The 218,267-nt window shown below is 40.3% G+C and overlaps 61 protein-coding genes across 61 annotated transcripts; 31 read left to right on the forward strand and 30 right to left on the reverse strand.

Moving 5' to 3' along the window:
- Positions 1-18,793: 18,793 nt before the first annotated feature.
- Positions 18,794-20,001, reverse strand: EAF01_004568 (uncharacterized protein; the record flags this gene model as incomplete). The annotated part of the gene is made up of 2 exons (XM_038912822.1): positions 18,794-19,469; positions 19,523-20,001. 2 exons carry the CDS (start codon positions 19,999-20,001, stop codon positions 18,794-18,796), a joined length of 1,155 nt encoding a protein of 384 aa, XP_038770908.1.
- A 4,461-nt stretch (positions 20,002-24,462) lies between these two features.
- EAF01_004569 (uncharacterized protein) lies at positions 24,463-26,641 on the reverse strand (the record flags this gene model as incomplete). The annotated part of the gene is made up of 3 exons (XM_038912823.1): positions 24,463-25,568; positions 25,617-25,720; positions 25,773-26,641. The coding sequence occupies 3 exons, from the start codon at positions 26,639-26,641 to the stop codon at positions 24,463-24,465; spliced, it is 2,079 nt and encodes a 692-aa protein (XP_038770909.1).
- Positions 26,642-27,464: 823 nt separating this feature from the next.
- Positions 27,465-29,918, reverse strand: EAF01_004570 (uncharacterized protein; the record flags this gene model as incomplete). The annotated part of the gene is made up of 1 exon (XM_038912824.1): positions 27,465-29,918. One exon carries the CDS (start codon positions 29,916-29,918, stop codon positions 27,465-27,467), a length of 2,454 nt encoding a protein of 817 aa, XP_038770910.1.
- A 347-nt stretch (positions 29,919-30,265) lies between these two features.
- EAF01_004571 (uncharacterized protein) lies at positions 30,266-31,791 on the forward strand (the record flags this gene model as incomplete). The annotated part of the gene is made up of 2 exons (XM_038912825.1): positions 30,266-30,738; positions 30,792-31,791. 2 exons carry the CDS (start codon positions 30,266-30,268, stop codon positions 31,789-31,791), a joined length of 1,473 nt encoding a protein of 490 aa, XP_038770911.1.
- Positions 31,792-33,667: 1,876 nt separating this feature from the next.
- On the forward strand, positions 33,668-33,971 carry EAF01_004572 (uncharacterized protein; the record flags this gene model as incomplete). Its single annotated transcript, XM_038912826.1, has 2 exons — positions 33,668-33,787; positions 33,828-33,971. 2 exons carry the CDS (start codon positions 33,668-33,670, stop codon positions 33,969-33,971), a joined length of 264 nt encoding a protein of 87 aa, XP_038770912.1.
- Positions 33,972-34,400: 429 nt separating this feature from the next.
- Positions 34,401-35,964, forward strand: EAF01_004573 (uncharacterized protein; the record flags this gene model as incomplete). Its single annotated transcript, XM_038912827.1, has 4 exons — positions 34,401-34,671; positions 34,839-34,922; positions 34,976-35,183; positions 35,238-35,964. 4 exons carry the CDS (start codon positions 34,401-34,403, stop codon positions 35,962-35,964), a joined length of 1,290 nt encoding a protein of 429 aa, XP_038770913.1.
- A 2,907-nt stretch (positions 35,965-38,871) lies between these two features.
- On the forward strand, positions 38,872-39,246 carry EAF01_004574 (uncharacterized protein; the record flags this gene model as incomplete). The annotated part of the gene is made up of 1 exon (XM_038912828.1): positions 38,872-39,246. One exon carries the CDS (start codon positions 38,872-38,874, stop codon positions 39,244-39,246), a length of 375 nt encoding a protein of 124 aa, XP_038770914.1.
- A 995-nt stretch (positions 39,247-40,241) lies between these two features.
- EAF01_004575 (uncharacterized protein) lies at positions 40,242-41,081 on the reverse strand (the record flags this gene model as incomplete). The annotated part of the gene is made up of 1 exon (XM_038912829.1): positions 40,242-41,081. One exon carries the CDS (start codon positions 41,079-41,081, stop codon positions 40,242-40,244), a length of 840 nt encoding a protein of 279 aa, XP_038770915.1.
- A 2,024-nt stretch (positions 41,082-43,105) lies between these two features.
- EAF01_004576 (uncharacterized protein) lies at positions 43,106-44,008 on the forward strand (the record flags this gene model as incomplete). The annotated part of the gene is made up of 1 exon (XM_038912830.1): positions 43,106-44,008. The coding sequence occupies one exon, from the start codon at positions 43,106-43,108 to the stop codon at positions 44,006-44,008; it is 903 nt and encodes a 300-aa protein (XP_038770916.1).
- A 555-nt stretch (positions 44,009-44,563) lies between these two features.
- Positions 44,564-46,049, reverse strand: EAF01_004577 (uncharacterized protein; the record flags this gene model as incomplete). The annotated part of the gene is made up of 7 exons (XM_038912831.1): positions 44,564-44,949; positions 45,006-45,073; positions 45,127-45,506; positions 45,567-45,637; positions 45,685-45,721; positions 45,781-45,800; positions 45,860-46,049. The coding sequence occupies 7 exons, from the start codon at positions 46,047-46,049 to the stop codon at positions 44,564-44,566; spliced, it is 1,152 nt and encodes a 383-aa protein (XP_038770917.1).
- A 3,389-nt stretch (positions 46,050-49,438) lies between these two features.
- Positions 49,439-51,011, forward strand: EAF01_004578 (uncharacterized protein; the record flags this gene model as incomplete). Its single annotated transcript, XM_038912832.1, has 2 exons — positions 49,439-50,209; positions 50,259-51,011. The coding sequence occupies 2 exons, from the start codon at positions 49,439-49,441 to the stop codon at positions 51,009-51,011; spliced, it is 1,524 nt and encodes a 507-aa protein (XP_038770918.1).
- A 1,254-nt stretch (positions 51,012-52,265) lies between these two features.
- Positions 52,266-53,342, forward strand: EAF01_004579 (uncharacterized protein; the record flags this gene model as incomplete). Its single annotated transcript, XM_038912833.1, has 3 exons — positions 52,266-52,581; positions 52,652-52,934; positions 53,081-53,342. The coding sequence occupies 3 exons, from the start codon at positions 52,266-52,268 to the stop codon at positions 53,340-53,342; spliced, it is 861 nt and encodes a 286-aa protein (XP_038770919.1).
- Positions 53,343-53,784: 442 nt separating this feature from the next.
- Positions 53,785-54,288, forward strand: EAF01_004580 (uncharacterized protein; the record flags this gene model as incomplete). The annotated part of the gene is made up of 1 exon (XM_038912834.1): positions 53,785-54,288. One exon carries the CDS (start codon positions 53,785-53,787, stop codon positions 54,286-54,288), a length of 504 nt encoding a protein of 167 aa, XP_038770920.1.
- A 253-nt stretch (positions 54,289-54,541) lies between these two features.
- Positions 54,542-55,291, reverse strand: EAF01_004581 (uncharacterized protein; the record flags this gene model as incomplete). Its single annotated transcript, XM_038912835.1, has 1 exon — positions 54,542-55,291. The coding sequence occupies one exon, from the start codon at positions 55,289-55,291 to the stop codon at positions 54,542-54,544; it is 750 nt and encodes a 249-aa protein (XP_038770921.1).
- A 1,956-nt stretch (positions 55,292-57,247) lies between these two features.
- EAF01_004582 (uncharacterized protein) lies at positions 57,248-59,360 on the reverse strand (the record flags this gene model as incomplete). The annotated part of the gene is made up of 3 exons (XM_038912836.1): positions 57,248-58,193; positions 58,289-59,086; positions 59,284-59,360. The coding sequence occupies 3 exons, from the start codon at positions 59,358-59,360 to the stop codon at positions 57,248-57,250; spliced, it is 1,821 nt and encodes a 606-aa protein (XP_038770922.1).
- Positions 59,361-60,872: 1,512 nt separating this feature from the next.
- Positions 60,873-61,679, reverse strand: EAF01_004583 (uncharacterized protein; the record flags this gene model as incomplete). Its single annotated transcript, XM_038912837.1, has 1 exon — positions 60,873-61,679. The coding sequence occupies one exon, from the start codon at positions 61,677-61,679 to the stop codon at positions 60,873-60,875; it is 807 nt and encodes a 268-aa protein (XP_038770923.1).
- A 1,088-nt stretch (positions 61,680-62,767) lies between these two features.
- EAF01_004584 (uncharacterized protein) lies at positions 62,768-65,875 on the forward strand (the record flags this gene model as incomplete). The annotated part of the gene is made up of 1 exon (XM_038912838.1): positions 62,768-65,875. One exon carries the CDS (start codon positions 62,768-62,770, stop codon positions 65,873-65,875), a length of 3,108 nt encoding a protein of 1,035 aa, XP_038770924.1.
- A 1,696-nt stretch (positions 65,876-67,571) lies between these two features.
- On the reverse strand, positions 67,572-70,689 carry EAF01_004585 (uncharacterized protein; the record flags this gene model as incomplete). The annotated part of the gene is made up of 8 exons (XM_038912839.1): positions 69,973-70,689; positions 69,729-69,802; positions 69,125-69,465; positions 68,817-69,014; positions 68,515-68,718; positions 68,241-68,392; positions 68,070-68,154; positions 67,572-67,931 (listed from the first exon to the last, which is right to left on the reverse strand). Exons 1-8 carry the CDS (start codon positions 70,332-70,334, stop codon positions 67,572-67,574), a joined length of 1,776 nt encoding a protein of 591 aa, XP_038770925.1. The 5' UTR covers positions 70,335-70,689.
- A 3,210-nt stretch (positions 70,690-73,899) lies between these two features.
- Positions 73,900-77,980, reverse strand: EAF01_004586 (uncharacterized protein). Its single transcript, XM_038912840.1, has 2 exons — positions 76,553-77,980; positions 73,900-76,494 (listed from the first exon to the last, which is right to left on the reverse strand). Exons 1-2 carry the CDS (start codon positions 76,793-76,795, stop codon positions 74,350-74,352), a joined length of 2,388 nt encoding a protein of 795 aa, XP_038770926.1. The 5' UTR covers positions 76,796-77,980; the 3' UTR covers positions 73,900-74,349.
- A 2,856-nt stretch (positions 77,981-80,836) lies between these two features.
- On the forward strand, positions 80,837-85,489 carry EAF01_004587 (uncharacterized protein; the record flags this gene model as incomplete). The annotated part of the gene is made up of 7 exons (XM_038912841.1): positions 80,837-80,916; positions 81,128-81,322; positions 81,381-81,521; positions 81,585-83,062; positions 83,121-83,251; positions 83,348-84,062; positions 84,132-85,489. 7 exons carry the CDS (start codon positions 80,837-80,839, stop codon positions 85,487-85,489), a joined length of 4,098 nt encoding a protein of 1,365 aa, XP_038770927.1.
- Positions 85,490-86,605: 1,116 nt separating this feature from the next.
- EAF01_004588 (uncharacterized protein) lies at positions 86,606-88,204 on the forward strand (the record flags this gene model as incomplete). The annotated part of the gene is made up of 1 exon (XM_038912842.1): positions 86,606-88,204. The coding sequence occupies one exon, from the start codon at positions 86,606-86,608 to the stop codon at positions 88,202-88,204; it is 1,599 nt and encodes a 532-aa protein (XP_038770928.1).
- A 4,578-nt stretch (positions 88,205-92,782) lies between these two features.
- Positions 92,783-93,530, forward strand: EAF01_004589 (uncharacterized protein; the record flags this gene model as incomplete). Its single annotated transcript, XM_038912843.1, has 2 exons — positions 92,783-93,063; positions 93,128-93,530. The coding sequence occupies 2 exons, from the start codon at positions 92,783-92,785 to the stop codon at positions 93,528-93,530; spliced, it is 684 nt and encodes a 227-aa protein (XP_038770929.1).
- A 799-nt stretch (positions 93,531-94,329) lies between these two features.
- On the reverse strand, positions 94,330-97,429 carry EAF01_004590 (uncharacterized protein; the record flags this gene model as incomplete). The annotated part of the gene is made up of 2 exons (XM_038912844.1): positions 94,330-95,327; positions 95,380-97,429. 2 exons carry the CDS (start codon positions 97,427-97,429, stop codon positions 94,330-94,332), a joined length of 3,048 nt encoding a protein of 1,015 aa, XP_038770930.1.
- A 2,661-nt stretch (positions 97,430-100,090) lies between these two features.
- Positions 100,091-100,400, forward strand: EAF01_004591 (uncharacterized protein; the record flags this gene model as incomplete). The annotated part of the gene is made up of 2 exons (XM_038912845.1): positions 100,091-100,214; positions 100,255-100,400. The coding sequence occupies 2 exons, from the start codon at positions 100,091-100,093 to the stop codon at positions 100,398-100,400; spliced, it is 270 nt and encodes an 89-aa protein (XP_038770931.1).
- A 467-nt stretch (positions 100,401-100,867) lies between these two features.
- EAF01_004592 (uncharacterized protein) lies at positions 100,868-101,439 on the forward strand (the record flags this gene model as incomplete). The annotated part of the gene is made up of 3 exons (XM_038912846.1): positions 100,868-100,923; positions 100,979-101,009; positions 101,074-101,439. The coding sequence occupies exon 3, from the start codon at positions 101,122-101,124 to the stop codon at positions 101,437-101,439; it is 318 nt and encodes a 105-aa protein (XP_038770932.1). The 5' UTR covers positions 100,868-100,923; positions 100,979-101,009; positions 101,074-101,121.
- A 1,634-nt stretch (positions 101,440-103,073) lies between these two features.
- Positions 103,074-103,530, forward strand: EAF01_004593 (uncharacterized protein; the record flags this gene model as incomplete). The annotated part of the gene is made up of 3 exons (XM_038912847.1): positions 103,074-103,124; positions 103,280-103,384; positions 103,423-103,530. The coding sequence occupies 3 exons, from the start codon at positions 103,074-103,076 to the stop codon at positions 103,528-103,530; spliced, it is 264 nt and encodes an 87-aa protein (XP_038770933.1).
- Positions 103,531-104,631: 1,101 nt separating this feature from the next.
- EAF01_004594 (uncharacterized protein) lies at positions 104,632-104,953 on the forward strand (the record flags this gene model as incomplete). Its single annotated transcript, XM_038912848.1, has 2 exons — positions 104,632-104,737; positions 104,793-104,953. 2 exons carry the CDS (start codon positions 104,632-104,634, stop codon positions 104,951-104,953), a joined length of 267 nt encoding a protein of 88 aa, XP_038770934.1.
- Positions 104,954-105,029: 76 nt separating this feature from the next.
- EAF01_004595 (uncharacterized protein) lies at positions 105,030-105,935 on the reverse strand (the record flags this gene model as incomplete). Its single annotated transcript, XM_038912849.1, has 2 exons — positions 105,030-105,763; positions 105,854-105,935. The coding sequence occupies 2 exons, from the start codon at positions 105,933-105,935 to the stop codon at positions 105,030-105,032; spliced, it is 816 nt and encodes a 271-aa protein (XP_038770935.1).
- A 1,381-nt stretch (positions 105,936-107,316) lies between these two features.
- On the reverse strand, positions 107,317-108,918 carry EAF01_004596 (uncharacterized protein; the record flags this gene model as incomplete). Its single annotated transcript, XM_038912850.1, has 1 exon — positions 107,317-108,918. One exon carries the CDS (start codon positions 108,916-108,918, stop codon positions 107,317-107,319), a length of 1,602 nt encoding a protein of 533 aa, XP_038770936.1.
- A 12,046-nt stretch (positions 108,919-120,964) lies between these two features.
- Positions 120,965-121,297, reverse strand: EAF01_004597 (uncharacterized protein; the record flags this gene model as incomplete). The annotated part of the gene is made up of 1 exon (XM_038912851.1): positions 120,965-121,297. The coding sequence occupies one exon, from the start codon at positions 121,295-121,297 to the stop codon at positions 120,965-120,967; it is 333 nt and encodes a 110-aa protein (XP_038770937.1).
- Positions 121,298-122,857: 1,560 nt separating this feature from the next.
- EAF01_004598 (uncharacterized protein) lies at positions 122,858-123,271 on the forward strand (the record flags this gene model as incomplete). The annotated part of the gene is made up of 1 exon (XM_038912852.1): positions 122,858-123,271. One exon carries the CDS (start codon positions 122,858-122,860, stop codon positions 123,269-123,271), a length of 414 nt encoding a protein of 137 aa, XP_038770938.1.
- A 598-nt stretch (positions 123,272-123,869) lies between these two features.
- Positions 123,870-124,667, reverse strand: EAF01_004599 (uncharacterized protein; the record flags this gene model as incomplete). Its single annotated transcript, XM_038912853.1, has 1 exon — positions 123,870-124,667. One exon carries the CDS (start codon positions 124,665-124,667, stop codon positions 123,870-123,872), a length of 798 nt encoding a protein of 265 aa, XP_038770939.1.
- A 2,636-nt stretch (positions 124,668-127,303) lies between these two features.
- On the forward strand, positions 127,304-128,999 carry EAF01_004600 (uncharacterized protein; the record flags this gene model as incomplete). The annotated part of the gene is made up of 5 exons (XM_038912854.1): positions 127,304-127,447; positions 127,504-127,730; positions 127,784-127,926; positions 127,981-128,075; positions 128,136-128,999. 5 exons carry the CDS (start codon positions 127,304-127,306, stop codon positions 128,997-128,999), a joined length of 1,473 nt encoding a protein of 490 aa, XP_038770940.1.
- A 1,407-nt stretch (positions 129,000-130,406) lies between these two features.
- EAF01_004601 (uncharacterized protein) lies at positions 130,407-130,928 on the forward strand (the record flags this gene model as incomplete). Its single annotated transcript, XM_038912855.1, has 1 exon — positions 130,407-130,928. The coding sequence occupies one exon, from the start codon at positions 130,407-130,409 to the stop codon at positions 130,926-130,928; it is 522 nt and encodes a 173-aa protein (XP_038770941.1).
- A 1,061-nt stretch (positions 130,929-131,989) lies between these two features.
- Positions 131,990-133,858, forward strand: EAF01_004602 (uncharacterized protein; the record flags this gene model as incomplete). Its single annotated transcript, XM_038912856.1, has 1 exon — positions 131,990-133,858. The coding sequence occupies one exon, from the start codon at positions 131,990-131,992 to the stop codon at positions 133,856-133,858; it is 1,869 nt and encodes a 622-aa protein (XP_038770942.1).
- A 1,174-nt stretch (positions 133,859-135,032) lies between these two features.
- On the reverse strand, positions 135,033-136,798 carry EAF01_004603 (uncharacterized protein; the record flags this gene model as incomplete). The annotated part of the gene is made up of 4 exons (XM_038912857.1): positions 135,033-135,569; positions 135,660-136,330; positions 136,395-136,706; positions 136,777-136,798. 4 exons carry the CDS (start codon positions 136,796-136,798, stop codon positions 135,033-135,035), a joined length of 1,542 nt encoding a protein of 513 aa, XP_038770943.1.
- Positions 136,799-138,438: 1,640 nt separating this feature from the next.
- EAF01_004604 (uncharacterized protein) lies at positions 138,439-141,723 on the forward strand (the record flags this gene model as incomplete). The annotated part of the gene is made up of 1 exon (XM_038912858.1): positions 138,439-141,723. The coding sequence occupies one exon, from the start codon at positions 138,439-138,441 to the stop codon at positions 141,721-141,723; it is 3,285 nt and encodes a 1,094-aa protein (XP_038770944.1).
- Positions 141,724-147,612: 5,889 nt separating this feature from the next.
- On the reverse strand, positions 147,613-148,688 carry EAF01_004605 (uncharacterized protein; the record flags this gene model as incomplete). The annotated part of the gene is made up of 5 exons (XM_038912859.1): positions 147,613-147,736; positions 147,796-147,932; positions 147,989-148,255; positions 148,339-148,499; positions 148,544-148,688. 5 exons carry the CDS (start codon positions 148,686-148,688, stop codon positions 147,613-147,615), a joined length of 834 nt encoding a protein of 277 aa, XP_038770945.1.
- Positions 148,689-148,774: 86 nt separating this feature from the next.
- On the reverse strand, positions 148,775-149,650 carry EAF01_004606 (uncharacterized protein; the record flags this gene model as incomplete). The annotated part of the gene is given in 5 exon segments (XM_038912860.1): positions 148,775-148,865; positions 148,908-149,026; positions 149,109-149,286; positions 149,305-149,423; positions 149,474-149,650. 5 exon segments carry the CDS (start codon positions 149,648-149,650, stop codon positions 148,775-148,777), a joined length of 684 nt encoding a protein of 227 aa, XP_038770946.1.
- Positions 149,651-150,016: 366 nt separating this feature from the next.
- Positions 150,017-150,401, reverse strand: EAF01_004607 (uncharacterized protein; the record flags this gene model as incomplete). Its single annotated transcript, XM_038912861.1, has 2 exons — positions 150,017-150,171; positions 150,233-150,401. 2 exons carry the CDS (start codon positions 150,399-150,401, stop codon positions 150,017-150,019), a joined length of 324 nt encoding a protein of 107 aa, XP_038770947.1.
- Positions 150,402-150,761: 360 nt separating this feature from the next.
- On the reverse strand, positions 150,762-151,981 carry EAF01_004608 (uncharacterized protein). Its single transcript, XM_038912862.1, has 4 exons — positions 151,639-151,981; positions 151,416-151,585; positions 151,251-151,357; positions 150,762-151,178 (listed from the first exon to the last, which is right to left on the reverse strand). The coding sequence occupies exons 1-4, from the start codon at positions 151,928-151,930 to the stop codon at positions 151,001-151,003; spliced, it is 747 nt and encodes a 248-aa protein (XP_038770948.1). The 5' UTR covers positions 151,931-151,981; the 3' UTR covers positions 150,762-151,000.
- A 2,262-nt stretch (positions 151,982-154,243) lies between these two features.
- Positions 154,244-154,925, forward strand: EAF01_004609 (uncharacterized protein; the record flags this gene model as incomplete). Its single annotated transcript, XM_038912863.1, has 3 exons — positions 154,244-154,369; positions 154,468-154,790; positions 154,862-154,925. The coding sequence occupies 3 exons, from the start codon at positions 154,244-154,246 to the stop codon at positions 154,923-154,925; spliced, it is 513 nt and encodes a 170-aa protein (XP_038770949.1).
- A 585-nt stretch (positions 154,926-155,510) lies between these two features.
- On the reverse strand, positions 155,511-156,613 carry EAF01_004610 (uncharacterized protein; the record flags this gene model as incomplete). Its single annotated transcript, XM_038912864.1, has 2 exons — positions 155,511-156,337; positions 156,397-156,613. The coding sequence occupies 2 exons, from the start codon at positions 156,611-156,613 to the stop codon at positions 155,511-155,513; spliced, it is 1,044 nt and encodes a 347-aa protein (XP_038770950.1).
- A 3,705-nt stretch (positions 156,614-160,318) lies between these two features.
- Positions 160,319-160,545, forward strand: EAF01_004611 (uncharacterized protein; the record flags this gene model as incomplete). The annotated part of the gene is made up of 2 exons (XM_038912865.1): positions 160,319-160,374; positions 160,422-160,545. 2 exons carry the CDS (start codon positions 160,319-160,321, stop codon positions 160,543-160,545), a joined length of 180 nt encoding a protein of 59 aa, XP_038770951.1.
- Positions 160,546-161,620: 1,075 nt separating this feature from the next.
- EAF01_004612 (uncharacterized protein) lies at positions 161,621-162,500 on the forward strand (the record flags this gene model as incomplete). The annotated part of the gene is made up of 4 exons (XM_038912866.1): positions 161,621-161,707; positions 161,765-161,817; positions 161,944-162,127; positions 162,183-162,500. 4 exons carry the CDS (start codon positions 161,621-161,623, stop codon positions 162,498-162,500), a joined length of 642 nt encoding a protein of 213 aa, XP_038770952.1.
- Positions 162,501-165,672: 3,172 nt separating this feature from the next.
- Positions 165,673-166,395, reverse strand: EAF01_004613 (uncharacterized protein; the record flags this gene model as incomplete). The annotated part of the gene is made up of 2 exons (XM_038912867.1): positions 165,673-166,035; positions 166,204-166,395. 2 exons carry the CDS (start codon positions 166,393-166,395, stop codon positions 165,673-165,675), a joined length of 555 nt encoding a protein of 184 aa, XP_038770953.1.
- Positions 166,396-166,878: 483 nt separating this feature from the next.
- On the reverse strand, positions 166,879-169,258 carry EAF01_004614 (uncharacterized protein; the record flags this gene model as incomplete). The annotated part of the gene is made up of 3 exons (XM_038912868.1): positions 166,879-169,069; positions 169,127-169,162; positions 169,212-169,258. The coding sequence occupies 3 exons, from the start codon at positions 169,256-169,258 to the stop codon at positions 166,879-166,881; spliced, it is 2,274 nt and encodes a 757-aa protein (XP_038770954.1).
- Positions 169,259-170,078: 820 nt separating this feature from the next.
- EAF01_004615 (uncharacterized protein) lies at positions 170,079-173,136 on the forward strand (the record flags this gene model as incomplete). Its single annotated transcript, XM_038912869.1, has 2 exons — positions 170,079-170,446; positions 170,496-173,136. 2 exons carry the CDS (start codon positions 170,079-170,081, stop codon positions 173,134-173,136), a joined length of 3,009 nt encoding a protein of 1,002 aa, XP_038770955.1.
- A 741-nt stretch (positions 173,137-173,877) lies between these two features.
- Positions 173,878-174,510, forward strand: EAF01_004616 (uncharacterized protein; the record flags this gene model as incomplete). The annotated part of the gene is made up of 1 exon (XM_038912870.1): positions 173,878-174,510. The coding sequence occupies one exon, from the start codon at positions 173,878-173,880 to the stop codon at positions 174,508-174,510; it is 633 nt and encodes a 210-aa protein (XP_038770956.1).
- Positions 174,511-176,838: 2,328 nt separating this feature from the next.
- EAF01_004617 (uncharacterized protein) lies at positions 176,839-180,190 on the forward strand. The gene is made up of 13 exons (XM_038912871.1): positions 176,839-177,428; positions 177,488-177,579; positions 177,629-177,881; positions 177,928-178,065; positions 178,114-178,150; positions 178,201-178,362; positions 178,416-178,602; positions 178,658-178,949; positions 178,999-179,165; positions 179,230-179,390; positions 179,455-179,613; positions 179,667-179,805; positions 179,857-180,190. The coding sequence occupies exons 1-13, from the start codon at positions 177,358-177,360 to the stop codon at positions 179,997-179,999; spliced, it is 2,001 nt and encodes a 666-aa protein (XP_038770957.1). The 5' UTR covers positions 176,839-177,357; the 3' UTR covers positions 180,000-180,190.
- A 104-nt stretch (positions 180,191-180,294) lies between these two features.
- On the reverse strand, positions 180,295-181,940 carry EAF01_004618 (uncharacterized protein; the record flags this gene model as incomplete). Its single annotated transcript, XM_038912872.1, has 5 exons — positions 180,295-180,499; positions 180,582-180,844; positions 180,890-181,034; positions 181,089-181,344; positions 181,393-181,940. The coding sequence occupies 5 exons, from the start codon at positions 181,938-181,940 to the stop codon at positions 180,416-180,418; spliced, it is 1,296 nt and encodes a 431-aa protein (XP_038770958.1). The 3' UTR covers positions 180,295-180,415.
- Positions 181,941-184,446: 2,506 nt separating this feature from the next.
- On the reverse strand, positions 184,447-185,545 carry EAF01_004619 (uncharacterized protein; the record flags this gene model as incomplete). Its single annotated transcript, XM_038912873.1, has 4 exons — positions 184,447-185,170; positions 185,237-185,260; positions 185,303-185,416; positions 185,469-185,545. 4 exons carry the CDS (start codon positions 185,543-185,545, stop codon positions 184,447-184,449), a joined length of 939 nt encoding a protein of 312 aa, XP_038770959.1.
- Positions 185,546-185,953: 408 nt separating this feature from the next.
- On the forward strand, positions 185,954-188,155 carry EAF01_004620 (uncharacterized protein). Its single transcript, XM_038912874.1, has 4 exons — positions 185,954-186,568; positions 186,644-186,962; positions 187,013-187,153; positions 187,210-188,155. Exons 1-4 carry the CDS (start codon positions 186,205-186,207, stop codon positions 187,988-187,990), a joined length of 1,605 nt encoding a protein of 534 aa, XP_038770960.1. The 5' UTR covers positions 185,954-186,204; the 3' UTR covers positions 187,991-188,155.
- A 397-nt stretch (positions 188,156-188,552) lies between these two features.
- Positions 188,553-189,186, reverse strand: EAF01_004621 (uncharacterized protein; the record flags this gene model as incomplete). Its single annotated transcript, XM_038912875.1, has 4 exons — positions 188,553-188,662; positions 188,722-188,920; positions 189,028-189,125; positions 189,180-189,186. The coding sequence occupies 4 exons, from the start codon at positions 189,184-189,186 to the stop codon at positions 188,553-188,555; spliced, it is 414 nt and encodes a 137-aa protein (XP_038770961.1).
- Positions 189,187-189,839: 653 nt separating this feature from the next.
- On the reverse strand, positions 189,840-190,792 carry EAF01_004622 (uncharacterized protein; the record flags this gene model as incomplete). The annotated part of the gene is made up of 2 exons (XM_038912876.1): positions 189,840-190,709; positions 190,760-190,792. 2 exons carry the CDS (start codon positions 190,790-190,792, stop codon positions 189,840-189,842), a joined length of 903 nt encoding a protein of 300 aa, XP_038770962.1.
- An 894-nt stretch (positions 190,793-191,686) lies between these two features.
- On the forward strand, positions 191,687-194,596 carry EAF01_004623 (uncharacterized protein; the record flags this gene model as incomplete). The annotated part of the gene is made up of 5 exons (XM_038912877.1): positions 191,687-191,901; positions 191,962-192,787; positions 192,842-192,937; positions 193,002-193,153; positions 193,214-194,596. The coding sequence occupies 5 exons, from the start codon at positions 191,687-191,689 to the stop codon at positions 194,253-194,255; spliced, it is 2,331 nt and encodes a 776-aa protein (XP_038770963.1). The 3' UTR covers positions 194,256-194,596.
- Positions 194,597-194,650: 54 nt separating this feature from the next.
- Positions 194,651-194,928, reverse strand: EAF01_004624 (uncharacterized protein; the record flags this gene model as incomplete). The annotated part of the gene is made up of 2 exons (XM_038912878.1): positions 194,651-194,730; positions 194,796-194,928. 2 exons carry the CDS (start codon positions 194,926-194,928, stop codon positions 194,651-194,653), a joined length of 213 nt encoding a protein of 70 aa, XP_038770964.1.
- A 1,594-nt stretch (positions 194,929-196,522) lies between these two features.
- On the forward strand, positions 196,523-197,085 carry EAF01_004625 (uncharacterized protein; the record flags this gene model as incomplete). Its single annotated transcript, XM_038912879.1, is given in 2 exon segments — positions 196,523-197,026; positions 197,038-197,085. 2 exon segments carry the CDS (start codon positions 196,523-196,525, stop codon positions 197,083-197,085), a joined length of 552 nt encoding a protein of 183 aa, XP_038770965.1.
- A 556-nt stretch (positions 197,086-197,641) lies between these two features.
- Positions 197,642-197,995, forward strand: EAF01_004626 (uncharacterized protein; the record flags this gene model as incomplete). Its single annotated transcript, XM_038912880.1, has 1 exon — positions 197,642-197,995. One exon carries the CDS (start codon positions 197,642-197,644, stop codon positions 197,993-197,995), a length of 354 nt encoding a protein of 117 aa, XP_038770966.1.
- Positions 197,996-198,970: 975 nt separating this feature from the next.
- Positions 198,971-199,720, reverse strand: EAF01_004627 (uncharacterized protein; the record flags this gene model as incomplete). Its single annotated transcript, XM_038912881.1, has 1 exon — positions 198,971-199,720. One exon carries the CDS (start codon positions 199,718-199,720, stop codon positions 198,971-198,973), a length of 750 nt encoding a protein of 249 aa, XP_038770967.1.
- Positions 199,721-202,344: 2,624 nt separating this feature from the next.
- EAF01_004628 (uncharacterized protein) lies at positions 202,345-203,940 on the reverse strand (the record flags this gene model as incomplete). The annotated part of the gene is made up of 1 exon (XM_038912882.1): positions 202,345-203,940. The coding sequence occupies one exon, from the start codon at positions 203,938-203,940 to the stop codon at positions 202,345-202,347; it is 1,596 nt and encodes a 531-aa protein (XP_038770968.1).
- Positions 203,941-218,267: the final 14,327 nt, after the last annotated feature.

The following is a 218,267-nucleotide window of genomic DNA, read 5'->3' on the forward strand; positions in this document are numbered from 1 at the left end:
TACTTATTCAGATCGATATCGATATTCATATTGGTATGCTGTGATAATATGACATTGAAGAGCGTTTTTTTATTTAGGCTGCTCTTATTTGAACACTTCCTTTTAAAATAATAGAAATTCTTGAATAAGTTGTTAATTGAAAAGATATTCTAAAGAGTATATTAGAAATTGTTTAGGTTTTCATATATAATAATATATTCCTTATAAATAAAAAAAGATATTTCTATTATTATATTTTAAGGAATCATTATAATCAGAATAGCTATTTTATTAGCTAATTATCACGGGGCCGGCAGGCAAGAATAAGGCTCCAGTAACTTTGCCCTAATATAATAAAGTTATAGTGATTCAGATAATAGATTCAGATTTTAGAATTAAGATATAGCTTGAAGAACTATAATATAGAATCTTCCAAATTGAAGATATACAGAATTTTCTTAAACGAACTAGTCCGATCAGGTTCTAGCTTACTTGCGCTCTAGTATAAGTACCTATTCCGGACCTTTTCGAAAGATCTAATATGTTATATAATCTTATATTATAATATTACCCCTATTTCAAGAGTCAAGCTTTATTAAGGTAAGGGTATTATAATTCGATAGTCTATAAGTAGATAGTATTTAATTAAGTAAGTCCTGATTTATTAGAATATCTTTAATAAAAATTACAAATTAGTTTTTATATATTCTTTAGGTAACTTACAGATTTTTCAATTAATATTTTATAATTGATTTAATGGATAATATATTTCAGATAAGGTTCTTTATAATCTCTTTTCTTTTAATAAAAGTTCAAAATCTTGGCAGCTTTGAATTGCTCTAAACCATTGACTTCAATAGGTGGTGGTGATGGGTTATACTGCTTAGGAATAGAATTATCATATATAGGGTATAGTAAATTAATATGAAAAACAGGATGAATTCTTATTAAGGTGGGAAGTTCCAGTTTATAGATATAAAGATTTATCGGGTATAGGATTTTGAAGGGTTTAAGGTTTTTTCAATCAAACTTCTTTATAAATATAGAGTCTTGATATTTCTAGTGTTTAATTAGATTAGATTACTAAGCAGGTATTTATAGATAAAGGAACAATAGGCATTAGTATTTTTCGAATATTAGGTTTAATTAATAATCAATTTGATCTATAAGTGTAAGGAAATGGCTTTCATTTTAGCAACAAATTCTTCAATATTTTGTATAATAGAATAATTATTTTGAAATAATGTAAGCTTAAAGTCTAAACAAGAATGAAATCTGTAATTAAATAAGAATAAAATTATTTAAATGCTTTTGAATTAAACATTATTAATGAAGAACTTAGTAAATAGGAATCATTTTGTTTAATTATCTTATAAATAGATTATATATAATTGGAAATATTATTTTAGTATTATATTAATTCTTTCAATTTATTTATTAGTTTTAGAATAATAAGTAATTAATAGTTTGGCGGTAATAATATAATTGTTAAAAATAGATTGTAAAACTTTTAAATATCCTTTTAGAATAAATGAATAATCTTTTCAAAATTGTAAATATTATAATAAAACAAGAAATATTTCATTTAAGTTAGTCAATCGATTATCATCATAATTATATTGAAATTAATACTTTTGAACAGATATATAATGAAATTTATTAAGATATTTTATTAGATTCTCTACAAGATTAAAAATAGGCGAAGAACTTCTTCCTAATCTTTACAGTTTGGGATTGCGTGGTGGCAATTATAATAATTGCAAATCCATTATATAATATAATTATAATATTCAGGCTAATAATAATCTCAGAATAATAATTTAAAGGTTTAAATATAATATAAGTAACCAATAGCAAAAGATTTATAATATAAATAAAGTAAATAGGTTTTCAAAGGGTTATAATCAGAGATATATAATTTCCTTTAATAGTACAATAGATTGTTATTTTTAATACATTTAATGAGAGTGATTTTCAAATGTTTTAAAGATCCCTTTTGTAAGGATTTCAGAATAGATTTAAATACAGGATTGGCTTGGTAGCCTTTACAGAATAAAGTAAGCAAATTGTTAAAAAGATTTAAAGAAGTTTTTAAATCTTTTATTAATATTATAAGGTTAAATATAAATATAACGAATAGAATAATAGATTCTATAATATTACCATTTTCTAATAAAGTTATTCTAATATTGAAATATAAATGATTAATAGTATTAATAAAATTAAGGTTTCTTTGATTATAAATAATTATAGTAAATTGTACTTTCTTGATAATCTTGATTTTAATCGAGATAATAGTAATAGGAAATAAATTAGAATCCAGGTTTTTTTATTTCAAAATAATATAATTTTAATATAAAAGATATTCATCCCCCTTTTTAAAGAAATCTTTTAACCTTTTAATTAATATATCAGGTTTGGTATCTAACTTTTCAAAGTAATAAATAATTCGAAAATTAAATTGAAATTGAAATAGAAATTTAAATTAATAAACTTGATGATAATTTAGTAGCTTTATTATAATAAAATACTCTAAATTTCTATAATTAATAATTATCTAAATTAATAATATAATACCCTTTAATTCGAGATGTTATTTTTTAAAATAATAAATAATAATTAGCAATTCTTTATTATAAATCTTATAATTATATTCAATTATCAAATATTTTTTAGAAAAAAATGTAATAAGTTTTAGTATTCTTTTATTATTATATTGAAAAAGAACTTTAGTAAATATATAATCGAAGGTATTGATTTTCAAGATTATCTCTTTTTTTCAATCAAAAGAAGTTAGGATAGGAGCTTTAATAAATACTCTTTTTAATCAATCAAATATATTTTAATAGGTAAGGTTTTATAAGAACGAAATGTTCTTTCTAATTAGATTTACTATTAGATTGATTATCTTTGAAAAGTCTTTAATAAATTATTAATAAAAATTCGTAAATTTAATAAAAATTCGTAAATTTAATAAATATTTGAATATTAATTATTGTTCACAATAAAGGAGCAGGCCAGTGGAATGCATGTATTATTGACTATGTAGATTAATTGTACTAAGGTAAAATCTAACTACGAAGTGGAAGTGATATATGCACAGTAGCTTAGAGCACGTGCCACAACTTCCAACAATTATAATAATAAACAATCTCTAATTTATAATTATTTAAATTTTCTTTAGATTTATTTAAATACTATCTTTTTTTATAATAAGGTTTAAGAATTTGATTTTAAATTTTAGGAATTTATATTTCTCAAATTTGACAAACAGGCTGGCTTTTTTTAATACCTATAAAATCTTTTGGATATAATAAATATATTCTTTTTAGGTTCGATTGTATATCAGGATATTGTTTAAATAGATAGTATAAAATATATTCAAATATTTTTGTAAAGAATTATTAATATATTTTTAAAAGGTTATAAATGCTTTTGTTAATTCGAATAATATAATTAAGAATTTGAATAAATTAAATTAGATATAGAATATAATTAGATATTCTTATTCTTCTTTTATTCTTATATTATTGAAGATAGAAATGATATTAATTTTATTGAAATATTTTATTCTTTTTAAATTATTTAAAGATTCTTTTATTAATAATAGGGGATATTAATTTTTAATAGATAAAATTTTTAGAGTATAATAGTCTATATAAAATTAAAGGTTTTTATTAACTTTCTTAATAAATAGAATAAATGATATAGTAGGAGAAGAATTTAGTTGAATAAACCCTTTTTTAAGATTTTTCTTTAATTATTATTTTAAAGCTTTTAGTTTGGTATGGGATATAGAATATAGGGTACTAAATAATAAAACAGTTCCTTTTTAAAGTTGAATCTTGTAATTATAGGGCTGATAGAGGAGTAGCTTTTTTATATTTTTCTAGTTTTGAAATTCAAATGATAGATTTTATATATTAAACTTTTTTTATTTATTTAAAATATTATTGATTTGTTTTATTAATATTTAGAATATTTTATATTTTCGATGAATATAAGCTAAATAAGTTTTTAAAGAAATTATAGTTATATTTCGATTTTCTAATTCTTTAAGATAAGCTAATAAATATATAGATTAAGTTTTTGAAGGGATGTTAGGTAGGGTTTTAATATGAAATAAATGGGATGAAGTATTATAGAACTTGTAATAGAATAAACTATTGAATTGGAATAAATTAATTATAAAGTTAATATATAGATTGTATTTTTTAAATTAAATTATTTTTAATATAATAGAGTAACAAATTAATTCGGTTATATATAAAATAATTTTCTTTTTGGTATAATTATTGATTCTAAGTTTTATATAAATATAGAATATAATTCAATTTTTTAATAAATTTTTTTTATTAAATCCTATAATTTCGAAAGTAGTAGATAATTGTTATATAGATATTTTTAGGATAATATCTAATTTTAATTAATAAAAGTAATTCCTTTATATTTATTATCAATTATAGTATAAATTAGAAGGTCTTTCTTTCTTATAAATAATTTGATAGGTAGGATTATAAGATTCGTATGGTTATTTAGTTTATTTTTTAATGGAAGGTTATAGATAGTAGTAGTAGATAGATGGAGAGTATATAGAGGATTGTCCTAATTATAGTTTAAATTAGATATATTCTGTTTCTCAAATTAATTAAATTGATTAATGAGTGGAAAGGAGAGTAAGATAAGGAGCATATAGAGCCCCAACCTTTTAAAAGATTATTCGATATAGAATTGTTTTTGATAAAATTAATTATAATAATAGTGATTTGGAGCTGAATAGAATAAATATTAGGATATAGATAGTTACGAACTAAGTAATTAGTAGAACTATAATGATAATATTTGCTATATTCTTTTTATAATAAACTATTGCTAGCGATTTATTATTGAGAATTGAAATCTATTGAATCTTTAATGGAGATAGGTGGGGGAATTACTTTTCGATTATAGATTAAAATGGAAATAGAAATGTAAACAGGTTGAAACAGAGTAATAATCAGATGGTTATACTTTAGATACCTATAGTAATTCTTTAACTTCTAATAGAATGTAATATAAGCGTTAGTATTATATATTAATGATTTAATAGTAATAATTTAGTTTACTAACTTATTAGATAGACCCTATTCTAGTAAAATAATTAGAATTACATTATCATTAGCTATTCCTATTTCTAATATTAATTATTGAAATTTGTTATAGAATATATAAAATAATTAGTTCTTTTACTATAAGAATATTAATTGTTTTTAAACTTTTGTAATCTTATTTACATTTTTATAAGGTTATTTTAGAATATCTAATAAATCGGTATAATCCTTTAAACAAATAAATTCTTCTTTTATATTATATAAGTGAATCTATAAGGCAATGGCTCCAGTAAGTCTCCTGGTAATGTAGAATAGGTGGGTATAAATAGTATTAAAATGATTAGAATTAATATATATTTTATTTTAAATCTAATTTATAAAGTAATTGAGATTGGATTTGGTATTATTGAATGGAACAAGATTGAGAAGCTTTTTGCTCAATTAAGTTTTAATAGGAAATAGAATCAATATAATTGTAGATTTGGTGGGGGTTTTAGGGGATATAGTTTTAATATAGGTAAAGGTGATAGGTATAGATTTAATAAGGTGGTCGAGTAGATAGGCATTTTGTATAACGATTTATTTCTGTAATATAATTTGAATATATTTTTTAATTAATATTTTGAAAAGTTTTTATTTAAGTAATTAATTAGTTCTCTTCAGTTTGATATAATATATAGATATCGATTGAAAATATTAGTATTAGGTTTAGGGATCTTTAGATATAAAGATGCTAAAAGTTAAGGCATTTTTGAATTGGTTGGGCGAATGTGGAGTGGGTATTATAGAAATAATATTTATAGGGTAAAAGCTATATAATATTATAAAGCCGATAGATAAGAATAAAGTTTTAGTAACTTTGCTCTAATATAGTAAAGTTATAATAATTCAAATAATAAATTCAAATTTTAGGATTAAAATATAACTTGAAAAGTTATAATATAGAATCTTTCAAGTTGAAGATATACAGAATTTTCTTAAGCGAGCTAGCTCGATCGGGCCCTAGCTCACTTACGCTCCGGTGCAAGCGCCTATTCCGGACCCCTTCGAGAGGTGCAATATATTATGTGATCTCACACCGTGACACTAATACTTTAACAATTAGATAAGTTTTTTAGTTATATTTTTTAATCTTGTAGACTTCGGATTTCATAAGGCGTACAACTTTCTTATTGACTTGGTGCGATATCGCAGAATAGTTGTTGTACTTGACTGGGAATAGTTCTATGTAATTTGTATATTCAGTCTTAGCCTTATACTTAGACCTAAACAGATTATTATAATTCGTTTATAGGATACCATAATTATTATATCTTAAAATGCTTTTATATATCATTAGATTATAAAAACTCTAATATTTTGAATTATAATAAATGATATATTACTTTGACTTAATATATTAAGCTTATTTAAAGCTATCAAAAAGTTTAAAGAAGAAGATTTTTCTTAATAAACTAATAATCTAAATCTATTTATAAGAATTAATCGTTTGAATAATAATTTAACAATTGATTAAAAAAGTATTTATTTATATTAACACTTTCTTAATTATTATCTTCTTAATAATTAATATTCTATTTCTATTTAGATTATAAAGAGAGATTAGGATTCCCTTTAATATATAGTAATACTAGATTATAGATTATTTCAGATTATTATAATTTAGAATCTTCTTGATTTTTTTTGTATTTTTGATTTTAAAAAATTTATTATATATAATACTACTAGTAGTATATACTACTCATTCAATAGCTATAAGGATAATAGCTATAATATCAATGTCTTTTAAATTAAGAATAACTTTATTAATTATCTTTCTTAATATATAAATATTTGGGCAGCTTATTATTAATATAGTAATTCCTATTACTAATAAACAAATATTCATTCTGATTTTCTAGAGTTTAATCAATCTTTATTTATTAACCTGCTCTTATATATATATGATTATGTTGTTACGGGAGCTGCCTCTAGGGTCACGTGGAAGTGTCTAGAGATCTCTCGAGGTGGTTTAGACTAGACTTCAAGTAGGAATTCAATAAGGTTGTAACTGGTTGCAATTCTCGTAACTATAGTAATGAAACTAATGATTGTTCTTGAGCACGAAGCTCTACATGTAAGGAAACCCTTTCCCTTATATAGACCTTTGCACTCTGCGATCCCATCGATCCCACTCACTGAGAGTAGTGGGCGTAGTGGGATCCCACTGATCGCATTGATAATAATCGGTGGGACTGATGGGATGGTCCATCACGTGATACTAGTCCCGTGAGTCTTGTCGTCCTGTCTTATTTCCTGTCCTAGGGCTAATCCCTTGGGAGCTTACTAATCCTAGCAAGACCTCTCTTGCTTACTGTGTCCTGTATTGCTTATTCTTCTTAGGACCCTACTGTCCTAGAAACCATGTCCTATGATTCAGTGTATTCTATAACTAATACTATATACATGCCTGAGGCTTTCCTTGGGTGCCTAGTGTCCCCCGGTATACTGCAGCTGAATCACTGAGGCCTATAATACCATTATAGCCTATAAGTCAGTGATTCTACAGCCTGTTACCAATCCGTTGTAACATATGTTTATAAATACATTCAAGTTTTTCAGGATCTTTATAATATTCATATAAATATAATTTAAATTATTATTATTTTTATCTCTAATTAAAGATTGTATTATATTTTATAATAATTTAATTTTGATATTGTTTATTATTATATTATATACTTCTTTATTAAAGGTTGCTTTCTTTAGTATACTATTAGCTTCAAATTAATAAAGTATTGCTTCGAACATTTTATAAATCTTACATTTGAATTACATTTACTCATTAAAAGCATTAAGTTAAATTATAATAAAGAATCCTTTTATTACCAATAGACTTAATATAACAGCTCTCGTAGTTTTTGTATTATAAATGTTTGTACTGTTGTAGTTAAATAATAAGGATAAGAGTAATGATTGATTGTAAGTGAATTGGGAATTGATTGTGATTAGTACTTTTGTAGGGGTAGTTGTTATAGTATTCATATTATTAACAACAATTATAGTTATATTTGATATTAAAGCTTACATAATCGGAAGGTGTGGCTTAGTACAATCTAAGCTTGCAGATGTGTATGGAATAAATTGATTACACTCTTATATATATTATATAAAACATATTCAATATAATATAATATTGAATGTTATTATTTAATATAGTTTTTTCAATCCCTAAAATACTTTTATATAAAGTAAATCCTATATTTTAAAAAAAAACAATTGAATCTGAGTAATCTTGATCTTACAAAATCCTAAATAAATATTAATATTATTATATAAATTATCAATTTATAATTTAAATAATATAAAGATTAAACTAAAGCTATTCTTAAAATGATATATTGTAAAATACTTAAACTTTTACAAATTCAATTTTTTATTTATAATTTTCAAATTTGATAATTAAAGAATAATTTAAATTATATTAAAGTTCTTGTTAAACTTATTTTAAAAAAAGTATTAAATGAATATATAAAAAAGATTAAAAAAAGAAATAAAGGATTTAAGATTGAGCTATTTAAATGTATACAAAATAATTAAATTGAAAAGATTAATATATATATTAATACCTATTTCAAATTTATTTAATCAAATATTTATAAGTTAATTATAAAAAATATAAGGAAAATATATGTTCAAATAATTATTTATATAAATAAGCTAGAATTTATTTTAAAGTTCAAAAGTATAATTAATTCTTTTTATAAAAACTTAATTAATATATTGCCTATTAAATTGCCTAATTTATTAATAATTGTTAAAAGATTTTCTACTTCTTAAAAAGTCTTTATCCTCTAAATTCGAGATGATAATTGGGACCTTTTTCAGAACAATAATAATTCTACTTCTACTAGTTTATTCTTTTAATCTATTCCTTTTTTCTAGAAAATATATCTTTTTGTTTTTATTCAAATAAATATTATTTTTAAATTCTTTTCAATTTTGTTCAAATTATTTTAATTTTAAATCAAAAATATTCCCTTTTAAATATTTTTTAATATACTTTTTTTTTACATTCTTTTTATTTAAATAATTTATTCCATATTTATTCATTTTATTATTATTATTAATTTTTGTAATACTTCTCTTATTTATTCTTTATTTGTTATATATCTTTATACTATTAATCCTTAAATAATATTGATATATAATTCTATAATAATAAATGATTTCGATAATAAACTTAATAAGTTTTGAATGAATATTTCTAGATTCAATTAGTATTTCTTAAATTTATATTTTTAAATAAATGAAATATTAATTTATTTATAATAAAGAATTATACTTATAAATAAAGGAAAATATAAGTATAATTAAAAGAAGATATAATATTACTAATATTAATAAATCTACTCAATATTTATAACTTTATTAATTTTTTATGAAATTATATTAATCAAATTTAATATATATTAATTAATCTTTTCAATATATTTGTAAAGATTTTAATAATTTAATAATAACTGAAAACATTTGAACTTCTATTAGATTAATATTTTTATTAAATTATTAGCTAGTATCTTATTTACTGATATATAAATAATAATAAAGCTTTTTTTCCTATATTTTTGTTGTAGTTATATATTTTGAATATTAATATGATATAGTTTTGTTTGGATTCTATAATTCTTTTTTACTATTAAGTGAATAATTTGTTAATTGTTATAAAAGATCTAAATGAATATTACCTTAAGCTATATTTCTTTAAAATACCTTTTAAACATTATAATCTTTTTTATAATCCTTTCGATATTGAAAAATTCCGTTTTTATTATTAATATAATTATAATATCTTAGGAAGAAGTTTTTCATATTATTAAACTTTTATACATTGAGATTATATACCCTTAAAATAACCATTTTGTTTCTAAATTATTAGTAAATAAAGAATCGAATATTATAATACATTGTATTATATTATTATCATTTCTGGTATATGTCACGGTGTGAGATCACGTGACATATTGGACCTCTCGGAGGGGTCCGGAATGGGCGCTTGCGCCGGAGCGCAAGTGAGCTAGGGCCCGATCGGGCTAGCTCGCTTGGGAAAATTCTATATATCTTCAACTTGAAAGATCCTGTATTGTAGCTCTTCAAACTACATCTTAATCCTAAAATCTAAACCTATTATCTGAATCGCTATAATGTTACGACTGAGGTCGTCACATGACTAGATTAACTAAATATCATCTGACCAAGGTGTTCCACTGAGTCTCATTGAGTAAGGCCCAGTGGGACACAGTGGGAAGTAGTAGGACAACAGAGAACGAAGGTCTATATAAGGGAATGGGTTTCATTACAATGTAGAGCTTCGTGCTCAAGAACAATCATTAGTTTCATTATTATAGTTACGAGAATTACAACCAGTTACCAACCTTACTAAATTCCTACTTGAAGTCTAGTCTAAACCACCTCGAGAGATCTCTAGCCACTTCCACGTGACCCTAGAGGCAGCTCCCTAACATATAACTTTACTATATTAGGGCAAAGTTACTAGAGCCTTATTCTTGCCTGCCGGCCCCGTGATAGTATACTCGATTAACAAAAATCTAATATTTTAAAAATAAAATATCATTTTCATTAACGTGATTTATCAGTGTGCGGGTCATATCAGTGTGCGGGTCATTTTCACCTCAATTCACTCTTTCAAACTCATATTATTCAACAACCATTGAATCAATTGATTAAAACTATGAAAATTATAATAATCTAGGATCTATTATATTATCTTGACAAGTTCTTGCATTATGTCCGGTCTTTCCGCATTTACTACAGCATCGACTAGAAGATGCTTCTTCATTAGAATTCCTCCCTTTTTGACGCTCGTCGCGTTGAATCTGAATATCAACCTCTTGTTGAGATAATATATCAAGAGCTTCTTGCCCAGTAAGTACTCCTCCTTGACGTAATTGGGGTTTTTTCGCGCGTCGACGCTTGCTTAATGCCTCATTTGCCTTTCGAAGTGTACGAATCTCTGCATTCAAAAGTGTATTCTCATGAGCTAATCTCTCTGTACCTTTAGCTAGAGCTAGTACAGTCTCAAATATAGGTGTAGGGGAGCTTGATTGATGTCGGGTTATTCGAGATTTCACTAAAATTGATTGAGAAAGAGCTTCAGTTGGGTTGTGAGGGGTTTGAGAGATCCATTGATCTAGATCGAAAGAGGGAGGGATAGGTGTACGAATTCGAATATCTAACTTCGAAAGTACGGCTTCAGGGTTAAATGGTATTAAACCTGTTCCTCGAAACCCTGATTTCATATTCTGAGAGATGATTGATTCTTTATATGCAGCTTTAAAAGCTATAAAGAATTCAACCTTCGAAATATGATTGATATATGCCTTGATAAATCCATCAATTTGACCACCATATAAACGTTTCAGATTGCTAAAACAGTCCACATCAAGTGGTTGAGTTAAATAACTTGAATGCAATGGTAGACTTAAGCATATAATATTGTTCTCTTTGCAATATGCTTGAAAAGCTCTTGATTCATAGCTTTCATGCCTGTCTAGTACCAACATTCGATACCTGCCCTTTCTTCGATTCTTAGTGTGCTTGTCGAAGTGTTTCAACCATTCTAAACCTGTCTCATTGTTTGTCCATCTATTAGATGTAGGTTTAATAGCCCAATCCGCAGGAAAATCGGTTTCGGTATACCAATTGGAAAGATGAACCTGTCCTTGAACCACTAGAAATGGGGGTATAGTTTCACCCTCCCCATTGCCACATATGATTGCTGTAGCCCATTCTCTATTGCCTGGTTGTATTGCCTTGCTTCTGCCATTCCGTTCAGCACTAGTTACTACCATTCCGAGGCATATTATACCCATCATAAAGCCCGTCTCATCGAAATTGTAGAAATCGCCATCCAAAATACTGTATTTCGCTCGCATATTCGCAACCAATCGAAACCACTCTTCAATAAGCTTAGGATCTTCGCAAAGAGCTCTTTGAAAGTCATAAACACAACTAAAACACGTCTTTAATTCGATTCGACGCTTTACAAATCGATACGCCCAGAGCTTCCCAACGCGCTTTGCACCCCTCGATTCAAGAATATGATTCGCCATATCTTCTACATTTCTTAATTTAGATGGAAATCCTCTCAAATCCATATCAATTATATATTCAGAAATGATATTCTCTTCTAGTTCTGAAAGATTATAAGATTTAGGTCGATATTCGGAACGGGAAGTAATACCATTAATTCTACGCTGTAGTGTTGTATTCGAGATATTATATATCTTTGCAACCTTTCGAATACTTGTTTTTTTGTCTTTTTGAATAGCTTCGATAGCGAGGAGTATACGGGCTTCTTGATTATTCGAATCCATTGTGGATTGTTGATAAAAACGCGTATTGAAAGAGAATAGAGTGAATTGAGGTGAAAATGACCCGCACACTGATATGACCCGCACACTGATAAATCACGTTATAATTATTAAATAAATAGAATTCAAATTCCTTAGAAACTATAACAATTTACTTACAATAAATATTATATTCGCTTGAATTATAATAATAGAATAAAAAATAAATCCAATTAGTTTTTGAAACTTCTTAATATCCTTTCCAAATAATTATCCTTTATATTAAAACAAATCATAATAGAATAAAAATGTTGATAAACACTTTTCTTTTATAAGATTAAATTTCTTTATAATCTTTTTAATATAAATATTATAAATAAACTATAACTTTTTCAGTTTTCTATCCTTTATTACTCGAATCCTTAAAAACCATTTAATGTTATTTAATTCCTTTAGTACATAATGATATTCAAGTCCGGTTATTATTTGATAGGCTTCTTTTTCATTTTTCTTTGTATATACTATAAGGTAGTTATTTATAAAGAATAATAATTTTATTATTCTAAACATATGGATTTTCTTTACTACCCTTTAAATCTAAGTGTTTCAACTTTAATATGAATTCCTTATATTAAAGTGCTATAGAGTCTTTAAGATTATAAAGAGCTTGATTTACTTCTATAATTATATCCAGCTGTCTGAAACCATTTGGTAAAAAGTAAACAATGAATTTGGAGGTATTTAGTCTAAATATGTTTATATATATATTTATTATATCAAATTGCTTTACTTTTAAATCTTTTTACATTATAAATATTATTATTATTCGAAATAATACTATTATTAAGGTGGTAGTAAAGGTAGTTTTAACAATTGAAGTATTTTATAAATTCTTATATACTATTAATCTAGTCTTATATTTTTTTAAATAATCATTTAAATTTGATTTATAATTGTATACTCATTTTAGGAATAATAAGTATATTCAAGCTTTAAATCTTTTAATAACTCTTTAGTAATTTATACTTTTAAGCTTTCAAATCTCTAATTCTATTATATACTTGAAATATAATCCAAAATTATATTTCTTTAGGTTTATATATCTTATTAACTTTTTCAATAATAATATTATATATATATACAAAATTGATAGGGTTTTATTTGAATCCAAAAAGTCCCTTTTCAATATCAAAGTAAAAGTACTAGTAATTTAGAATTAGATATTCTAAGTATAATATCTAATCTCCTTTTTTTAAATTATCATATATATATAATTATTAATACTTTGTCTTTCAAGTTAATATCATTTTTAAGCATTTGTCCAAATTAATCAAATATAATAATACTATTAAAAAATATTAAAAAGAATAATACTTTATCCTTACTCAATTATTACAAAAGCAATCCTATATAGGAATTTCCTTCTCTAATTATATCAAATTAATTAATAAACTTATTCTTTTTTATTCTAATACTTAAGGATTTTAAATTTAAAATAATTCTAATTTTTTCATTAAAAATTATATTAAAGATGAAATTGATTAATAAATTAATTCTTTTTTTTTATAATTTTTTATATAGCTTTAACTTTTAATCTTTCTTCAATAATAATTTAGATTTTAATTCAAGTTTTCTCAACTAATTGTATTGATTATAATACTATAATTCTAGATTTTCTTATATAAATAATTAATTTATAATATTTATTTTCTAGCTTTAAATTCTCATTACAAAATAAAAATATAATTAAATTATAAATTATTAATAGTAACTTTATAACTAAATATATAGAAATGTTTATATAATTAAAGATTTATGTTTTAATAATTATGAAATTATTTTCCTTATTATAGACTTATTTTAACCAATATTAATCAGATCTAGAATATATTTGAATATTATTAATCTTATCAAAAATATTTATATTTTATTTATCCTTAAATTTAGATTCTTATTAAAAACAAACTTTTTAATAAGTAAAGTATTCCTTGTTTTTGAATTTATTAATTCTTTATTTAAATTATTAAAGATTAATTCATTTTTATATTCTATTATAAAAAATTACTTTTTGATTTTGTTACTCTTTAATAATTCAATAATATGTTTTATAATATCAATATCTATTTTACTATTAAAATCTTTAATTAATAAAAAAAAGATATTTTTATTAAATATTATATCTTTTATTATAATAACTTATTTAAATTGTAATATTTAAATATAGTTATATTTTTATTTATATATTTAATAAGATATTTAATAAGATATTTAATAAATTTGTACAAACGAATTTTAAAATCTTTTATATATCTCCCAGTTTCTTTATTCTTAAAGAGTAGATATACTCTATATCTATATATATAAATTCTATTCTAATTTAATTATAGATTAGAAGTGATTTTCTAAATAATTATTAAATCATAATGCCTAAAGTATTCGTGGAATTATAAATTCAATTTCTTATTCGAAGACTTTCAATCTAATGCTTTTGAGGAACTGATATTATATAAATAAGTTGCTGCTAATATACTCTCTAACTAAAGATTTGAAAGAAGACCAGTTCCCTTTTACATTATAATTACCTTAACATATACTTTTTATCCTACCTTCTCGATATTACTATTTGATTTATAAGTATAAATAGAAATAAGTTCAAAATCTATATTTTATTCCCACACTTATTTCTGGTATTCTATTTCCTCATTAATACCTATGACTGAAATATTATTATTATAATATAAGATATAAATTAATAATCTATATTATCTTTTTATAAAAGCATTAAAGTTTTAAATAGTTCTGTAAATATATACAAAAATCTTTTATAATAAAAAAAAGAAGATCTTCTTGTTAAATTTATCCTTAATTAATAATAACTAAAACAACCTATTATAGTTAACTTCGAAATCAAAAAGATTTCAAAACATTTTTCAAAAAGGTTTAACTAATAATTATGAATTTGATTAATAAAATATCATTTATTTTATATAAGCTATCAAACAATATGTACATTTAATATAAGATATTCCTATAATTTTAATATTTCTTATCAAATAAATTAAATATTCTAATACTTCTTAATCTAAATAATCTGTATATTTATATCAAAAATTATTTGAATTACTTTTTAGCCTTAAATACTCTTTTCTTTATTATCTAAATTATTTCAATACTTTTCTTATAATTGTTAGATATATTAGAGTATTGGTTAAATTATTTAGAATATATAGAAAAGATGAATAAGAATGTAAAGATTTATATTTAAAGAAAATAACTATAAATTTATGTTTCAATTTTCTAATAATTTTATTCTTCTTAAGTATTTTATTTTCTTTTAATGTGTAATTCAAATTATAATATCAGATTCTTATTTTATTAAAAACTATCTTAAAAATAATATTAATATTAAAATTATAAATATAAATAATATTCTTAAGAATCAAGTTTCTTATATTTAGCCCTATATTGCCTTCAAAATAGTTTTTAATTATTCTTGTATTATAGTTTTTAATTAAAAAGAATGAGAATTTGATATAGACTTTCCTCTTATCCTTAATTTTTTAATATAATCCTTTTACAAATAAATCCTTATCATTTATAATATATATTATATTATAATTATTTATTAAAATGAATACTGATAATAAATAACCAATCAATTTGAAAATGAAATAAACATTAATAAATAGTTCGATTTTTTTAAAGTTATTTAAATTTAGAATAATCATAATGATATTCATTTGTTTCATAAAGAAAGAATAAAGTTTTTGTTCCTTTTCTCTTCAAATAGTTTAATCATTTTTAAATTTATTTAATTAAATTTTATCAAATATTTCTTTTATATTTTGATTAATAAATATACTCAAGATTAACTCCAAATTGGATTTAATGAATATATACTTTAGTTGATGGTATTTAATACTAGGCTATTTATAGGATCTTTTATTAGATTTAATATATAAGTATAATTCAAATATATTTATATTGAATAATTTATTTTGAAATATTAAATATTAATTTATATTACTTTCATTTCTTCTTTTAATTAATATTATATAAAGAAAAGTAGTTATAAGTATACCGAAAATATTCTTATATTAAAGTTTTCGAGTTATATTATAACTACATTTCAAAACTTTAAATTTGTTTATTCTAATATAAATCTAATTACAATTACAATCAAGAAAGATTTGACATTCAACATTTCAATAATTTCCGAAATTTTATATTTCATTACCTTAAAATAAACTTCAATTCATTTCTAATATTACTTAATTGTTAATATATAATATATTTAACATTATTAATAATCTTAATATACCTAAGTGTTCACAATAAAGGAGCAGGCCAGTGGAATGCATGTATTATTGACTATGTAGATTAATTGTACTAAGGTAAAATCTAACTACGAAGTGGAAGTGATATATGCACAGTAGCTTAGAGCACGTGCCACAACTTCCAACACTAAGATATATTAATTCTTATATTTTATTACCAAGTAATTACAACTCTTTTTAAAATATTATAATAAATACTTTTATGGAATATAATTCATTATTAGTAATAAATATATTCTATACTTTTATTAAAATGATAATTAATATTAATTTAATAATTCATATTTTAATTATATTATACTCTTTCTTATTTCAAACCTACTTTTCAAACCTAATCTTGTATATTTGAAAATTGTTATTTCATAAAAATTAAAATTATTTTTATTCCATTAAATATTTTTGAAATGAAATAGTATTTATATCATCTATAATCTTTTTAATAATAATATTATTTTACTTAATAAATTTGATAATAAATAATTTTAGTTGAAATATAGCTATAAATAATTCTAATTGAATAAATTTCAGGGAAAGATTAGTCTTATTATTACCCTTATTAAGCTTAATATATTTCCAAATTCTAAAAGTTTTACTCTTTCTTTTTAATTCTTTATATTATTTAATTTATTTAATTTATTTAATATAATTATCTAAAAAGATATTTTTATAATTCTTTTTATTGTTAAAAAAAGCAACTAACTTAATTTTTATTATAAAGATTCAGATTTAAAAAGAACTTTACAAGAAATTAGCAAAGTTATATTGTAAAAAGAAAGTAAATGATAAAAGATAATTATAAAAAAATAGAAATATAATATATATATTCCAATTTTGTAAATTTATACAAACTATTTAAAAGTTTTTTGAAAGAATATCCTATAGTTCAAATGCTTATCGAGCTTATAATTAAGGTAACTCATATAATATTATAAAAAAAATTGAATTGTATTCATTATTCTTATTACCTACTACCCAAAAAATAATATATATAGAGATTTTGGGTATCTATAAGATTCTTAATAGGCCTGAAAAGATTCGGTTTCTTGTTATATTATATGATATATTATATAAGCATGACCTTCAGCCCCGGCCAGGATTCCCCCGGAACCCCACATTCTTCACATTTAGAATAATACAAATAATCCCTATAATTTTAAGAGTATTCTTCTAAATATTTATTTATAAAAAGGTTTCTATTTTTTTTCAATCTTTCAAAGTAAATATACTATAAACTTATAATAAAACTTTTTAATTTATTTTTAATAATTTTTATTAAAAAATTATTAAAGATTTTATAAAAGTTTTAAATTTATATATAATTCCTATACAAATTTAAAAATCGATATTTTGAAGCTTTAAATCTCAATATAAAAAAATCCTAAAAATCTAAAAATTTCAAATTAGATTTAAAACAATTTGAATTATATATATATATATATATATTTTCAATCATTTCTATTTATAAATAAAAAAGTTAAAAATTCCATTTTTGATATAAAAAGTAGTCTAAAAGGGGGATGGATTGAAAATAGGGTACCCAATTTATTAAATAATAATAATATACGCCAGCGATTTAAAACTTTCAATCTCTAACTGTGATTGGAACACTTGAACAATTTCATAGACTGAATACTTTACACAAAGATTGAATAGTTTTCAATCATATGGATAATTCCAAAGATTGAGTGATGCTGAATCACTTGGATCATCTCAAAGATAAACGATTGGGTGGTCTTGAGGTATTGAATCCTCTTGATTGACATACTGCAGCCCAGACTATAGGCACATAGATCTAAGAAAAGCCACCAAAGAGAAGTATGAGAATGATAACACCAAATGTCACGAATCAACTATTATAGTCACAGAAGAGAAATGATTATGCGCAGCAATCTTGAATTGAATATTTACAAGTAGTCAAAATTATATACATCTCGAAGAACTCAACCCCAAGACATCACCCATCAAAAGTCGACGAATCAAACTCCCCCAAATTTCCTTCCATTGCAAACTGGCAACAGATCCCCTACTGAATAATTTAGTAGGTAACTTTTCCGAAACCAGCGTTGGCAGTGACACTAGCGACGACACCGCTGTATGCGGAGGCGGAAGCGACGTTCTTTCCGGAGAAATCGGAGAAGAAGCTAGTGGCGGAGGAGCTGAAAGTACCAGAAGAACCGAATCCGTTTGCTTGGCAAGTGTGTCCTAGATGGGCGGAACAGGCTGCGTTGGCGGTGGTAGATGGAGCAGTGAAGAGCTCACCATCGATTGGAGATTCGGCGACGACTGGGATGTTCTGGAAAACGTTGCCCTCAGCGACGACATAGGCACCGGAACCGATCTCGAACGCGTGCCCAGAGTTGTCGTACCAGTAGTTGTTAACAGCGTGGAGGACAGTGTTTCCTTGAACCTTGGGGGAACGTCCAGATGTGTGGTAAATGTAATTACCCTTCATGGTGACCAAATCGTTGGAACCATCAAGGTAGATACCCCAGTAGTGGTATCCGTCACAAGTGGCAGAATAATCAGAGACACCGTTGATGTAGTTGTTGGAGAGAGTAACACGGTTGGAAGCGAGCGTACCCAGAACGATGTGTTGACGAGCGATGTGGTAAGTGGTGACGTGATCAATCCATATCATATCAGCGTCGTTGATAGTGATAGCGTCGCCTCCCCAGACGTATTTAGGGTTGATCTCTTCGATCTTGATGTTTCTGGATTTAGGGTTAGTTTAAATTTAGCTAGAATGACTTCGTAAACTACTTACTGGATGATGATGTTGCTAGCACCGGAAACCATGCGGAGACCCTTTCCTTGGATGATACCAGTGGAACCCTCACCGATCAAAGTCTTGTCGGAAGCAACCGAGATACCGAGAACACCAGCGTTGTCGTAGCTGACGCTGGCAGATGGAGCGTTTGGCTCATATTTCTCACACCATCCATTGGCGCCATCGATAGCAAGTTGGCAGTTGGATGCAGTACCCCATGGTGCACATCCAGTGGCAGTGGTGGTACCCTCGGTTCCTCTGAAATCAAAGGTCTTGGTGAGGACAATGACACGAGGAGAGGAGTCTCCCAAGTAGGAAACGAGTTCGTCGGTTGTGGTTGGGTAGACAGCGGATGCGGAACCACCACCAGTAACACCCTTGGCGAAACCTTCTGCGGCTCCGTTGACTGCGACAGCAGCAGAAACAGTTTGTGCGACTGCGGCAAGCGCAGCGCTGAAAAGAGTGAACGACTTCATAGCGAAGTCAAAGAGTGTGTAATATGTAGCGAGAAATGAAGAGAGATCGCTGGGATGAAGAGAAAAGAAACTTGATATAGGACTTACATTCTCTTTATATGACTTCTTGACAACTTGCCATTTACTGTACTAACAATGACTGTTGCCCCCTTCAATTAGAGAATATAGTAAGCCAAGAAGCTAGGGTAGGAATTTGATGGGACATCAGAGGATGCTGGGTCGAGATTCATCACAGAAGACCCCTGTCACTGATTGAACACGGATGGCGGATTGAGCTCGGAGTGGCATGCCCACTTTGAAGAAGGAAGTTCTTTTCGTCCAAAATCTCCAGGAGATAGGTGGATACTTCTCAGAATCATCCAACGTGGTATGCGACAGCAGAAGAACTTGTTGTCGAGTGCAGTACACGCGTAAGGTGGTTAGGTTTCGTTTGAACCCATGATATATCAAACAGGCTTAATGTCCTGAACATTTTTAGTCTACAGAGTATAGACAGCTTCATGGTTGAAATTCACATGAGCTAGGGGTTTGTTGCCGCCTGTCGCATTTGAAGCTCAAGTCAGCTTACTCCGTACACTCGCATTGTAGAGCTGTTTTGAAAAGGAACAAAGGCTGTGTATCAAACCATGTTCGTCAGCCTTGATCATCTAGTTGACAACAAGAAAGACCGTTTTCGGTGTCAATTTGCTACATACCTTGTATGTTAGCAAAAACCTGAATAAGGAATAAGAAATTTCTAGACTCTTCCAGGCACCCTGCTTCCACCGATGATTCTAAGAATGCCAAATAGTCCACTACCGTATTTGAAGGGAAATTATATCTACTGTTGAATTTACATTGGTCATGGCGACACGAAATTCCTGCAATTGCAAAGACGTTTTCGAGCATTGTGCATCCCATTCTCCGAAGAGTTCCAAAGAGTATTCTTCCAATTTGGGAAACATATTGCAACTGATTGTAACCATGCATCAAGGAGGCTCGTGTGCCAATTGTGGGGGTTTCATCGCGGTGAATAGGATGATTTGGGATGCAATCTCCATTTTCTATCCCTGAATCCACCTGAGACCAGGTATCTTGATTGGGGCGGTGGGTCGATCAGTTATTGACGACACACCCGGGACATCGTTGATGGCATGATAGTATGATGGTACCAAATGTTGAATCCTCGCAAATTTCATTTGAAGAATTTTTCGTGTTCAATGCCGAGGTGGAATATAGTATCTTTAATATTCCGCCAAACACCGTTCATACAATTGCTGGCAGCAATAGATGCAGCCCCAGATAGAATTCTGATCAGCCAAGGTCACAAGAACTTAGGCAACGCGTAAACCCGCTGCCGCTGTAAATTATTGTTGCAGCTCTAGGTGATGGAAAGAGCAGCAGCAGCATTCGAAATCTGACAAATTTATTCTTTTTTTATTTTCGTCGTTGTTTATGGAGTTTGTGGTAAATTTAGGGGACGAGCTTAGACGCTTGGCCTTGTTTCATGATTTTTATCACAATAAAGTTGGCGGATCCCTTGATTAGGTTAACCGCTTTCCGCTTATATAGGGGCCTCGGAGGCAAGATACTGAGGCACGTGTGAGGTCGAGACGGTATCACAGAGAAGAGAGTAGCCTCTACGTGGGAGGAAAAACAGGCCGGAATTGATCACTAGTAAAGCCCTTCAATAATCCAAATGTTTCATTCCAATTGAAAGAATTAAACGTTTAAATAGTTTTTACAGTTGAAATTATTCAAGGATTTATTAAATTTTATTAGTTTTTTTAAAAAATTATTAATTGATTTATTAATTGATTTATTAGAATGATTAATTTTAGTCAAGAAGCCGAACCATATCAATGAGCTGATTTTCTTTGAGACTTGAACTCAGTTTAGAAAAACTCTAATAACTAAGAAAAACAACAACAACAACCTATTCTCATGTTAACCTATCAATCTCCTACTCAAATAATTACTCTGTACTCTACATGATTGAAGGGTTATCGTTGAGATTTACATAGTCTCTTTGAAATTAGTCGGAGTAACGCCCTAAGCCAAGCAAGTTGAGGCGATACGAAGAGTGAGTATGCCAACGCCAAGGCAACGTGATTGTTGTTTGTTAAGTGGCTGAGTGGCTCATGGAATATTTTGCCCGCAAAACAATAGCTAACATACAGGCTCACCTCTATCTCGGTAATAGAATGGGCTGTTCGTGAATAATGCTCACCCCCTTTCACTTCCTCTGGTACGTAAACCGAACAAAATGACACTAGGTAATCAACGAACTCCTTCTAGAAGGTCTTTGTGAAGAACGTCGTCTGGTGACTGACATTTCGGGGATTTCGGACATATTTTCTGGAGCAATTAACAAGTGCAGATAATCCTGTGTAGCTCAAATTCCCAAAAGCACCAGAAAGAAAAATGTGCTGCAATTACTCTTCCTCGAATCAGATACATTGAGAGGCTTCTAATCCCCCCATGACTTGATTCTACTCCATATGAAGATCCGTCACTCCCGTCACTAACATCGGAAGGATAGTACCTACTGCCCAGAGCCAGACCCGATAACCTCTGGTCTCGCCGGAAATCAATCAGATCTTGTATAGCCACTAAAATGCGTCAGAGATGCCCCCAGACCCAAACAAAGTCTCAATTGGTGGCTTCATTTCAGCCCTGATTTCTATCCACACCTTGATGCTGTGGATTTTTTTGAATGGGGCATCAGAAATTGATTATGGGCCATAGACCGACGCATGGGCCAAGATAAGAGGAACGACTGAATGGCATTCATGCAAAATCTGAGGCATGTATGTCTGTCTGGAAAGGAGTCAGCATGATGAAGGTGGCTCAAAGCCTGGGCATGCAGGCAGATGAGAATGCGCACAATGCTTCCACGCCAATTATCAAATGTGATCAAGTTTCCACTCTCCGAATGATCAAATCCTTATGCGAGTACGAAAGTATACATCAAGTGATACAAATTACCATGTAGCTAGCAATTTGCTACATGAGATAGTTCAGCAAGGATGCTCACAAGTAAGCTCGCTCTTGATGTGCTTACAGAAGCACGCTTCTTGTCGTTATTGGAGTTTCTTCGAGGGAAATTGACACTCTCCACGTCCACCGGAAAATTTGAATTCATCGTCTAAATAACGTAAGTCAGCCTGCCGATGATATCAGACGCGCGAATACGATCACCCGTATCCGAGCCGTCAAGGTTGGGCTTGGCAACCCCGGGATCATCCTCAAATTGCCATTTTGCTCGTTAGGGACTCAGGGTAGCACTTATTGCTGCGTATGACCCGAAGTCTGTAGCTCAGGAAGTTTAACAGAATGTCGGAATTCTGTAGCTCTTGGCGTTGCCCGCCGCGGACCGAGATCTGAGATCTCAAATTCTATGACAGGTGTAAGCTTTATGATAATGGCTTATATGTAGTGTCTCGTATATCGAAAAAAATCTCTATTTTGGCAGGTTTTACCTATCAGGGGCAGAAGTACGCAAGCTTCGAGTAAATAAGCCTTCGGAAGGTTTGCGAATTTATCGGTCCAAGCTATAATCTAGACTGAAATACATTGAACCTCGAAAGACTTTTCAAACTCAGTTAAGATTGGATGCAGCTCAGAGATTTTGGATTGCCGTTGAATCTCAGATACACATTTGTAAGAGATTCATCTTGTGATATGCGTTCAGGTGATGATAACCCCAGGCGAGTTAATCCAATAGAAGGCAGCAGCAGGCCTTTTAGTGTGCCAGCAATGGACATGTAAGCAGTTTAGAACGCAACGACGAGCTTGTTCGGATCTTACGTCGAATGAAATTGAACGTAGGCAACCTTACGTTGAGGTAACAGTGTAATGTTCTCAACTCATATGATAGTCTTGACAAACTACGAGGATTTCTCCAGACAGGATGCAGTAGTCCGGGACTGAATTCCATAATCGAAAGTCATCGTTGATTGATTTGCATCAGAACGTCCAAGTTATCCAAAGACCAAACCTGTCTAGAAAGTTCATTTGTAATCGTTTGAATGATTAGAAACCCGAAGTGACTTGGCTGTGTTACGTCATTTGAAGTCTGGGATGAGGCGAGACTATTGATTCCTCTTGATTCTCTGAATAAGCGATCAGCAGGCCTTATGTCAGTGCGATTCACGAGATTGGTCCTCGAGGTTTCATTCATCATGAGCGAACCCTATGATTGAGATCTCCACACGATGCGTCAAAGTCATACACACTATTGTTTTGAAACCTCTGAATTCCAGTTAAATTTGAATGGCGGAAAGGCACACAAGTGAACTATGGTAGTCGTTCTTCAGTTCCCTCTTTCCTCTCGCAATTGAAGAGACAAACAGAGAATTTCAATGTTGAGCTACGAAGTAGACCTTCACGATACAAATCAAGGATGAGATAAGATTATAAGCTGAATGTTTTCTATAATTATCTCCAGCTTTTACATTTCCCATCATCTCCCCCTTTCCCTCAAAAGTTCTTCCCAAGATAAGGACTCTGCACGCTCGCAAATCCCTGCGGACAAGCCCTGCCGATTGGCGCACTTCCGCTCCTCATATAACACACCTTTGCCTGCGCACAAGCATCACTTGTACAATTCGGGCTCTTGACCGAACTCTTTCCTTGAAACGTATTGAACACCTCTACTAACGTTCTATTTTTCTCCATCGCTTCCGTAACACCATGCCAAAAGGTTGCATTGAGCGGCGCATCTTCTGGCCAAGAAATCGAAGGTCCATATGTAGCTCTTGTGGAATATTCGAATTGGTAGGTAGGGCCGGTACCGCCAAGGGAAGAATAGGTGTTTACGTCGGAGTAGAATGTATATGCGTCCATTATTTCAAATGATCCGGTGTCGATTTCATACATGCGGTAGCCGGAATTCATGTTGGTTAGTGGAGTTACGCTGGGTCCGATCCATCCGGTTGTTAAAGCGGTTGAGGAATTTTGCACGGTTCCGTTATTGGAGTAGTATATAAGCACTTGATCTTCATGCGTATGGCCCCAGAAGACGTTCGCAATGACGTGGGGTGAATAGCGGTCGACGATTTGATAGAAAAGATTTGTTGGGTTCGGTAGTGGATTGGTTCCATCCCACCCTGACAATACGTGGCCAACAATCCAGACCCTCTCGCCAGCATCTTCCGCCATCTGAAGCTCGTTTATCATGAATTGAAGTGAGCCGGAAACATCAGGGTCTGTCGTGTTGATGAAGTTAAGATAATTAGACCTGTACCAAAAATCGGTATTCAATGTAACAATTCGAAGTCCGAGATGTGTTTTCACAGAATAAGCAGCGTAGTGAATAGCAGCTTCCTCGGCGTCTGCTTTACTCAACCACCCTTCGTGCTGCCACAAGGACGATACATGATCGTAGTTCCAGCTAAACTGCTTACCTAGAGGACCAGGTAAGCTGTGGGGACTATCAATATTCTCCGGGGTTGAATCATGGTTTCCTAGTACGGGGAAGATAGGGTTCTTGATGTATGATTTCAGCATTGAGTAGATACTAGTCTCCGTATACTCAACGTATTCTCGTGACATTTGGTTTTGAGGATCATGGGAAACGAGATCACCTAGTCGGATGTTAGTGAGATTGTATAGAAGAAGTTTTGGTTAATCACCTGTATAGATCGTGAAAGCGGGTTCCGATCCATAGCCGTTAGTACCGGTCATAGCCCCAACGGATTGAAGAGCTGCTAGCGCAAGGAAATATGGGGTATCGCATCTAGAAAATCCATTATTTGATTATTCAAATTGAATAAGAACATGAAACATACTTGTAAGACCCATACAATGGTGCTGGAAATATTGCTTGAGAAGTGGGTGCATCCGTATATCTACAACACATACCGGAAGAGCAATTTGCCTCAGAAGCAACTTGATATCTAGGGTCAAGGTGAAAATCCGAAAGATGGAGGACTTTCTTTCGTTGTCCGCTCGGTTTTGGAGCCTTTACGTTAGCTGGCTTTGGCTTCCACAATCCGGTAATATTTAATGGCGCTGCGCTGGGGAGCGGACAATAAGTAGTGCTCAGAGAACTACATATATATTGACCGTCCGATCCAGTAACATCGGCCAATGCTAACACTTGTGCCCATATTGCACCCCAACTTCCTGGTGAATAGTTATTTTTGCACGTAGTGTTTGTTGCAAAGCCTGTGGCTTGACATAACGAAATTAAAGCATCAGGTACATATTCTGGAGCTTGCTGGGCGAGAGTTTTCCCGACGCTCAATGCAGCGATGCATTTTGAACAATTGCTTGAAAGCCCAGTTTCATTGTAAATGATATCCTTAACCTCGTTTAATGCATTCTGGAGCAATGTTTCAGGAGGTATATTGCTCGGATTGCCGACAGCCTCTGGATAGTATACTGGATCATCGGTAGCAGTTGGTATGGTTTTAGGGTCAGTAAGATTAAGAGGAAAGGTGACGTTTAGTATCGGATCGTACAAAGCTGGTTGGGGCTCGGTAGTTGTAGCAGGTTTGAGATAATAACTCGAAAACACTGAGGTTGGGAATGCCGACGGGACAACGAAGGATGGTACCCCTGGCAAATGAGATTCCTTTCCTAGTTCGGCTCCAGCTTGGGTTAAAGAAACGTAGTATCCCGCCGATATTAAGGTGACGAGAAAATGTTTGGCCATGTCTTCCTAATGCCACAGACGATAAAATGTGAAAATCCCGTAAATGACACCTGTACTTGACAAGAAACGAGTGGTTGAGCAAGGAATCCCACAAATTGAGAGAATTAGACCTTGGCCGAAGTTCCAGCTTTCTCACTTGGAGATTGAATGTGGGCGAGGACCTTTTATACAGATAGACAGCCAACTGCCTTCGGTGCCAGCCACACAATGTAGTTTTTTTTTTATAGAAAAGGAAGAGAGACAGCGATTAGGAAAAAATTGAAGGCACTAGGTGGGATCTACTACCTGAAAGCTAAAATGTACCGGTACCGGTAACTACCTAGGAACGATTCGGAGTTACACTTCCAAGGTGCTCGTGGGCTAACGATTGGCAATTGGCAATTGATGAAGTTGCCTGCATAATCCAAGGTAGGTAATCCCCCCTCCTTATCAGAAAGAGATAAAATGGGGGTGTAGCTCGCCGTCATCCCATGAATTGATGTAGAGAAGCTTCCAAAGAATCCGCATTCCTTTTGCTACTCGAGTAGAAGGTTGTATCTTATATAATGTCAATCAATTTGATATAAAAATAAAAGTGTTGCTGGAATAAAAATAGGCGTAAAAAATTATTTCGGTATCACTAGCTAGCGTTCGGGTCAGCTAACCTCACCGCTCGCCTGAGTCTACGACTCGAGCTTCCTTGAACACTTCGAACGCCTTTTCAAGTGAGAAGTGCTTCTGGGCAACTTTCATCTACAACTCCTTCTTCACATAAGATATTACACAACATCATGTCATTAAATTTTAATATTTGCGTAGCACTTCATATACTCTAGTTGACCCTCTATCCGGACTTCTTTTTCCTGATAGCCATAGCTTCTTGACCCAGCTCCTCCAAAGCCTCCTCATAAGTTTCCTTCTTGTACTCGCCAAATTTCCTTGCATCAACAACTACCCTCTTGACTTTCTCTCCGTCCCTCCTCCTGATTTCTTCACTCTTTGCAACCTCATTGAAGAACCATCTCGCCTCAGTGTTCCCAACCAATGTCCATGCAGACCCTTGTCTCCCTGCTCTCGCCGTTCTACCTACTCTATGTACATAATTTGTAATGCTTGTAGGGACGTCATAGTTTATGACATGTGCTAGATCAGGAAGATCGAGACCACGAGAGACGAGATCGGAAGCGACGAGAATTTGGAGTTTACCTCGAGAGAATGAGGCGATAGAGGCCCTACGCTCGGAGGAACGGGTGGTGGAGGTGAGAGTCCCAATGATATTGGTGTAGGAGTCGTTGATCAAGGATAGTAAACGACCGAGACGGACGGCGGATTCGTTAGATTTGGTGAATATGAGTACACCGTGAGGTTCGTGATTGATCGGCAGTGGATTCGTTTTGGTTTTTGATTTCGACTTGGGTGATGGTCTCGGATCCGGCTTTGAATCTGAATCGGTGTCTGATTCTGAGCTGTCATCCGAAGACGAACTGTCTTCGGAGCTGTCTTCATCTGAACTGGAATCAGAAGATGAATCCGAATCCGAATCCGAATCCGAGTCTGTGTCAGATTTAATCTCGCTCTCATCTATCATGTTATTCCCCTTCAAAATTTCAATCAAATACAATGGCTTCAGATTCTCGTCATCGACCTTGACAGCAAATTCAGCGAGTCCAGATGGTAGAACATGGGCCTGTGAGCCTTTTCCACCATCACCCGCTGATGAACCTTCTAGGACCACCAATTTTGGTCGATAGAGCTTCAAACTAGTCAACTGGCCAATATCTCTAGTCATCGTAGCACTAAGAACAATTTTCCTCACTCGATCCTTAATACTTGGAAGTGATTTCTGCCCTGCCACCAAGGAATTCATAACAATGTCCAACCATTGTTGAAAACTCTGATCCAGAAGCTTATCTGCTTCGTCTATGACAAGCCATTTGACATACTGTAGAGTAAAGCCTGCGGTAGACTTTAGATGCTCCACCAATCTTCCAGGTGTGCAGATTAGAATATCAACTTTTGATACCGGCTCAATGACATGATCAGGCAAAGGAGGAACGGTTTCATCATCGAAGAACGGTTCACCTTCATCATCTGTCCCAGCATCAGAACTTTCCCATCGAGAATTTTTTCGCGCTTCTTGCTCGTGGTATAGAATTGGATCATATCGATATGTATTTTCCATAAGGTTTGCTTGCTCTACTTTGAAAGCTTCATTTCCTACTGCTGTGCCTATCTTTACCCGTTTCCTACTGCCAGCAGAAAATGCACTCGAACATACCTCACACACTTCACGCGCTTGAGATACAAGTTCTCGAGTTGGCATAACGATCAATCCACATAGACGAGTGACTGTATTATGACTGATATCTTGGGTCATGGGCAAAACGTATGATAGAGTCTTTCCAGATCCGGTGGCCGCTGACACCAATACATCTCCAGGCTTTTGCTGAGAGCCGGGAAGTAGGAGAGGAAGTACTGCGGCTTGAACTGCGAATGCTTCATTAAAGCTTTTGGACCGAAGAACATTGGCAGCTTCAACCTCGACGCCTAAATCGGAAAATTGGGCAGTAGTCGTAGGTGAGACCAGAATTGGTGACGCAAGCCATGAAGGGAGAGTAGACTCGAGTGATGGAGGCGGAGGTTCGGGAATTGGCTCTGGTTGCGGCAATGGGACTAAATCGTGGATCTCCGTAGGTTCCTCTGGCTGTTGGGCGTTCTCGACAGCTAGACCCTCCTCAGCAGCTTTGCGCGCACGTCTCTCAGCCTTCTTGATAGACTTCTCACGCTTCTCTAATACTCTTTTATGCCTTGTATCATCTATATCCTCGTTACTTTGTGCAGTATCCTGAGACGGAATGGTCTCGACCTTCGACTTCGACTTCTTTGATTTCTTGTCCTTTCTTGTCACTTCTTGTGGTTCTTCTGGCGAAACTGTACCATTGTGCGACTCCTCAGAAACTGATGACATGAGTGCCGTTACAGACTTCTCCTTCTTCTCTTTTCTTGCCTTCTTGGAAATGGGCTCTGGCGTCGGCTGAACGACATCTTCGTGCTTTCGTTTGGAGGCTGGAGATGGTGATTCGGGTGCCGCTATGGGGGCATCTAGTTGCGCATTTGGTTTTGATTTTGATTTAGAAGGTGGTATATAACGCGCATACGTTGAGGAGGCATCTGGTCGTATAGCAGGTGGAGCGAGAGGGGGACGAGAGGATGATTTGGGGGGAGATGGAGGGGCCTCGATAGAATTCTCTTGCGTTATTACCTTCTTTTTAGAAGGAGGCACATATCTTGAATACATCTGCAAGTTTCTTAATTGATGATTCAACGATTGTCAATGTCAATTGTCGATTTTCCAAACTTTCTTCAATCGATTGAGAGGGAATTGAGAAATGGAAAATAAAAATTTACGGAGACCTTAGCGACAAAAGTGGCAGTTAGTTGGGCGCGACAAACTTCCCGAAAGTCTAGGCCTCAAAGCTGCCAAAGCTCCTGAAGCTTCCTATCTCAACTTTCTTTGATGATGATAATTGTTATCATCAAAATGATCTTGCACCAAAAACTACAAGTGATTCCTCCCTGAACTGAAGTTAAGTTTCTCCCCTTGATCGATTTATCCTAGCAGCAGTTGTTGTATTTGTTGTCAAGATGCCGTACAATATAGCGATGGTCAGCGACTTCTTCTTTCCACAACCAGGAGGTGTCGAAAGTCACATCTACCAACTCTCTACGAAGCTCATCGACCGAGGACACAAAGTCATAATTATTACACATGCATATGAGGATAGAACCGGTGTCAGATACCTTACAAACGGTCTCAAAGTCTACCATGTTCCATTCCTCGTTATGTTTCGTTCTTGTACCTTTCCTACGGTCTTCTCGTTCTTCCCAATATTCCGCAATATCGTCCTACGAGAGCAGATTGAAATCGTTCATGGTCATGCAAGCATGAGTAGCATGTGTCATGAAGCCATATTACATGCAAGGACGATGGGGCTGCGGACTGTATTCACAGATCACTCATTATTTGGGTTCGCAGATGCCGGCAATATATTGATCAACAAGCTCCTCAAATTTACATTGAGTGATGTTGATCATGTAGTGTGTGTCAGTCATACATGGTAGGATTGATCAATTGGTATTCAGGAAAAATGTATTCCCTAACACATTGTAGTAAAGAAAACACGGTTTTACGCGCTTCTCTCGATCCTCTTATGGTCTCTGTCATTCCAAATGCAGTCGTGGCAGAGAACTTTCGACCTCTATCGCACCCTTCATATCCCTCCGACCCCCCAGGAAAGCATCCTCCACCAGCTCCATATCCACTTGGTCCGCACGATGTGATCACAATCGTCGTGGTTTCTAGACTTTTTTACAACAAAGGGACCGACCTATTGATTGCAGCAATTCCCCGAATTCTCGCCCACCATCCCAATGTACATTTCATAATTGCAGGATCTGGCCCGAAGGCCATTGATCTTGAACAGATGTTGGAGAAGAATGTGTTACAAGATAAAGTTGAGATGCTAGGGCCTGTCAGGCATGAAGAGGTCCGAGATGTCATGGTTAGGGGGCACATATATCTACACCCGAGTTTGACCGAAGCTTTTGGAACTGTGATAGTTGAAGCTGCTAGTTGTGGGTTGTATGTTGTATGCACGCAGGTTGGAGGGATTCCAGAAGTGCTTCCATCACATATGACAGTTTTTGCCAAGCCAGACGAAGATGATCTAGTTGCTGCTACTGGCCGAGCAATTGCGTCTTTGAGAGCTAACAAAGTTCGTACCGAAAAGTTTCATGATCAAGTGAAGCTGATGTATTCATGGACAGATGTGGCAGAGAGAACAGAAAGAATTTATGATGGAATCTTCGGCGTTCTGAGCGAAGCAGAATTCTATGGATATGACGCAGCTGATGCAGCTAGCTGGAGCGCGGCAAGAGGGAGAGCTGGTGTACAAAGCTTTGCTTTGATCGATCGTCTTAAGAGATACTATGGTTGCGGAATATGGGCAGGTAAACTCTTTTGCCTCTGTGTGATCATCGATTATCTGTTATTTTTGCTGCTCGAGGTTGTGGCCCCCAGAGATAGAATTGACATTTCGAGGAGTTGGCCGAAGAAGGTACCACAAGATTCTTCTAGGAGAGATCGCGAAAGTAGGAGAGAATTCGGATAGTATCGTGTGATTTATACGAACACGCGAGGTACACTTTACACGGATGGCGAAAAAGCTATCGCCTTCGATGATTCCTAGTCAAAGCCGATTGGGTGAGTAAAAAGAGTAGAATATTGACGCTGCCATCCATGCGTAATGGAAGCTTTATTTAGAAAAGCTAGGAATCTGCTATTCTACCGTATCCTACAATGAGCCAAGGTTTTGGGTAGCTCTTGTTACCTTGCCCATGAAATCCGGATCATGTCGACATTGGCAACTTCCACTCCCGCCTTGGGATATTCTTGTTAGCCAGAAATTTCGTCCAGTGGGTATCGGCAGTAGGGGACATTGGAATCTTGAGAGTCCAATGATTAACATGCACCTAGACACTAGCTCTATGTTATCCAAGCTCAATCTACGAGACCTTGAGGTTTTACGATGCCATTCAAGCGCAGCGAAGATACCGTCTTTCCTACAGTGCTTACCATGACCTTGTTTAACAATTTAAACGAAGTTTGGATGAATGATGAGCTCCGGTGGTTGATAATGCTTTGACGTTAGCAGGTCACGTCTGAATGTGCGCAAATGGAAATGAAGTAAGGGTGCACGTCTCCAAAGACGAAATTTCGTTGGATCTATCAACTCTCCGAGCTTTATTTACCTTGCGTGCGCAGTGATAGCTGGTATCGGCTCTATGTAACGAGCCACGTCAGTTGCCCAGAGGCCAGCCGCTATGACCCTTGATAGATTCGCCCTTGAAGGGCAAGAGTGAGTCGTCAATAGGTGATAGACCGTTGGCAGTCGTTGTGCAGAATATTCCAGCATGAAAGAAGTTCAGATCAACATATCGAACTCCCACTATTGAGTCCGTTTAGATGCATTCGAAATGTTAAATGCTGGGTTGTCGGTTCTTGGATGTTCAGATACTGGCTTTTTCGTAGGAGTGAGAAATAACGCGGGGTGTATGGATTGAGTGCATAGAGGTATTAGGGCCTGCTCAGGCAAAGATTTTGATATTTCTAAGTAATATACACGTAGTATGCAATGAGCCAACACTCTACGCACATGTATAATAATGCGCAGCTTCAAGGGCACTTGAACACCGTTTGATTGGTTTGCGTCCCCAGCCGTGGAACCACACTCTGCATCTGTTGGTTTACTCCAGCTACGAGTGAATTTCTTCCACCAAACAACATGGGATGCAGGTGTAGACCCAATGACAACCCAGCCACCCCGACTCAAGCTTTAAATAAGGTTGGATCTCTTTCGGAAAGAACCTAGTCCAGGGCAGTGTAATTATGTGCACTTGTCACCTGGGCCCTGGGGTGGTTGGCCACATTGTGAATAGCCAATAAGTACCTACTCAGTGATCATCTCACCTCAGAGTTTCAGAACATCCATATCTCAGAAGTGCCGAGGTGCAGATCCAAAAAAAGACAAATCTTAAGTCTCTTTGCCCCGCGAATTAGTAACCTGGTTATGGGACTTGGTAACCTGGTTATGGGACGTGCTCTGCTCTAATCAACCACAAATAAAACAAATCAATCTGGAAATACTGAATTAGTTTTTACCTGTTTTTTATATCATGACCTATCAAAGGATAGACATGCAAATACTTTACTTCATATGTAAAGGGAAAGGAATTGGGTTATTGCAAGACGAAAATGTGACCAAACCCTGCCGCTTTTTTATTCTACAAAGTACCTACATACGGACAGAGTCGAGACTCGAGAGTGCCCAGGTGTACCTTGAAGAGGACGTGCCCAAGATCTACCCGACATCCACAATATTAGCAGCCCTTTTCTCTCCTGAATGGTCAAAACGCCATCTCGTGCCTTGATAAACCGTGTTGCGACCACCTGGGCATGCCTAGAAGAGTGGCTGTTATACCAGTACAATGCCATTCAGGGTTGCCATCCCATCTCCAGGATCTGTTGATCGAGTTCAACCTTCAATATCGCCCGAGATTCCTCCTATTGCGTCAACTACCGGTCCTGCGCGCATTCCAACGACGCCAGTGGCATCCTAGTTTTACGCCACATAATATCCCATCTCAGCTTGCTATGACCCGTTGTGCCACTAAGGTTATGGGCTGCGTTGATGCTAAGCTGAGTATTCTATTATCAACAATTCTGACACTTTACAATGGCCCGGATGTCATAACGCCGTTCTTTTGCAGTGATTTCAGCTCGAAAAGTTAAGGCCGCTAGTATCTTCAAGACTTGCTTTTGAAATGACGGTCTGATGATTGGGTAGGAAAAATGCCTCCTTCTTAGTATGGGTAGCCTTGACCCTCGAAAGTTGGGATCACTGAGATAGAATTCCGAAGATTACCATCTGCATTGCCCGAGTCCTAGGTTAAGAGATGAGGAAGGCGATAAGCATGGACAAAAGGAACCAAATCACGCGCGGTAGGCAATGATTGGTAGCGAAGTTGCGGCGAACCTGCCAAGAAGTAGAATAAATCTCCCGAGATCACCCCAGAAAAGCTGACTCCAGATCTCATTACTCTGGGCGATATAAGTGTGGACCATAACCATGAGTGATCTCGCCAGAATTTTCTACCATTCGCAGCTCTCATCCATTACAACTCTCTCCTCTTCCCTCCATTTTTCAGAAGTTTTTCCAAGATGAAGTACAGTCTTGCAATAACAGGCCTGGCCCTCTGCTTCACAGAGACCCTCGCCTTCCCTTCCCGCATGTTTGACAATGCTCAGTCCTTGAGCCTAGAAGAGAAGCGTTCTCTTAAAAAGATCACTGCCCAGATCGAAGCTGAAATTGAAAAACGTGCATCAAGTCCTCGCTCTGTTGCATTCTCTGCATCCGACCAATATGTATCCAACACAGGCGATCATGCATTTGTTGCTCCAGGGCCCAATGATTTACGTGGTCCCTGTCCTGGTAAGGAACCCCTCGAATCGGTCTCTTGGTCTGAAATAAAGAGACTTGCTTCTTTGGCCTCTTGATATAGTTTTCCGCCAGAAGCTAAGAGAACAGAACGGCGGCCCACAATGAAATGGTTTTAAAAAAAATACTTCATAGGTCAACGCTAATGCTCGTCTATATAGGGCTAAATGCTATGGCCAATCACAACTATATTCCTCGCAATGGAGTAGCGACAATTTCACAACTCGTTCAAGGAACCTATGATGGTGAGTCATATATTGCCGTGATTCTGAATGCCTCGCCCTGACGTAAGAAATAGTATTTGGCATGGGTGCTGATCTTGGAGCATTCCTCTCTATATATGGGGCTATCTTCGACGGGGATTTGACAAGTTGGTCTATTGGAGGACCTCCATCTTCAGGCCTACTGAGCTCAATTGGACTTCTCGGTAAACCTCAAGGATTAATTGGATCACATAATAAATATGAGGCTGATGGATCACCTGCACGTCCGGATCTTTATGAATAGTACGTTATACAATAACTTAGGGTGAAAGGGATAAACATATTAACGGTGACTAGTAGTAATAATTACAAGGTGATCTTGCCTCAATTTGAAGAGATGTACGCTTTGCCGCTAGGTCCGAACGGTTACGATTTATCAGTTTTGACTCCCTTCCGAGCAACTCGTTTCCAACAATCCATTGACAATAATCCATATTTCTTCAATGGGCCGTTTTCAGGAATTGCTGTACAACCTGCAGGATACACTTTCATTTATCGATACATGGCCAACAAATCCTCTGAATTTCCTGAGGGCTACTTGAATGGCGATGTCTTGAAGTCATTTTATGCTATTACTGGAGAACCAGGTAGCTTTGCGTGGACAGAAGGACATGAGAAAATCCTAGACAACTGGTATAAACGCGCTCTTGGCGACGAATACGGTCTTGTACCTTTCGCATTCGATCTCAAAATCGCGGCTCTTGAACACCCCGAGTTCCTTTCCGTTGGAGGAAATACCGGCACGGTGAACTCATTCACAGGCGTCGACCTTAAGAATTTGACGGGCGGCGTATTCGATGTTACCACGTTGGCCGAGGGAAATAACGCTATTTGTTTTGCATTCCAAGTTGCTCAGCAGGCTGCTCCTGATATCCTTAAGGGCCTATTATCTAACACTGCCTCTGCTTTGAGTCAGCTGAATTCGGCGGTTTCTGCAGCTTTGAGTGGGTTGAGTTGTCCTCAGTTGGAGAGTATTGATACTTCGCAATTTTACCAGTATCCTGGTGCAAAGGGGGCTTATTAGTTATGATCGATGATTGATACGGCCATATGATGATAGATTTACGTGGATTTTACATTCGAGTAGGAATGGTTCAGCCTTTAGCTTTCTTTGTATATAGTTTTCATATTGTCTATGAGCTAATCAAGAATAATATTCAACCTTGTGACAACGTTTGATTTGCAAATGATATGTGAATTTGACAAACCATTGGTCTGAGATGGGCATCAATGTGAATAAGGATGCTGACAGTGCAAGGCAGCTTAACGGTACCCTTCTTCAGAAACTCGTCCAAAGTCTTTGTAATTTCTCTCCTCGACCGCTGCTCTCGTCGAAATGACATATTATTCTCTAGCAAAGAATTCCGTAGGTAAAACTTTGAAGTTTCCGATATGTGCCGATTGTGAGGATGTCATCAATGTGGCAATACCAAAGTCAAAGGATTTTCCCGGGTTTCGACGATTCGCTTCTCCCGAGTCGTATCGCGCCATCAAGTACTCTGCTAGGCAAAGTTGCGCAGTGTGTAGACTCGTACTTGCAACATTTCAAAGTCCCTGTTATCAGCAATGAGGAGCAACAACTCAGGAGGCGCAGTGTTGTCAAATGTACAGAATTCCCAGTGATCAGGAAATAAATATGCAGATATCACCATTCTTCGGCCCGAACTAGGTAGGTGCAAAACATCCTTTTGTCATTTTTGGCGAGCTTTTGAATATGGAGCAGGTGCACACGATAAAGAGAAAAGTAGCATGTAATAAGGTTGTTCAGGACTGCAGACCTTTTTGTTCGGGAAGAATTTCAAGTTATCATTGTCTTAACTTCGACTAATATTAAGATGTAAGCCTCCAACAGAATTAGCTTCGAGATTGCCGTCGCGATTGCTCGAAATTAATTTCTCGTAAACAAATCATCGTTACTACGTTCGTCTTTATGATGCAAAAATACCGCTAAAGTCTAAATATGCAACACTAAGTCACGTATGGGGAAATGCCGATTTTATTAAACTGCTCAAAAGCAACCTCGCGTCTTTCCAGAAAGATATACCAATCTCTAGCCTAACCAAAACCTTCAGGATGCAATCAAATTGGCTTGGAGATTCGGATTCCATTACTTATGGATCAATTCCCTTTGTATTATTCAAGATGATGGAGATGATTGCTTGAAAGAATCTGCTCTTATGGCCAATGTATATGGAAGTTCTAGTCTTAAAATAGCTGCGACTGGAGCACAAAATGGCAATGACGGGTTGCTCCTCGAGAGGGATCTGAATCTAGTCCGGACTGTGGATTTGATGACGCAAGTGGAAGACCAGGAGAACTGCCCTACAGTCAATGACTCTAAGAGAGACAATCTAAGGCTTGCATGGGTCTGTGTAGACGGATCAATGTATAGGCGAGCATGCAGTGGGTCGCCATTGTATCAACGAGCGTGGACCTTTCAATATCGTGCGTATCGGAGAGGAATCGTTCAGCATCATATACTGTTTTGATGACCGGAGAGAACACCGTAAAATATATCTACTGAAGATATTCTCAAGGAAAAGTTGGGAAATCCTAAACCCTTTCGTGAAAGCAGCCCAAACGTTCAATGTGGACCTCCACCTCTTTTCCCTCCGATTGCTGGAGCCCACAACTGTGAAGAGGGGCTTATAATAAATAACACCTGTCGCTAGCAAGAGGGGGGTCTTCACACGCGTGGGGATATATTCAGCTCCAGCCTATGGTGGAACTTTGCAAGACTTCAAGAACGTGAGGAACAAGGGTAAGCTTTCACTTGAGAATTAGCTTTCATTATACCAAGAAGTATCAGGGGTCAATAAAGCAGGAAGTCAAATGTGTATAATCACTGTTGTCAAAAAAGTGCGAATTGACTTCACCGCACATCACAAAATACTTTTGCCAGATGCGTCTCAAAGTTCTCGACTTTATGAGAAAAAGGCGGCAAAGTCTATCTTGAGGTAGAAAGCCATTGGTCCGACAACCAAGTATCCAGCTGGAAGCCAAGAGCCAATGCCTTGTAATCCCATGAATAAGAGACGAGAACGCTCTCTCAGTTCTAGATCATATTGTACTGGAAACATCGGCGCCAGGTGCGATCCAGCTTTGCAAGTTCAAGATCGGATAAATCATCCCAACCCAAGATATTATTCTCGAGAAATTTTTTGTCATTCCGATCCAAGTCCTAAGCACTCGCTCAAAACTCCAGGATATACGAAAACAATAAGGAACATGATATTATAAACTCAACACGAATGCCGACATCAAACACCCTTCTCCTCACCCACGACGCGAAAAAGTACATAAGCGCCAAGTTCCAAGAACTCACTCGAAACACCACGACCAGACGACCCTTCAAAGCAGAAAAAGTAAAAGTTATTATCACAATTCATCTCATCAACGCAAATACCATCTTGGCAACCCCTAACACCAAACATCCGTGCATACCCCTTCATTTCCCATCTCAACCGAATTTGGAAATTTTGTACTTTGTGATCCAATTGTGTGCTCTTTATGCTTGAACAATTTGAAGAACCGATTTTTTTGGAGCCCTTTGATTAGATCAGCAGGAGATGTGTTCTTATTATGGAAATAGGTGCCAGGAAGGGAGAGGGAAAGAATTGGGTTTGGCGATTTGCCATGCTTTTGCGGGGCGGACGTTTGCCGGGTTTGGGAGATTGTTTTTCTTGGTGTTGATTTTTTTGGGTCCAGGTTCATAATGGAATGGAGTATGTAGAATCGATGATGAGATATATATCTTGTGATCCCGCCCGCTACTAAAGTTTGCACTGCCGGCACTATTTGTCCCCTGATACCCCGACTTCATTGCTCATTGTTAGACTTTCTCCTGGTTATTTGTCTCCATTTCCACGATATCAATGATCACTCCGTCGTCTTTACCAAAATAAAGCAAAAAGGAACACCATCACTCAAAATGCAACTCACAATCTCTCTCACGCTTTTATCTCTCCTCAGTCCAATCCTCGCCCTCGACTACATATCAACATATAACCGCGGCGCTGCCCGTTGGGACGCAACCCTGACCGATACGCCCAACAACATCACTTGCACCGTCACTTACAACGGTATTTCTTCCCTCCTCATCGCAGATTCAGATGGCTATCTCAGTAGCGCGGTTGCGATTGTGATGCCATGTAGTGATTTGCATGCAGTTGCTACAACTGTTGTTGGGAAAGAGAGTTCGAGTGTTAGCTATACGGTGCCCGGGGGAGAGAAAAAAGAATTTGTGGTGGGAAGTAGGACTGTGTTGGAAGATGGAGAGGTGATTATGATGTCTTATGGAGTATGAGGAGGGAGTGAGTGCTGAGAGTCCGGTGGAAGTGAAAAAGGTTCAGGAGATGAGGAAAGGAGGAGGTAAAAGGGAGAAAGGGGATAATGGAGTTGCGAAAGAATAAATGAAGGACAATAGAGTCAGGTCAGGGAATTGTAGAGGAAGTCTTAATGGCAGGCATAGAAAAAAGGACATGTACGAAATCACGATGGAGAAGTACTTAATATGGCTCTGTAAAACAGCTGCGAGAGACAGTAGACGGCGAATGAGCAAATAGCCAGATACCCAGATTTGATAGGCTTTGGAAATTCGACTTTTGTACGAAGAACCTCACACAACCTTACATACATCTTTTGTGCATTCCCGTGCCGGTAGTAGGTACTCAGAGCTCATTTTTGATTCACAATATTCATCCAATATGTCCAATACCCCTGTTCCATTCAATAACCACATGATAATCACAAGGATATATCGTCCATTCCCTCCCTGCCTCTTTTCCAACATTTTTCAAGATGATTTTTGCCGAATACATCTTTTGCCAATAAAGAATCTTATGCGATATGAAATTGTTTCAAGTTTCAAGAGTCTGGCGCATATGGTGAACTGTGCGATCCTCGCCGTACCATACAGGCGGTTAGCTTAGCCAGCGGGATCCACCTGTATGGGAGTCCTATTCTGGAAAAGATATTCATTTCCGCTGGGAAGACTTGGCGTTGTGAAGCTTACGAGTTCGGTGAGATAGCTGTGATTGGTTGTTTTCACATTTGGTAGAATTTTGAATGTTTGTTGTTTGTTTAGTTTGAAGTGAAGTATATAATCGTCTCAATCATGTGATAGTAATCCAAGCAGAGTATTCTTTAGTGTTATCTAATCAATTAAGGAATAATTGTTAAGCTCGATACCAGACATTCATATCCCAATTTCATGTTTTCCATCTAGATCTTGAAAATCTCGCACCAGCCCAAATATCCAGCCCTATATATTACCCGCACCACCTCAAACCAGTCAACACTTCACTGACACGCTCTTACATACTTCAGTGCCGGCAACTCTCTACTTTGCCATCCCTCTCCTCTCCTAATCCCTCCATCACTCCTTCCTGACCCATCACCACATATCCACGCACCACTTATTCCACCCTCTTGCCATCCAAAACAACTTAACAGCTGATGTTTACGCAGATTCCCCTTGTCCGCCGATAATAACGTGTATCCCGGTACAATATCTCGACGCCCAGAAGCTTCTTCGAGTTTTTCGCGTGTATATGAAGCTATCAGGTGATGAGGTAGTGATGGCGGCGCATCTTTGTGACCTGGGGTAAGTCGCATGAGTTCAGTGTACCAACGTGTACTACGCTCTTCTAGCTCTGCATGACTTGGCAATCCTATATATATTGTCTCTAGATTCCCGAAATATCGCAGCTCGAAGATTGGGCAGCTGAAGGAATCACTTGCTCTAAGCGTCAAATATGTTTGTGTGATCATTATATGTCGTATGAGATGAGTTGGAAGACCTGGGTCCAATGCAGTTGTACCAAGTGAGTAATTGTCATAGTCGTGTTCGCAGTGAGGATGGTAGTGCAAGATGTCGACGGCGTGATGGAAATACATGGCGCCCCGTTTGTCGAGCATGGAGGGGTTGAGGACCGAGTAACTCTTCAGAGCAACTTCACGAGAAGCTCGACATGTTTGAATAAGTGGTGGTGGTTGAGATTGATATCTGTATGTATTACATTCTGGAGCGAAGTCGACTTTGATGATCCGGGGTACAATGCTGTCTGGTTGGAGAGAAAAGTAGAAGATTTTGAGTTGAAGTTCGACTGGAAGTTGTCTAAATTGTGGGAATGATGACATTTTAGCGTGTTTCACGCGAGTCAGATCAAGAGTGTGGTACAAAATTGGAGGTTTTTCTGAGTATATATGTTTGTCCGAAAGGGTCGAAAATTGGCGGTCCACTGGGATTGTTCTCGAGTTTGTAAACCGTTTGAAGAGTATCACGTTGAATGGTAGCAACGAATTCACGCCAAAAATATGTAGTTCTTTGCTGTACAAAGATTTTAAGCCACGGGAAAATGTATCGAGCTTCCAAAGAAAGGATTTCCTTTGGTCGGAACAGCGGTGAAATTGAGGAAATAGTCCGGCCTATTGCTAGTTTGCGCGCTGGCAAAAATGAGACAGGAACTGATTGACAGCAATGTGTTTGAGTGAGGTCTAAAAAATCGCAGTTTAGTAAAAGCTTTCTATCGTCAACGAATACGAACAACTGCTTGCGCGTATCAAGCGAGAGAGTGAATGGTCATGATCAAATTATACGGTCAAAAGCTCGTCCCAAGATTGAACAGAACATACTGCAATGAGGAACAAAAACTTCATTGTCCAAACAATTCCTAGATCTTCAGGCTTCGGGATCAGTCGGGAGACATGATGAATATTGATGATATCGAACACCGAAGGATTTGAATTTGGGGTTCTCGAGGAGAGATGAGATGATGTGAATGGTTTGTTATTTTCCTCAAAGTTACTGACACAATGAAATGTGAGTGAAGATGGAAAAACCATGCAAAAACGACTACACGATAACGCGCTGGCTGATGATCCCTCCTGACGATCCCTCTAGCTTCACTCGGTCTTTCAACAGACACGTAACTTTAAATGACCGTGATTTTGTTTTATTGATGGTGTACGACCTCACATACGGGCTCAGAGTGAGTATGTCACCGCGAGGTATCAGCCCCAGGTAGTGTAGCACAGAGGCTACGTGTATGTACCCAAAAACCAAAGAGCGGGGCAAGATAGGATTTTAACCTTAAGCATGCATTCAGAGGCTCTCAGCAAGGTAGTATTGTTGCAAAGAAAGAAATGGCAACTCACCATAAAGCTGATATTGTCGTGAGAATTGATGAATGTTGTTATTATTGTTGTTGTTCTTGTTGGAACAAAGAAGATGGAAAAGCCAGAAGATTTGAGGTCAAATAGCTAAAACCTAAAAGGAGACCAACTTAAAGCCTCCTGCGGTACAGCATAGACCAACAATAATGGCTTTAAGACAGACGTTAGTGGAGTAACAGGGGGAATCACTAGAATAATCACTAGATCATCAACCATTGACGCCAGTAACCAGAGATAGCATAGCGATGTCAATGTTATTGAATAGCTCCTGCCACGGCTGTGCAGTACAAAAATAAGGTTCAATAGCCATGGCTCGCGCAAATGGCCATAACATATCATCTGATTGTCGTTATCGAATCCTAATCATCCGTAATCCTTTACGTGAAGAACACATGGTCTCAATGCAGATGTCATCGTGTGTTTGATAGTGTTTGACTGCAGCAGTAATACCGATAACCTTACGCAGACTCGATTGATTTTCGCCAAGAAGCGAAATTGGCGGATGAAGGGGCGTAGCGATGAAAATACGGAGTTTGATCTGATTTACCAATACAGCACTCACGAAGATTTCTCGAGGAAGTTTATGATGAAAACAGGTACCGAGATAACTTCTCGGTGGGCGCTTAAAGATGGGCTACAGCGACCTTTATACCTAGTATTGTTGTGCTTGGCCCTAACTGCTGACTGCGGATCATATAGCTTGGCTATCCACATTTGAAATAAACGACAAGCGCTTTTTGCAGGTCGTCGTCTGTTTCAATTGACATAACTGGCCCCTGGACTCTTTAATCGGCATGGAGGCCATTTCAATTTTACGTGAAGACCCACCTACTTCTAGTATTGGCTCGTATTCAGACCTGAAGACCTACACAATGGATGTGTACAAAGGTAGAAATAACTGATAGAACTCTATTCATATACTTATCACATATTCTTTTCTCCGATATTTTTGACTGGAAAAGTTTACTGGTAATACCTATCGATTCAATATGGGCTTTAACATTTGGTCAGAAAAGCCAAGCGAAAGCTTACCACAGTACTCACGATTGCCACAAGAAGAGCAAGCTGATACCCACCCTCATTCGGCATCTAGAGAAACATCAGCCCGATCAAATGTCTTCTCATACATTCGTATCATTCTCTACTCAATAACGGGCATCGCATTCATCACATCTTTTCTTTGGGCCGGCCCCACCGCTCTTCGCGAATACCTTAATGCCCCATCCTCCTCTTCCTCCGCTCTACCAACAATCACGAATTCTTCTGCTCCAACAATCAATCTCATAATCGCTTCCTTCGCATCAAGAATTGATTCATCAGAATGGACGAAAAGCTTGAAGAACGACAATTTGGCAATCATCCAACAAAATTCTCCAGCGTCCTCATACAAAGGTTCTGAAGCTCTCATCTATATGAACTACCTCCACCAATTTTACGATAACCTACCTTCTGTTTCCATCTTCCTCAACAAGTGGGATGCGACAGAGCTTAGCTGCCCAGTCCCCGAAACGGATCTAATCAATCGTATTGACCTCGCCACTGTTCAATCTCGAGGGTTCCTTCCCTTCTGCTTCCAGGATGCATCAAGCATGGAAACCAATGATTCCATCATCTCGTTATTTCATAAGAGCTTTCCAGAGAAAGAACTACCGAACAAGTTTTCAGCTCCGTGTAATAAATTTGCGGTTTCGAGGGACGCAATCCGTTCAGTACCGAGGGAACAATACCTACATCTTGCTAATGTGTTAAGACCAACATGTGCAGAATCCGACGCGGGAAAGGAATGGGACGTAATGTGGCCGTATCTCTTCGTACAAGATGATACAAATGAGGTTGTTCCTTCAGAAGCCTTATGTCAGGGCTGGGGGATTTGCTTGGGTACGGAGAATTAGGAAAGCTTCAATGGACTGTGCCATAAGATGGAAATGGAGTAAGGCAAAATTGAAATTATTTATTTGCTCATTTAAGGCCTTTATATGGCGGGAAATAATCTATCATTTGATTATTAATTAAGAATTCATAAGTATACATAAATTTTTCAGCTTTTGTTGTACCCTCCATCACTACTTTTGCGAGAAGATAGTATTTATCCGGTAAGACTATTCATCTTTCCAACATTTGAGAAGTATTCGAGCGCAATTCTCATCGAACCGACTAACAGCTGCTTACAGTTGACGCTCAAGAGGAATTCATCTGCAATGTTGTTGATAAATTCTTGACATAGGCGAGAGCACTCGCGTCCAAATCCAGGTACAAGCTCTCAGCGTCAAATATGCACCGATAGATGCAGCTAGGGCTGTACTACGAAATGTGTAGCTCGGAGAATTCTCTGTATTGCCGCTGCTGCGCAATATCGCGTTCTCTCTAAAATTCTCTAGGGTGGTGTTTTGAGACTAGCAGTGATTGTACTGTTATCTTCGAGCTAAGACGTCACTGTCTTTAGATGTTTATCTCTCCTTTTGTTCGAATCCCTCTTTGTATCCAAAGTCTACAATCCTAACTATTCCTCCAAACTCTGAATCGTCTCGCGAGGTGCTTTTTTGTCCAATGATGAATTCCTCGCTTTCGTTCTCGCCCGTGACTGTACTACCACCCGGAATTCCTAGTCGCGATTTGTTATCTTCCGTTGCCGAAGTTGACTTATCATGACTTTTAAGAGGGTATGAATGGCCTTTTCCATGATGCGCATCTCCCGTGCCGTAATTGCGCCCCGAACTTCCCAATACCTTGGGACAGTATTTTCGCATGAAGGGTCGTAGGGTTGGGGCACATCCACCCACGATACTGAGATTAAGCTCAATGACACACCAGAGCAGAGCATTGACTGTGTCAACTATAATGCATATTAGCAGGTGCAAATCAGGACTTCAAAATTGAAAAGAAACTTACGGGTGAGATCAGTGCCCTTGAGCAATACGTATAAAGACTTTAGGCGGATAATACTAACGACACAAACACTAGTGAAGCAGTCAGCATAGAGCTATATTGATCTGGAAATTTGGAGATGTACAAGCTTCCCATTATCAATATACCCCCAACCCCAAGTTTCTGCCTCATAGGGATCTGTAGGTTCCACATCATTGGAAGTGGTGCAATGACAGTTGCGAAGTCCGTTGCAATGCCTAAACCTGCCTGTGCAAAATAGAACACGGGCCTATTGATGCATTGTGCCGTTCCTGCATATTGAATATCCCAGGACGCGGATATAGGCCGGCAGCTAAATAGGTTTGCCAGAACACTTGCAGAAGAATAGCAAAATGTGAATGCAACCAGACACCAGATAACACTGTGGAACTTCCGAGAGGGAAATATACGTCGGTAGAAGAGAAGAACGGATATCTTTGCCATACCAGTTGCAGCACAGAAAAGCATAGCAGCAATCACGTTAATCTAGACGTTCATATTTGTCAGCTCTGGAAGAGAGAAAAGTTTATGGATTCCTTATCATACCTTTAAAAAATTGGGATATAAATCGTCAAGGGGCACATCATGTAGATGTTTTCCTAGTCCATAGTCGAGTACTGAATACATTAGTAAGACACAGATGGGCGTTGGGAAGAGATCTCACGATTCAGAATACATCCCGTTAAGGCAATTGAGGTCATCTTCAAGGGGAACACATCGTCAGTTTAAACTTCTATCTGCAATGGAGCATTGGAAATACCAGAGCAAAGATCATAACATCTACTCACAAACACTACGTTAGAACCATTCTAAAACGAAAATACGGTTTGAGAACTTACAATCATCAGCAGCAAAGATTCGAACAATTCTAGATCTAGTGAAAGTCCGAACGGAAACCGCTATCATAGCCAGAGGAACGAAGACGCATATAACCGCCACGAGTCCGGCTGCATGATATTGGGCCTGCGAATTGGGGGTAATTCCTGGAGGTGGGGGAATGGAGTAGACGATACCATCGTATGAAGACATAATGGCAAAAGCTGAGTTTGTGAATTGGATTGAAAGACTGGTTCTCCGTGTGCTTGCTGTTATTCATATTCATATTAAACAGATCTCGCGGTCGGTACCAGGAGTTCTTTTGCGCTATGATCTTCGTGCAGCAGTTTCACTCCATCAACACTTGCGAAGTGTCATAGTACGCGTTTACTCAGTTCGAGCTGGATGTGTGGATTAAGAAACGATATCACCTTCCAACATGCATGTGCAAATTTATTGGGGAACATATTCCCCAGCAAATAAGCACAGGATCTACTTGATTTACCTGATGCCAGGATGATCCGATTTTTTCATGTAAAACATCCCCTGGAGTGACAAGGGGTTAACATAGTTTTGTTATCTCACACGAAAGATTGAGAGGCCAACTTCCCTGCTAGACTGTTGTCATAGACTTTGTGAGAGCCACTGCTATATCAAACTCAACTTCTAGAGACAGAAAAGCATGGAGGGATCGTCTTAAACCAATTTGTTGAAATGACGAAGGTTGCAGGGGCTTTTCAGTTCCCTTCAAGATATGGACACTACCGTATCTTTACATCTAGAAGAAACACAACAGCATGGCTCATATAATCTTTCACATGATTGCTTCGTACCTTAGCTATAGCGTTCAACACTACCTCTGGTATTCTGGATACGTATAATTTCCCAAACAAGAGTCGACCCTCTATCTCGGGTCCTAATACCTCGTGAAACGTTTAAATTCACATACAAAGTGGGAGTATTGGGGAAAAAAAGCCCTATGAAATCACATTGGAGATTTTTTTTAAACTTAAAAGCAATTGTTGACTTCAGTCACTCCTTTTTTTTCTCTTTCTTCTCGAATTTGATGTAGGAGAAGAGAGCGGTGATATCGACTGTTTTAAGACCAAGATCCCTGGTGCATCACTAGTCTCCAACGCTGATGACGGCTCAAAGTCCTAGGATATGCTGGTAAGTCGTGGCATGAAACGCGTGGAACTTAAAGTACCATTTTCATGTTAGATTTTACGAACGTATTCGAACGGGAAAGTACCGCCGAGGAATATTGACTGCTAATAATATTGACGCTGGACCGTACTACGAGTAAATGTGGTGATGCCTCCGCAAGAACTCCTGAAGACACCCGAAGTGACAAGGAGATTGGTATGCTGGACTACTAATCATCTTTGCTCTGTATTGGAGGGGCAGCCAATGGAAAGGTGCAACAGTCATCATTACTGCACTTGCCTAATATTCATTGCCAATTTAATATCTACGATACCTTCTGTACTTCTTTTCCCGAGTAATTTTTGGTCTTTGCTGGCTCGCGATCGTCAGACAAGAAAATGAGCGCAAAAACCTCACTAGTAAGAAAAAGTCTGAAAGTGATTCTTTGCCAAAACTGATTCCAAAAAAAATCTTCTATGCTGCGAATTCTTTCAAATAGAAAAATGAGTTTGATTCACTGAGTATTATTACTGGAACTTCTGAGAACAGGTGTTGCTTTGCCGGTTTGATGTCAAATTCCAATCAGAACGGAGAATTGTGATGTTCGCCTGTTTCTGACGATCGTGAGGCTGGTCTTTTCTTCTTGCGCATGATAGTCGTGTAGCTGGATCATATTGCATAGACATTGCTGAATGGAACGATAAAATATCGGAAGGCTCTTAATGATTACAGTAAGTCAAATCACCAATTGTCTACTTTATGAGCAACTGCAATTGACTTGATGATAATAATCGCGAGTTCTTCTAAGATCGATTGGCTGCCCTCCTTTTTAGGCGCATCTTCGGTAAATTGAACTACCGCCTATACGTAGGAGGAAAAAAAGCCCAAGATTGACCACTACAATAGCTTATTTAATAAAGTGATATGAGTTAATAGTGTTGAACGAATCCTTAGATGTTCATCAGTTGTGATGCTATTTAGACTTTTAAATTCTCTGAATCAAAATGGGACAATCAGGTTGTTGTGGGGCTTTGCCAGCGGTCAATTCTGGTCGTTTTTTCTCCTATGAACAGACGCTATCTTAGATTTCGCTGTATCACAGCATTTTAAAATTAGTTCTTTGGTTGAGTATAGAATTGAGATTGCGATACTACAGCGTCATTCATTGTACCATGTTCAATCGACACCCTAGACGGTCATGAGGAGTGTTCGAGTTAGTACCAATAGTTTGGCGGGCGTCGTTCCTAGCACACAGTACGTAATACCGGGGCGAGCCGAGCCAGAAACCGGTAGTCTAGAGAATATGGAGAAAGAAATAGGCTGAGAACTAGTGGCCGAATGTCAAAAAATTAGAATTTTCGTAATAGTTTGCAAATATCATTGGACCTGAATCATTTTTCGTCTACAAAAAGAAGTTGAATTATCTGCGTAACATCACATATCTGTAATGATCCTCAGAAACTATCTCGGCACGTAAATATAGTGGAACACACTATAAAGATCACTTCTCAAGGCTCAAAGAGGATTGCCTATCCACTATAATACAGGGGTTTTATAGTGGACGCACATGGGGGGCTGTCCCACTTGAAAATCATTCCCATTTTTTTTGTACTGGATATCCAAAGATGACAGGGCTCGATCAATTATACGTATTGATGATATGTTCAGGGATTTTGCTGAAGGGCTCAATAGCCCCAGTGATTTAATAACATCCCGCCGTCGGATAGCTCTTCGCTGCTTGTTTGGGTTTGTGTCGGCGGCTGGACCTGACTGAATGAATGAATGAATCGGCCTTTCACTTGAGAGCAAGCTATAGCACTCCGATAATATCTCTAGTCGGTATTTATCCACTCGCAAGCATAATGCAACGGCAGCAGTAAGCCTTGCAGATTGACAATTGATGGTCTCTACCAATGTACAACCAAATCGGATTCAAGGAGCAATAGGAAAAGTGAAGAGCTCTTAGTATGTACGAAGTAAAGAAAACAGAGCAAGTCCGGTATGTGCTAGCCCAAACTTGCCATGTGCGACTAGTAACTCGCACACCACGTTTTCGGTAGCGTGGTGGGTTCTCGTAGCTTGAAAAGTAGAAAGACGCGATGTGGAGCTTATCAATAGTTCAGTGGCAAAAGTAGTGAACGGCAATCTGCACCGAGATTGTCTTCACCGCAATTAATCCCCGCGTTTCCTCACGTACCGTTCGGCAAATCCGAAATACAATGCTACACTAAAGTAGGGGTGTACATATTAATATAGAATGGCGGCAATAGGCCATTAGACAGAGGATGAACTCCCACGCCCCTAAGTGATTTCGGTAACGACGTGCGTAGAAAGGTTTCGATAATTTAATTTACCGCCAAGGTTAATTTCCTTCAAGGTATGTAAGTACACCTTTCCGTGCAATCATCATTGTTCGATTGTCAATTGCTTGCCATTCTGGTAATTAAGCAAAAATTATGGCGGGAGCTATCCTTCGTCTCATTCTTAGTCCGCTATTCCTCGGCAACTGGGTTTCAGCCGACAACTTCATCCGCGATGTCGCGATTGATGTAGTTGGGTGCGCTACAGTCGAAGCCATCTTCCCGGACAAAGTCTTTTACTCCGATAGTACCATTTATCAGTACGAAAACAAGAACTTTTGGTCTCAGACGGAATACTTGAGCCCTGAATGTGTCTTTCGGCCTTCAACTGCTAGAGATGTTGCGGCAGCAGTTGCGCTGCTGGGAAAGACAGAAGGAAAATTCGCTGTAAGAGGCGGTGGCCATATGGCAATCAAAGGGTCGAACAATATTGACAACGGCGTATTGATGGTCATGTCAAACCTTACGACGCTGTCGATATCTGATGATTATAGCACACTATCTGTCGGCCCAAGTCACAGATGGGGGGATGTGTATAGTTATCTTCAGACCTACAATCGCGCTGTTCTTGGGGGTCGTTTAGCTTCAGTCGGTGTACCAGGGCTCCTTCTTGCTGGTGGCGTAAACTTTTATGGAAACCAGCATGGATTCTCTGCTGATATGATCATTGGGTACGAAGCGGTCCTGGCAAATGGCACAATTGTATACGCCACCTCCAGCTCCTATGCCGATCTCTTTTGGGCGTTGAAGGGAGGTGGCAACAATTTTGGTATTGTTACAAAATTTGATTTGAGAACAGTTCCATCGGAAGGAATTTGGGCTGGTATATATACCGTCGCACAGGAGTATATCCCGGAATTTTATGCGGTAAGCATTTCTTTAACACCATTAGACAGAGACATACTAAGAATTAAAGGCCATAGCAAACTACTCCACGAACATCGTCGATCCACTTTCTCACATTGTTCCCGCAGTCATCCCTGTTGACTCAACCACCTCTGTTGGCGCCGTCATCCTCTTCTATGATAGCACTAATATTAGCTACCCTGCTTGTTTCGAGCCTTTCACTTCCATCCCGAGTGTTAGTAACACTTTGGACTTTAAGACCCTCACAGAATTCGCCCTTGAGACAAATACCGCTATAACACCCAACATTAATGACGTGTTCGTTGCGGGAACTATCGTGGGGAAAACATATGCCGAGCTTCTTCAAGGCATAAAGATTATCAACGACACATTTTATTCAGCACTTCCTGAGCTGTATGCTCAGCTTCCGGCAGAGAACATTTCCATCATCGAGATTGACTGGCAACCTATCGGGTCGCTTTGGTTGAGTGCTTCAGAGGCAAATGGTGGTAATGCACTAGGCCTTGATTCTTCGAAGGGCACATATCTTTGCTACGCGGAAGTTGTAGAGTGGATTGGATCGACTTATGACGAAACTGTTGCCGCTTGGGTCGAGAAAACAACCTATGCGATCAACAATGCTACGGAGGCGGCTGGGCTGTACGATCCTTTTAACTACATGGGCGATGCAGCCGGTTTTCAGAGCATCTTTCCTGGATATGGAGCAACGAATGAGGCTAAGCTTTTGTCTATTTCGAGAAAATATGACCCAACCAGACTTTTCCAAACATTGATGCCAGGAGGTTATAAAATTGGAGTCTAGGATTAGCCATTGTACTCAAAAGAATTTGAATACAATTTTGTGCAGAGGATCGCACAAAACAAAGAAACTTTTGATAAATAATGAGTCGAGTTTATGTGAGTTGTCTCGATTGTTGAACTGGATGTTGAGAAACTCTATGAAATGTTCAATAAAGTTAGTGCCTCAGCCATCAAAACGCTTTTTGACGCGGATATTAGTAAGCCGTCATGCTACGTTCTATTCAACTACTCGGGTAGTTATAAGTACATCTATCGGAAGATGCAGTTCTACTATTCTAAAATACTATTCTAAGCACTCGTCTTGCATCTTTGCCTTGATGGAAGAACCTTTCCTACATAAACATATCCTACATAAACATACAAAGAGATGTTTGGACTGTGATTTCGGAGGTTGTCATTAGAATTGACCGATATTTCCACTTTTGCTTTCTTCGAGGTAAGTAGGTATATAATAGGTCTAGCAAGTCAATATTTTTGAATTCATGATTTCTTCGGATTTGCATGGAAATCTCTTTGCATGTATGGCGATGTGTGGTCTAGGAACCAAATCCATTGTAACTTTCATCTGTACTCGCGATTTCAGCTTCCTTTTCCGTCACTTACGATTTATCACTAAATACATACACCATGAAACCCAAAGAATGGGTACGAGTTGGTATTGGGCAAGCCCAATTTGGGTGTTCACAACTTCATTCTCTAATTATAGCTATGGATAAAAGAGATCTATCAATGGCATTCTACCCCGCTTCAATATCATCCTTGCTCAGGCAACGGCGTTGAGTTCATCCCACCCACCCCATACAGATATCTTCAACTATGTGATGTATGCAGCCAGTATGCAATGGGGGCCAAAAGTACCCGCACTCAATCACGTTATAGATAATATTTGCCGGCGACATGCCGCATCACACCTGTATGCAGTTAAACCTCCGCATGTAATGTAGAAAATTGATGTATACGTCGGCAGGTATATCCATCGATCTGACGCACATATTGTTGTAAATGCATACATCTATACTCAGCCCCTATTCTACCACATCATTTATTCAACCTAATAGAAATTGAAACGCAACTTCATTGCAAATAAGTGAAATATTGAAGTATTTCTGGTATCAATACATCATCCATATAGCCATGAAGGATCTACGACGTAGAATCGACGATGTATTGATGGAGGGCTACGCTGGTATAATGAGACTTCAAGTCCCTTCCATTTTTATATTCGTCATGAAACAATACTTATCAATCATACATCATGGATTTCAAGAACACACATCCTAGACTTTTAAGCAGAGTGTCTGATGAATCAAGTAAATCCTCATCTGAGTCGACGGAAACCTTCCTAGGTTTCATTGAATCGCCTCCTTCTGTCATTACCTTTCCAAGACCGAACTCTACCTTTCCATTGGATAAATTTGTGCCAGATGAGAAAGGCTCGAGAGAACAACTCCTGCAACATGAACGACGGTTCAGCGATCTTCAGGTACCGTTGGTGTCAGAAAATAAAACCGTCTCGACTTGGAAATGGATACCAGTCTTCTGCGGATTATCCATAGGGGCATTTCTAGCAGGTAAGATTCGCATATATTGCTGTTGAAGTTCAAGGGCCCACGGTGTTTGTTTCTAATTGCCACAATTTAGGACTTGATGCTACCATAGTCGCCGACGCACAGGGACCTATTTTCCAAAGTCTAGGAGAAATTGAAAAGGTTGCTGGTGTTGGTGTGGCTGATCCACTTGGATCTGGAGCCACTATTCTACTTATCGGTTCTTGCTATGGTATTTTCCAAATTAAATACATGTACATGTTTAGTATGTTGTTTTTTGAGGTAGGAAGTGCGATTTGTGGAGCTTCGAATTCGATGAACGCTATGATAGTTGGACGGGTTATGGCGGGTATTGGAGGAGCGGGAATTGATCTAGGGTAAGTTGCCTCTTCTATCTCTTTGGGTTCCTCGCTTTTTGTATGGAAAGTTCTCTTAGTCGCTTAGAAGCATTGAGGACTGAAACACACTACGGAGATAGAGGATTAGCAGTCATGCATGCTATATATACTGACCATATTTTTAGAGCTCTTGATTACCTATCTAAGTTCACACCTCCACGTACAAGACCTATCTACAACGCAATTCTTGGAATCTCCTTTGGACTCGGCAACATTCTTGGTCCAGTAATTGGCGGCGCTTTTGCGAATACTCCGGCTCTCGGGTGGCGTTGGTCTTTCTATATCAATCTCCCTCGCGGCAATCATGGCTCCCCCATTCCTCATTTTTTTGCCGAAACACAACCCCATGCCTTCTATCTCAATCTCACAGAAACTCAAACTCATTGATTTTCTCGGTTTCGTCTTGCATGTTATATTATGGGCCTCTCTTCTCGTTGGGGTCACAATGGGCGGCTCAACTTGGTCCTGGTCGTCTATTTCTTCTATCGCAGTCTGGACACTCTTCGGCATTTCTCTTTTCTGCTTTGTTATCCAACAATCTCTTTGCATTCTTACCACTTCCTTCCATCGCATATTCCCAGTTCATTTCCTGCGTTCTCGAACACTCATTCTTCTCTTTATCGCTACTGCTGCGACCATGACAGCACTCGTCACACCTATCTTCTATATTCCCCTTCTTTATCAATTTGCACATGGCACTTCTCCTATGGCATCAGCACTCAATTTGATCCCTGCAATCGCAGCCTTCTTCATCATTATTTTATGCACAGGTGCATTACTCCCGCGAATCGGTTAATACAAAGCCATTTATATTCTCGCCTCAGTCTTCATGATTGTCGGTGGAATATTCATGAGTCGAGTCACTATCAATACTTCCAACAAAACAATTTATCTCTATTCTATCCTGATAGGAATAGGAGTAGGAATGATCTTTCAAATAGCCTACGATATTGGCATGAGTAAAGTATCATCGATGGGTGCACAGGGTATCACAGCTACTGAAGAATCAGGCGCCGATGAACAAAAACTTATAGCGTATATAAATGTCGCACAAGTAGGCTGTGCGGGTATTGCACTTAGGATTGCGGGATGCATATACCAAAATTTGGGAGTGAAGAAGCTTCAAGAAGTTTTTGGAGATGGGGTTCCGATGGAGATTATGAGGGAAGCCTTGGGTGGGTTAAAAAGTGAGGGGATGGGAGATATGGGCACTTTCGATGAGGATATTATGAAGAGTGCGTTAAGTGCATTAGTCACGACTGTAGGTAATGTTTACTGGCTGGTTGTTGTAGCGGGTGTGGTGTGTGCAATTTGTGGTCTGAGTATGAAGTGAGAAAGAGGTGTTTTGGAGCCGGAGTTGGAGGGAAATAGGAGGTTTAGGGTCAATTATGAAGCTATCATTTGGGATGGTGGAGAACGATGTTCATTGTGAAACGTGATCGATTCGGGTGGGAAGGGCTTGGAACTTATCTTCTATAACTTAACCTACTTTCAACGATGAATAAGATTTATTTTGATGGCTTTAAAATATTAATCGACCTTCCCCTCTATGCAAGCATTGCATTCAGTACTTCGATAGCACTGACTCAGTAATCTCCATCCTTCTCAACACCTTCCGGCCACCAAATCATATGCCCGCCTCCCTCTGCATGCTGCCTCCCAACTCTCGTATAAAAATCTCCTAGCATTCTGAACCCCACTTTTCTATACAATTTCTCTCCTTCAATACTAGCAGTCAATCCCGCAGGAACTTTTTCTTTTCCCGCTCTCTCCAAAATATACTCCATCAACAATTTTCCAATGCCTTTTCCTTGGTACTCGGGAAGCACAACGATACTATTGACATGCCAGCGATTTCGCCTCCTTGGGAAAGCTTCCGGAGACCAATAACGCTCTTGATCGATTTTGATTGAGTGATTGAAAACGGCCCTGTTGGGTTTTGACGTAGCACGGTCGGGCCGGAAGTAATTATATACTGCGAACAGAACCGTTAAAATAGAAGTCAACATCCATCTCCCCAATCTTTCCAAGCCGTTCCTCTCATTTACGAATTTCTGAACTCCAGAATCCACACCTTTACGACTGTACATTCCATAAGCCAAAAGAGCATCAGGTGACTCCGGAGAACAGACGACTAAAGTCAGAGTATGAGGGTTCAGATAGGATTTTGTAACGGCTTGTGCAACGGAGATTTGTTGATCTCGTGGATATTGTTTCGCGTGCGGATGGAGGAAGTCGCTTACGGGACTGGGACTATAGGCTGCGATGACGATGTGTGTCATTTGGGGGATGTCGGAAAGGGTTGCGGGGCGGAGAATGAAGGGTCGGGAGGGCATTTTGGATGTGTGATTTTGGATTTAACGACTAGGTTATTAGATGGCGTGGAAATGATGAAAGGGAATTGATGTTAAGTCAACCACACAAAGTTTAATACGAGGCATCTGCTCCTGAGGTAAAGAAGTCTATATATAGTTGTAACTAATATATCACGCCGGATGACTGACACGATCAAATCGCTTACACCGAACTCCGATCTCCGAAGATTTGGATATACCGCAGAAACTTTTAATTTTCAAACATCCTCGTATGGGAAGACTTATATAGGAAGGTGAGATATTTGAAGTCAAAATACCGCTATACTATTTCATAACAAGTATCTCGTCGGTGGTTTCGTGGGTGCTGCGAGTCTCATCATTGGACATAAAGTCGGAGTTAGGGTCTAATCATGTGATTGCCGTATGTAAGCACAAGTGAGATTTGTAGGTCACGTCGACGATGTTATCAGGCAGATACTCGGGCGCGGGGAAAAGTTTTGTATTGTGGGATGTATAGAAGATGCTTTGGTTCATGAACTTTCGTCGAGGGCATAGCCTCATCGGGAGAGTACGCCTTGTTGGTGGGCAGAGCATGAACTTTGATAAGACTGCTCAAAATGCAAGTAACACACCATCAAATCAAGCATCATCCTAGCTGTTTAAGCTGTCAATCGAGATGAGTTATTATCCTCTAGTTAAGGGAGGGTAGTTGTATCGTTAGTCATACGACTCCTATCGATATCTCGAATTCGTAGTCGCATTGGGAGTAGCTAGATATAGAGGGGAAAGAGATGCCAAATTGACAACCTTGGAAATATCTATGTTCTTCCAACGGATACTATTGAAAAGATAAAGCGAATAGAGAGGAATCTCTCACAGAACTCTTCACCATTCGTTAGAATACTCGGGGTTCGAAATTTCGGTTGAAACTTCTCAGCTCTGGCGATTATCCTCCAAATTCGGGAGTGAGAGTTACTCCTATGCCGATATTGGTATTGATTCAAGTGCAGGGGATTGTGGTAAGCCTTGATAGGTCTGCCATGATGGTTGTCGAACTCTCATCTCTGAGCATCCAGGCACCCGCTTTGATAACGTTAACCCAGACTGCTTTCTCACCCACAACTTCTTTGCCCTTGATTTTAAAACAGCTACAAATCCATATCCTTGACTTTCACTTGTTCTATGGTTCTGGATCCTGATGAATTTCAATCGCCTTTCTCTGAGCAAGTCATCACTCGCGAGATTATGTAATAAGGACCAGTAGTCACTCTACCTCCACCACTTTACCTCATCTTAACACAGCATAGCAACAATATTCATCCAAGGGTACTCTTAGAAGCAGACCTTTCTGCCTAAGAAATGTGTGTAACGTATGATATATTCTGGTACAACGAGGTTGACGAAGCGGAGCCCATTGGTCCCAAAATATACCCATTCAGCTCAGAATACACCTGTGGAGCCTTTAAGATGGAGTATGCGAGATGCAAAGATTTTTTTGAATCTAGATAAGTGTATTGGGAGGAGAGCTAGAGGGGATACTAGCATGGGGATCTCTTTCAAGAACTCATCCGTCGCCACCATTTGACATATCTGGAGGAGAAAGCATAAGTTGATAGGTATGATGGTCCTTTCTACCACTTACATTCCTACGATGAGACGATACAATTGTAAAAAAGGGAAGATGGATCTGACATTATTTTCACTTGTGTGAGTTCGTTCATCCACAATCAGATAAAGTGAAACGCTTACAATTAGTTGCATTCACAAAGTTAGCAAAATACTTGCATACATATGCCTATCAATGATAGAACATTTCCTTCGACTACACAGATCTCTAAGCGAATGTACCAATCTTCACACCCAAGAGGAAACCTTCATCGCAAGTTCCCATTCCATTCACAAAAGTCAACACACCCTAACCTCACCCCCACCTCACCCCACCACTCCACTCCACTCCACTCCCCTCGCAAACCCCAATCAACACCCTCCCATCCCCGCCCTCGCCCTCGCCATCCCAATATGCATCGCACCACCCATCCCACTCAAACCAGGAACCTTCTCCACCCCCATAAGTTCATCCGTACTATCCATTTCCTCTACCAGCATCTTCGCTTGCGCCACAAGTGCGTTGAGAAACACGTTATTTATGAGATGTTCAGGAATGTCTACTTTTGGAAGAGTCTTCCGAGGCTTTGTTTGCTCGGCTGTTTGCTCGGCTGTTTGCTCGGTGTCGCAAGTAGTAGGTTGAAAATTGCGAAAAACACTTTCCATGCTATCGTCTCTCTCGAATACTACCCCGTCATCCGTAGGTGTAGATGTAGATATAGATGTAGAAGCAGTCGTAAAACTCTCCTTCTCCTCCTCAACACCATCATCCCCCGCTCCCGTAGCACTCCTTGCAATACTCAAAAGCGTAACAATAAACATTTCTTTCAAGTAAGCAAAACTGAATCCTTCCGTCATCTTCGCAATCAGCGAACACACATCCTCTCCAAAATCAACCATATCCCCTTCATCCCCTCCCGATTTTCCCCTCCAAAACTCTACATACGCTCTCCGCTCTTCTTCATTCGGAACTCTAAAACAGTATTTCCGATCAAATCTACTCGGTCTCTTACTAATACTCGAATCTAGTTTTCCTAAATGATTCGTACTGCCGATCATGAGGATTCCATCATTGGATTCTAGTCCATCTACTTCGTTTAGAAAGTATGAACGAGTTTTCTCGGTGACGAGAGAATCGAGATCTTCGAAGATAAGGAGACAGGGAGCCATTTTGCGGGCTTTTTGAAAGATGGTTGAGATGGCCCATTTTGGGCCGTGGCATTCACGTCGAAGGATTTGACGTAGAGGGATGGGATAGGGGAAGGACGAGAGGAGAGAGTTGACATGAGGGCTTTGATGGAGATTGTTTTGCCATTTCCTGAAGGAAAGTGTTAGTGATGAGGACAATAAGAGGGGAGATCTCGGGACGTCAGAAATAAAAGATTCAGAGCAAGATGTTTGAAATAAAAAGACATTTTTGAATCGGAGAGATGTAAATCGACATTTATTCCAAAAGAGTGCACGTTCATGATATAGTGGAGATCCTGATAATTCTTACCTGGTACACCATGCAAAATGATCCCACGTTTCCAAGGCACAGCAAGCTTCTTATACAAAGCCTGGTTATCAAAGAAGCTCTCCACGTCAGCGATAAGATTGGCCTTCAACGTTTTATTGAGAATGACTTCATCCCACGAGGAGCCCTGAACAGATTCGTAAAGATTCTTGTCTTTAACCCATAATTGACTATCAAAGACATATATTTCTTCGTGGAGTTCTAGGGTCCAGGCACTGGCGGCTAGGATCAAAGCATCTATACCCCTAGCGGAGGGGTCATCTTCTTTATCTGAAAGTATAAACTGTAACTTCAAAGTGCCGAACCCCTTAGGATCCTCGTAATTTGCTCGATAAACAATATATTTCATGTTCTTCCAAGTATAAAACCACCGACGGAACTTGACCTGTTCGATAACCATCTTGGGCTTGTCGTCAAGACGAGATCCGGATGCATGATATGCGCGGATGGTCCAGTTAGCGTCTTTATCATCTGCGTAATCTTCATCATCCTCGTTACCATCATCTTTATCGCTGCGCTTAGCAAAGCCAGCATCGGCGTAACCTATGAGATCACATCGATCGAAACTAGTCTGTACGACTTGGGAAAATTCGTAGTATGCCTTGAGACTCTCGAAAAGCGTGAGTGGAATGGATGTAGTCTGAGCTGCATGCTGACTTGTCCAGCCGTTGAAAACTTCATTGTGAAAACTGGCCCTATTCCTTATTAGTTCATTGATCCTCTTCGCTTCGATCTTCACAGGGGAAAGCGGTCCGACTAACATTTTCAAATACACCAGGTATCTGAGTTGTTCTGAATGCAAGGAATAAGTCGCGGCTTTTGAGTACATAGAATCAAAGATGAATACCAGAAATGAAGGAACTTTAGAATTATATACCCATCTTCCCCTCACAAGGCTGCGCCGCCGAGTACGTTACTTTTTGCCTCATTTGCCTCATATGCCTCACTCAAGGCAGCACTTCTACACATTTCCAAGAAACCACTAAGCAATCACCACAGCCTATCAAGCCTCATAGACACCCGCACTTCGCCGCGACTATGCAGATAAGTAATACGAGTCAACTCACCGTATTTGAGAGACTGCACGAGGATACGTGAAAACATGTGTGTTGCGCGTGAGAATAGTGACAAACGAGACAACTTCAAACGAGCGCGTCATTTAATACACTTCAAGAGTGTACCCCTCATATGGAACAGGGGTATTGAGACCCTACGGAATTATCTACTCTTTCAACAACAGTATGCTGTCGCAATGAACTGTGTCTGACGTGCATCAATCGAACCATCCCTCAATGCTCGTCATATCCAATGACCAATAAAACATGAGCATTATTTTCTAAGCTGCAGACAGTGTAACATCGAAGGCATATGCGAGTAGGAGCGACGCATTTTGAACGTAGAATCCTGGAGCGGATATTATTACAAGTTCTAGGAACTGATCGCCGCAAAGAATTGACAAGTTTGATTTGAATATCTCTCTCATATCAAATACTGTGATCATAATCAGATTTCTTGATTCGATGCCTTACGCCTCGCATACAATGCACTTGGTGTAAATTTATATAGCACGATTCTTGATTGGTGATCAAATAACTGTGTGGCTCTAGACGAGGTAATGGGAGCAGAAAGTAAAACTAAAAAGCTTGCAGACAGAATCGAACGCGTAGGAATAGGGGTCGCATACCGAGATAAAAGATCCATGAGTACTGGCTAATCATTTGTTGAGTTGGCACTGGCCGCAATATAAAATTCTAGATCGTATCGACAAGAGCATACACATAATTCATTTCTCGTCAGCTCATCCATCAATTTACAGGAGCACTATGCTTTTCTTCAAGATTCACTTCGAGATCGAAAACGTCCTCTGAGCCAACTCCGATCCAGTAGGATCCATCATGCTACCATCCATTCGCGCTATTTCACGGGTCCAAAGTTTTTCATCCTCAATATTAACCTTTTAGAGTCATCATTGAGGTTCGAATGATCTTCCTCGCTCCACTGCCCGAAGAACTCTCAGCCTCCCCTTCGTTCCTCTGCTGTCATATTAAACCCCATGATTATAACAAAGTGAGCGAATTTAAGTGCGGGTAATAAGGCCTCGAAAGAACAAAATCTGATCGATAGCAACCCAATAAGCTTCAACAAGTTTTCAAGAGATGGTGTTGCAAAACAATGGAGATTGAAAATCCGGAGACAACTATGTCTGACGATGATAATGCATCGATAATTCACTGCATACTGAGGTTCATATTAAAGAATGACAGAAAAAAAATTGCAAGTCCAAGAACCGATTGCCATTTGAAATTACAATATTCATCGTTTTAAACTACCACCGTCATTTATCATTAAAATCATTAATATCCTTTCCATCAAAGCATCAACCGGGTATCTCTTGTGTAACAAACCCTCCCAAAATATCCTGTTTTTCGGATTTCACCCATAATTTTGAAGAGAAGGAGGCTTCTACTACAGTATAGCTGCTTATATCGTAGGTGCAATGCTGACCGTCTTCACTCTTTGGAACATTCCAACATGCTTAATTCCTTCCTCGTTCCATGTCCCCATCTTCTCATCAATCTTAAATCCCCATTTAGCCCAAGCTGGCGCAACCTGTTCCTGTGCGTGGACACACATCAAACCCTTCCACACAGGTATTTCTTCCGTGCTTGAAGCTCCAACATTTTCCATTCCCATTGTGGCAACAGATGGATTGAAGAACGTAGGGTTCTGTTGCGCCCACGACATAGCTGCGCCTGCCAGTAACTTGGAGATGCCAGCACCCCTGCAATCTTTGATAACTGCAATTCTACCCAGTTTTATATATGGTTCGACTCCGTCATGATATGTAGTTGCTCGATCGACAATGTAAGGAGGTGGATTTCTGCCATCGGGAATCGGAGCCGTTTCAAGCGCATCAGCATAATAGCTTGAACCTGGTTCAGGATGTGGTGGATGTGGAAATGGTACCAGGCGAATTGTGCCAATAGGTTGAGATGTAGTCCTACTTTTCTTTCTCTGTAATATATTTCCATCATCATCGGTGACTTCGGGATCAGTGGTTTCGTTCACTGAAGCATAAATGACCCAGTGGCAAGCTCGAGAGTCGTCGGAATCAAACTCGTTTTCGAGAGGAACTCCTTGCTCTTGGACGAAGACAGCTTCTCGAACTTCCATGGCGTCTAGGAAGGTTTTGGGAATATGATCGGGTTGCTCTGATGCGGGAAGTTTGCGATCATAGCCATCAAGGTTTGTTGGACCTAAGAACTGGATGAAAGGAGTTGCCGACATTGTGATGTGAGAAGAGTGATGGTCTTTTTAGTATATGTTATGAATGTGTAATTTTATGAGAGTTGGAGTCTTTCAGACGAGTAGTAAATGGTAATTTTAAAAAAGATTAAAAGGACTGATATTCTCGATCGAATCTATTTCTGTGGTTGTAATGCACCGTCAGATTGTGGAAGGAAAGGAGACAGTCATATGGATGGTTGACTTGTAGAGCGATGGTTGAGAGGCTGGCTGGGTGAGAAGCCAAGGTAGAGGTCATAGAGAAACCACCAAATATTTCGTCATCAAGTTGTAGTTGGAATGGTAGTTGCAGTTGTAGTTGTAGTTGTAGTTGTAGTTGTAGTTGTAGTTGTAGTTGTAGTTGTAGTTGTAGTTGTAGTTGTAGTTGTAGTTGTAGTTGTAGTTGTAGTTGTAGTTGTAGTTGTAGTTGTAGTTGTAGTTGCAGTGTAACAATGGAGGGGCAGAGGCAGTGAGGAATGGAGGGGAAAAGTGGGAAACCTTGTCTTCACTCAAATGTTGGTTGGAAGGTCGGAGGTTTGGGTTTCTCTCGCTCCGATATCCTTACCATCCTCTTATCCTCTTATCCTCTTATCCTCTTATCCTCTTATCCTCTTATCCTCTTATCCTCTTATCGTGTTCAGATAAGACATCTTATCGATCGAGACCCCTCGAACCTTCAGCCTTGACCCTCAGCCTTACTCGTAGAGGACTGATAATTGTAAAGCTGTCCTCTTTAAATCCTTGCAAGGATTATCAACGTCAATCTTTGGAAACACCTGGGCACTTTAAAGAAGTATCGAGAAAATGATACTTGTCCATAAGTAAATTATATTATATAAAAAAATCAAGTAAAAGAGGTCTTGTTGTTATATTTACAATTGAATCGTTGTCCTTTGAATATTTGGCTTGGAATCCTTGTGGACAGATTCCATGTCGAATGTTTGAGGCAGGGCATACATACTTTTAATATTCGAGTAGTTGAAACTCGTTACAGTATTTCTTTGACCTTATCCTCCATCTTCCCCCTCTGAAAATATCATCTCACTTCATTCATTCATTTAGCAATTAAGCTTGCTACACCACAGCATATAATGGCTCTTTCGAGGAGTTCTTCTGGGAAGATCTTTTCTTCTCCAATCTTGTCCATATTATGTTTGTTTTATATCTTCACTTCTACCGCATTGGCTGCATCGGCAGTTTTAGGTGTTGATCTGGGGACAGAATATATCAAGGCAGCTTTAGTAAAACCCGGTATTCCACTCGAAATTGTACTCACGAAAGACTCTCGTCGAAAAGAAACATCCGCCGTAGCTTTCAAGCCCTCGAAAAATCCACTTAGCGGATCGTTCCCAGAACGAGTTTACGGTTCAGATGCGGTAGCTTTGGCGGCACGATTTCCTGGAGATGTCTATCCTAACCTCAAACCCCTCTTGGGATTGAAGACGGAGAATGATCTCATTAAAGAATATGGAACTAGACACCCGGCTTTACAATTGGAGGCAGACAAGACGCGAGGTACAGCAGCTTTCCGAAGCGGTGCATTTGCTGCAGATGAGCAGCCATGGTCTGTCGAGGAAATCTTAGCCATGGAATTACAGAGCATTCAAAAGAACGCCGAGGCTCTAGCAGGTAGCAAAGTCAACGATTTAGTCATTACCGTTCCAGTCTTTTACACCACGGAAGAGAAGAGAGCTGTTCTTCTGGCGGCAGATTTGGCAGGTCTTCGAGTTTTGGAATTGATCAGTGATGGATTGGCTGTCGGTCTCAATTACGCTACCTCCCGAACTTTCCCAAGCATCAACGAAGGAGGAAAAGCCGAACACCACATGATTTTTGATATGGGCGCCGGATCTACCAAGGCTTCAATCTTGAAGTTCCAAGGACGAACCGTTAAGGACGTTGGAAAGTTCAACAAGACCATTCAAGAAGTAAAGGTCGTCAGTAGTGGATGGGATAGAACACTTGGAGGCGATGCTCTCAACGCTGTCATTGTCGATGATATGATTGCACAATTTGTCGAATCTCCCAAGGCACAACAGGTATCAGCAACTGCCGAGAAGGTCCAGGCTCATGGAAGAGCTGCCGCAAAGTTGTGGAAGGAAGCCGAACGTTTACGACAAATTCTCAGTGCCAATGCCAATACTCAAGCTAGTTTCGAAGGACTTTACGAAGATGTTGACTTCAAATACAAGATTAGCCGAGCGGAGTTCGAAAAACTCGCCGAGAATCATGCTGCACGAGTCGGTAAAGTTATTGAGAAGGCTTTAGATCTTGCCAATCTTGAGATTAAGGATCTTGATTCTATCATTCTTCACGGAGGTGCTATCAGAACTCCATTTGTTCAAAAGGAGCTTGAGAAGATTGTTGGAGGTTCCGACAAAATCCGCACCAATGTCAATGCCGATGAAGCCGCCGTTTTTGGTGCTGGATTTAGAGGTGCCGGACTCAGCCCTTCGTTTAGGGTCAAGGAAATTCGAAGTTACGATGGTGCTTCTTATGCCGCTGGTATTAAATACATCGACATTCACAAGAAGCCAAGGCACATGAGGTTGTACGAACCAACCACTAATGTCAACGCGGAGAAGCAATTTACTTTTGAAAATCATGAGGAGTTTACTATTGATTTCTATCAACATGTTGCATCATCAGAGAAAGTATCGCCTGGATCCGCAGAAAAGGAATTGAAAGCAATCACTTCACAAAATTTGACAGAGTCTGTAACTCTTTTGAAAGAGAAACACAATTGCGACAACAAGGATATCAGAGTCCATTTGAGCACTCGTGTTAGTCCTGTTAACGGTGAAATGGAAATCATGAAATTCGTCGTTGACTGTGAGGTTGAAGAGGTAGAGAAGGAGAGTATGGTCGATAGTGTCAAAGGACTTTTTGGATTTGGAAAGAAAGATCAAGCACCATTAGAGGATGGTCAAGAATCTACGGACAGTTCTAGCACCACCGAAAGTTCGACTACGTCTAAAAAAGCCACCTCATCTTCCAGCTCTAAATCTGCCTCAAAATCCTCCACCGCATCAGTCAAGGACAAGGAGGCCGCCAAGAGCAAGAAAACTTTGGTTGTCATACCATTGAAATATGAAACAAAACTCAAAGGTCTTCCGGAAGTTCCAGCTTCCGAAATCACCAGAATGAAAGATCGTATCGCTGCATTTGATGATTCCGACCGATCCCGTCGTTTACGCGAAGAAGCTTTGAACCAATTGGAAGGATTTACATACAAGGCAAGAGACTTCCTTGACAATGAAGAATTCATCGCAGCATCTACCGAAGCCGAACGTTCAGATCTAGAGACCAAATCCAAGGCAGCAAGTGAATGGATTTATTCTGGCGGTGCCGATGCATCTCGTGATGAACTCAAAGCCAAACTCAAGGAAATGAAAGATATCGTGACACCAATTCAAAAGCGAAGAGAAGAAGCCGCTGGCCGACCTGAACATTTGAAATCTCTTAAGGAAGCACTAGAACAAACAAAATCATTCATTGCCGGTGTAAGAGAGCAAATCAAAAATGAAACAGCCGCCCATTCTTCCTTCAGCGCATCTAAATCCAGCGCTTCAGCCAACCCTGAAGCAACATCCACAGCCACTGTTGATGATTTTGCCGATCTCGAAGATGAAGAGAATGCGGGTTCCACTTCATCAACAGTAACTGCTCCTCCCGAAGAAGAAACTATGGAGCCACCAGTCTATAAGGAAGCTGATCTCGTAGCTCCTCAAGCACTTTATGATGATATCTCCAAATGGCTCTCTGACCTTGTCGCCCAACAAGAAAAACTCGCTGCTACAGCTGACCCTGTTCTTCTTATCAAAGATCTTGCCGAGAAGACCAAACAACTTCAAGATATTGGTGTAGAACTTATCATGAAGAGTATGAAACAACCATACAAGACTGCTCGCAAGCCAACTAGCAAACCCGAGAAGAAGAAGTCCACAAAATCAAAGTCAAAGACGAAGAAGAGTAAGAAGACTGGAACTGCAACTGCTGATGAAGCAGATGCGACAATTGATTTGGGCTTTGGAGGACCAGATGGAAAGGCTGGAAAGGGTGATGAAGGAACTGAGGGAAGCCCTATTTTCAAGGTCGGGGAGAATGATGATATGCCTAGTGAAGAAGAAATTTTGGGAGCAATTAGAAAGGTGAAGGATGATAAGAGGGATGAAGAGGTTAAACATGAAGAATTGTAGATCATTTAGATAGATTTGTATAGATGCTTTGAAACGATAGTGATTTGCATCTGAGATGGTATTTAGTTGTTTGTTTGTTTGCTTGTTTGTTTGTGTGAGAGATAAGGTGGGTCTATATGAATACTTTACTTAGCTACTAAAATATATTAAACTTTTACGGCCGTTACTTGATTTGGTTTGATGCGTTTTTTAAGTATTTGTATTTTCGATTTGCTCTTTAGATAGAGAATTAAAGGGGGGAGCAGAGTTTGAAGAAGCTATTTTTCGAATTCTTTATATCTTTTATCTTCAAGTCTATTCTTATAGGTTGTATGAGTATATATATATAATGAGATATTTGTATCTATTAATTCCTATCTAATGAATAAATGAATGAATGAATGAATGAATGAATGAATGAATGAATGAATGAATGAATGAATGAATGAGGAATGAATGAATACTAAAATAACTAAATTAAATAATAAATAATAAATAATAAATAATAAATAATAAATAATAATAATAATAATAAATAATAATACTAAATAATAAATAATAAATAATAAATAATAAATAATAAATAATAAATAATAATATAAATAATAAATAATAAATAATAAATAGTAAATACAGAAATAATCAATAATAAATAATAGATAATAAATAGTAATAGTAAATAATAACATATATATAAGAATATAGTTTTAAAATATTATATAGATGAATAGAAAGTAAATGAAAAGATAATAAAGAAGAGGGGAAAAGAGAATGAGATGAGAGAAGGAAAGACAAGATAGGAAGAAAGGAAGGGAGGGCTATGAGAAGTCAAATTAAGTTCATGATTTATATACTGGTTTATTAGTTCTTTATAAGATTTATGAGATCATCAGGTTCTAAGTCTAGTTTCGTGCGGAGATGTATGCGGAGATATGCGAGGTGCTGGGGCGGGAAGGAGGGTAGTTTATGAAGAGATGGAAAATGGAAAGGGTGAGCAGAGCGGTGTTTGGTTTTTCTCCATTTGTTTTCTTGTTTTATTCATATTCGTATCTGCATCCTGTTTATCATAAAATTCCGATCTAGGCATACTAGATAGACGGGACGGACTCTCTGAGTTCAATACATCTCATTACCTATTGTATCCAATCTTGGTTTCGAGGTTCTAAGATTCACCTTCATATTGGCTATTGGATAGATGGTACATGGTACATTGATATACAGGTAAGTACGGACAACCTGATTATTTGTATCTGTATAGATATCAACTAATGGGTGTGACTATAAGTACAGCTAGAGCTCTGGACTACCCCCTCCCCAGAAATTCTCAAATTCTCCGATATCCCACCCCAAACTCCAAACTCAAAATCTCAGACTACATACTCTATTCATCCTCTAAACGACTGACATGTGGTAGAAGAGTTCATTTGTCGATCTGTCCGTCCATCCGTCCATCCATCCATGCTACACAATCCCACACATGATTCTCGAGATTGTGAGGTATTTGCTTTGTAATGTGTATTTGTGTATTTCTCGCTTCCTCTTATCTGCATAGCTTTCCCAGAGTTTCTCGCGTAGGTAGGCATCTTGTTGTTTTTTCGTGTCGATACTGTAAATAGGTACTGTTTACACATTTGTAGTATTCGATGAAACATTATTCACTTCCCTGCATCTTCCTCCACCCCTCTTCTCCTTCTCCCCCCTTACCCTCACCACATCCCTATCCATACCTGACCCTCACACCCCCCCTTCCCACCTCGGGAAACGGCAAAAATAAATCCCTCTTCACCTCCACATCTCTCCTATCTGTCTCCACCAACTCCTGTACTTCATATCTTCTAAAAATCGTCGCGAGCGTGAGTAAAATCTCGGCTTTGGCGAGATTGATGCCTGCACAAGAGCGCGATCCTTTGCTGAAAGCGACGAGATATTTTTCGAGAGTTTTGTCGGGGGTGAGAGTGGTGGAAGAAGAATTATTGGCGGGAGTAGAGGTTAACCAGCGGTAGGGATTGAAGGTCAGAGGGTCGGGAAAGATGTCGGGGTTTTGATGCATGTGGACTGAGGTCATTGAGACGGGTGTCTGTGTGAGGTTAGCATTTTGTTTTCTTTCATTTTGTTTAAGACTGAATTTGAATCTAAGGGTGATGATATAATGTGAAAGTACTTCCGTAGAAATGAAGAGAATGGAATAGAATGGGAGAGAGGAAACAATACGTACACCAGCAGGAATCTCCCAATCTTTATACATCATGACTTCATAAGGAGAAACGCGAGGAAGACGAGTTGATATACCATAAGAAAGTCTATTTAGTATGTTAGTTAGAGTGAGTTCCCAAGTATACATGATGCGCTTAGAGAAGAGGAAAAGGGCAAGGGATTGAATGTATACCTCAAACCTTCATTAGCGACAGCATTTAAAAACGGAAGACCTTCAAGATCTTTCAAACAAGCTCTTGCGTACCTATCTGTCATAACAGATTTTAATTCTTCCCTTAAGGTTTTCAGATGTTGTGGATTGTCGAGAAGATGGAAATGTGTGTTCTGTGATTCATCATGTTAGTTATGGATCATGTGTATTCTTCCTAATGTCTTCTTTTCTTCCGCTACTTCCCCTCCGTTGTTTTCTCTTTCCTCGAAAACAAGAAACATAAGAAACCACTTACAGTCAACATATTCGAAACCGTATCACTCCCAGCTCCAATCAGTACAAAAGCCTCTTCAAACAATCTCTTGAATTCTTTTTCCGACGGAGGAATTTCATCCGATTCAAGAATTGCATGGACAATTGTTCCTTCAATTCCATTGCCTTTATCAGGATCAAATTTATAGTTGCCATCGAGAATATTCTTAGTATCTACTTCAATTGCCTAGGTGAAATGAAGAGTTAGATAGTTTTTTCCTCTCAATTCTCGGTTATGAATGAAAAGTAGAAGCGGAAAAGGGGAAGGTGGCAAAGCATACTAACCTTGCGAAAATCCATAAGCAGAGCAAAACCAGGTTTGGTGATTTTTAAGAACCATCTGGGAAGTGCTAGAGAAATAGGTAGGAGAATAGGAAATTGTGTTAGGAGATGACCTAATTTGACGGTCTCGGCTATTGTTTCGACCCAGAGGGGTGAGAAATTGGGAGAATCAAGATGATTCCAAGAACGATTTAGTGCGTACTGTGTATGGGAGTTAGTTTATACGGTAATTTAGGTTTGTCAAGAAACGAGTTCATAATCAGAACCAAAAGGAAAAACCGAGGCAATATGACAACAGAAAACAAACCAACCAAAGTAATAACATCAGTAATAAAACACTGATAAACAATTCTCATATCCAACTTCTCACCCTTTTCCTTGAACTCTTCAATTCTTCCACATAACTTATCAAGCATATCAAGTAACATAGGTTCCAATTTCTTGATCGTTTGCTTCGAGAGATATTTATTGAGAGCAGCGCGTCTTTCTCGATGAAGTTTGTAATCTACACTTCCAAAAGCTGAAGCGGGAAGTTGGAAACGATCGAGAAAGTAGGCATACTTGTGACGGACTTTGTGTTGGGAATATAATTCTTCATAAAATGCAGGGTCGTAGACGTGGAGTTGATGGGGAGAGATGCGGATGATGGGACCTGGGATGTTAGTATGTGGGATAGAGTGATGGTGTGAAGGAGAGGTTGTGAGAAATGTGAGGCATTAAGTATAGAGATGGATTAAGAGATAGTGATGGCGGAGGTAAAAGATAAGTGACATGAAGGCATAAATGAAGTGAAGGAGAATCAATATCATGACGACACATCTTTTGAGAAACCAAAACACAACATCTAGAAGACATAAAAAGTAACAGTCTGGTCACCTAACACCAAAATCCCACGAGAAAATCAAAAATACACACCATAAACCTTATGCAACTCTCTGATCTTAAAAGTAAATTGTCCATCACACCAAACATCATAGTAGAATTCATACCTGCATCACCACGTGTATTAGCCAAATTCAAACACCCAAACCCTCATACCACATCTTTTGCAAAGATACCACAATAAGGTAACCTTTCTCTTTCTCGAGCCACTTCTCCTTGCCACTCCACATCCCATTCCAGAACCCCTTGACCTTAACATATCAAAAACCCAACATACCAAAGACTTGCCGCCGCCAATTTCGGACCCGGAAACTTCGCCAAAGGACTAAAATAAAGTCGATAAACCACCAACGTAACCTGATATACCAAAAACGTCGTAACGAGAATCAAGAGCCAGTGCTCCATGAATGGTTGTAGAAGTCTCATTGTTTGGCGATATAGACCTTTCTTCACCTCTGTGTCTTTTGTATGTTTTGAAGATGTTGATGATCTTGATATACTGAGAGACGATGGATTTCCTATCGTTGTTCCCGTAGTAGTCAAATCTTGAAATCGTAGGAGAAAATTGAGGCTTCCCAAATATAAAATTGAAGCCATCTTATTAGGACAAAGCTTCATATCCGAGAAGGGTGAATTCATGATTTGAAGTTGAGCGAGGAAGACGGATTATCGAGGTGAATGAGTTGGCAAGGCCGAACAGAGATTGAGGTATTCACTTTCTTCACTCTGACTGCTGGTCAACCGACGACTCTGTTTGATCTAACCACCGATATCGTCAATAAACCAAATACATTTCTCCCGTCAAAGTCACTCAGGAATATATTTCATCTCATTTCAAAGAACACCACTTCAGCTTCGGTTTCTATATATCTTCATCATTATTTCCCCAGAGAGAGTGATGATAGGTAATGATATAAAGTAATAAAATCCCATCAATATTGAAACGCTACCCCCATCATTTTCGCCAAAAAAAAAAGGGTAAGAGCAAATGAAGCAAACAAAACTAACAACCATCAAATCAAAAGTTGTCTGAAACAATACACGTCAGAATGAGGAATCGACAATATATACATACCAATATACCAAGGAAAATGGGATGTTCAACCCAGCATCTCACAACCAATCCAACCCCCGCAATCCCAATCAAATTACCTACTTGAGTATCAATCTTCTATCATATTGGTACCACCAATACCACCAATACCACCAATATCACCAATATCCCATACTAGTAAGCACCATAAGACTCTCGCACCAAACCAAACCCACCTTCGATCTTCCCTCCAGCTCTGCAAGCATCTCAGCCGCAATACCCAAACACGAATTCTCATCCAATCACCCATTCCGGGAAAGTGAGGGTGTGCAAGTAGATGTTTCCCGTCGCATTGGTGCTACATTGGCTTGTCTTGGCATTTTCCCGATGGAAATGGAGCTTATTTTTTGATACTTCAACTTGCACATATATGCAGATTTGGTATCTTGGGAAATTTTCTAAGTATCTCAAAATATACACAAAGTTCAAATAGATCTCGATCCCATCCATCCATCCATTCTTTCTTCCCAATTACATACATACACTCATACGTGGTGAATCCAATCCGATGTCGTGCAACATGCCTAACGCATTTATGCAACTCAGCTGCATCCATCCATACTTACATGCATACCCACACACCTATAGATCTACATCCGTATATATACACCACAAAAAATAAAAGTAGATCATCGATCCAACATTCTGCTGAAAATCCCATCTCCTGTTCCGTAGTAGTATTGAGAAAGAAAGCAGTTTTGTTTCAGAAATTTCCCTAGTTTCTTTCCTCTTCCACTTTCCTAACTTCTCTCACGGCTTCGATGATGGATGAGTATACTGTATAGAACGATCAACCGACCGACCGAAAGAAATGAAGAAAGAATCGGACGCAAGTAAGTAGGTGAGCAGGTGATTCATACACACACACATATATCGGCATTTCCAACTTCCAACTTCCAGTCGCACGAGAATATTGTGTTACCGGGTAATCTCTTATCTAGACTAATATAATTATGATATATTACTGCACAGCAACCTCAATAAAATTCGCGCAAAATTAATTCCTTGAATAAACTTAACAACTTTAATAAATTATTATAAATCATTATCCCGATATATTCTTTTCGACTACTCATTTTTATATAGATAATCAATTTAATTAATAAATAAAAGTAGAATTATAGTATAAATATCTTTTCCAAAAGGATTATTTCTAATTATATTAACAGGTAGAGAAATTAAGATCTCGATTTCTATTATAATTATATACTAGAGCATATTAATAGAGATTAAACAACTAGAATAAGAAAGCTAAAGAAAGAAGACATTCTTAAGAAATCTTATTATTTCTTATATAGTAATAATCGCTTAGTTTAAGCTAGTCTTGAACTAAGGTATATATAATGAGTAATTATAATATTATATAATATTCGTTATAATTTCAATTAAATATTAATCTTATTAGAATAAATGGTTTTTAATAAATCCTATATTTATAGAATCAAAATCAATCGAATTTAACTATATGTTAATTTCAAAATTCTATATTATTATACTAGTATTATATATAAGATTGAAATAAAAGAAGTTTTTAAATTGAATTCCTACATCAAAATTAAGCGAATTTGATAACTTTTTAAAAGGTTTGAATTCAAAGCCTTTTTAAATAGAATTAAAAATAGTGGAAAATAATCTATTCAATTTTTATTATTATTCTGATAAATTTTGATGGATGTTGAAGTTTTGTATATCAATAAACAGTAAAATCAGGTTTTTATGACTCTTCGAATATGGTAAGTTTGGGTGTAAAATGGCCTTGCGCGTGAACTTAATGCATAGTGCTGTATCTACAATACAATAGCATCCCATCCCATACCATACCATCCCAACGAACACCAAATTCGATACCCCAACACACCAACCACTTTTCATTCATATCCCGGAATAAAATCCTAAGGGATCAGTCGACTTCCATGCATCAGCTCCTGTGGAACATAAATAGATAAATAGGTAGATAATTATGACTTCGTTTGCAGTAGGAATATATACACATCTGATGTCTATCTGGTGGTAGTCATATCATATCATAGCACAGTGTATGACGAAGCAAATGAAATCACATAAAATCAAATAAGACTAACTCGCTCCCATTCTCCAATTGTTCGCCCATTCATTCATCCATTCACCCATTTGCTCATTCATCTATCAATACACCACAGCACAACACAACTCAACCCACCAACCACTTATTCATTACCACAACGCAAGCAAGAGAAACAGCAAGAGAAAACGCAAGAAAATCCCCCTTCCTTCCGTCTCTTCTTCCTCAGTACCTACTTAACAAACTACGGGCAAGATATTTTCAACTTATAGATGAGTTCAATCTCCTCTTGTTTCCTCTGCACCCACTTATCCCTCCTCCCTTCCTCTCCTTCTCTTCCATTCCCAACTCCCAAGTCAAAGAGAACAACAAATCCAACAAATACATAGATACACACACATACATAAATCGACCGACAAACATCACCAAACATCACCAACCAAATACCTCAAACCTCCCACTTCCCACTTCCCACTTCCCACTTCCCACTTCCCAATCCTCAACCATAAAACTCATCAACTTCCAAACCCCCCAATATCAATAGCTAAGATACGTCTATATTTCTCCTTCCCTTCCCTATCCTATCCCCATCTATATCTGGCCTCTCCTCTCCTCTCCTCTCCGCTATACATATACTACACACCACACACCACACACTACACACCATATACCATATACCACACACCACCACCACACACCACACACTACACACCACACACCGTTCTCAAGACTCAAGATCCCAGCAAGGGACAAGAGACAAGAGACAAGAGACAAGAGACAGGAGACAGGAGACAGGAGACGAGAAGTAGTTATGTGTAATCTTACACGAGCTATCATAAAGATAATCAAAAAAGAAAACCCCAGAAAACACGCACGATATAAGACTACAAACCTTTTTTACTCCCCCAGAAGCGATTCGTGCCCATGAGATATCAATATCAATATCACTTTCCCATTCGTCTATCTACGGATTTGTCTTTTGATGCCCTTTCTTGGACCTCAAATTCATTCATTACACTATCATCGAGACATTTCACCAGAGAGAAAAATATCAGCAAATGTGAAGAGACAAGTAAACTTTTATAGACTCTCAATGGGTAGTTTGATTATACAACAAGGGAACAATAACTCCGTGTAGCATATGCATTATATATATCATGATATCCGTATCCGTGTAGGCTTGCCGATATACCTTCCACATCTACCCCTCAAAGCCTTTTCAACAATCGCCGCCCCGCCCCAGTAATATATCGTTTGATCTAGGATGTCATAACCTAGAATAGGACAGGATGATGTCAAAACGTATACCACAACATTTTAATCATCCCCTTTACTTCCATATCCACACCCACCGACCTTCTCTGTCTTTTCAAATCACCAGCCCATCATTTCAAAAATTATGTGAAGACCTGAAATTCGTATCCGCGTCATATATACTGCTGATACGCCTTCTACCACTGCCGCTTTTTTGAACAATGAACAAAATCAAATAACATCCCAAAATATCCCCAAGACCTTAATTAAGGATTGTAATTATTCATGACTGCCCAAAAACTATCCTGACCCAAATCTCCTTCAAATTGCCATGGTTCAGGTTGTGCATATAAACTTGCGTCTTGGAAATTTTGATATGGCAAGTCATAATTTGTTCCTCCAAGGTTCGTACTCAGATCATTGAATATTAGATCGTGCATCGGTTGTAGAGGAGCGATTGAAGAAAGATCGAAATTGTGTGGCATAATATTATTAGTTCCTTGAAATTCCCAGGCGGCTGGTATATTGGGATTTGGTGAGGTTAAGTTTTGTATTGTAGGAAGATTGTAATGACTTCCATTGACAGAATTTGCCGAGGATACGGTTGAAGGATCGGTAGATGATGCAGGAGAGTTGTAAGATTGTGTGGATGTAGAAGTACCAGATCTTACAGCTTGTGAGCTAGCGACGGTTGATGATGGATTGGATCCAACATCTGATGGAGTTGATGGTTGAGGTTTGTTTGTTCCTAATGCTTTCTTCAAACGAATATTGATTGCTTTGAGTACACCAGCTGCAGTGTTTGCAATGGCATTGCGACCGATCATAGTATAAAATCTCTCCATCGCCCAATCAAAATGTTGTAGAGTATTGTCAAGAAGATCCCTATTCTCAAATGGATGTAGAATATAAATGGCGGCTGAGAGGATGATGGCGTCAAAGGTATTTAGGACAAGGTTGAACATTTTGTAATGTTTTGTCTGTAGCAAACTGAAATATTCACGTTGAACCCGCAAAATATCCAAACCAGCTTCAAGAGCAGAACGGCGACTTGAAACCGAAAGACAAATATATGGTCTATGAAGAGCCATTGTTGTGAATGCACCACCATTCTGAAAGATTAATCTGCAGGGTGGAAGCCAATAACAATCAGGATGATTATCCCACGTGGTGTCGGGATTTTCGGCTCTGAAGTAGGGTGGACATAGCTCATGAATTTGTTTGATATTAATGTGCATCTTTTGAACCTTGAGTGCATCACTAGGCTGTGGTCCATCTTTCTCGAGGTAATATATATCCCAAAGTGGAGCCATAACTTCAACATACCATAACAACATTGTCAAAGGTGTGGGCATATCTGTAGGCTTCCGTTCTAGAGGGGGGGTCTTGCGTCGATCTTCAAGAGTCGCGGGTATAGGAGCGTCGATGGGGAAAGGTGGTCTTGGATCACGCATATCAATGGTGGTAGGTCGACCAAGAACCAATGCCATATGCACATCCCATAGAGCGAGTACAAGCCAAGTTCTCCTTCGAAGTTGTTGATGCCAAATGTGTTCATATCCATCCTCAGGCTTGTGACGTTGAGGTTGATAATTATCCTTGTGTAATTCAATCTCTTGCGCATCTTTGATTGTTTGGGATAGAGAATGCCAACTCTCAGGCACCATTCCACTATATTTCAAGTATGACGCCCTTACAAAACCGGCCTGAACAGTCACAAGAGTAGTATTTCGTTTTCCTAACAAGGTCAAGATACTGACCCCCGAATCACTGTAATCAGCCGCAAGATCATCAAATGACATCCCTGCTGCATATTTGAGTGACTCCAAACTTGGATCATGGTCTGGTGGTTGAAACAGTAAGGCCATAGCGATACATTGGAATAAGAGAGCGGGAAAAAATTGTAAATCGGCGGGTAATTCCTGTGGTCCTTTATTCAAAGTTGCAAAAGAGAGATTGTTCCAATTTCTGAGATGATCGCGAAAGGTTCCTTCGTCTAAAGCATAATATTGAAAGTTGACTTCGCGGAAGAAGGTCTTTAGAAGCATATCAATGTAGGGTCGCGAGGGTAATTGTCGTATTAAGCTCTTGTATTTCTCCCGGAGTCCAGCATTCTCTGATGTTGTTATAGAATGCGATGTCACAGCGGCCCCATCGTTGACCTCTGCCTCTATCTTCTTGAAGATTCCCAGAGTTGTGTTTGAATGGGCCCCATTTGACTTTGCATATCCTAAAGCACTAACTTTTGCTACGGAATCCGACTCGACTTGTGCATTTTTTCCGTATTCCGCATTATCAGACGACCTCAAGTCATCTAGTAATTGTTGTTTCCTCGCAGATTCATTCTCATATTGACACACATCTTGCTTATTGCGATTAACACAATTCGAACATGGAAATTGACGATCACACTAGAATTGGTATTAGACAACTCATCTTATGAGAATACAATAAGAAAGCGAAAACAACCTTTTGCTTGCGCCTATGGCACTCGGTGCATGAGATTACCACTCTCTTCCTCTTCTTTGGAGCTTTTTGCGGGACCTCTGTTTTTATAGTCTCTGGGCCCGATGGATTATTGTTCTTGGCCCCAGCAGCTTGTAGATTGTGGTTGGGAGGTAGGTTGTCGAGGTTGAGGCTGTTGTAAAATTCGTCGCATGCGACTTGATTGGGATCCGGCTTCATATTGATCGAAGTCTCACTTATTTGCATGATGAATGATGGTGAAAGTGTAGAGATGGAGTGTAGAGAGATGGAGTGTAGAGATGAAGTGTAGAGATGGAGTGTGAAAGATGGTCTTTGAATGAGAGAATATCCTTCGCGCCACTCGCAGATGCAAATTGTATTGATATGCGATCGATATGCGACTATCGCCAGCCGAGTGAAGTTTGAATTGAGGAGTACTCGAATACCCCCACTTGTCAATACCAGTACTCGTGGGGTGGAGATGTTTGTGTAAGGGGCAGATGGGTAGTAGGTGTTGAACGAGAATGGGTACGAGTGTTGGTTGATTGTGTATCGTGAAAAAAGCGGCTCTTTGGAAAACTCGGGATTTAATCCTGATGTGAGTCGATTTCGAGATCTTGGTAGTTACATCTAAGGCTTTTTTGGTCGTCACAATGTATGTAAGAATAGTCGATGTTGCCAATCAAATCCTAGCAGATCGTGTGAGGGACCGAATCTTTCGGATGTAAGGAATCTATTCTTGTTGACGCAAACGCCGAAAGGATGAAGAGATTGGATATGTGTAGAGTGGCGCCGTGGCGGGCAAATGGGCAAATGAGCAAATGGATGGGTAAAAAATAGATGGAGAATTTGATTGGAAGTGCCTCAGGCCAAAATTGATGAGATCAAAGGGATCCATGGATGGAGATGAATGTCAGATGCAGCAGTATAGAGTACGAAGTAGGTGTGTTAGTACCTGCTACCCACAGTAGACTAGATGGTCGCACCTAGATATGACTGAGAATTCCTATTACCTAGAGAGAGAGAGAGAGAGAGAGAGAGACAGACAGACAGAGAGAGACAGACTGAATAATGAACGTAATTAAAGATTCAACATAAATTGTATTCGAGTATATGCATATATACAGGTGAATATAGGTGGTAACAAGTAGATGATAGATAGAGAGATAGTACTTGGAATCGATCAATAACCTTATATCGATTTACATGATCCGTCTGTCTGTCTGTCTGTCTGTCTGCATCTAAATGACGCTCCGCTGGCTCTCCGAGGGCCATTGCCATGGAGGCAGACTAAATGCTAAGAGTGATAATTAAATGGTATCGTTGGTTAGATGCTCAAGAATCTATGGTTCTCGTCTCGAAGCACAGTACAGAGAAAACACCAAGAGTATAGAGCAGATGCAAGGACCAAAGAGTGAAATTCAATTTAACTCGAGTACCTGTGTGACATCAATTTCATGCTTCTGAAGTTCCAATTGATCTGGTAAAGTCTAAATCGTCACTAAATTCCTTGATTATTAAGGTTATTTGTTATATTGAATGTCTTCATTTATTAAACTTTTCCTCAACCTTACAAAGTCGATTTTCTCTAACTGCTCACGACATCATAGACAGATATCATGGACAGACGCCGTATACCGATAAATTCCTTCCAGAATATTCTTCTTAGTCTACTTGTCACCGTTTCCCTGAAAATGGGAGCACCGGTATCCGTTCCGTGTGCCAAACCACGTGTATCCTCATCCTTCCCCTCCCCCAAGATAGACCGAGCTCCATCAACCCTACCTTGGGATCAGATCAAACTCTCGTGACCGGAATGCAAAATTCCCTTGCCATGCCGCGCCATGCTATGCCACGGGAAAGTAGACATAACGGAATCGGAAGCGCCCGACTCTACGATTTCCGGTACAGTAGTACTGAACTATTGAAATGCACGAGACTGAAGCATAGTTATTAGTCGTTGACCTAGTAGCTATTTGAAGAATGATAAGAGACAATCCTTATACATTCAGCCCAACGAGCTTCAGATTATTTTCAAGCACGCCACCCCCCACCTTCCGAAGAAATAGCATTCGAGAATGCCATAGCCATACTGAATGAGACATAGGGATTTTGAATCTTGATACATACGAGTTGACGAGCATCACCTGAAAGGGGAATGGCTGGGGACACCGCTCAGCCACAAATGTTTGTGAGGAATTTCGGTTCGATGTTTGGAAGATGTTAGTGCTTCATGTGGTGAAGAGAGTCCTGGGTCTAGATCGGAAGCTTAATCTTCACCACTAAAGAAAAGTATAAAGGACGGTGTACACTGTACGAGGGGTGCCACGGGGCTGGCGGGCTATACCCAAGAGCCGATGTCTAATGTTCATCGATTAGACTTGGGAAACTATTCGGAACTCTTTTGGGGAGATTTCAGGGGGTGATGGGAAGTGAAGGATGGGTAACGTGATACTTACAAATGCAAATGCAAGGATGATTCCTGATATTGCTTTATCTACAACGTACTAACCACCCGAGAAGCGTCAAGATAATTTAATATGGGGAAGAGGAACGAGAGGAACGAGAGGAACGAGAATTGAGCAGGAAGAAAGAAAAAAAGTAAAACAAAGGGTCCATTAGTGTCATCTTTTAGTTCTAGTCTGGTGAAGTAGCTAGACAGTGAAGAGACTAGGTTGAGAAAGAGTTTATGGTTGTAGTACCTCATAGGTACTAGGTACTAGGGATGTAATACAGCATTGGTAGGTATGAGGGATGAGGGATGAGGGAAGAGGGAAGAGGGAAGAGGGAAGAGGGAAGAGGGAAGAGTGAAGAGTGAAGAGTAAAGAGTAAAGAGAAGAGTGAAGAGTGAAGAGTAAAGAGTAAAGAGAAGAGTGAAGAGTGAAGAATGAAGAGTGAAGAGTGAAGAGTGAAGAGTGAAGTAAAGAGTAAAGTGTCAGTTACGGTACACATATAAACAACCCGATTTTGGATCATTAGGCATGTGTGGAGAATGAGAGTAGTAAGAGTGAAGACTGAGAGTGGAAGTGAGAGTGAGAGTGAGAGTGAGATCGAGGGTAAGAATAATAAGAGCAAGAGTCAGAGTAAAAGGGAGAGTGAAGAGGGCAATAGAAAATCTCCACCGGCTCAATCCCTCCAGAATCTCCCGGGGTGCTCCAGAGACCCTGATGACATCTTTACATTCACGCCTCTTTCGCTTACGATACCCATATTAATCAAGAATCAATGCATAATGACGCAAGATGTCGATCGATTTTTCTACATCCCATCCAGACCTTTTGCCGGCCACACCAGAGTTCAGAAAGTCCCAGATAGCAGTAACACACTCGAGACACGCTTCAATCTGAACATTTCCCTTTCCTTTCCCTTTCCTTTCCTTTCCTTCTTATTATTTCTTTCTTTTCTGGTCCGTGTCCAGTCACAGCATGTTCACACTAATAATGCTATCATACTAATAAACATACATCAGGTAAAACTAGGACCCCTTAGTAACTATTAGGTAATCTCCACCAGTCGAATTGGTGAATCTGAAGTTTGAATCTGAAGTTTGAATCTGAAGTCAAATCTAAAGTCAAATCTGAAGTCAAACTCGAAACTCAATTAATAATAATTCATACACTGACCCAACCTTATCTCCTACCTACTACATACTCTACCTACTACTACATACTCGTACCAATCTACCAATCTACCAATCTACCAATTTACCAACCATCCTTCTCACCACCCAAACCCTTTTTCTTTTTCTTTCTACGTCTATCGTGTATTTAAGAACAAGATAAGATTATTATTTAAACCCAAAATTAAAAAAATTCACCTTAATACTATTAAGGCTTAGACTCCCTTCAGTGTCTAACACATCTATACTTTATTTCATTTGGTCTATCTGCGAAACGGCTACCTATAAGGCATTGGCATTGGATTTGGGGCTGCATCGTCGGTATTTAATCATATTGAAAAGGTGGAGGGGTTGCTTTTTAACACAAGCCAATGCATGCAAACCAACTAGAAGCTAGGTGAGTAAATCTCTACTCCCTCCTTGTCTTTTCCCATTACCATTACCATTCAATATACTAATATACCGATCATCAATAAGGTCAGAAACTTTAGTCACTCGATTTCTGATCGTCGCATTCATTAGACAGACCTTACTGCCTCGACCATTCCCCGACCACTCCCACCTCACCTAGAGACGGATCATAGACTGATCATCACCTTGACTACCTTCTCTCAATCCTGTCGAACTTTCTGAAAGCTGGCCAGCTATTCAACTAAAACCCAGCGCAGATGGCGCCGGTAGAAGCAACAGTCGCGCTTTCGCATGTGGAGGGGATTTCCGATTCCGCCAGAGCCAGAGAATTATACAAGTATGTCCCATTGTTTAATTTGAATCGGTTGCACAAGTGTAACAAGAATCATGGGGGGAGACACAAAAAGACTCACACATGCTGAGTCAAATAGAAGGGAATCAATCATGTCTATCTCATGAAATGGTCTAGAAGTGGCTCACTACCGATTCATTTGGTACCGCGAGTTCAAATGCGAAAGAGCTATCATACTGATATCTATCTCCTTCAGGTACTATCAACCTACTGCTCCCATAAATACAGAGACATGTTTTCCAGTACCCCAACCATCCACCGAGTTTGGCAATCAGGATATAGAAGTACAATCTGATATTACTTCAACCAAAATTTCTTCTCCCGACACATCGCTGACAGCATTCTGCCAACTGGTATCATGGAGATTAGAGGTGCAGAGAGCAATGATCAGGTATGATACAAGCTTGCATATCTGTCACATTGGGTTCACAGCTGACAAATCCCTCAAGTCTTATCGATGATGGCACTCAGTATTTCATTGCAGAAAGCACAAAATCATTAAACCTAGTGGATGCCACAAAGCACAAACCAGGTGATGAGTTGTGGCTTGGCTGTACTTCGGTGTCAAAGGCTGGTAGGCTGTGCGAGAGGTATGACAAAAGCGAATTTGAATTTAAAATCAAGTCATCAATTGTATTTAATCTCTGCTACAGGACCATCGAGACTGCCCCAACCATATTGGGTGAAGAGTATCCTGCATTCATTGTCAATGACTTGACATCAGATGATCGATTCAATCAACTTTCTTTTGTTACGGAACCCCCACATCTCAGATTCTATGCAGGAGTTCCACTTATCACCAAGCGAGGCATACCGATTGGAAGTTTATTTGTGGTCGATAGTCATGCCAGGCCCGGTCTCTCCAAAGATGACATCTCTTTCTTGGGCACAATGGCATGCACCGTTATGAAGCATCTAGAGTTGACTCGAGAGGTGGAGGAACATCGACGTGGCATGAAGATGAGCAGAGGTCTTGCATCATTTGTCGAAGGACGTGCAGAACTCGAAGAGGCAGACATGGAAGCAGAAGACGGAGAGGGTACGAAGATTGTTGGCCAGTTTGAAACAGACACAGGGATCAGACGGCAAAAGTCAAAGTCTTCATCATCAACAAAAGATTCGAGGGTGTCAAGTGCTACTTCACTTTCTCTTAGCAATGGTAAAGAAAAGGGGCATGTTACCTCAACTTCAACCATTCCTCCAAGGATAGAAGGTACCGTTTTGGGATCTGAACGATCGGATTCATTCACCAATGAACGACCAGGGATGGAATCCACCCCCTATTCCTCTTATGGAGAGACTAGTACAACAGAGCAGTCACCTTCCGATATGTGTAAAACTGATACCCCTGACGAGGAATTTACCGAAGCTTCGGCTCTAAAGTTGCTCTTCTCCCGCGCTTCCAATCTGATTAGGGAAACATTTGAGGTAGATGGCGGAGCTGTATTTTACGATGCACAAAAAGGTTTCAGCAGTGATACGCAAGCTTCTAACTTGGAATCGTCTGTTACTGATAGCCAGACGAGTGGTGATGATGGAATGAGAAACAGATTCAATCCTCAATTCTCGATTTCACGACCTTTTACTCGATCGTCGACCATGTCACAAACACGAGAAATCGAGATTTTGGGATTCTCTACCCCCGAGGCATCATCAATCAATGGCGATTCATACCCGGGGACTCATTCATTCTTGCCATTCGAGGAAAGGTCTTTACATCAGTTTTTGCGCCGGTACCCACGCGGAAAGCTATGGACTTTTGATTCGGATGGATCCATGTCCTCAGCGTCAGATGATGAGATGCTCAAAGGTTATAGATCTTCTGTGAGACCGGGCAGAACTCAACAACGTGGAAAGAATAAAATGGCTAGGGCTGCAGCAGATGGAAGATTCTTGTCGAATCATTTTCCTGGCGTCCGCCAGTTGTTATTTGTTCCACTTTGGGATGCTGGCCGTTCTCGCTGGCTCAGTGCATGCTGTGTTTGGTCAACAGAGCCTACACGCATCTTATCAAAACAAAACGAATTGTCGTTTCTCACTGCATTTGGAAATAGTGTCATGGCTGAATGTTCTCGCATAAGCACCGAAGTTGCCGATCAGAAAAAGAGTGACTTTATCGGAAGTATTTCTCGTAAGTATTGAGCAATGATTGTCAGTATTTTAACAAGGGGGCTAACGATGGTGCAAAGATGAATTGAGAAGCCCGCTGCACGGAATACTTGCGTCTGCTGAGATATTGGATGATCTTTCATTGCCAAATCTAGCTCAAGAACTTGTCGAAACGATTGATAGTTGTGGCCGTACCCTCTTGGATACTATTGTGAGTCTATTTTGACTGCTCTTGGGAGTAGCTTGCTCTCATTTCCCTTTCCTCATGCCCCGGACCTCGTTCACCCTTGCTTACTACTTCTTCTAGAATCATATTCTGGACTTTTCTAAAATTAGTAGTCTTGAGAAGAATTGGCGTAGAAATCGTCGGGGCTCCACGAAACGAAGATCGCAATCGAGTAACGCTGGTCCCCTGGCTTTACAGCAATCCGATTTACCTATGATTAATCTTTTTGCTCCTGTGGATGTGGCAGTTCTTTGTGAAGAGGTGGTTGAAAGTGTTTTTGCTGGTTATGTGTTCCAAAGTGTGACGGCAAAAACTTTCGATATGGTTCATGATATACATGACAAAAGCTCGGATTCGAAACGACAATCAGGATTACTCGCCATGTCATCTTCAGCAAACCAAATCCCACAAGTTTCAGTCATCCTAGATATTGCTCTAGATGACTACAATTTTACTACACAACCCGGTGCTTTCCGAAGAATTATCATGAACTTACTCGGCAATGCTTTGAAATATACGTCACACGGCTATGTACGGGTCAAATTAGAGACCGCCAAACTAGATGATCTTAATGTTCCTGGTGATGGGAGAACTCCGAGATCTATGATAATATTGACAGTGACCGACACGGGCAAGGGTATATCTAGCGAGTTCCTTAGATCGAAGCTTTTTACTCCATTTGCTCAGGAGAATACTCTCTCGAGTGGAACTGGATTGGGATTGTCCATTGTGAGGAGTATTATCAACCTACTTGAAGGAGACATTACGATCGATAGCGAGTTGGGACGTGGTACTGGTGAGTAACTTTGAACTCTTCCGCTGCGCAAATATGAAATGTTGGCACAGTACTAATATATGCCTCTAGAGGTCAGAGTTACCTTGCCACTTCTTCGCGAAATGCCAAGAGAGACATCAGCACCAGCAACACCAAAAGCTGTAACCTCATTGTTGCGTGAGACAGACGAATCAGTATCGTTATTGCGAAGTGAGATAAGCGGTTGTGAAGTGGGCCTCTTTAATTTTAATCCTCCTACGATAGACCCTATACTTGCAAGGAAGGGGAAGTTTCTCGAAGGGTCTGTCAGAAATTTCCTTACCAATTGGTATGGTTTGAAGATTGTGCCACTATCTAAGAACCCAAAGATTATCCTAGCGAATGCTCCAGACTTGTCTGTGCTCGCGAATCTCCGTAAATTGCTTCCGCGTCACAGCAAACCGTCAATTCTAGTTCTATCGCCACACTCTGCACGCTTCAACCACTCATTCGCAGAAGCTGGCATCAAAGGCAATGTCACCGTAGTAGCGAAACCAGTGGGTCCACTTAAACTTGCAAGAGCACTTCGATCTTGTCTTGAAGGTGTGGCAACTGGAAGTGGTACAGCCATCACGCCCGATACATCTGTCATGGCGCAAGCTAGCACTAATGATCTGAGTAACGTCTTTGAGGATTTGCTCATTTCTCCGAATGGTGGCGAAGTATTGGATAATAGTCGTATGGCGGCTGATAGCGAGAATGCTCGGAAGGCCATTGAATCACCGACTCCAAACGCACTTGTTGAGAAGGGCAAAGAATTTCCATTTCCTTTACCTTTGGGTGGTAAAAATTCCACTTCAAATGAGGAAATCTCTCTGGAGAACAACCTCCGCGCCCCCGTCGCTTCAAGCTTTGGTCTCTTATCTCCACCTGATCCATCGGTTGGGTATGTGACTAGTCACCCATCTGGTTCTTCAACCGCAACAGCAACTGCACGCCAATCTCCAATCACGATTGCAGACTCTGACCCTTTCACACCAAATCTACTTCTAGTAGATGACAACATGATAAACCTTAAACTTCTGCGTCACTTTATAACGAGATTGGGATACACAACAGTTCATGAGGCAGAAAATGGACTTGAAGCAGTCAAAAAAGTTGAAGAACGATCAGAGGGATATGATGTCATTTTCATGGATATCAGTATGCCAATTCTAGATGGATTCGATGCCACAAAAGAGATTCGAAAACTAGAAAAGTCAAGACGGGAGCGAGCAATAACCGACGGTGGAACAGACAAGAGTAAGAAGAAAAATGAAGCACTAGTGGTGGCACTTACGGGTTTGGCTGGTAAAGATGATGTGGAGAAGGCGAGAGCTTGTGGCATTGATCTTTTTATGACGAAGCCGGTGGCTATGAAGGAAGTAAGGAAGATTTTGGAGAACTGGAGGGCTAATCAGAAGGACTGAATGGGAAAGTGGACGACTCTGATGAGTGAGACATTTGCACGGAATCATGGAACGATGGTTATGAATATGAATCGTATAAGGGACTTGCATCTTGAGGCGTTATGGAAGCATCATGGCAGAATCAAAATTGGGGCATGGATATCTAGGAATTGTAACAATATGGAGGGACGGAGTGATAAAATTTGGCGTGGCGTTTGGCTTTGGGCTTTGAGCTTTTGAGAGGGAGGGGCTCTTATATACCCGGGTTTAATGCATGGAGTTTGTGCTTGAGATGAGTGTGGCTTTTTGGTTTTTAGGAATGTTTTGGGGGATTCTTCAAGTTGGATGGAAGGAAACGAATTGGTGTGGAAAGGATGTGATGTCAAATAATATACCCTGAGGTGGGACGATGGTGTTGTTGGAAGAATCGAGGTGATGATTGATGGGATGGATGAATAGATATGTATTATATGAAATCATGAATAAATCAATAGACACCAGGTACAATTATGTTATGTGTTTCATCCTTATATAGTGTGATATATTGCAGACTTGTAGTGTGTGAGCCTAGATCATTGTGGATTAGGGGGTTTGTTTAGAAATAGAACTCGGAGACTAGGTACGTGGGTAGGTAGGTCTAGAATAATCGACCGAGTCATTGAAAGAGATTTGTTCTGTCTTTTTGCCAAGATGAATATACATGGGGTGAGAGGGTGAGGGAGTTACGATCTGGTGGGTGGGAAGAAACGGGAATGATGTGAAGTGAAAGAAGCAGAAATACAAGAGAATGGAAGGAATGAAGAAAGGGAAAGGATCTAAAGTGATGTAATATGACGTAAGAGGCAATGAAATGAACTTGAGTGGTTTGGTGAGAGGGATACTGGTAGATGGGTTGGGTTGGTGGAAGGAGATGGGTAGGTAGGTAGAGAGATAGGTGGATGGGTAGGATGAGTGAGTGTTTATATATGAGTGAGTAGGTGGGTGAATTAAGTCAACTACCCCACTTTCCGACCACCCCCTCTTTTCGACCACCTCAAAAACCACACCGCTTTGAGTAATTATAAAATTTATACTTTGAATAACTCAACAATGCTTTAATCAATTGATTTGAAATTTTGATATTATTATAATTGTGATATGAAGAATAGATATACCGAAGAAGATATCGCAGAGGCTCTTAGAGCGATTACAAATGGAGCAAGCATACGAAGAGCTAGCTTGGATTATGGTGTTCCACGTACCACACTTCACGATCGAATATATGGTGGAGTTTCGCATCAAAAAGGCGCCCAAATACTTCAAAAGTTATCTCCAATTCAGGAGAATCGACTAGCAGAATGGATATTAGTACAGGAAGCTCTTGGTACTAGCCCTACACATCGTCAAATCAGAGAGATGGCAGAGCACCTCCTTATTGTACGAGGGGAGGATCCCTCACTTGGAAAGAAATGGATACATAGCTTTTTTCGAAGGCATCCTAATATTGGAACTAAGAAGCAACATCAAATCGATTCTGCACGAGTTTCAGGTGCTACATCTGATATTATTAAGAAGTGGTTCCGGAACCTCGCAATCCCTGAAATCAAGGCTATTAAGCCGGCCAACAGATGGAATATGGATGAAGCAGGTATAATGGAGGGTCAGGGTCTTAATGGACTAGTAGTAGGAAGCACTGATCGAAGATTTATTCAAAAAAAGCAACCTGGATCTCGAATTTGGACCTCTTTTATAGAATGCATTTCAGCCAATGGAAAAAGCATTACTCCCCTTGTAATATATAAGGGAAAATCAGTTCAACAACAATGGTTTCCAACAGATTTGACTCTATTCAAGGGTTGGAACTTTACCGCTACAGAAAATGGATGGACTACAGATGCTACAGCTTTAGAATGGCTGAAAAAGATCTATATCCCTCAAACTACCCCTATTCAGCCGGAAAATTCAAGACTCCTCATTTTGGACGGACACGGAAGCCATGAAACTACAGCATTTATGTTAGAATGCTTTAATAACAACATATATCTCTTATTTCTCCCACCACATACGTCACACGTACTACAACCACTCGATTTATCTGTGTTCTCACCCCTAAAAAGTGCATATCGAATCGAACTTAATAAATTAAGTCTATTATCCGATTCCTCACCAATTGGAAAGCGCAATTTCCTTTCTTGCTATCAGAAGGCTAGAATAGAAGGTTTAACTATTCAAAATATCAAGTCTGGGTGGCAAGCTAGTGGTCTTTGGCCCAAAAATATGGCTAAACCTCTTATGAGTCGACTTTTGCTTGAAAATAGCAATAGAGAGGTTTTATCACTTAATCCTGAATCTGATGATGATCCTATTCTTCAATGGAATATATATTCATCGTTTATTCAATGGAAAACCCCTCAAAAAGGAGCCGATATCAGAAAATATAGAGATATAATGATTCAAGAGAAGGAGATCGATTTGCCAACACGAAGATTACTATTTCGCAAGATTATAAAAGGATTCGATGCTAAGGATTATGAACTCTTAGAGGCAGAGAATAAGATTAGAAAGCTAGAATATCAATTAGATGAAGCATTACCTAGAAAAAGGCGAAAGGTTGTGGTATCTCCAAATTCGAAGTTCGCAGGGATTAGAGCTATAAGGCGTACACAAATTGAAGCTGGAGATCGTGAAGATGAGGTAGATGATAGCTCTAGTGCTATAGAAAGTGATTCTACAGGCGATTTCATTGAAGTTCAATAGTTATTGAGTTATTAAAGTTTTAAGTGTAGATAATATGAATTTTTTAGGTGGTCGGAAACAGGGGGTGGTCGGAAACAGGGGGTGGTCGGAAAGTGGGGTAGTTGACTTAGTGAGTGGATGAGTGTGTAGATAAGTATTTGGTAAGATTGAGTGGATGAGCAGGTGAGTAGATGAGTAGATGAGTATATTATCCGGGTAGATGGCTTTTGTAGGGTTTGTATTCGAGTTGGTTGGGATGGTTGGGGATGGTTGGGGATACGTAGTTGTTGGGTGTGCTGTAGATGCATGGGTAGATGAATAGATGGGTAGTGGATAGGTGGGTATGTTGTTTATTGTGTAGGTGAGTAGATGAGTGAGTTAGTAGATGAATTAGGTTTAATATTTGAATATGGTATATAGATGGTTCTTGTATGAGATTTTATGTTGTGATATAGTATTTGTGAGGTGATGTGGTGTTTCTGGTATAGTGTTTGTGATGTGATGTTTGTAATGTAACATATTGTTGATATAGTGTTTTTAGTATAGGTGAGTGGTTGGCTTAACAGGTTCACAAGTACTTTTAGTCTCTTGATGCATTGGATAGGAATTGGGGTTGGGCTTAGAATTAAGATTCATATATTTGGATTCTGGATCTTGAGGGATAAGGAAGTTATGTCTTAGTATATGAAGTGAATGAATGGATATGTTCTATTGTGTGAGTAGGGTTGGGGAAATATACATTTTTGAGAATTTAAGTTAGGGATTGAGGTTAAGATTTACATATTTAAATTATATATATATATATTATTTAAAAAGTAAGTATTTAATTAAATATTTTTAATAAATTAGGATTTAGAAATTATATTTTTACATTTTTGGAAAGAAAGAGTTTACATATAAATACAAATAAATAAATTTATAAATATATATATATATATATTTATTATATGAATAAATGGATTAATAAGTGAATAGATTGATAAAGAGATAGATAGAGATATATTCAAGTTCTTGAGATTGGAATTAGGATTGGAACTGAATTGAGATTAGGATTTGTATATTTGAATTATGGAGGAGAAAGGGGTTGTGTGTGGATCTGAATGAATGGATTTATGTTTGTGTATATTTAATGTGTGGGTGGGTAGGTAGATATCTATTTTCACTGATTCAAGAGCGGAATGGAACTTAAGACTTGCATATATGGAGTTTCGGGATGGATAGGTACGTATAGGTATGTAAAATATATATAATCTTTACTTCTTCTTCATTCATTTTGTTCATTTTGGGGGGGGGGAAGTGATGGAAGTAATGGAAGTAATGGAAGTAAATGAATAGTATGAAGTTGTGGCAAGTAAGAAGATTGGGGATGGGACGAAATGAGATTAATAGGAAATGAGATGGGATTTTGGGGGGACTGTAGATGGTTATGTATATATAGAGGTAGGTATTGAACATTGGGATTTATGTATGGATTTTGAGATTATGTAGGTATATGTATATATATGTAGAGGTATGTGAGTTTTGTTATTTGGTTGTTTGTTTATTTGAGGAGAAGAAGAAGAAGAAGAAGAAGAAGAAGAAGAAGAAGACATGGAATTGGTATCTTTGTATCTAGTTTTTGGCAGTGGGTTGGAGGGAATAGGGTGGTATGCGTGTATGTAGTTTCATTTGTTGTTTAATTCTTGGTTCATTCGGGACTTGAGAGGGGGGCGGTGGGTATTTTCTGTGGGAAGTAGAGAGATGCAAGCTTCTGGGGGGGAGGGGGGTTGGAAGAAGAAGAAGCGATTGTAAGGAGAGGAGCTTGTGAGAAGAGAAAGTTGCAAGAAAAACTGTAAGGATAGGAGAGGGAATGGTATGGTATCTAGATATTTGGAGAAGGGTTGTGCGTGAAAATATAAATTTATGTGATTCTTTTCTCATCTTTTTTTGAGGAAGTGGAAGAGGCAAGTATGCATATAGCTAGGGGAAGTGGGAAGATGGAAAGGAAAGGAATGGAATGGAATGGAATGGGATATGACTCATAGAAGAGTTGTGAGTGGAGGGGGAGGGATGGGATTTACGGGGGGGTTATAGGTGATTATGTATGTATTTGTATGTAGTTATACGGTTATCGGGTTTTGAGTACGTAATTTGAATTGTAATGGAACTGGAACTGGAAGAAGAAAGATATTGAGATAGAAATTGTTTTGCTAAGGAATGAAATCAAACATAATAAATGTCTCTCATGCCCTTAGAATCTATAGCAGAATCTATAGCAGAATCTATATAGGAGCTACTTCGGACTAGGATTTATAGCGGAAGGAAGAGTAGAATTCAGGGTGGAAGTGTAGATTCTGTAAGTGGAGGGCAAAATCCAGAGGGTAAAGTAGAATCTATAGGGGAAGGACGGAATCTACATGAGGAGGGAAGATCCTATAGGGGGAGGATGGAATCTGCCGGGAGAGGGTAAATTCTGGAGGTTGAGAGTAGGTTACTAAAAGGGGAGAATAGATTCTATAGGTTCAGAGTAGAATCTATAATTACTATATCATCGCTTTAACCTTGATTTTTTCCCTATAGATTATATTTCCTACAAACTGAATTCCATGACCTTGATATGGATTCTATTCTAGGTTCTTTTACTAGAATCTAAATGGCATGAGAGCAGAACAAATGCGATTTTCAGAGTATGAAAGTATTTGATTGACTTAGGGGGCATAAGAGTAATTTGCCGAAGCAAATATAATGAATACTAATTATAGTTGAGAGTTTGAGGGTTGGAAGTTGAAGTTACGAGTCATGCTCGTTGGAGTGAATAGGAAAGGAAGAGGATGGAGCTGGCTTGAGTTTTGATAGGAAGAACTTGTTTTGACTTGGGCGAAATTTGAAAGGTAATGAAGCCTGCTCTGCTCTGGTTTCTTCTTCTCATTGGTTGGAGTTCTGTGAAAATTAAGTATCTACCGAGATCTTGTGAGATGTGTTGTCATAAGTGTTGTTTGGAGTAGAATGAATGGCTAAGTCTCGTGTATATTATATGACATGAAGGAATTATCTAGATCATCGTCCTAGTCCTTGGTATTTCGATCGTGAGATTAGGCAATATGTAGATGAGTGATGAGGATGTAGATGGGGTGAAATTCTTGCATGGCTGATGGGTGGTTGAGTCCATCAGATAGATAGGTAGGCAGGTAGGTATATACCGCCACTCATACAATGAAACAAACTCACTTGCCGAGTCGACAGCGAAATCATGTCTCGATCGTGATCGAGTTATTAGTCAGAATTAAAGCATAAGCGTCATTCTCTTTAAAAATGAATGGTTCATCGAGGAAGTGCTGTTTGGATTTGATGTCCAAGACTCTTGGACCCGTAACTGACATACTATAATTTAAGCTTACTCCGTAAGACTGGTTCTAGTACTTGTTCTAGTTCTGGTTCTAGTTCTGGTTCTAGTTCTGGTTCTAGTTCTGGTTCTATCTCTATACCAGCGATCTTATACTCTCGTAATATATTTAAAGCTAACCGGAGTATCAAATTTGTAATCGTCAATGGCTAATTACTATAGAGTACAGTAGTATTGATGATGGGTATATGTCCAAATACACTAGTATTTTATCCGCATTTAGCCGGATGTCGGTACTTTCTAGAGGTGGTACCGAAGACCCCTTCTTGTAAAACAACCTGGGAGTGGAGGCGCTCGTTCGCACCTTTAAACCAATGTAATGTTTTTTTTTTTTTGATCAAGTTTATGATGTATTAACCAAGACATTTTTACTTGATCAGAAAAATCAATCAAACACCAGGCAACCGCCTTTTAATATTCAAAGTGACGGGTGACCTATCTACTGTATTTTACTTCGTGCCATCGTGAAAGATGCGGATTCTGTATGTGTTGACAGAAGTTCACTAGTCCGCTATGAGAATACCCGTACATCAAGCTTTTCCATGGTTAACACTATCACATCACAACTTGCTCGATTTGCAATTTAAGTTTATCTATCCCAAATCTGATTTCATCCCCGTTCATCCCATCCGCCATTCCCCATCTCCAAAGTATCACCAACACATTTGGCAACTACCGTTTCGATGCATGACGTTCATCCATCCCCTTATCCCAATTGACAAGTCTGGATCTTGAACCCATGTCTATAATTGGGAAACTCGTCCGAAATTGCAGTTAGTTTCGGACTCACGAAGCCTCAATGCGGGGTAGTACCTTGCTCTATTTTTACATATAGCCGATGTGCTTTAATGGGTCGAGGCAGGGGTTTAGATTAAACGTTTAGAAACGGAAAATGAAGACGTTTGATGTAGAAATCTTGCGGCAATTATTGCATATCTAATCCCTTTGCGGGATATATTGAAGAATGTCACTTTGAGGTCCAGCAGTTCAAGGCCAGATTGAATATAGTGGAGACCAGATGTGTTTTAAAGTTTCTCTTGGGAGAAATGATGGGTGAAGGGGCTGTAAATGATAAGTGTATGGGAACTCCGGATGGAGTAAGTGATCCTGAATCTAGATATATAAGTTGTATCTGCTCCGGAGTTTAAAGAAAATCATCTCATCTACATACTCTCTTGTCACAACCAACTACTTCACTCCTTCAAACAGACTTCACAATGGTTTCTGCATCTTCCCTCCTTCTCGCTGCATCAGCTATCGCTGGTGTCTTCTCCGCCCCAGCCGCGGCACCCGTCAGTGAGAACTTGAACGTTTTGCAACAAAGAGCATTGACTTCTTCCGCTACCGGTACAAGTGGTGGATACTACTACTCTTTCTGGACCGATGGAAGCGGTGGTGTTACATACTCCAATGGAGCCGCTGGCCAATATGCCGTAAGCTGGACCGGTAACAAGGGAAACTTTGTCGGTGGAAAGGGATGGTCCGTTGGTTCCGAGCGGTAAGTTTTCATTCCTTCCTTTTGTCCCTGAGAAAAAAACCATCAAACTAATCCCTCCCCAAAGCTCCATCTCCTACAGCGGATCCTACAACCCCAACGGAAACTCCTACCTCTCCGTCTACGGTTGGACTACCTCCCCCCTCATTGAATATTACATCGTCGAAGACTTCGGTACCTACGACCCCTCCTCCGCCGCCACCGAAATCGGCACCGTCACCTCCGACGGTTCCACCTACAAGATCCTCGAGACCACCCGTGTAAACCAACCTTCCGTGCAAGGAACTGCCACCTTCAAGCAATACTGGTCCGTTCGTACCAGCAAGCGTACTAGCGGTACCGTCACCACCGCAAACCATTTTGCTGCCTGGAAGAAGTTGGGATTGACTCTCGGTTCGACTTACAACTACCAAATTGTTGCTGTTGAGGGTTACCAAAGCAGTGGTTCCGCTTCCATCACTGTTTCTTAAATCTGGGATGGACAGGAAAGCATAACAGTGGTAGTCTGATGGATGAATGAGGAGATGAAGGGTGGATGAAGAGTTCTAGGAATCTTGTTTCTTGTATATATTCCTTACGATGCCGTTGCTGGCCATATCGGATGTTGTTGTTGATGTAGGCCTATGTATCCTTTCTTACATAACCAAGTTCACATGGGAGTTGTGACATCGTGATTTTTGGATTCGGGAGAAGTGTGCAAGGCGAACATGTGATGATGATGTGGACAAAGATTATTCATGCCCCTAGAGATTTCTACAGCTACTTCAACACTCACATATTTCACGAACGAACGAAAGAAAGAAAGAACGAGCCGTCATCTTCAGAGTAAAATGTGAACTTTTGTATGGAAAATTGAAATGTTATTACAAGTATTCTGACTATTGGGTTTCCATTGCATATGCTCTCATTTGCTCTCAGATCCTTTATCGTGCCTTTCATTCAATCATATCATATCGTATCGCTCATCGTATCGTTCATCGTATCGTATCGTCCATCAAATCGTATCATTGTATCGCATCACACCTTCCCCTGCCATCATATCAAGAGAGATCCTGATTTCTCCCTCTCCCCCACTTTTGAAACGAAAATAACACTGCCATAAACACCAACATGCTCCAAATAAAAAAAATCTCAACAATTAACTTACAGATACTCATACATTAAAACCCATCTAATCCACATATTCATCATCCATCACCCATTTCTCAAAACCCCACGGAAAAAATTCTCGCCCCTCTACTGCTCCGCCCTCCAGAACTTCCCCCTTTCTCACCCCTTCTCACATCTCCGCTCATCCTCAACCGAAAGCTCTGTAGCCTTCTCAATCTGCTGCATCTCCCATATCTCCGCTCGTCGCTCTACTGGCTTTGCGTGCCTATCTCCACGTTCCTGCATCTCAGTTTCTGTCTCTTCTCCATGTCTGGCTCGCTTGAATCTTCGGACGGGGTGTTCGGGCTCGTGTTGAAGTGGCGATTCCGGGGATTTCGGAGATTCATCTGCGCGTCGTTTGGCGGTTTCAACGGATTGATTCGGTTGGGCTTCCCGGATGGGAAGGGAATGGAAGTTCGGGAGGGATTCGAGGGGTTGTCTTTGTCTTCTTGCTTGGTATTCTGCTTTCTGAGCTCTGAGTTCTTGTTGTTCCTGCTGAGCCAGCTGGGTTTGTTGAGATAGTCGGGAGAGTTGATAGTGCGCATGATGAACGTGTTCCGCCAGTTCGTTCTTCCGGTCTCGTATCTCGTTTACCAGTTGATCGTAGACATCTCTTGCGTCTCTTGCCTTTTGGGCTAGTTGGTCTTCAGCTAGTTGGTCTTGATACATTTCGTCTTGAACCATCTCGTCCGGATCCATTTGGTCTTGATCTAGTTGCTCGCATGCTACATTCGCCTCGGCGGTCGATTCGTTTTGTCGAGTTCGTTTCTCGTGAGCTATTTTGTCGTAAACGTCTCTTGCGTGCATTGCCTTTTGTGCTAGTTGATCTTGATCCATGTCGTATTGACCCATTTCATACTCATCCATTTCGCCTTGATACAGTTCGTCTTGATACAGTTCGTCTTGATCCATTTGGTCATGAGCTAAAGTCCTGTCGCAGGTCGCTTCGTTTTGTCGAGTTCGTTTCTCGTAAGCTAGTTGGTCGTAAGAGTCTCTTGCCCGTTCAGAACGTCGTTTTTGGGACAATTGATCCTGAGCGAGTCGGCCACAAGCTTGCTTTGCTAGTTGGAACAGTTCAATCGGTTGTGCTAGTTCTTCTTTAGCTCGCTGCTCTTGCGCTACTTGGTCGAGAGCCACACTCGGCTTCCGAGTTTTTTTCATTTTGTTGACCTCGTTGCTCGTGATCATGTTGCTTGTAAATATCTTTTGCATTTTGAGCTAGTTGTTCTTCGACCATTTGACTTTGAGCCAGTTGGTCGCAAGCTTGTTTCGGCTGTTGGACCACTCTAGTCGGTTGAGATAGTTGTTCTTGGGCCAGTTCATCGTGGACTTTTTGTGACTCTTGATCCATCCTCGCCCGTCGAGCTATTTTATCATAATTATCTGTTGCCTTTTGCGCCAACTGAACTAACTCCGCCATTTCGACTGGTTGAAATTGTTGTTCTTGCTGTGGTTGCGCTTCCTGGGCAGGCTCTTGTTTTTGCTGTGAGGCTAAAGTCTGAACTCCCCCAACATCTTCCTCTATCTCGACACCATAACGCCTGGAATCTCTCAGCGTAGTAGACTTTCCAAACTGAAAGACAGCGGTAGGATTATGATTTCCGAAGAGATTTAGGTTTAAGCCAGGTGTGTGTGGGGGTAACGGGGAGCATTGTGCGGCATCATTCGTGGCTTTCTGGGGCTGTAAATGACTCGAAATGTGAGCTGAAGCTTGGTGTGGCAAATGTGGATCGAGATATCTGGATTTCGAGGGTGTGCGAGTATGGAATTGGAATCGTTGGGAAGCAGAAGGTTGACGAGACTGAGCTTGGTAAGATTGAGCATGTTGATCTGGGACCTCTCGAGAGACTGACAGCGCTCGGAATCGATTATGGTCGACTTCCTTTTGAGCTTGAGGATTCTTTGTTCGGAAGTTATGAAGCTGTTGAAAGTTTTTATCAACGGTGTCTTGATCTTGAAGCATTATGGAGGGATCAGCATGGAGAGCACCGGCGCCTACCATATTGAGAGTGTGGAGTGGCGAGTTCATATTGACCTTGCTCGTTCCGTCTCCATGATCTTTTTCGACCATGCTGTCCAATCCGCTAGCGAATTTAGGACTTTGCTCAAATGGATCATTGTTGCTGAGTACATGACCATCGTCATCAAGCGGAGGATAGCTATGCGGCATTGGTGAAAAGCGCAATAAATCGTTGGTTTCACCAGCAAATTCAACGCCTGCTTCGCTTGTATTATCAAAGTTGTTTGGGCTATTGAACGATCCGACATTTTCCTCCTCGATACTAGGAAGAACCGTAGGTTCATTGTTGTTTTGGTAGCCAGTATTGTCTTTGTTCATTTCGGCCATAAGACCTATCGCTAGATTGACATCCTCCAACTCACTTCGGATTTCATTAAGTATATTCTCCAATGTGGATATGCGGTCTTGGAGTCTCGCTGTCTCGGTCATGCTCTTGCCTCTGTTGCCCTCACTGACACAATTTATCGCCATCATCAAGTCCTCTAGCTTCGCTTCGCATTGTTTCTTGACATTCTCGTGACCAAGAAGACGGGATTGAATCCTCTTTGCGTCGAACTGCATTTCTTCGAGTTCGTTGAGCCTTGCTATGGTCTCCTCAGACGGACCTAGAGCTGGTGTAGCGATTACTGGTGCGGGTATAGGATGTTTTCGTAGAGGCTCGGCAGTGTATGGTTTAGCCTTTGGCATCAGAGGCAAATTGGCAACAGTATGTTTTCGATGGTCTGTATTGGCTATGGGCATACTTGGTTTCGAAAACCGCGCTGTCACATTCTGATTTGGTTGTATTCCTTGGAATGAGTCCTCGTTACTGTTCTCCAGTGATTTTCCCTGTCGTTTAGCTGCCCTTCTAATATCAACATCTTTACAACGAGAGCATGTAGATAGAAACCTGCAATTGCTCATGGGAAAATTGGTCCTAGGCTTCCAAACTCTTTCCTTGCTACAATAACGATACCGGGGACCCTCTTCACCAGTTGCCGTGTACAGGTTGTTTTGAGGATAACCTGGCAGGTTTCGCTCATCTTCAGGAAGAGGAACATCTGGACCAAAAATCTGCAGCCATTGTTGATAAACGTTCAATGTTGTGAAGTACTGTGGAGTAACACCAGCAGGGGCACTTCCAGGATAGAAGACCTCATTGGAAAAGCTTGGTGGGATACGTTGCGGAACAGGCGTCTTTCCTACATGAACATAAGTCATCTTTTCACTGAAGTTTATGTTTATGCGGGAGGATGTCGATCAATAAATGTCGTGTAAAGTGTTGATGAAAGATTCGGAAATTGGCGAGAAGAGTATTATTGACAGTGTCGGACAAAGTCGAAAGCTATCAGAAGAACAAAAAAATGTTCGAATGTGCCTAATGAGATATGCAATGAGTCGAGAGGTAGTCAATAGGTACACATAGACTGCCGGGAAATTTTGTGAAGAAAAGGTGACCAAGCGCAAATTCGTCACTTGGGGAACACTTAAGTAGACATAAGGCGTAGTCGAATTCACTTTGTTTACACCTTCTTATCTTGCTTTATTATCAGCCATGCCGAGGCTAACCAGATAAATGAGGGGCTGGAGGAGTGACGAATGGATTGAGTGTTGAATTGTCAATGAGGATATTGTAGATCTTGAGATGTCATCTCATAATTATATTGTGGTTGTCTTTAAGCGAGCAGCCTTGGGAGGTAATTGTCATCTGAAGAGCAAAAGACTTTAGCAGGTACATTGTTGAAGCTCGCAATCACCATTACCTAGTGAAAAGACAGATATTTTGGATGACGAAATACTATCTTCTTTTTAGTGAAGTTTGTCTATTGAATATAGATCCGTAATATTTTGCGGATCATAATACAGGTATCAATTCGCTTAACCAAAACGCCATTCATTAGCTTACGATTCGTAATGTCTGATGATATCTAAACCTCATAATCAGGTCGCAATAACTTGAATTTTGTTTGTTAGTTGATTGCATGGAGGTCCTCTGTAAATGAGAGGGGAAAAATGAAAAGTATGGTGGCGAGAGTGTCGGAATGACCAACTGAGAAAGGGTGATAGAATTGTGAAGTGAAGGATGGTCTATTTATCAGACCAGAAGCTATGCGTACCTAGTAATCGAGCAGCATATGCTAGAAAGATCTTATGTGATATGAGACGCTGGCTGAGCAACGCATGAGATCTCTCTACCTTGTTGCTGACTGCATACTGGGAGAAACTCACGGAAGTCAAATTAAAGCATCTTCCTCACGAGATGATAGAGGGATTGCAACTATGTTAGTAATAACATATTAGAGATCTCAAAAATATAAAATGGATAATCTTAAAGATGACTACTCGCTCATGGAATGTGTGCGCTCCGTGATCAAGAATCGATATGACTCGTCCTTTTGTTGAGGTCAGAAATAATAAGAATGTAGACTTCACTGAATTTTCACTCTCAATTAACATTCAAAGGCAACGATAATTGCTTACGAAGCACCAAATATCCTGAGTTGATTTGTTTCCATTATATAAAGTTGTGTTTGAATGACACAGAAAGGCATCTATTTGTTGACGAAAGATTTACAAGTCAAAGAAAGCCCAGAGTCAACTATACACCACACAACCAAGGGAAGAGTCACTACTTGTGTCTATTGTACGCTCAGAGATTGAATGTTGATATATGGATTTGGATTTACAAATTATGAGGAACAAAAACAATAACGCTGTCGATTGCTTTGACAGTGACTTCTCTACTGTAGTTCATCTATACCAATGACAGTAACTCATTCTTTGTGCATGGTTCATAACCTTACTACAAACACAATTTAATGTTCACTGAAGGCTATGAAGACCATAACAAGTATGTAAATAAACAAACAGCAAGTCCTGTTAGAAGTGAGTGTAGGTTCAACAAATATCAAAGCCCTCGCTTCGACAATTGGTTCTCACACAACTGCTCGAGAATTGTGATATTGAAAATTCAAATTCAAAATTGAAAATATAGATCCGAAGTAAGACCTTCAAGGAACTCTTGTCTTGTTTCAGGATTGTGATAGCCATTTAAAGTCCTAGAGCTCTTCCATTCTCCAAACTTCCTACAATCTTGACAACAACATTACAACTTTCAAATTCTTCGATACAATCCTATCCTTTACCTGAACTTTCGTTGTTTGATATGACTATTACTTTATTTATTAGTACGATCAAGAAAAAACTTGTTGATTCTACAAAGCTTGGGATCTCGAGTTACTTTCTCTTGGACTTCAACAATTGAAGATCGAATCATGCAGCATACAGTTCATGGTAAGTACACTACTACTTATGGCTTCGATCTCTCTCTCTTAATTCCAGAAACTGATCTGTTATATAGCAGAAAGTCTCACCCAACAAATCCAAGTTCGACACTATCAACGCCATAGAAAATCGTGAAGGACAGCTTGATTTGCTTGTTATAGCTTCGGACAGCAGCATACCCGTCGATACTATGCTATCGAAGAAGAACTCAGAAACCCGTCGGTCATTGGTCGCCTCAGATCTCAGCACTCCTGGACTTTCAAAACAAAATGAGATTTTGTCTTTGCAAGTCCCAGGGGGTATAAGCCATGTAAGTTACCTTATTCAACGTTCAGTATGCAACTAGCATGCCAACACTTGATCTACTTCTTAAAATCATAAAGATCTACATTCAATACTTCGAGCATCTCTTTAAGTGTATCACCACTGACATACATGACTCGTAGCCATTTGATACTTTCGAAATCGACTCGTGGCTTCCGGCGCTCGCCGATCTCCTTCCTAAGATTATGAACATCTATATCCATCGCCTCGAATATCTCCTCAGGCGTATGGCCGCTGATATGCATAGCGCATAACGAGCAAGGAGAGTTCCAGATGCCAACTCCAACCCCACCACCACCATGGTGGTGGTGGCGTCTTGATTCGATGACAATTCTCGAGCGAGCTTTTCAAGCTGCCTCTACGATACATAGAGGACTGGCCTCGGTGTCAGAATACTGTAAGTCTATCCCAAACTTCTCTTTCTGCAAACATATAAGCCCTAGCATTTCTAACATCATGCCCAAGTGATGACGACCTTGGCCCTGAGGTCAATGAATACGTACTCGTATCATTGTTTCAGGACAGCTTCCATTCTGCAAGCACAAGCATCCTTCGTGGGCGATCTCGGCCTAGAAGTCAATGAATAAGTCCTGGTTTCGCTCTTCCAAGCTAGATTCCCCTCCTGTGAGGGGAGTGAGACCAAGACTTATTCATTGACTTTTGCAGTTGCCGGATCGTAAGATATGTTATATTAGATGTGATGTATAAGCCAACGTCAAATCTGCTCCTGAGCAGATCTTTAAAAACATTAAATTGTTTGCCTGCGCATGCAGGCTCTTCTTTACTTGAAGTGCCTGTGTGGCTGTGGGGGATTGAGAGGTGATCGTCGTTCAAATCCGCATGGATATATTTCTACCTGGTGTCTTTGGATACCTGAAGAGCACAAGGTGGCAGATGTGTGGATGTGGAAATTTGTTGTCCTGGGTGTTACTCTGCAAATATTTTGGGGATAGGAGATGGCATCACGTCCTGAATAGCGTATATGTAAGAGGTGGATAAGTAGTACCAATAAAATACAGTTAACCATAGCCGCTTCGGCGTGCGCTTCCTTTTCCTCATCTTGTTGAAGTGTTTAAGAAGATGTTGGCAGAGGGTTGTGGGTAATTGTGGGTAGTCCTATCTTTGACCTTCTCATGAATTTATAGCTAACAAACAAATCAGGAGAAATGAGGATAATTCCAGTCACTACCTAGTAAGTCTCCGGATTTCAGTCCTACTGTCCATAATGTAAGGCACTGACTTTCCTTTTGCTTCAGGCAATTGATACCTGTACATGCCCCTACCAAGAGTCCCAACGCCTTCATATGCCCTTTAAAAAGGGTATGCAATGGCTTTGCTGCCTTGCACTCGATTCCGGACTGCTCACTTCGAATGAAGACGAGCAAAGTCAAGTCTTCGAAGCGGAGGCAGAGAGCTTCTCCCAGAAACCACATGCATTAAGAAGAGCCTCGACATGTCTGCCTCTCATATACCTTTCTTCCAGACCAATGTCGGTGAGCCAGTTATCACCAACCCATAGGACAATCCAGAAGCCGCATCATATGGTGGATGATGTTAGTATGGTTCTCCTCCCTCAAGACTGCTTTCCTAACGCCTGCTTGATAGGTTTCAATGGAGTCTGAACGACTTTCCAGAAATTGTCTCCTTCGAAAAAAAAATGAACATAACGAAAATTTGGTGCAGCCAAGGTCAAGAAAGCAAATGGGACTCAGGGAAATTCGAAGTTGCCGGTGGCTTGAGTCAAGCCGGGTAACTTTCTGTCCACGCCATCTACTTCGTCTGCCGACTATTATCCATCCAGCCTTTACTTACACTCGACCTCGACATTGGTTTCTTCACTGATTTCCTCTCAGGCATTTCAAATGCCATAGCGCTTGCTGGTTGTTGCTTTCCCCCCGTCTTGCTGCCAAGGCAACATGCCTAGACAAAAGGCACTCCAGCCAAGATGTACCACCCGCGAAATCACTTCCTTTTCTTGAAGCGATTTCCAGAGCTGTGCCGCAACGTAAGTTTACAACACACAATATACTATCACGATTTTTGTGTTTGACTGACTTTATATAGGGCATTAAAGATTCGATCATTGAGTTCCGTCGGGAAAACTCTCGTCTGTTCTTTGGATAAGACAGAGTATTCTGGGGGATGGGCGAAGCCACGTGCTTGCCGAGGACAGTGAGCTGTACAAAGGCATGCTCGCAGGCAGCCCGATGAAACTTAGAGAACCCAGTCAGAGCAACTTCGAAACCTTGTTCAACGTAGCTGATTGGGCTGTCGGAGGAAGTTATTTGCTAGTCTTGTATAGAATCGTAGTTCAAGTTTAATTTCATTGAAGTGTTGCCATGTCATTTCCCCCCGATATGATACTACAGAACAGTCTCACTGCCACATACGACCATAGACTGAAGAGAATTGGGCAATCTCTATGTTCCATTGAAACGTCCGCCTTCCCTAAAGCAATTTCCCAAACTTAGTATAATAATGTTCACCAGTTTTTCGATTCTCGAGCCAGTTTTTCGATTTGAGAATAGGATTATGGATTCCGGTATTGGTTATATTTACTTGAGTATACCAAGAACGAAATTCCGTAGAACTTCTCAGTGTAGTACAGAGTCCGAATTGTGGAATAGAAGGTCCAAACCCAAATGGTTTTGCGACAGGAGTAAATTGGGGATATAGAAGTGGAAGCCGTCTAAGCAGTATAGCTGAAAACTAAAACCGTTAGTGGAAGTTGAACCAGAGTTGAACCATTAACCGTTCCCATATCTTCGTATATTGGGCTAGGTAGTGGGTATCAATAACCACTATGGTATACTCTGTAAGCGATCTTCCGAAAATAGTACTAGCTAAATGGAGCATAAGATCACACTTCAGAGGGGCGCTATAGGAGACAGGGGTTTTATATAGTATACTAATTAGAACTACCCTATAAGGATAGCCTAAAGGTGAAACTGGGTTAGAATCGAACTTCTGTAGTTCGGACAGAGAAATGTTCCGGTATGCCAGAGGCAGGGTAATCGTTGTACTAGCAATAGACCAATAATAATTAGTGAATACTTACACTTGGTTTCTGAAAACATTCAATGATTGAGTATAACAAGTATTAATATAGAATGATCATAAAAGAAGACCGAAATATAATACTTTATAATACTAAAGCTTTTAGATTCATAAGATGACTTGAAAAACCATAGTTAGTAAACTACAGTACAATCTTTTGCATAAGGAGCAACAAAGTGTAACATATCTAATATTTTTGATGAAGCTATTGAGGCTGATCTGGCTGATTCGGCAGCATATCGGCGCCGTGGTGAATGCTTCCAAGCTTTCACCTCCTTGAATGTTATAGGTTTTACGAGCCAGTAGTCGCTCTGAGTCCCAAATCTGTAGACGGTTTTTCGTAACTCGTTTTCCCTACGCCGTTTCCTGGTTCGGACATCTAGCATGGACAATTATATATAACAGCCATCAGATACTCAACGTCCATCAGTTCAACATTCAAACAAGAAGACAAAACAAGAGCCAAACAAGAAAACAAAGCAAAAACCTACCAAAGATTTCCAACCACATGTAAGTCGTCCCAAATCTCTTGTTTCCTGATCTAACAGTTGGAAGAAACCACGATGTGTCGATTTAGCTTCTCCTACAAAAAGACCAGGGACCACGATGTTGAGGACCTCCCCACATACCGACCCATTGCCGAAGGTGTCCCGTAGTCAAATACTGTTTTGACGTCTCTTCACCTGGGACGATGACGATCGCTGCCAGAGCAGACGGCACTTTCAAAGTCAGACATATACCTAGCCATGGTATGAGATCTTCTACAACTACCACACCTGAGCGCCCCGTCCATGCGGACCATAGAGAGTCCTTGCGCCTTGAGAATTCTTCTACTAGAGAAGAAAGATTGGAGGAAACTAAGTTGAGGCTTGCCGAGGCAAGGGCAAGGTTCCAAGAATCGATGGATCGTCTCCATCAGGAGTTGATGGTGGTAAAAAACGACGAATCCATGGTGTTGTTTGAGGAACATGATGTTTATGACGATGATGACGGTGATGATGATGAAGTCTTGGAGGGCCCAAAGGAAAGCCTGAAGTCCTTGGAGTATAGTGATTCTACGGCATTGGTGAAAATCTAGTGCTCGTACACATCACTTGGTGACACTTTCGATGGGTGATGGATTTGCTTTTTATCTGCACTGGATACACTTGGGACTGTTTTTGTATGTACTTGGAATTTATGTTGATATACAATAGCAATGATCATTTTATTCATATCCTACTTGACTCCCTACAAAGCAGCTTGGATTATGACTGCCCTCAGAGTTTGCGGCATCAGATCGGTAAAGATTATCCCAAGCCATTTACGATCACTCTAACGTTTAGAATAGTTCGGCTGAGGCAATGGCTCGCAACCAAGCGAAGCAATGTTGGAACTGCCGTATGCAAACAAGTCGTCGGTTCTCTAGTCACGTGGAAGTGGCAGAGGACAGTAGGGTTGTGTATTGAAGCAGTCAAGCAGGGAATTGAACAAGTGGTTCCGACCGAGTAGTAACTAAGTAATAGAATTACTATTTGAGTTGAGCACAAAGCTCCATGTACTAAGGAAATACATTCTGCTTATATAGATAAACCTTTGTGCTCCGCCGTGGTGGGACTGGTGGGACGTCACACGGTCGCTGACTAAGGGTTCTACTAATGGTACCGTTTCTTTCCTAGGGTAAGCATTTGACTAGTAGATTCTTCTAATCGAAAGCCGTTGCGGCTAAAGGATAGCGAACTGCTGTGAACACTTCGTTGCAAAACCACTCCACTGCAATGGCATCGACGATATTTTCTGGTAACGCCAACCGTGGCCTCCAAGCCGGAACAATTAACGGTCCGGTCAATGCTGAGTTTTATCACTATGCCCCTCTTCCTCCTGGTGAGTTGCGAAGGGTCTTTTCGTCGGCTCTTCGAAACAACGCGTGTAGATCTAGGCATCGTTGAATCTTCCAATACTGTACAAGCTGTCCTTTCAGTAGCAACAGGTATAAGTATGGCCCAAACTATTGTGGCTCGAAAGAAAGCTAAATTTAGGGACGGGGTTTTCCGGCGCTGGGCCCTTTTTGACTTCGCCTCATCGGAATTTCTTACATAGTCATATCGCACCCGCCACCATCCTGTAAATACACTGAGTTTAATATTGATGGCCTCTACGCAGTTAATTCCTGTACCTAGTGTGGTGGAAGATCAAGCCTTACGTAAGCCTGCAGGAACGGGTGCGGGTCGGGGTGTAGGTGAGGGAGAGGGGGAGGGGAGGGAGAGTTGGAGTTGGAGGGGATGATGATGGTATCGCGGACAACTTGACGGCGAGGGCGGTTGGCTGCACGAGTGGCAGGGGTCGCACCGGTAGCTACGCGGATGTTACGGGCGCGAGCCGCAACACGAGACGAATGAGAGGTTCCGGGTGCAGGAGGGGGGGGGGAGACCGCCTGATTTAAATATAAGCGGTTGCGGTCAAATATCAGCTGGCGGGTTGACCTACGGAACGAACAAGTGCTCCCTTCGCTGCCGTAATGGTAGTTGGCACACCTACCACCAAGTTCACCAGCTACAACAACACACTCCGTCCAATATCGATTTCCTTCTCCGCAATGTCGACATGGGGTAGTAGCGACCTGCCCGACGGTTTGTGCAAGTGCTGCTTCGAGGTTAGCGGGTCGTGCCGCAAGGTTGATCTGGCGGTTGGGCCGCAGAGTCCAGCCCTCCAAAAATCTACCCAGTACTCTCCTTATATCTATTTTTCGACCGCCTAGAGGTAATCTTAGGTCTCCCCTTCTCCTTCTTCCTTTTCTCCCCCATGGTGCTAACTTGATACTGCCCATATCCGACCAGTGCCTCCTCTGCTGATAGTCACATCTCTTGATGCGAACTTGTTGCCTCTTCCCAGGTGAGATCTCTCGACTCCCTTGTTACCTCCTGATTAGCTATATCTTTCGATACACAACCTCTTCTTCCTCGTCTACCTGCTGCCGCGAACGCCCAAAACTTAACTCACTGAGTACTCTCCTTTGATTCAAAGAGACCTTATCTCCCCTCATTCGTAGACCCCTTGGCTGCCGAAGTCCTGATACCGCCATATCGACCAAAACAAAAACAAAAAAAAGAAAACGACCTTAAAAAAAACGCAAAACACAAAAAAAAAATCGTAAACAAAAACTGTGATAGCCTACTCAGACCACTACACCATGAGCGCCTGAGTAGTACTACCACAGCTACTCCACGACCTTTTTACCACGATATATAAATAGTTAACAACCCAGATATTATCTACACCAAAAAGCCCCTTTCCCCGTTCCCAATCCTCCTGTATACCAGAATCCTCACCGAAACGCTGGAACCTATATATAAGGAAGCCTCCGCAGTAATCCCAAGGCCTACACGAAGAAGAACAGAGATAGCTAGACTTTAACCCCTCGGTAGGAGAGTATCAGGGCTAACCTTCCCCTCCCCAAGCCAAGGGTTTGCTCTACTAGGCAAACCGCGTAGAGGCCTATTCTAAACTCGATTCAGACCCCCTCAACCAGGTTGTAAATGCCCATTCGTAATACAATGCAAAACCTTCCAGTTATTCCCTATATTGGTTGCTGCCAGCTGACTACCGGACAAATATTGAGGGAGCAGGGAAAATTTGCTATATAAGTAAATCATATGATCATACTTATCTAGGCTGCGAACTTACCCACCGGGTACCCAACCCATCCAACAGGTGGGTGTACTCATAGATAGGTTGTAATGACTGATAGATATCCATTAGATAAATTGGAGTCTTTTTTTTTCTATCTAGTGATTGTTATAAGCCTTTATAGAAAGTATGACACTCTTGTTTGAATATAAAAGTAGATTAGAGAAGTCAAAAACCTACTTATGGATTACCTGTGGATAGGTAGAAGGAATGTAATTACCCATTCATGAGTACCCATTTCGCAGCCAATACTTATCTTAGTTGCTTACGAGGGCTTCACATCCATATTATCCCACCTGTCTGTTTGGCGACGAGGCTGCCGGCTGGTAGGTTCTGAGTAGTACTACCACAGCAAATCCAATATCCTCGTCTGTTTCACCTTCACTAGAAACTTTCGAGGAGTGGTGTCATTTTTTCTGTTTTTTGGGGGGGGGGGGAGTTGGTTTTCCGGAACGGCTTCGGTTTGGGGAAGGGGTAAGGTACATGAAGGGGCAGCCTGATTCAGTATTATAAAGGTATTATCGAGGGTAGTACTAGCTATACATGCCTCGAGTGCATACACTAAGCTTTCGGGTCATCTGTACAGCACGGGCCGTACCACCTCTCTCATCTTCTTACATTCATAAACACGTGAGTCATATACCTAATCACCAACGCCTGTAAAGCTGGATGGTCAGCCAGAAGCTCTATACAGACTACCTCATCAATACGATCAGTAGCATCGAACTTCATAGCCGCATTGGAAATTACAGGTATATAGATAATTCTCTTTCATTTTATATCTTTACTCGCTTAGACGGATTATTGCTGTCAGTTTCCAAGCTTTTTCGAGAAACAGCCGTGGTCATACTAGCACCCGGCTTGCCAAATTCTATAAATACATTAACAATACAAAGACTTTTCTGAAGCTCATACTCGTCTTTGTTATATCCAGGGTGTAGAGCAACCGCGCGAGCAATATCACCTAGCTTTATAAAATCATTTACCAATGACGAAGTCATCTCGGCGCCATAGTGAACTTCATTAGCCCATTTAATCAGCTCAGCTATATCTGAGATAAGCCATCGATTTCTCTTCTCATATAACTCGAGAGTGTTGTCGGAATCAAATGGGTTGTAGAACAATAGCGCAGAACACCAGGGTACAATAGCATCAAATACTTTAGTATTAGATGTACGGATACAATTACCCAGAATTGTTAGCTTAGTATTTAAACGTTTGTGTTTGTATACATTTGAGTTTATCAGCCTTGCTCTGTGTATCCAGTTCACAAACTTCGACTTAAGTATCTTTGAAATTGCTTGCTGATTTGGTTGTTCTTGAGAATTCAAGTTAACGAGATGTTCTTCGTTTGAGTTTATGTTGCAGTTCGTTGCGATATATCTCGAACTCTCTACCACATGTCTTAACTGTTCTTCGATATCGTGCAACTCTTCGATACTAGGACAGGAGATGTCACGCGGCTGTGAAAGGTTCGGGCTAATTGGAGTACGAGTCGGTTCTTCGATGCTAGGAGAGAAGATGCCATGCAGCACCGGTGCAGGGCTCGGGCTAATTCGAGTAGGAGTTGGTGTTTCCGCAATCACCATTTCGATAGTATTGATTGATGGGGTTTGCTGTTCCAAAATGGTTGGCGGTGACTGGGGAACCTGCACTTCCGGAATCAACTGATCATTCTCGGTATATACTGGTGGTAGTGATGTTGGGTCAAATTCACTCCATTCCACTAATTCAGGTGCACATCGAATATACATTTCCTTCATGTTGGGTTTGTGTAGGTTGGTAGGACTACCAGTTTCGCTTAAGCGATTGCGAACCTCTTGTATACCTACCAGCGCATAATCATTTGGCTTGATATATACGGTGAAGGTTTTCGTCCTAGATAGAGATTCGAGGCCACAAATCAATTTGGTTGAGCTTGTGTTCCGTGGCTTAATAGTTGTACTCTTTTTCTTCATAACGATGAACCCATTTGTAGACAGATCGAATTGTATACGGAAAACAGATACTGAATCGCTAATTTCAGCCTCATGAATAGCAGAAGCATCGATATGAGATAACTCATCGATATTCGATATTAAACAAGGTTCGGAAGGATCTGCGAAGTTGGCATTTGGAGGAACAACCAATAACATCTCCATTTCCTGTTTGTTGCCTGAAAGTGTAATAGATACTTTAAGGGAAAAATGAACATGGATATATCCTTCTGTATCATAATATACAGCTAGGCAAAATTTGAGATTCTGCTTGTTCTGATTCAAACGGGAACCTAATGTACAAGATGTACCTGATTGATCTTCCCATTTTACAAATACTCTCTCGCAGAGGAGACGTTGAAGCTTGAGTTTCTCAATGAGAATCTCAGTCGGATTCGACATGATTTGCCCCTGTAACTATAATTAGCGATAAACATACTAGCCCACACTTTACGTGCGATTCCCAACCCACCCAGGCTATAGAGCAGCCTTGACTCTTGGGGAAAAAATAAGGTATAGGAGTGATCTTAAACCTCACGTAAATTGTATTGGAGTAGATACTGAAGGACTACCACTAGCAGGGTTGATCCAAGCAACAGATACTGAAGAACTATCACAGCAGGACGGTTCGAAGCAGCAGATACTGAAGAACTATCACAGCAGGACGGTTCGAAGCAGCAGATACTAAAAACTATCACAACAGGATGGTTCTAAACAGTAGATACTAAGAACTATCACAGCAGGACGGTTCGAAGCAGCAGATACTAAGAACTATCACAGCAGGATGGTTCGAAGCAGCAGATACTGAAGAACTATCACAGCAGGACGGTTCGAAGCAGCAGATACTAAGAACTATCACAGCAGGATGGTTCTAAACAGTAGATACTAAGAACTATCACAGCAGGACGGTTCGAAGCAGCAGATACTAAGAACTATCACAGCAGGATGGTTCGAAGCAGCAGATACTGAAGAACTATCACAGCAGGACGGTTCGAAGCAGCAGATACTAAGAACTATCACAGCAGGATGGTTCTAAACAGTAGATACTAAGAACTATCACAGCAGGACGGTTCGAAGCAGCAGATACTAAGAACTATCACAGCAGGACGGTTCGAAACAGCAGATACTGAAGAACTATCACAGCAGGACGGTTCGAAGCAGCAGATACTGAAGGACTAACAGTGGCAGGGAGGTTCTAAGCAGCAGATATCGTGGAATACAACTCTTGTTGACAATATAATGTAGCAGCGATTTTGATTCGTGATAGCTGTTCCGCGATGGAGATGGACGAATATAGAGATAGCGATAGAAAGGAAGTGGCTATATAGTCGTAATAGAAGATAGAGGAATATAGAGATGGTGATCGAAATGGAGCGACCGAGGGATATAGAGACGGTGATGGATGGAGCGACCGAGGGATATAGAGACGGTGATGGATGGAGCGACCGAGGGATATAGAGACGGTGATGGATGGAGCGACCGAGGGATATAGAGATGGTGATGGATGGAGCGACCGAGGAATATAGAGATGGTGATGGAAATGGTGCGACCGAAGGATATAAAGATGAGTTTATGAAAATGGAAATAGAAGGATATGATACAAGATGGTGATATGGAGATGGTGATGAAAATGGAAATAGAGGGAATAAAGAGGTATAAAGATAACGATAGAAAGGGAAATAGAAGTGAGACGAATGTAGAGACGGTGAAGAATAAAGGGAAAAGAGTTTTGGCCAGCGAACTAAAGCAGACTAATAAGCGAGACCTATACAGAAAAACTTGGTTATACCGGACTGAAATTTTCGACCAATGAAATCCGGTATAAAGAAGATTCCGGTATAAAAAATGGTGGCCCAAGCTTTCTAACCAAAATTTATATCCGATTTCAGCTCTAAACCCCGATATTTTCGAGAAAATATCATGTGATAATAGCCTTTCAAGCTTACTCATCCAAAATATAACTTATTCAGTCAAAATATAGCTTATTCAGCCAAATTGACCACCAAAATTTACCGGAATTTAGTCAATTTAGTCCGGTATACCGGTTTTCATCAAAATTCCGGTATTCCCATATAAATTTAGGAAAAGTGTTACAACGGATTAGTAACAGGCTGTAGAATCACCAACGTATAGGCTATAATGGTACTATAAGCCTCGGTGATTCAGCTGCAGTATACCGGGGGACGCTAGGCACCCAGGAGAGCCTCAGGCACGTATATAGTATTAGTCATAGTATACCCTAGAAACATAGGACATAGTTCCCAGGACAATAGGTCCTAGGAAAGACAGAACACAGTAAGCAAGAAGGCTTCACTAGGATTAGTAATGTCCCAGGGGATTAGCCCCAGGACAAAAGAATAAGCTAGGACACCAAGAGTCACGGGATTAGTGTCCCGTGATGGACAGCTCAGGAACGACAGCGCTCCAGGAGCGCCCGGCTGTCCCAGCTGTCCAAGTAGGACGAAGATCTATATAAGGGAATGGGTTTCATTACAATGTAGAGCTTCGTGCTCAAGATCAATCATTAGTTTCATACTATAGTTACGAGAATTGCAACCAGTTACAACCTTATTGAATTCCTACTTGAAGTCTAGTCTAAACCACCTCGAGAGATCTCTAGACACTTCCACGTGACCCTAGAGGCAGCTCCCGTAACAGATTATTAATAATCGATTTCTTTCACTTTATACTATATTAAACTCTATACTATATTATTGTATTATTATACCTTTTATTTTTATATTTAAAATCCTTTTATTATACTCTCAAAGCTCTTTCTTATTAATTTGTTAAATTAATTTAAAGGTTATAATAACCAGCTCTTTTCAACTATCTGTTACAACGGTATTCAACATACTGCGTCACATGGCCAAACGGTCATATGATAAACCTAAAGGATCTAGAGGATTGAAGAATAAATGTCTAGATTTATAAGATCTAAAGGATTCAAGTAGAATAAAGCCTTATAGTTCTATAAAGAACAAAGGTCTATATAAGGAATAGGGTTTCTTTATATATAGAGCTTTGTACTCTAGAATAATTATTAATTTCATTACTATAATTATGAAAATTACAACCAGTTATAATCTTATTGAATTCCTACTTAAAGTTTAGTCTAAACCACCTCGAGAGAACTCTAGACACTTCTACATGACCCTAGAGGCAGCTCCCGTAACACTATCTTAATAATAATAATAACAATAATAACATTATATTCGAAGATATATTCTTTCTAATACATAACATATTAATTAATAATAAGAGTTTATACCAAAATTTAATCAATTCAATCTAATATTTTAGTTTTTATTGAAATTCCAATATTCTCATATAAATTTCGAAAAAAACCATAAAAAATCCGGTATATCCTAGTTCGGTATAGTCAAGTTCTACTGTACATGAAAGCATAATTGACTTGTAGATTACTACAGAAAAACTTGGTTATACCGGACTGGGATATACCGGACTTTTTTTCCATCTTTTTGTTACGGGAGCTGCCTCTAGGGTCACGTGGAAGTGTCTAGAGATCTCTCGAGGTGGTTTAGACTAGACTTCAAGTAGGAATTCAATAAGGTTGTAACTGGTTGCAATTCTCGTAACTATAGTATGAAACTAATGATTGATCTTGAGCACGAAGCTCTACATTGTAATGAAATCCCATTCCCTTATATAGACCTTCGTACTGTACTGGAGCGTTCAGGACCTAGAGAGGTCCTGGACCTTTGGTCTGTATGGACCTACATTCCGTTATGCCTGTCATGCAGGGTCCATCACGTGCTAAGAGTATGTGACGCGGTACCAAGGATGGACCGGCGTAACACTATATCATTAAGTGGTCTATTTCAAAATACACTAATATTAAGCTTTTTCTAATATTTATATTTTAATAACTAAACATTATTTTATTAAAAAAAAGGTATTAAATAATAATAAAAAATTTAAAAAAAAAAATCTAGTTTTTATATAAATATTTTCATTATATTTTTAAAAAAATCAAAATTGTTACGATTTTCATTACAAAAATATCATTTTAATAATAATTCATATATCAATTTGGATTTTCTAAAACAAATTAGATTTTTATAATATTTATATAATTAAATATTCTAATTTCAATTTTAAAAAATTCTATTAATAAATAAAGAAAATACATGATTACGTACAGACGAATTTTATATGTATTTTAAAGTGGGCCACTCGATGATATAGGCCACTCGGTGTTAAACTATGTTAAATAATATTCTATATTTTAAAACTATAGAATTTTGAAAAAAGCTTTTTAAATATAAAGATAAACTTTTATTATTTGATAAAAGGAAGATTTAATTAATTAGCTTTATTAACGGTTTCAAGAAATATAATTTTATATAAAAAAAATATCGATTTAATAAGGATACTTTTATAAAGGTGGGCTTTAAAATAAATATTATAATGAAAGAGATATAATGTGTTATAGTTTAATATAATTTAGATAATATCTACAATTATAATAAAATAGATATCTTTTAGAAAAACAGATTAAATCGTATGCTTTCTATATTCGAATTTATTAATAGAAAGAAGGAAAAAGTTCAATTTACAACACTTCTTATTAATAACTCTACAAACATTTATAAGCTTTTTCTATAAATTATTAGGAAAGTATATATTCTATAAATATTTAGAAAAATAGGATTAACTACTCTTAATAGTTTAGAAATGAAATATCGATTAAATTCGAAGTTCTAAATGAATAATAATATATTTTCTGAATATCTTATATAATTTAATAACATTATAAAACAATAGAATAAAAAAGCATTACTTATTATAAACAACCTTTTGATATACAAATTAATTACGAATATTCTAATTAATATAGATAAGTTATATAATACAAAGATTATATGATTATTTTTAAATTTTATATTTAAATATTAACCTTTTAGTTAAAGTATTATATAAAATTAAAAGCTTTATTTATAATATCAATCTATTAGATTTATAGTTGAATACTTTAATAACAATTTGAACTATTTTAAAAAGCTTAATATTCTATAAATAATTCGATAGGGTATATTAGCTTAAACAGATATCAAAAGCTATATTATTTCAAATTGTTAGGATAAATTACAATGTATTAATCTAAAATTGTAATCTATAATATCATCAATAATATAACAAGGTTCTAAAAAAGCTTTAAAGTTTTTATACTTCACTTTAATATGTTTGAAGTATTAAGGCATCATAATTAGTATATCAAATATATAAGAATATATTTCATCTTATTTAGAATATATTATTAAGAATAACAATAATCTGGATATTCTAATTAATAATATTATTTAAACTAAAAAGATAATTAAGAAGAATAAAGAGGATGAAAAAATAGAAAGAGAAATAAAGCTTCCTATTAATTATTTTCAAGCTTTTGAAACTATTTAGATTTTAGTTAAATATGAAGAATAATAAGGTATTCTTAATATTAGATTAGATTAATTAAAAGTTTATAAAAAAGAAAATATGAAATAGAGTGTTACGGGAGCTACCTCTAGGGTCACATGGAAGTGTCTAGAGATCTCTCGAGGTGGTTTAGACTAAACTTCAAGTAGGAATTCAATAAGGTTGTAACTGGTTGCAATTCTCGTAACTATAGTATGAAACTAATGATTGATCTTGAGCACGAAGCTCTACATTGTAATGAAACCCATTCTTTATATAGACCTTCGTTCCTTGTTGTCCCATTGATCCCATCGTGTCCCACCAGGTGGGAGCAGTGGGATCCAGTGGGAATCTCTAATCCCGTGACTTTCTGATCAGGTGACTCGGTATGTTAGATGTCGTCGTAACACTATCCCCTTCCTAGCTTAGCGCTTGTCCCAAGCGTTTATAAAGTGAGTTTCCCCCACTTGATTAATTCCGTAGTGCCTTCCTTTCTGTTTGTTATGATGTCCGTTATTCGTTCTTCAAAATCTGTTGTTAGTTGTAAAAATATTTATTTTCGTTCTAAAGACAAAGGTGTCATTATGTCTTACAAGTGTAGTCGCTGTTTGGAGAAGAACCTTGAGTGTCGGGTGCTTCCAAATGCTGTGCGCTGTGGTGAATGTATAAAGAGTGTGGGCAGTGATCGTTGTGATGTGTATGGCCACTCTGCGGGCGATTGGTCTCGTGTTAATTCTGAGGAAGAGCGTCTTGAGTTCGAGGAGGAGAAGGCTGCGAATGCTATGGCTGAAGCAGCTGCTCGGCTGGCTCCTGCGAAGGCAGAAGCGTGTTTTGCGGGAAAAGGCTGGCAAAATGCTTCAACATGACCTTCGTACTATTGAAGCTCTTGAAGAGTTTGAGGCTGAGGAACAGCGATTGGAAAATGAGCGTATTGAGAAGGAAAAGGAGTTGGCGTCTGTCTCTGCTGCTGGCCCTAGCGACGGTTCCTTTGTTTTCGATTCTTCTTCTTTGGACCCTTCGATCCTGGCTTCAATGGATTCTCCTTCCTTCTGGGCAAATCCGGATATTGCTGGTGGAACGCCTCCAACTTCTCAGGGCAGTTGAGGTTTGTTCTTGGTTCCCATGAATTTTCGGTGTGTGGATAATCTAACCATTTGATTAAATATTTGATTGTGCCTCTGACGTATTTACAATCTAGTATTGTTTCGACATCGTATATGGCGTTCGGGTTGACTGGTTCGATTTCCGTTAATGGCGCATTCGGCGCTCCTGGTGGTGCTGGTTCGAGCAAGGATATGTGGAATACTGGGTGGATGTTCATCGTGTCTGGTAGTTTTAACCGATAATTGACGGTTCCTATTACCTTATCAATCTTGAATGGTCCTAGTTTCCTGTGGTCGAGTTTATTGCTTGGTCTTTTGGTTTCAATGTTTCGTCGTAGCAAGTAAACTTTATCCCCCTCTTTAAGCGTAGGTTCCATACTACGTTTCGTATTGTAGTACGCTGCTGTTCTGGATGATATGAATCTTAGATCAAGAGCAAGCTGTTCTTGTAAATCTTTTAACTGTTCGACTTGTATTATTGCTGATTCGGCATTGACTTCTTGTGGTATCGGTGTTTGATATGCTTTAGGATTAAACCCAAAGTTAGCGCGTGCTGGTGTTATCTTTGTGGTTTCCGTTTCCGATGTGTTATATGCGAACTGTGCCATAGGTAATAGTTCTACCCAATTGTCTTGTCGATAATTTACATAGCATCTAAGATATGCTTCCATTGTCTGATTGGTCCTTTCTGTTTGACCGTCTGTCTGTGGGTGGAAAGCTGTCGACAGCTTTCTTTTAATACCCATTAGTGCTAATAGGGTAGTCCAGAATTTCGAGGTAAAGAGCTTGTCTCTATCCGAGATTATCTCATCTGGTACTCCATGTATGCTTACTATGACCCTGAAGAATACATATGCTAGTTGTTCAGCAGTCCATGTTTCTTTGAATGGTATCATGTATGCGAATTTTGTTAATCTGTCTACTACGTTGAGTATTGCGTCGTACTCAATCGCCGTGGTAGGGTCCTTTGAGAGTGGTAGTTTGACCACAAAGTCCCATATAATGGACTTCCATGGCTGAGAAGGCATGTCTGGGGTCTGGAGCTGACCATACGGAGCGTGTCTAGAGGACTTATTCCGTATGCAGGTATCGCAATTTCCAACAACTTCTTCAACTATCGTTCTCATTCGTGGGAAGTAACTGATTTCCCGTAATCTTGCGAATGTTCTCGCGATTCCCTGATGTCCATGTGCCGGCAACCCGTGTTGTTCCGTCACGAATTCCTTAGTCATTCGACTAGGAATGTATACTTTTCCGTGGAAGTATATGATCTCGTTTTCTATCGTGAATCCTGGTTCTATTGTCTTGCGTATGCGTATAGCTGTAGCATCCTTGTCGTAATGTGATTGGATTTGACTCCTGAGATGGTTGTCTTCCAATATATGAGTAGCTGCAAGCTGTGGTGCATTGTAAACCAGTGATTCGCCTTCTTTCTTGAATATAGCGTACGATTCGTACGACTTATTTTCTTGATATTCTGGTTTTCGGCTAAGAGCGTCGGCTCTAGCGTTTTCTGATCCTTTGACATATGAAATCTTAAAATTGTAGTTGGCCATGGTTTCCGACCATCTGACCTGTCGTCTGTTTAACTGCTTCGTTGTGGTGAAGTAAACCAAGTTCTTATGATCCGTATACACCTGTACTGTGTATTTTGATCCTTCCAAATATACTCGCCATTCTCTAAATGCGTCGACTATCGCCAGTAATTCTTTGTCATATATTTCGTAGTTCAATTCGGCTGGTGATAGCTTTCGAGAGTAGAATGCGATTGGTTGCTATTTCTCATTTTGACCTGGTTGGCTCAACACTGCGCCTATAGCAAAATCTGAGGAGTCCGTTTCCACTATGATTTGCTTATCAGGATCGAATGTCAACAGTATTGGCTCCTCGGCCACTGCCTGTTTGAGCGTTTCGAAGGACTCCTGCGCCTTGGCGGTCCATTCGAAGCTTCCTTGATCTTTTCTGGTTAACGTGGTCAAGGGTGTAGTAATTCCTGAATAACCCTTGATAAATCTTCGGTAGAAGTTGACAAATCCCAAAAAGGATTGTACTTCCTTAATGGTGTTTGGCTGCTTCCATTCAAGCACTGCCTTGACCTTATCCTTGCTCATTTTGAGCCCTTGGCTTGATACGGTGAATCCTAGGAACTCTGTTTCCGTAACGTGGAATTCACATTTGCTTGGTTTACACAGCAAATCGGCTTTAGCTAAGCTTTCAAGAATGTTGCTGACATCTTTGATGTGTTGGACCTCGTTGTTTGAATATACTAGGATGTCGTCCAAGTAGCATATACAATAGGTGTCCAAGTATTGCGACAGCACATTGTTCATAAGTCTCATGAAAGTAGCTGGTGCGTTCGTTAGCCCGAATGGCATAACTTGATATTCGTATAGCCCGTATCTTGTCTTAAAAGCGGTTTTCCATTCCTCGCCTTTCTTCATTCTAATCAAGTGGTACCCGTTTCGTAGGTCCATCTTGGTGAATATTGTTGCTCCGCCTAACCGATCTCTTAATTCCGTAGCTAATGGAAGTGGATATCGATCTTTCTTTGTAAGCGTGTTGAGCTTTCTGTAGTCCACAACTAGTCTCTTAGTACCATCTTTCTTAGGTACCCACATAGTTGGACTTGCCACTTGGGACGTGGATTCTCTGATCCATCCCTTGGCCAAATTGTCGTCGATATATTCTTTGAGCGTCTTTAGCTCATCGGCTGACATTGAATAAATTGGGGTGTGCACAGGCATCTTGCCTTCCTCCAATATTATTTCATGATCCCATGGCTTGTGGTCTGGCAAAGCCTCATGGATCCCTGGTTCCTTGAACACATGTTCGTATTTCTTGTACTGTTCTGGTATCATAGGCTCTTCTGCCTTGATTGCGATTTCCTGCCGTGTCGTTGGCTTCTGCATTTGTAGAGGAGGTGTACTGGCCTTCGCTCTTAATGGAGGACCCTGGACTGGGTGTCCTACGTCACCGAAGTTGTTCGCGTTCAACTCCCCTTGGCGCGTGTTACGTCTCGCGGACGCCTCTAGCGTGTCTCCTTGACCGCATTTGCACTGATCAAAGGTCACTGTCTCTTGTGACCAATCTATCTTAGGATTGTGTGCCTTCAACCATGGCATCCCTAAGATGATCTGTTGTTGGCCCAATGGCACAACGTCAAGCTGTATAACCTCTGAATGTTGGGTTATGTTCATTTGTACTGGTCGTGTCTCCTGTGAAACGTTCCCGTCAGATCCTGCTAGTTGTCCGTCAACTAACTGCAATTGGTAGGGTTTTTGTTTCTTCTGGAGTGGAACTCCCAAGTACTTTGCAGCTTCTGGTGCAATAAAGTTTCCTGTAGCCCCTGAATCTATCATGGCTTGCTGTATTTGTCCGTTTATTTTGACCTTGCAGTATATCTGTCCTGCTTGTCCTGTAGCATTCAATTGCTGGGTAACTTGTTTTTTGTCTGTTTCGTTGGATTGTTGGTTTCTTGTCTTTCTTTTCTTGGGGAACCATCCGGTTGCTTCTTTATCTGATCGATGGATTCCGCAGAATTCATCATAGCAAGCAGTCCAGCTCATCATCGCGTGATCTGCTGGTATCTCTTCCTTAATACATTCTTCCGTTACCGATGGTGATGGGGTTCGGTAGTACTCCTGTTCCCACAAGTCTACTGCATTCATACCCTCTTGGTTTCGCGGTAACTCGTCCAATAATTTCCGGAATTCTTCACTGGTGAAGGTCTCAGTTTCTTCGGTCTTAGCTGGATGTTCCTGGGATACAAAGGTAGCGTTAAGTTGGCCTTTGCCGAACTTGGGTTTGAAGTTGCCTTTCTTTCCTCCTGTCTTCTTACTTCGGCAATCCGCTGCCCGGTGCCCTGCTTTTCCACATTCAAAGCATAAGTTGTTTTCTCGCCTTCGTCTTTTCTCTGGGTCATCATTCCCGTTTCTATGGTGCGTAGCGTCTAGTTCCATAGGGTCCCCGTAACTCTGTGTACTGTAACGTGGTCTACCCTCATTCTTGCGGTAGCGCCCTTGCCTATGATTTGTCTGAGGCTTGTATGATCGTTGGGTTTGTTTGTACCTGTATAGGCGGTCATCGGCATCGATGGAGCTTTTGGTTAGTCCGTTCAAGTCATCGTCCTCCCCTTCCCTATCAAGTTCCAAACGTACTTCTGGTTTGAGTCCTTTACGGTAATGACTCATGATGGCGACCTTGTCCCATTTAGTTGTCCCCGCATATCTTCGGAACTCCGTAGCATACTTCAATGCCGATCCTGTCTGCTTGAGGTTGAAGATCTTATCTTCCGCTACCTCTAGCTCATTGGAGTTCCCGAAGATTCTACGAATCTCTGTCTTAAATCCTTCAAAACTGTTGAAGATTGTTCGAGTGGGTTGCATGCGATCCTGGTCGTCATGCTCGAAATAGTCTCGTAAATATGGTTGAATCCACTTGCTTGCTTCTCCTCTGAGATATGATACAGCCCATACACTCTTGGATTCCTTTTTGGTGAACTTGTCTTCGTTGAATCTGAAGTAGATTTCAAGTTGTAAGAGGAAGGTGTCGAGTTCCTGTCGACTTCCTTGGTATTTGTCTGGTAAGGCAATCTTGAGTGTTTCGTTGATGGTAATTTCCTTGGGAGCGTCGGTCATCTCGACATCGTCGGTGTCGGGTGCTTGTGCCTGACTGCTCGCGGATGTATTGGTGGGTGCCATATCGTCGGTTGGTATTGAATTGGTACTTGAAGCAGAAATGGTGCTCAAAGTGTTACGGGAGCTACCTCTAGGGTCACATGGAAGTGTCTAGAGATCTCTCGAGGTGGTTTAGACTAAACTTCAAGTAGGAATTCAATAAGGTTGTAACTGGTTGCAATTCTCGTAACTATAGTATGAAACTAATGATTGATCTTGAGCACGAAGCTCTACATTGTAATGAAACCCATTCTTTATATAGACCTTCGTTCCTTGTTGTCCCATTGATCCCATCGTGTCCCACCAGGTGGGAGCAGTGGGATCCAGTGGGAATCTCTAATCCCGTGACTTTCTGATCAGGTGACTCGGTATGTTAGATGTCGTCGTAACATAGAGCTTAAATTGAATTAAAAAAGAATGTAAGAAATTATATTAGATTATTTTAATATAAAATGAAGTTGATAATTTTGAGTTACAAAATATTAATACCTTGATACCTTATTATTTTTATACCAAAATCTTATTTATATTAGATTTGATTAATTAATTTTTTTATTCCGGTATAGTCAAGTTCTACTGTAATAATAATTGTTTCTGAAAGTTGTATTCCGAGAACGTATTAAACTCTTAAAATACAAAATATATTAATTAATATTCTATAATTATGTTGTTGGTATTATAAAGATGATAGGATTACTATTATTTGTATTATTATTATTTATGTTCAAGAATAATTTTATTGTATGTACTGTACGGTAATAAGGAATATCTAAATTGGGAATGATACTCTCGGCTGATGTTGTGCTGGGACGTGGAGGATTGGGCATCCCGTCCGCTCTGCTATACACAAGCTTCAGATCGGTGGATTAGCAGTTGGGTGGGTGACCACCAGCAAATCTCCACTATTGCACGTTTCTTTTTGCATTTTTGACGTCTGAGGAAGGGCATCTCTTTTGCGGTTCTTGGTTCCAAGGTTGCTTTAGATGACCATTTCGAAACATACAAAGCCGGTGAACCAACAATTTGTCTTGGCATTGAGAGAGTCTTCCAGCATTTGTATTTTTGTTTCGGTTATCCTCGACGTTGATATCCTGAAGGCCAAGATGGCATCGGAAAGTTTTTAATATTGGTCTTTGGCAAGCATTTGCTTCATCCCAATAACCCACTGATTTATCACCGGCAATCAAGATCCACCCATTGTGCAGCCCATGTCTCATCAAGTATTCCTGCTTCTTGATACAGATCTCATTAGTATGGTTTCCCATACCATGGATCTCCCCATCTATCTGTATTCTTGCCCGAGTTACTGTGGATGGCTCTCAAAGGCAGACTGGGAATGTACCATGTTCGAGGATCTTTGCCTAGCCTATGCTTTGGTCTAGTGTCCTGGAGTCCTGGAGATTCTAGTACAAGGGCATGTTGTGCTTGTAGATATCGAGACTGCGACGATGAGTAGGAAATATTGGAGTATCGAAGAAGTCCAAGGGGAAAGATGAATGGTATATTTGTTGTAGCTGTGCATGTTGTTAACGTCCAGCAATGATTGTATTCGATGGTTATTCTTGTGACTGGGGCCTCCATGCAAACGATGTGAACAGCTTATGAAACTATTTGTGACGAAATTGGTCTTTTTGTGCATCAAAGTCCGAAGTTGCCGGAATCCACTGTGGTGAATTGTGCTTTGTTATCTGTTCGGGTCTTCAAAACTGGGTGAATACACAACTCTGCTGATAACAAACCCATGAGTGATCAGGACTGATGAAGAGAACAAAAGATTACTCTCTAGGAAAGCTTTCACCATTCAATACCTAGTGACATCTTGAAATTCGGCAGAGGAAGAGGAAGTGAACGTTTGCATCAAAAGCACAGAATGAAGTCCTAGTACAAGCATTAGTGCACTGGTCACTAGGCACCCCCTATCTCGAAACCAAAATAGCTTTTAGAGAATTGAACGTAGCAGACGTTGGAGGGAAGAGAATTCGCGAAGGCCGCCTTGAGCAAGAGCATGTCCCTCTCACTGAAACTTTCAAATTGTGTTGTTGGATTTCCCGAGTCGACTCAGATTTCCGAATTTATCCCAATGCCAAACATTATCTTCGATGTCGCCGACAGGAATAATACTTCCGCATCTTCGTGCTTCCAAATTTGGTGCTGGTGGTGTTGTTGTCGTCGAACAAACAGAAGTTGCGGGGAAATTCCCAGCCACCAAAACCAAAGCCACTCGTGCCACTTCACTTCACTGCAGGTGACTCCCGAGGTTCCCATTCACCACCGCTTGATCTGACAACTCACTCACACCACTCCTCACACAACACAACGCAACACAACGCAACACTCTCACCACATTAAATCATGCGGCATCGCAAATAGCGGGAACTGGTTATTCTTCAACTTCGACCATCCAAGGCAATTGAGCTTGGCAAGCATTGGCAAACATAGAAATCGATGGAACAATCGTTGGAATACGAGGAGATCGGCAGTCCGTACGGTACTTAGTATCTATTTATAAATACACCCGCATCTGACGTAGTCAACAGAGTATGGATCCCGGTGTATCCCTCACTGCCTCCAATTCTCTCGTACTCGCCTTAACCACGAGTGAGACTTACGTTATGTAAATAGATTACTCCAAAGTGATGGAAATGCGGAGGAATAAGCATCAGATTGAGGCGTCCGGAAGATGCACAGGATACCGCTTCGATGCCAAGATCTTCGTACCCGCACAGCCTTGCATATAGCGTGCATATACCGCTGTTCTTCTCGTATTTCTGAGAGGAGACTCTGCTGATGTGGTTGTGAATAGTGTTAATAGATATCATCTGATTGAGGTGCAATGGAGTGTCTCTCGTAATTGTCTATGCCGACAATGCAGTCCTGGTAGATACCCCGCTATCACGAGTTTCGATGGGTAGGCGGAGGCGAGATATACGGAAAATTATCTGGTGGATTATTGGGGCGAAGATGAGGCTGGCGTGAGGGGCTTTGAGGGGTAGAAGATATATAAGACATGATGTGCGCTGTGGTGGAAGATCATTATCAGCATCAACATCTACAGCATTACTTCAGAGTATCACAGATATCCCCAAGAACTTCTACCTTACAAACAAACAATCTTCCTCACCTCAACCACACAAATTCAAAATGCAATTCCCAACTCTCGCTACTCTCCTCACCTTTGCCGTCAGCGCAACCGCCATCACCGTCTCCTACGACGTCGGCTACGACGATGCCAGCCGTTCCCTCGCCGTAGTTTCCTGCTCCGACGGAAGCAACGGACTCCTCACCAAGGGCTACTCTACCCAAGGTTCCCTCAGGAACTACCCCAACATTGGTGGTGCATCCACCATCGCCGGCTGGAACGATGCAAACTGTGGCAACTGCTACCAATTGAGCTATGGAGGAAGAAGCATCAATGTCCTTGCCATTGATCACGCTGCTGCGGGTTTCAACATTGGTCAACAAGCTCTTAATACTTTGACCGGGGGACAGGCAGTTGCTCTCGGAAGAATCGATGCTACTTACACTCAAGTCGATAGAAGTGCTTGTGGATTGTAGATGGTTGATGGATCCTAGAATGCATGCATGGGGATGGGAAATGGAAGATTGGAATAAGGGGTGGTGAAGATGGAGATGGAGATGGTGATCGCATTGGATATGGGAGTAATGGTGTTTATGACGATTAACGAGTATGGTTACGAATATTTTAAAGTAGAGAAATAATGATAATGCAAATTGTGCTACTTAAAAGTTTGCTCCCTCGCGCATTGTGAATGTGATGTACTTCTAAGGATATTCCCCCTTTGGTGCGAGCTATGGAAGCTCGGAATTTCCGGGAAATTAAAGCTTCTGTAGCATGCTGATCAGATGTTGGTTATATCTTACCTTTCATCGATTTCTTTCACATAGACGCGGGCATCTTCTCATGTACATGTAAATGTATCTACATATGATTGGAGTCTATACTAATTATTCCATAATCTAAATGCTATATCTAATGGCGTAATATCTATGGTCCCAAACTCCAACCCAAAACGCCGTCCTATACCCAAATTCTCATGCCAGATTTAGTATCCCTTCAATAAATCAAATCGTACATCATCAGATCTCATCAGATCTCATCTCAACTCATATCCACGTCAATCATCCAATCCCCTCAAGAAACCCTCTTCACAACCGGAATCTTCCCACCCCAAACCTGCCTATGGAAACCCAAGAACACCCTCAACTGTTCTTCAAAATTTCCCATGTATTCCGTATGAGAATACCTACACCTAATTTCCTGCAATCCGTCTAATCTCAACAACCCTCCATAATTCAATTGCTCCCAGCTCTCCGCTCCTCCCTGTCCCTCGTACTCCTCCGCCACTTCCTTACACCTCAATCTTTCCTGGAACTTAAGATGTACATACATCGTATTCTCCCAATCCAAGCCTTCTAACTGCACCATAGTGACTCGCCCCAAAATCCTCCTATCCACCGAATTTAAAAATGCCATCCACTCGACGAAGCGTTTTCGGCCTTTGAAATTCTCCCCGCATAGATCCCCAGCGTGAAAGGAAATGGTGTCAATGAGGGGATTGATACAAATAGGCTGTCTCATGCTTTTGCTGAGGAGAATCCCGCAATTGCCACCGGATCTCCCACGGGATCCGAGAAATTCCGAACGGTAAATGAGAGTGTAGTATAAAAGTGTCTCGGAACGTGATTCGGAGCAGATGGAGAGGGTGATGGGGGGTGGGCAAGAGTGAGCTTGGAGGGGAGTGATGTTGTAGGAGAGGAAGACGGTTCGGGAGGAGGGGAAGAGGGAACGCCAGATTTTGCGTTGAAGTTCCAAGGGGAGGAGAGTGAATTGATGAAATTTCCAAGTGGGTGACGTTGGCTTTTCTGATTTTTTTGAAGCCCTCGATGGGAACCATCCTCTTGGTATCGTGATTGCCTTCGTAATTGACATGGTGACTGATTTTCTCCTTTCCTTGTTAAACATATGGTCGGAATAGTTGGATTTCTCCTGTTATCCAAATTCTGTTATAGTAAATTGAAATCGGAATAGAATCAAAAGAATGTTCAAGTTAGTATAGGTAATGAAAGCAACAAGAATTCCAAACAAGGAAATATGCCCCTGAGAAATTTCCTCCGCAAAATTATCTGAAGTCTCCTAATTGAACTCGAGTCATGGAGGATTTTGCTGACGTCTTTGCGCAATGAATCAGGTTGAGAAGCTAGAAAATTCTAGGTTTTCTTAGTGTTTCCAGCCTTATGTGATGAAACCAAAGTTAAACTTTTCTCTAGGGACGTTGGAAAATTTACCCGATAAACATTGACGATAAAGAAACATAAAAAGGATATACACTCCAGGAGGAAGGAAGTGATATGAAGGATTAAAGCAAAGCGAAATAGCATTCTACGTATGAGAGAGATACATGTGGAAGGATATCTTCTTCACCGCCGTCGTGCGTCTTATACAAACAAGCATATACCTACTCACCGCGCATTCCCACTTGAGATGAGAATTGAAGTTTCGAAAACGAACAATTATTTCGACGTGAAATTCTGAATCTTTCTTTCTGTGATAAAAGAGAATGGAACTCACAAGATTCCTCCTGGCGACAGTGAGGTGTTGATCCTACACTTTGTCAATGAACATTGAATTCAGATGTTTTCATCCCATTTTTTTCGACCGACACTAGAGATGCATCGTATGTATGCGAATCAGAGTCAATCACGTGATACGATTGACTTGGACTGAGTGTTTCCTTCTCAGGGATATCATCATCAAATCAGATACGCAACAAGGATGAAGATAAAGGGAATCACGTGAAAATAATGTGAAAGTCATGTGAGAGTCGTGTGCCATGTCGAGCTGTGCAGGGACATGGTATCAATCCAATAACCCATTCTCAACCCAATCCATTCAACATCACGGCACGGCAACAGACAACAGACAGAAAGGGGTGCTTCTCGACCTTTACATGTTTCAACGAGATAATACAGCTTGAATGAGAATGGGAAGCATTCGGAATCTTGTCTCTTCATCAACATGTCGCTTTACATATTACTACCGACCCAAGCGGGAATGCATTTCTCAATACGATCCACCACGGCATAAAAATTGAATGAAGAAAACACGGAAAATCCAGACTTAAACTCTCTCGTTCGGTGTAGCCGCCCTAACCCTGAGTTACGGCACAGTACAGCTTACTTCTACTTTTGTTTAGAACTTAAGATCGTTTTACTCCACGCGCTCTCGACGACAGGAACGAACTTTTAATATAAAATCCTTCGAAGATGACGAGTTCAATAGATCATTCGTTACCTTTGACTTCCAGCCAGATCGTTCCAGCTAATCGGTTTATCTAAATCTGGTTAGGATTGCGAATAAGATTGGATCTGCTAGGATAGTCAATCTACACGATCGGTTCATCAAGCCCTATGAAAGTAGTTCTTCGTTATGTGATAGGTTGGGTAGTGCGCTATCAAAGGCTTCAAAGGCTTCAAAGCTCAAAGCTCACGATGGTACCTGGAGATCCACCATAATATATGACAGTTGTACGGAGTTGGTATCTTTCAAGCGCAGTCACTGGATACATCGGACGGGAAGGTAGTGATTACTATTCACGAATGAGTGCCCTCATACAATGTTCCGTCCCTGGCTCTCTACATCGCTGGAGCCATTGGCTCTATTCAGCCGCATCCATGAGAAGATGGGTGTTCTCCCACGGTTCTAACCTTGATATGATTATTCGAACTTCTATTCTGGCCTCTCATTGGTTGGTTTTAATCTTTCATAGTTCACCATGCAGGACCCAATCATTCATCCGATCTCCAAGAAGAGACTAGGTCCGGAGAATTGCCTCGGTTTCGGAAGATGACAAGTGGGTCTGTCGTCGATTTCATCTGAAGCTATTCCCATTTCATGGATACATGTTAAAATCTAAGTGGATATTTACAGATGACAGCTCTCCACAAACCATGTCCCTTGATCTTTGGTATCCAATGTACCTCAACAGCACGAGCCACAATACATTCACACCACACCCAGTCATACTTAAATAACATTATCAAATCTTCCTTTGGACCCATTTGCAAAAGGTTCTAGAGGGAAAATAAGACGATATTTGCTGGCAGCCACAAGTATCGTGCCCCAATGATTTATACGATCAATTTTAAAAGTAGATCCTCGCCAAATCTATCCATTCGTGGAGGTACAAGGTTAGGCAACTCTCCGATTGACCAGAATGTCCTTGTCTCATGGTGGCAATTTTCAACAAAAATGGTTGAATGAAACGAGGCTTCATCGATCATATACCATTGATATTGTTTTAAGGATAGAATTTTGAAATTAGTATCTACATGAAATTTGCATTTTACTTCAATGAACCCCAGAACTTGTACTCCCACCTGTTCTTGACTCTCTTTAATTATACTCTTTAACTTTCAAATATACATAACTTTCTATCGTTACACATTATTCTATTGTGCTTAGGTTAGCTTAAAGCTCGGTTGGCAGTGTCATATTCGATGTATTGGTGTTACGAAGTCAACGACTTGCAAAAACCTGGTCATTGGATTTGAAACTGCCCGGATGATATGAGCTGTGCAAATCTCGTCGTGGAGGCATGGACATCTTGGGCCATAGCCGTCGTGTTCATTGCAGTGAGAATCTCTGCACGAGTCTCGAATCTAGGATGGAGACAACTAAAGTTGGATGATGGTTTAATGTTTGCCGCTTTGGTTCGTAGCACTTTGATGCAGTTTGGTTGGGATATAATTCTGACGTGCAGTGACAGTTCGCATATACAGCTGAAGCAACCTCATCATACTACCTCGTGGCTCGCTGGTTAGGCTATTCGAATAGTGGAATGACTGAATTGGAGCGTCAGACTCTTGATCCTCATTCTCTAGAATGGTTGTATCGAGTCAATGGGGCCAAAACTCATATTTGGAATTGGGTAACCTATATTTCGTTGATGTGGTTACTAAAAGCTTGTTGGATCACCTACTACGCTCGTTTGATGTAAGGGTACCTCTTCATCTCGGTATTGTATAGCGACTAACATTGAATTATAGTTCAGCTGCTCAAAAAAGGTCATTGAGACGTATCACTGTAGGATATGTGGTGTTGGGTGTTACATATCTATCAGCTATTCTGGTAGTTTTTTGTAAATGCATGCCAGTGAAGAAGCAATGGCAAATTTATCCAGATCCAGGAAGTGAGTAACTGACATCAAACTTGTTTGAAGGATCTCTCTGATGACAAACCACAGATTCATGTTATTCTGGCCATTCTGTCTTTCAAATGGCTTTCATCATGTCTATTAATACAGTAACACATATGTATATCATGATTATACCTCTTCCCGTACGTCAAAACAACCTAGCCTTACACCATTCCTCTGGAACCATAGCTGACACGTTACAGACAATCCTTGGTACCAAGGGCATGTTATCATATCAAAAGATATTCCTTCTCGTTCTTTACAGTGGAGGATTTCTCGTCACCGTCTTCGGAATCCTACGTGGTGTTTCTATCTTGACCGTAAGTCCTGGCTCCGACGTAACTTTCCCATTCTCGTTTCACCAACCTTCTTCCCCTCCCAAATCTATCCGAAGACTAATCCACCTCGAGACCTTAGGCACAGCCACATCTAGCGGACAATGGTCTCTTCGCGAATCATTTCTCGCAGTTCTAGTAACCAATCTTCCAATCCTCGCTCCAGTCATCAAATGCTTCTCCCAACAAGTCCGTGATCAATCCACGAAAATCTCATCACATACAGGAAGTTCGCCTTTTCGCGAGGAGGAGGTCGAAATGGGCGAATTGAAATTGAATCACGAAAGATCCCGATCGAGAGGGAGAAAACAATCTTTAGTACCCAGGATCAAAGAGATTGGAACTGGGGAATGGGATGATGATGAGATTGTTATGGTTCCCAAAGCTACACTCGGGGGATCTTACATGGGCTGTAGAAGTCCGGCGCCGAGTGAGGATGAGAAGGGAAATTATTTCCAGTCTCGTTCGCACACGTCTACTCCTAATGGCGACGCGAGCTCGAAAGAAGAATTACAACAGCGATTGGACTTAGTACCGAAGAAGGAAAAGAGTAATATGAGAACGACGATTCAAGCGGGCTATGGAAATCATAATCGCTGGAATTGGAGTTGGGATGAGAGGAAAGGTGGAGGGGGGGAGGAGGTAGAAGAGGGTCAGATTAGAGTGGTGCAGGAATTTAGATTCACGAATAGTGCGAGCAGTGTATATGGGGGGCCTGTTGCTGGACGATAGGTTGATGGAGGTTGGGAGAGAAGAAAATGGGCGAAGGGAGGGGCTAAGGGGGACCGAAGACGCAATTATATGATACCCAATGTTAGCATTTTTAAATTTTATCTCGCATCATATTTATTATATCACACTGCATCTCATCTTCATACGTTCAAATATGTATTATGTCTCTAAAGTAGTACTCTTAGTAGATTGAATGGGTTTTAACCTGATTTTTCGGATTGGAAATGGGTATACTCGAAATGAGTGACAGAGATGAAGTAGAATGCAAGCGAAGGAGAAAATTTCTCGCCTCCGCTCCCAAACTGCTAAAGTTGCCTTATCTGGGAAGGAGGAGATTTTTTCACGTTGCTACTTCATTTTGTTTTTATTGTTTGATTGTTTGGATCAAAGATAAAAGCTTTATTTCACAATCTGCTGGGTTCCTACCTGGACGACTTTTGCATACTGATCCAGCGAAGTCGAGGTGGCCAAAAAAGCTGATTCTAGTGAATTTGAATGATGGTAGATGATTATGCGATGTTTTAGATGGTATATGAGTTCTAGACATAATGGGAGAGATAGAACCTGTTTAAGTCGAATGCGGAGAAGATATGCAATTTTTGAGAGGGTCCTGAGAGTATGTTGATTTTGGAGGCTTGGTATGAGGACCTCGGAAAAAAGATTCTTTCAAGTGAATGAAAACAGGGTAGATTTATGTGGAAGGGGAGTTTGTTTACCAATAAAATATGAAGCCGTGGAAATGTCTCACATTTCGAGTCAATTGGGAAGACGTACGTTGATCTTGTGGGGGGGTAGAAAGAGTTTTGTATGGGAAATTTGGGAGATCTCGAATATTCATGATATTCTCGAGGATAACATATTCCAAAATTGTTAAAGGCATCAACCATGCGATTCTAGATATAACGGTCCATATACATCGTTTCTTTCGCTGCTGGTATTACGCCGTATCAAGTCCGCTAGGTATATTCTAGCATCTTATCTTAACAACGAAGTGTGAAAATCTGATTCGCAGAAGCTCTATGCTTGGAAAAGTATCTTTACCATAGTTAAAGAAACGGCTTATAGCCTTTCGTCATTTTCTCAAAGATTCTGGAATACAATTGAGCTTTTGATGTCAAATACACATTATTTGAAGCTCTTCATTGATTTCTCTTACAATACTCATCCAGTCATCCCTATCCAGAATACCATTTTCCTTCCATTCTCGAGATTGACCACATAGCTCCGGCTCTTTCAAGATTACCAAGTCTTTAATGGCACTCGGACATAATAGCACAAGGTACTTCAGCTTGTCTCATATCAGACCCAAACCAAAATCACACAAAAATCCCATCTCCGAGGATACTTCCTATTTGGCGCCGTCCTGAGAAAGAGTACTTCAAAGTCCCTTAAACTGTAACAAAAGCCATGTGTCGTAACCAAACACCACGTCACTGGTGCTGTCATACCCCCGGCCGAATTGGCGGCATTGACCCAAACGATCGAATCGTTCCCGATACCCCAACTCCAGCACCAGATTGCAATGGAAATGGTCCATCCTGTCCCTCCTACCGCGAACGCAAGCGCAAATATTTCCAGCAAAAACAATTATGTCCAGATTGCACCAGCAAAATCAATCAATTCCCTCGAGTAAAAAATGAACTCAAAACCTGGAGCAGAAAAATCTTCTACCACAAAGTAACCAGCGAGGCTGTGGATTTCTTGAATGATAAAAGCAGGGATAATGGCGAACAGATATTGACGGATAGTGAAAAGCTTCAAGTCCGGGATAGTGTCGAGAGGCATTTTGATATTGCGATTCAGGAGTCATATTATGCGGAGCTGTTTGCTTTCCAGTTTGAATACTTTAGGAACGATGGACTTCTTGGGGATGTCAAGCGGAGAGTTTTATCAGAGACGGAAAATCGAATTGCGAGGAAGGTCAATTAGTTGAAAGATATCTTGCTCTGGATCAGCTTCGAGAAATTACAACGGACAGTTATTCTGAAGTTGAAGTTCATCCTCTGTCCTATGAAGTTATCTCTCGTGCTTGATCATCTTCAGAGATCGTTTTAAGACTTATTTGATGATATTCTTCATGCCTTTAATTTGATTTGACATTACCGTACAATTTATCTTATATTTCCTATAATCATTAGAACAACCTAGCAAATTTTATTTCTGGATATATCCGTTGATAAACGATATTAAGTGTGTCTGATATCATGCTTTGAACCATAGTAGAATAACCGAGAATCATTTAGCTTTCTACCTCAGTAAGTCGAATCATAGCGTGCGGATATTTTAAGGCATCCGGTATAATTCGAAGCCTTTCCTACACATATTCCCCCCCCTAGGATGAAACTCCAATCCGCCAGCAATAAGCCATAAGCGGCTACATGTCATGCCCGCACACCATCCGTCTTGGGTGGCTTGGAAACTCTCCGTGCCGCATTTTAGGCAGACGAATAATTTTCCGAAATTGATTTCTTGGTTTCGAGTTCTTCACTGTTTCTGGGGAATTATGCAAGAATTCTTACGTTAGAGTTGTATTGATTTCATTGGCGTTGAATCTTCAATTCTACAATTTTTCTATCGTTGTGTTTTGTAGTCAGGCTGTCAGCCCGAGTTGCATAGCCGACCTACCTCAAGGGCCGCGGCCGGTCTCAATAGCAACAAATAACGGAATTCATTCGAGAATCTACCCATGTTTTTCATGTTTGCTGATGCGTAGCTCACAAGTATCGAGGGGTTCATTTGAGAACCCATGATAATGCGCCCGAGCTGGCATGTCAGGAAATCTCAAGATCGTAATCAGTCGTGTTTATAGAGCTGTGTAACTAAATTGAAGTGTGGCTTAGTGAGTGCCTATTGACATGAATCATCTTTATAACTCTAGATTCTACCCATATATCAAGATACAAAATCAAGATCAAAGTCTTCAAAATAATCATCATTTTGTCAATTTCACGTCAAGTTAATTTCAATCAAAGATTATCCTCAACATCAGCATGTCAACAAAACCAGAATTCGACTTCGATACTCTATTATCCGATTCTGCAGCCAGGAACAATGAAAATAGTGGTAAGGCTGCCACAAAACCTGCCCAAAATTCCAGTACCGACGGCTTCATATCAAGTATTGGATTTCAACCTCCTACTCCACTTTCTAGTGCAAATCCCACTTCAAGTGCGACACCTACTAGACCTCAATTCTCACCATTGTCCACTCCCCTTTTTGGAGCCTCGCTAAATACCACATCTGAATCAAATCCATTACGATCAGGCTTCAGTGCATCATCCACTACAACATATGAATCAAGTGACAATGACTCTTGCTCTCGTTCTCTTTTTTCTTTTACTCCTAACCCTGCTACTACACCTGGCTCACTATTCGGGAGTACTTTTCGATCTGACTTTGGTGCATCATCCACTACAACACATACATCAATTAACAATGGCTCTTCCTCTCGCCCTACTTTTTCTTTTACTGCTAACCCTGCTGCTGCAACTGGCTCACTATTCGGGAGTACTTCCGTGCATTCTCCGACAACGTCAAATGCAAACTCAAGACCATTATTTGGATACGCATCATCGAGCAACAATCCATCTTTCGGAAGCGGGAGCTATGTCCCATCAATTGCTACATTAACGCCCAATAAACCGGTCCAAATATCCACGCACGTACCGGCTTTCAATTTCCTGCCAACAGATGCGAATGATCCGGCCACTACTTCGGTGACCCCAACTCTAGAATCCATAGAATTTTCTTTCAACAATCTCAATATATCCACCGAGCAAGGAACAGACAGACCTCATGCACCTCACACATCTCACATCAAAACCACTTCTCCCACACTAGCACCCTCAAATCCACCAATACCCATCACTACCACATCCTCCGACAATTCCATTCTCACCCACAATCACTATGATCTAAACTCCGCCCGTGCACCTCCTTCTCCTTCTCATTCGCACGATTTCACTTTGGATCTCGAATCCGAGGACCCACGTACACATTATCAAACCATCCAATTTCACCGAAAATGGACTTCTCATTTGATTTCTCACCTCACTGGTATTCCTATCATCCGCGCTACAACCCCTCTTTCTCACCGACCCGACCACCCCAACGAACTCAAAACTCTCACTCATCACCTTAATCGACTTCCCGTAAACGAGCTCACCACTGCTGAATCCGAGCTCGAGGCTCTAATTACGCATCTACTCTCCCGCCCGGTCCTCTACACCCCCCAAAGTTCCCTTCCCAAACCTGACACCCTCCTCTACCGCGTACACGCTGCAACGTCCAAATCTCCCTTTGACCGCACCACAGGTATTCGCTGCTCAGGCTGGATAGACAGTCTCTACATCTCCGACACAGCAGACTCGAGACAAGCCGACGGCCGAGCATTCCAATCCCATTGTAATCGCGACAAGGTTCCTAGTCCCTACATATCCGTGTCTACATCCGTTGCACGACTTATGAGATTGTCCGATTGGCCGAGAGAGGAAGAAGCGGAAAGTCGTGTATTTGTTATCTCGCTGAATCGACTTAGACGATTGGGGATCAAAGCCCAAAGTACAAATCTATATTTTGATGAATTTTTGGATTCCGCAGGAGAACGGACTTACAGGCCAAATGGATGGAATAATTACGAGAATGGAGTGAGTTATGTGACAGATAGTCATTGGTTGGTAGAGGAATGGATACCGGATCAGGCGATTGTCAGTGAGATGGATTGTGAGGAGTTTTTAAAAATAGCGGAGAGAGGGGGAATCAATTGGGAGATTGCCAGGAAAAACCCATTCAACTCAGAATTAGAGCCACTGAAGATCGACTTGGAAAAGTGGCCTAAAAGAGATGTGCGAGCAGAATAGTGCGGCACGGAACAGTCCCAGTCTTAGCACAGCGAAATCAGAGCTCAGGTGAAGACATTTTGCAGAGGACCCAGGAATTGCAATATCGGAGTTAAGATCCAGTGAAAAGGAGGGGAGAAGAACTGAGAGAGATACTAGTGCAACTAGGACGATCCCGCCAGATTCAGGTATGGACCTAGCCGCCTCGCTATCTCAACTGGAAGACGCAACGAATAATTTGATTTGGATACACGAATAAAGATACGGGTCGTTGAAGTCTCGGCTAATATGATTTGGATATGCATGTCGATTTGAGGCTATCTTTACTAGCTTTGTGTTAGTTTCTTTTTTCGAGTTTGGTTGTCATTATTTTTGGAGTTCTTGGTATGTTCGAGTTTTTTCCCGGTATTGAACTTACCAATTATATACATAGAATCAGATTTTCTTCCAATTCTAATCCTACATTAAATTTCTCATCACGTGTACACGTATTCTCATCGTAGACAATTTCTCTCTCCCCCATAGCGCCTACAAGAACGTCAAACAGACACACTAGTCTCATACACTACCAATATGTACCCCCACGAAAGAAAAATGACATATGACATCGTCGCTAACATTCTTTATCTTTACTTAAGCATACTATACTCAGTAAATATTCCTACAAGGTGTCCATCTTGAAGGTCCTCTATATCTGAGAAGAATGAAGATGTACTGTTGCTATCACTCGTTTCTGTTCGACCAGTATAGTAATTATCTGGTAGTTGCACTGTGCTATCGGAAAATGATCAATGTAGCTGTTTCTTTTCTCTTCCCTGGTGGTCTATGTATAGATCGATAGAGTCAAATTTATTGCCAGAGTCTGCCGCATGAACAACCAAAACGTCTAAAAAAACCTCAACGAAACGGTGATATTAGCGAACGTGAATGAAGTATTAGGAATAGATTGGGTCGCGTGACCAAAAAGATACAGAAAGAAACTAGAAACTTAGATAAGGAATGATGAGCTTGAACTTTGCGCTGAAATCATTCATTGATTTGTTCATCCTGTGTATCTTGTGTATCGTGTGTATCTCTCTAACGCATATCTATCATCTAACCACCAGCGCCAAAATCCCGTAAAACACACATTCAAGCATCAGAATGCCCTGCATTTATCCGCCCATTTACCCACCCAATTTATTCATCTACCCATCTACTCCTTGTAGATATCGTCATCAAACTTTCCAAACCTATCTCTCCCCTCCACTTCAGCATTAACCCATACACTAACACTTGTCCCCGGACATCTGAAAACTCCCCATCCATCCTCTCCAATCTCTACCTCTCCTTGTTCCCAGCTCAAGACATCCGTCCATTTTTCTCTCGCATGTATTTCACCTACAAACATTCTCTTCTCTCCTGGTCCCGCATTACTCAATACCACTGCGCAACCGAATGGTCGATCCCAAGTTCCATATCTCACCCAGCCAATACAGGTTGCGTAATCGAAATAATCTTTTTGCTCGCCATATGCGTAGAGTTTTCTAGCCAGAGCGAGATTTGGGAGTGCACCACCGCAAGATGGAGGGAAGGGATGTTCGCCCTTTATGCCGTAAAGATCACCGTAGAAGATGCAGGGGTAGCCGTCGAAGCGGAGGAGGATGAGGGCATAGGCGAGGGGTTTGAAGAAAGGTTCTATGGGAGCTTCGAGGGCTTGGTAAGGTTGGGTATCGTGGTTCATGACTAGTGTCTAGAGAGTTGTTAGTTTTCCGTGTTTGAGAGGAAGAAAGGGGAAAGTGAAAGAGAGTTCCGAGGTAAACAAAAGAAAGGAACGACTTACAACAGCATTAACTGGTGCGGTCTGAACCAAGGTATCATTAAAGACACCCCTCAAGTCTCCTCCCTCTGTCTTGCTCAATTTGCTGAAGTTATAAACCAATGGTGCATCAAAAAGACTAAATTTTCTGCCCATGCGATCCAAATATTTGTTCATATCATCCAAGCTATCCTTCCAAAATTCTCCTACGAAGAACCATCCTTGGCCATATTTATCATTCATAAGAGTAATGAACTTTCTCAGAAAATCCTCACTGAAGTGTTTGACCGCATCGAATCTCACTCCCTTTAGTGTGATTTGATCTCCGAGCCACCCTCCCCAATTCAATACATCTTTTTCTACTTCTGGATGATCGTAGTCTAAATCTGCGAACATGAGGTAATCGTAATTGCCCTTTTCAGAATCGACATCGCCGTCATCTGCCCAATCCTTTGTTTTATCTCCGAGAATCTTGTAAATTGCAGTCTTTTGGTTTGCGTCGTTGTAATCAGTGCCAGAGAAGTGATACCAGTGGTACTTTTGTTTCGAATATTTATCGCCACGGCCGGGAAAGTCAAATCCGAGCCAGCCTTCGATTTCATATGGGCCTGAGATGTTCTTTGTGCGGTCTTCCTCGTCGACTTCCTGGGCAAGACACTTTTCTTTATGGTCTGCTGCTGCTTTGTGATTGAGGACTTGAGGGAGAAGAGAATGTTAGCTTTTTCCCCTTGAAGATATATTGTTCTGAGGAGGTAATACCAGCATCCCAATAGATTCCTACTCCTACTTCATTGGCTTTCTTCACCATTTTTACCAACTCTTCCTTGTTACCCCATTTTGTACCCTTCCCTCCCTTTTGTTCGAATTCTCCCAAATCATATAAATCATAAACATCATAACCATTTCCAGATTGAGAGGAAGCTTTACATCCGGGTGGGATCCACATGTTATCGATACCGGTAGCTTTGAGAGAAGGGATTGCATCGTGGAGTCTTTGCCAATGCTTATGATCGTCTGGAACATACCATTCAAAGGCTTGGAGCATGGTCATATTCTCCGGAGTAGGTTTTCCTATTGATGTTAGGTGCCTTCTTTTGAGATGGGGATATTGGAGTAGTTGAGAAATTGAGAGGTTTCTTACTTTCTTCATTGATGTCCCCCATATTGGATGACTTTGAAGAGACGTTTCTTGGGGTTGATGGATAACCAAAAGTATGTTGTCGTTGTAGAAGCAGAATGCAGATGTATAGGAATTAGAAAAAAGGTAAGAAAGCTATAGGGAAATTCATGAGAATAAATAAAGAATTTCAAAGATGGAATCGTCGTAAGTTTTACAACAAATTCCATTTTCGAAACTCGGATGCCCCTCCCTCCATTATTCCAAGTTAAATAATTCACCCCGCCTGATTTTCCAGTATTGGACTGGGGCTAGAATAGAGCTTCGCGACAAATAAGCTTGGAAATGATAGACTAACTGCCAATTTCCACCTTCTAGCCTCTAAGACCTTGATTTTAGAAGGGAAATGCATGAAGGAAAGATAAGACTAGTTGACCCCTGGAACTAACAAAGGTATCATGACGTGGGGTAGCAAGGAATGATTATTTTTGGGCACGACTTTAAGCATTCTAGAATATGAAGCTTTTCCAATAATGTTACAATTTAATATCGTGATGTTTGTAGCGACGACAAGCCTCGCCTCGCCTTGTCATGATATGGTACCTAGAGACCTAGAGACCTTTTGTTACACGACTTATTATTAACCGGCATTTTGTACGACGAGAGCAAGAAGTGAGAGTGTCATATCTTGTCACTGGCCCGTTTCTATCGGCTCGGATCTTGGCTGGATATTATTTAATTACTCGAATCTATAGTTATGCAGTACAACATTCGAAGGGTTGGTAACGGTAACGGTAACGGTAACGATAATAACGTTCTCGGTAACGGTCTCGTTATTATCGAGTATTTGTGTTACAATAACTATCATTACAATATCAAGAAATGAATGCATCGCGAGTTTATTAGTCGACGCTCCAAACAAGACACCCAAGACTTCATTCAGGAACAGAGTAGAGATCAACTCTTGGTCCCTGACATCCCCCCACTTGGTCTGTCGGTCAGATAGGAATTCCCCAGACCAAGATAATAAGTGAAGAAGCGTAAGTACCAAGGAGAAGTGTTACGAAGCAGCAGACGAGGAACCGACCAAACGACCAAACGACCAAACGTCAACAAGCACGCAAAAATGAAGCATCGTGAACCATCCATGTTGACATTGACTTTTTTGTCACTCACCGACATTCTAGAAAGTTTGGTAGATGATTCTCAATTCAACCCGAAAAAGAGTCCGGAGACGATTCAACCCTACCTCCCTACCATTTTAGATTCAATTGATTTGTTGATTGTTGATTTTCCCCGCCATTCATTCCACTTTCTAGTTTGGCATCTCTACGAAGGGTACGAAGTAGCAGCTATTAATTGAAAGAGCGGTCCCCTGGTCGCCTGGTCCCCTACAAGTATTTATATGGTTACCACGACAACCGAACAATCTCAACACTTACACAGCACTCTTCCATTTCATCAGATATCTTACACTTCCAATGATTTCAAATGCTTTAATGATATTCTTGTAAATTCACTCCGTACACCTGTTGTCAAACCCTCCCACTTCATCCTCGTACCAATCATCAAGATTAATCGACGGGTTGCTGCATGAAACTGTTTCACAGATCCGTCAATATTTACTTCCCGATCGTCGCTATAAACGGGTATACCCAACGGGATTATATTGACAGTCGAGGTCAAATGTCGCAATCAAGTTCTCGTCGACAGTCAGACTTTAATATTCATGAAGATTCCAATTATCTGGATGATATGGTCGAAGAAAAAGATATCCAGGAAGTAGACGGGGAGAATGCGACAAGTGAGGGGAAAGATATTGGTGATGTAGTGTCTCAATTGGAGGATCCACCAGGAAATACAAAAGAGAATTTGGAAATGGAGGAATCTGAGGTTGAAGGATATTCAATATTGGATCAAGAGTTCCCGGAGTTACAAGAGGACGATTCGATACTCGCGAGGCCAGAAACAAAACACAACGAACACGATGACTGCGAAAACTGCAAACACGCAAGGGAGGAGAAGCGCACACGAGCAGAGGCAAGAGAATTACAGATGCGACGAATCGATGCGGAAATCAAGGATGCAGCACGAAAGGTTGTGGAGAGCTTTGAAAAGAAGGATACCGAAAGGAGTACGGCTACGAACGAGTACGAGGATTTAATCCTTAGCACACAAGCGGCGGAAAGTAATGAACCAGAGGATCATGATGATTCTCTTTCGAGCACAGGAATCGATGAGAGCTACGAAAGAAATTCATACAATGGGCAAGATGGAACGGATTTGACATACGATATCACAAACGCTACGCTGGAAGACGAAGAACAAACGGAGGACGAGGACAGTATTCTTCACCACGATCTTTCTAGTACCGATGCCGAAACAGAACGGGGAGACTATGATATGGAAAGGAGAGATAGCAGCTCACGTTATGGAGATGTCGAAGACGATGTTTTCACTGATGGTTCCGACAAGAGTCCTCGATTATCAATAGGTACCGCAGAGGAAGAATCCAGCAAAGTGAACATAAGTAATCGAAACTCATGGCAATCAAGTCAACATCTCGATTTAAGTGAAGAAGCTCACCAATTAGTGAAACTTAATTCACCTGTTGTTGGTGAAGAAGCTGCTACAGAATCTATCATCTCAAGAATTCCTAGCGGTACTTCTCATTCTCGTACGTCTGCACCAAGAGCAAGGGATTCATCATGCAGTCCTAGAAAAGTATCACGTCATCCATTTCGCACACCGTCAGATATAAGGGCGATGCAAATGTATTCACCAGCTCCTTCGCTGTTTTCCACACCTTATTCAGTAAAACGACAACAAAATCCTACTGTTTCTCGTCTCGGTACTCCAAATGGCTCTCAATACTCTAAAAGTCGGACGCCCACTCGTTTCAAGAAAACTAGAGAAGAATCATCTCTTGTACTTCTTCACGTTACCGTTCTTCCATTGCAATGGCAATACGCCAAAGCTATTTTGGCTCCAGAACTTCCTGCAAATCTTTACAGTATTCGTGAGGCATATTATCTTTTACAAGAAAAGCTTAGCGAAACCATTCTTACTCGTGGAATATTGCTACCTCATCCACAAGATAGTTATGAATGTCTTCAAGAGCGTTTTCTTGATGCTTTAGAACTTCCAGTCCGACCCCGGGCTAAAATCCTCCGATGTGGGCATTATATGGGTCCTAACACCACATCTTCGGACGATGACTCAGACGAGAGAGATAGTGGATTTGGTAGCACTGGAAGATTTAGACCCAGACCGGAGAAAGTCTGGTGCGATATTTGCCGTCGAGACGTCAGGTACGAAGATGATGACCTAGACGAAGATGATAAAAGATTTAACGTCAAGATCTTCGCAAGCAACGGCTTAATGAGAGCTGGGGCCTGGGCAGCTGCATGGCGAGAGATGGAAAGGGTAGACATCGAAATTGAACCATTTGTTCAACCATGGATGGTTGAAGATATGGAGGATTTAATCGAGAGACTACGAGAAGCGGAAGAGAGAGATGAGGATGATTATGGACATTATTCAGATGATTCGAGTAGGGAAAGTTTAGGGTCGGAAGCTCAGAGGTTACATGAACAGGGGATGGACAAGGTTACATTGAGACAGAAGAGAGGGGGCTTGGAAGGGAGAATTCAAAGAAACGAATGGTTGGCTGTTGCGTCTAAGGCTGCGGTAGAAGAAGCGGAGAACTGCGCGAGGGAGGCTGAAGCCCTAAGGCTGAGAGAAGAAGAGTTGGCGAAGGCTAAAGAGAAAGAAGCTAGACGGGTTGAAGAAGAAGCCAAAATCTTGCGACTCCGAAAAGAATCAGAAGCAGCCCAAAAAGCGGAGGAGGAAGCTAGAAAACTTCGCGTTGAAGCGGAAACCTTGAGCCTCCAAGAAGAAGAAGCCGAGAAAATACGTATTGAAGCTGAAGCTGAAGTTACACGGCTTGTGGAAGAAGTCAATAGAGCCCAAGAGTCATCCGACCTTGCTCCTGGGTCATCACAACATAATGACGATGGCCAAGCCGCCAAAGATCTGGAAGCAGAAGCCCTAAGAATCTATGAAGAAGAAATGGCATTAGAAGAAGAAGCACAACGTATTTTCGACGCAGAGCTTGCAGATCAAAGAATTCTTGAGGAACAAGCCAGGGAGATTATGGAGGAAGAAGAAAGTTTGAGGAAAGTTAAGGAGGAAGAAAAGTTGCCACAGAAAATCGTGAATCAGGAAAAGGAAGCAGAAAAAACGAGATTACGGGACATTACTGAAGAAGCTTCATCCCGAAGTGAAACGGCACAATTTTCTTCTACTTATGCTCCAACTTCGAAGCCGAAGACTCCTACGAGGGCGGTAGAAGGAGACGAAACACTCACCGAACTGCTAGTCAAAGCAGCTCGTGTAGCGATGCGTGATAGGAAAAATATACTCATCTTAGTTCTTAGCGTGGTAGTGCTAATCCTCACGCTAAAGCCAACTTCAACTCATGGACTTGAAGGGACAAAATCTGTTCCGGATATCATTTTCCAGAACCATAGGTATGAAGTTGGTCAGATTGTCGATCAGAAAGCTTATGCTGCTTCTGAGAGAGCTTTACCCATGAGGGAGATTGAAAGTTCAATTAAGTGGAAAGGTCAGGGAAGGGATGTGGTCATCACGAGCTCAGCGCCAGCTGTGGTGCATGGTGAGACTCTTGAGGTAACAAATAAAGGAGGAAGATTAGAGATTGATGCTCCTATTCCGAAGGAGATTGAGAAGCCTCTTCAAATCAGTGCTTCTGGAACAGAGAATCTCCAGACGGCGAAAGAGAAGAATCCAGTCTTGGAGATTGGAATGGAGGTTAAGGAAACTGTGTCAAAATATACTCCAACCTTCGATTTCGTCTCAGATGCAAGTTTTGAAACAGCAGATTTACCAGCACCCGATACAGAACCTCAAGGGGAAAATTCAAATATCGACAGTAATACCGAATCATGAATCGGGAAAAATTTTAACAGAAAGAAGAAGGAAAGTTCAGCGAATAATTTTGTGGTTCATTTGGTACAGATAGAATATGTTCAGATACCTGATTACCAGTCCTGTGAGCGCATGCATGTTGGAGTATTATATAGCGAATGCGAATGAATGAGCGATTATGTTGATTAGTTAGTTGTTGGATTGTTTATGTGATGTTATGGTTATGGTTATAGTTTGTTTGTTTGGAATTTTGGATAGAATTTAGGATTCTTACGCTCTTTTTTATCTTGGCCTGGCTTGGCTTGGATGAATGTTTGGATGAATGTTTGGATGAATGTTTGGATGATGTTGATGACTGGAATTGGCAGGATACAATCGTCTGTGGTGTTTGGAACTTGAGAAATGATGAAGTTGGAAATCTTATTGTGAAGCATGATGAAAGGGAAGGGTGAGGGTAGTGGGGTTGTATATATTGTTGTGAAGTTTGTTTGGATGGACGAATGAATGGATGAATGTAGTTGGTAGGATAAAATCGAAGGGAGAGGTTGGATTGGTAGTTAGACTAGTACTAAAATCAAATAAATTGATAACAAATGAAACTCATACATCTTTTGTTTGGAATCGTGTTAATGAGGATAGATCTTTATGAAGAGATTGTGAAATGGTCAGTCTTTAGATATAAAACTCGCCAATCTCATCCTATCTCATCTCATTCATTCAGATGCCATTGTTTATTAGATATGTAAATGGAAATCTTTTTTCAAACATCTCGTCTCATCTTCCTGGATAATATTCCCCGCTAGCTAGCTTACTAGCTTGGGAATTTGGTAAGGAGGTTAGGGGTAGGGGGTGGAGAAAGGAGGAAGTGTGTATTTGTTGAATGATGATTTGTACTATTGGTTGCATGTGTAAGATGATAGGGTTCTATTGTGCTGTTTGTGTACTGTGATATTAATAGATCTATCTATATGATTCTATATAGGTAGGTATAGCACACCGAGTTGATAATATTTACGTTTGCTCGGCTGTATTTATCCGGGCTTACTAGAAGAAGAAGTAAAGCTTGAAAGAAAAGATGGTCGCTTAGCATCTGGAGAGTGCTTTTTGAGGCAGTGATAAAGAGGCGTAGGTTGGAGTGTTTTAGCTAGGTAGGTATAGTAGAGTCGACAATGGAGGAATTTTCTTAGAATTATTGGTAGAGGGGTTGGGGTTGGGGACTGGACGGATGGTGGCAACGATTTGATTGATGAATTATGCAATTTCTAGCGAGATACTTAGTTGGAATCTTTCGAGGATCTTCGAAACGGATTTAAAGTTCATGTTTTCGAGAAGATTGTGAAGTTCTTAGATATCAGAATTGTTCAGTAAGATATCTTTGTATCATCAATATAGATTCACTTGAATGGTGAGAATTCTGTGGTCTGATAGCTCGGATGGAGGATTGAATCTTTCTTTTGGAAGCGTATCATTATTGTAATTCACCTGAATGAATAGTCTAGCATGTACATTGACTCTCAAGGTGTTCAGTCACTTGATTGTTAATATCTCCACCGGAAGAGTCTAAGCGGCCGTTTTCTAAATATCATTTTTCAAACAATTTTTAGCCTTCATTTTGAAATTAAATTGATTATTTACTAAATGACATTATATTAATTTCAATAGCAACTTTATAAAATTAAAGCCTCAATAATGTTCTATCAATTGGTATAAAATCAAATAGAATAATTATAGTTGAATGTTGAACAGACTTTTTAAGATGTAACCTTATACACAAAATATATAAGTTAAAAGGGATTGTATTCATCTGTCTAATTCTCTCTTCTTCCAAAGGAAGAATACTATTCTATAAGTTTACTATCTAAATGAGTGATATCATTTAGGGAGATATCATTACTGTCATCACTGATGGATGTTACATTAGAAGTGACGTTAAATATGACGATGGTTTATCGTGATGTTGTATGTCACGTGTTCCAACATTGACAGAGTGAAAGGACTAGAAGTGGGTCTACGTAAACACTAGACTAGCTACAAGACTAACTCCTTCAATATAGGCTTTGAATGACTCAAAGCCGTTCATTCAACTCCTGTTAATACAGTAAAGGATAATTTGTACTCACAATATGAGTAGAGGAAAATAAAATTCCTCGAGTTTATAAGATTCTTTAAATCTTACATAAATAGTAGCTGATGAGAATAAGAACTTAATAGTTAGATTTTCGAATTATCTATATTTCAAAAATAATAATCAAAAACTATTCGAAATAATCTTCTGATTAATATTCAATGAAAGAAAACATTACAAATTCTTTAAATCTTAATAAATTAAATAAAGTTTTGAATTTATAGAAATCTCATCTCAATTATTTGTTAAGTTACTATTCTCATCGAGTTATTGTTTTATATATCTTTTGAAGAGCTTCAGAAGTATAAACTCTGAAATCTATTTTCCAATCACATTATTGTTTCATTGAATGGGATGGAACAATAGGTTTTTATTTTATTGTTTGTATGATGTAGCATTAATGAGGTTCATTGTAGACGCTCTTGTTCTCTGGGAAAACGAGAGAAATAAGATAGTGGATGCTAGAAGCAGCTAGATGGTGGAGGCTATAAAGGTGGATTTATGTAGTTGCATATTGTAGAGATGGATAGACGGATGTAGTGATGTATGTAGGTGTGTATGAATGTACATTGTAAGTGGAATAGGTAGTTGAAAAGATAGGTATAGTTATGAATATGATAGGCTCGAATATAATGTGTTTTCTGAGCGGGGATTGGGGGTTCAGTGATGTGGGGAGGAGACAAAATCCCAGTGTTCCGAAGAATGACAAGTTTAGTCAGCGTTGAGAATAGTTTGATTTAGATATAACGATGGATTGAAATGAGGGATACAGGGGATTATTTTATTTATTTTGTAAAGGTAAGCAAGCTATTGAGATCAATACTCTCTGGAGTGTTTGAATTGGTATTTATAGAAGATTAGATGGATACATGACACAGGGGCTGAAAGCAGTGTTTTGGTTTGATACAGATAGAGAGAGGGAGTCTGGTTAATAATGCACAAGATTCTCTGTTTTATGAAATATAATGATACTACGTGATGCTGGGTATAGCAACCCGAGCAGACGTTGTTACATAGAATGTTCCAGGGCTAAGAAGCAGAACCGAGTCGTGGAACATCATCGCTTAATCCCTGAAAGGTACTTTTCTTTCAAATAGAGCTGTACTTTGAGTATTTTATCGAGGTATAGGTGGTATAATCGTCAATGGAGGGATTTCCTCAAAGTTGTTGATTGATTTTTGGGTGAGGGCTAAGAAGATGCTAATTGAAGTGGGTGAAGGAAAAGAAGAATTGGGGGGTTGAAAATGGAAGTGATACAATGAGGGAATGGGCAAAGATATTTGTGCACGATCTTGATATTAATGCTTCTACATCATGAAAGATTAGATTCCAGAATAGTCATATCCATTCAACTGTATGAAGTAGGCCAGCGCTAGCTGAGTAAAGTAGCTTATATACAGCTAGCATTCCAAGATATTTCTCCTCCGGACCTTCCCCCCACATACCATTCCTGTCTATTTGTGATTCTATCAAACTCCAAACATTCTCTTCTCAGGCCTAACATCCAATCATTCAATCCAGAGTCTTGAGATATCAATTGCAGCATTCAAAATATACTGCTGTCCCCACGAATCCTCTAACCAGCCCATCAAATCTCCGGTAACAATGAATTCTGCCCTAATGTTTTCATTGATAAGGGCTGCTAGATCGACATCATCCTCTGCGCCACCAATGACACTTGGTCGCTCAGCTTTAACGATGTAAATAACCCCCTGCAGGAGGATTGTGTGGGCAAGGGCAGAGAGGGATGGTAGCTTGGCGCTGCATGCGGGGCATAGCTAGTCCTTATTAGCCAGTACACTCAAAAACTATAGTAAGGTTAAGCTTACATCTTTGAGGATGTTGAAACCGTCAGTTCTCGATGGTACGACCATGAGAGGACATAAACGCCCACATTGCGAGAAGGGCAGTTGGGGTCGAGAACTGGGTGGCGACAGTGATATAATTGGTTGATTATATACATTCTAGATGGATATTTGGTAATTTTTGAAGACCTTTGGGATATATTGGAGTTCTTATTGTTGATAAGATTGTCAAGTTTTCAGATATCAGGATTGCTATGCTAGATATCTTTCTATCACCTTGCAAGATCAGTATACATCTTTCAGATTTACTTTAATGGCGAGGACTCTACATGAGTCCATAGCTCGAATGGATACTGAAAGCTTCTTTCAAAAGCGTATCATTCAGGGGAGCTCAGATCCTTCTAATTCACTTGAATGGGCTGTTTCAATCATATCACATAATCGCTCGGTTTATGTGCTCTTGATGATCTCCCACAAATGACGTATAGTTCTCATTTAACCTGAATGAGTCCACTCTCTAGCTCCAAGTTTTCTATCAGAAACATGCGATTTGCATACAGCATCTAGCATTGCTTCATGATGTCTGGCGTCGTTGCCAATTCACTCAGGTCAGCTCGCTTAATATCCGGTATCTTGCCAATTCACTTTGCGAGAATCGTTCATACGTTCGCTGGCACATGGAATGATGCCTCCATCCTTCAAACATATCACGCCATTTAACAATTATCAAACACATTTTCAGACTCACATGTGTACTGCTACTATGGCCAATAAAGCGGAGTCGATTTACAAGTGATTATGGGTATTCATTGACAGAGTCGATCCTGTCATTATTTCCACCATATCAACAATTAAATCAGAGCTCCGGTACTTGATATTTAAGTTACAAATTGAGTAATCTCATATTTAAAGCCTAAAGCTTATGTAGTGACTCTCTCTTAAGCTATAACCATGATACGTCAAGACTAAGTCGATGGAAAGGAGGCTTCGGTTATATCATGTGGACAACATTGAGTCTTGTATTCCTAGATTCATGGGGAGGCGTAATATTAATGCTAACTGCAACTTCTTCCATGGAACCTCTCAAGTTATTGTATACATTGGAAGGGTGCTGGGGCTCGAAAACAATCTCATCAGTTGTTTTTGTTCCGAAAGTGTAATCCTACAGCACGAAATTCAGGAAAGTCTTTCTCGACTACCAGTAAATTACAAATCGAAAAAATTAAGAATTTAACAGTATCCAATTAAATCAAATCTATTCACTCATTCAACTACACTCATATCTATGATATCTGCATTGGGCTCTAATTTAGCATATCCCACCATAAAAACTTTTCCTCATGACTCTTCATTCTTTAATCCTCTCATTTATATAGTTCTCAACCTTCCTGCTCAGCGCATAGAGTCTGATAAGCGCGTGATAACGCTTTAGATTCCTCTTGGCATTACTGATCCACCTGTCCAGTATCTCGAGAGAATCATCACACACAAGCTTTCTCTCTTCAACATTACAATATACCTTATCCATGTGAGTCTGCCTTCGCGAGAACAGTTGTCTGGGTATTGCCACTTTGGATGTTCGGATCTTTACTTTCCTCATCTTTCTTTTTCCGCCTTGAGAAAGAAACGGTGATTGAATTAGCCGAGATTATCCCCCTCCTGTAGCATCTATCAACTCGATAGCTTAGCAGGCTTCACTTTGAAGGTTGTCTTTTATTGGATGAGTCCAGGTGAGCTTCCTCGAAATGCCGAGCTAGTGTTTGCCATACTGGATCATTATCGTCTTTCATATATTGAATGGTGTGGGAACAAAATGAGGCCACAATTTTTTGGGGAATCTTCGCAGTAATCGAGAAGTACTTCTCAAGCTGTATTGAAGAAGCCTCCAATCAGATTGTTTGTACTCAAAATTGCGCCATTGATCGTAGAACTTTGAAAAATTAGAAGCTCTATCTTTCCATAAGTCCTCAGTGTCATCTTTCATTTGCGCCTTTCATTTGCGTGATAAACCGGCTCGTCAGCTTCCGGTGCCACACTCGGCACAGGAACATCAAATTGTCGAGATTGAAGACCGTAGCATAGGTTGTTAAAGCGATTAAAGTTCCTGCGATAGTTAAAGCTTTTCAGCTGAACAATATGTCATTAATACTCCAAACTGCCTACTCAAGTGGGTGGAGAATCGACTGTACTATGCTAAAAGACAGCGACAGAAAGAATATGCTGACGAAGGTGAGTAACTTTATGTTCTCTCCTAATTGGGTGGATGCTTGGCTTTCCATGACTCCGCTGGCATTGAATAACTTCAAGAGTTTTCAGCAATGTAAACCAGCACAGAATGACACAAGTGATTGCTTACCCCATCGCGCAGAGCTAATGCTTCTTCTCTTTCATCCGATAATCTATTGGCTATATCCTGTAGCGCCTTGAGCTTCTTTCGTATATCTTCACAATTGAGACCGAGAGACGTGCTCGCCGTCCCACTCCGAATCCTTGGGTCCTCCATAACCCTTTCTGTCTCTTCAACGTTTTTTGAAATCCTCACATGCAATTCTTTGAGAATAGAAATGGCCCAGAAATACTTCTTCGATCTCGAGAACGTCTCATCATCCACCAAGAGACGATCCTGATGATCAGGATCTCTAAAAGCCATTTTTCACTGATGAGTCCGTCGAAATATTCAGTTATCTTTGTCCAAGCAATCTTCACCTCTGTCATAGTCTTACTGACAAAGCCTGTGAAGACTACCAACATCTCCTGGTTGGTTTTTTTTGATACTCTAATTCTGAATCCAATCGAAAACTGGCTGCTGGTCGCATTTCCAGAAGGGTCCAATATTAAATATTTTCCTTTGCTGAGACCACTATGAGCTATGAGGCATTAGCCATGCGTTTACGATTATAATCTAGCGAACCTACATTATACTCGCTGTATAGCAGAACTGGAGGAAGATTTCGCTTATCTGTAACATCTGCATCCATGTTTGCCTTTTCGCTGTGAAGTTTGCCTGTTCTCCAGATGTTCCAAGGTCCCGCATCGGGAAGCTTTTCGTATTCCATGGGAGGAATCTTTTGAATTCATAGTAGACCAAATGGAAGGTGACATTTTCAAGAGCACTCTCTCCTCTCCACGTGCGAGATATACCCTAGACCTCAGAGAAGTCTATTTTTCTACTCCTTCCGATTTTATGGACAAGATGGGTGTGCCGACATTCCCGGCCCGTCATAAGTCTTATTCTTGAGTTAGTCAGCGGCTCAAGCAAAAAATGGTGATCTCACATAATTCTGCTCCATGGTGCTATGGGCAAGTTTTCAGTGACAAACTTGTCTTTATCATCAGGAGCAAATGATCTTGGCTTGCACTCGACCTTGGGTTTCCCAACCGTATAAATAATTTTCTTGCCAGAATCGAAAATTCCAACCACACTTGTTGGTTAACCATCAAGCCATTGGCAAAATCGCGTTTTCATCGGCTCGTACACGTTCTAGATGGTCGCGTATTTGATCAGGCGAAGTGTCAAGCAGCCAACGTCTCGCAAATGTCAACCGCCAGCGGCCATCCTCAGGGACTTGCCATGAGTCTCCCATAAGACGCGACCAACTATCTTCCTCACCGTCAATTAGTAGTCTCGCCGGAATATCTTCGATGCCATGATGTCTTCCTGTTCAAGTGAACTTTACTATGTCTCGGGAGTAAATATCGTGAATAGGTAAGGGCGATGCAGAAGTTGTTGTAATTCCGATCTGTGGTATATTGGTAGCAATATTGCTAGTTGCAACAGATACAGTTGTCTTCTATCAAAATATCAGCAGGCTCTTTGATATCGATCTTACTATTAGCCTACTTGGTCAAGGTTATCTAAGCTAAGTAAGGATCCCGTATTAGAAGCCGCCTTTACTTTAGACTCCGAGCTGCTATCGGCTTTTCCATCCGGTTTCTCCGTACCAATACGCTCTCTGATAGCTTTCAGCTCGGCCAAGATACCTTCGAGCAGCGGTTTCAGCAAGTCAGCCTGAGACATGATTTTAATACACGCAGACTGTAAGACTGAGCATCTCAAATATTTCTTGTGAGATATTGTGATGCTGAGCGAGCAAATATGAAATTTTAGTATCCAATAAAAAGGAAACCGAATCAGATTGATTGAGGTAGCATCGCGGTCGAAGATTTCAACGAAGCGATGAAAGGACCATGACCAAGTTGTGACGAATATTTTGTGTTCCGAGGCTTTGGGCGCAGCGCATACAATAAGACCTATTAGGGAGCAAGACGAAGCCAAGATCTACACTGTAGTGCAAAAAGACCGGTGGCTTTCAGGAACTTTAACCTGATATTATGTTACCACCCAAGTGTACTCGCTAGTGGGCCCATCGCCACGCTTTCGGGGTTACATCTTCAGATATTGTGACTTACACAGCCATATTTCTTGCGGAACCTTATTGCGGACGACAAGCTTGCCATGTTGTACGACAGTTTGTAAATATGATACTACATCAAGGACATGCCACGCTACCAACTTCTCCTTGTTTGTTTGGTCGAGAACTAATGGTTAAGAATTGGAGAGACTTTGTGATTTCAACGCAAGCTGTCACTAAAAATGCACCTATCCAACCGACACAAGTGCGAAAGGAATTCGAGTCGAGATCGTCTTGATTATTTGGCGTGTAATATTTAGAAACTGAGCTTCTAGGTGTATTTGTCACAGCCCCACCGCACTCCCAAACAATCATTGCGAGAAAGACTCGCATGAAATGTGAGCTATTAAATGACATAGTGTTGGGAAATTGAATCGATGGACTGAACTCGCTGGCAAACCCTCCAAACTCATCCTGTTTATTTCACTCATATTACCTCCGACTTTATTTTTAGGGAGAATATTTGCCTTAAACTGACCCCCTTTCATTCATAGCTCTAAATTAATAAGAGCCAATCTTTTAGATTTGAACAAAAGAATCAAATATATCAAAGAAGAGGAAAGAATTTAATTTCATACATTGAGTCATCTCTTGTTGTATCTGAGATTATAGTCCCATCACCTAACATTTTAGGGGGAATGGCGAGGCTATGCAAAGATAGATGGGAGGATATAAGAAGATTATGGAAATCGATTTTGAATATCAGTTTTGTCGCTTTCACCGCACCATCGAGATATTCAGCAGCGGGAAAATAATGCTACATAAATGCAGCCTGATTCAAATGGTAAGAAGCTTCGTCCGATCAAGGGAATTGAGCCGATAATATCTGGCGTCTAACCAATATGCACTATACTATCGAGTGTTCAATACACAGAATCTTATGGTTGTTCAGCTGAATAATTTGAGCAGGCAAGCAGTAAGCATACAAGAATGAAGCATCCTAATTCGTTATCTCCTTACTCAACGGTACCCGATTTAGCAATAGCAACACGAGCTTTTGGAGTACCAGAACGAGTACCAAGTGCTTCGATTTTCTTCACAAGATCCATACCCTCAATTACCTCGCCAAACACCACATGTTTGCCATTCAACCAAGGTGTGGCTATTGTAGTGATGAAAAACTGGGAGCCGTTCCTATTGATGGTTAGCCTTTCATCACCGACTAACTCAATAGTACCAAGAACGGGTATCAGAAACAAAACCTACGTATTTCTACCTGCATTAGCCATACTTAATTGACCAGGCTTCGTGTGCTTGAGCTCGAAATTTTCGTCCGCAAACGTTCTACCATAAATGGATTTTCCACCAGTTCCCTGCGTTTACATTAGCAGTTTCTCGTCAGAAATGGATCGAGCAAGTGATGTAACCTACGTTTCCTCGAGTAAAATCGCCACCTTGCAACATGAATTGTGGGATAATACGATGGAATGAACTTCCAGCATATCCAAATCCATGTTGACCGGTACACAATTCACGGAAATTGCGTGCAGTTCGGGGAGTAATCTTATCGTAAAGCTTGAATGTGATGCGACCCGCGGGAACTTTGAAGTGATATCAGCAAGAGATGAACCCACCTACAAGCGTAAGACCCTACCAGAATCAACAGTTATGTCAAAGAAGCAGTTTTTGCTCGTGTTGTCCCCATCTTCGGGCTTGGCCAAAGTAGCTACAGGGTTTGAAGTCGAAGATTGGATGAATGGGAACGAAGAAGTGATTGAGAAGAATGAAGGCGTTAAGAGATTATAGAGCGAAGAGTTGTTTCCCTCAGACGATAGAATTGGTGATGGGTATGCAAACTTCTGAGAAGGCGTGGAAAATGGCGGTGCCATATATCTTGACTTTGTGTCATTATGAAGCCATTGGAAGGCAGAACTTGTTGAAAACATCTTTAGATTGGGAAAGAAAGTAAGCCTGAGTCAATTGAAGTTATTGGAGATTGTATCAACCAGAATTTAACTTCCACAAACGGTCGTCGACCATGTCGAATTGTCAAAATTGAGCGACACACGTGATGAAGTTGAATCCCGTGGTTTAGCCGGTCATCTGATATCACCTCAACAATCCATCGGTTGTACGGTTTCATTGAAACATCGACGACAATAGCTTGGTATTTACGACTTGATTATTGTGACTACTTTAGTTGCCAGTTTAGACTGAAATAGGCCAGAACCCTGTTACCATCTCTCAATATCTCCAACACATGCTCACGCTCAGTTCTTCCACGAAATAAAGTCACTCCCATTATATTCTTTTCACTTTGAAGTCTCCATATTAGCCAGACGCGATATGGTTCTGGCGCGATAACTTCGCTCAACTTCCCAAGTTCTTCTTCGTCATATTCTGTGGCAGATGGTACTTCAAGGAAGGAAAAAAGGGCAAATAATGACGAAATCATATGCTTCGTACAATCCGCGTCTGTAATCGACGGGTGCCTTAAGTCCCATCTCGTCTGCGAGCTTGCAACCCCATTGCTTCATCAAACTGATATTTACTTTACAACGATGCCCTGGATCTACACGACAGTAGCTTAGGACTGAAAGCAGGGACCCATTTAACAATGATTCGACAGAAATCACAATGCATTTCAAAAATGACGAAAGAGAGATGCAGATGTTTCTTTCGCAAGTGTGAACGGCTCATGATCAAAGAGTGGCCTCCCAAAAAGGTCTCATATGCATCATGATAGATGATCATGGTTCTATTTGCTATCCACATATTAAGTCAGCATGTGAGGATTTTGAAATGCATTCAGAGAAAATGGATTATACCCTCTGACCATCAAGTAGCCGGAAGGGGGCTCTAGTTGTGCAAATGTATTTGTCTTGGGAACAATCCATTCAGCACCACGAATCGCCTATTTCCATTCACTACCGTACCAGTGGCGGTTTGAGTTGCCTGCGTGCCAACCACATTGTCTTTCAGCACACTCCTCGATGCCGGGACCTTTGAGAACTTCCCAAAGGATGTCGAGTGGTGCCCAGAACCAGTTACTGACTCTCATATAGAAGTTGCGACGGCCATCACCACGACGTCAAAGAGACTACGGCAAGGCTAATGCCTCGCCTCATGAGGGAGATGATGATGATGTGGATGTTAGCGATGGAATATCACGACGTGTCAATATTATATCCCGCGTTGATTGTACGAATTAGTATTAAACAACAAGCATAGCTTTCACAAATTAGCATCGGACAATGAATGTTGAATGTGTGAGCTGGGATTAGAGAATCAAGGTATATTGCACAAAGTGGGCACGCATTTTCAAGTGGAATTTGTGTCCCTATAGTTTGAGAGCTCAAAATTTTGGCCGTCATTTATTTGGCGAAGGAAAGGAGATGAAGTCTTTTGAACGAGTGAATTTTCGTCCCCTTTTTCACACCGGCAGAGGTTTGCACCAAATATAAATCTGGTTTGTGAAAGGTGGGCTTTCCGTATTGTTTGCTGAATGATGACATTGAAATCGACGAAGTTTGTTGCTTTACCCTATTAAGACTGCTTTCAATTGTAGTCATGGTAGATCGCATGCATCCACTGTTCCATAAGCCGACGGTCACCAATTTTCGTAGTGCACTAAGAAGTCCCGCCTTAGGGAAGATCAAAACTACTCGCGACTCGCTCACCTGAAAATCCGAATCTCCCATCACATAAAAGGTACAGTTGTCTGAGAAACTTCTCGGTTTCTCTAATCATCGCTTAACATAATCATCCCTACCGGTCCTTCACATGCGAAACCCTAAACCGCGGCAAACAAGGATACTTCCCCAGATTACCCCGCAGACATGTGTTCCTGCAGCATACTTAGCATGTTGTTCTTCATGATATCCGTCTGTAGATCAAACTAGGCTTGCAATGCTTTTGACCAAACGGATTTTGCAGGGAATTGGCTGCAGGTGACTGCTCATCGATCCTGTTCATTTGAACTTCCCCTCATCACATCGTTACTGTTGTGATGAGCACCCACCAGAAAACGTTGGAGGATTTCAACGCGTCTAAAGTGCCTAAAGCTGCAGGTATTTTTTGTCTAGTTGCTCGCCGATCGATATACCTTGAGGGAGTGAGAGGTAATAATGTATTTATCCGATCTGGAACATATAATGCGGATACGCATACACGTATTAAATCGCAGAAAAGTTCTGAAAGCTATTCTCATAATTATCTAACTTTAATTTGGCATAATTCGGCCCTAACTTCAATACAAAATGCGTTTCACTATCCTTCCTATGTTCTTCCTCGCCTCCAAAGTCCTTTGCGATGGCCAAGCAATCGTAGATGCTATTTCAGAAATCGCAAATACAACCACCTCTCTCAACCAAACCGTCTCTATTGTATGTCCTCTTTTTCCTCTCACTCTTACCATCATCATCATACCATATGCATCCTACCATCCATCCCTCCAACTAACCCTCTCCGTCCCTCACCCCAGTGGTCCGGCAGCCTTCTAACTTCCCTCCCCATCATCACCTTCTCCGCCAAACTTCTCATCGACATTAACACTGGCACCTGGATCGCTTCATCCTCCGCAAACCTCACTCTTATCGAAACCATCACCATCGCCACCGCAACTCAAAACCTCGTCACCGTCGTAGAGGAAACTCTCGATACCATCGTATCCGCTAAACCGAAATTCAACAAGCTACTTTTCAGTCCGCTTATCTTGTTGGATTTGGTGGAGGAAAAGAGTGCGACGGATACTTTTAGCGCGAAGATCATTGAGAAGATTCCGGAAGCCTTTCAGGAGACTGCGAGGTTTGTTTGATTTTATGTTATTTCTCTGATGCTGTGTTCGTTTTGAGAGTTTGGGAACTGATTTTTGATAGAGCTATTGTGGCGCCTGTTGATACGGCGTTTGATGCGGCGATTGCGGATTATAAGTTTCTGTGAGAGAAATGGATAAAGACGGGGGATATGGTGATTGTTGGGTTGACGAAGGGGAGTCGGAGGGGAGGAAGGGAGTGGAGAAGTGCTGAGGGGCAAGTGGTGTTTGTAACCTTCTCGAGTCGAGCAGGAATTCAATGACGAACACTAGGATATGATTGAGAAACTATAAATCGTTTTGACAAGGACGCTACATGAAAACAGTAACGAATATAACCTCTGATATAATGAGTACTCATCACAAATTACTTTTGAGCCCCTTTCTTTGAGAATGAGAAGCGATCTTATGGCCAGGGTCGAAATCAATCTTCGATGACGAATTTAATGCTGGCGACATTGATAACTTACGGAACACTCCTTGCGCATGCCTAATGAAAGCATTGTGTATGCATTTGTGCAGTTCAATTTCCTAGGCTGGATTTCATATCTCTATCCCTCCACTTCTATTTCATAATGAAAAATTCACTAGTCACCACAAACCCACACAAATGTACACAGAAAATACCTATCCAGCACTTGCGGAACCTAGCTTTCAGAATTGCACCATCTTTTGCATGCACTCTCATATCCACACTTAATCGACGTACTCAATCAAATTCCAATAATATTAACATTATCACGTACATTAAACCGATGACCAATCTTTCCTTCCCCATAGACCGTCCCAGAATTCCCTACATCCAATTCTCGTGGTTCAACCAACTCTTCTACATCGCCTAGTCCTAATCCCAATCCTATATCCATTTCTCTCGTCTTCCGTCTTTCGTTCCGCTCATCTATCCTATTCCCACTTTTCGTATCCCTCACAACAGAATACGCATCCATCTCCACTGGCTCCACATTGACACTCACATGTTTCTTCTTCGCCAGATCAACATAGGATCTCGTCGCAGCCTCTGACTCAGTGGGCAGTTGGGGTTTAAACTGACGTTCTCCATCCCACGAATCATTATCATCTGCAATTTCTTTCGTGGTGAGTTGTCTCTTTGTTTGAGGCGTGGATGCTAGATAGCGACGACGCCGGATGAGTATAAAGGCAATGGCCATAAAGAGTGTTACGCCGAGGATTATGCTGACCGAAATGCTGATTTTTATGGTGTTTGTGAGGGAATCAGAGGAATTCGATGCGGGCTGAGTGCCCATTGGTGAAGTTGAAGCTGAGGCTGCTCCACCCTTCGCTGCAGTGGGATCAGTTACCTCAGTAGGTGAACTGGTTGAGCTCGCGCCGGTGGAAGTATCCTGACTGTTGTTTGCACTGCTTGTACTGGTAGAAGACCCAGCAGATTTTTGACCGAGCGTGAATGTCGGACTGTCTACTTCAGGTTGCGTGTTATCTGAAGAAACCCAATATATCTTATAAACTCCAGCTCGAAGTGAGTTATCCGGAGTCCAAGTTAATGAATTTCCCGATGTTGCAACTGTCATTTCTATAGTCAGTTTTGTGTAAGAAATTGGTAATTCCTGGCTTGTAACATACCTCCTATTGGTACCGCGCTGGCTAGCGAAACACTTTCATTATAATATTGAACGGGTGCTAGATGGAGAGTAATGGAGCCGGTTGAATCAACCCAAGTGATCGTAAATTGCTGTCCTAATACGGGATTAAAGGCCGTGTTCGTAAATTGAAACGAACGAACTAGGCCTGCAAATACAAGCAACAGTAATTGCAAAGAAACATTGTGAAATACTCGCATAGCGAATGCTACACGGAAAAGAGATAGGGAAACAAAAGAGTGACAACAACAAAACCTGGATAATATTAAACTCAACTTGAGGTTCTTATATCTATTTACGTGCTTGGGATTCTTTGCGGCAAGGTCAAGTCAGTGTAGTATTTTAGAGCCACTTATGGCGGTGCATGAGATGACAATCCTTTACAACCATGGCTGACCACGACGCAATGGATTTATGACACGCCCTTTGCGAACCATTCAATCATTGCGAAAGAACAGAGAGTGGTGTGAGATACATCAGAATTGGGTAGCAATGAGCCGTTGAGACCATAAAAGTAACACGGGAAATTAATGGAGTGAGATTGGCAGGCTTTGCTGCTCGTTTGATCCTTTGACTCATCTCGTTACTGTAGTATGCTGGCCTAAATAGAACATTGGTGGGTGCATAAGGCTAGAATGTAAGACGCATAAATTGACGGGATTTCAGCCATAGAATTTGTGAAGTTGAATGGCACCAAGGAATAAGACATGAAGTTCGCCTTCTATAATTCCGAGCTTCATGAGTGAGCTTTTATATAAGTTTCCAGAATGGCATTCCCGCATCTATAAAGATCAGAACAACCAACTACTATGTGGTCAGATCTACAACTAATCAAAGTGCAGAGCCACGATAAAGATCCTTGAATGGTAAGATGCTTATTAACGGATTAGACTGATCAAGAGGAGTGATGAGTCAGATCAGGATTTGTTTTTACCTATGAAAATTGGATCACGTGAAATATACCCGATACACCTAACAAGTAATTCTCAGATGCTAGTTCAATAACTTGATAGTTTCAGATCAAGTCAAACAATTAAGTCCCATTCCATGATATCCACTTGGAAAATTGAGCCTGATTGTTTGAAGTCTACTTGGACATTGATCAATTCTGTCTCCGATTTGGTACCACGTGACTAGTTGAATTGAAAAGGGACTGAGAAAGAAGCAGAAGGTAAAATTGTTCTTTGATAATGCAAATTAAGCGTTGATTTTCATGCTCAGTTCTCTAAAAATTCGAGGAGAGGCCTTTGAAGGTTAGATTCTGGCAATCCATTAATATAATGATGAATTGAACGCCTGATGGGCTCTGGTGAAGTTATGAGATAAATATCAGCATGATGCTTGGATCAGGTGACTACAGTTTTCGAATTGTAACTTAGGCTGCGTTAAAGTAATATTGCAGTGGGGATTCACTCAAAGTCCTTCCAGAGACAGAACTTCTAGTCTCATGACTGTGTCAAAGCATAAGGCAGTCTTTGTAAGTATAGAACCGGTAGAAGAAGTGGACTTCCAAGTTCCGTGCCAGCTTCAGCGAGAATCTCATAGCCCAACTATTTTTTGAAGTTGTAGTATGCAATGTCGTGAGAACACCACTTCCTATTGCCAGAAACAAAGCACCCACAAGAATAAATGAATGATGATAACGAAGCTTTCCCTTTAGTACTGACCCGATAGTTCCTGCTAAGATACAATATGCAACCAGCGGATCAATACTATATCCGTATTCGGAAGGTGATTTTACACCAATCGAGAGTAGAAACGCCACACAGACTATATCGTCCGTGAAGACTTCTAACATTTGGCGGTGGTTGCGGCGCAGCCGTAGTGTTAGTGGTGGTGGAATCTTACATATTGATAAGCTCGGCCTCGCTCTATCGAAAACTCAGAAAAAGCAAGAAGAGAAGGACTTGTTCAGGATCGCATCACTAACCTTTTGGCGAAACTTTCAGAAGCCCTATTGGTCCCGCTGTTGGGTAACTCCCAAGTCTGTCTTATTCTGCATTAATTCAATGCACATGCAATAATTCTAGAAATTCGTTATCTTGGCAGTATTTGATACTTATAGGTGATGCTATACGGAGGGCCCTATTCTTCCAACAATCCCGGGAGTACCATGCAAAATTGAGCGACTCGAAGTTGTATGTATCATCTGCTGTGCCGTCTACGCTGCTCTTATCCATTGTATTCTGGGTTTAGCTCTATGAATCTAATGTTCTATATGATCTTAAACTGAAGACGACTTCACAAGAGCCTTTAAATGCATCAACTTCAGATTGTCTGTTCCATCTCAAGATATACCCTGCACATCATACTCAAGCATCATGAATCAAACGTCTCCAACATTTGAACTTGCGCCCGCGACTTGTACAGACATACCCCAACCCGCCTACATCCACGTTCTTGCTTGTCTTCCCGACAATGCGGTTGCTTTATACTTCGATAATCCAAAGGAATTCGAGCAAAGAGTGACGGAGATGCTGGAAGGTCAAGTCGTTGACCCGAATTGGCAGTAAATCAAAGCTGTTGACAAGGATACGGACGAAATTGCTGCTTAGGCCTCGTGGAATACTCCAACTGATACAGAGATCCGAGAACGAGATAAAAAGGCGAATTCGACTTCCCCCCTGGTCTGCCAATGTTTGTACAGGCCGACACCGATCGATAGGTAGAGAAATAGACTAAAGGTCAACGTCACATTCTTTGCAAAGAACCTACTTTTCAACGACGTGTTATGAGTAATGCACTCGTTGTGTATGGCAACAAATTGGCAAACAAAAAGGGGTTGCCCATCTTCATGCAAGCTTCACCTTTCGGCTTTCCACTTTATACGAAGCATGGCTCTGAAACCGTACAGTGTTTAGATGTAGATCTCAGGGAGTGAGCACCAAATGCCAAGGGTAATGATAAAGGTTATGGTAACTATAAGTTCCGCTATATGCAAAGGCTGCCGCAAACACTCCCGAAATCTATCTGAGGGCTTAAGAAGCATGACACTTCTAAAGGTATGCTTCGATACTCTCTCGTTTCATGTGAGGTGTATGTTTTCACGAAGATCACTGCTTCACGAGAGACTTCTCGCGTACTCGCATTTCTTTTACGTGAGATGGCGACGATATCGAATTGCAAGGGAAATCAACAGTAGAATAAAGTAGCTGATAGAAATCGAGAGAAAGCTTTGAAAATGGTGGATGATTGGTGAGTATATAGATATGTTTGAGCTACACTAAAATAAGTGAATTGAGCTACAAACTCGACCGAGATGATATAGCTGTGTACGGTAATCTACATCAATAAACTACATATAGACAATGAAAAGACTCATCTGAGGGTTCCCGGTGAATCAAGCAAAGAAAAAGGTCATGAACATAAGCATTAAGGGGTGCTCATCCCTCAATGCCTATCTTAGAGTCTCCGTTTCCTGACTAGAGGTGGAAGAAAAGTATTCTGTCATGCGATAGTATCAAGATGTGTAATCTTCAAAGTCCTTCTGAAAACCTTTCACTAGATCAAAGTTTGTTTCTAGACCGCTTGGTGCAGTTCCAATTTCGGTTTACATCTGCGTACATGTCTGAGCATAGCATAGGGAAACCATCGTCTTATTTATTTACCTTCACCAAACAAGTAAAGATAATTCTTGACAGGCGTAAAAATGCCTGAGTAATCTTTACCCATGTTCAAGATGGAGTTTTGATGCATCATTGGTGATATTGGACGGGATTTCAGAGGTATGCATTGAAGTGGAACAGCGATTGATGTTCAGGCAGGCATTAAAATAGACTAAGTCATGTGCGGCCGAACGCCAAGATCTCAACTGGATAACGAGGGGAGATATTTCAACAACAATTCATATTGTTATACCACGAGAGAATGATAACGTGAGAGAGTTTGAATGTACAAGGTCAATAATGCCTATGCAAGCATTCAGAACTATTCTCAGTTTAGCAGTATTTGACGCCTCACAGTAAGTTCTTTCTCGATTCAACATATATTAGTTTTGGAACGTATCAGCTCTTCCACTCGAACAACAATCACCTCGAGCATAATCGCACTCGATTACACCGCCCGCAGATACCAATTCCAAATTGAGATGGCGGCTATGAGGCTGCGCGTACAATTGCGCCAGTTCGCTTGACCTTCGACGACTTTTCCGCCCGACACGATTCTGACGAAGTAAACGCTGGGTGGACAGAACAATAGGTCCAGATACGCAAGCAAAGCCGCTGAAATGGCGGGACTCATCTCGAGAAATAACTCTGTTCTTCTGCATACTGGTGCATCCCACCCTGTCTTGTCCGTGGCTCTCGCGAGCGGGCAATGAGAATTTTCGATGATTGGGCATGCACTCACAATATTTATATGCAAAGGGTCCCCAAAGATTTACAACCAGCTTCCAATCATACTCACGGTATACCAGGGCAAAATATGAATGATCTTGGCGAGAGGATCAGAAAACTTGTGCTGGGACAGATGGATTGACATTAATAGATATCCACGATCACGATTTGGCGCAAGTTCTCATGAATGACTTTACGGTGTTCCTCATATTCTGTTACGAAGGGCCCAGACGCCACAAGGAAAGGCGATGGGAGTCTCGTATACATACTAGGTATGTATATGTGGGTGGCAGTTGCAAGAGAATGTTTATCATAGATGGCGTCCTCAGGTATACCTTTACATGTGTGGGGGAACAGGTAAGTGGAGGGAAGAAGTTGACGACTTTTTGGAACTTCCATGGCTCATATAAAAGCTTCGACTTGGTCAAGTTCATATCCGTCTTGATGGTCACCACATATAACTGTAAAAGATATCAGATTTTAAATTTTGTAGAGCCGGTCTTATCAGAATTGGCTGCCACAACATAATATTAAGCTTTTCGCATCAATCATGTATTCATCGCCGCTCAAGAAAGATCTGGCAGAGTTCAAACAAATATAGTAATCAATTAAGAACATCAAATAATTAATTCTCAATATCTTCATTGCCATTCTAATTCAATTGCCTTCACTGGAAAATTTCATGTTCCTCAAAAAAGTTAATGTTCAGGCATTCAGGCCATCACTAATAAGCGAGGGTTGAATTTCACACAAACCCTTTAGCGCCTCAAGAATATTCGAGTGGAAACTCTATCAACTTGAGAAAAATCACCGACGTCGACAACTTGTAAATTTAACCACCACCGCCAACTCCACAAATCAGCCATCGCAATCATGTCTGAAGGAGAAATCGAAGTCGAGGCCGTTTCCGGCTACCAAGTGCTCCCAAAGGAGGTCACTGAGGAGATTGGAAGCATCAAGGTACAACTCAATTACAATTTATCGATGTTTGGGAATATTGAAGCTGACAATTTGCAGCTTTTCAACAAATGGAGCTACGAGGATGTTGAGATTCGCGACATCTCTTTGACGTAAGATTACCCAATGCGAAATATATCTAGAGGAAAAAAGGATGGGAATGGAAAATGTTCGACAATTGTTTTGGATGAGGGAAATTATAGGAAGAGCCAAAGGCTAATGCGATATTTTTTCAACAGCGATTACATTCAGATCAGAGCTCCAGTCTACATCTCCCACTCCGCCGGTCGTTATGCCCAAAAGAGATTCAGAAAGGCCAACTGCCCAATCATTGAGCGTCTCACCAACTCCTTGATGATGAACGGTCGCAACAACGGAAAGAAGCTCATGGCTGTCCGCATTGTTGCCCACGCCTTCGAGATCGTACGTCCGACTACATCGTGATATTTGCAGGAAATTCTAACAATCAAAATTACAGATCCACATCATGACCGACCAAAACCCAATCCAAGTTGCCGTTGATGCTATCGTCAACTGCGGTCCTCGCGAAGATTCCACCCGTATCGGATCCGCTGGTACCGTCCGTCGTCAAGCCGTCGATGTCTCCCCTCTCCGCCGTGTCAACCAAGCCATTGCTCTCCTTACCATCGGTGCCCGTGAAGCTTCATTCAGAAACGTCAAGTCCATTGCTGAGTGCTTGGCTGAAGAATTGATCAACGCTGCCAAGGGAAGCAGCAACTCCTACGCCATCAAGAAGAAGGATGAGTTGGAACGTGTCGCCAAGAGCAATCGTTAAATGGTTATATTCGTGGATTTTCTGTGGGGTGTTTCAATTTGCATTATGGATGGATGGGCGATTGGCTGCATTTCTGTCACATAAACGACTTTTATGAATGCAAAAAGTCATGACACAACCGGAATAATGGATATTTGCATTCAGTGATTTTGTGCCATCGGTTCAAGTGCACAAATTTGTATGGGACCATGAGCCTAGGATGGCTGTAAGGGCTGATCATATGCCATCTGGTGATTCTACAGAATTTTGATACCTCCAGATACAAAAGCAAATTTGATGAACAAATCCCGCACATTCTCAAGCTTTACAAGTGACATGTACAATGATTGACAGATATTGCTAGCGAATTCGCAGCCGAGCCACTTCAGTTTTATACGTCGATATATGCTTCCAGGAAACTTTCCCTGCAGTTCCCGCTTGTACAAGGTTTCCATGGAGTTGACTTTTAAGGTTTTTATTTGATATCCTCCCAAGATTTGCTAGTGAGAGTAACACTGGATAATGCTGGCTATTTTTTCTGCTGTGCTTGGCGCGTATGGTAGTTTCAATCTAGAATTGCAGTGTCCTTCAAAGCCAAAGCACCCTCGCATTGAGAATATAGTAGTCTCAGTGCATCGGAACCACTACTGCCCACCTTTCAATTCCGCTTTTTCAATAATCGATGGTTGATGTTTAGTTCCCACGTAAAATTCCATCACCTTGCCCGTTTCGATCGGCAGGGTTCTTGGGTTGTTTGGGAAGAGGAGTACACTGTTGTTATGAGAATGAGGACATTGACGGATTGATGACTTGATGACTTGAGTGTGTGTGAAAAAGGGGATGTTTGGAAGGAGGTAGAAATTTTTATCATTGAAGTGGGTGATTATAGTTTGTACTCTCGGATTCGAATGAATGGAAATAAATGTATGATGCTTCCACAACGATTCATGAATAACCCCCCCCTTGAATAACGGTTCGGTGCGTGCTGGAAATTCTTATTTGTTTATGTTGTTGTTAATCACCAGCGTACTAGTTTGCAATCCTGCACGAATATTCAAGGTTATGGCTTGTGTTTCCATAGAGCGTTGTGGATAGTCTTGAGGGCCCATCTTTTGACTATGGTATCAATTGGGATGCTTCTCCTTCCTCTCTTTTCTTCTCTTTTCTACTGTGAAATTGTATGGTTTATATGTATACATGGTATTGTATCTCAACAACGTGTAAACAACAGCGGCCCTGCCCTTCCTCCTCCCTCCCTTCTCTACACAATATGTATTGAAAAGCTTAGCACAATCCGGAATAGTAATTTTGTCAATATTCCAGGAATCATTGCGTGGATCACTTGACCTCTAATTTCTTCATTCGCTTTAAAAATTGAAAGGCGGATTTCTCATGTCATTCTAATCAATAGTTTTGGGTTCATTGAGATGTAAAACTTGTCCGGCGGGTTTGAAGTGTGAGATGAGATGGTAGGTGGACTTCGTGGGTAGGTAGGTTATTCTTGCGTATGGATATTCATTTTTCATTTGTATGGAATATTTCCTCGGGAATATACTCTTCTGGTTCTGATATCTGTGTGACAGCTTTCCATATTCATGGAACTTTGTATGTGTTTCCATGTCGGAGATTTGAGATTATCTTGGTGTTTCGTGTCGAGTGCGAATATGATATTGTTCATCTGCAGGGAATAGTAACAAGTACCATGCAACAGGCCATGTAAATCACAGGTAACAATCCGTTCATTGCATAGGTTGGTGTACTTTCGCCTCTTGACACTCTGTGTGTTGGGCTTAAAGATATAAATCCAGAGCGAAGTGGGAATGGACTGGGAGATGTACTAGAGGCTGTGCGTGGGATTGTGAGGAATGATTTGTTTGTGTATCTGGCTTCCTTATGTAGCGGGTTAATCCAAATCTCTCTGATAGAATGACGATGCTTGGAGGAATATACATATCCTACCTAAGCATATATTGTCGGGAGAGAATAGTCGGGATTTGAAATAATTTGAATAGAATACATTAGGAACTTGATTGAGATTATCGTGGTAATTTTATTCTGGTATATACTATATCTACAACAGCGTGCAATTCGGCTGTGAAGGAATGGGTGAGTAGATATATGTGACGATGAACCAAGTGTCTTTCATAATATGTACATAGCGGGAGAGAATTGGGATAGGGGGGAAGAATCCGCTTTGTTGATTCACATTTTGAAGAGAAGTTTGGATGGGCTTTAGTGGTTCAGGCTGAGATATTTACATGTCTTTTCATGTAGCGGAGATCTTTCTTGGGTTGTTTGGCGATATTAAAGGGAACTTGGAGGAAATGGTGAGGTTATTAGGGATGTATAAAGGTAGACTGTAGGTGTTTAGTGATGAGGACTAGAGAACATTGAAGATGTGGAGGTAAGTAAGTAGGAGGTTGTGGATGGGGAAGGATGAGAGCTGAATAAACGATATTAATTAGTGTGGAGAGCAATGTAGTTATTGAAGGGGGATAAACGACTGCAAGACTTGATAGAAAGATAAATATTATGTAGACCACTGAACGATCTTCAGTTTTCCCAGAACTCATCTTGAACAACATGTCCAGATTTTCGGCGCTCAGTAACAATTCAAAAAGACAGTTCGACCTTGATCACCAGGGAACTTCATGCTCTGGAATGTAATGGCTAAGAAGGAACCTTCCATGGATCGCCATTATGAATACATCAAAATAATACCCAATTTGGACTATTAATGTTTCGCTAACGAAGCTCCATATAGAGACGCTCAAAAAAGAGAATCCATCCTGTGACTTTATCTAACCCCCATTGATTACTTCTTCAATTACTTCTCCTCTGAACCCTCTGATGTCCCTCTGAGCTTCAATCTAATTTTAGTGGTGGGCGCGCTCGAAGCACCCCCTTTCTCTGCATTAATAACATCCATCTCTTTACTTATTGATAAACCCAGTACATCTCTCCGTGCCTATGCGCATACTAATCAGCATCATTTGATATAGGTGAATACCTATCTGGGCCTTGGTAAAAATGCGCAACATACTGGGAAAATACGATTCACGTTCTTACCCGACAATTTCAACTGAAAACACCTGGAGCACGGTGAATATCTATCACAGTCTTTTCTCCGCTTGTGACACAGGAGACAAGCAGGCTAAGAACGAAACCTCATTGCAGTCTCGACAGAAGCCATTCATGGTTCTTCAGGCTCGTTGAAATTCAGGAAATCCTGTCCGGCAAAAAAGAGTCTTTTGGACAATGAGATAGAGGCAGGCAAATCTAAATCTGGTTCCAGTTCTAAGAAATTCGCAACGGCATAGGATTTATTGGACGCAGGATTGGAAGCACGAAGATCTAAATCTGCTTCATGTTCCGAGGGAGGTCTTTTCCGTAATATAGTCGGAATACAAATTCTCAGAAGTCTATCTAATTCGGGTTCATATACTTCCACTGCGCCTTCGTAGAAATTCTCATGAGGATCTGAAGAGAAAGTATCTTTCAGAAGTCCACGGAGGGGGAGTTGTAGGGGAGGATGACCGAGAAACAGAAGAGAGGCCTTCAGAATATAGTTAGAAGGATGCAATCACTTCGTTCATTTTTCAAGTCGGTTAATTGGACTAATATGCTTCTGGAAGTCATCCGTGAAAGCATTTATACCATAAAAAGGGACAGTGGGATATGGGAATGGGAGCGGAGTGATGTATGGAGGTTCTGGGACACATACAACTATACCTGTAAATGTATCTGCATCCTCAAGCGGTGCTATTCCTCTTCGAAGATATCGAGGAAAAGGCGAAATGTCTCCCAAATACTGACATATGATCTCCTGATCCGGTGGAAATAATTCAAGTGGCGGATACTTTAACTCTTGCCCTTCGTCATCCACCAAAAAGCTTTCGTAGTCACTTTCCTCCATCATGTAGTTGGGAAACTTATTCAGTATCATCGATGTGAAAGGATACCGTCATGCCATAAGTTCCAAAACAAAATAGTGCATTCAATATTGATGTTGTCGAGGACGATAAATTAATCTATATTGCTTATGATGTATCGAGTGAATATCAATATGTCTTTCCGAATGATAAATATATAACTTATTATCTCTTCGCGCTTTCTAAATTGCGGTTGGAGACTTGCACTTTCTCTTTGACCAATTTGTACGCGTGTGAATGAGATGAAAATAACGGAAATACTCTTCGCATACACATCATATAGTAACTTAATGCTCATGTCAAACTTGATAGAACTGGAGAATGCATGAATGTTATATATTCGCACCAATTTCAGATGTTCATCGTTGTTAATGAAAAAATTCAACGAGTTAACTGAATTCCACGACGCTGTGGGTTGATAAAGCTGTAAAATTTGCTTTTGATTAATTTGTAATACGACCAATAAATTAACATCCAATGTTTCCTCTCTTTCCACCTCTCTTAGTTCTGTCAATGTGTCCTTTAAGCACCCTCCTAGTATGTTGCAAACTTCTCTTCTGCTTACTTTTAGCCTTACCCAACGTCATCATGAAATTCTTCTTTCGAGATTTCTCTTGATTGGTAGTACTCTTGCCCTCGGCATCCTTCTTCGACCTCCTAATTGCCTTGGTAGACTTATGCTCGCTACGCTCACCCTTTCCTTCCCTAGCCATTGCTATCTTCTCTTCTCTTGTATTCTTCTGTAACTTCGAGAATCCTTCAATTTGATCAGCTGTCAAGGCATCATCCGCATGTCTCGCAGCTGCATCCTTCATTCGTTGAGATTGTGTCCTTCCTCCCATCGCCTTATTTACGCTAGCCTCAAGACGGAGCTCTTGAAGCTTTGCAAGATCGGCTGGAGTGAGAATTTTGGTGGTTGCATATGTGGAGATCTTATGTTTGAGGGCCTTGTCAGCAGCCTCCTTCTCGGCATCTTCTATTAGTTTTTCGGTGCCGTCCGCTAAATTTTCGGTAGCTTTAACTTCGAGCTTCGCTTTCTTCGCGGCTGGCTTTTCATCTTCACTGTCACTGATCTCAATTTCACCATCGCTCTCGACATTGATCCAACCACCCTCATCACTATCAGCATCAGATTCAACATCCCATGCATTCCAATCTTCCTCATCATCCTCTTCTTCATCCGTGCCCAATTCTTCCGGCAATCCACGTTCAACTCGTTTCCGTTTCCTTTCGTCTTCTTTCCACTGCTCAAGTAGCTCGATACCTTCGATTCCACCGGCTTCTTCCTCACCAAAGCGTCTTTCTTTGATTAGTCCAGTCTTGAGACCCATGGTCGCTGTCTTTCCTCTATCTCTCTTCTTCAACATATCAGCTCCGACCTCACGGTACAAGGACAACAATCCTTTCGCTGCCATCATTGTTCCCTTGTCTTTACTTTTTCTGTACATGATAAGATCTTGTAGAAGTGTATCGTTCATAGCTAATGGTTGTCGTACGCAAATCTCTCGAATAGCATTCAGTCCGGAAGCAGCAACCTCCGAGGCAGAAGCTTCAGAGACGAACTCATTGGCAATCTTCTGTACCAAAGGTTCTAAAGCATCAGGTGGAACAAGATTATGTGTTGCTTGAGCTAGAGATGCCAAAAATGAAGTCACTGATGGTTGTCGTGGTGTAAGGTACTTTGTAAAGTACGAGTATAATGAAATTACAGTAAGCTTGTGCAAGCCAACAAGTCGCGAAACCAATTGTAGGACAATCAATTTTTGTTCGAGGTTGAGTTTCGACTTCGAGTTTTGAAGGTGTTTTGAAAACAGGGTTTCGGCGAAACCTTGGGGATCGTGCAAGAGATGCAGGGCGGAGAAATTCAGTGGATGGGGTGCTTTGCTCTTCTTTTCCTTCCTTCGTACCTTTTCGACGGCCTTCTCCAATGTCTTCGTCTTCTTCTTTGTTTTCTTGTTGATACCAACTTGATGCTTCAGCTTACCAATATCAATGGCTTCTTCATCACTGCTTTCATCCTCCATTTCCTCTCTTTCCTTGTCACCTCCCAGGAAAAACCGTACTCCACCACCAATAACCTTCTCATTATCTGACAAACTAGCTTCCTTCATAATCTCAACAGCTTTCGCATCTGTCCAGATCTGTCGTTTCCATAATTCTCTTGTAATCTTGACAGCCCAGATTCCTTTGGAAGATGTTCGGTCTGAGGTGAGCAGATTGAACAGTGCTGTCTGTATCGTTCGATTAAGACGATGGTTGATACTTTTGGAATTCGAAGTGCGGAGGTCTGACAAGATCTTCTGGAATAGTAATGTTCGGAGTGTTTTACTGGGCGTAGCTACCAATATTGGAAACAATATATTGAGAAGGTTGGCTGAATCGATCACTTCCTTTCGTCGCAATAATACCAAACTACCAACGATCTTCTCACGCAATTCGCTTTCAAGTTCGGCATGGTGTAAAGTTAAGATCTTCTTGAGATCCTCTGGGAATTCTGCGGTATCTTCTGGGAAACAGTCGGAACAATGCGCGACGAAATCGATGAGGTCGTGAAATGATACGATGCCGCCGGATGTCGCAGTGGAAGGAGAGGACATGAAGATATCTCTTTGTGCTTGGTACTGTCCATATTGATTTAGGAAATCTTCTGCGTATGATCTGGTATACTTGTTAGATGATGATTCCACTACCCAGTGTAGAAGACATTCAACTTACTTTGGGTCTCTTCGAATCTTGTATTGTAAATTTGGACTATAGAGGTCAGCAATGATTAATAGAAATGTACCAATTGAAGTCTTACAGATCCGCATCAACCTTCTCCAAAGCACCAAGTCTCTTTTTACCCATTACGCCGGTTGGATGCTGTCTGATTTTTGAGTGTTCGAATCTGCCTCCTCACTGGATTTCACATGGGTGAGATAATTTTTTTCGTTATCATTATCTTAGCGCCAGTCGCTTAAGGGACTAGTGATAACAAGACGGCGTGTAAGGATTGATTAGTAAGGTGTCTGAATATGAAACAACTGAGGATCGCAAACTCTTCAACTACATGCCTTTCTATTGGTTCACATATTTGCCAACTCACGCTCGCCCAAGAAGTTTATATCGTTAATCACAACGACGACGTGGAATTAATCCATGATGGTTCATCTACCCTTATCAAATAACATCCAAGTGGCTACCACACCTCGTATATATTCAGTTAGCGGCCACATCAACGCGGAGCACGTAGCTAACGATGACTGCATCGATCCCCAATATTATCATGAGCCTCAGCTCGCGTCAACAATCCGAGACCTCAAGAAATTGCAGGATGGCCCCCAAATCATCCCATTGGCTTTTGATGCCAGTCTCCAGCTTCTAATGGTACCACATAAGTTTATGGTGGGTCTTTGGAGTCATTCTTTGCTACGACTATTGCGAGTAATTTCAGGATTTTGATGATGGTGATATCACGGCTCGTTTAAAAGGATCAGGTTTTGGTGAAGCTGTTGTTCAGCCATTGTCGTGCCCAAATACTATATAACTCCTACCCAGTGGCAGGTGATCAAAGAGCCCATAAGTCAATGCAAACCCTACCCCTCTTCCTTCTTTTCATGCCTCCCCTCATCTACTTATATTACTGGTAATGAATTCGCCCACAGATTGTCCATTTATTTCTGCGAAAATGTCTGATGCAGATCCATACATCCTTACAAAGCTCTCCGAGCATGTGTCACAACATCTGAACAAATCACTTGGTCAAGCCGTGGAGAATCTATCTTTGAGACTTCAGGACACGGCCAAAGACGCTATCGCTGACACCAGAGAAATCAATACTATAATTGACCAGGCGGTCAGAGAAGCCGTTGAAAAAGCATTCGAGAAGTCTGTGGTGACGGAAGTTGAGCCTTCTTCAATACAGTCAGAATTTAAATACCCACCTCCGAGAAATTCAAATTTCGTGGGCCGCTCTTCAACCCTGGCGAAACTGATTAGTCTATGGAAACCAGATCAAAAGAGTCGATTAGCAGTAGTAGGGCTTGGAGGAATAGGGTATGTTATTTCCCCTCGATAATCTCAAGGTCGAAACTCACATCCATAGCAAAACCGAGCTTATTACCGAGCTGGTCTACCAAATTAGAGAAGCATCACCCGCATCGATATATTGGTTTGGGCCAGGAAACTTGCTTGCGCCTTCTGTCGATGGACATGAACCATTAGAAAATTGGCTACGGCCAGGGCGAGACTCCGCAAGTTTGTTGGTCGTTGATGCCGGGGATAATTTCGAGTTTCTGATGCAGCACACGGAGCATGGTAGACTGATTGACAGACTACAAAGGTTCGAAGGTGCCATCATACTCATCACAAGGACTAAATCGAATGGGTGTCTCTTAAGTGGCCCCCACAATATCTTCGAAGTGGGATGTCTAGAGCTCGAACCAACAATGTGTTTATTACGAGACAGGTTGACCGTCGACCTCTTCGATAAGTCAACTGACGAGCAACTTCGCGAAATCGCCCTTCTTGTTAATTGTCTACCAAGAGCCATTGTCCAGATCTCAAACTTACTTAACGATACTTCGATGAGACTGTCGCAATTCATCTCCATATACCGAACAAATGATCAATTCAAACTACGACTGCTGAGTTCGGTAGCTCCGCTTTTTACAATATCGGAAGAAGAATCTGTTATTGGAAAGGGTGTCATGAATGCTAGACAATTTCGATCAACTTACCCTGTGGCTGCTCGTATTCTTCACCATCTATATTATCTTGGTGGCAATGCAGTACCGCGCTCTATCATCTGCTCGTTGGTTGATCCTCTTGATCTCATTGTCGTAATGTGCATTTTGAAGGGGAATTTTCTCGTTACAGAGGACGATACTAGCGAGACATATAATATTCATCCCTTAGTCTTTTTGTCGCTCAAGAAGGTCATTACCAGTGAGAGGTCAGAAGCGGATGAACGTGAGATCGAGCAAGAACTGGAATGGTACACACAAGCAGTTATTGCCTTTGGTAATCACTACCCTGACTCAAATAGCAAGGATCGAGAATGGTGGAAAACATGCTTCGAACGATTCCTTGGTGATGGAAGCAAGAACAGTGATTCTGTGCGAATTGCGCTGGCTTTGGTCTACAACAAAGAATCCAAACATCTTGTTCGCATGGGCCTATATAATGATGCTTTGAAGATGGCAACACACGCAGTTGATACCTTACCTGAAGCAATACCCCACGAACATCTTAATGTGCTTCAACATCATCTTTCGCTACTCGACCTACTAGCCAAGTATGGAGAACTTAGAGATGCTTTGCAGACGTATACTGAAGAACAGCCAGATGAGTTGTGGAAGAAGCGTGTTGAGGGCATCCTGTACTTATCAGAAGGTACCAATAAATCCGATGTCGTTGACCTCTTCCGCCAGATTCGCCGTACAAAGGAGTCCATGAATGCTCCGGAAAGTGATTTATGTACCAGCGTTGACGACTATGGGGCGGCTCTCATGCTGATTGGTAATTACCAAGCTGCTGAAATAGAATTTTCGACAGCGTTTAGGAAAAGGGCAACATTCCTAGGAACCAATCATCCCGACACTCTCATCAGTTGCCAACACCTTGCAAATGTACTACATAAGTCTGGCAGGTTTAATGATGCTCTTAGATTTGTGGAAGGTGCCATACGTGGAAGCCAGATGTCTCAAGGCGACGAGCATCCTCAAACTCAATACATCAAAAGTCTTAAAGCACGGATTCTACTGTCCAAAGCCGTTTCATTGGCCGACTACAATGAAGTTGAATCTCTTCTTACCAACGCCGCCGAAGTTCTCACTACTCATCTATCCGACTCTCATCCCCTGGTTTTGACTTGTAGGAGCAACATTGCACTAGTGATGCTAGCACAAGGCAGATATGATGAAGCTTTAACCATGAACCGTGCTGTTCTGACCGCAAGAGAACATGGTCCATGGTTAGACCGTGAGCGACACCCGGACATACTAACAAGTCGGCATCAAATTGCAGAATGTCTGAGGCTCAAAGAAGGATGTCATGCTGCTCAGAGTCTGAGTTCTCAGGTTCTGGTTGATAGAACGCAAATATACACCGAAGGAACTTTCGAAAGCGATGACTTTCATCCCGAACAGCTTACGAGTCTCCACCTTCAAGCTCTCATCCTTGCTGGCCTTGGTCAACATAGCGGAGCTCTCCACAAAATGGATCTTGTGTTGATCGGTAGAAAACGCGTTCTCGGAGAGTCACATCCAGATTACCTTAATAGTCTCACCTGCCGAGGTGAAATTATACGCGGCCAGCTGCCTCTTGAAGAAGGGCGGGGGGAGATGTTGGACACTATCGATGCGCTTCATGGAAAAGCTTTGGAGGGCCTTACTCGAGTGTTTGGTTCTCAGCATCACTGGACACTTCAGTGTCTATCCTACATGGCAGCTGCAAAGCGTGAACGCGGCGATGCATTGAGTTACACCGAAGCCGCTGGGCTGTATCGTCATATTTCACGAGCCTATGAGGGAAATATGGGTGACCTCCACCCTGAAACCGTCAGAGCGAAAGCTCATCTGGCTGAAGTGATGCATCTTTTGGGAAATCGTCCGGAAGAGACTAAAAAGGTTTTCAGAGAAGCTTGCGCTGGACTCGCGAAGGTGTTTGGGTCAGATGCTCATGCTACTATCACCGCGTATAGAGGGTATGAAAAGTTTGCGAAGGATCTTTCTGATCCTGTTTAAGGCTTTTGCAGTGTAATGATTGAGGAATTATGGAAACAGGTTGGCCAAGGATTGTTAGGAAACATATATGTTACCCACATATATGGGAATGGTAACTCAGCGTAAACTATGTTCGGGTAGGCGTTGTATTGGATCGATAGATTTTTTATGGAGCTGTTTATTGATCCTTGTCCTCTCCTCGCTGGCTCAAACTAGCAGGAGCATTTCACAGAAGCCTCGTCGAAGGCTGGAGTTAATCCACGAATTTGATGACGTTTCTTGTTATGTCTACTTTCCTTTTGTACAAATCATAAAGTCAAGTCGGATAACACAGAGTGATTTCAGAAGTCTGATATCGAATCATTCATACACGCAACCTAGTAGCATCCGTTGATGTCGAAAGATGCCATTATTGCATATTTCAAGCCTACCACCTTTAGCCTTTCTACTTCAGCCTATTTGCGTTCCTGAAATGTCTGCCAGCAAACACCCACACAAACGGGTCTGGTGCTACGCGAATCCAACCCAAGGCGCCACGTTCTATATTCTTCCAATGACCAATCATTTTTTGGGGCCTTGCTTGCAGATTTTCTCCACCATCTACATTATATTGTATATTTCATATCTGGCGGATGTTTGCTCAAATTCCTATCGGTTCTCAATTCGATTGATTCTTTCCCTTTTTGCATTACTGGCGCATTTTCCAATATGTCTATTAATTAAAAATTTCAGATACTCCCTGGTGGAACTCGTACTGTAAATATGGCACCATTAGCCTTTCCCATTTTATCTTCCCGTTCGTCTCCAAACAAAGTCGCAAATTCCACATCCCAAACTATAGAACTTTTCACTCAATCTTCTTCCGCATTCTCTACCTACACTCCTTCTCCTACTCAATTTCCCACTCCCTCAACACTGCCTCTAGAATCTTCAATCCCGACTGCGCTCCCCGATCTGATTCGTGAACAATTCTCCACTATCATAGTTGATGCCCCCACCACTACTTACACATCCTATATCGAACTCAACGATAATGCTTTTACTTATGAATCTGCTTCCCTCCCTTATTCGACTCCGATTGGTGATTCATACGCAGTGGAGACGCAGGCACCTCAACCCAACAATAGCGGTAGAGATATCGGAATAGTCATTGGCTGTATCATTGGGGTATTGATATTAGGACTGATGGGTTGGGTGTACGCGATGAAGGCGAAACGCAGTCGAAGGAAGAGGGGAAAAGGGAAAGGAAAGGAGAAGGAGATTGTGAAGGAAACGGTGAAGGTCAAGGTAAAGGTGAAAAAGAGGAAGCACAGGAAGCATAAGAAGCATAGAAAAACGGAAGCGGAAACAGCAGGGGGTTCCGGGGGTGTAGCACCGGCTGCTGGAGGTGCTTAGATGCCATTGCGTAGGGATGACAGGAGCTCTATTCTGCGAAAGTTAGTTTGGCGAACTGGGTTGCATAAGCTCAACGTTTGAGCTCTTGTTGAGCAACAATTGTACACAGAGTGGTGGATTGGGCACGAGCAAGCTCAATGCAAGTTCAAGCGATAACTTGACAATCAAATTGGGGATTGGAGAAACCGCGACTGAATGCTGATTAGTTCTGATGGGCACGGTACGGAATGATCGGGAATTTCGCAGCGCCAAATGATCTACCAGATAAATGAGTTTTCGATATATCAACTGTGCGCAATCCAGACTTGGATCTAGACCAATTGAGCTGCCTCGTTCGTTATCAATATTGTAGTCAGAAAAAATTCAAGAAAGACACACTTTACATTCCGCGCTACTGCAGGATATTGCACTAGACTCTCGGCTTGCCACATCAGGCGACGTGCCAAGAAATCATCACCATACGGATAAATGGATTTTCGGGGATTGTATATGAAATTAAGCTTTGCTGGGCGTGGCAGTGTTGAGCCTTAACCTCATAGGACATGTGGGAAAAAATGTGCTAGGGGTTACTTTGACGCACGATAGGTCATTGAATAATATGCGAACAGCTACCTATGGAATGAACAATCCCTCAAACAGTGGTTACTTCTGTCAAAGGTCTTTTGAGGACTTATTCCAAAAGCCTGTCAAATAATACTCGAACAGTTTCCATTGAATTGAACAACTCTAGAACAATGAATTTTAGAACATACAAAAAGGGACTTTCGCTTCAAACGTAAGAACGTAGTCTCAACCAAGCATTCAAGCACTCAACAAACAACCAATCAATCGATCAACTAACGCCATGAGTCATCACCAACGCCGAAAACATCACTCATCTCGCCGCCGCGAGAGTGAGAGGAGAGAGGCACGGGATCGATGGTCGTATGCCGATCCAAACCACCCAGTCGAGCTCCGCGAGATCCGCAGGGAACAAGGTCACACTCCGCGACGCAGTGAGGTAAGACCACGCAGGAGAAGAGAGGAAGAACCCTCAGGTTGTTGTATCATCATGTGAAGAATCACGTGAATGATAGAGTGAGGGGTAAATTGCCAAGCAAGCAGTAAAGTAAGTTGGGAAACAACTTGACTTTTCCAGGTGTTATTTTCCTTTGAAAGTCCTCCACAAATGATCAACAGCATCTAAATAAGTAAGTTTGAAACCTATTTTTGACTTGTGCGAGTGTTCATGATTCCAAATAAAATAAACCTCCTTGGAGATTAAAAATAATATTCTATAGTCCCTCAAAAAGTGCATATGATCGAAACCCAATGTGATAAACTTCCATTAGAATCAATTGACATGCTTCATATTCCAGACATCGTTTATAAATGACCCTAACATCGAATCAAGGGGTGCAATTCAACTATACAATTTTGACTAAACTATAACATCATGAAATATAAGCGAGGAAAGTATCCACACCCCAGTGTGTGTTTCATAGTAGTCCAGACTACCTATCTCTTTTGGGTGGTCAAAACCTTGAGGCAGGAATGTCGACCTTGGCACTACAAGTATCAACTGTTGAATGAAAGTCAGAGATCCTGTAATCTCGCGTGAGCACATTGATTAGATTCCTCTACATCGTTCGTAGATAGCGTTTCATAGTCTAGACCGTGGAGATCCGGAAAACGTGGAGGACGAATAGAGTTCTGGCTTGACGCGTGCGAGGCGTCTTCGCATGGATGCTCTTCCTGCTACGACTAGGAGAGACCGAATTGGCAATCTGACCCTTGATATATACAAGCAGCCGATCCAAAGTGCAGCCTATTTTAATGCTATGCCGTTCAATCCAGTGCTAGAAAAATCTGGCATGCGATCCGGGGTAAAGTAGTGGTGGAAAAATGTCCGACTAAAAGCGGCATTGACCCCGCAATACACTACGATTTGTTTCTTCGTATAGCCTTACCGAAGTCTGTCAAAACCTTTTACTTGGATCCTTGACTATATCCCGTTCGACGAACACTTTAAGCACTTCGATGCACCTTGTAAACAGTATCCTGCAAGGTTTGTTAAAAACGGCTTGAAGTTAAGGAGCTATCGACGATCAATGGGGGGGGTGCAAGGTGTTGAGGGGAAAAGGAGGATGGAAATAGCTCGGGAGTTAACGACGGTCCTTCGTTTCCTAGTAACGTCTTCATCAATTGGCAGAAGTCTGTAGTGCATTGAAAACCAAGAACATAAGCTGTGTCACGTTCAGATGATACTATAACTCAATTGGTTTCCCATTCTACTCCAGGTACTTGATTGGAACTCTAAATGTTGCCCGCATAGGTTATGGGAACTTGGACTGCGGGGTAAACTTAAAGTGTTTTGGTTACGACGGCAGATCGCATTTCCCCGCGTCGACCACATTTTCTAGATTCTAAATGTGCTACTCGAACGTCTGATGGTGTCCACCTCTCCTTGTGCTTGCTTGGGAAAGCGTCTCAAACTGCACCCCTAGATTTGCGCATCAATCACAATTGTCGACCATCAAGCCGGCATCGTCATGGTAAGACAAGATGAGGGGTAGCGACATTAGCTATGGATTAGTTGCTCTTGTTTTGCTGCTCCCTCTATCCATGGACCTTCAGAGGACTAATAATCGCCGATTGAGTATGCAATGTTACCACATACAAGGCGGAGAGATAGCTGATGCTACACGAAGCTTCTGTTCTTGTTAATCCGGGCATCCGGAGCCAAGGGGTACGAGAGACTGAGAGTAGAAAAGGTTGCGTATCTCCTCTTCTTTGTGGAATTCTCAAACAACTTCACAAGTTGCAAGTAACAACCAAAATTGAGAGAATTTCAATAAGACAGTGAACATGACGATCCCAGATGAGTTCGATATCATCGTCTGTGGTGGTGGAAGCACCGGTTGTGTGATTGCTGGCAGGTATGTCGATGTTATCCTGGATATCTACACTCATCAGCTCGGTACTGAACAGTCCGCAGACTTGCAAACCTTGACCACAATCTCCAAGTTCTCCTCATTGAAGCTGGAGAGAGTAATCTCAATAACCCATGGGTGTTTCGACCAGGAATCTGTAAGCCTTATGCTATATATCTTTAATTGCATTTAACTAATAGCTATAGACCCCAAGAACATGAAACTCGATAGTAAGACAGCATCATTCTACTATTCCCGACCTTCAGAATGGCTTGCCGGTCGTAAAGCTGTTGTTCCATGTGCACATATTCTCGGCGGAGGATCCTCTATAAACTTCATGATGTATACACGGGCGTCTGCTTCCGACTACGACGACTTTCAAGCCCAAGGATGGTCTACAAAAGAACTCATTCCTTTGATGAGAAAACATGAAACATACCAGCGGGCATGCAACAACAGGTTGGTGAATATATCTTCTGCCAATTCATATCTCTGACACTTTCAGGGACCTTCACGGCTTTGATGGACCCATCAAAGTATCATTTGGAAACTACACTTATCCAATTACTCACGACTTTTTACGTGCTGCCGAATCTCAAGGCATCCCAACAACTGATGACTTACAAGACCTGGTTACTGCACAGTAAGTTCTAATCGCCTTACGTTATTCCTATACTTACAAGAACATCAGTGGTGCCGAACACTGGCTGAAGTGGATCAATCGAGATGTAAGTACACCTTTCTTTCAAAGGAATCATAAATCTTACATAATGTTTAGACAGGTCGACGTAGCGATGCCGCCCACGCCTACGTTCATTCCACTAGATCCGTACATTCAAACCTTCATCTCATGTGTAACACCAAAGTAGACAAGATTATCATCGAGAATGGTCGAGCTGTCGGTGTAAAGACTGTGCCAACGAAGCCTCTTCACCCAAATGTAAGTTATTCTGGAGAAATCGATTGAAGCTCTCTGACATCAAATCCCAATAGCAACGTTCACGCACATTCCGTGCACGAAAGCAAATCGTCGTTTCAGGTGGCACGCTCTCATCACCTTTGATTTTGCAAAGAAGTGGCGTCGGAGACCCAAAGAAATTGGAGAAGGTTGGTGTCAAGCCTATTGTCGATCTACCTGGTGTTGGCCAGAACTTCCAAGATCATTATCTGACATTCTCTGGTATTTACCCTTCCTTAAATCTTCAATGCTATCCATCCATGCTAATACTTATCAGTTTACCGTGCTAAGCCCGGAACTGAAAGTTTTGATGATTTTGCTAGAGGTGTCCCCGAAGTTCAAAAGGCTGTCTTTGATGAATGGAATCTCAAGGGTACCGGCCCACTTGCCACGAACGGTATTGACGCCGGTGTCAAAATTCGTCCAACTGAAGAGGAATTGAACGAGATGGACAGTTGGCCAACACCCCATTTCAGATCGGGCTGGGATAGCTACTTCAAGAACAAACCTGACAAGCCAGTTATGCACTACTCGGTCATTTCTGGCTGGTTTGGTGATCACATGTTGATGTAAGTTTCCCATGATAAATCTCACGAGAATAGACTGACTAATTTTTAGGCCACCTGGAAACTTCTTCACGATGTTCCACTTCCTCGAATATCCATTCTCTCGTGGTGAAACTCATATCGTTTCTCCAGATCCATATGAGGCACCAGATTTCGACGCTGGTTTCATGAATGATAAAAGAGACATGGCACCAATGGTTTGGGGATATATCAAATCTCGTAAGTGTCTCTCCTTCATTTAGTTTATCTTTGACAATAGAGCCCTATACTAATGATCCAACAGGTGAAACTGCCCGTCGTATGGACGCCTATGCAGGAGAGGTCCAGAACATGCATCCATTCTACGCATATGACTCCCCAGCTCGAGCTAAAGATATGGACTTGTTGACGACCAATGCGTATGCTCTTCCAGGCAATGTTACTGCGGGTATTCAACACGGTTCTGTAAGTTCTCTTGCCCATACTCAATGCCTGTGGCACTAGATCTTCGAAAGCTGACGAAAAATAGTGGGCAATGCCTATCGAACCAGGAAAGCCACCACAAATTTCCTACCTAAACAGTAACAAGCGAGATCTGCAAGAAGATCTCAAGTACAGCAAAAAAGATATCGAGCATATCGAAGAATGGGTAAAGAGACATGTAGAGACAACTTGGCATTCTCTTGGTGTAAGTCACTACTCACAAAGTGTTATATGAAAATTTACCTAACTCAAATCTAGACATGTTCCATGGCACCCCGCGAAGGAAACTCCATTGTCAAACATGGTGTCCTTGACGCACGTCTTAATGTCCATGGCGTCAAGGGCCTCAAGGTCGCTGATCTTTCTATCTGCCCTGATAATGTTGGATGTAACACTTGTATGTCTCCCCACCTAGCTAACCAAATTAACATTAACTAACTTGCGATAGTCTCAACTGCTCTTCTCATCGGAGAGAAATGCTCTGTGCTAGTCGCCGAAGATCTCGGCTATAGTGGCAAGTCACTTGACATGAAGGTACCCAACTATCATGCTCCGGGTGAGCTCAGCGGTATTGCCACTTCGCGTCTTTAGTTTCGTTCTTTGATGGATGTGTGGATATGAGGGATGGACTATAAATTTCAGCCGTTCTTTTTAATGCTGCCACTCATTCAAGGTTAATAGGGTTTTGGGTTATCTTATGTCAATATATGTTAGTGTAGTTACGATTTAATGAACATTTGGATCTTTGATCAGAGGCCGAGTCTCCAAGTTTCTTATCATGATATTTCAACAGTTCAATACCTGTTATCCCAAATCAATTCTCAATTATAGCATATTCCCACCTAATTATTTCCTCATGCCTCGATGACCTAGAGGCATGCTGATCTCAAGCGCCAGCACTAATGGTTCCAACATCCGCTGTTTCTTTCAACCTATCCGCTAGCATATCATCCAAAGGCTTCAACGCATCATCCAGACTCTTGGTATTCGAGTTCTCAAGAACAGATTTACCAGCTGTCATTACTAGACGTTCGGGGGGCTGGCTCTTGGAGATACGACATTACGCGTGCACGATGGGCGGCACGAAATAACTAGTGTTGATATATCAGCACATAATCCTCGCAAGCAGAAAGAACTGGGTGAACATTGATGATAAACAAGAAATATACACACCTTCAACTGACTAACCATCTTTGCGAACTCCTCTTCAATCTCCCTCTCTCCCTTCTCCCTTGCTCCCCTCACAAAACTATATTTCTTTAGCACCAAGCACAATTCTCTTTGTCTCACGGGTATATATCTCTTCATATTCTTATCCGTCAAATATCTCCCCATTCCCAAAAATGCATCTAGCGCCTGGAAAAACAAGACATGGTTTCCAGAACGTCCATCATATTTCACATATTCCCCATTGACGATTCTTCCCACGCCCCAACCTTAGAATCCCTGAATGTAGGAAAGCCAGACGGAACGAGAGACACGGGATTTGGTGAGATTTTCGTAGAAGACGAGGAAGAGGTCGCGGAGACGTGTGTTCATGGTGCGAAGGTGGGGGAGACAAGCCATGGGGGAAGAAGAGTTGTAAGCTAGAATTGAGAGTACCATTTCGTGGTAGATAGGGAAAGCCTGGGAGAGTCAGTAGTGCTACATTGAAAGATTGGGATGGAGAGTGGAACTTACAACAACTTCAAGATCATAAAACATTTGGAAGAAGACTTCCTCGGATGATCGGATCAAATCGGACATTCCGACGTTGATCCTATAAATTCTTTCTCCTCTCGTATTGAAGTTTAGTAGGACATTAGATGTATTGTTTCCTGCATCAGCGTCTACACCGAAGTTTCGCTGAAAATATGGCCACAGTGCGTTCAGTTCAGATGGGAACTCTACAATTTTCTCTAATTGTGCTACTTTGACCACAGGAATGGTTGCCCATCTGAGTTCCCCTTAGCATATGTTCGCTTATTGAATGAATAGAACATACCTGTATGCATGACGAAAAACAGCAACACAGCAATAAAACCCATTATATGCGTCTCTGGGAAAGATATCCCAGTTGCCAGCTTCAACTGCAGCCATGATGGCCACAACTTGGGGAACGTTGATCCGCTCCATCAACGACTTCCGCATCATAGATCGATATTTTTCGCGTCTTTCATTATTTATATCACCATCTAGCGAAGGTGGAGCAGCAGAAAGAAGGGGAATGAGTTGGAAGTAAATTTCTTTGTACGGCCGAAGCGCCATGGGCCATGAATCATGATTTGCATTTGGTGGCCAAGCTCCTGCGCCATCCTCATCAACTAGTCTTGACATAGCGGCGGTCACTTCATGTTGATCTCGTAGATTTCTCAAAGCTTGATATTTTGAGACATTCTCGTTCTCGTCGATCTTTTCCTTTACTTTGGTTTGGATTGGAACTATCACTGGTGTCGGGACTTTAGCTCGCGTGCTGCAGATTCTGATCAAACTTGCCGAAGCAAAAGCTAGAGTAGACGCTAGAGCACCAATGAAGAAGATCAATTCAAGCATCCTGCAGAAGGTTATCATGGAAACTCCGTTGTTGAATATTGGAGTATCCTTATTGAAATGAGTTTCGAGTAAGGTAATATCAGAACAAAATTAGAACAAGATTTGTTAGAGAAGGGCTGAAGATTAATGTGATTCCGGTTTAGTCTACAGAGTCTAGTTCTTATAGTGGTCTACAAGCCTCATCTTGCACGATTGATATAATATTCGCATAAGCCCTTTTATTGACGACGGTTACGTGTAACTGCAAATCCTTTTTTTGGTTGGGTCGAGGAGAGAGAAATGCCTCAATGAACACAACATGAATATGGCTGAAAATTCCAGTAGAACAGCACAGCCTTCACGGGAGAACTCGTACATCTATCCATTGATCGTAGTAGGTTTCCCGCAAACCGGCGAAAAGGTTCGTCGTTATGGCAACGTTAGCCAATACCATTTCTCAACTGAAACGTGACATATCGCAGGCTTCTCTTAGAAACTTAAGATAACACGATAACCCTAAGAGTAAGCTTGTTTTGGGCCCTCGTTTTGACTGCCAGGACTCCACGTTGAGGCAAGAGCTGTTAAAATTAATAATGTCATTCCTGATACCCCAAGTAAAGAGGTAAGCATGGTCCATATTCATAGTAGGTTTCATCCCACATGTGCCGAGTGTCACTCTATGATCTGATTTGCTCACTCGTGAGAGTAGAATCCTTTGATATGTTACAAGCAGGGGGGAGCTGCCTCCATGGTTTCTTAAGTGGAAAAACTTAGCCAACGGATTCAAGCACCCCTGACATATGCATTGAAGGAATCTCGGCTTATGCCTGACCTCAGGGCTCGAAGGGTGCTAATATCACCATAGTAACTATTGCAACAATAAGAAGAGACGCCAAAATATGTTGTGTGTCATAGCCCTTTCTGGGCGAAACAAACGCCAACCAAGAGTGTACAGGTAAAAGCCTCAAATTAGCTTTTTACTATACCCAAAGCTCCAAGGACAAATTGATTCTAGGTGACATCACCTGTACAGCTTCCTCATCTGTTGCACTGGAAAATATTGGTCCCGTATGGGCCGTATAGGTAGGATAGCAGTTTCGATCACTTACCAAAACCCAATTTTTTTATCGACAAATGATTCCTCACTGGGAAACAACCAGACTGAACAACGCACTCAGATTTGCTCCGGGCCAGGATATATACTTGAAATGATGCCCGCAAAAATGAATCTCACTCAGAAGTTCTCGTGTGAGATTTGAGAACTGACTTCGGGTCCGTAGAGAGCAGAAACCCGCACGAATGAATAGTTTGCAAGTGTAGGGTCAGCAATTACAGAAAAGAGTACGCGTCACACATGGAAAACAAAAGATACTCGGCCAAGAGTGAGATGAGATCCTTCGAACAATCCATCTACTGGTCGAAGTGCGAAGTTATCATTTTCATCGGTGCCACGTTGCCGATCATTTCTAGATTGCTTCCAGTGACATCCTGTTATCTTGAGGGTTGATCGACCGCATGATTTTCTATATTTATGTCAAGGTGTGAGAGGTAGGCGCAAGTTCTGGGTGGAACAAGGGATGAAAGATAGATCCCAGACAGCATTCAGGCAATGGATCTGGTAGGTACCGAGAATTGAGCCTCTTCAGACATGACAATGTAAGCTTGTTTGCGTCAGTATTCCGACACTTTGCATGAATGAGACATGGTACATGCACTAGAAACCACACGTCTCAGCCCTACGTTATGACTACACCTGCTCCACCGATGAAAATCGGCTGACAGGTAACATCTCCCAAAGAAAGAGCAGTTAATAATGACTTCTAGAACACTCTTTTTAACGCCTTCGAACCCCAAGTAAACAAAGCTCAACTCCGCGTCCTTTTCATCGTGGCGGGCTATAGCAATTTTCCCACCCCCTTCATCATTTCAATTTGGGTCGGATAGTTATATTGATCCTAATCAGGGTTGTAGTTCCACAACTGCGCTAACCGAATATGCAAGTAATGGGCTCAAGCCGCAATTGGGTCATCAGAGGGATTTGTTTTGTGGTGGAATTGGCTGGACAGTGGTTAAAATGTTGATGACTACCGATATGTTGGATCTCGATAAATTATGGCCCGACACCAGAGGAACCATCAAATAAGCCAGTGTGAGTAGCCTGCAATTCTATTTGGAGGCGGAAGATAATGCGAGAAAGATACGAGAAGAATCCTGCTCAACATCTAAGCTCTAGTTTGTTATACTACTCTTCAAAATTCAGCCACATCTGAAGCCTAGTGAATTACTTATCACCATTAAGATGTGAATTCATACACCGTGTAAGTATGATGGATCTTAAAACAAGAGGTTTATTTTAGCCGTTCTTGAAAGAAGCTAGTGTGACGATACAAGCTACGCACACTAAAAGTTAGTAGCTGTACAGCTAAGCAGCCTGATGACACTGAAAATTTTAAATTCCCTACATTAACATGATTCACAACGGAAAGATGTGATTATGGAAATATTTTTGTCTTCAAGTATTCTGTGGCTATGGCTTTCTTGCGATAGTGACGGTATACTTCTGGTACAAGCCCTCCTCAGAATTGATGTCATGAAGACATGCTCTGGTCAGCGTCTCCAATTTCTCTCCACTTATGCCAATAGCTCCAAGCATTTTGCGAAGTAACTCCGGATACTGTGGTATCAATTTAGCTTGGACATATCTCGCCATTGCTTGACTTTTAGGCGTTTTGCTTGACGCCGAAAATGAAAACTCAAAACCTTGAAAATTGATCACCTTCAAACCACAATCTCTCATTAGTGCTGCTGCTCCAGAACCAGAAACTGTTGATAATCCAGACTTTTGAGCCCCGGATAAGATTGCTTTGTGCCACTCCCAGTCGTCGCTAACACACTCTGAGGTCCCGGCGCGATAGAATTTCCAGTCTAAATCCTGATGCTCAATTATGCCACCAGACCTCAACGCATATGACGTGGTTGAAAAGTACTTTGGCCAATTGTTAATACCCAAGAAAAGCATGCGACCGAAGATATAATCCATTCCTTTTGGTTTGAATATCTCGCGGCTTAGAACACCATTATCGGGTTGGTTGTAGTCAACATCCAATGCATTTCCTTGAGCCCAAACCACATTGCCCGGTGCCATTTTCTTTGACTCCTCTGGGACTGGGGTCAGGTCGAGACCGTAAATGGTGGCAGATGGCAAGATTGTAGCAATCTGGATGGTGGCTACACCAGTACCACAGCCAACACTAGACCACCCAAAAATCAGCATTTGCATAGCTTTTTTGGTGACACTGTGAATGACTGGGGCATACTTCAGTAATTGTGCGACTGAGTCCCTCAATCGGCTCGTTTGTAATTTAAAACCTGATTATACTTACTCAGCCACCTTAGAGATATCATCCAGGGTTTGCAATGGAGCTAAGATAGGGAAGCCACCAATCATCTCGACAATGGCAGCTGCCTGAGTATCGAGTCGATCCTGTTCAATGACACTTCGGTGATTATATTAGTAGAGCTTTCAGTGATTAAAGACGATGAGCCTACTCATTTGCTTTTGGGAGCACATAAGCCGCGCTCGTGTCATGATATCGCTGTTGGCTGTCAACTTTAACTGTTGTCATGTTGAAAATGCGATGAGTAGTATATTGGGAAATTGGTAATTGATCAGTAAATTGAAATGAAATCAGTTGCGTTCAGGATTGCTCGTTTTGCAAGACACATCTTGTCCTATTGTATTTGAAAGAGTTGGAGTTGATACTCGAGGCTCCTCCCACGGCGAGCGTGATGAGATAGGACTGCATCCTTGCCGTGTACGATTCATGACAAGCTGATCACCGTGTATGCCAGACTTGGATGCCGTTTGATTCATTCAGGAATGTGGAAGGTCTGCGAATTGCTTGGCATGAGGTTCTAGGAGATAGTACACTAAGACTATTCAAGGTTAGCTTAAAAATGTCCTCGGCATCCCACATATCGCCAGACCATTCCAAAAATTCACCAGTGTGAGAACATGCAAATAATGTTTGAAATCATGGCGACAAAACCCCCTCGGCTCAACATTAGAAAGAATCTGTATCTGTCGTGTGAGGTAATCAGGTATTGCTGCAGCTACATTGATTAGCTATGAATAGATAGGTAAGATATGCATATTTGCCTACATTTCGAGAAGTCCAAGTTCATCGTCTCTATACTGTGCAAATGAACAATTCTTCTTAATGACTGTCTGATCTGAATTCATACAACTACGGCGCAAAGAGTTTGCCAGCTGCTCTATTCTTTAATGGACCACAACTCTTCGCCAATTATTGAGCGCCTCGCCGGCGAGGATACCATCATGATGTCCTCCCGTCCACCACCTGCTTCAGAAGAGGATCACAACAAGGAAAGCTATACCATTTCTCCTTTGAGTGATGCATTTCTCGAAAATGGTAGTAGTACACCACCAAAAATCAAAATGCCCAGTCTGCTAAGACAGAATGTCTTCATGGTTTTTATCACCTTAACCCAACTAGTTCAAATGATCCCTCTGGGAGCCGGTATTAATTCTAGTTTTGCTATCGGAGCAGCATTGGGAGCAACAGAAGCACAGTCGGTTTGGATAGTTGCTTCGTACCCTTTAACTCAAGGAACTTTCGTTTTGATTGGTAAGATCATCCATCAGATCGCATTTTTGTGCAAACAATTGGCATGAGGATAGCTGACATGTCCTTAATTTAAAGGAGGTCGTCTAGGTGCAGTCTATGGCCACAAGAACGTCTTCACCGCTGGTTGTGTTTGGTGGACTCTCTGGGCATTGTGCGGTGGATTTTCCGATAGCTTGATATCGATGTGTATCATGAGAGGATTATGTGGAATAGGCGGTGGTCTGATGATACCAAACATTGTGGCATTACTAGGTATCACTTTCCCACCTGGAAAGAAGCGAAATTTGAGTTTTGCTTTATTTGGCGCTATGGCACCGGTTGGCGCTGCTGGTGGGTCTCTTGTTGGTGCGGTCATTATTCAACTGTCAGATTGGAAATGGCTTTTCTTTATGCTGTGAGCTGCCTTGGTATAATTCATGAGTCTCATTTACTGATAGCAATTAGTGGTCTACTTGGATTTGTTGTTTACGGAGTTGCAATTATGCCAGTTGATGCGGATACTCCCATTGATCCAAAGGGCACTGTGGACTGGGTTGGCTCTTACTTGGGAGTCGCTGCTCTCATCCTGTTTAATTTTGTCTCGAAGTATGTTGTGGAAGCTCGTGAATATAATTATAAGGAAGAAGCTAAAATGTTCACAGTCAAGCACCACTCGTTGGATGGAACAGTCCTTACGAGATCGCACTTCTTATTGTGTCTGTCCTTCATTTTGCTGGATTCGTATACTGGGAAATGAAAGTCGCCAAAGAACCAATTCTTCCATTCAACATATGGAAGGCCCCCTCATTCGGACTTTTGATGTTGACCGTTTTCTTCTCTTTCATGAGCCTGGGTATCTTTTTTTGGTACATGAATGCATACATGCAAAACATTCGTGGAGACAGTCTCATTCTTACTGGTGTGCAGTACTTGCCACTTACTATAGTTGGATGTGCAACCGCTTTTCTCGCAGCTTGGCTTGTTCCTCGAGTACCGGCGCAGGTCATCATTGGTCTGGGATGTTCGGCAATGGTCATTATCAACGTCCTCCTCTCGACTATTCCTGCAAATCTCACTTACTGGGCGATGGCATTTCCCGCAATGTTCATATCGGCTTTTACCATTGATCTGATCACCACCAGCGCTCAGATAATCGCATGTAACACTGTTTCAATGAAGCATCAAGGTGTGGCAGGTTCATTAATAGGTACACTCCTTGGTTATGGGTTGAGCACTGGTTTGGGTATCGCTGGAACCATAGAGGTGAACACCAATGACAATGGGAATAATCTTCTCAGGGGTTACCATAGTGCCACATACTTGGGAGTCGGTTTAGCGAGTGCTGCCCTCATCATTAGCGTTATATTCATACGTATACCTAAAGATACCCGGGAAGGCTGGGCAGAGGACGACACACATGCCAGAGAGAGAGGTCAATTGTAAGGGAAGAAACTGATAGATAATGGCTTTTTCGAGGATAAATACAAATTGTTTTTTGGCTTTTTAATATCTCAGTGTTCTGACAGTTGTATTGTCTGATTGGTGAAACAGCAGCACAGTTAGCTGAAGCTTCGACCAGGGGGTCATCAATCAAGAAAGTCCCTTACGCCTAAATTTGATGTACATTCCGTCCGCAAACATCAATCTTGAAATAAGGACGAAGAATCTTGTGTTAAGTTTTTCTTTTCTTAGTCAACCCGCTAGGAAAATGGTTTTCTGTATGATTCAATACTCTAGCAAACGGTTTGATTCAGCATCCGTATGGATATGTCACTTGATGATCGCGCACATTCACTTTCATAATAAATGTCTACTATCAGAGTCAACACAGACAATAGTATCTTTTAAAATTCAATCGCAAGCCTATAGCTCTGAAGTATGCTTATACGGTGAAAGCTTCATTTCAAACTTCAGCAGCGCGTCTACTACTTGCCTATTGAATTGATATCCATTAGTAGTCAAACAAAAACTTGCTTCCATGCTCCGCTCTCTCCCAAACAGAACTCTAGAAGTTCTCAACGGAATACGGCTGTAAATTTATGCCCTTAATTTTGCCCTGCGCTGTCAAAACACTGCTTACATTCTTCAATGCATTCTCATGAAAAACGGCGAAATCTGTTCCACATCATTAGAATCTTATACATACATAAATAAACACTTTGGGACTGGCATACTCCTCGTGTGTCCTGTCTCACAGGCATAGATACTCCATCTTATAGCCGTTTCATATTTGAAAATATAAGTACTCTCCAAAGTAACCCAATATCCACTGAAAGAGCCGTTGCCAGAATAATACGCCACTGGGACGGTGGAGGCAAGTTGCTCGAACTTTTCAACAAATCCTCCTCGAGAGTCGATCTTGAGGTCTGTCAACTATAGAGGACAATGTTAGAATATCCCCAAACTAATGCCAGTCGGTTGTAAAACTTGGTGATCAATATGGGCATATGTACCTTTTCTGAAATACTGTATATCCCTACTTTCGTTGGCAAATAAGAAGTGCGAATGGAAACACCAGGCTTATTTTCCGGACCACAGGTTTCATAGGGAACGACTCCGAGCCAAGCGGAGTTATAATCTTGTTGGAGAATACATCAGTATCAAATCTATTAACACAAGAGTCATCACTCACAATCCATGATTAGACCCTTAACATCGTTTGCACTGGCTCCAACTACAGACCACGTTGAAGATTCCCAGTAATCTGTACCAGCAGGACATATACATGGTAGGACCGAGTTGGTTGAGCAGCGTGGAGAATACTCTCTTCCGTGCGAGTATTACGCTTGATACACTGGTCGATTTTGGAATTTTGGCACCGAAACAGAAAATCAGTAGTCTAATTTCGACGATCGATGGACCTTTTTGTTATGCTTATCTTTAGGTATTTTGGTTGATGCCGATTCTACGCGGGGGCAGCGTTCATTGTGTGGCTATGGAAGTACCCGTTTTCTAATGACTTTTAGATTCCTCTCATAGTTTCATGCAGGCTTATATAGAATGCTTTGATGATCTCATCTATACATCTAGATAGAATTGAATCAGTAAGCGATACAACAGTTTTGTCATCTACCCCAAGAATTAAACAATTTCGAAAGATCTATGAGTGGTCAGTCTGCTCTAGACGATGGATTCACGAAAAGCGTGCAGATTCACAGAGAACAATGTATCGCTCGCAAGTGATTGATGGTCTACTTGAAGAAATTTACTAAATCAGCGTCGAATTATGAGACTATGCAACTTTACCGCTTCCGCATGTTTGCATAAGCAAACATTAGAAGTAACAGTCTGTCTATGCCAAACTCTTAATCAATTCCTCCAATTCATGCTCACTCAATTGTTTTATTCCCAAGAGTTCATTGTCCAATTTATGATAGGCCTCGAAATGCGATCCATATCCCTCACCCCAGATCGCAGCAATGATGAATGGCATGGCGAAATTTTGCGGGTCTGGCTGTGGTTTCTTCAATTCTTCCCATGCACCGGCTACGATATCATCAACTGACGCAACATTCTCGGTCCAACCATCTGATCCTAAGACCTTCTTTCCAATCTCCGCGAGATTTTTGAGGGTAGTTGCGTAACTTTGAATATAGACCGCACGATTCTTTGTCTCTTCTAGGTGCTTAAGTATACCAACTACAGCTCGCCCGACGTCTGGGAGTGTGGTGGCACTGAAAGTTCGATTACCACCATCATAAAGTGTGATGCTTTTTCCCTTCGCGCTCATAACGAATCCAACTGACAAGCCCCAATCAAGAAATGCACCATTCGCCACTAGAGTGTATGAAAACTCGCTAGAAACATGCTTCTTGAGAGCATTCTGGACAGCAATTTTAGGTTGGAAAACTGGCAAGGCGCCAGTATTTTCTCTAGATGTATCGGATCCAAACTCGGAAGGAATGAAGCGTTTAACGTGAGCTTTAACTGCTGCTTCAACGAGAAGAATCTGTTTGTCTAAACTGGCTGAGGCGAGAGTGGATACAACGGCATCCTGTCCTGTAAGAGCATTGGTGAGTGATTTGAGGGAGTCGTAGTCGACTTCCTTGACTGTAACAGGAGATGGAAATTTGTGAGTGCTCGATTGTCGGGTAAGAACAGTGACTTGGAAGCCGGCTTTAATAAGTTGATCAAGAATTGCTGGGCCAAGATTTCCAGATGCCTATATAGATGTTAGGGACAGCCCATCAGAGAAAATGGATAAGTACTTGCTCCTGCCAACGCTACTTTCGTGATTCCAGACATCTTGTGTATTTGTAAAAGTTTTATGGGTTGTTTATGTTATTGTTACTGAAATGTAAACTAAGATAATTTGTTTGATGGTGGTTTAGCCTAGGAGGAAATAGGCTTGTATAGGTAATATATAGCTATCGTAGAAACAGTTCATCTCGGTGTATAATGAGGGATGAGCTGCCCGATGACAAACCGCCCTCACGGCAACAATAGATTCGGTCTACAACATCGCCATTATTTGTAAGCAGATTCCGATGGCGCAACTTGAATATGAACATTGCGCAATTATGCGGGTCATCCCACATGCCACCGGCCACTATTCACCCCTTGCTTTAGCCCACGGAAAGAGGCAGTGAGCGAACGCTTGGCAATCTTAGGAAACTCCAAGTAACGAGTGGGCCAATGGAGTAGAAGAACGGTAGATTGATTATGTGAGGCTGTAGGCTTACTAGATAGATCCATACGCGAGAAGCACCAGCCACAAATGGGGGATGCGAGCGTTAGATGTGGCTAGTGATAACTTACATAATCTTCCGCACCCTTTCCGGCCCTACACGCGTCTTGTCTTCATGAGCAAGCAATCACACTCTTCTTAACTCAGATTAGCACTTTCTTTGATACTCTGATAGATCAAATCTCAAATATGCATGGGTTCGCAACATCATTTCGATGTGCTTCTTCTCAGCCAAATCTTTGACGATGCAGAATTTCATACTTCCCACTGTGAAAATCACAGTTCTCTCGCTTTCGTATTCCAATACAGAGCTTGGCTAATCAGCAGTGCATGTCGGCTCATTCACCAATTGGTGGATGTCTTACTCCTCTTTGAACTTCACACTTTATATTCTTTCCATTTACTTCTTTACATCTATTCCAATCCACCGGCAACAACTTGTGTACAACAAGATGGCACAGACTTCTCCCACTGCATTTGTCACCCCACAAGCAGGAGATGCATTATCTCCAACTCGTATACAACCAATAGCAAAACGCATCAAATGCAATGTGTCTGAATGCGGAAAGCTCTTCAGTCGCAAAGAACACCTTACTCGGCACATGAAGTCACATGATCCCACCCTTCAACACGAATGTTCTGTGTGTGGTCGGCGATATGCTCGAAGGTAATTCAGCCCTTCAATCATTCGGAAGAGTAAACTGAACTTTGCTTACAATTCGCTCAGTGACGTATTGAAGAGGCATCTAGATCATCATGCTCAGAATTCAAGCACTAAACGTACAATGGTCGCATGCACATCCTGCCATGAACGGAAGCTCAAATGTGATGACACATCACCTTCTCGATCATGCATTCGCACATCAACAGAATGTAGCAGATCGGTTGATGGAGGGAAGAATCGTACGAGAGTCGATAGCGTGGGCGTGAATGAGACTATCATAGGGAACAGCGTGGTCAATGCTCACAATTCGCATCAGGACTCTGATCTTTCACATGTCTGGTTCCAATCTGAATATCCAACGTTATCTTTACCTCCATGTTCCGATGCGACCCTTGAGCTATTGTTTCAAAGTCAGGTTATCCCCAGCGACGAATTTTCTTGGGGTCAACAGCACTCTGCAGCAGGCAATCTTACAGATTTGCTCCATATACCTCTGTCTGACGATGCTTCAGTCTCTCTGCCTGCTCTCAATGATCCACACAAGTCTCGGATGAATGCAACGTATTATGATACCGAATCTAGTGATAGAGCCAGGTCAACATTTGCATCACAATCACCGTTATCATCATTATCCTCTGAGCAAGATCATTTATCGGAATTACGTAGAAAATTGAGTCAAGATCAAGGTCATCTGAATCAGCTTCTCGAAGTTTATTTCGACAAAATCCATCCATCCTGGCCCATTTTACATGCTCCAACATTCAATCCTCAAAGTGTTTCCCCGATCTTGCTAGGCTCCATGCTAATGCTTGCGAATTGGTTGGATAAAAGTCAGAAGCATGAACAACTTGCGTCGGCTGTATTTGAAGCAATATTAGCTGCCCGATTAGTAATTTATACCCCCTGAGAATCGATTTGTACCATCTCTTACCTAGATTTACAGGAAGTTCATCTTTCACTCGATAAGGAGATTGATCAATCGTCGCTCCAAAATCTCCAAGGTCTTCTTTTGTGTGTTGTGTACACAATTTCTCTTTTGGTGAGTTGCATTTTCAAGAGTGAGAATTTACATTATTTTCAGTTCACTACTGATAGCATGATAGACTACCAATGGAATGTCGTCGAGAGCTGTTTATCTTAATGGTGCATTGATTTCAACATGTCGTCATGCTGGGATCTTCAATGGACAGAACGCATATTATGAGCTGGGTGATTATCCGTTTGATCTTTGGCTGGTCCAAGAACAACTTCACAGGTACCAATATTCTCATGTATTCTGGGTCAGTCTTCTACACCGTATGCTGACAACAACTAGACTTGCTTTTTCAAGTCTGAGAGTAGATGCTTATCTGAGCGTCCTTATGGATTATCCGCCTTCTGTTCGTTATCAGGAGATCAGCATTCCCCTTCCAAAGTCTACAAAGCTATGGACTGCGGCAACCGACGAAGAAAGGCGAAAACTTCAATGGCATGAACCTGTAGGTCGCGAGAAAGCCTTGTTCTGCTTTCTTATGCGCGATCTTATTGATGCTAACGAGAACCAGTCAGTCTCATATCATCTCACTGATAATGACTATCATCTCGGACTTTGTTCCCTACAGATTGGGACTTGGGAAACGGCTCGCGAGGCTTTCTGTTGTTGTGATTCAGATGAGCTGATAACGGATCCAAAAAGAAGCGACCCAGTCCATCGATGGGGCTCTCAGCTCAATCTTTGGCGTACAATAATGGAAGATTATGCTCAATTGCACCCAGAGATCAACTCTACTGAATCCAATGATGATTACATATTTCCACAACTAAACCTCATACTATGGCATATATCCGCCCTCACAGTTCATGCACCCCTAAAGCTCTTACAGCGACAAGGATGTTGCTTCAAATGTCGTCCTGGAGCCGGTTCGACTACACTAAGAACAAGAGCGCGTCTAAGTAGCTGGATGTCTTCGCCACACCCCCGTACCGCCCTTTGGAATGCTAGTCAAATATGTCGGCTAGCAGAAAATAACTTCTCGAATCGTTCATCTAATATTGACCCTTTGCTCAACCCGCTTGCAATACCTGGAATTTTGAAGAGTGCGATCGCTGTTTGCTCTTATACATATCACATTCGTGCCTGTTTCGGATGCACTAGTGTTTCAGGAAATTCGATCGATCTATTCAATGCATCTCACAAAGATGAAAAATTGAGGAATTGGACGGAGCACGGAATTGGAATGGCTACCTGGGGTACAGAAGCAATTCCAGTGTGCTATTGTAGATTCAAGGAATTGGAAATGTGGTTTCGGGAGAGGTTTGCAAGAGATCCAGGTGCTGATACACAATTCACTTCATTCCTCGCTGGTTTGGGTGAATGAAGTTTATAGTTCTTTTACACTATAACAGCAGCTTTTCATACTCTTATCATCAGGAAGGAAGGAGTTAAAAATACTGTGGGCGCACGAGATTATAATCTTATCTACTTTGGGCCGTATTCTCAAGGGAAAGATTAGAACGTGTTGGTATTTCACCCCATCTCGAGTGGCATGCTCAAGCGGGGGAAGGAAAGGGTCTAGAACGGATACCTCAAACCAAGAGCGGTGCATTTGGGCTGCAAATCAAGAACGAAAATGTCTCGACTCAAATGAGCATCATGTAAAGTTCGGAGCTGGAGTTAAATTAAGATATGACTAATTGTACAAACTATTTTTGACAAAGGAGTAGAATAGTCTAATGTTTTGGGGATGAGATGGTTTCAATATTTTGTTTAGTCTTAACAACTCTGCGTATTCGCATCGTCTTGAGTTTGTTTTAGATGACAGGAAAATAGAGTGACCATGGAGGGAGACCAGCCTAATAATTGACTGAATACTTCACTTCATAGGAAATCAGTCTCTTGAGAAAGATGTGTTAGTCACCACTGAAGATACTTGAGTTGGGAAATGAATCGTAGACATGATTTTCGCAGTTGTCGTTCTGTCTGATCTCGTCATCTGTACCACTCATCACGAAAAGTAACATTCGTGGCAGGTCTGTTTTCAAGGTGAACATGATAGAAATCTTCAGCCAACCTCATCGGTGTCTTACACTCGACATAGAGAATGAAAGCAGAAAATTGAGGCGCCTAAATTGTGGCTTTACAAGTGTTGCTCCTATCAATTACCCCGTGCTTACTGGAATGCAGCGCGAAATCTCGGTTTCGTCTATCTACACCTCGTGATTGGCGTCGAGCAAAACATGGCTTGCAGAAAAGGAGGCTAGGTTTCTTAATTCTCCCACACCGTGAGCACTGCCTCCACGGGACAAACGCACATCTAATACTGCACATTATGGAAGAAATCATGTCGGCCTCGGACAAGATCTTAACTGTGTTTCTAATTTCAAGAGTATACTTCTGATGCTACCACAATGATGGCAATTCACTATTCGAATTTTATTCTCAAAGCAGTAATTGCGTACTTTTTGTAAACGGTTATAGATGCTGCCAACGTCAATATAACCGGCTCCACAAATGGGCCTATTGGCACGCATAACTGCGATCCAAGTGTTCACTGCTCAGAAACCCGGTGGTACGATGTGACATTTCTCTATCTCGGCAATTAGTAAGACGCACAGCAATTCTCTTAATGCTGAGCTAAGTATTCTCTAGTACTATTCACGCAGCAACTGTTCGCTCCCTTCCGGGAGAGAGTGCATGGGCATCTGCCGCGTATAAGGCTTGCTGTCTGTTAGTTCCTTAAACAGGAGTCCGCCGAAGTTTTAATATATTTTTGAGAGCCAGTATGTTGGCAAAGTCACCTCTCCAAATGGCAGCACGAGCGAATACATTATGCATGGTTGTACGGTCGTAAGATTGGAGACCGAGATGTGGGGATTCAATTAATGGATGTGCACTTAATGCAGCGATTTTCAATGATGACTGTCATAATTCCTGTGGACTTGGTTTCCTTGACAAGAGCATAACGATGGGAGTTATGAAGATGATAGATGTTGACGTAACCGATACAATCAAATACTCTACATACCATGAACCCCCGCGAGATGCCCCACAAGCTAGAGCTCCGTATGTGCACTATGCACCAAAGTCACAATAAGCTCAGTTGGGATTCTTCATGCTCCAATCTTACCGTTTTCGGGCGATGTCTCTGGATCAGCAACTGATACGTGTAGGTGATATTCAACTACATGGCCTTTGCCAACTACTTCCAGGTCATACGCTTTGTTTTGTACCACCACACATGGCTATTAATCCTCGTCATACTGTTTCTAGTGTCGGGTACTCCATGGCCACATCTTCTCAATTCTCTGCATTGCAGGTACTATGGTCGATTGCTCAAATATGTATAGGGTCGTGTACATTGTATCAATCAAATGGTTCACAATTAAATATTTACGGATACGTCGCCTTCGGGTTGACGGTAACACCCTATGTTATTGCTATTATCATCAATCTGCTAGCAAGCTTGGTCAGTAGGCAAAACGACAATATCTTCCTTCATCGATCAGGGATGAAGCAAATAATCGCGGTGCAGTTGTGGATGGAGTAGTTGGATCTATCGACCGAGTGGAAGCTGAAGACGAAAACATAACTAGCGATAATCAGTTAGGCAAGCTCGGTGACTAGGCTATTGTGTTCAAGGGAAACATGAACATAAAAGGACGATTCACTTGCGATTCGCAAGTGAATTGCGAAGTAGGCACAGCTGAAGATCTACCAAAATACACACTCATTCCTCTAGAAAACGCTCCTTGTACACCGCCAACTAGGACCAAAAAACTGAAAAAATATCTCCTAGATATATTTGAAGACCCTGCCAAAATTGACAAGCGTCTGGTCTCTGAAATCCAAGCTCAGAAGAAAGGAAAATATATACTCAGCATACCCTCCCATGGTCCCTTCACGCGCCTATACCCAACTAATCTCGAACCTCTTTCTCTCTTCCTCGCCTCCCTAATTCTCGTCACTGCCGTCGCAGCTCCCTACACTATAATTTACGTTCTCACTGGCTGGCAAAAGAGACAAGCAACTTCCACCCAGATCAATTTCGCTCTTCACTGGCTATGTCTGGGACAATCAAGCGGATTATTTATCGCGGAATTTGCAAGATATACTAGGAGTTATTGGGGATGGATACTACGTTTTGTAGTGGTTTGTTATAGCTGGGTACCGATTGGGGAGTTGGTTGTTGTGGCGCAGGAAATGTATGAGTTTGGGCATTGTGAGTCTTTATAAAGTGTTTGGAGTTGTTTTACGACTTGCAAATAGATCAGATGAGAGTATTTGGAATCGTGAGGAAATCAAGGTTCGTCTGTTTGTGAGATCATACCTAGGTTGTTCATTCCTAGTGAATTCTGCTATCGGCATTTGCGAACCGATATCAATTAATTATCTACGTCTACAAATGTTTGAATGAGCGGTGTTTCATTTAAGTCGACGATTCAAATTTCTCTGCAGTGATTTCATTTTCATGTACAAATGCTTTGGCGGTTGATTCTGAGGCTCGAAATTCAAGGGATAGGATCTACAATGTGAACACAGCATACCTGATTCCGTCTCATTACGGCTGCTCAATCACTATTCAAGCATCATGCCGTATGTTTGATCTTAACATTTGTACGGATGATGAGGGATCTATAGATATGTCTCCTACACCGAACTACGAAAGTGTAACACTTCAAGAACAACTCTCACATGCGTCGAGAACGCAGAACAACAAACTAGCCAGACCAATAATCATCAGTAGACTCCAATCAAACACCAAAAATGTGCAATCCGGTCATCTACCTCTGCCACCATCTTCCCACCGCCCTAAATCCTACTCCATGGTTGAGCTGTTCCACGCACCCCACCCAATATCGCCGCAACAGAATCATCCCTAAGAGCTTTGCTTGTAAACCCGCACCAGGAACCATCGTTGTACGGCGTCCACCCGTTCACATGTTTTGTCAGAGATGTAGTGATAAGTGGAGATTAGGAGGATTGTATGAGAAAGAAGCTACGAAGAGCATTGCGAGAGTGGATAGGGCGTTGGCGGGAACAGAATTTCAGTTGACGAAAGAAGATATTCAAGAGGGCTTGAGGAAGGCAGATGAGTTGTTTGGGCGTGAAGGATTCTAGCTTCAAGGCCGAAGTGAAGGGTGGTTTGAGGGGTTGTGGGGTTTGCTCTGAGGAGTTAGTGGATGGATGGGTTATGAGAGGTGGTGGGACAATATAACGTCATATCGGTGTATAAGCGACGTTTAGATCTACAAGCAGCCAATACTACATCCGAGGTTAGCCACGAACAATAAATCTCGAGATCAGTTGACTGGATATATTCTAGATATATTGTCAAACGATCGTCTTACTAGGATGTTCTACAAGCACTTGGTATCCAAGCTAGCGGACTATGGAGCAAAGAGTCATTTTCAACGGAGGTTCATCATGGAGGGAAGTGACGGAGAATGATTGTTTGGGACTTTTCATCCTTACATTGAGATTTTCAAGAAAGGGAAGAGTCAATATCCTACTCCATTCTTGAGCTTCGGCTTAGAAGGCACTGCTTCTCGTGAAGGAATATTGGATGGAGCAGCATAGAGATACAATGTATCTGAATAGTCTGAAAGTCTTTCATCCATGTTTCCTAGTCCTCGTGAAGGTATTTCAATTGTATTGATGGGTTAGAATATATCTTTCCCTTATCAACATACTCAATTTTCCATTACAGTTCCAAATTTTTCGATGTCTACCGCTCGGTGAGGAAACCACAACTTTTATTTCCAACTACATGACGTGAGCCTTTGGATTCCAGCTCTCAAATGAAACGATTAATACTCCTAGCTTCTGCATTCAAGTCAATTGATACGATATTGATTCAATCCTTCATGTCACTTCAGATAATGAAGATTCAATCATTCATATCAATGCAATCAATGAACATTCAGTCATTCATATCAAGTCAAACAATGAAAGTTCAATCATCCAGGTCAATTTGTACCATGGATGAACATTCATCCAACTCGATCCAGAGATTGCCTCTCTATTTACCCATAAACGACCCATAAATACTCGATTTCAACTCATTATCAGAAATTTAAGCACCCTCTCTACACCTCAAGACTTTGTACCATAAAATCTCGGCTTCGGCGGCTTCGGAATCTCCTTGATTTCCATAACCTTGTCTCTGCACCACGGATCCGGACAAGGACAATCCACCCATTTCTCCTCATGCGTCGGATTCGCCACCTTCTTTTCCCACGCCTCCTGTTTCTCCTTGATTTTCTTACACTTTTCACAATCCGGATCCGTACATTCGTACTCGATGTATATTTTATGACAACGATGGGCATCTTCCACACATGCCATAAGACCGCAGCGTCCATTACATTTAACCATTTCATGTTCGCGTGAGCAGTGTTTCGAGCGACGCGGACAGATTACCCATTTAGGTGTTCCTTTAGGATGGTCTTTTTCTGTTTCTTTTTTCTTGGTGGGAGATTTGGATTTGGAGGGTTTGTGCTTACGATAATGGAAAACTATACCTTCTGATGATTCATCGTCGTAGGAGGAATCGGAAGGTTTATAACATGACCTTTTTCTTCTCCCACCACGATAACGATGATACGGATAGTCCTTCTCTTTTTCCATCATCTCTAAATGTACTCTTTCCGCCTCTTTTCTTTCCCTTTTTGCTGCTTCTTTATTTCCCTTCTGAACTACTTTTCTCCACTCCCTACTCATGAGATTCTCATCGATGCCTAACCCAGAAAGATCTCGGATACTTTGGTGATACCAATCTTCGATTGGTTTTGAGACTTTCCAATCCCGGAAACTATGGCGTGTGCGATAATGCTCTTCGACCATTGTCATGAGACGTTGCAGGAAAAGAACAAATTTAAATTGGTCTTTTTGTGGTTCGAGAGGAAGGTGAAGGTTCCAGAGTCGTAGAGTTTCATCGCGGGACTGATGATGGTGTGAATGATGGGAGGAAGGGAGGGAATCTTGTCGTAAGTAGACGTGTCCGAAGAAGGGCCATTTGTCGCTGAGTGAGGGGTTAGTGATGAAGATATAGAGATGATGGGGGAGGTGGGTGCAAGTGGGAATGAGAATGGAAATGGAAGACTTGCCTAGCGGGATCGGGTAGAACAACCATGATTACAGATTAAGTAGGTGTCGAGTGACTGGTTCTTTTTAGTGAAGATTGAGGGAAAGAAACGATCGTACAGAACAGAATGAACGAATTATTGCCAAAAGTATGCTGATGAAGTATATCTATAATGCTGCCTATTATATTTGCTAAAATAAATTTTCGTGAACAACAAATTAATTGGAGGTGAAATTAATACATACAACGACCAGTACTACTACGCATACTTTTTCCTTCAATTTTCCCCGCAGCGAAGTTCTAGAATAAGAGCAATTCTTCACTCTTGAAAAGAAAATAAAAGTGGCAACTAATGACACTATGAATAAATATGAAAAGCCATGCGACCCATTGTCTCGATTACCAAATGGTCAATATAGGTCTCTCGATGATTCATCCGGCCTAAAAAAACTGAATTAAAAACTGTTCGAGAGCAAGAATTCAGAAATGGACGATTTCCGTATCCATAACGTAAGTCATGGCGTAATGCGTCTAATTGTGGGGGACCACCCCATCAAAAAAGCAACAATTCAACAATGGTCCGTCGAAAAAGTTTAAGAGTGCAGGAAATGGAATCTCGACTTTCTGAAGCAGTATTAGGAGTTCAAAATGGAAAGTATAAGTCTTTATATGAAGCTGCAAAAGAACTGGGGCTTTCTAAAGATACTGTGACGCGACGCGTCAAAGGGGGTTCATCGCGTTCTGAAGCACGTCAATCGCAACAGAAACTTTCTGCTGTACAAGAGAATGTACTTCTTAAGTGGATAAAGCAATTGACAATTAGCGGCTATTCACCAGGCCATCAGTTGTTAAAAGAATTGGCTGAGGAGTTACGTTCAAAACGGACTTATAATTTGGATTGCCCCTCATTTGACTCCCTTGAACTCCCACCACAACACCTTCTTGGTCATGAATGGGTTCCACGATTTATCAAACGACATCCTCATCTTACAGTTGTTATTGGCCGTCGAATTGAATCTGTAAGAATGGATGGTGCAACCAGGGAAACATGTAGTACTTGGTTTGACGCGTATCAAAAAGCGATTCAGGATTATGGAATTGAGAAGAAAGACGAATATAATATGGATGAATCTGGACATTCAATTGGGACAATGGAATCAACTCGAATTATTATCGATTCTACACTTCGTACAAAACATCAAGCACATCCAGGCCGTCAAGAGTGGATTTCAATGGTAGAGTGTATTTGTGCGGATGGATCCATTCTTCCACCACTCGGGATTTTTAAAGGTAAAAATGTCCTTCAAAATTGGATTCCGAAGGAAGTTCTTGGTAGCTGGTTCTTTTCAGCAAATACAAAGGGCTGGACAAGCAATCTTCATGGATTAGAATGGCTAAAACGCGTTTTCGAACCTGCAACTCGTGCAAAAGCAGGTGGCAAATATCGGCTTCTCATCTGCGATGGCCACGATTCTCATATTAGTGGAAGCTTTATAGCTCACTGCCTTCAAAATCGAATTGTACTTCTTATACTTCCTCCTCATACCTCGCATTTGCTTCAGCCACTTGATGTTGCGGTTTTCGGTCCATTGAAAAAACGGCTCACCGCAGCACTTTCTGATTTGAATCAAGCTCAACTTGTACGAATACAAAAGATTGAATGGATGGAGGCATATATTAAAGCTCGAGCCGACGTATGCCATCATCAAAATATCGAATCGGCATGGCGGGGAGCTGGGTTACATCCATTTAATCCACAGAGAGTGTTCCGTACACTGGGTCGAGAGTTTACCCCCGAAGTCGAAATATCCAAAGAACCAACCCAATTTGATATTTTTAACCAAGTCTTCGTCAATAGCTCACCCCCGGATGTAGCAATCTTACAAACAGCAAATAACCTTTTAAATTCAACAATTGAAAATGATACGACTCTTTCAACCCCGGTTCGTCAATACATTCGAAAATTGACGATTGGGAGTGAGCAACTTCGAGCTCAAAGTATTGTTCACCAACACGATGCGAATAATTTACGAGCTATTATGAAGAAACGTACGATACGTAAGAAAGGAAAGAGACTAGTTTTGAAGGGTCATTTTCATATTTCTACGCAAGAATTATGTGATGCAGTAGTGGAAGTCGAAAAAGCTACTAAGGTACAGACAATGAAAAAAGGAAAAGGGAAAGGGAAAGTAATTGAATATGAAACTGAAACTGAAGAGGATATTGGAGAAGAAGTTGAAGATGAATCTGAAAGTGATACTGGAGATTGTATTATAAGTCAACTACCCCACTTTCCGACCACCCCCTGTTTCCGACCACCCCCTGTTTCCGACCACCTAAAAAATTCATATTATCTACACTTAAAACTTTAATAACTCAATAACTATTGAACTTCAATGAAATCGCCTGTAGAATCACTTTCTATAGCACTAGAGCTATCATCTACCTCATCTTCACGATCTCCAGCTTCAATTTGTGTACGCCTTATAGCTCTAATCCCTGCGAACTTCGAATTTGGAGATACCACAACCTTTCGCCTTTTTCTAGGTAATGCTTCATCTAATTGATATTCTAGCTTTCTAATCTTATTCTCTGCCTCTAAGAGTTCATAATCCTTAGCATCGAATCCTTTTATAATCTTGCGAAATAGTAATCTTCGTGTTGGCAAATCGATCTCCTTCTCTTGAATCATTATATCTCTATATTTTCTGATATCGGCTCCTTTTTGAGGGGTTTTCCATTGAATAAACGATGAATATATATTCCATTGAAGAATAGGATCATCATCAGATTCAGGATTAAGTGATAAAACCTCTCTATTGCTATTTTCAAGCAAAAGTCGACTCATAAGAGGTTTAGCCATATTTTTGGGCCAAAGACCACTAGCTTGCCACCCAGACTTGATATTTTGAATAGTTAAACCTTCTATTCTAGCCTTCTGATAGCAAGAAAGGAAATTGCGCTTTCCAATTGGTGAGGAATCGGATAATAGACTTAATTTATTAAGTTCGATTCGATATGCACTTTTTAGGGGTGAGAACACAGATAAATCGAGTGGTTGTAGTACGTGTGACGTATGTGGTGGGAGAAGTAAGAGATATATGTTGTTATTAAAGCATTCTAACATAAATGCTGTAGTTTCATGGCTTCCGTGTCCGTCCAAAATGAGGAGTCTTGAATTTTCCGGCTGAATAGGGGTAGTTTGAGGGATATAGATCTTTTTCAGCCATTCTAAAGCTGTAGCATCTGTAGTCCATCCATTTTCTGTAGCGGTAAAGTTCCAACCCTTGAATAGAGTCAAATCTGTTGGAAACCATTGTTGTTGAACTGATTTTCCCTTATATATTACAAGGGGAGTAATGCTTTTTCCATTGGCTGAAATGCATTCTATAAAAGAGGTCCAAATTCGAGATCCAGGTTGCTTTTTTTGAATAAATCTTCGATCAGTGCTTCCTACTACTAGTCCATTAAGACCCTGACCCTCCATTATACCTGCTTCATCCATATTCCATCTGTTGGCCGGCTTAATAGCCTTGATTTCAGGGATTGCGAGGTTCCGGAACCACTTCTTAATAATATCAGATGTAGCACCTGAAACTCGTGCAGAATCGATTTGATGTTGCTTCTTAGTTCCAATATTAGGATGCCTTCGAAAAAAGCTATGTATCCATTTCTTTCCAAGTGAGGGATCCTCCCCTCGTACAATAAGGTGCTCTGCCATCTCTCTGATTTGACGATGTGTAGGGCTAGTACCAAGAGCTTCCTGTACTAATATCCATTCTGCTAGTCGATTCTCCTGAATTGGAGATAACTTTTGAAGTATTTGGGCGCCTTTTTGATGCGAAACTCCACCATATATTCGATCGTGAAGTGTGGTACGTGGAACACCATAATCCAAGCTAGCTCTTCGTATGCTTGCTCCATTTGTAATCGCTCTAAGAGCCTCTGCGATATCTTCTTCGGTATATCTATTCTTCATATCACAATTATAATAATATCAAAATTTCAAATCAATTGATTAAAGCATTGTTGAGTTATTCAAAGTATAAATTTTATAATTACTCAAAGCGGTGTGGTTTTTGAGGTGGTCGAAAAGAGGGGGTGGTCGGAAAGTGGGGTAGTTGACTTAGTTGATTGTTGAGTAATTGAGATTTTAATAGAGTGGTTCCCCGCAATTAGACGCATTACGCCATGACTTACGTTAATCGGCTTTGAAAATTTGGCGAGGGGGTCGAATAGGAGGCCGACAGTGTTGGTTTGAGTAACCCGCAAGTAGCCTACTTGTATGTAGAAGAAGAAGAAAATTGCCGAAATCAAGCTTTTCTTCTCGAAACAACGTCTATCACGATTGTATTCGCTCAGTATAAACACAAAATCAATTCCGTCTCTTTTACCCACCCAGCCATCCACAAGGATGAAGATGAAGTAAGTTCCATGCATTAAATTGACTAACTAACATCTAGAAAGATGGGTTAATAGATATGAATTGCCATGCAACTTGAGTTGGCCATCAATTCAACCCCAAGGCACCGGCCTGAACAAAAGAAATTCAATGGCGACTGAACCTAAGATCAAACACTTGAAGTACCTCTGAACCATTTTGGAACATCTCTATCCTCTTTATGGATTTCCTCCAACTTTTTTGAGGCTGTGTCGCTGTATGATATTATCAGCAATCTTTCCACAGAATGATAAACTCTCAAACCAAACACAAGAATTCATTTGACCGGAAACTTTGATATTTACGAACTCAATGAAAGAAGTAAGAGTTTCGAGAAAGTAAGCTTGAGACGGCCATCTTCGGGAACTTCCCAAGGATTTCCTATTAACAAAGACCATCTTTCCTGCTCGTCACCAGTGCCGACTCTCTTGGGCATACTTTCAACTACTCATTCATTCCTTCTACATTTTACTCGATCATTTTCATATATCTTTAAGATTTCTGTAATAGGAATCGGAGAAACTTGCGTAGTATTGCTTCGGGTAGAAACTTCTTGTTAGGTGGGCTCGAAGGCTGGTTTGCTCCCATACCAGATGGTCGTGGCGTAAGGCTTTGAGTTGCGAGTAAAGGGGTTTTTGTATTATCTCGTTGATATTCGCAGTCGCTGTCATTTTGAAGTCAGAAAGATGAAAACACAGTTGCAGAGTGAAGATAAACACTGATCTCAACATAGGAGAATGTTGATTGATGTACTCGAAGACATGGAAGGCAAGTCACGCTCCAAGACCGACTTGTGCTATGAGTCAACAACTTGACATCAATATGTCGTGATTGTTCATATTCCCTGCATTCATAGGATGCATTTAGAATTTTTGAGTCACTACATAATCACATGTTACTTGAAAGTTGCCTCATCCATACCACTGTGATTACAAGACTCATAAATGTATGATATTATCCAAGTATTAGTAGCTCCAGAAAAAACTTCCTCTCCCATTCGAAAGAATATGTATACAACACAAGCAACAAAATCAAAACATAGTGCAAAGCAAAGGAAGTTCCTCTTCGCATTTTGAGTAAAAAGAGGAAGAAAAGAACCAATGGGTAAACAATTTCGAATAAATAGGATACGAAGATAGTAGGTGTAGTCAAGCGATATCACCATGATGAAATGAATGACATTCACATACCTATATTATGAACCATTCGTCGTTGTTCAGAGTCAACGAAGATAATACGTGAGTGGATTGTTAGACAAGACCATATTTGAATGAGATCTGAGTTAACAAACAAGTGACTTGCACTTGCCGTCTAATAACTATTGGAAGTTTCAAGTTCATCTACGATTCAGAACATTCATTCCCTCAAAGTAAACAAACTGGATTTTACTTAAGTACAGGTAAGTATTGGCAAGTACATGCATCGTCCAAACCTCATTTCAAACCCCTCAGATGTAATCATAATTTTGCTATCACAGCACTAAAGTCAATTCAAATATATTGCTAGTCATTGAATCTACTGCTACAAAGGTTTATGATGACTGACAGAATCAGATTGTTAACAGCTAGAATCAAGATTACCCAGTCGATTATCCAATCTAGATTCTGATTATCTACTTTATAATTTACTCTTCTCCACTTGACTCTAGACTAGTCAGATCATTCAGCTCTCCTAAGATATTGTTCCCGAGCGTTAGAAAGCTATGAACTATAGTCTCAATTCTACAGCATAGAAATCTCTAGATAGGATTCGGTATATTAGCAATATCAACTAGTAAATGAGCGAGTGTATGTACTTGATGTAAAATCCATAGATAAATTCTAGAGAATTCAATTCCAGTCTACAGAGACGAGAGTATGTCATATTATACTCCATATACGTTGTTTTAGAGCTCTCGTTTTTGGGAGTATAGATATAAAGGGGAACTCCGCCTAACTCTTCTTATTCCTCGTCTAATGTTAGAAGACTTCAAGATCATCAAATATACTAAGATAACTATTTTCTACGATCACATACACCACATCCGTTAGCATATATCCTATGATTAGGACTGCCAAAGCATCAATTTATATTCTTTTATGGTTTTTTAGGTTCCCGTATAGCTGTAATAATAACTTCGATGTCATACCCACATGCTGTATTGGTTTAAGAAGGATACGGAAGACGTAGCACATACGTGTTCGTAGGTCCTGTATGTCTAATTGTATTCTATCTAAAGAGCTAGCTATATACAGGAAATCGTAGGCCTTATATAGACGCTACGGAAAGAGCTAGTCTCTTCGCTTTTGCTCAGGGCTTGCAATACAGTAGCTAGGTGAATTGAAGTTTGAATTTTAGATACTATTCATTTATGCATTACATCCGGCCCTAGACAGCAAGCAAGCATCACAGAACCACAACATCACAAGATCATCCACCAGCCCTACTGACAAAACATTGAGACATCATAAAAAATATAGCATACACGATATAGCACCCAGAATGTCATTCATCACTTGAAAGAACCCTCTCTAATCCACCATCGTCCACCATCCACTCATCCATCCACTCACCCCTAAAAATAGAAACCGCAGAAACCAAAAAAACCGTAGAAAGAAAAAAAGAAAACTCCACTAAATCCCCTCTCCTCCGCCCCTTGAGTTACCAATCACACCTCGAAAGATAAAACATGCGATTTACCCTTAATGTCAACCCCACTTTTAGTAAAATCTTACTGTTTTTATAGAATTTATTGCTGCTTTAAGCGAATTGAATAGATAACAAGCTGTCCCCCCCCCTCTCAAAATTCGATATTTGAAGCTTTTACTTGCTTTCTATCAACTTTAATGAATTTAGAGTATTTGAAGTATTTAAAGCTTTTTATAAATTATAAATAAGCTCTAAATAGGATTTCGAATTAGAATATAATAAAAATTTAATAATTTTGAATAAGATGTAAATAAAACATGACTTTTATAATACTTCTACCACCTAGAGTTTATTATATAAATTTTCAACCAGCGATGTAATTTGATTTGTTTAAAGGCCTAAAGTGGGGATGTATTTAAATGCGTTTTACATTACTTACACCTTCAACCTTCGTACTCATCTATTCAAATACCAGTCTGCCTCGTCTCGTTTCGTCTCATCTCATTTTAAACAATGCCCTCTTGCTTCAGCTCAGCTGGGATATCATTGCTTGAGCCCTGCAGGAGGTGGGGATTATGGATATGAAATGAATGGAATTCCATCAGATACATCAATCAATCTATTCATCATACAGCGGAAGATTAGAGTATGTACTGTACAGTGGGTTGAAAGAAGAACGCATACAGCAATAAAGATGATAACACAAACGCGGAAGAAATTCCTTCTCCCCGCCTACCTAGATACCTCCCACCTATCCTCACCGGAAATTACCCACCCACATTGAATTTTGAAGGGGTCCCCCTTTTGAAGTTCAGGAACTTTCCTTCCTTTCGAGCTTTGAGCTAGGAGGCTAGGTACCGGTATTCAAATATAGGGAAAGAAAAGCTCGATATGAGAATGAATAACCGGGGTGGATTTTAGTAACTATACTCGAGGAGGTTATCAAGAGGGAGAAGAAAAAAGTTAATTGTGAAAAAGAAAGTAGATCATTACATACAAATAATACAGCGTAGTACTATATATAGTAGAAGCTCCTCTTTTCTTTATCTTTCTTTCGTCTTACTATCTTCTAGACTTCTATTATTTATTCTAATTCATACTATAGAGTCTTACTCTGAATGATTTAATAGGTATATTAAAAAGACAATACTATTTTGAAAATATCTTTTAAATTAGTAATTCATATTTTCGATTTCAAATTAAAAAGTAATATTTAAGAATTTATAAATCACATTCTATTTTTGTTTAATCTATATTATTATATTTACTTAATTTTGAAATAATAATATTTAAGAGAAAGTCTCGATTTTAACAGGTTTAATATGCCTGTTTTTTCGTTCAGTGTAAAAGAGCATTCACTCTAAGGAAAATCTTCTTTATACTAGAGCTATTACGGGGTATTACTATTAAGTCTGTACACTGCCACCACACCACACATACTACAGTACAACACAATACAAACTCACTCATGAACATATAACTTAGCAAAAGAAAAATTAATCCCCGATCCGGCAATATATCTCCGATGATTTCTTACTAAGGTACTCTTCCTCTGTGAATTCGTAATAAACATTTACGCAGAGATTATGGCTTAAACTATCTGGCTGACTGACTAACTAAGTGACTGATAGAACTTCCGCTATATCCAAGCAGAGGTGTAAAAAATTGGACTGGAATGGATTGGATTAAAGTGTATGGCGAGAAGTATCAAACCGCTAGGACTCTAGGGTTCTAGGATGGTAAGAACTAGGAATACTTGCTTTGGAATTGGGAAAGGTGTATTTGCTCGATTGGGATGTACCTCGAGTTTTTGGTCTTGATCTGGGAGTGGAAGGGGAAGGGGAAGGGGAAGGGATAAGATAGGATAGCTCGGATGGACATGTAGGAGAGACTCTGATATAAGGGGTAGGGTAGGATTTGGTAAGGTGGGTTTATTCATTATTGTAAGTTATAAGTTGTAACTTATATCAAGATTCAAGACTAGAATACACAGCGCAACCTCCCCCCTTCCCTTCCATCATCTCAACTCTCAAGGTCCAGGAACATACATACATACATACAAACCTTTTCCCATACCTCATGCCTCCTTTACAATCGCTCAATCGGGAGCCGCTCGATTCGTGCAAAATCCATAACGAGAAGTATTATTCGTGGAGATATCTTGAATTGGATGGGATGGGATTACCTAGTGGTATATACTTAGTTGAGACTTGAGGATAGGAGGTGTGGGAGGGGACTGTATGAGTATGTAATTTGTATCAAGGAGAGGTATCTCTTTTCTTTTCTTTTCTTTTCTTTTCTTACTTATTTATTAACTTTAAATGAGTAGTTATATATATAATTATAATTATAATATAGAATGTTAAAACGAAGAAGTAGAAAAGTGATTTATTCATCTATCTATCTTCTATATATATACTAATACTATTCAAAGATATATAAAAGAGAAGAGAGAGAGAGATAGTATATATTATAATATAATACTTTAGATAATTACTTATTAGAGTACTTCGTAGAGATATTAATTATAATATGAATATTATAAGAGAAATCTGAATCGAATCTAGAGGCTAGAATTCAAGATTAATATACATACGGTTCTGTAAATTATATCTAGTTTATAGATTCTAGAATTCTTTACTATACTATACTCTAGGAAGTTAAAGATTTGAAAGTAACTTCTCTCCCTCCCTCCTCTCCCTCTCTCTCAACTATAAACAAAATAAACCCTAAAGATTAAAATTTCATTCATATCAGCAGGAGATTATCGATATTATGACTTATTTGTTTTTCTATAATATACTCTCTATATATGTAATTAATAGCTATAAACCTAAGTAGATATATTATATATACAAGTCGTAAATAAATTCTAGGCCTTTTTATTCTCTCTTAAATTTTTCTCTTCTTTATAACTTTTACTTTTTACTTTTTACTTTCTTAAATTTTGCAAACTCTTTTTTCTTATTTCCGCGACTCTACGACTCTTTAAGATCATTATAATTACGAAGTAGATAACATCGATATACTATATTATATCATACTAATTATATTATTGAGAATAGAGAAAGTATTAAAGTATATTAATATATAATTTATACGATAGTTGAATAATAGATATGATTTACATGTATAGAGTATATACTTTTATAGGTCTCAGTAGGTACTATAGCTTAAATAGAGAGAGAGAGAAGGAGATCTCGAACGAATTATAGTCTAGAATCTAGAATCTCTAGTTGAAATTTAAATTAGATTTAGATTTTGATTTCTATCTATCTATTTATTTATTTATTCATTTATTTATCTATCTATTTATTTATTTATCTATTCATTTATTCATCTATCCTATTAACCTGAAAATATATACTATATTATTACGAGACTATTTCTAAGAGCATTTAAAAGCTTTATCGCTATACTATAAAAGTGTCGGAACACGTGACCAAGGGCGTAACATGTAATGTTACGCTTTATTCTACATATATACGAAATATATAAGTGGGGGTAGTATACATATATAGATATAGCAATTCCCTTTTCGTATAAAGAGGATAAACAGAAATAAACAAGTCTTTACCTATACATATTGTATATACACACCTTATTGTTACGATGGTCTGCCACAATAGACGTCACGTGACCCCGACGCTTAGGTAACCGGATCAGAGGGATCATTAGTGATCCAGTTGATCGGATCAGAGGGATCATTTGTGATCCGACTGAGCACAGAGAACGAAGGTCTATATAAAGGAATGGGTTTCATTACAGTGTAGAGCTTCGTGCTCAAGATCAATCATTAGTTTCATTACTATAGTTACGAGAATTGCAACCAGTTACAACCTTATTGAATTCCTACTTGAAGTCTAGTCTAAACCACCTCGAGAGATCTCTAGACACTTCCACGTGACCCTAGAGGCAGCTCCCGTAACACTTTGAGCACCATTTCTGCTTCAAGTACCGATTCAATACCAACCGACGATATGGCACCCACCAGTGCATCCGCGAGCAGTCAGGCACAAGCACCCGACACCGACGATGTCGAGATGACCGATGCTCCCAAGGAAATTACCATCAACGAAACACTCAAGATTGCCTTACCAGACAAATACCAAGGAAGTCGACAGGAACTCGACACCTTCCTCTTACAACTTGAAATCTACTTCAGATTCAACGAAGACAAGTTCACCGAAAAGGAATCCAAGAGTGTATGGGCTGTATCATATCTCAGAGGAGAAGCAAGCAAGTGGATTCAACCATATTTACGAGACTATTTCGAGCATGACGACCAGGATCGCATGCAACCCACTCGAACAATCTTCAATAGTTTTGAAGGATTTAAGACAGAGATTCGTAGAATCTTCGGGAACTCCAATGAGCTAGAGGTAGCGGAAGAAAAGATCTTTAACATCAAGCAAACAGGATCAGCCCTCAAGTACGCTACGGAGTTCCGAAGATATGCAGGAATGACCAAATGGGATAAGACCGCCATCATGAGCCATTACCGAAAAGGGCTCAAACCAGAAGTACGATTGGAACTAGACCGAGACGGCGAGAGTAATGATTTGAACGACTTAATCAAGGACTCTATTGAAGCCGACGATCGTCTCTACAGATTTAAGCAAAGCCAAAGATCATACAAACCTCAAGAAAATCAAAACCAAGGGCGTTACCGCAAGAACGAGGGTAGACCACGATACAATCCACAGAGATACGGAGACCCTATGGAGTTAGACGCCACGCACCACGCAAACAGGAATGATGATCAGGAAAAGAAACGTAGACGAGAAAACAACTTATGCTTTGAATGTGGAAAAACAGGGCACCGGGCAGCGGATTGCCGAAGTAAGAAGACAGGAGGAAAGAAAGGCAACTTCAAACCCAAGTTCGGCAAAGGCCAACTTAACGCTACCTTTGTATCCCAGGAACATCCAGCTAAGACCGAAGAAACTGAGACCTTCACCAGTGAAGAATTCCGGAAATTATTGGATGAGTTACCACGAAACCAAGAGGGTATGAATGCAGTAGATTTGTGGGAACAGGAGTATTACCGAACCCCATCACCGTCGGTAACGGAAGAATGTATTAAGGAAGAGATACCAGCAGATCACGCGATGATGAGCTGGACTGCTTGCTATGATGAATTCTGCGGAATCCATCGATCAGATAAAGAAGCAACCGGATGGTTCCCCAAGAAAAGAAAGACAAGGAACCAGCAATCCAACGAAACAGACAAAAAACAAGTTACCCAGCAATTGAATGCTACAGGACAAGCAGGACAGATATACTGCAAGGTCAAAATAAACGGACAAATACAGCAAGTCATGATAGATTCAGGGGCTACAGGAAACTTTATTGCACCAGAAGCTGCAAAGTACTTGAAAGTTCCACTTCAGAAGAAACAGAAACCATATCAATTGCAGTTAGTTGATGGCCAGCTAGCAGGATTGGACGGGAACGTTTCACAGGAGACACGACCAGTACAAATGAACATAAACCAACATTCAGAGGTTATACAGCTTGACGTTGTGCCATTGGGCCAACAACAAATCATCCTAGGAATGCCATGGTTGAAGGCACACAATCCTAGGATAGATTGGTCACAAGAGACAGTGACCTTTGATCAGTGCAAATGTGGTCAAGGAGACACGCTAGAGGCGTCCGCGAGACGTAACACGCGCCAAGGGGAGTTGAACGCGAACAACTTCGGTGACGTAGGACACCCAGTCCAGGGTCCTCCATTAAGAGCGAAGGCCAGTACACCTCCTCTACAAATGCAGAAGCCAACGACACGGCAGGAAATCGCAATCAAGGCAGAAGAGCCTATGATACCAGAACAGTACAAGAAATACGAACATGTGTTCAAGGAACCAGGGATCCATGAGGCTTTGCCAGAACACAAGCCATGGGATCATGAGATAATATTGGAGGAAGGCAAGATGCCTGTGCACACCCCAATTTATTCAATGTCAGCCGATGAGCTGAAGACGCTCAGGGAATATATCGATGACAATTTGGCCAAGGGATGGATCAGGGAATCCACGTCCCAAGTGGCAAGTCCAACTATGTGGGTACCCAAGAAGGACGGTACTAAGAGACTAGTTGTGGACTACAGAAAGCTCAACACGCTTACCAAGAAGGATCGATATCCACTTCCATTAGCTACGGAATTAAGAGATCGATTAGGCGGAGCTACCATATTCACCAAGATGGACCTGCGCAACGGGTACCATTTGATCAGAATGAAGGAAGGCGAGGAATGGAAAACCGCTTTCAAAACAAGATACGGGCTATACGAATACCAGGTTATGCCGTTCGGGCTAACTAACGCACCAGCTACTTTCATGAGACTCATGAACAATGTGTTGTCACCATACTTAGACACTTGTTGTATATGCTACTTGGACGACATCCTAGTATATTCAAACAACGAGAGCCAACACATCAAGGACGTCAGCAGCATCCTCGAAAGCTTAGCCAAAGCCGATTTGCTATGTAAACCAAGCAAATGTGAATTCCATGTTACGGAAACGGAGTTCCTAGGATTCACCGTATCAAGCCAAGGGCTCAAGATGAGCAAGGATAAGGTCAAGGCAGTGCTCGAATGGAAGCAGCCTACCACGATTAAAGAAGTACAGTCTTTTTTGGGATTCGTCAACTTCTACCGAAGATTTATTAAAGGTTATTCAGGGATTACAGTACCCTTAACCAATTTAACCAGAAAAGAGCAAGGAACGTTCGAATGGACCGCCAAGGCGCAGGAGTCCTTCGAAGCACTCAAACAGGCAGTAGCCGGAGAACCAATACTGTTAACATTTGACCCAGAAAAGCAAATCATAGTGGAAACGGATTCCTCAGATTTCGCTATAGGGGCAGTTCTGAGTCAACCAGGTCAGAATGAGAAATATCAACCAATCGCATTCTACTCTCGAAAACTATCACCAGCCGAACTAAATTACGAAATATACGACAAAGAACTACTGGCGATAGTCGATGCATTTAGAGAATGGCGAGTATATTTGGAAGGATCAAAATACACAGTACAGGTGTATACGGATCATAAGAACTTGGTTTACTTCACCACAACGAAGCAATTAAACAGACGACAGGTCAGATGGTCGGAAACCATGGCCAATTACAATTTTAAGATTTCATATGTCAAGGGATCAGAAAACGCTAGAGCCGATGCTCTAAGCCGAAAACCGGAATATCAGGAAAACAAGTCGTACGAATCATACGCTATATTCAAACGGGAAGGCGAATCACTGGTCTACAATGCACCGCAACTAGCAGCCACTCATATATTGGAAGATAATCATCTAAAGAACAAGATCCAATCATACTACGAAGGCGATGCTACAGCAATACGCATACTCAAGGCAACAGAACCAGGATTCACGATAGAAAACGATACAATATACTTCCACGGAAAAGTATACATTCCTAGCCGAATGACCAAGGAATTTGTGACGGAACAACATGGGTTGCCCGCACACGGACATCAAGGGATTGCAAGAACATTTGCAAGAATACGGGAAATCAGTTACTTCCCACGAATGAGAACGATAGTTGAAGAAGTTGTTGGAAATTGTGACACCTGCATACGAAACAAGTCATCACGACACGCTCCGTATGGTCAGCTCCAGACCCCAGACATGCCTTCTCAGCCATGGAAGTCCATTACATGGGACTTTGTGGTTAAACTACCACTCTCAAAAGATCCTACTACAGGAATTGAGTACGACGCGATACTCAATGTAGTAGATAGACTAACAAAATTTGCTTATATGATACCATTCAAGGAAACATGGGATGCTGAGCAACTAGCATATGTGTTCCTAAGAGGCATAGTAAGCATACACGGAGTACCAGATGAGATAATCTCGGATCGAGACAAGCTCTTTACCTCGAAATTCTGGACTACCTTGCTAGCACTTATGGGTATCAAGAGAAAGCTATCGACATCTTTCCACCCACAAACAGATGGTCAAACAGAGAGGACCAATCAGACAATGGAAGCATATCTTAGATGCTACGTAAATTACCGACAGGACAATTGGGTAGAACTATTACCTATGGCACAATTCGCATATAACACATCGGAAACGGAAACCACAAAGATTACACCAGCACGCGCTAACTTTGGGTTCAATCCTAAAGCATACCAAACACCGATACCACAGGAGGTTAATGCCGAATCAGCAATAATACAAGTCGAACAATTAAAGGATTTACAAGAGCAGCTTGCTCTTGATCTAAGATTTATATCATCCAGAACAGCAGCCTACTACAATACGAAACGTAGTATGGAACCTACGCTTAAAGAGGGGGATAAAGTTTATCTGCTACGACGAAACATCGAAACCAAAAGACCAAGCAATAAACTAGATCACAGAAAACTAGGACCATTCAAGATTGATAAGGTAATAGGAGCCGTTAATTATCGGTTGAAACTACCAGACACGATGAATATTCACCCAGTGTTTCACATATCCTTACTCGAACCAGCACCACCAGGAGCGCCAAGTGCGCCATTTACGGAAATCGAACCAGTTAACCCGAACGCCATATACGATGTCGAAACAATACTAGATTGCAAGTACGTCAGAGGCACAATCAAGTATTTAATCAAATGGTTAGATTATCCACATACCGAGAATTCATGGGAACCAAGAACAAACCTCAACTGCCCTGGGAAGTTGGAGGCGTTCCACCAGCAATACCCGGATTTGCCCAGAAAGAAGGAGAATCCATTGAGGCAAGGATCGAAGGATCCAAAGAAGAAGAATCGAAAGCAAAGGAGTCGTCGCTAGGATCAGCAGTCGAAACAGATGCTTGTTCCCGCTCCTTTTCAACACGTTCATTTTCCAACCTATCCTTTTCCTCAGCTGCATCCAGCTCATCCAAGGTTTTCAGACCACGACGCAACATGGCACCAGCACGGTCACGAAGGGATCGTTGCTGAGTGTCGAGGCGAATCAATTTAGAAAGAGTAGCACGGCGCTCCGTTTCCAGACGTTGTTCCTCGCGCTCCAAAGCATCCCAATCCGAGACAGTGGGAGGAAGAAGGTCACACTTCAGACCAGCTTTAACACACTCACCACAACGACGAGACTCTGACAAAACACGACATTCAAGTTTGCGGGAAGAACAACGAGCACAAGGATCATCCATAATAAAACCTCTTTCTTTGAATTTGGTATACAAGCAAGCACGATTTTCAGTTGATTTGGGAGTCCTAACAACAGGCATTATGAAAGAAAGAAATCAGTCATTACATTATTACAAGAAGTGGGGTAAACACTATAAGTAACGCTTGGGGACAAGCGCTAAGCTAGGAAGGGGATAGTGTTACGATGGTCTGCCACAATAGACGTCACGTGACCCCGACGCTTAGGTAACCGGATCAGAGGGATCATTAGTGATCCAGTTGATCGGATCAGAGGGATCATTTGTGATCCGACTGAGCACAGAGAACGAAGGTCTATATAAAGGAATGGGTTTCATTACAGTGTAGAGCTTCGTGCTCAAGATCAATCATTAGTTTCATTACTATAGTTACGAGAATTGCAACCAGTTACAACCTTATTGAATTCCTACTTGAAGTCTAGTCTAAACCACCTCGAGAGATCTCTAGACACTTCCACGTGACCCTAGAGGCAGCTCCCGTAACACTTATCAAGTCTGTTCAACAAAAAGTATAAAAGACTAGAAGATAGAACTAAAAGTTCTATCTTACTCTTTTATATATAGTAGAACAGAATAGAATAGAACAGAGAGACTAGTATTACCTTATAACATCTATAATATATTTATATATTATAAAAGAGTAAAAGATAATAAAATTATAAAATAAGTCTTTAAAAATATTATAAAAATATTATTATAAAAGTAGTACTATCGGTAAAAGAAAAAGAAATAAGATTTTAGAAAGCTCTTATATAATATATAATAACGTAGTTTATTATCGAGTAGATTATATTGTCGAGCGGGTTATTTGAAAATATACTAAAATTAGACATTTTGAAATATTCCTATTTTAATAACTAGTTATCATTTTAAAAGTAAAAGAACTTGAAATAAATAAAAATTCAGTTTCTTAGAAATCTAATTTCCATATAAATATTTGTATTACATTTATTAATAATAAAATATTATATTTTCATTATAGAAAAACTATTTTTATAATAATTATTATATTGATTTAAATTTTCCCTTTAAAAAATAGATTTTTATAGCATCTTTATAACTAAATTTTATATATTCAATCTTTATTTTTATTTTTATATAAAACAATAAAGTATATGATTACGAATAGACGAATTTTATATACTCGATAAAATGATACGCTGATACTAGCGCACCAGAGTACCGAGGTATATATAAATAGCTTCTACATAGCATAATAAGAACTTCGTCCTTCTTTCACACTAAAACTGTATCATAAAATAATTAGAGATGTATAGTATAAACTAAAATTAAATATAACTTTTATAAATGTTATTTTTATTTAATAAAATTCTATATAGTAATTTATATATAGATTTTCTATATAGAAATAAAGTTTTATAGAATTTGAATAAAAAACGAAAGAGATATAGTATATTAGAGTTAATAAGTTAATAAAAATAAGTGTAATTTTATAATACATTTTAGATTCTATTTATTTTTCTCAATTTTAAATCTTTTATTTTTATATTTTAAACTCTAATTGAAAATTAAGTAATGTTTTATTTTATAAAGAGTTTTCTTTTTAATTCCTCAAAATAGAAAAGTTATTAAACATTAAAGTTGAATAAATGAATTAAATTTTTTCATTTTTATACTTGATATTCTTAATATTCTTGAAAATAAGTGAATTTATTTTTTCAAAAATGATCTTTTTTCTATTTCAAATATAATTAACTTTTTCAAATATAAATATATCTTTATAAAAATATATATATATTAAAAAGTAAGGTTTTTATTTAAGAATATGTTTAAATTTCGATATCAAAAATATCAAATCAATCGAATTTTTAAAGATCAAAAAAGTATTCAAAAATAAGTACTTTTCGAATTGATTCAATAGATTTAATTACTTTTATTTCAATCATTATGATTTTAATTTCTTAGAAACTTTTATATAATATGATTATTATATTAATCAATCATATATATTAATTATAGCTTATTTTATCGAAAAACGTTAAAGTTATAAATGTTTTTAGTTTATATTATACATCTTTAATTATTTCGTC

The sequence above is a fragment of the Botrytis porri genome (assembly GCF_014898465.1).
Source record: "Botrytis porri strain MUCL 3234 chromosome Unknown BPOR_006, whole genome shotgun sequence".
NCBI classification, from domain to species: domain Eukaryota; kingdom Fungi; phylum Ascomycota; class Leotiomycetes; order Helotiales; family Sclerotiniaceae; genus Botrytis; species Botrytis porri.

Coding starts and splice junctions, on each gene's coding strand:
- EAF01_004586 (XM_038912840.1), bottom strand. CDS start 76,795: ATGCAAATAAGTGAGACTTCGATCAATATGAAGCCGGATCCCAATCAA. Junction 76,495..76,552: donor GCCATAGGCGCAAGCAAAAG/GTTGTTTTCGCT, acceptor TACCAATTCTAG/TGTGATCGTCAATTTCCATG.
- EAF01_004608 (XM_038912862.1), bottom strand. CDS start 151,930: ATGTTTTCAACAAGTTCTGCCTTCCAATGGCTTCATAATGACACAAAG. Junction 151,586..151,638: donor TGACATAACTGTTGATTCTG/GTAGGGTCTTAC, acceptor ATCACTTCAAAG/TTCCCGCGGGTCGCATCACA. Junction 151,358..151,415: donor GCGATTTTACTCGAGGAAAC/GTAGGTTACATC, acceptor ATGTAAACGCAG/GGAACTGGTGGAAAATCCAT.
- EAF01_004617 (XM_038912871.1), top strand. CDS start 177,358: ATGACGATCCCAGATGAGTTCGATATCATCGTCTGTGGTGGTGGAAGC. Junction 177,882..177,927: donor CAGCGGGCATGCAACAACAG/GTTGGTGAATAT, acceptor TGACACTTTCAG/GGACCTTCACGGCTTTGATG. Junction 178,950..178,998: donor TTTGGTGATCACATGTTGAT/GTAAGTTTCCCA, acceptor ACTAATTTTTAG/GCCACCTGGAAACTTCTTCA.
- EAF01_004620 (XM_038912874.1), top strand. CDS start 186,205: ATGGACCACAACTCTTCGCCAATTATTGAGCGCCTCGCCGGCGAGGAT. Junction 186,569..186,643: donor AGGAACTTTCGTTTTGATTG/GTAAGATCATCC, acceptor CTTAATTTAAAG/GAGGTCGTCTAGGTGCAGTC. Junction 187,154..187,209: donor CTGTTTAATTTTGTCTCGAA/GTATGTTGTGGA, acceptor AAATGTTCACAG/TCAAGCACCACTCGTTGGAT.